Source organism: Impatiens glandulifera, chromosome 2 (genome assembly GCF_907164915.1).
Source record: "Impatiens glandulifera chromosome 2, dImpGla2.1, whole genome shotgun sequence".
Lineage (NCBI taxonomy): Eukaryota > Viridiplantae > Streptophyta > Magnoliopsida > Ericales > Balsaminaceae > Impatiens > Impatiens glandulifera.
In genome coordinates, this window is record NC_061863.1 from 58,149,979 (window position 1) to 58,395,751 (window position 245,773).

Genomic DNA, 245,773 nt, shown 5'->3' on the forward strand with positions numbered 1-245,773 from the left:
ATCCAAATTAAGGGTAAAAGAGATTGATAATGGTGGAGATGGTTGATTTGGCCAAAGTGAAAGTGTAAGGGAACAAGATGAGTAAGTTGTGTTGTATATTGTAAAACATGCGATGATATGAGTTGTTTAACCGATATGAAAGTAAGGTCTCGAGATTAGAGATCAATTGAGATTGGTGGATAAAAATGTGGATTAAGATGGTTGGTTAGTCGAAGTGAAAGTAAGTCACGAGATGAGAGGTCTATTGGGGATTGGTGGACCAAAATGAGAGTAAAATAGATTGATAATATTAGAGATAGTTGATTTGACCGAAGTGAAGTGTAAGATTACGAGATGAGAGATCAATTAGGGTGAATAAATGTGGGGAATGAGATTGTATGGTTGGTGGAAGCGAGGATAAAATGGTCAGATTGTATATTGTAAAATATGTTAGGAGATGAGTTTTTGACGAACTGAAAGTAAGGTCTTGAGATGATATATCAATTGAGGATCGGTGGATAAATATGGAAATATGGAATGAGATGACTGATTAGTTGAAATGAAATTAAGGTAACGAGATGAGGGGTTGATTGGGGTAGATAAATATGGAATGAAATTGATGGTTAGTCGAAGTTGTGAATAAAAATATCGTGTTGTATGTTGTAAAATATGTGAAGAGATGAGTTGTTTGACAAATTGAAAGTAAAGTCTCGAGAGATGAGATGTCGATTGGGACGGGTGGATATATTATTTATGATTTATTAATTATTTGACATATTAAATTAATCATTATAATTTTTTTGTTTTTTTTTTTTTTTATATTTCTGTTAGTGGATACGGCAAGGCAAGGCAAGTTTCTCTTAAAACCACGTAATATCAATCACTTAAGGAATCAAGAAAAAAAAAAGTTGATTAAAGTGATCAAACACATCACATGCTTTAAATTTTCTTCCTCATGAATTTATCAATCTTTAAGAGAATAAACCCCACAAATTATATTTTATTTTATTTAATTCTAAACACATGAAGTAAAAATATCAAAACTCAATAGATTATTTAGATAAACAAAAAAAATCCAATCATATGTTTGTGGGCATCATGGACTTTTTAATGCATTTATTTTGTTTATTTATTTATACAGCAGATTTTGTTTGTTCGGAAATAAAATAAAATTTAATTAAAAGAAAAAAGACAAAATTCCCATATTATTAGGTATATGGTTCTATATTATAAAAAGTTAAGTGATTGAGTGAAAAGAGTGTTAATATTAAAAAAATAAAAAGCCAAAGGAACATGGCCCAGAGAACAATGGCATAAAATGAAGAAAAATTCCAAAGTTGAGTAAGACAATAAGAAAGATAAAAGTGATATGAGATAAAATGCTTCATATATATATATATATATATATATATTGAAGGAGGAGAAGAGGAGATCAAACTCCATGTCCAAGGAATAAAGAAGAAGATATGGGGACCAAAGAAATCATAGTATTCCTTGCACTCTTCATCCATTTAACATCATCATCATCTCCTTTGATTCTGGGTATTTAATTTCTCATCTTCTTTCTATCTTATTTGCTAATAAATTATTATTCAAATTGCATATTATTATACATATATATATATATATAAGCAAGCTCAGAAGATGAAGATGATCAGTACAAGAGAATAGGCAATCGGATCAATTTTGGCGCCGGTGGAGGTCGTGGCAGATCAGAAGGTTCTTCGGGCAATGGTAATCAAGGAAGAAGCGAAGGCGGAGGAGGAGCGGCAATGATTCCACTGTACACAGCCGGAGCCGGTGCTGGCAGTCATCATCACCGTAAAAGTTCAGGAAGTTACCGGCAGGTGGATCTTCCTGTCTTAGGAGCAACAATATTGGCATCTTTTCTTCTACACATGTATATGCAATATTATTACTAACTTATTATTTATCACCCCCTTTCACTCCATATTATAAATTATTTATATCAATAGTGAATGAAAGGTTAATTAGTTTAATGTCATCAGCTCTAATATATATGTTCAATTGAAACAAAAGTTTTCAAGTTTTTTTTATCATATATACAAGTTCTAACCAAACAAGAAAATCAATATCAAAACACAATAACAACACAAATTTTCAAACAATCATATCCTAATATGAGAACCAGGCTCAAAAGATTCTTCAAAGAAAGAAGAAAAGAATCATTCCAATTATATATTCCTACTAAACCAAACCATATTATAAATCTTAAAGCAACAACACTCCTTTCCCTCTCTATCTTTAAAAACCAAACACTTGTACCTCGCTATCTTTCATTCGGTTCAACTAACGAGCGAAACATAGTGGCCACCCACCCTTTGTCTGCAATTTGGTGAACCAACTGCAGGTAGTGCATTGCATCCCGAGGGGATAAGCCTTCCATGAAGAAAGTGAATAAGTTTGAATGAGTCCCCCGCATGGTTTTCAAGCTCTCCTCCACTGCTCTTTCCTGCTGCTGCCTACTCAGTTCCGTAGCCTCCATCAATGGAAAGAGCTCCCTTTCCTCCTCCTCAAAGTGCGCATTACAAATCGTCTGTCAATGAAAATATCACATACATAATATTCGTTATATAATCAGATATTCACAATCATAATCACAATCAGAAAGAATAACCAAATAACAGGAAAGAGTTCACTTGAGTTGGGACACCTGTAATTTTTTGAGGCGAGAAGGAAGATTGACAAGAGCTTCCACAAAAACCGGACTGCCAGAATCCATTACCCCAATGGATTTAATGTCTTCTTTGATGCCATTCATTATTGGCAGATGCATGGCGTGCTCTTCGTTTGCTACTTTAGACAATCCTGCAACAAATATTTAATATATATCCACATTAATTAGTTCAGCCTAATAAAACTGTACTAAAAACATATGACAATGGAAAATCAATAAGTAATTAGGTCTAGTATAGAGGATTAATGATATGATATGGATTGCCGCAGATAAAAGATACAATTAATATGAGATAATGGGTGGAGGCTGAAAAAGACTCAGTTTTCTATCTCTGATATATGATTTGAAATATACCTGGGCTAAAATATTTTTATAAAACCTACCCGGGCTAGAATATAAGCAAACAAATAAAATACACCTAGTTAACTGTCGCTAATTCTCTTTGAAACTATCAATAATAACAGTGCATTGCCATCGTTATTGTCATTTACATACAAAATATTTTTGACTACCCGGTTAGGCCGAGTTACTTGTACATAGATCCGCCTTTGATCTCTCGTCCTATTAAATCAAATAAATTAAAACGAAAGCCCATAAATAGTTTTCAAATAAATGTATTATCCCGGTCCCAGCAAGACCTGTTTGGAAATGGTGAAGAATTCTCCTCAAAAAGCAATATCAATGATAGTTGTTTTTGTATGCATTTTGAACTTCCAATTATGATCCCAAAAATCCTATATAATCTAGATCATGATCCTAAAAATAATCTTTATACTAAGTCAAACTAAAAACCACACAAGATAAAATCTTATTACAAACAAAAGCAAAAAAAAAAACATTTTGATTTATGGGTTACCTCGATCAGCCCTTTCCAAAACAGGAAAGACGACTGTTTCTTCCATCTGAGCATGTTCAAGCATCAACTCCAACAACTGTGAGTAGCTCGTAGCGAATTTCCTTACTTCCATCCGTGGACTTCCCATCCTAGGGTCTCCTCTAGCTTTACCCCCACGCGCCGCTAGATCCTCAGCCCATCTCACCATCCTATCTAGATGCCACGTCATGCTCCGGTGTTGCATTACCCCCATAGTCACAATCGCCGGAGGTGGCGTCTCATGGATCCAACCCGGTTTCCTCGCCAGCGGCGGGTCAGGGAACTTCGATTCCACGTACTCTAGAATTGTCTCCAAAGATCCCCAAACAGTATCCGATTCAAACCGGATATACGGCATTTCAGAGCCGAATCGCGTAGGTTGTGTCAGCACGAATTGAAGATTCACAGGCTTGTATTGAAGAGCAAATCTGATGTAGTTTGTTAGTGTATCTTCAAGCGATCCGTATAATTTGACTATCGGAGTAGGCAATGATGACTTAATGATAGAAGAGCTCTTATCGAGATAGGAATCGGACGACGGAGTGATCTCCGCCATTGACACCTTCGGCTTTTCAAGACAGTTCCCCATTGTAACCCTAACTTTCCGCCGAAAATAGCGTTTCTATGAATCCGAAGTGCAAGATTGCATCATTTGAAATCCTGTTTTTCACGGAGGAAGAAGAAGATGAATAATGGAATCCGTTAAAGAAACGCGTAGCTAGCAAGAAAATGAAACGATAGAATGATGGAATCAAGTGATAGAGACTTACTACTGACGATTCAACAAAGATGATGGAATCTGATTCTTCTTCTTCTTCAGAAGTAGAATATACAGAGAGGAGAGAGAGAGATCTAGAGAGATCTTGTTCACCTTACCAAGGAAGAAGATGAAGATGAAAGAGCGTTGAGTAACAATAATAAACGATAAAGTGTAACGCTTCCCACATTCTGCTAATCCGTTGCTTATTCTTAAAAGCACAAAATATATATTTATTATAAACCCTTTCTTTCTTTCATATATTATTATATTTTTTCTTTCAATTATTCTACTTAGCATTAAAGTTTAATCCAGACTGTTTAATGTGCTAGTAATCTAAGCATTATACTAAATAAAGTTATCCTAAATTTTCTATTTTAGTCAATGATTATCTTAATCAGATGTTATATTTTGGTTACGTTGTTTGTGATTATTAATGAAATGGGATGTGATTACACTAATAATAGGATATAATCAATTCATATTAGTAAGTAATAGTATTAATAAACAAATGCATGTAAAAATAGAAGGTAATCAATCAAATATTAATAATGTTTCTTTCTTGCAACATTATTATTTTTTTTGTTTAGGAAAGGTTAACAGATCAGATCATGTAATATCTTATTTCAATTAAATTATTTTGAATAAGAATCAAATTTAAAATTTATAACTTCAATTACAATATTAGGTAGGATGTATGAGTACATGCTAATATTGACTTGATTTAAAACCTAATATATATGGATTTCGCTTTTGGTTGATCTCGTTATATTTTGATCTCGTAGATCAAACATCTTATAAAAACTCTCTAAAAATAAATCCGTTTTGTCATATTAATAAACTAAGAAAGTGAAAAAGAATAACTGAAATAAGGAAAATTCATTAACTATTCGTTAAAAAATTTGAGAATTTTTTTCAATCTTCAACAAAGAACATAACTTACTATTTAAGGATTTGTTTCTTTTTTTTTAAAAAAAAATTATTGGATTTGTTTCTTTTTTTTAATAAAAATTATTGGAAGGTGATTTCGTTTAAAAAATTTGGAATAAGTATCCTTCTTAGTTTGTATAAGTTTCTTTCTATTTTAATTCTTATTATTTCAACCATATATAGATAATTAATTATCACTGAGTACAATATTTTTTGGCATTGTTACAACAGATCAATACTGTTAATTAATTTGTTCAATTTATTTTATTTTCTTATAGAATTCAAACGAATTCGAGTATAGAGTTCCTCCAAAATAAATTTCAAGATTTGGTTAGATCTTCTTGACGATCACTTTTACAAATTTATCATGTTTTAATTTTAAAAATATTATTTTGTATTGAAAATTATTTATATATGTATAATTTCTTTTATTAATTAATGAAAAATAACCCTTTATAAAAAAAAAATTAAAAATCAAACACCCGTGTAAATAGTTATTATATCTCTTCAAGATAATTTTTTGAAATCACACTTAGCTATATGGTTCAGACAGTTTTTAGGAGTGCATAACCCTTTAATATTATTAATCATTATAGTACTAAAATAAATTCATGATAATAAGTAGGTGTAATTATATCCAAATTAATAATAAAAAAGACAGTTAAAATTAATTAAGATGTAATTTATCTGACATTAATAATATTATTTAAACGAATCATGTCATTAATTAACTAAATGAGACTGTTCAATAAACTATGTTCAAGCCAATGTTAACTCAAAATAAAATAGATCAATTCTTAACACTTATTACAACATTCCGGATAGATTCTTTTGGATTTTTTTGCCCCTTTTCAGAACAACAACTTACCATGATAACTGACCACTTCATCATCATTATCGGACTTTCAGTTGTTCTGTTGTTCGAGAAGAGTTTAGGGTTTATTATGTGTTGGTTCGTGTTTTTTCATATATAAAATTGAAAATGAAAGAAGAAAAAAAGGAAAAAACAACAAATTGAATTGAATACAAAGTTAAAATAGATATCTTTGAATATAGGGGGTTTTATATCATGACATAAGAAGAAGAAGTAGCATATACACAAAAATAACAATGAATAGTTTTGTTCTAAATCCACATATTATTATTACCTTGGTACTAATCAACATTTGAAGCCTCCACACCAAATGAGCCAAATGATCAATATTAAGGCAATAAATACACCAAATATCATCATCTTCATTTGAATGTTTTGAAGCCACATCTTTCTCCTTAATTGCCTTCCTTGCCTTTGGAAGCTATCCGCCTGATCCAAACAACTCCCAAACATCATACAAACAAACAACAACCATTCAATCTTCTTCACTATAACAATACTATACCTGAAATTGCAGGTTCTCTGTTTTATCAACCAGCAGTTCAATCTTCTCTCCACGATCCAATACCTAAAAGATATGAACGATAAACAAATGATTTCTTATACAGGTTGTTCATGCTCTAATATCATATTGAGCAGAGAATCATTATTGTGATGATATATATATATATATGTACCTTCTCAATGTTATCCATCATTACCCCCTTTACCTCTGTGATTTGAGCCTTCAGTTTTGACAACTTACTCATTTCATCTGGATGGTTCATACAATATTGCATATGTTCTTTAATCCTAGGCCTTCAACAACAAGCAAATTCACAAATTCAGTTGATCCTTTCTCATTCAATTACCATATTCATAGACAGAAAGATTTCACACACCCAAATTCTCTATCAAGATTGTAAGCTATACTGAACCGATCTCCAAACAAATCATCATCTTCATCATCGTCCTCATCTTCCAAAGGATGCAAACCATCATCCTTAATACTGTCAGCATATCTCTGCATAAAATCATCCTTCAATCTCTCAAGGAACACATATGGCACACTCCTACCCACAGATTCATCCGCCACAACAAGAAATACTGCACACCAAGAAAACAGACTTCAATCAAAAACACGTATAAAAGGAAAATGCACAACTTAAACAAAGAACCCTTACCAAATCCATTGTCAATGAGAAAATTGAAGGTATGCCCATCACATGAATATGTATATTTGTTACTATTTGAAGGCAGTTTCTGCAAACACTGAACTGCTATAGTACTGAAGTTTCCAGAATATGAAGTATGCTCAGCTAGAACCACAGTTCCCTTTGCAACGAAGCTATAAATTAAACCTTTCTGATTCATATCTTCAACCTAGAATATGCATAAAAATGACCTAATAAAGACAAAAAGCTCGTAAGAACCAAAACTAGCTCCGATTTCCAATAAAACAAGGGTTAATCAGAGAATTCTTAAACGGCTGAATAGACGATTTCGATATGAAATCCTGGATCTCTACATTAGCCTAGACGAGAGATCGTATAAGGATCTGGGTAAATTTCAATTATAAAGAAAGCTCGATGAATCTAATCAATATGATAAATTAATTGAATCGACGATTGAATAAGAATGATTTAAGAAGGATAGAGAGAACCTGAATTGCCTAAAGGCGTCGCCTTTTTTGCTCTTCAAGATTATTCGATTCAATACGATTTCTTCCTCAAAGGACAACGATTAGTTTCTATCTAATTTTCCAACCAACCGTTCAATCTAATTTTGATTTAGATCTTATATTTCATTATTAAAATCAGATCTCTTACCTCAACTAATTCATTATTTTATTTAATTGTTTAATTTTTCATACAACAACAAAAATATATAAATATGACACAGAATATGAGAAAATACAAATTATTACAAATGTGATTTCAATACATAAATTTCAAGTCTATTATTTATACACACTTCAAACTTCAAATGAATTTGAAGAATTGTTTAATTTCATCCATTGATACATTAAATAAATTTAATCATCATTTGCTGCTTCTCTGCTTGATTCCGTTAATGGTTGGAGGGCTACCACGGGTGGTCTTGACGTAAGACACGTATTCGCTGTAAGGCATAGTAAATAGGGTGCTCTGGTAACGGGTCAGTTCTATACGCTTCCGAAGCGATTCAGTTATGTCACCATCAAAACCAGCTTTCCTCATCAAAGAATCTATGGTTTGTATCTTTGACCAGCCTGAAATATATATATAGATGTGTCTAAAGAAAAGATTAGAAACAAGAGTATTCGAGGTGCATGACTATAACCTAGCAACCGTTTTTGTCATACTTGATATCATTTGTCCTTTTGGAGGAGGCTCCAGACTTGTGATATCTCAAATGGTAATAGTTTCAGATGTTTATGTCTCAAGCTCTGAGTCTCACCAAAAACACTGATTGAATGTCTCGAGTTCAGATTTTTTATTTTAGTTTTCTTTCAATTTTTAAGTGTAAACTTTTCATTTATTAACTAAGGGCTTTGGCCATTCCCGAAAAGAAAATAAAAAATTATAAGAAGATGACCTTGATGGGCAGCAACCTCGGGCAGATATGTCGCGCTATGGTGAGTAGAATCGTTAGGATCAGTAAACTCAATAACTATGCCATGTTTTCCAACCTGTCATAATGTAAAAAAAGACATAAAGAATAAGAAAGAGATGATTTTCTGATAAACCTGGAGGCGAATCACTTAATAAAACGCGGGACACAAACCTCCCAATCAAGGTAATCAATAGCGACTTCATGTTCAATCAGTATAGAGACTGTACATTCTAAATAAGGCAATTCCTTAGGCTGTATTGGTGAGAACCTTCTGTCCCTCAGAGCACTACAAAACCAAAAATACATTCTCTATTATCATTTCAATAACATTAATTAGTCAAATACAATATCAAACGATTAATACAAACTTTAACATTGTCACTTCAATGTAGGATGTTAAATGATATTTTTGAGTCTTTCAAATTACCTGGTTAATGCATAGTCTTTAAAGCCAGATATCAACCAACGAGCTTCAAGAGTTCCAATGCATCCTCGCAAACTTGGCACTCCACCATTCACCACTTTCTTCCACGTAACAAACAATGGGCTTTTAGATCAACAACAACCAAAAGAACAACATCATTTCCTTGGATCGAATCAAATTCTCTCACAAGTTTCTATAAATTAAAGACGGGTCAATCAGTTTCATTCAAAAGAGGAGCCTAAGGTTGTCAAGTAAATTCACAAAGTCCAACACAGAATGCTAAGGAAATTGCTTTTCAATCTTGAACCCATCTTTCTTTGACATCAAAAGATCTCATATTCCTCTCATTTCAAGTAACAGGACAGAGGATCATCCAGGTAAACCAATTCAATCAGTTCATAGCTTCAGTAGAAGAATTGAGCATAACCCAGCTAAATAATTCCTCATGAACATGTATTTTTAAGGTAAATTAAAAGGGTAGGAAGACATATGCAGACAAGAGGAGAAAATTACATAATGGAAATAAGCAATCTATTCATAAGGGACACAACAAATTCAATTACAAGAATGAATTGTTGAAACCCACATGCAGGTAGTTCAGAATTAGGGCAATCACCGGTCAAGTTTGCAAATTTACAAATAGATAAAGAGAGAAGGGGATTAAACACGTACTATTGACCATCGTCGAAAGCAGGAGGAGGAGCTTGTTCGCTGTTGTAGTGAGCAACGAGAGTGTCGAAGCAATACACCGTCATTTCCCTATTTGCCGACACCATCTTCTTCTTCTTCTCTCAAAGACTCAAGGTGATCAAAACCAACAAGCAATATCAGTTGTAGTGGCACGGCACTTGGCCAATTTTCTACTAAGGAAAGATGTAACTTTCGAATTGCAATCTGAGGCCTCGTAGGCAATGCCAATGGGGCTTGAATTCCTTTTTCGTTATGGAAAAGGAATGTCCCAATTATTGGGCTTTGGCCTCTTTCTTTCCCACTCTTTATAGTTAGGACTTAGGATAGATAAAGTCTACGATAGAGAGACAAGCTTCCTTCTTTATTTTTCTTGTTTTGAACCGGATTTATTTTGGTGTACCTAAACAATACTAGGGGATGGGAATGAGGCGGTTCGGGGCGGGGAATGCAATTACCATCCCCGCCCCATTTTAATTTCGGGAATTTTTTTAATATCATTCCCGCCCCGTTCGGTTTTTTTCGGTTTCGGAGAATTCCGCGGGACACAGTTAATAATTTTCATTTAAAAAAATAAATAAATATTATACAATAAAATTATATAAACTAATCTTTTAATATAATATATTAAAATTTTATATAAAAAATAATTTTAATACTCTTATAAAATATTTTATAGTAAATAAATAAATATATTGATGATTTAATATATTTAATTATGTTTATGGTATTTGGGGCAGAATCGGGGTGAAAACGGGGTGAAATCGGGACGGGGCGGGTCGGGGCGGGGGACACAAATACCATCACCGTCCCATCCTCGTTCGGTTTCGGGGAAAAACCGTCCTAAACAGGACAATTCGGTCCGGTTTTCACGGAGCGATTTTGAATTGCCATCCCTAACTAGACTTCAATTTGACATATTGAGTTATTTGTGTCAATATTATTAATTGGAATCTTTTCTCTTTGTTTGTAATTGACTTCATATACCTAACTTAATTCAAATTAAATTTGATTTAATTCAATTTAATTAATATCACATATTTTATTTAGAGATTAAAATAACCTAATACAAAATAACAATAAAACTAAAACATAAATCCGAGCAGAAAAAATAAATAAGACTCTACACAGTTACCGTGACATACCGTTACAACAACTACACAGTGACTTAAACGTGCTTTAAACAAACACATTGATGTAAACATTTACAAACGAATCCAATGGTTAATATTGAACCGACCGCTGCACAGTAAATACCGACGCTGTAAAATATGAAGAGTGAGAGAAAATGAGTCACGAGAAGGGCGTGTCATTTATGAAAAGGGAAGAGAAGACTTCGAATATTTAGGAAGGCGAGTTGAAAGCTCAAGAAAATAGTTAAGTCGAAATATAGGGGAAATTTCAAATTTATGAGTGAGAAAGGATAAAAATATAACATTCTTTAAAAAGAAAATTGTAGACGGATTGACATATTTGCTTTGATTATTTTAGGTCGGCTCAATTTTGATATTGTTATTAATAAGGGTTAAACGAGTCGACTCGATTTTGACCCGAACTCAAAAATAAACGACCTAATAATTTTTGTTCTATTCAAATCGTGTTTTCATGTGTAAAAAATTATGAGCTCTAATTAAAAGTAATCAAAGTAGTGTAAATGGATTAATCCCAAAATATTTATATTAATATATAACCAATACCAAAACAAATAATGACAAAATAATAATTAAATACTTAATTTTTTTACAAAAGAAAACTCAACTTATAAGTGTGAATTGAAGCTCACATGTCTATTACAGACTATTTTTTTATCATTGATATCCCTTAATGAGCTAAAGTAACAATAATAAAGTAATGTTAATTACACTTACAAAGCAAACACTCAAATCTTGTAATAATATTACAAAGCCTTAAAACCAACGCTTCTAACAAGGATATCCTCCAGTACCAAATTAACTGGTAATTCTTTGGAGTTGGACTGTTGGAGTATATATACATACATTGATTCGTTTGGCAATCAAATATTTTAAAAACTCATTTTTGTATATATATATATATATATATATGGATTAAAATCAGCTGATATAAACTGACCTCAAGAATCTCAAACGTGGGCGATATGAGTTGTCTTAGGAACATGTTCTTGTTTATGTTAGTCATTTTCCTGTTCTACTGCCGAATTTCAATCTTCGTCCTCTTTCTTTCTGATCCTCCGACCGTTTCAATTGATCCTCGATCCTTCATTTCTTCCTTCAACATCAACACCTCGGATCCGACCATAACCACCAATTGGACGGTTTACGTTCGGATCAAAAACCCAAACGCTGGCATACGATTCAAATACACCCACCTAACCGAGGATCTCCATTTCACCGAGGACACTTCTATTCTGTCCCAGGAAGTTCCGACACCAGAAAGCTTCTCCAAGGGACCGAATGGAGAAGAGACAGTCAGGACAACGTTTGAGGTTCCACTTCCGCCGGCGGTCTGGAGTGTGGCGGCTGGAGAAATATTGGTGGACGTTAGAGTCATTGCCAGAGTCAAATGGTTGGTCGTTGGAGGAATTGGAAGCAGGACGGAATGGATGGGATACACCTGCTCAGCCGTTAGGTTCGTCAATTCTTCATTTAACGGCGGGAATTGGCTCAAGACTGGAGGACCGGCGCCATGCAAATTGACATGTACAAAAACATATGGTTACTGCTGAATTACCTCCACTAATTAACTATGTATTTATATAAGCTGAGTTTATTTGAAATCAATTTGGTATCTAAATTTGAATTGGGTTAATATGTATAATTGTTGACATTTTCTCATCATATCAATACTCATCCTATTTATAAAAGTGGTATATTTAGATATTTAATTTGTTCGTATTGAAGCCTCCTCATATCAACTAATTGAGAAAGGTTTCTCTAAAAAGGAAAAAAAAATCATTTTTCCTTGGCACTTTCAATGGCTTTTTAGGGTTGGAAAGTGTCTTGTCTGTCGGATCGGATTTTTATAATTCGAATAACATTCACAATAGTTGACGGGTTGTTTGTTGTTCATACATTTCGATTGTCTGAGTGATCATTTCTCAAGTTTATATACATCTCCTTCTTAGTAGCAAAAGAGATGGATTATCAGATCTAGAGTTGTTTTTTATTTTTCTAATAAAGAGTTACTCAAACGGATTTTCGGTTGGAGATCCTCCTACAAATATCCTATCATTATTTATTTGAGTTTCTCACTTTTTTTTACTATATAGGTAGATGGTTAGTTATCATTTTAACAAAATATTTTTCGGCGTTACTTAACAATCATCGGTTAAGAACAATTTTATTTGATAAATTTGTTGGGCTTGCTTTACTCCATAACTATGTTATATATTATTAGAGTTACTTTAAAAAAAAAATTGTAAGATTGTTGGATCTTCCTTCTTATAATTTTATTTTTTTTTTAAATTTCATATCTAATCTTTAATTATCCTAAAATTTGAATTGTTTGTAGATCTCTCTGGACACAAATTTTTTATAGAATCAATGAAAAAGATAATTAAATGTTTATTAACTTAAAATATGTAACTGAGATATATAGTAAACGCATAACATGGATCATGAATACACATCCTTATTTGAAAACACTAAGTGTTTATGCTTATTAATTTATTTATATTGAGATAATTAGCTAATGAGCAAGTCCGGCCTTGAGTTTTTGAATGGTGGAAATGTCAGTCTTGAAAGACTTGGCCAAAATCCCATCCGATATGCTAGTGTTGAAAACTGTGTTTGGGATTGACACAGTCCCAGCACTTGCACTCCCAAATGCAGATACAGCCATGGCCGGTTTGCTGGCATCGATGTTAAATTGAAAGTGAACTAATCCCTTGGGGAAAATGAACATATCGCCTTCTTGTAGAGTTTGCGTATAAAGCTTGTTTGTCGTGTCAACTATCCCAACTTGGAGGCCTCCGTCGAGAAGGAACAAGAGCTCGGAAGCACGTGGGTGGGTGTGAGGAGGGTTCACTGAGCCACCAGGAAACTCCAACACGGCCATTGAGACACTTTGGCCATTAAGGGCTGGGAATTCAGCTAGGGTGGCCTTAAGGACCTTGAACTTTTCTGGTGGTGGGGCACCCACAAGTTGTCGCATGCCCGTGAATGTGAAGAAGTTTCCATCGACTGGAGGAGAACCTTCTGGCACTATAAAATCTGTGAGTATGTCGGGATCACTTGCCCTGCCCATTTCGATGGTTGCAAAAGCAAGTGCCATAACAAATATCAACTCATATATTTTTGAAACCATGATATGGTATAGTATGATATGATATTAAGTTGGTTAATTTGTTCTATACATGTAAGTGAAGACTCTATTTATATATACAAGATATTAATTTCAATTCCTAATGTATATTCATTTCTTGTGTTTCCAATGTAAATGTACATGATGGTATATGCTAATCAAATTGATGACGATGAGACCAACAAATTATATATCTTTCTATTATAAATTACAATATTGTACAAAACCCATGCATTTTGTTGTTTATGTTCAATTGCTTCAAATAGAGACATTAACAGGAAGACAAAGGAATGGACATTGTGGGTTTCACCATAGCTAGCAAAGTACCTACCAATTTGTCAATGTTCAGAATTATTATTTTATTTGTAAATATAGAAATCGATTGAAATACACACCAAATATCTTTTACGCTCCATTCTCACTACTAACTATCTAAATTGAAGTGACATAAATATTTGGGCAATGTGCTAGTCTCTGAACTAAAGATCATACTAGAATAAATTTACTTAGAAAAGAATAAAAAAAACTAAAAATTGCATTGATAGAATAATATAAAAAATAAAGGTTTTTCGGGTTCTCATCATTCAGGACGGATACCGAATTCAAAGTTGGGGTGGGCTTAAAAAAATAATGAGAAATTTTTGGATAAAACGAGTGAATTATAAATGTAAGTTTTACCATTTTTTTTAATAATTATATAAACAAATAATAAATTATATTGAATTTTTTAATAATTTTTTTGGGATAGGATTCAGCTCACCCGAGTTCATACATAAATTCGCCCATTCGCCCTGCTCATAATGAATAAACATATACATAGTGCTCATGAGAGTTTTATTAATGGGATTGAATGACATATTTTTATGCGATAGAACTATTGGTTATTTTAATTTAACCTTTTCTAAAAATAGATGTTAAAATTCGAATATATAACTTTGATGAAATTAGTTCTTCTCGTGTATCACTTATATATGAAAAAACAAAATAGTAGTGGTCATTAATAACACATAAACATGTAAGGGTTAACATTTACAAATTAAACAATATCAAACATTGATAAAAGAAAATGACCTCACCAAAGTAGTACAGTAAGTAGCACAGTGGTAAGAGTCGGCTTAAGAGACCAAAAAGTCAGTGATTCAATTTTATCTAAAAACGTTTTGAGTTTAAACGGAGGGTATGACGTTGGGGTGTTATATTAGTTAAAAAATTATTCTAACTTATAAAATAACGATATTTGTATTTTGATTTCTTATCAATGATAATAAAATATTATTATTTAAAATGTTTTTAAATAAAACTCATTGTAGGATTGTAGGGTACTAGTGTCTTTACTAACCAAAAAAAATACTAATAAAATAAAATAAAATAATGTATCATTGGCAATGATCAGGCAATAATAGGCCTCTTCCAACTAATAGGGTTATTTAAAATAGTAATTTTATTATGATAGTGTTATAAAATTTTGGGTTATTGCCTTTGAGACGCTTAAAAATAATTATTTTAGTTTATAATGTAATTAATCAATGTCATTAAAAAAAAATAATTAAAAAGGAGATGAGTAATTTATTAAGTATAATTGTAAAATGATGTATTTAAATATAGTTGGAATAAGCTTAAACCGAATAAGTCAATATTATATATATTATAATGACCAAATTGTTTCAGAGTACATTTTAAACAGTAAACAATACACCAAAGATAATTGAGATTATGATACATAGATATGACTTTTTTTAATTCTTAATATCATTCTTTGTATTCTTTTCAATTTCTAACAATATTTTCCTCTTGATTCCTAAATCCTATGAAGTCTTTAAAATTGTGATCAATTTAGTTCATACATGGAGAAAAATCTTAAACAAAAATTTGAAAATAAGATCAAGCATGAAAATCAATTAATGTTTTATTGAATCCAAATCTACATTCAAGAGAAGAGATCATGGCAAATAAAGTCTTAATGCATCTTTATTCACTTAGAATATAACTTGTTTAATTTAAATTTGAAATCCTAATGAGAAAGTCCAGCCTTGAGTTTCTTATTAATGATAGAAATATGAGTCTTGAAAGACTTAGCCAAGATCCCATCAAATATACTAGTGTTGAAGACAGTTGTGAGGGGATCGACACGGTCCCAGCACTCGCACTCCCAAACGCTGAAACAGCTATAGCTGGATTCTTGGAGTTGGAGTTGATCAATTGGAAGTGGATCAACCCCTTTGGGAAAATGAACATGTCCCCTTCTTGTAGAGTTTGAGTGTAAAGCTTGTTGGTAGTGTCAACTACCCCTACTTGAAGGATCCTCGAGTAGAAACAAATGCTCGGATGCACACGGATGAGTGTGCGGAGGGTTAACCGAGCCTATTGGGAATTGTAATACAGCCATGGAGACACTCTGGCCATGGGGCTGGGAACTCTGTCATGCTGGCTTTAGTGACCTTAAACTTTTCGGAGGGTGGGGCACGAACTGTTTGTCGCAATCCTGTGAATGTGAAGAAGTTCCCATCAACCGGAGGAGAACCTAGTGGCACTATAAAATCTGAGAGCCACGGCCTTGTGGTGGAAAGTGGCAAATTAAGGGAAGTGTAAATGTAAGAACAAATATGTATCTCAAATCTTGAAGCCATAACTTAATTGGAAAATGAACATAATTAAATAAGTGGCATGGTCTCCTATTTATAGATGATTCCCTATAATTTTGTATTATTGTATTAATTATTTCCAATAATTTGAACATAGTTTTACTTTGTTTTAACATCTACATAACAAGAATATGCAACAAAAATTGTTGTATAGTGAAGGTGCTAATCAAAACATCTTTTTTCCTTAATTGCAAAATATCCACCACCTAGATTTAAAAGTTAATAATATATCTTTTTAAATAATAAGGTTAAGATGGTGTTTAAGAGTTTGTAAATTAAAATATAGAGAGAGAATTTGATTAGATCATCCTAATATTTTTATACTAATTATAAATTATATTACCAGTTACTTTTTTCAGTTAATTATTTATCTCATCCTAATATTTTTATACTAATTATACAGTTATTAATGGAGTTAGTTGAAAATATTACCCGTTACTTTAGATAATTATTAGTATTTATTTATTTAAAGTTAGATAAATAAATCATGAATTTGATTAGCTCTAAATTTGTTTAAATAAGACTAAATCTTAATATTATTATTTTATTTTTAAATTATTCAATTCAATGATACAAAGAAAATAATAGCTGTTTAAATCATTCCATCACTACAGGATATATCTGTTTGGAATACTTGCTAGCTGTGTACGTATTGTAGAGAAATTGTACATATTTTTAGTTAAGTTTGTGGACTTTTTTCTCTTTCAACTAAAATTCAAGGATTATGATTGTACATCTAACAAACAAAAGGGAAAAAGTAAAACATTGTGAGAGATTTATGATGATCAACTACAATTATTATTTAATACATTGGAAAACATAAATACAAACCAGATAAAAAAAAACTAAAATATAAAAGACCTTAACATCTCATGATTTGTAATGCTAAAAAAACAACTAAAATATATTTAACTTTATAACAACTAAAATAGCTGTAACATGTTATTAACTTTTGAATCATCTAAAATCACATATTACTCAAGGAAAAAGATCGGGAATGTTTTGGTTTTGGTCCCAATCCAGCCCTTCATAAAAGAAATCTCCATAAAGAACAGGAAGTTGTTCATCAAACGGAGGAGATGAATGTCTTGGATGTGGTGATTGAATATAATGTTGGAATTAAGCTAATTCCATTAATGAATGGAAATAAAATTGTAAATAAATAAAATCAAATAAAATTCACACAAATTCAAACGTGAATTAACGGTGAATTTAATCCAAATTATAATTAAATATTAATTGTTTAATTAATATTTAATGCCTAATTAGAAAATTAAAGCATAATGTTAGGATAAACATTTAGCTTTAATTGGCCTATTGGCTAACGTATGGACTCTTCAATTAGCTAGCATTAGCATTGAATGTATAACATTGCATTTATGCAAATCAACGTATAGGCTGATTAACAAATGAATGAGCAATATTTATTGCTAACAAACGTTTGGATGGTTTTATTTACAGGTTTAATTCTCAGCAATATATACCCATTCATTATTCATTTTAAACATACTTCATCCTTCAACTTTCTCACTCTAGAATTCCAAAAGTTTTCTTCTTGTTTTGTGAGTGTTCTTCGAGTTCTTCGCTCGATATTTTCCGTTGAAACCCGGTGATAGTTCAGGTACTTTATCAAGCTCGTTGTGTAGTGATTCCGGTGCTGAATCACTACTAGATTCGTTGTACCCTGGGAGACAGCCATCTGTGATAAGCTCTAGCACATGGGGAGACGGTGGAACTGTTTTAAGGGAAATGTGTTAAGCACATGCCTCGAATCAACAATTTATTCGGTGATATTGTTTTTCATATATTTTATTTATTTCATCTATTTGTAACACAATTTATATATATATTTCTGTTATTTTTCAAGACAAGATTTCTAACATATAATCGGTTGATTGAGTAGTAATATCATTTATACTTGATCTCTTCTTGTTTTGAGACTTGTTTTCAGTGATTTCATCATTATTCTTTTCTGACATTTTACAACGGATAAAATACTTTTGTGCGTGACTAGCGATTTGTAACGGCGTCTTCGTTCTAACATAATGTTTTGAAATTGCTTGCCATTTTCCTTTACACAATATTTCCATACCCGTTAAAAATAATCTGCATAAATAATAATATTTTTTTATTAATTTTTAACGATAAAATATTATGTATTTCCAATGTTATTTTAAAAAAATATATTCATTACCTATGTTCTTCTTTCCATCGTTGACACTTTCTTTTACTATAATATGATGGTGATAGTAGCGGTAGTGATTGTGGTGATGGTCGTGATGATGGTAAGGGTGTTGATGGTAGGAATGGTGATAATAGCGGTAGTGATTGTGGTGATGGTCGTGATGGCGGTAAGGATGGTGATGGTAGCGATGATGATAGTAGCGGTAATAATTGTGATAACTCACTTGGATCATAATCAACTTCTAAGAACTTAGCTAACTCTTCCAGTGTCCATTTATTCAATGAATTGGTCATTGTATTCTTTTAAATTGATTTGATTATTTTTAAAGAATAAATAAATTTAAAAGCTTTGAAATTGCTACTAAGAACAGGTAGAAATGAGAAATAAGATTTAAATATGAATGTAATTTGAATCCTAATAGAAATAGGATAATAAAATCCTTTTTAATAAGGCTTATGGTTTAAAAAATAAAAAAATATTAATAAAATTTGCTAAAAGTAATACACGTGCCACACACTCAGGGGTCACAACTCACAAGATATGGTTAAAATGCGGTTAAACATTTGTAAAAAAAACTTTATTTAAAATTCGCTAGATTGTAGGTTTTTTTTTTTTTTTTTTTTTTTGCAATGAATTACTGTTGGATTGATTTACAGTTAGAATGGATTGAGATGTCCAGGCAACTTCTCTCAATCTGGAGTTTCTTGAATTTGTCTGATGGTATATGCTAATTGACGATGAGAACAACAAATTATATATATCTTTCTATTATAAATTACAATATTGTACAAAACCCATGCATTTTGTTGTTTATGTTCAATTGCTTCTTAACAGAAAGACAAAGGAATGGACCTTGTGGTTTCATCGACCATAGCTACCAATCTGTCAATGTTCAGAATTATTATTTTATTTGTAAATATATAAATCAATTGAAATACGAACCAAATATCTCTAATGTTTCATTCTTGGTACTTAGTTCTCGAACCAAAGATCATAGAATATTTCTTTAGAAAATATAATAAAGAAAACTAATAATTACATTGTTAGACTATCTACAATCGAAAAACCCATTTTTAAACTCATTTTTGGTGTAAATGTCAAATCAAACAGTAAATCTTTTCTAACCGAAAAATTTATTCTCAAACCCAAAAAAATATTCTTATAATATTCTTCCTTATGTCAAATTTTATAACTTTGTAATATTACCCTATATATTTTACAATATTACAAATTACACCACAATATTTTAATATCAACCCATTATTTTAAATTTAATTTTAAATAAATTATTAAAAATTCAAAAATCACAATACACAAACTAAATAAAAACTTAATGTTCATTATTATAATATTTTTAAGCATTATTATAATATTTTTGAACATTATTATAACTTTTGAATATTATTATAATTTGTTTTTGAATATTATTATAAATTTATGTTATACAAAAAATACTATATAAATAAATTAAATTATATAAATAAATTAAAATAATAAATTATATAAATAAGTTTAATGTATAAAATGGACATAAATTAAGTGTAAAGATTAAATTTAAAAAATAAAAAAGTTTTGAGTTTGATGAATAACGTTTGCAGAGAGAGAAAATGGGGAAAAACTCATTTTAGGTTTAGGTATTGATATCGGTTGAAGTGGTAAAAAGTTTTAGGTATGGGTTTGGTGTTTTGTTGGAGTTGCTCTTAGAATAATATAGAAAATAAAGGTCTTTCAGAGTTATGAGGTAGGTGGGTTTAAAAAAAATTGGAATGAGATTAAAAAAATATTGATTTTTTTTAAAAAAAAATGAGTGAATAAAGTTAGATTTTACCATTTTTTTAATAATTATATAAAGAAACAGTGAACTATATTTAAAAAATTTAAGAAATTAAGGAGTAATGTGATATTTTTACCGTAAATATATATATTCGAGGTGGATTTGAGTCCATTTGAGCCCATACATAGATATATTCTTAGAGATAATAATGGGGCGGTTCGGGGCAGGGATTTCATTTACCATCCCTGCCTTATTTTTATTTCGACGATTTTTTTAATATCATCATTATCTGTTCGGATAAGTTGAATCCCCACATGACACCTTTAATAAAATATTTTCTTAAATAAAAAAATTATATAAACATATTTTTTAATATAATATATATTATAAATATTAAAATTTTATATTATTATAAAGAAATAAACTTATTACTCTTATAAAATATAATATATTATAAAATATAATGTATAAATAAATATATTGGTGATTTAATATATTTAATTATGTTTATAGTGTTTGGGACAGAATCAGAATGACATCTACGCGGGATTGGGGACACAAATACTATTCCAGCCTCATCTTCGTTCGGCTTGGGGGTAACAACAGTCCCAATCGGGAAAATTCAATTTAATTTTAGTGGGGTAATTTCAAATTGGGACAATTCAGTTTAATTTTAGTGGGGTAATTTCATATTGTCATCATTATATTCCCTACTTATCATGATTATGAGCTATTGTATTGGTCTTCTAAAAACAAAAACAAAAAAATAAAAAAAGCATATATATAATGCTCATGAGAATTTTATTAATGAAATAGAAATGACGTTTGTTTTTTTTTATAGGAACTAAGGGTTATTTTCATTTAACTTTTTACTGAAAAATTAATATATATATATATATATATATATATATATATATATATATATATATATATATATATATATATATATATATATATATATATATATATATATATATATATATATATTTTATTTTATAAACAGTTCAGATGTTAAATTCGAACATATAACTTTGACGAAATTAATTTTTCTCATCTATCACTTACATATGAAAAACAAAATACGATAATTGTTAACATTTGCAAGTTAAACAATATCAAACATTATAATTTATGTTAACTTACAAAATAACAAAATTTATATTGCTTTCTTAACAATGATAATAAAATATTAATGGTTACAATTCGATTATTATTTAAAATGTTTTTAAGTAAAACTCATAAAAGGATTGTATCGTACTAATGTATTTACTAAAAAAAATACTAATAAAATAAAATAATGTTGTTCATTGGCAATGATCAAGTAATAATATGCCTCTTTCGAGTTTCGACTAATAAGGTTATTTAAAATAGTAATTTTATTACGATAGTGTTATAAAATTTTGGGTTATTGCCTTTGAAACGCTTAAAAATAATTATTTTAGTTAATAATGTAATCAGTGTCATTAAAAATAATTAAAAAGGAGATGAGTAATTTATTAAGTATAATTGTAAAATGATGTATTTAAATATTGTTGAAATATAATCCAATTGTTTGGGAGTATATTTTAAATAATAAACAATACACTAAAGATAATTGAGATTTATGATATATAGATATGGCTTTTTTTTAACTTCTTAATATCATTTTTCGTATTCTTTTTGGTTTCTAACAATATTTTCCTCTTCGATTCCTAAATCCTATAAAGTCTTTAAAATCATTATCATATTTTGGATTATTGCCTTTGAAACGCTTAAAATAATTATTTTAATTGATAATGTAATCAATTTCATTAAAAAAAATAATTAAAAAAGAGATGAGTAATTTATCAGTATAGTTGTAAAATGATGTATTTAAATATTTTTGAAATAAGTCAATGTTGTATATATTTTCACTAAGAGAAATAAGGGTTTCTGTAATGAAATTTAGTAACGGCTGTATATAACTGTTACTGATGTCTGATTTCAGTAACGGCTCTTTGTTTAAGGTACCGTTACAGATACCCGATTAAAAAAACAAATGAAAGGAGACATATTTGTAACGGTTTTTTGAGTCCACCGTTACAAATAACTGGACTTATCTGTAACGGCATTTATGTATCACCGTTACAGATACCCCATTAAAAAAATAAATGAAATGAGACATATTTGTAACGGTTTTATGAGTCCACGTTACAAATAACTGAAGTTATCTGTAACGGCATTTATGTATCACCGTTACAAATAATTGAAATTATCTGTAACGGCATTTATGTATCACCGTTACAAATAATTGAAATTATCTGTATATTACTTTCTTTCTCTCTCTTCTCTCTCCGTCGTTCCTGCGACTCTGTTACAGTGAGTTCTTCAATCGATCCAAGTTCTTATTTCTCTTCTTTCTTCGATGAAAGTTCTTCAAATCGCACATTCTTTAATCAGTTCTTCAAATCGCACATTCTTTTTACAGATTTGCCTTTTTTCAACACTAATAATATAAAATATAAATTTTTTATCAATAATGTTATATTAAAATATATAAAATTACATAACATATTTATTTTTATATTTAATAATAACAATATATATATATATATATAATAATGTTTAAAGTCAACCAGCACCACATTAATTCATATCATCAAATATTTTCTCTCTTCTTTTCTTTATTTCTTAATTAAATTTTGTTTCTTCCATTATTATATATATTATATATAATATATATTTCATTATCATATATTATCTATATTAATAATAATTCAAGATATAAACATAAAAAATGGTTATAAATGAATCTAACTTCATAATTTTTATATTGGAGGTCTCCACACGCTCTCTCCATAATAATTAACAAATAAGGTAATTTCTATTTTTTAATAATTATTTATCTTAATTATTTCTCTCTCTAAATAATTATATATATATATATAAATTTATTTCTTTATATGTATATTTCTCTCCCTTAATTTAATTATTAAGTATTTTTTACTCTTTCTTATCATATAAATATTTATATTGTTTTTACACTTATAATATAAAATATTTTTTTTATCAATAATTTTATATTAAAATATATAATATTACATAACATATTTATTTTTATATTTAATAATAACAAAAATATATATATATATAATAATGTTTAAAGTTATCCTGCACCACATTAATCCACGTCATTAGATATATAATCCATATCATCAAATATTTTCTCTCTCCTCTCTCTTTCTATTTATTTCATAATTTCTTTTTCTTAATAATTATTTATCTTAATTATTTTTTCTCTCCTAATATATATATATATATATATATATATATATATATATTAGGAGAGAAAAAATAATTAAGATAAATAATTATTAGGAAAGAGAAATTATGAAATAATTTAATTTCTCTTTCTTAATTTAATTATTAAGTATTTTTTACTCTCTCTTACCATATAAATATTTATATTTTTTAGCACTAATAATATAAAATATATATTTTTTATCAATAATGTTATATTAAAATATATAAAATTACATAACAAATTTATTTTTATATTTAATAATAACAATCTATATATATATAATAATGTTTAAAGTCAATAAGCACCACATTAATTTATATCATCAAATATTTTCTCTCTCCTCTTCTTTATTTCTTAATTAAATTTTGTTTTTTCCATTATTATATATATTATATATAATCATTATCATATATTATCTAAAACATTATCTATATTAATAATAATTCAAGATATAAAAAAAAAAAGTTATAAATGAATCTAACTTCATAATTTTTATATTTATTTTATTTATATATAAATATAAACATTTTTTTTTCTATTTTTATAAATGCACCTACTTTCATAATTTTATATTTATTGGTTACCTTATATATATATTATATTAGTTTTCATCAGGTTATAAATGAATTTAACTTCATAATTTTTATATTTATTTTATTTATATATAAATATAAACAATTATTTTTTCTATTTTTATAAATACACCTACCTTCATAATTTTATATTTATTGGTTACCTTATATATATATTATATTAATTTTCATCATTAATTTTATATAAATACATTTTATCTTTTATCATACATTTTTTCACTCATCATATATATATATATATAATATTTTTTATGAGTATAAATAAAATTTATGTTAATATAAAAATTAACTAATTGATAATAAATATTAAATACAAAATATATATGCATACACAAAATAATAAAATTATTTCAACAATCATAAGTGGTCTAGCAGTTTAAGTGTTCACATTTTATGCGGAAGACCAGGGTTCGAATCCCAAAACATGCAAAATATTAAACAAATCATAGGCATCTGAAAGTGTGATGTTGGAATGAGTGATTGGTTTGACGAGCATTTAAATGTCGGGAGGTTGGGTGGTCGGTGGTTTGTCGAGTATTATATTGGAATTAGTGAGTGGTTTGTCGAGTGTGAGGTTGGAATTAATGGTTAATTTGGCAAGCATTTGAAAGTGTGAGGTCACGAAATGGAGGTCGGGTGGTGAGTGGTTTGTCGAGTGTGAGGTTGGAATTAATGGTTGGTTTGAAGAGAATTTGAAACTGTGAGGTCTCGAATCCCAAAATATGCAAATTTATATTTTCAACAATGTATTCTTGACTGGTTTGTCGAGCGTGAGGTCGGAATTAGTGGTTAGTTTGGCGATCATTTGAAATTTGAGGTCACGAGATGGAGGTCGGGTGGTGGGTGATTTGTCGAATGTGAGTTTGGAATTAATGGTTGGTTTGAAGAACATTTGAAAGTGTGAGGTCACGAGATGGAGGTCGGGTGGTGGGTGGTGGTGGTTGATTTATCGAGTATGAGGTTGGAATTAATGGTTGGTTTGACGAACATTTGAAAGTGTGGTGGTTAACTAATTGGTAATAAATATTAAATACAAAATATATATGCATACAAAAAATAATAAAATTATTTCAAAAATCATAAGTGGTCTAGCGGTTTAAGTGTTCACATTTCATGCAGAAGACTAGGTTTTCGAATCCCAAAACAACGATGTATTCTTGACTATAATATATGGTGGCACAACTTTTAAACAAATGATAAGCATCTGAAAGTGTGAGGTCAGAGTTAGTGGTTGGTTTGGGCATCTGAAAGTGTGAGGTCAGAATTAGTGTTTGGTTTGGCGAGGATTTGAAAGTTTGAGGTCACGAGATGGAGGTCGGGTGGTGGGTGGTTTGTCGAGTGTGAGGTCAGAATTATTGGTTGGCGTGGTGAACATTTGAATGTGTGAGGTCACGAGATAGAGGTCGGGTGGTGGACAGTTTGTCGAGTGTGAGGTTGAAATTAATGGTTGGTTTGACGAGCATTTGAAAGTGTGAGGTCACGATATGAATGTTGGATAGTGGTTGGTTTGATGTTGGATAAGAAGTATGTGATCAATTGTGAGATTGGTTGTTGATTTGTTGAAGTAGAAGTAAAAAAGGTTGACTAAGATTGGTGAGTGGTTTATCGAGGGATGAAGTCATATGAAAAAGTGTGAGTCACAAGATTATAGTCAATGGGTGGTTTGCCGAGAGAATAAAGAGTCATATGAAAAAGTGTGAGTCACAAGATGAAGGTCAATTGGATGGTTAGTGGTTGAGCTTGACAATATATAAAAGGTGTGTCATCAATTGAGGTGGACTAAAATTGGTGGGTGATTTACCGAAGAATAAAAATTGCATATAAAAAAATATGAGTCACAAGATGATGGTCAATTGAGGGGTTAAATGGGTGATGAATGAATAAAATATAAGTTAATATTAAGTTTAAAATAAAACTTAATTTTATTTAAAATATTTATAAATAAATAATATTTTATATATATTCTTGTTTGTACGGGATTGATGCTAATTTTCTATAATAATTATAAAGTTAATAGAGTTTGTTAAAAATATTACCCGTTATTTTAGATCATTATTAGTATTTATTTATTTAAAGTTAGATAAATAATATTATTTCCCAGATTCAAATTAAGAAATCATGAATTTGATTAGCTCTAAATTAGGTTAAATAGTTATTTGTTTAAATAAGATTAAATCTTAATATTATTATTTTGTTTTTAAATTATTCAATCCTATGATTTAAAGAAAAGAAGAGCGAAAGTGGGAGGAAATTTAGGAAAAAGAATGAGAAAAGAAATGACATTACCTCATCTCTTTATTGGTTGAAAAATAGAATAAAATAGAATGTCTAATTTATTCACTTAAATTCTCTTCTTAATTATTTCTCTCAAGAAAATAATAGCGATTTAAATCATTCCATAACTAAATCATTCCATAACGAACGGAACATTAATAAGGTCTGTTTGGAATACTTGCTAAACTTGTAATGTGTTGAAGAGCAATTGTACATACTTTTAGTTAAGTTTGCGGACTAATTTCTCATTCAACTAAAGTTCAAGGACTATGATTGTACATCTAACAAACAAAAGGGAAAAATTAAAACATTTTGAGAATTATGATGATCAACTAAAATTATTATTTCATACATTAAAAAAAAAAAAATACAAGCAGATAAAAAAACAACTGAAATATAAACACCATAACATCTCATGTTTTGTAATGCTAAAAAAACAACTAAAATATATTTAACTAACTATCAAATTATATAACAACTAAAATAGCGTTAACTATTAAATACTAAATTAATGTTATTAACTTTTGAACCATCTAAAATCACATATTACTCAAGGAAAAAGTTCGTTAATGTTTTGGTTTTGGCCCCAATCTAGCCCATAAAAGAAATCTCCATAAAAAATAGGAAGATGTTCATCAAAAGGAGGAGATGAATGGCTTGGAGGATGTGGTGGTTGGATATGATCGGTTGATTGAGTAGTAATATCATTTATACTCGATCTCTTCTTCTTCTTTAGAGACTTGTTTTCAGTGATTTCATTAGTGTTCTTCTCTGACATTTTACAACGGATAAAATATTTCTGTGCATGACTAGCGATTTGTAACGCCGTCTTCGTTCTAACATAATGTTTTGAAATTGCTTGCCAATTTCCTTTACCCAATATTTCCATACCCGTCAAAAATAACCTGCACAAATAATAATATTTTTTATTAATTTTTAATGGTAAAATATTATGTATCTCCAATGTTATTTTAAAAAATATAAATTAATATTAAATCCTTACCTATGTTCTTCTTCTTTCCATCGTTGACACTTTCTTTTACTATTATAAGATGATGGTGATAATAGCGGTAGTGATTGTGGTGATGGTCGTGATGGTGGTAAAGGTGTTGATGGTGATAATAGCGGTGGTGATTGTGGTGATGGTCGTGATGATGGTAAGGGTGTTGATGGTTGCGATGATGATAGCGGTAATGATTGTGATAACTCACTTGGATCATAATCAACTTCTAAGAACTTAGCTAACTCTTCCAATGTCCATTTATTCAATGAATTGTGGTGAGTCGACATTGTATTCTTTTATTCTTGAAATTGATTTGATTATTTCAAAAGAATAAATAAATTTAAAAGCTTTGAATTTGTACTACTAAGAACAGATAGAATGAAGAGAGAAATGGAAAATAAGATTTAAATATGAATGTAATTTGAATCCTAATAGAAATAGGATAATAAAATCCTCTTTTAACAAGGTTTAGGTTTAAGAAAAAAAAATATATTAATAAAATTTGTTTAAAGTAATCCACGTGTCACACTAGGCTTCCCGATCACAAGATATGGTCAAAATAGGTTAAACATTTGTTGCTAAAATATTTTTAAAAAAAACTCTTTATTTAAAATTCGCTAGATTGTAGGCTTTTTTTTTCGCAATGAAACTGTTGGAGTGATTTGGTGTTAGAATTGGTTGAGATGTTTTAGGGTTTCTGTTCCATTATTTTTGGAATCCGGATTTTTCTTAATTTGTCTGAAATGTTTGGATTTGGTCGCATGAGGTCCTCTATTCGAATGGATGAAGACTAGGTGTTCTACTGATTTTTTTTTTTTTCCGAAATCTACAATGCGGGTTCTAATTGAATATTTGTTCAAAAGAAAGGTGCGCATCTCCAACCAAGATTATCTTCTTATGATTATTTTGTGCTTACACATACCATTATATATGATGATTTAGGAAGAAGTGAAAATTTTCTAGTCATGTTTTTCCTTTCAAAAGTAATTTAGGATACTATATATATATATATTAATTTATCATCCTTTTCCCTTTATATATCTCAATCAATTAATGAAACTTTAGCTGAAAACCTATATTGTATATTGCTAGCTAGTTGTTAATTAATTAGAAGGATGTCTATCAAGTTTGGGTAACTAATATTTAATTTATTTTTTTAATGGTTATTTTTCTTGGCTTGGATTGGCTTTTTTATAGGTGTGATTTATCTTCTATTGATGATGAGAATGACATAATTTTGAATATGGGGGAGCAAACTCATGTCCAAGTAAGTGAAGTTTGTGTTATTATCGAATATGAAATTTTAGATGATTAAATATTAAGTTTTTGGATCCATAAGTACTCTTCGTGAGACATGAACACATTGATAGTAATATCGGGGCGGGTAGAGATAACAGTTCGGCTAAATGATAGATTTGGACTTTTCAACATTAAAGATATATGCTCAACTTTTGTATCTAAATGTTTAATCTTTTTTCCTCCATAAAAATGTTGAAAATTTATGTTGTGGTTTTACTTTTTTTTTACATGTAAATATAAATGAGTGTTTTATTTGTCTAAATTGACTACATGATTGACATTACTTTCATATTTGAAAGGAAAACAATTGAAATCTTTATTTACATTTAAGATTTTAAAATTTTATAACTTCTGTGTTTATACGAAATAATATCTAACACCGGATTTTAAGTTGTAAATGATAATTTTAGTTTGTACTCTCGATTTTCACTAAGCACACTTTTAGAATAATCTCTCGGGTCATTACAAAAACAGTATTTATATTGATAAAGTATCAAAGGTAATTCAAGGCAATTAAATTTCTAGAAAAGTTAATTAATAATTTGTTTCGAATGACAACTCTTCCTTCTTTTTTCATTTTTCAGATAAATAATCATTATACATGAGACATAAAGAATTTAATTATTTGAAAAAAACAAAAAAAAGGACTGATTTGAAGTTTGGCTGCATAATATATACTATTAGCAAGAAACTAAAAATTCAATCCTGTTTTGTCACCTAAAAGAGGAAGCATTCACATGTTCCCAACAGCAAGATAACCCTTCTTAGGCTTTTTGCAAGGACCCAATACCCTATTTACAGTTGACATTTTTTTTTATTTATAACTTTAATAATAACTATGCTCATATATATATTTATATATAAATGTTATAAAAGTATAATAAAATTGATTATAAACAAACACGTGACCAACAACCACCTGAACTTTGTTTATAATTCTATACATGAGTCAAGTTGAGTTAATAAATGTGTGTATATATGTCCATTCTAATAAGCAAACAATTAAGTTAGTAAAAAAATAGTTTTGAGATAATTAATAATAAAAAGTGACAAGACAAAAGACATAGAGACAGTCTAAATAGTTAATGATTGAGATTTATAACTTAATCCCCATTCAAAAAAAAAAAGCAAAAGTACTTTGATGAAGATATGAGACCTATCCCCTTGCCCTAAAGAAGCCAAAAGAACAAGGATAATGGGATCAGAGATTAATTATCCACTAGTACTGTATGCACAACACAATTATTATTTGGTAGGATAATTATATATTCCATCACCTTTTTCAAAAAAATATATATCAAATATCAAAATTCAATTTGTTCAAACTTTAATTACTATTTATGGGTTAATTAGTCATACAATCCATAAAAACACAATAGAAAAATAGACAATAACACAAATTATTAAGATTTGACAAATGCATATAAAAAAATTAGGACTTAAAAAATTATAATAAGTTGGAGGGAGGCCTAGGGTTGTATGGACAAAAAGTAGTGGGTCCATTATTTTAGGGCAGCAGCACAATAATATATATCCTACAAAAAAACAAAAACATGAAATGACAAAAGATATAAAATTAGCATAATAATGGCCTAATGATACAATTAGCCCTGATTTAATCTCCCAAGATCAAGATCATGATCTTGAATAATGCAACATAAATATGCTTGGTTTTGTATAAGCACAATCCCATTTCTTTGTGTACTTTGACTGGGAGACCAAAACCTGATAATTTCTTCTTTAATTATTATTATATATTAATCCTAATTAATTAATTAACAATCATATCTTTTAAATTTTAAATTGGTGTGCTTTTTTCATTCATACAATTAAATTAAAGTCATTTCTTTTATTCATTGATTGATTAGTCACTATAATAAACAATGGCCTATTTCTAAGCCGTTTTTTAAAATTGATATTACAGATTATGTTTGACCCGGTAATGAATGAGTTGTGTTTTATTATGTTTTTTTATAAATATTTGATTGATTAGTCATTAATAATATATATTATTTTATTTTTAAGTATTTGTATGCATTTAATAATAATTTTTAATTATAAGTCTTTATTTATTAAAAAAATTGCGTGTTTTCTTATTATATTATATATTAATTATTATTCTTTTTCTTTTAACTCAAGACAAATTCTTAAATTATTTTATATCATTATTTATTTTTGTTAATCCCGTTATATATTCATGAATATAATTATAATATAATCAGATTCATATAGTAATAAAAAAAATCAATTAATAACAAAAATAAATTAATTAATATCCTCTAGTTTGTGATACCTGAAAATTGTCTTGACCAATTCTTTCTTTAATTTTTATTCATCCTTTCTCCAAATAAATAAAACATACTTCATAGATTTTTATATTATTTAATTTTTTACATTCAAAATACAAATAAGTATAAATTATGTTTTGAACTATAAAATCACATTTCATGTTTGAAAGTATAGACAAAAAAATTGTTTATTAATTGTTGTGAGTTGACCGATCGATATATTATTGATTCATCAAGTATAAACTAATTTTTATCTTAAATGTTGTCTTCACTTGTCTTAAAAAATGAGATAATAATTGTAATTTTAATAATATAACAAAATTTTATTTCACTCTTTCTTTCTTTAGATGGTATTTAATATTTTTGATATTTATATATCTTCATGACATAAAAAATGTGAGGCGATGCAACTTTAGTAACAAATCTAATATTAGTCATTTTTTACATTTGTTGAAATAATTTAATGTTGATCGTTTCAAAATTAAGTAAATTTGTTCTATAGTTATTTAATTTATTAAACAAATGTTAATTATATGGAGAAAGTTAATTAATACATTCCATATAATTATATCCTCTTCTTCCAATCACACGTTAGTGACATTAGTTAGGTATTATTGTATCAATTTTGTTGCTAATTATTTGATCTCAACCAACATATATTGTTAGTTTTGCCTTGAAAAAGTATTCATCGGTCAAATAAATTGACAATTCTATGAAAGGTGATCTGAATTATTTATTAAATTACTTTTAAGTGTCTTTGATCTATGATTGATACATAACATTTACATCAAGACCTAAAAGTTTATTTTTATCATCCCCACTAATTAATTTCTCTATTATATGGTTGTTTGAATTCCTTTCATTCTAATTGTTTAAACATCTTTTTGTGTGATTGTCTTTCCAATCGATTAAAAAAGTTTAATAAAAACAATATTATATATCTCTAATTTTTTTTAAAATTGATGAATAGAGTTCTTCTTAGTCCTCCTTAATTACCGTTGTGTTTGTTTTGGAGTCTCACATATATATACTAAATTTAATTTTTAAACTAAAAGATTTTGAAAAACAAAAAATGAAAACTAAGTTGTGATTTACTAGTTAGAAGATTGATTAAGTATATATTCAATTATCATTAATTTGTTTAAAATTATTATTATACTTAAATTGTTGTAAGAATAATTTTTGTTTACAAATAATATAAATTTATGGAATTAAAATTTAACAGATAATTTGATCCATCATTGATTTATAAATTATAAAAGAGATAGATGAAAAGGGGTAGCTAGCATGCATACGTACAATAATGCCAAATTAAAGTGCACAAACTTGAGGTAGACAATACAATGGTACACTAAGGGAAAAGGTGATGCCATAATCTATTGGGGATTTTGGCCAGATTTTGTTGGCAATCTTGTCTGTTTGGACTCACTAATTAAATTAAATAGGTAAATTAATCATGTAATTAATTAATTATAATTTTTCTTTATTGGTAGCGACAATACATGTTCCGAAGTTTAGAGTCTTCTAAACGAATAAGATAATAGAGTTATATGTATAGGGTTGGCCTAAAGTTTAGACTATATTGAAAATATATATATAATAATAATAATTTGGTTATATATCACTCACTTTCATTTATGAAAGTTTTTTATAGAAATTTAACTTATTGTTAAAGATATGAATTTGAAATGTTATTTCATGTATCTTATATGAACAATATTGAAAACATTTTAGATAAAGTTATGTTTTAAATTAAAGTTAATATTTCTCAAGCATGCTAATATTATTTACATTAGTCAATTCATAAAATCAATTCAAGGAATGTGGATCGTGGGACTAATATATATATATATATAATTTTGGAAGTGTTCGGATTGTCGGGTCGAGAGCTATAGTTAATTTGGATATATATATATATATGTGAGAGTAAATGAATATTTGGGTCGGATTCTGGGTTGACCCGCTCATAAACTTAAAACGATTAAAAATAAAATTAAAAATGTTATAGATATGTTTCGAACTCGCAATCTAACAAAATAAGTACAACTCTTTAACCAACTAGGCTAATAACACATTATATTTTAAATTCAACACCAAATTTGATAAACGTGGACGTTGTAACAATATATTTTTTTTATCCGTGGATATGACACGGGAATCTTACTAGTTTTAGTTTTGATAATGTTAATTATTTTAGTTTTGATAATGTTAATTATCTTATAAGTTTTGATTCTTTAATCTAAAACAAAATTCTTGATCAATCCATATATATCAGGTAGATCATCAATTTTTGTTCAGGTATTTTTTTAACTGACTTAAAATGGAATGACAATGAATTTTATTCCTTATTTTGTTTAATTGATAATATTTTTTATCTAATCTATTTTCTTGCCACTATTGTATAAGATGACTTACATAATATTTTCAAAGCAAACTAGATACTTAATAATGAAACACAATTAATAACAGTTTATAAATTAAATTTCAGTTAAAAAAATTCAGCAAAACTCTTCATAACAAACTGCAAAAACTTAGACCAGCTGAAAATATTAATATTGGATAATTATAACTCTCATTTTTATCTGATTTATAAAAAAAAAATTAAAATGGTTATAATAATTTATTTGTATTAAATACTCCATCGTCTATTAATTTCACTACTAAAGTAATTACATAAAAAAAATACACAACCCATTCAAACTTGACTAGCTGACCTCTATTTAATACCAGAAAAATGAAACGTGTTTGGTTATGTTGTGTTTGTTTTAAGAAAAATGTCAATTTTATTATCAAATGTGTATTTAGTCGGATATGATATGTGTTACCATGTATCCAGAGTTTGATGTTTAGTTATTAGGATTTTTATTCAATTTTTCAGATAAAAATATGACTTCATACAAAAATAGGTTAGTTGTTTTTTAATTAGTTTATTTTTTATAATATTTTTAATTTATTTAAAATTTTATTAAAAAATAAAAATATTTTTAGTATTTATTTTAGAAATTAAGTGATTTAATAACTAAAATAAATAATATTTTTTTATATAAAATATCTAAAAATAAATAATAATAATAATAATAATAAGGACAAATTGAATTTTTTTCTAAATTTTTATTAAAAAAACTTTTGTCACGACACAACACAACAATTTAAATACAAAATAACATTTAATAATTAATTTTAAATAAATCTTAAATAACTCATTTTCTAATTAGATAAAAAAATAAATAGAATAAACACATAAATTTAAAAACCTAAGATTAAATTATCTCATTATTAAAGTTAAAACAAACAAGACCAAGAAACTCCAAGAGCTTGTTTGATCTTGGATTATTTGGCTTACTTTGAATTGTTCTAAAGTGTTTTAAATATTATATTATTATCATTTCACCATCATTATAATTATTAAATCATTTAATTTATTAATAAAAATATCAAAATATTTTTATTTATACTTTTACATATATAAAATAATGTTTTAATAATTATTTTAAACAAATCTTAAATATCTCAATGTTTTAAAATAAACCCAAATAAATCTTAAAAAATTCAAGATTCAAATAAAGCAATTAAGATGGGTAGATCAGCTAATGAGCACTAGCTAGTAGCTAATGCATTTGCCCATACCAATTGATAATAGTGCTCAGCTTTTGTAGCCAAATTATTTATTGTAATTTGTCAGAACAAACTGGCAAAGTGAAAAAAGACAACTCATTAATATAAATAACTCTCTCGTGATCTGCACCTTAAAAGGATAATAAATATTTTTACCAACCTTTGTAGTGAGAATAAGATATTAATAAATTACAAGATGGTTTTAACTACTAGTAGGTAATTACTTTTATTTATTATATTATATATATATATATATTTATCCACAACAATCATATAATATTTTTATCTCTTGTTGCAATGTAAAATGTCTATTCATCTTCCTGATTTTAAGGAATAATTATCAAGTACAAGTACAAATATAAACACTATTAATTTAGCACCTAAAGAATATTTTCTATTTTCTTTCATAAATCTTAATAACCATAAGCTGTTGTTAAACAATGCCTTAAATGTATTATATTTATGCTTAAGCAATAATTCCAATTTCCAACTAACAAGAATTTGTTCAACCCTTAATTGTATCTGAAAAAAATGAAGGCATTGTTTGATGTCATTAATTTGGATTGTAACTAATTTTGTTGAATTGGTAACTACAAGATATAAATTTCAATTTAGAATACAAAAGTCAATAATTCAATACATTTATATTATTATCTTCTTGATCATTCCCAAAACCTTTTTCTAAATTAATTAAATCTCAGTAATGAATGCATATGGTAATAAAACAAATTCAGTTACAACAACTCCACTCATTTTTGGTCGATCATAAAACTCATGTTTTGATATATATGAAATAAAACATTAGATTAAGAGCTTGTTTGATCTTGGTATTTTAGGATTTTTTTTTTAAATTTTATTTATTTATAAAAAAAATTGATTATTTGAGTTTTTAATTAATTTAATTATTCAAATATCTTTGTAATTTTTTTTAACATATATAAAAATATAACTTTACCTCTATAAGAATACATTTCACTCTTATATAAGATGTTTAAATGAAAATGTCTTTTTTAATTTAAAATTAATAAAATTGATATATTTTACTATATAAAATTAATTATTTAATAATTGAAATGATATTAAGAGGAAAATATCTATTTGCCCTCTACAATGATCAAGTTGTTGAAAAAAGTTTTTTCATATTTGATTCATATATATATATATAAGATTAAACATGTCATTAACATATATAACCGTGACTTTCCTAATATATATAACAATGAAAACAAATTAGTTATAAGTTACAATAAAATAAGACCTTTGTAACAATAAGACCTTTAACACTATACCAATTATTATTTCAAAAACTAATCCAACATAGCCAAACTATAATTGAATAATAAGAAACAAAAACTCATATAAAAATTCAATAAAGTCCTTAATTTAATCCATATAATCCACTAATAGTTCCCACTTCCCAAGATGATTAAGAATGCCTACCCAAAAAGTCTAACATTTTTTTAAGAGAAAATTATACTTAAAAGAGTACTTTATTATATAAATTGTTGTATAAACATAAAGTCATTTTTTCCCTTATAAAAACACATTTTTATTCACAAATTAAAATAAGATATAGATATAGAATATGCTATTAATTAAGATGTAAATGAAAATAAAATGGAATTGGTGCGCTTGCAATTCTGTTTTGCATGTATGGATTTAATCCTCTACCGTGTACACAACATCATGGCCTCGTTTGATGAAAGGGTTTTTGAGATAAAACTCAGTTTTTATCCTAAAACCTAAACATCTTATTAACTATCAAATTAAATAATTTTATCATTTAAATACCAAAATTACCCTTTAATTTTATCATCTCTCTAAATCACCATTCTCTCACCTACACCATATCTTCTAAAGTCAAAGGACAAATTAGTCTTCAAATTTTAAAAACCAGTTTTTTCCTACTTTTTATCAAACAATGGATTTTTGGATAATACCCACACAATCCCCCAACCCCTTCCTCAAAGCCCATGTGTGTCGTTTATTTAGGAGTTGTTTGATGTTTGGATAGATTGGGGTTTAATTGAGTTTCTTATGATTTTTTTTAAATGAGTTATTTGAGTTTTTAATTAATTATAATGTATTATTTTATTTAAAATTTTATGAAAATAAAATAATATTTTAATTAGTAGATTAATTTATTATATTTTAAAAATAAATAAATTAAATAACCCACGTCATTCCGGTATTTTAAATTCTTTCATCATTGTCTCTCGTCCTAATTATCAAATAATTTAATTTATTATTTTAAAATAAAAGAATGTCTTATTTACTTTTATTAAATTTAAATTTTAAGTATAAAATTAAATTATAATTATTAATTCTATAAAAATCCTAAGTAAACTATTTTTTATCAAATAAGTTTAGAGAAAACCTAACAAATTTTAAAAACTCAAAATCAAACAAACACTATCGTTTAAACCAATTTAATTAGGCTGGATTATTCAAATAATAAAAAAAAATTAAAACTCATTTCACTCCCTTTTAATATATTAAATCAATTAATTCATTAAAAAATTGAACCAATTGACTTTATTATTTAAAAAAAACACTTTTAACACTTAGTTATATTAATTAATAAATATTTAAGTGTTATTTAGCAATTAATTGCGTTAAATTTCTGTAAAAAATAACCTTATCCATCACTATATATGAAAAAAGGCAAAATAAAATTATTTGCCTTATGAACGGTGTCATCTCTTGTAACAGATTTTCCAATAGTCAACCAAGGTTAGTTTTATAATATTGTTTGTTTTCATATTAGAAAATATAAATAAAACTATTAGCAAATGACTCATTAGATTAAAATTAACATTGCAAATACTATCATACAATAACTAATTGTTGCACTTTCACATTGAACCCGTTAAAATAAGCAGAAATAAAAAGAAATATGTGACAAATCATACCAAAAACAAGATCTTTTATCAACCCGAGATCCCACCTATATCATTAAAGTTTCTGCGCTTTAGAATCTTGATAAAAGTGTCGATATTTAAAGTTGTCATAAAATGTATGAAATATAGACTATACATTTGTCACACTTTTAGAGATATAGTATTTATTGATCTCGATATATTTAATGCTATCTTAATAGTTTTTTTCTTTTTCAATACAACTAATAACTTGTCAAACTTTAGAAAGTAGTTATGTTGACAAAAGTTATGTTTATTAATATAACTATATAATACAACATTTAAAACTCATCACACTAACATGTAAACCAACTTTAGGATATACATGAGTTAAGATATATGATTTGAATAATTTAAATCCTCAATCAAATGAGATATCAGAAAACAAATTCCTTTTACAAACGAACTCTCCACGCTAACATGTAAATCAATCTTAGGATATACATGAGATAAGATAAATGATTTGAATAATTTAAATTCTCAGTCAAATGAGATATCAGAAAACAAATTTCTTTTACAAACTATTATAAAGTCTATAGTCTAAATCCTTAAATTATATTAAAATGGACCTAATAAGTAAGTTTACTTATAAAGAACTCAATATTAGTACTTTGATAGATAGGATCCAGTTTCTTTTTTAAAAAATATATAATAATTATTTTTTTTAAATAAGTAGAACTAAAATGACACTTTATAATCCTAATTCAAGTTGAGCAATGAGTTAAATTAATACGAACCGACACGATACAACACGATATTAATACGGAACGACACAATACGATATTATCTCATTCGGGTCGTGGGTTGGACATGACACAAGCCTCCGAGACGACACAACCACGACACGATTATTAGTTTATACGATTGTAACACGGTCACGAGTCGACACAAACACAACACGGGTATAAACACGACATAATTACGTGTATACACACGAAACAACATAAACACAATTAGTCACATGACCTAAACTACTCAACTTTACATTAACATTTCCTCTAAATTTATTTAACTTCTCATTTAATTAATAAATTATTTAATTTTATAAATATAATATATATAAATAAAACTAGACATACTAAATTAAAATATTAAAATAAATTATGAACTTAAATAATATAAATTAAAATAAATTATATAATAATTCTATATGATATTACTTTTATTAATTAATTTATTTATTTTTAAAATTTTAAATTATTTTATAATTTTAATTATTATTAATACATTAAATAATAAACATATTATAATAATCTAATTTTAATATTATAGTAATATATATTTATAATTTTACCCACTTTTTCATTAAATTAAAATATAATAATATATATTTATAAATATGTCAACTGATAATACATTAAATGTCTAACCACTTTTCTCATTTCCTTTTTAAAGTCATAGTCTTTCACTTCTATTTAAAACATTTTTAGTTTCTTAGGTCGACTGTTTACACTGAACCATCTTAATGGATACAAAATAAGCGAGATAATACTTTTTTATCTCATCTCTTGTTGAGAAGAAAACATAACACATGAAATTGTAGTTTTGTACCGTTCTTGCAACATGTAACACACATATTTCATAAACATATGTTCTTTGGATTATTAGTTTTGTCTATTTCAGTAGTTGCTGAATGCTGATGATGCAGTTTCGTTACAAACAAGAACTAATTGAGTTACAGCTACAAACGTTAAATTACTGCGCTTTTTAAAGGAAGTCCACTTCTTTGATTTAACAACTAGGTCCACTCTCTCCACTCCTCCAAATTTATGAATCATCAAATAAATATCTAAATCCTATGTTTTTAGATTATTATAATTTTTTTTATCTTAAAAAGTCAATAGATATAAATGATAGTCAAAAAAAGTAATAAAAAAAATAAAAAATAAAAGTGTCATTTAATCATGATCAAATACAACTAAAACATAACGAGATTAACCGTTTAAAAGTAACAATAAACAAAAAAAATAATTCATTAACGAACAAATATAACATTACATAAAATCTAACATTAACGAACTCGAATATCTTCGCCGTGAAGATCGATGAGTTATAATGTTATTAGTTTTTATTCATTATTATTATTATTATTGTTATTGCTTTTGGAGATGAATCAAACAGACTTACAAAGTTGGTGGTATTTAATTTTTATTTTATTTTTTTATTTTTTTGGTTTGGATTAATAATAAAAAAACCTTTTATTGATTTATATATAAGGAAGCATATTCAGAGCACTTATATGAGTGCCTCCACATAAAGAAGGAAGAGATTCAAAAGAGAGTTTTGAGATTTGAGAAAGGATAATGGATAGACATGGAGATCAAACTTCCTTCTCTAGCATAAGATCATACTTCAGGGCACTTTCCGATACACCGCGCCGCCTTGCTCGGCGAGCTGTCTCTTCTTCAACCTCTTTTGAGGAGATGAGCAGAGTCAGGGCACGCTCTGGCACCGATATGCGCCGCAGTCTCAAGTGGATTGATTTGATCGGATTTGGCGTCGGAGGAATGGTCGGAGCCGGTGTATTCGTTACCACCGGACACGCTAGCCGTTCATTGGCTGGTCCTGCCGTCATTATCTCATACGCCATTGCCGGAATCTGTGCTCTTCTCTCAGCTTTCTGCTATACAGAGTTCGCCGTTGACATGCCCGTCGCCGGAGGTGCATTCAGTTACATACGCGTCACATTCGGTTCGCATTCTCTCTTATCTATTCAAAGTTAAAACCTTTTTTCTCTAAGCAAATAGGGTAGTAATTGCATTCACGTGATCTTTACAGGGGAGTTTACTGCTTTTTTAACCGGTGCAAATCTGATCATTGATTACGTTCTGTCAAACGCCGCCGTGGCTAGAAGTTTCACGGCGTATTTTGGCACCGCCATTGGAATATCCACAGAGACGAAATGGAGATTCAGTGTTTCGTCTTTACCGGAAGGATTTAACGAGATTGATCTCTTAGCCGTCGCCGTCGTTCTCATTATCACCGTCGTCATCTGCTGCAGGTCAATTTTTCAATTTTGTTATCTATCTTCACCCACCCCCATGATTGATTTCCCTTTTTAACGAATCTGTAAATTGAAATTTGTGTTTCAACAGCACGAGGGAGAGTTCGACGGTGAATTTGATCTTGACGACGCTTCACATTCTGTTCATCTTGTTTGTGATCTTGATCGGATTCTGTAGAGGGAATGTGAAAAACATGACCGAACCATCTAACCCGAACAATCCGGGTGGGTTTTTCCCATTTGGAGCGTCAGGGGTGTTTAATGGAGCGGCTACAGTGTATATGAGTTACATAGGGTACGACGCCGTTTCCACTATGGCTGAAGAAGTCCTTAACCCTGTTAGGGATATTCCAATCGGGGTTTCTGGCTCTGTTATAATAGTCACCATTTTCTATTGTCTCATGGCTACTTCAATGTCTTTTCTCCTCCCTTATGATCTGGTCCGTCCATTTCCCATTTCTAATTTCCCATTTCCCATTTCTAATCAATCATGTATAATGAATGAATCTGCTGCTGCTGCTTTCAGATAGATCCGGAGGCACCCTTTTCAGCTGCATTTAAAGGAAGATCAGACGGCTGGAGTTGGGTTTCAAACGTAATAGGAGTTGGGGCCAGCATGGGAATATTGACATCTATGCTCATATCAATGTTGGGTCAAGCTCGATACATGTGTGTGATAGGAAGGTCTGGTATTGTCCCTGTTTGGTTCGCTAGGGTTCATCCAAAGTCATCAACGCCTGTCAACGCCTCTGTCTTTCTAGGTAAGATTTTGACTAGATAATTTGATGATCATTTGAAATGGGTAAAAAATTAGTTGGTGGGACCTTAATGAAACGGTTTCAGTTAGGTTTAAATTGAGTGAGAGTAGAAGAGGTATAGGTAGGTTGAGTAGTAGGATGTGTGTGGACTCAGACCTCATGTGGGTAATGATGCATCTTCGGCCTACGATTTGACCATGTGTGGACCTACTTGTACTATTGGCCGCAATAAAAGGGTCCTACTCTTTGAGCAGATGTCAATATACAAATGGGTATTGTTGTATTAATCTTGGGTCCTATATTTCTTTTGTTTGTTAATAGTGGGGCCGTACTACCTTAATAACCTATAGGCTAAGGTAGGGAAAAGAAAGTAGTAGATAAAACTTCAAAAAAATAAAACAAAGGTAGGTAGGGTAGACTGTAGGGGGGATACATGCGATTATGTTCTTTTTTCTTTTACTAAATCAAATATCTTTAGTTAATTAATCTGCCCTAGTCTATAATGATTTTTTTATGGGTGAAAATTGTCAAAATGCTCCACAAGTAAAAGTAGTGAATGGACAACATATATTTGAGGAGATTAAGATTTGAGAATCCAAAAACCAAATCTTGTAGTCTTAGTGTGTGTGGGGGACTGAATATGAAAGAAAGTAGAGATCCTTAGCATTTGGTTCTAAAAGGATGATGGTCAATTGATCATGATACTAATAAAAAAAGGCTGATCCTTTTGGAAAGAATAAATGTTGTGTAGATAATATTTTAGAAGCCAATAATAAGTATTCATTCTTTTTTTGGCCAAAGGATCGTATCTCGGCCTGATCTTCATCCTTTTGTAAGTGCTTTTTCATAAGGTGGACCGACCACCTAGAGAACATGATATCTAATAGTTGAGGATTTTGCTTGCAGCTAGTCTGGGCCGCCCTCTTTTCTTTACTTCTTGTTTGATTTGAAATTAAGTTCTGTTTGTGTGTATATATATATATATATATATATAGGATGGATTCTATTCTTTTCTTTCTTTATTATTAGTATTTGATTCCAAATACTGATGACCTAATAATTACAAACCTTTATACTATTAGGAATATGCACTGCAGTCATAGCTCTGTTCACGGATCTGGGCATCCTTCTAAACCTGGTGACAATAGGAACACTGTTCGTGTTCTACATGGTGTCGAACGCTGTCATATTCAGGCGTTACGTTTCGTTGGGGACAACTAGCCCATGGCCAACAATGGCGTTCTTATCATGTTTCACAATGACATCTGTTGTATTTATCTTGACATGGAAATTGGCTCCATCAGGGACTCCGAAAACATTAATGCTTGGGACATGCACGGTGATTGGAATTATAGTGGTTCAGGTGTTCAAAATGGCGGTTCCCCAAGTAAGGAAACCGGAGTTCTGGGGAGTACCGTTGATGCCATGGATACCGACAATGTCGATATTTTTGAACGTGTTCTTATTGGGGTTTATAGACAAGGCTTCGTACGTAAGATTTGGATTCTTCTCTGTTTTAATAGTTTTAGTGTATGTTCTGTATGGTGTTCACGCTAGCTTTGATGCTGAAGGGGATGGAACTCTTTTTAATGCTCAAACTATATCTAACAAGGAGGATGAAGAAGAGGACCACACTGCAAATTCTATCCAAGTCTAACAGGGTTTTAGAAATTTAGTATTTTATTTTTTTTAATGTCAATCTGTATAGATGCCCAGATTTTGTGTTGGGATCTTTTATTATTATTATTATTATTATTTATGTTAAAAAAAAAAAAATAATCTAGTCAAGCTTGTCGTTGCACTTTGGTCCGTGGAGGTTGACTGGTTTATTTAAAAATAAGAGATTGGGAGACAAAATCATTATGATAATAAAAATGTGATGATTATTTTATATAGTTTGTCATAGAATATAATCAATTTATAAAGAATATAAATAATAAATCGGACAGACAAAAGGACAAGGACAGGGTATGGAATATAGATGAATTCACCGCTTAAATGAAGTCTACGTTTGTTTGAATGTTATTTATTGGTTTGAAAGGTAAAGTTTTATTTTAGCTTCTTCGTTTCATTTTATTTTAAAATTGAGTTTAAGTACAAAATATGTTTAATAAAAGTTTCGGTCATTCATTTGGCTTCTTTTCATTTCTATCTTGTTTTATAATTTTAAAATGTTTGTTCTGTTTCTTATTTGGAATGCGATTAATCTCACGAGTTAAATAGTTAAATACATATCCCGCAGACAACACTTAACCGGACACAAAACTTTCCACATAACGAGTTCAAATACAGGAACTCATAGAAACTGGAGATATCCAACTCTTATTGCAACTAAACTAGAAGAAGGCTTTCGTTAGTCTGAGTTAGTTGTGGAAGATTATTACGCAAAAACGTGCTGTTTCTAATCTCAATCAAACAAGCCAGATAGGTAAAAATGAATGGAAATATGAAGAGGAGGAGGAGGAGATAAGGTTGGAGGGAGAGAGTGGGGTGGGGACATGTATGATCCATTAAATTGACATTATTATTATTTGTTTGTTTGTGAGGGTTTGGACCCTTCACTATCACAAAATTGAACCACTTTTGTCTCTTGCAAATTGCAATCAAAGAAAGAGAGAGGTCAATTGGTCCTTCATTGCCTCGTGGAACTTTAGATCTTCCCCGACCCCTCTTGTCTACTATCAATGCAACTTTGTAGGACCCATCCCCTTTCCAAATTATACATCACTTATCCTCTCTTCTTTTCATTTTTTTAATTCAATTCAATTCAATTCAATTTACCTTCCATTTCATTAATGAATGAAATTGTGGACTTTCTATTATAATATAATCATCATCAAGATTGGGAGAAGAGAATGGAAATAAAAAGGTGAGTGAATTGATGGGACAATAAAAACAATGGAGAACACAAATTGTTGTGACATCAATTGTTTGTGGATAGAGGAGAGATTGCACGCGGCTTCATCCTACATGTAGAAAATGACACTTTTTATTTTTAATTTTTTATAAAGTATGTAATATAGCCTAGATATGTTTAAAAGGCAACTCATTTAGTTTGAAAGCAACTTATTTGGTTGGTTTAACCAGTTACCACTTATTATGCATATCATAGCATTATAAAAAGATTAATAATACAAACATGGGTAATTTGGAGGAGGAGGAAGAGGAAAATTGACATCTCATCAAACATGACAATAACCAATTATAAATAAAATTTACTATATAACAAAATTAACACTACTATAAGTCTGTAATAACAATATATTACGAATTCCGGCACAATACTCTTCAATGTCTAATTGAGCACTTGAGCTAGATATTGTTGCGATGGTTATGTTTTTGTTCTAAAACAATGCTTTGATTCACATTTCTGTTATTCTTAAAATTGATTTTGATTAATTCTTTAGTAACTGTTGTAACCGTTGTTGTAATTGGATATCGGGGAATTCAGCTGCTATATATATATATATTAAAATTACTTCTCCAATGAGGCATAAATAAAAAATTTTGTTAAAGTTTTTAATCTCATATTTTCTGTTTTGGCTCTTTGTCTTAAACCAATAAAGTATATATTAGTAGTATTCTTTTTTCATATTTGTTTTCCTTTCTCCTATATTTTTAAAAACTTTTTTTCGTTATTCTTCTATACTTTGATTACCGATTTCTCGCTCGGTCCTTGAGATCAAGAACTTTTAACCCAAATTATATATTTAAATCGTAACAAAGTTATATATTTTAACAAAGTTATATATTGATGAATAAGTTAAATTATTAAAAAACTACAACATTATTTTATGACAGAAGGTTCCATATTTTATCATTTAAAATAAAAAGTGAAAAGAATCTTATTTAATAAATAAATAAATCAATTTTGAGAACAAATTGAGAAGCTTTTTTAATCATGGCATAATTGATGTTTGGGCCAATTCGTATAAGATTTTGCTTGTAATCTCAAAACTACGGGCCTGTTAACATGGGCTTTTTAATGTCCATCTCAAAACTTGTAAAAAATAACAAAAAAACCAAGCTTCTCACAACCCTAATATTTTCTGAAATAACCCTAACCTATCAGTCAGCAGATCCCTTGTCGTCGCTCGATCGTTCGTTCGTGCTTCTTCTTTCTATCCAGCCATCTCAAGGTAGGTATTCTCTAATTCAAATCTTCTGATAAACAACATTGTTTGTATTTTAGATATCTTTTCTGTTCTAAGCAAAAAAATCTAATTCAAGTTCTTTGTCCTAGAGATTAAGTTCCTATATTACAGTTTAGAGGTCAGTTCTTTGTCCATTGAATATCTAGATCTAAACCTATTCTTCTATCAGTAACATCGATTAAATTTTGATTTGTATACAATAGGGTTTTCTCTTGTTCTGGGTTTTCTGCAATTTTGCATTTTTATCCATGTTTATCTTATGTTCTCTATAATTTAGACTGTTTGTTGATGATACAAGAATCAAAATTTTGCATATTTGGATTTAAGAGTGTATTAACAAGTTTCTATAGTAATGTGTAGTAGCTATGATTGATGTTGTTTTTAATAAATTTGACTGTTTTGTGGTTAGTTGCTGTCAAGATGGGTCGTGTTCGCACCAAGACAGTGAAGAAGTCCTCTAGACATATCATTGAGAGGTACTATTCAAAGATGACCTTGGATTTCCATACCAACAAGAAGATAATGGAAGAGGTTGCCATAATCCCATCGAAGCGATTGAGGAACAAGATTGCTGGATTCTCGACTCACTTGATGAAGAGGATTCAGAGAGGACCCGTTAGGGGAATATCGTTGAAGCTGCAAGAAGAGGAGCGCGAGAGGCGCATGGACTATGTTCCTGAAGAATCTGCCATAAGGACTGATGTTATTGAAGTCGATAAGGAGACTCTTGACATGCTTTCTTCCCTTGGAATGAGCGACCTTCCGGGCGTGATCAAGGCTGAAGTTGAGCCGCAGTCTTTTGCTGCCTCTGCTCCTTTTGGCCGTGGTGCTGGTGCTGGTGGTTTCAAGAAGAGGTACTGACTGAGCTCACTTTGCTTGTCTTTAGTTTAATATGCTCTCATTTTGTTAAAACACATTTGGATCACTATTTGTTTGGATATTACAAAATTTCATCAGTGTTTTTGACTATTGCACTACTTTATTTTTGTTAGTGAATTGGGTTTTAATTTATGCTGCTGCTGGATTGAGCTGTGTTGTTACATACATGGTCATATTATTCTTTTTTAACTTATAGGATCATATCTTTTTAGAAGATTTTTGCACTGCTGTTTATTTTATTTTTTATTATGATCAATTGAATTCAGTTCAAATAAAGTCTGATTAACCATATTGATTTTGTTGGTTAAATTATTTAGTTTTGATTCACTTTAATAGATGTGACAATTTTTTTATCTAGGATAAATCAGCTCTTTATTTCATAAGAAATCACAACATTTGCTGATCAACTTTTTCTTGTTAACACCATTCTATCACAGTTCCCAGGACATGTCTTTCATTAGAAACTAATTGCAAGAAAATCTTATATATTTATTCATACATACATACAAGAATGAAATACAAACATTAAGTTATTGTTTTTGCTTTTTCAGTTTGTATAGAATGTTATATAACTTGTACCTTGTATCAAATGGAACCTTAGAAAAAGTAAAACAACATTTAAATTAAAGTTTAAGAAGGAATATGAATATCTTTACTAAAAACATATCATGGTAAAGCTGTCAATTTTACTTACTAAAGCTAATAAAAAATTATATTTCAAATATTAGGTTTTCATCTTTGGTTTTGGTAAAATTTAACTGATTTTGCTACAACTTTCACAATGAAAATGATTGGTTGTTACCTTTTAATTGGTTACAAGTTAATAAATTATTATTACATTTTAATTATCAATGAATACTTTTTAAGAAATTTTACTCCAACATTCTTTAGGATAATGGGATGAAATTTTAAGGATTGAGTTATTTAAATAAATAAATCACTAAATTAGGTGTTGTAACATTGTGTATTTTAAAAAAAATCAACTATAATAAAACATTTATTATTTCATTATTCTCATCCCTCAATCCATTAAATAAATTATTTGATCATTATATATTAATACTTTAGGCTTTTCAATTGGACTCAATTTAATTAAATATTATTATCATTACATCACTTAATTTATTAAATAAAATACTAAAATAATTTTTAATTTTAATTTTATCATTATATATTTATACAATTTAATTTTTTACCAAAAAATTATACACACTCAAAATTTTCACTGATTATTACATTTTAAACTTGAATTCGAACAAATCTTAACTATTTTTATCACACACAAAAAAAAATAAAAAAAATAAACCACATTCTCTAATTACTTGCATCAACATTTTTTACATGAGTGATTACTTAATATTAGTTTGAATTTATAAACATTTTATTTGATTTCCTAACTTATCTATATATATATATAATGATGCTTAATTTTTAAAGTTTCCGGATTGCCGGATCGAGAGCTGTGGTTAATTTGGATACTTGGGTCGGATTGTGGGTTGACCCGCCTTTAAATTTAAAACGGTTAAAAATAAAATAAAAAATGCTAGAGATATGTTTCGAACTTGCAACCTAACAAAACAAGTACAACTCTTTAATCAACTAGGCTACTAAGACTTTATATTTTAAATTCAACACCAAATTTGATAAACGCGGGACGTTTTAATATTAATATAAGTTCAACTTTTTAACTAACTAATCTATATATATATAATGATGCTTAATTTTTAAAGTATCCGGATTGTCGGGTCGAGAGCTGTGGTTATTTTGGATATTTAGGTCGGATTGTGGGTTGACCCGCCTTTAAATTTAAACGGTTAAAAATAAAATTAAAAATGCTAGAGATATGTTTCGAACTTGCAACCTAACAAAATAAGTACAACTCTTTAACCAACTAGACTACTAAGACTTTATATTTTAAATTCAACACCAAATTTGATAAACGCGGGACGTTTTAATATTAATATAAGTTCAACTTTTTAACTAACTAATCTATATATATATAATGATGCTTAATTTTTAAAGTTTCTGGATTGTCGGGTCGAGAGCTGTGGTTAATTTGGACACTTGGATCGGATTGTGGGTTGACCCATTTTTAAATTTAAAACGGTTAAAAATAAAATTAAAAATGCTAGAGATATGTTTCGAACTTGCAAACCTAACAAAACAAATACAACTCTTTAACTAACTAGGCTACAAATACTTTATATTTTAAATTCAACACCAAATTTGATAAACGCGGGACGTTTTAATATTAATATAAGTTCAACTTTTTAACTAACTAATCTATATATATATAATGATGCTTAATTTTTAAAGTGTCCGGAATGTCGGGTCGAGAGCTGTGGTTAATTTGGATACTTGGGTCGGATTGTGGGTTGACCCGTTTTTAAATTTAAAACGGTTAAAAATAAAATTAAAAATGCTAGAGATATGTTTCGAACTTGCAACCTAACAAAACAAATACAACTCTTTAACCAACTAGACTACAAAGATTTTATATTTTAAATTTAACACCAAATTTGATAAACCCGGGACGTTTTATTATTAATATAAGTCAACTTTTTAACTAACTATAATATATATATATATATATAATAATGCTTAATTTTTAAAGTGTCCGGATTGTCGGGTCGAAAGCTGTGGTTAATTTGGATACTTGGGTCGGATTGTGGGTTGATCTGTTTTAAATTTAAATTGGTTAAAAATAAAATTAAAAATGTTAGAGGTATGTTTCGAACTTGCAATCTAACAAAAATAAGTACAACAATTTACCAACTAGGGTAATAAGACTTTATATTTTAAATTCAACACCAAATTTGATGAATGTTGGGCGTTTTAACATTAATATAAATTCAATTTTTTTAACTAACTAATATATAATGATGTTGAGTAAATGTATATTTGGGTCGGATTGTGGATTGACTCACCCAAAAACTTAAAACGGTTAAAAATAAAATTAAAAATGTTATCCGTAATTTTTTTTCACGATTTTTTATATTATTATTCGTGCAAATGTATGAGCTAAATATTAGTTAATTAATAATGAGTTGTATGAACGAATGTATGTGTTGATTGAGATGAAAAATACAAAATAGGACCCATTGGCAGTCATGAAATTTTTCACGGGAAGAGATTTGAATTTGATGGAATTAATTTGCAATTGATTATTATTATTATTATTAATATTATACAATCAAATCAATCACCTTTATTCATAAAAACTGGTCCTATAATTTATTCCTTCCTCTCAGATGGGGAAAAGTGGATCGAGATGATGATGATGATGATCATCAACACAGTTCCCGATCTCCTTCAAACAGACAGTCCTTCCATTCTCTCTCTCTCTCTGTTCATCCTTTTTTTCCCTAATTCGATCCTTTTCTCTTTTTCTTTTCTTTTCCAGTTTAAAAGATTGATGAGTTCTGGTTACTCATTCAATACCCACAAAAGTATACTTAATTATCTTTCTTTTTTCTTTTAAAACTCATCAAAATTTTCAGTTTGAAATAAAGGGCTCTATAAACAATTACTTATACTATGTTCAAATCTTGTTCATGTTAATATTGTTGTAAGATTTAAGATAAGACTTGCATACCACATTCCTGATACATGTGTGATTTAAGATAATGACAATTAATGTTAGAACTTAAGTTTAACATTTTTTTATGTGTTTTCATTGGATTTTAGTTTTTTTGAAAGTTAATAGCATGAAAACTTACAAAATGAATGGACAAACTCAATGAGATTTTTTTTTTCTTTTTCTTTTTTAAAGATAATTTAGTAAAGAAGACCAAGTTTACTTTTAAAAACATGAGATTTAGAACAAAAGGAAAGTGAATAATTCTAAAGAAACAAGGATTAATTAACCCATTGTTACATGTTAAATTTTCTTGTCATATGATCCAATAAATATAAGATGCAACACTTTATTTATTCCACATTTGAAACAATAAACATAATCAAGTACAACTCATAACATTCTTTGTCTCAAGTACATAAATAGATAATTTGTAGAAACATCATACTACATGTCCAAGGAATGGTTCACTGCAGCTCCAATCTAGTTCCTAGCAATACCCGCATAACACTTTTACCGATAAATTGTTGTGTCGTGAAAATCGAATATGAAATCTTTGTTTTTTACTTTATCGAAGTATTTAGTTTGAACACTAGTAAAGTGGTCGTATTATATTAGATGAAGTAGACTGGTCTAAGGTAGAACACTTGCCATAAAAGATTGGGTCCAAGTTGGAAATGATCCTTCAACTTTATCCAAATTGGAAAGAAAAAGAGAGAAAGAATTTAGCTTTGGCTCACATGCCATGCCATGCCATCAACCACTTTTTCTTTTGTAAAACAAAACACAAGAAGAAAAGCACAAAAACCCACTTCCCATATTGTTTCTTCCTACCAACCTTTCTTATAATTAGGTCTGCTCATTCCCATTCAATATCACCACTTTGTACCATCTACGGAAACATCCTCTCTCTATATCTGTCCTAATTAATTCTCAGGTGTTGAAACCCATGAATCTTCTTCTCTTTCCTTTCCTTTAGTATCTCTCGATCTAGTAAAAACTCAACAAACCTAGTACCCGCCATTAATTTACTTAAAGCTATGAGGACAGCTGCTAGCTACTCTGTTCATCAGGGTCTCACATCTGATGCAGCAGCCATAGTCAAATCTGCAATCACCTTGGCCAGGCGGCGAGGCCATGCCCAAGTCACACCACTTCATGTGGCTACCGCCATGATGGGGGCGGCCAATGGTCTACTCCGGGCAGCCTGTTTACGGGCACACTCTCATCCCCTCCAGTGTAAAGCCTTGGAGCTTTGCTTCAATGTGTCTCTCAATAGGCTTCCCACATCAGCTTCCAACCCGTTAGTAATTCTAGGCCCGTCTAACCACAACCACAACCATCATCATCATAATCATCATCCTTCTTTTTCCAATGCTCTTGTGGCCGCGTTTAAACGGGCTCAGGCTCATCAGCGGCGTGGTTCGGTAGAGAACCAACAACAACCCATCTTGGCTTTAAAGATAGAGCTTGAACAGCTTGTTATTTCAATCTTGGATGATCCTAGTGTTAGTAGGGTCATGAGGGAAGCCGGTTTCTCTAGTCCCCAAGTCAAAAAGAATGTCGAACAAGCTGTCTCTTTAGAAATCACATCCTCTTCTTCCCATATTAACCATTCTCTTGTCATCAAAACAGAACCTAAGGAAACAATTAAACCTCTTTTCCAATTTACACTAAACAAATCAAACGACCTCCAAGCTTCCGAAGACGACGTGAACTCTATTCTCGACTCCCTAACATTAACCGGCACCACAAAACTTAGAAACACTGTCATTGTGGCAGAGAACTTGACGAACGCAGAGTGCTTAATGCGTGGGGTTATGGGTAAACTAGACAGGGGAGATGTAAGATTTGTTAGTGTTCCTTTATGGTCATTTAGAAATATGGCCATTGAAGATGTCCAACATAGGATTGGGGAGCTAAGGTGTTTGGTTAATGGGTATGAGTCAAAGTGGGTTGTTTTATATCTGGGTGATCTCAAATGGGTATCACAATTTTGGTCAAATTATGGTGAGGAAAGACGGAATCACTATTCTCCAGTTGAACTCATGATTATGGAGCTAAGCAGACTGTTATGCGGAGGAGTTGGAGAGAAGGGAAAGAAGCTTTGGTTAATGGGTATTGCAGATTTCAACACTTTCACGAGATGCAAAATTGGTCATCCTTCTTTAGAGACCCTTTGGCAACTTCATCCTCTCACAGTTCCAGTTGGCAGTTTGGGACTAACTCTCAACCTTGAGAGGTAATTAAGGTTTTAATAGTACCCATAATTTTGATTAGATTTAACTTTTTGTGATCATTCTAATTTTTTGTTTTTGTGTTTTGGAATATTTCAGTCATGACTTAGCAGGAGTGGAGAAAAACCTCAATTGTTGCTCAGATTGCAGAGTGAATTACAAAAGAGAAGCTTGGAACATAGAGATGGGTAATGCATGTCAGAGTTTCTCAAGCTTACCTTCATGGCTTAAGATTTATAAAGAAGATCAGAATAAAAGAAAGGCCATTAGTGATCAGGTAATTAACTAACTGATCAAGAAATAATATACATGTCGGAGGAGTGATCAATCTTGTAATAATAATATTATCTTTCCTTGTAGGATTTTGAAAAATTGAAAGAACTATGCAAGAAATGGAATTCAATCTGCAGATCAGTCCACAAGAAACCACATTTTCTTGAATCAGCCCAAATTCTCTCCTCTTCTTCACCATCCTCATCAAGCTCAGTCTCAGCCCATGATCAAAACATGATAAGGTTACATCAAACGGCCATCTCAACCTGGCCACTGATTAAGCAGAAGCCAGAGCTTTTGTCAAATCCCAATTCAAGTCCAAACTCTGCTTCCTGCAGTGAGGCAAATGATGAGGAAGATAACAGTTACGCCCATTCATTCAAGGACTTCAATTCTGAAAACCTGAAAGCCTTATCCAAGGGATTGGAGAAGAAGGTTCCATGGCATAAGGACATAATTCCCGACATCTCTAGCACAATTCTCGAGTCTCGGTCTGGAATGGTTAGAAGAAAGGCTAGTAATACCTTAAAGGAAGAAACCTGGTTATCCTTTCTAGGTGTTGATCAGAATGGAAAGGAGATGATTGGAAAAGAGGTAGCCAGGATTGTTTTCGGCTCTTATGACAACTATGTTTCGATTGGAGTAAGTGGAGGATATTCAGATTGCATGAAGAATAAGAAGAGAATGAGGGAGGACCAGCCCGGTTCGAGTTATCTAGACAGATTCGCGGAGGCGGTTAAAGAAAACCCGAGTAGAGTGTTTTTCATGGAGGATGTGGAGAAAGTGGATTATAGTTCTCAACTTGGTATTAAAAAAGCTATTGAAAATGGGAAAGTAAGTGTCTCAGATGATGGGGAGTTTGTCCCACTTAAGGATGCCATTGTTATATTGAGCTGCGGCAGCTTCAGCTCATTGTCTAGACCATGCTCCCCTCAAAGAGGCGAAAATGATGGACTTTGTGGACCGTTAGATTTGAACGTTGGGGCCACCGAAGATGATGATCATGATCATGATAATTCAGTTAACAGCATTGGATTCATCATGGATATCATAGACAGACAGATTATCTTCAAGATTCAAGTGTTGTGAAATAATTTGCATGTCATGGGATCTTCTTTTTTTTGTTTGGTTTGTTTGATGTTCCTTTTTTTTTTTTGTTGGTTTCATATAATTGTGGGGGAGGGGGGGAAACTTGTGGTATATGATAGAAAGTGATGATGACTTCCTCTTAGTTTAATTAATTAGTAGAACATGTAAATTTAACTATCATATATTTTATGTTTCTAACTTGTACTAGTTTGTTTTTGTTTATTGCGTGAATTTTCTTATTTAAAAAAAGATAATTATTTTTATTTTGGTTAAACTGAAAATTAATAATTTATTATGTAATTTATGATCAGCTAATAAAAAAAAAACATTAGATTGGAGGAAAATCTCAATAAAAATAACTTAAAGTTCTAAATTGAATGAACTGAAATTGTCTATTTTAGGGGTCCTCAAAGCTTAATTATAAAGTTTATATTATTGCCATCCGTTGATATATAATTCATCTTAATATCAATCAAATCTATACAAGACTATTGATCCAAACTTTAGGTCAGCTTAAGTTCAATATTGCAAAAAAAAAAATATATATATTAAAGACTTTATATATAATATCTGAAGAAACCCATCATTAGGGTAATTAAACTAGGAAGAGATGATTGATGATGCTTAAAAATCAAATGTTACAATTTTATCACTGGAGTAATACTCTATTAGCTTTCTAAGTTCGAAATATATATATATATATAACTATGAACTCTGTAACAAATTGCAATGAACAAATTCAAATTTTATATTAATCTAAGTCATTTTGAGAATTTTGAAGGAATGATCTTTTCTTTGCACAATTAATATTTGATTTTTTTTATTTTTTATCAATTTATCATCATCACTAACAATAACATCAATTTGAGTGAATAATTTTAGAAAAACTTTTTTTCTTTATCAATTTATGATGATGGTACAATCGTTATAATGATAGCTTTTATGTTTGTTTGTTAATGAATATTTGTTACTTACGTTTTCATTTCATTTTTGTTTCTGAAATGATTGGGTGTGTTTTATGACACTTTAAACACTCATGTTTTTGTATTATTTTGATAATTAAATTTAAACGATTTTCATAAAAATCCAACACCAACAGTATCACTAATTCAAAATATATTTCTTCAAATTCATCCATCTTGTATTTATATATCTAATATGCATTCATGCAAATCTTGGTAATTAAGCACTTGGATAAGTAGTGTTGGTCTAAGCTAGTCCTTCATATTGTACACAATAACTAGTGAGTCATGAGATGGAAGCAATTTTAACAATATATTATTAATTATATATAAGTTGTAAAATAAAAACAAAGGATAGTGCATAAAGTGTGACAAAGAAATGATTCATAACTTGAGAATAGAGAGAAAATGAAAGCTACTTTAATTAGAATAATTAATAAATATAAAAAAAAAATATCCACCCAAAATGAAATCGGCCACTTCTATTTCTTATTTTTAATTTTAAATGGTAGCAAGACTCATTTTGAACTTACCCCTTTTTCCTTCAAATTTATTTTCCTCTTTTTTTTTTTCTTTCAATGTGAACACCCTGCCTCCATACATCTTTCCCATCTTTCAATGGTATTGACTCAGTCAAATTTTCATTAAAGAGAAGAAGAATATATATGATTTTTGAACAATAAAGATATTCCCACTTTTCTACAAAGCCATACATTCATATATATATGAAAGCTGTTTTTTTTTTTTGGGTGAAAACATACCAATTAATTTTTTTTTTTTTTGGTGTGTGTTTGAGAAATAGTTGGGCAGATCTTATCAAATGTTTAAACAAGTTATTGTGTAAATCCATGTTTGTGTTTTTTTAGTAGCAAGCCTCTTCTCCAAATAGTTGCTATCGAGGTGATTTTGCTATTTAGTTGTGCCACTTAGTCAAATTAATAATTAATTAAAGATAAAAAGGAACATGATTTTTACTTTCTCATTTAATTGGACACTTTAAGCCTCTTCTCCCAAACACTTTTTAATTTGATCAAAATTCCAAAGCATATACCTTTCTCTATCAACAAGAAACCTAGATACTTTCATTTCAAATTGAAAAAAATCTTTAGGCGTTATCTACTAAGAATTTTTGTTATTTCTCTAGTTAGTTATTCCAATCTTTCTAATTTTTGTTTTAATGTGGGTTGATTTTACATTACAAACTTCAGCCATACAAAACATAAAATAAAATTGAGATAAGATATTATTAATATTCATTTAATATAAACTATTTTAATATTTATTCAATGCATTTGATTTATTTATATTTATTCAAAAATTTCTATGTAAATTTATTTTAACAATTAAATATTTTTTTTCAAGGGTATTAAAATTTAAGTAATCTATTAAACTGTAAATGTTATAAATTTATTTAGACATCTATAATAAATATATTTATGTAATTAAAAATATTAAATATATAGTAAATTGATATATATTAGGGTTAAGTCATCACCTCATAACATATTCATCCTACTAAAAAGTAAGTATATTCACTCTCAATAACATTCAGGACTATTAATAAAGGGTTGAAAAGACTAAATCCTACCTACATTAAACATTCTAATTCATATCTAAATTCAGATAGGGGAGATCTAAGATCTAAGATCGAGAGAAGAAGATATAAAAATGACTTAATAAACTGTTCTTTATTACAAATCAATATATATTTCCGCGATTACAATTTATCCTAATTTATCGACATTTAATATTAAGATTATAAATTTAAAGAATAAATATTTAGATTAAATATTCTAATACAATAATCAGTCCAGTCCAAGTTAGGAGGAGTCTAATCAGCGCGGGCAAATACGTAATCTTTACATTTTTATCCATAGGAGCGTTCCTTATTCCTTCTATCCTTGCTTTCACAAATAAAAAAGGAATATTCCAATTAGAAATCTCATTCTTAACTATGTTTTGAATGTTTTTTCAATGATCTTACAATTTTTGTTGTTCAGTTTTGTTTTCTTTGTAAAGTTTATATTATGGTTTACAAATTTGTTATCGTTAGGCTCTTTATAATTTGAAATAAAGGCAATGACATGCCATGAACTACTCCTTTATTTAGCTTGGGTATGATCGATCAATCAATCAGATAGTCTAAGCTAAGCTAGAAAAAGACAGCACTCACAATGCAATAATTTGTATAGAAAATTATGATGGAAAATGATAATAGTGGTAGTATATTTGTAACCCAAAAAGGGAGGGATTGGCCTCGAGCTTTGTTCCCATTATGGAATGATTATTAGTGACCAAAAGAGAGAGAAAAAAAATATAAAAAAGCTACCTATAGTGCCCAATTACATGATAATAATTAATGGGTGGTTGGCTATTGGAAATATTGGAATGATCTTCATTATGGTTATTATTATTATTATATGCATTAAATCCTCCACTTCTTCAACTCTATGTTATCTTTGTCATTTCTTATAATTTCAAGACTATTTGCTGCTAAATTACTCCTTTTTAAACCTAGGTGACCATTTAAAAATAAATAAATTGAAAGTCGATTCATGTGTCACTTTGTTTTAACAAGAATCGTTCGAATTAGATTTATTTGAATAGTTCAAGGGTTTGTTTTAATCATCTTTTTAGTTGAGATTTAAAAGATGTGGGATTTTTATTTTTTTGGTTAAAATACTTAAAAACTGTATGGATATTAAATTTAAACAGTGGGTATTTTATATTTTGTTAATAAATTAAATGAAGTGAGTAATAAAATGATAGATATAAAATAGCATGATTTTTTTGAAATTATTTGAAGAAATCTCTACCAAACAAGGTCCGAATTGATTCATTACTTTTTCTTTTTTGAATAAGTTACATTTCATAAATATATAGTTGTTGAAAAAAGAAGATAATTTTAAAAAAGGAAAAAATATATAGACAAAAGAATACAAAATAATGTGAAAATGGAGACAAAAGAAAAAAACTCATGATGCCTCTACTTTTAAATTATGAATACAAAATAAAATAAACAATGAAGGAATTATAACAAGTTTGGAACAAATTCTTCAACTATATATATATAATGTGGTGACATTTATTCAGTTAAATATTTTATGAAACAAATAAAAGTGACATTGATCGATTTTAAATTATTAATAGTATTATGAGTGATGTTTATAATCATTACTATTTCATTTATTACATGTTTTTTTTTTTTAAATTTTATGTAGTGCTTTTTTTTTAAACAATCTTTATCACATCAATATATTTTAACCATAAAATTATTTATTTCATTAATTAAAATAATTTTATTAAATTTAAATTATAGATATAGAATAATATTTTAATAATTAATTAAAAATTAAAAAACAACAAATATTTTTATTTTTTAAATCTCAAAACCATGGGAATCTATGATGCATGATTGCCAACATCACAGAAAAACATTCTTCCAGACAAATCAGTTTATGAGATCATAATATATATATATATATAGCTGTTTCTCGTGGGGCCGCAACATTTATATTTATATATATAACTTTTATTCCCACCAAATTATTTTTTTAATAAATTATAACCCATTAATTATAATTATCAATTCAATATTCCTTTTGAAGATGGAAGCTGGGGGTAGTTAGAGAGTTAAAGAATGGAAAAGTAAATTATTTGAGTTTTTAATTAATTTAAATTTTAAATTTTATAAAAGTAAAATAAAATATTTTAATTATTAAATTAAATTATTTGATAGTTAAAAAGATATAGAATGAGATTGTTGAATTCTGTGTAAAAATTCCAAAAACAATTGATATAGAACGAGTTTCAAAAACATATCAATTAATACTTTGTAGATGTTTTATTACATATCTTGTTTCTATCTTTTGATCAAGAGATGACTAGTATGGAAGAAGATAATTATTTATTCGCTAAAATCAACTTGATCAAATGTAGTTTGAGATACCACCAATTAAAGAGTACCGATGAATCAAAGACCACATACAATCCTAATGTGCAGGTGTGAGGTGTCGCTAACATGCGAACCCCAATCGGCGCCATTATGGCATAGGGAAGACCATTCCGTTACTTAGCTCTCGGCAAATATGATAATAACACGCGTACGTCATACCTATTCCTACTTCCTAGGCTCGACAGAAAACACGTTTTCTTAGTTTTATGAAAAGTAAGACATTTTTTAATTAGTGCCCGATGCATGAAAACTGTGTGCGCTGTCGATGAAACAAGAATCAAATTAATATAATTGAGTTATGACAATGATTTAATACATGTACGAATATTTGTCGATCCTTCCCTCAATTCGACTATCTTTCAAAGGAAAATAATTTATCTTTTCTATTGCTACGTCTACATAACACATTTGAGAAAATTCTCTACCCATTTTGATATAGGAGCTAATTAATCTCCTTTATGAAAAAACCTAAAACGTTTAAATTGTATTTCGACTCTTTTTTCATGCCAATGAGTTCAAAATTAACTATGTAGAGATAGACTAGCTAGCTAGATAAGATGGCTAATTATAAAACTCATAACCCTAGCTAATTATATAAGGTCCAATTAATTAATAATTGTGAGTGTCATGTAATAGAGGGGGGAATTAAGTGGTGAATGATTGAGGTGGTCATATCATATCATCTCGATCAATTCCCTAAAAGAAAGGGGCCGGGTGATCACACATTAATATATATCTATTTAATTAATTAGCCGTTTTGAAGATATCCAATATCTTGGACCATCGATCCTCATGAAATGATTGTGACTGAAAAAAAAGGGAAGATAAAAAGAAAAAGAAAAAGTGAAACCAGCACCACTACTACTGTATATGTAGTCTTTCTAGGTTAAACTCTTTTCTTTTTCTTTTTTGCTTTTCAAAAAGGTAATTAACCTTTTAGCTTTCATTGCAAATTAATTCTTGTCTCATCCAATTCTTGTTTCTTTTCTACAGCTTCAATGACCTAGATAGCTAGCGCAGATGAAACAATATTATTGCATGCTAAAAGATAAAAAAATAAAAATAATGCATTTTGAAAAGAAAAAAAAGACTGTTTCATTGTAAATATATTGGTGATATCAAATTCATGTGTTAATATTCATAGTTTACATGTTGGTTCAGTTGTAATCAATTTTCCAATAATTCTTTTACTTAATTCAGTAATATTTAAGACATAATTAAGCTTATAATAGATGATGAGTAAACTTCATATATATTCATCACATAATTATGTAGACCTCGATCCAATTTATAATTAATATTACCAACCAATCCTAACTGAAACTATAGTGAGACAGACATGTACGTCATTTTCATTGTATATATGCAGATATAGATATAGACGACAAGTTCGATAAAAAATTGCTTCTTTTGAGTGAAGAAGCTTTATTATTTACTTTTTTGGTAATTCAGATTTTTGATCATATATATATATATAAAATCAATGAAGAGAGGGAGCATGCAGACAGAGTTTCCAAACGTTTGTGCTTTTGCAGTAGTCTTTATAAGAAAAAGAATGGTGGAAATTATATAATGGAGGTCTTTTTAAATAATAATAATAATAATAAATATTTCAATAATTCTTTTTGCATGAAAGTAAGGGGGGGCTGCTGCTGCTGCTTCTTTTTCTTGGATCTCAAAAATGGTACCACAAAGTGTTCAAAACAGTACTACTCCATCGATCGATCGATTCGATCGATCCATCTCTTTATTCTTTTTATTCCACATAATTAATTGAATGTGATGGGTTGGGGTTGAGGGATCCGAGGCACAATATATTATTGTTTATATACAGATATATTATTTGGCCTAACATCCATTCCATACCACTAATTAATTAACAATATATATATATATGGCCTTTCGGGCTCTAATTTAAATAAAACTAAGGTTATATAATTAATACTATATATATATAGACAGCAATTCATTAATGTCATGCAATATATTAAATTTTCTTTATGGCTCTTGTTTTCTACTTATACTTCGTCCAGATGCATACCCAAAATGAGTTTTCCCCCTTAATCCATATCCAACACATACCCAAATTAAATGAGTTTTTATTCAAACATTCTCTATACAAAACACAAACATGTGTTTTTTTAAATTTTAAATTGGTCATTTAACTATATATATATATATATATATATATATATATATATTTAAAAAAAGGTTTATGTATATTAAAAATGAAAAAAAAAATCGTTTAAGTATAACGAGAAAACATGACAAATAAATAATAAATAAAAATATTTAAAAAGTTATAGAACTTGTAAATTCTCAAGAAAAACGATTAACCGAATTTCCTGAACGTACGAATCTCATAAATTATATATAATAATAATAGTATTGTGAATGATACGCATCAGACGACTACGATTATTGAAGATTCGATGATTTCTCTCCAACCAGATAGTCCACCAAAGAATATTTGAAATGATAACCCAAATATGTCGTATCAATTCAGACTTCTTAATAACTACCTAAAAATTCGGGCATCACTCAATGAATTGACTCTTTAACTATTAACTCTGTTAATTTTCATATTTAACCTTTTTTATATGTTTAATTTTTTTGTTTTTATCCTATATATTTTTGTTAATATTTTTTTACGTATCATAAATTTATAATAATGGAGAACATTAATATAAAATAAAAAATAACCAAAAAAATTATTAAAATAAAATACAAAGGTGGAAAAATAAAAATTAATAATATGTTAAAAGTTATATATAAAATTAATTTGTTTATTTAATGATGTTTAATTTATTTATTTTATGTGTAAATTATGATCTCTATATTTTTAAATAATTTTTTCTAATTAAATGAAAAAATTATTGAAATTTAATTTAAAAAATTGATAAATATAAAGATAATATTAAGGCTGGCATTAGTGTGAGACTACCCTAGGGTCTAAACCCTATGACTAACTAAACTTTAACATATTTTTTATTTATTAATGAAGTCACCACTCTAGTCATGACATTCAAATTGTTCGGCCGAACATAGTTTGTTGGTTTGAAAAATATTACTTTCCTACTAACAAATGAAAATCATGATGGTGGAAGGCTACTTTTCTAATTTCAAATACAAAAATAATAAAAAAATAACATGCAAAATATTTAATAAGTTTTGAAAAGTGAGTGTTTTATAACTGATCTAATAAGAACTCAAAATTCCTACTGGTTGTAGGAAAATAAAAACAAAGTATTGCAAGTTGTATAATTTGCTTACAAAAATTGAACAAATACAAATTAACATCATCATCATTAAATAAAGTACTTAAAAAGACTAAAAATAATCATCACATTTATGTTGGTAGCATGCAAGCCCTATCTTACTTACTAGGGTAGTCCATTAATTTCAAATAATAAGATGTTAGTGAAATTTATTGTATTTTTAAACATAAAAAATTGTGTTTTTTTTAATAAAAAAGATCCATATATATTAAAAATGAAAAGATAAAAATCGTTTAAACACAAACATAACATTAAAATAACATATTAAATAAATAAAATAAAAAATAAGAAAAAACAATACTTAATAAGTTATAAAGCTCAAAAATCCTCGAAAAGAATTATTAACTTCCCCACAGACTCTACTGATTTTTTCTGAACGAATCTCAGAAAGTATCATAATAATAGTATTATGAATGATACGAATTGAACGAATACAATCATTGAAATTTCGACGATTTCTCTCCAACCAGATAGTCCACCAAAAAATAATTGAGATGCTAACCTAAATATGTAGGTATGACATATCAATCGTATCAATCCAAATTTCTCACCATTTTTATTTGGTTATGAGTTCAAATCTCAACAAAAAAAACATTTTTTTTATCAACTTTTAAACCAGACATAGGATAAACAAAAATATTTATATATTTTTTTTTCTACCGGGACTGGGCTAGCCCCGGGTATTATTTGAGTTTAAAAAAAAAATCATAATCAACATTTTACCGATTAAATTATTTAATTTATTAACTAAAATACTAAAATATATTTTATTTTTAAAAAATTATATATATTATCACTATATATTAATATATTTTAAGTTTTTATTTTTAAAATTAAAAAAAAAAATCACTACATGCTTTATTGTTTTTGATTAAATGACTCTTATTATTTTTTTAATATACATTATACATTAACCATTTTAATATATATATATATATATATATATATAACTCTTTACATAAAAACAAATTTACTTTCTCAAAATCACCATATCGATATTTTTCAAATAATTAATTATTAAATTATTAAAAAAAATGATACCAAACTAGGTCATTGTTTCAATTAAGATATTCATTTACCATTATTTGTTTGATATATGGGACTTTAACAAAGGGAATTAAGAATAGTTGTTAAAAATGCAAGACATAATATATATATTTGAGTAATTTATTTGTCATTTAAATAATTTATTATTCTTTTGCATATCTATTTATAGACTAAAATATTATTTTTTTATTAAATATTAATACCCTTTAATTATTTTCTCAATAACCTAACTTTTCACTACCTATACTAAAAAAAAATTAGTTAAATAACCTCAAATCGAATAGTACCATAACTTTTCTTAAAATATAAATGATAAATATAACCCTATACATTAGAAAAGTAGGTGTTATATATTTTGTATATATATATATTAACAACTGACTTTTAATTATTAGGGAGTATTATCCACAATTGTGATTATCATTAATGATGAGAGTAAGTATTAACAACATTTGATAATACTATTTTTTCTTTAATGATTTTAACCTTATTTCTTGTAGCTTTAGTTAAAAGTCCTCGATAATGACCGACTTTATTTTATAAGGGGTCCCAATGTAATTATTGTCCTAATGCAATTTTTGGGTTTCTATTTCAACCTTGATGACTTTTAATTTTTTCTCTTTACAACCTTTTCTCAAATGTAGATATTCTCTATCTTAAATAACATTATATTTCTCATTTTCATTTTCACTAACCTCTGCCCCTTCCCCCTTTTCTATCTAATCATATAGTTTTATTATTTCATCCATTAAATTTAAGGGTATTTGTTAAGCATTGGGACTTATAATGAGCAAATTATCAAAGAAAGAAAATATAAGTTAATAACAATTTATATGCAAGATTAATTCATATTTTTTTCTTTCTAAATTGAACTTTTAATTTAAGGATTCACAAAAAGATAAATTTGAAAAAAAGTAGTAACTTACAGAAAATTTACAATAATTTTGTTTTACACATGATGAATAATTGTAACTTTCCAACTGTTTGGATCGTGGCCCAATGGACCATTTCTCTGCTAATTGGGCTAAAGTCAACCCATGGGAACATCCCTTTTGTCTCAGCTGTTTGTTTATTTTTTTGACAAGCTAATTCTTATTTAGTTCAAATAGTTACACAAACAGAATATCATTTTTTTTTTGTAAAAAGAATTATGTCAAATATGATAAGTGAACTCAAACAACTACAAACACAACATTATCATTCCAAATTAACCTAGATAACTTCTTTTTTATACAGATGAAATTTTCCTAAATAAAAAAGAAATACTATTAAAGGGAGTTGATATCTACAACTACAACAGGAAAATGGACAAACAGATCTGTCACTAAAGGGAGAAGAATAAGAAGAAGAAAATGCCATACTCAAAAACCACACAAACAGAATAGACAGATGCAAAACCGAGCTCTATCTATCGTCTAGGTTGTTCATTCATACTCTTCCCCTCGAAGAACTCTCCCAGCATGTGATCAAGATCCTCCACATTGTACCTGATGTACTTTTGCGGGTTCTTCCCATTCTCAACCAATGGCCTGTTGGCACAAACAAGAAAATATACATCAAGAAAACATCCAGATAAAGAGAAAGATTTGGTAATTTAAGGAAAAAACGGTTTCACTGGTTAACGAATCAAAAGAGTGTGTTACCCACCCAAAACGTTTGATGAAAGCTCTATATGCTGGCAACAGGACTTCAGCGACTGCTAGTCTTAAGGATTCACGCAACTCAGAGTCTGGAACGGTCCACTGTGAATGTATTTTATGAAGATCCTCGAACTGGATATTAAATGACTTCAACCTGATACAACAAGATCAATTAAGATTTATTCAGGTACAATCACAACATTACATACAATATCTCAAACAAATAAAATCTATTAAAAACAGACCGATCCTTCACTATTGTTCGGGAAACCCCACTACTATTATTTCCTCCATCAGCACCACCCATGGAACTTCCACCGCCACCAGATGAGCCCATGACTTGTATTGAGAGAGACTGCAGAATCTGCCAAAACAAGAAAAATTGATGAAAATGATCATTCATTCAATATAATGTTAACTCAGGCTGGAAAATGGCACATTGAGTAGCATAACAAACCTTCGTCCAAGCAATCCTCTTGTACTGATTGGCATGCTGTTGGACAATCCTCCTGTGTCTTTGGACCCAATCATCGCCTAGCAGATCCTTGGCTTCAGACCTGAAATAATCAAACCACCCTTTTAGCACCCACACTGAAGAATATAACAAAAATAACTACCATCTGAAAGCAATAAGGGGTAATAGTAGGACTAACTTGCGTACAGATCTGACCATATAGTGAATATTGTTCATGAGGAACAAGTTAGTTAAAGCGGGATCCCTGTATTGCTTTGATTTCATGTCTAGGTTAGTCTGGAGAGCCTGCATTATTCGCATTGTTACAGCTGCAAACTGCGAATCTGATTCTCCATTTTCTAATTCTTTGAAAAGTTGTTTCAAGGTTGTTTGGTAACTGTGCATATACAACAACATCAAAGATCAAATGTGTTTCCATAACATACAAAGTGAAGCAGATGATCCAAATAAATAAATAAATAAAAACTCAAACAAATTTTTCTAATCAACTTACTCAAACAAGAACTTGACATAATTAATAACATAGCTTGTCAGAGGATGAACAGTTCCATCTGCAACTGTAGTCTTGGTAGCATCTTTTTCAACTGCTTCCACAAAATCACCAAAAGTTTCTTTTGCAGTCTGGGCAAGCCGCTTTGCTAAGCCCACTGCAGATTCTCTAATTTCCACACAATACTTCCCCTTGAAAAGTGCTTCAATCTGCAAGAGATAACGAGTCCAAGATAAACCCCTCATTATATGAAGAAGGATAAAAAAACCTTAAAAGTATCTAGAACCTTTCCGTTTGGAGAATGTGTTTGATCGAACTGAAAATTAATTATGTACAGCTATTATTAAGCATTCATCATTAAATAAAAATATTGGATTACGCGATTAAGGCCTTGTTGGATGAAGGGTTATTAGGATTTAATTCAAATAACTCCTTATCCCATCCCTCAATCAAATCATCAACTAAAATACCCTTGCTTTATTTTACAATAATTTAAAACATTAAATATAACAGGATATTATAGTAATTTAACCCATATAATCCACTTTTTCATCAAACAATAATTTTTTCAAAAGTTGGATTATTTATAAAAAAATAAATACATCAAACAGGAACTAAGTTTTCGTACCAACTTAATACCAAAACAACTAATCTTATTCCTGTTCAATTGAATTGAACCAATGTCATAAAGATCATCATCATTCATACCTCTGAATGAAGTTCCCGCATGATTTCATACATGTCTAAAAGCACAAATAACTTTTCTGGTGACCTCTTGCTTTTGGCAATGGCTTCTCCAAAACTAAGCAGCACAGAAACACTACTAGAAGTGACTTGAGCAAAACACTGGTCATTGAGGGAACCAATGCCCTCAAGTATCTGATCACATACTCTACGTTCCCCAGCAAACAATAGTTTGACCTGTTTACGCAAAAAATATATATTTATAGAGCAAACATGTGCATATGTATAATATTAGTAACAGTATAAACTTACGGCTATTCGCATGAAATGAATCCAGTTCCCAATCTTAGCCTCTAGAACTTCCCATTGCATTTTCTGAACATCCTCCTTGCTCAGGTTTTCCACTCTCAATTTGCGAAGACTTTCTTCCAAAACTGGAGAACGAGTATCTCTAGATGATGGATAATGACATTATCAATAAGTTTCGGAAATTTCACAAATTAGAATGAAAGTCATGGTAAATGACCACTAAATCTGGTATTATCTTGTGGTTCTTATAAATAGATAATCTCTGTTATATTCTCAATCACATATCTATAATTCTCTACATGGTATAACATTTGTTAATTGCTTCTTAAAGGCCCCTTTATCTACCTCAATCATTGACAGAGGAGACTTTGCTACTATTTTATTTTTCTACTTTTCATCATCCTATTTTTTGCTTCAGTTACTTCTATTCATTTCCCATTCAAAATAAAAAATGGAGAAAAATAAAAATTGAGAGGAGACAGCTAGAGGAAAGCCATTCGACATGGCAAGCTGGACATAACGTCATTTGAGACAGCCCAGAGCTATTGTTACATTATCAAAGCCTAAAATTATTTATTATGCTGCAAATCCAAGTGAATAATAAAATTAATTCACTTGATTTTGGAGTAGAATAGAAAAATATAATCAAACAAATATACAATTAGATTTAATTAGGATAATAATATATTATGCTGTTGCAAAGGGTTTTCTTTTTTATATTTTAAATAAGATATATCAAAACAAGACGAATTTATATGATTGGGTTGCAAACAGGTTTCAGGACCCTCATCATCTTACCTGTATATTTTAACCAATTGTTGCTGGTGACCAGCTTGAGCCATTTGTTGGGCTAAGTTGTGCAGTAGCGGCAAAATTCTTGGTGGAATGAGAACAGGCGGAGTGTAAACTGCATCCTCTAATTCAGCGTTGTGATGCTGCTCATGACCAGGATGATGTTTGCCACCTGAATTTCCTTCATTATCCGGTGACTCAGATGATGGTCTTAATGAACTTGGAAGGCACTCAAAAAGGCGTTCAGGCTCCACAGGTTTGCTGAAAATGGTAATTTATAATAAGAAAATTTAAGTCTTGAAGAAGATTGACAAAGGCATACATGAAAGAAAAGAACTAATATGAATAAACAATCAACAGTTTTAACATCAAAGAAATGGTAAATTAACTGCTTAATATCTATGTGAAATAACTATGGATGAAATGCAGTCATAGAAAGGGCAATGGTATATGATGAGAATAACACACCTATAAGATGACATGATTTGCTCAAATTCCTGTTCTAGCTTTGATAGAGCTTTAGCAAGTAAATTATTTGAATGATTAATTACACCATCGCTGCTCTTAAAACTTTTGTTGTTGCTGAAGAAGCTAATATTGCTCTTTAGTTGCTGGATCGCTTCAAGGTAGCTTTCCAAGTCTTCATGTGGACCTCTAAGTATCTTAGTCTCAGCCTGCAATGTTACAATATTTATAATATCAATGCTGCATAAACAGAACCAATTACTATTTTATATCAAACTAACCTGACGAGAAATATCAAATTGAGACAATATAACTTCTGATGCCTTCAATGTCTTATCAATATTCTCATGAGCTCTCCTGATAGCGTGTGTTCTAATCTGCAAATGTAGAAGATAACATGAGCTAAGACCCAGAAAGATCATTTATTTTTTACCTATACAAGGATGTAATCATGAGGTTCATAATTTTATCAAACCTAAAACAGGGCTAGTATCTTTTTTCCCTAAATACAAAACATTGCAGGAAAATGAGATGGGTCTTTTGGTTTGTGAAATGGGTCAAGTCTGCCGACAGCAATAGATCAGACCAAGAAATGGTGTGTGTGAAAGAAAGAGAGAGGACCTGAGTAGGGCGCATGGCGGTTTCAAGGGCAGAAAGACGATGGTCGAAGGAACCAAGTACGGAGACCATGGTATCGGTAATGGATTGACTCTTCTGAAGCGCCTCCCTCATCTTCGCTGCTCTTTCACTAAGCATATCTACTGGAGATACTGCCGAAATCGCCATCTTTTTTAGTCTGAAAACCGGATCCTACAGTTTGAAGAGGATTTGATTATAGATGAAGGAAAGAATTATGACCCTTTCTTTCGTGAAGAAAATGAACAGTTGGCGACTTGGCGGACAGCTGGTAAAGCGTAGATCCTCCGTTTCTGTTGGGTCTTTATACACTGAGTCAACTCGGTGTTAATCAAAATTGAAAGACTCCGACTTTATAAAAACCTATTTCAAAATAGCCCTCAACTCAGTCAACGTCGTTAATTTTGAATATTGTATTGTTTGTATATGAATTTTATATCTTACCCTTAGACGGACTAGTCTTTTATTTATTTTTTAATTGAAAATAGTGTTAGGAGACGTGCTTTTAATTACTATCAATATTATCTTCAATTATATCATATTATAATATTTTTTTAAAATAGTATAACTAGAATCCAAACTTACCAAAAATAAAAAAATAAAAATAAAGAGATCAACTTTTTAATTAAGTCAAATAGGAAAAAAGTAACCCTAAAGATGAAATGGGAACACATTTTTATTTTATTTTGAATAAAAACGTAAAACTTTATATTTTTTTCTAGCTTCAAAACTTTTACATTAATATTTCTTTCCTTTTAAGTTGTCTATTAATAATGAGAGGGATAGACTTTATTAAAGATTTTTTTATTGCTCTATGAATAACATACTCCATTTTCAATCGAACATAAAATATTTTTTTATTCAAATCTTAGTTAACTAAAGAATTCTTCAATCATTTGTGGCTGATTAACAACAAAGTTAATTTGTCAAAAAATGACATGTTCAGATCGGGTAATCCATCACTCCATGAATCCTTTTAATAAACATTGGCATGAGTTACTTCATTTAAGGCGGCTTAGTGGAAATCTAATTCAAAAGTCTTTACCATAGTTTTGAAACCCTGTTCATTCCGTTGGTCGGACTGGTAAACCCGGTGAACCGATCGTCAAACCGGGCTGAGTTGATGAAAAAATTAGAAATGCAATCAACCCAATTAAACTCAGCCAACCCGCCGGTTGGACGGAAATATGACAGTCCGGGTTAACACAACGGATTTATCCTATTTTTTTAAAAAAAAATATTTTTCTCACTTATCACTCTCCCAGTTCTTCTTTTCCCGTTTTTTGGTTCTCACTGGATTTACCTATTTTTAGTTCTATTTGGGTAGATTATCGAATTTTAGTTCTAGACACCGAGAATGACAAACTCTTTCATTCACCTTAAGCTCCACCTTTTATCTAAACGAGCTGATTTCACTTTTACCAGACTAAAAAACGATAAAGGTTATTTTGTAAATCATAACTTAAGCTTAGTTTCTCCTCTAGATAAAAGCATAATTATCAAAAAAAAAATAAAAAAAATAGGAAGGTTATAGTTTGATTTGAAGCCTTGTCCCTCGCATAATACAATTAATCTCCTTTATTTCAATTTCTTCTAAGTTGTTGTCATCATTTTCTCGTCAAAATTTGGTTTATTTTGAGTTCATACTTCATATAGTTGATGATAGTAATTGATATTATTTAGAGGTTCATACTTCATATAGTGATTATTAGGTCTCTGAATTATCTCTTTGTTTATTTTGATGATTGATTAATTGGACAAACACCAACAGATGCAACATCAAATTCTTCAAGTGTAAATCTGAAACTTCTATAAGAATGGAATAAATTGTAATTGCGAAATAATATTTTGATGAATTTTTGCTATTTTTGAATCAGTTATCCACCGATTGAACCAGTAACCCAGTCCTCTTCATCGGGTTGATGACCAGGCCGAGTTTCAAAACTATGTTCTTTACACTTGACATAGTAGGTCAATTTGTGATAATATTACTAACAAGGATCTCGTCTCCAACAAGAATACACATTTTTTACCATTGCCACGAGACATTTGTAGAAATTTTGACAAACTCATTTTCTAAAATGGGTTAAGGGAAGTATTCCCAAAGACACCAACTGAGAATCAAAAGAGATATAGGTCCATTACACCTACCATTGACAGTGGCAACATAACAGAAGACAGTGATTGAACATGCTCAAGAACAATAATGTTGAATATAAAATAAAGAGACACAAAAAACAGTTGGAATGTGAATTAAGCAATGTTCTATATTATATTATTTATCATACTCAAAACAATTTTATAAATTCTGTAAACAATACCATGTATACAAAAAGGTGTCTACCTAGTCATTAAAAGTGAAAAATCATTATTGTGACAGTATCATTATAACTCAATTTTGTAAACCAAGAATGCTGCAGTCCCACAGTAGTTTGTTGCGAGTGCCCTTCCAGTTGAGGTTGGATCTGAGAATGCTAATTGAGATGGTTGCAAAGAAGAACCCTCACAGAAGTTTTTCCTGATGGAAATAACAACACAAAGGAATCCCTTCAAACAAACTAGATTTTCTCATGTTGGCTTCTTCTTTGTTATGTCAAATGAACAAAAATTGGGCAAGAACTTACCTGACAATGTCAAGTAGCTGGCTTGCTATACGTTTCCTCCTCATAAAGGGCGCAACCCAAATAGCTCTAATTCCACATTCTGCTGGTATAGCTTCCTCACCAACAACTAGAGCTCCCATAAGAACATCTCTTAATTCTTCAGAAACTTTTGGTGGGTAAGTTCTTTTTTTCACAGATTCCCTTTGGAAACAAATGCCTCCAAATTGGAGAAGAGATGAATTTGGTTGTTCTTGCTTTGTTGTTTTATCATTGACAACATTACTAATACCCGGAAGAATTCTGTACGAAACTTTTATTGGCTCAACAATAACACACCCAGCAATCCTCTGATTATAGATGTACAGGTAAGTCTGCGATGAAAGATCAACTTAGTAATAATAAGATTATAATTAAATATGGTTGGCATTTGGTGGTAAAGAGTTCATGCCTTGCAGAGTTTATGAATTAGCAATGTACTTCCTAGTTCAGTCTCTATCATATGAAAAACCTTCTTAACCTGTTACAATTAGCTTCATTTGTTTGTTACAAATGGAAAACATAGACTTCAATATCTTATGAACTAACCTTTTTCGTATGAGCAGGTGGATCACCATCCATTACTAAAATTATGCGTACTGATTTATTTGGAACTTGAAGAACTCTTTCCTTTTTCCAACCCTGCAGACCAAACATAGATATACTTCATTGTTTGGTCCAAACACAGAATGAAAATGAAACAGAAAAAAAAAACCTTAAATTGGATTCCCATCATGAAGTCTTTGTGAAATTCTTTATGAACTTTCTCATCCTCTTCATCACCACAGACATAACTGAACCCACAAATGGAACATGCATGTAAAAGAAAGTCGGATTGCCCCAATTCCAAATGAAGTTGATCATATCTTCTCCTTTTCTTCTGGTTCTTGGCCAAGCTCATGATGGACTTCAAAGAACTTTGTGAGGAACACGCTGATTCAGTCCATTGGCAAGAAGCTTCACTTTTACTACTAAGAGAATCAAACCAAACCATCATTGAATACTTCATGTTTGAACAACATGCCTAGATCTTTTAGTAACTAGAGAAAATATTGACCAGAACAAAACCATTTTCTGTTCAGCTTCTCAAAAGTTCAAATCAGTAATGGATTCCATGAACAACTCAGCACTCAGTAAAAGAGACAAATCAGACACCCATAATCAGACAAGAAATGATCAGTCCATGACTCCATGGGCGTGAAAGAATCACTTTCCTCCAGAATCAAGGAAATTAAAATGCAGTAACTTGTATGGGAACCCTTACAAGAATGAATTAGTTAAAGATGTTTTAGTGATCATTCTTCTTCCTTGTCGGCTTTCACGCAGACTGAATGATATATAATAAATTGTTTTTAGGAGAAATGGGATTTAGTTATTTTCTCTCAATTTATTTCCTTTCAGCAGTAGTAACACAATATATGAGAGTTTTGATTAGAATTCGAAACATTAAGCGTGCAATTAATAGACAATAACAGAACGGAAAGGCCTACCGGAGGCGATGATCTTCCGTTTGAATGGGACATGAAAGATACTGAGGTAGGGTTTCGTTCGGTGACTGTTGAGCTTTGCAGAAATCAGTGATCTTCGTTTGCATTGCTATCTCTCTCTCCGCCTGTTCACCACTTGTCTGGGCTAGATGTTTAGGCGTTAAAAGTTTTTCCCGCCCCTTTCCTTTCATTAGAATTCTAAAAATTAATGTTAATTTTTTTAATATATTCATATATATTCTCAATTTTATACTTTTATATATATATATATATATATATATATATATATATATATATATATATATATATATATATATAATGGAAGATGTTCTTAATTAAACTTGAAAACTCGAAGCATTTAATTTTTTTTCTCGATTACTAGATCTTGTTACCCAACCTGACCTATTTTTTATAATAAATAACAGCCCTGGTGGTTAATTTATGGATTGACCCGCATATCAAATTTGATACGATAAAATTTAAAATATAAGATAAATTTTGAAATATAAAATAAATTTTGAATTATATTTATCACATAAATATTATTATCATTTTAAATTATGTGATATTTTTTAAAATCTATTTTGTTCTATAAAATATAAATCAATAATTAAATTGAAACAATGGACTCATAATATATTTTTTTAATTAGTAAAACAAATTCAAACTCTATATTGAAAAAATAATTAGGGAGATATTAATAGTGTTGAAATTCTTTTTCTAATATAAATATGTTGAATTTTAATAGTAAAATTAAAAAAAAATATAATTACCTTAATTTTAGTTAAAAATATATATATTTTTTAAATTTGAACTCATTACTAAATAAAAATTATTTTTTATTTTATTTTAAACAAATATGATACAAGATTGATGATAATTATTTATACACATTCATATATACCATTTATATTTAAACTCTTTATATAACTTATACTAGGAAATTGTCTAAATAAATTTTAAATAATATAATTATTTTTTCAAAAATTAAAATTAATAATGTAAATATAGTTGATCAACAAAAAAATATATTATATTTTTAAATAATATAAATTATATATAAAAATCAATTATATTATTATATATATTTATAAAAATAAAAGACAGAAGACTCATTTGAAATATCTATTTAACTTAAGGAGCAGTTTTTTATTTTATGACGATGGAGAAAATATATGAAAACAAAAACATATAAGAAACTTTTTAGCGAAGATAAATAATAATTTTATTTTATTTTATTTTATTTTATTTTGTAGGAAAAGGGGAAGAGGTCTTTGAGATGGATTGTAGCCGGAAATTTCTATCTCTACAACTCCATCTAGAGAGAGAGTGTGATTAGAGAGAAGGATTCATTCATTCATACCTTCGTTGAAGTTTCCTTCATTGGATCTCTGATCAACATTGTTTGAATTTCCACAGTTTGACTGCAGCTGGAATTACAATTTCATTCTTTACCGATTTGATTCTGTCAACAAACCCTAACCCCGATTCGTGTTACCGCAACTGCTACCAAGAAGATGAAGAGGGTCTTCGGCATTAAGAAAGACAAAGAGCCCCCTCCTTCCATTCAGGACGCCTCCGATCGGGTTAGTTTTCTCTGCCTCCTCTCCTTGCCCTAAATTCATCCCAGCTTTAACTATCTACAAGGATCTTTCATTTGTATTTAAAAAAATCGTTACTTTTTTTGTAATATCATAAAAATGTCTAAAATACAATTTGATGTAATTACTTCTTGAGTACTAGCTAGCTAAAAAACAAATCCAAATCTTCCTTCCTTCTTAGTTACAGGACTGGGATCTTACATTATTATAGCAAGTTAATACCCAAAAATTTGAATCATGTTGTTTTATTCTCCACCTTAGATCAACAAAAGAGGTGAAACTGTTGATGAAAAGATCAAAAGGCTTGATGTGGAGCTTGCAAGATATAAAGAACAGATCAAGAAAACTAGACCGGGACCTGCTCAAGAAGCTGTGAAAGCTCGAGCTATGAGAGTTTTGAAGCAGAAGAAGATGTAAGTTGTTTTTCTGTCATTATGCAGCATGAGGAATTAATATTTTATGCATCATACCTTAGCTTTATAAAGTACTATTTTCATGTTGCTTTACCACTAAGAGGACTACTAAAATTATGTTGAGATTTATATTGTTTCATTGGACTGGCATGTAGAATTTTTGGACACAATTTAACATGTTAACCGTGGGGTAGGCCTAGAAGTGCTTGAAATTTAATCTGCAACAAAAAATTCATGGTGTTGTCAGTAAGCAAAATTGAATATCTATATAATGGATAATGTCTCTGAGAAGTAGATTGAGAGAAGAGGTCAATTGTGTCTCAGTTGTTACCTTATACTTCCAATTGTATAACTTGAGTTTTTCCCAACAAATAAACAGTTTTTCAACTGCTTCTTTTATACATTTGCAAAAGAAAAAGGAACAGTTCACTTTCTATGACTTGGATCTAAACAGCTTACCATTTGTCTATTTTCTCTTTCTTTGTATCAACTTATAATAGCTCAGTCCTGATTCCAATACTAATAATGTAACAATATATGTAAGGAGTAAGTTTGCACCACACTGTCTTCGTCTCTAATATATGTTCAATCAATGGTGCTTTTGTGCAGGTATGAAGGGCAACGCGATATGCTCTACAATCAGACATACAACCTAGACCAAGTATCATTTGCTGCAGAGGGAATTAAAGATGCCCAACAAACTGTATGTTCTATAGATCTTATACTGAAGTAACTGAACCTGTTTCTGCAACCAATATACTTTACTGAAAATGTAGTGTTATCTTATATAAGTTTTCCTTTTTGGTATTCCAATTAGGAAAATATTGGTTATCTGTTTGAATATATAACGATAAATCATTTTATATGCGTGTTACTTAGTACTGACAAAATTAAGGTCATGTATGAACTTGCTTTTGCGCTTTTTGAGTTAAAATAAATAGCTAAATAATTGTAGCCTTGTCTATGCTCTTGAATTTAGAAGCCTATCTATAGAAGCTGGGTTTCTTTCAAATGTTGGGTTGATGTATGGATCTTACTATTGCCTGTTAAAAAAAAGATGTAATTTCTTCAACATAGCCTGTGCTTTTGAGAATACAGATTTCACAATTCATGCAACATTTTCTCTAAATAGGTCAACTGTGGTTATATGTTGGGTCTGCACCATTATTCACCACACAATTATTTTTTCTTGGAAGCGGCCCAAGGGGCATTTTTCAAGTGTTTTCAGGTGGAACATATCTGGTACTTTGTTTGGAACTTGCAGCCTACCTCCTGAGAGAGGTAGGAGACGACCCATTTATTGGACGGGGTTTCTTTCTTTATCTACGTGTGTGTACTATATCTTCTTTGTGGTCATTTTTCGTGTAATAACTTTGTGGTTTGACAATTCTGTTTTTGGAGCTAGTTTTAATGAATGGATGTCATTGCTTAGGGAATTATATCTTAAAAAACTCTTAACTTTTGCAGATGTCAGCGCTGAAATCAGCAAACAAGGAGCTGAAAGGAATGATGAAGACTGTGAAGATTCAAGATATAGATGTTTGTAGAATTGTTCAAAACGATACTTGTTATGTAGAATTTTCTTGAGTTTTTTCTGACTTTGGATATCTTCTATCTAGAATTTGCAAGATGAGATGATGGACTTGATGGATGTTAGCAGTGAAATCCAAGAGTCCTTGGGTAGAAGCTATAATGTTCCTGATGACATCGATGAGGATGACCTCATGGGAGGTAACCTTTGATGTTCTGTTTTCGAAGAGAGGATTGCTTTATATACATCAATCTCTACATGCATGTGTAATTATGACCAAAGCAGTCAAATTGATTATCAGTCTCTAGCATGTTTCTTCTCATGATCATTGTCCCTCAATGCAGAACTTGATGCACTGGAAGCAGACATGGGTCTGGAGACTGAAGAAGATGGGATGCCTTCGTATCTTCAACCTGATAAGGAACATGATTTGGACGGAGAACTTAACTTGCCTTCAGCTCCATCAGGACATAATGCAATGCCAGCTGGCCGGGTCAATACTCAGGTAATTTAAATTTCCTCTGTTTCTGATTGAGATCATAGAAAACATGTTAGTGAACTGCAAGAATGAGCATTTCTTGACCTTAGTTCTAAAGTTAAGACAAGTGTATTGATTTTAGTTTGACATTACAGGAGAAATCCATATTTGTGCAAAGAAAGTGTATCTATTATGTCTAGCTTATGATGTATTAATGCTTTCCTTATTGTCTCTATGTTTTCTTTCTTTCTCATGAGGTATCAATTTTATTTTTGTTTTTTATGCTCAACAGGCTGTGGATGAAATGGGTCTGCCTGCGGTGCCTCGTGCATCTCTCCGAGGTTGAAGAGAGAGTTGTGAGATTATGTTACAGGTGGTTTGAACATATTGTGAAGAACCTGCTGATAATAATAATTAGCATTTGAATGTTATACTGTTTTTGTATGTTTATTTGACAGCAGCATCAACCAACAGCTTATTCAAGGTAAAGAGATCGTGTTCTTTACCATTGTAGTATCTAGCTAAAAACGTTACCCACCCACATATTATTATTGATTGATTGATTTGCTTAAATCTACTGTCTACTTGTTATTTGGGATTCTCTTAGCATATTAAGCAATAACAAAAATATTTGAAACAATATTGAGGCCACTTCAACAAGGAAGAAGAAGCATGTTGCAGTGAGATTTCAAAGCTGCAAAAATTAGGGTGTAATGAAAGTTCTTAGACAAAAACTATTATGTTGAACAATCAAATTCACTCCAAGGAACTACAATCTCCAAAGGAGTCCTGCTTGTTTCTCTTGCCAAAAATAGAAATAAATTTGGTTCACTTGTCGTACATTATCCCTTCCCTAAAGTCATTTGGTTTTCATTACCATCGGGCCTTAGGTTTAACCAATCAGATAATTTCATCACTTGGGTCTCATGACTTTCATCACTACTAAATCCATCCACTTCTACAATCATCTCAACTAAATATTTCCATCCTTGCCAATTCATTACAATGTCTGCCAGAAATGCTTCACTGTCCTATTCCGACTGGGGAGAACATACAGAAATTACAAATTACGGCGGCTTGGTTTAAATTAAGCAGCTGAGTATTGGAAACATGTTATAGCGCTTACTCCCGGTAATTATATTGAAGGGCATAATTAAGACGTTTTGAATAAAAGAAGGCTTTATTTATTTATTTTTCTATTTGTTAGAATTAATTGTTTGTTGATCTTATAAGTTAACTATTTTTTTAGTGAAAATGGAGTAAACTTGTAAGTTAATAATCTCTGCTTTAATTTATGGCCTTTTTCACTAGACTCTTTTAGTTGAAGTGGATTTTAAATCGTAATTTATAAACATGAACTGTGTTGTATTTGAAGTAGAAAGTGGATTTTTATTTACTCAATTATTCAAATCAAACATCATCTGGGAAGCAGGAAATTTCATCTTAATGTTTTCACCACTATCCATAACCCAAAAAAGTCTAATATTTGTTAACAAAAATAAATTAAGATGCAATTTTCATTTTAATGTTTTTTTTTCTTCAACTCCCACTTAAGATGAAGTTGGGGCTATGGTTGTAAAAGGTCTTAAGTCATAAAGGAAAGAAGACGAGAAAGAAAATAAACTGAATTTTGACTCATGCAGAGAGCAACATGTTTGGTGGTAGTTTGCATAATAAACAATGTTAGCTACATCATCAAGGAGCACCCTCTATTTCTTTGTGAAGCAAAGATGCTAAGTTATTTTTTTTAAGATGAGATTAAAACAAAGAAATGGAGCAAAGGGAAGAAGAAGATGATAGATGGATCCCACTTTATTTAGAAAACAGGGGACTAAAATGTAGTTAGTACATACATACTGGAAGATTGACTTAAGAGAGAGAGAAAGAAACAACCCTTTGGGCCCTAATCTCATTCCTACTTTTCTCAAGCTTTGCATTTTGCTCCATCATCACACCTTTGCATTTTTTTACCTAACTAGAGACTAAAACATAAAAACAAAAAGACCCACCAATTTTCAGTGAACCCTTGTGTCAATAACAAATCAATCTATTTCATTGCCCAATGGGCCTAGGACTTCTCATTTTATATACATTTCTGACACTGACTTCTCCAAGAATTCCAATTCCTTAGTGCCAACTGCCTCCTCCTGTCAAAGAAGCAGCAACAGAAAACAAAACATTATTCAATTGAGATGATTTACAAAAGAACTTGAACATAAAAAATTGTAGATCCAACCAGTCCTTTGAAAAGTGACTGTTAATCTGCAGCCATAACCATGTCCTATCTAGTAACTAGGCTGAATAAAGAACCAATAAGGCCATCTACATACCAAACAAAACTTAGCTGACAATTCAAAAGTAACCCACCACACATACCATAGTAGGTACATAGTTGAGCTTTATGCTCTTACAAATATATAAGCTTTGTAAAAAAACATGTTTTATGCTTGTTTGTATATATAATTACATTAGCCATGCTTTGCGCTATCACGAAACCAACCCCATTCAAAGCAATAAACTTTTTTTGGCCCAAAGAACAGTTTGATTGAATAAGGAGGGGCAGAAAAGCTCCTGGCTATGCTTTAATTCATTTTAAGACGAATATGCAATAAGCAGACACAATGCATCATATTAAGTTAAGGAAATAACATGTAATTAGTTCAAAATAGAATATGCAAGGCATATTTGCACACAAACTATTCCAACTTTTCCCTTCTAATATGTTAAGGAAATAATGCTTATTTAAAGTAAAAAAATTATACATATTATTTAACAACTTAAATACACATTATTTATATGGAATTACAAATGAAAGAAAAATTATGGGTAACTTAAATATCCATTATTTTGATGGAATTACAAATGAAAGAATAATTATGGGTAGTTCGAGGGCAATGCTTGTCTTTAATTAACAGAAGATACATTTGCTCCAATTAAATAGATAGTTTGTAGGCAAGAATATGGTTTCTTTTTTTAAAATTTGAATTCTAGTCATGTATGTAGGAGCAAAATTCAAAGATAAATTTGCTCCAATTGTTGAAGTTAAAAGATTCTTTACAGGATCATAGGTGTATAAGATAAAGCTTAATACTTTGAGGCAAAGGAACATTCACATAGATAGATGATGCATTGCTTTGAATAAAACTAAAAGACTATAAAGCTTCAAAACCAAATGCCCCACTTGGCATTTGTCTAAATTACATGTCAAGGCAACCAAAAGATGCCTGCAACCATACTCCTCCCCCCCACTTACAAAACTAAGGTAAAAAAACATTTTTCTTGGATGCCCCATCCAATATATATGTATTTTGTCTCTTATGACAGTTGTCTTGACATGTTTTCCAGAAATTAATAACATAGAACACAATAAACAAGTGCATTCATTTAACATTGTTGGAGACATAAATTACCATAGTTTATCAGCTAATAGATTAACTTTTTGGTGAAGAAATTGTTTTTTAAGAAAAATGTTGGCTAGGACATATACCAATTAGTTGTCAAGTCTTAAATATTGGGACATATAACAAGGAGTTCTTTGGAGCAAACAATGTGAATACTTTGTTTAGAAAAAGCATTATCTTAAGCAATAATATTTTAAGACAATTTGGTCAATCAATTTGCTTCAAAAAGGAACAAGAATAATAAGATAACATGTTCCCTTTGCGATAAAAGTGGATTCTTAACCAATCAGAAGCAAACACGTCTTAAAGCATTATGAAAAGCAACAAAGAACAAACATTTGGGACCAAAGATTGCTAATAAGAAAACTATAGCCAGTAATTGAAGCAAAGGCAAAAAGAGTTGAGTCGACTCGTCTCAATTTGTTTAACTCAGTAAAGCAAATAAATCTTACCGGATTAACTTCAATCACGGAAGATGACCTTCTCAGACATTTTGAGTAAAGGTTGCAAGCAATCCGGCGAGAACTTCCGTGCAAAGAAGTAAGAATATGTTGAATTTGATACCCTAAGTTTGCGAATAAGCCCCGGCGAAACCTCAGGCGGGTAATAAGTATGCGGGTGGCCATCTGTGCTTTCCGTCCAGTTAACCCGAGTGAGAGTGTAATGGCTACATCCATTCGGATCCGCCATTGACAAAAGAGTCGGAAAGTAGTGCTCTTCTGGGTAACAGGAATCCACATTTAGACATGGTAACCGGAATTTCACCCACAATTTCCTGTCCTTTATCACCAGCAGGGCATGGCGACGGGCCAGTATGTAGAATTGAGACCCGACCCGAAAATTCTCGAAGGTGACCTCCGGCAGCATGACATTATCCCCCCTCGCTGTGTACCTGTCCCACAGCTGTGGTTCCTCAGCTAGGATCTCGATATAGCTGGTAGGATGTGACTGAGTCGACTCGGTGAATAGTGTTCTGTACATGAACCGGAACGAGTGGAGAGGAATACAGTGCTGGGATACTAGGGCGAAGTAGGAATTCAATGGGTCGTCAAGGATAGCGGTAGCAAGAAGACGGCGAGCGGAAGATATAAGTGTGGGCGATGACCTCTCCGTCTTCTTAGCTGCGATGAATCGGTCTTGGAACACGCCGCCAGGGGAGGAAACTGCCGCAGACGGATATGCATGGACGTACACATTGTAGAATCGTTTGTTTCCCTTGAAGAATTTCTCCCAGAGAGGCGCGAAATGGAGATCGGTGTTGGTGAGGAAGAGGAAAGCGATTTTGGGTTTATGATCGGTGGGACCGAGTCGCGAAACTGAACCGTGAGAATGGCGGCGGGGGGCGGCGGCACGGCTGAAAAGGTCTAGATCGTCGAGCTCGTCAGCTATTGAGATTTGTGGGTGTTGGGTAGAAAGAGGGAGGATTCTTGGAGCAAAGAGGAAGACGAGGGGCAAAGAGAGAAGAAGAGCGAACAATAGAACAAAAGGAGATGGAAACATATCGAAGAATTAGGGCTAGGTTTTCATCTCTTGTTGTTTTGAGATTGTGGCGAGAAAATACATGGAAAAGGGAAATGTTGGTTCGTACCTTTGTGCTGGTAAGTTCAGTAAGAGACGATGAAGGTGTGATGCCGCAGCTTGTTTGAGAGGAGGGTTGGCTGGAGGAAGAAGATGACTTGAATAACAAAGATTTGGCCTTTTGTCCCTACATAATACTACTGCTGCGCCATTAATATATGCAGAGAGAAAGAAAGGGATATGCTCACCAAAATCTAGAAGAATAAATTATATTACTAATCTCTATTTTTATTTACCTTCCTAGTTTACATATTTCCTTTCTATAACTATAATTAATTGGATTTTAATTAAATTAGAATCCAAAAAAACTGAATAGTAAATTACTGGGATTCTAATTAGTTAGAAATGGTAAAAGTTATACAAATTATTCGAATTCGAATAGACATAAAAAAAATAAAAAAATAAGGTTATGGTTATGTGTTTTTGGATTCGGTAAAAGTTATACAAATTAATTGGAAGAGACATGAAAAAATGAAGAAATAAAGTTATGGTTATGTGTTTTTGGATTCAGTTCAAATATGTAGTTGACATGTTTAACTTAGTAAACATGTTAAAATCAGGTCGATCTTAAATGATTCACAATAGATTTGTCAACTCGTTTATAAGTTTTGTGTTTGCCTTTCCTACTCACTCATTTTTTTAGATTTGTAATTTAGCTTTTATTTTATTTTGTGTTGATGTGATATTAATTATATCAGGTTGAATTCGCGTTGAGTTAAATTAATCGAGTTAATTGGGTTGGGGTCTGGTCAATTACAAATAAATATGTTACGTTTAGGTTATACATTTTGACATGAATTACTAAACATGTCAGATTTAAATTAGTATCGTTCAACCCGCTGACTTGTCAACCTGAATCCATCAATCCGAACTTAATCTGAATTGTCATCCTAAAAACTATGACTAATTTGAATGACTTTATATTGGATTGGTCTAATCTATATATATATATAATGATGCTTAATTTTTAAAGTGTCCGGATTGCCGGGTCGAGAGCTGTGGTTAATTTGGATACTTGGGTCGGATTGTGGGTTGACCCGTTTTTAAATTTAAAACGGTTAAAAATAAAATTAAAAATGCTAGAGGTTTGTTTCGAACTTGCAACCTAACAAAACAAGTACAACTCTTTAACCAACTAGGCTACAAAGACTTTATATTTTAAATTCAACACCAAATTTTATAAACGCGGGACGTTTTAATATTAATATAAGTTCAACTTTTTAACTAACTAATCTATATATATATATATATATATAAAGATGCTTAATTTATAAAGTGTCCGGATTGCCGGGTCGAGAGCTATGGTTAATTTGGATACTTGGGTCGGATTGTGGGTTGACCCGCCTTTAAATTTAAAACGGTTAAAAATAAAATTAAAAATGCTAGAGATATGTTTCGAACTTACAACCTAACAATACAAGTATAACTCTTTAACCAACTAGGATACAAAAACTTTATATTTTAAATTCAATACCAAATTTGATAAACACGGGACGTTTTAATATTAATATAAGTTCAACTTTTTAACTAACTAATCTATATATATATATATAATGATGCTTAATTTTTAAAGTGTCCGGATTGCCGGGTTGAGAGCAGTGGTTAATTTGGATACTTGAGTCGGATTGTGGGTTGACCTGCCTTTAAATTTAAAATGGTTAAAAATAAAATTAAAAATGCTAGAGGTATGTTTCGAACTTGCAACATAACAAAACAAGTATAACTCTTTAACCAAATAGGCTACTAAGACTTTATATTTTAAATTCAACACCAAATTTGATAAACGCGGGACGTTTTAACATTAATATAAGTTTAATTTTTTAACTAACTAATCTATATATATATAATGATGCTTAATTTTTAAAGTGTCCGGATTGCCGGGTCGAGAGCTGTGGTTAATTTGGATACTTGGGTCGGATTGTGAGTTGACCCGCCTTTAAATTTAAAATGGTTAAAAATAAAATTAAAAATGCTAGAGATATGTTTCGAACTTACAACCTAACAAAACAATTATAACTCTTTTACCAACTAGGCTACTAAGACTATATATTTTAAATTCAACACCAAATTTAATAAACACGAGACGTTTTAACATTAATATAAGTTCAACTTTTTAACTAACTAATATATATATATATATATATAATGATGCTTAATTTTTAAAGTGCCCGAATTGCCGGGTCGAGAGCTGTGGTTAATTTGAATTCTTGGGTCGGATTGTGGGTTGACCCGTTTTTAAATTTAAAACGGTTAAAAATAAAATTAAAAATGCTAGAGGTATGTTTCAAACTTGCAACTTAACAAAACAAGTACAACTCATTAACCAACTAGGCTATAAAGACTATATATTTTAAATTCAACACCAAATTTGATAAACGCGGGATGTTTTAATATTAATATAAGTTCAACTTTTTAACTAACTAATCTATATATATATATATATATATAATGATGCTTAATTTTTAAAGTGTCCGGATTGCCGGGTCGAGAGGTGTGGTTAATTTGGATACTTGGGTCGGATTGTGGGTTGACCCGCTTTTAAATTTAAAACGGTTAAAACTAAAATTAAAAATGTTAGAGGTTTGTTTCGAACTTGTAACATAACAAATTAAGTACAACTCTTTAACCAACTAGGCTACTAAGACTTTATATTTTAAATTCAACAACAAATTTGATAAACGCGGGACGTTTTAATATTAATATAAGTTCAACATTTTAACTAACTAATATATAATGATGTTGAGTAAATGAATATTTGGGTCGGAATGTGGGTTGACTCACTTATAAACTTAAAACGGTTAATTTGGATACTTGGGTCGGATTGTGGGTTGACCCGTTTTTAAATTTAAAACGGTTAAAAATTTGACTCGCTTAATTTTTAAAGTGTCCGGATTGCCGGGTCGAGAGCTGTGGTTAATTTGGATACTTGGGTCGGATTGTGGGTTGACCCGTTTTTAAATTTAAAACGGTTAAAAATAAAATTAAAAATGCTAGAGGTTTGTTTCGAATTTGCAACCTAACAAAACAAGTACAACTCTTTAACCAACTAGGCTAAAAAGACTTTATATTTTAAATTTAACACCAAATTTGATAAACGCGGGACGTTTTAATATTAATATAAGTTCAACTTTTTAACTAACTAATCTATATATATATAATGATGCTTAATTTATAAAGTGTCCGGATTGCCGGGTCGAGAGCTGTGGTTAATTTGGATACTTGGGTCGGATTGTGGGTTGACCCGCCTTTAAATTTAAAATGGTTAAAAATAAAATTAAAAATGCTAGAGGTATGTTTCGAATTTACAACCTAACAAAACAATTATAACTCTTTTACCAACTAGGCTACTAAGACTATATATTTTAAATTCAACACCAAATTTAATAAACGCGGGACGTTTTAACATTAATATAAGTTCAACTTTTTAACTAACTAATATATATATATATATAATGATGCTTAATTTTTAAAGTGCCCGAATTGCCGGGTCGAGGGCTGTGGTTAATTTGAATTCTTGGGTCGGATTGTGGGTTGACCCGTTTTTAAATTTAAAACGGTTAAAAATAAAATTAAAAATGCTAGAGGTATGTTTCAAACTTGCAACTTAACAAAACAAGTACAACTCATTAACCAACTAGGCTATAAAGACTATATATTTTAAATTCAACACCAAATTTGATAAACGCGGGATGTTTTAATATTAATATAAGTTCAACTTTTTAACTAACTAATCTATATATATATATATAATGATGCTTAATTTTTAAAGTGTCCGGATTGCCGGGTCGAGAGGTGTGGTTAATTTGGATACTTGGGTCAGATTGTGGGTTGACCCGCCTTTAAATTTAAAACGGTTAAAACTAAAATTAAAAATGTTAGAGGTATGTTTCTAACTTGTAACATAACAAATTAAGTACAACTCTTTAACCAACTAGGCTACTAAGACTTTATATTTTAAATTCAACAACAAATTTGATAAACGCGGGACGTTTTAATATTAATATAAGTTCAACATTTTAACTAACTAATATATAATGATGTTGAGTAAATGAATATTTGGGTCGGAATGTGGGTTGACTCACTTATAAACTTAAAGCGGTTAAAAATAAAATTAAAAATGTTATCCGTAATTTTTTCACGGTTTTTTATATTATTACTCGTGTAAATGCACGAGCTAAATGTTAGTATGTTTAATTGCTCTACTAATATTTCTTATATATTTCATATTTGCTTTAGATTTTTCAGTATATATATATATGATTTTATTTATTTATACAATCGATTTATCTACCCTTGTAAATTGTAAATGGAATAAAATTAGCCTCCAAAAAAATGGAATTTAATCTTTTACTTCCATTATTCATTAATGTATAGTTAATGAAACATAAGTTATTTAAAATTTTAGATGTCTTTTTCCTTTAAACTATCCCTTAGTTTGTTTATTGTGACATGGAACATGGAGTGGGGGTGAGATTTCGTATCACAAATTAACTTATTCAATTTTAGCTGTTTATTTATTGTTATGGACAGGCCCGGACCTACTGTGTAATAAGTGAGGTAATTGCTTTAGGTCCAAATATTTTTGGGGCACCAAAATCTTCAAAAATAAATAAATGATAATGATATGTTGATGGGTTTATTTTTAAAAAGCCCATAAATAATAATTGATAATCTATCAATAATAAGCCTAAATTAATTTGTATCCAAAAAAATAAAAATAAAAAAAATTATCTTACTTGGAGAAAAGAATCGCACGATTTCCATTTATCAACAAAATCAAGGACAAAATAAAATAAAATAAGAACAAGAATTCTGAAAAAAGAAAAGGAAACACTTTCCCCAAACCCAAAGTCCGTCGTCGATCCTCTAGCTTGCCGGAATCGGAGCAAAAAACTCGGTCGTCTCCTTCCCCGAGCTCTTGGGCCTTTTTCGCTCGTTCCAGCCTTGTTTCTCGGCACTACGCCACTGCCCACTAGAGTTCTTCCTTCGATTTCGGTGAGATTTTGGTTCGATTTACTTGATTATTTTTTGTTGTTGAGGACTTGTCTGGTGGAATGGTGGATTCACAATATGTATCTTGCATTATTGCATAGCGGAAGTGCAACATTGTGGTTAATCATAGATTCATAGAATGCTAGTTAATCTATAAATTTTTAATTAGCATTTAGAGTTTTATCAAGCATGTCTCCTATAGAATTTGATCCAATAATGGAGGAACATTTTCGGCGTGTTCAAGAACGACAAATTCATTACACTTATCTTGGGCCCAAAATCCAAAATGAATTGATACAGATGTTGACAGATGAAGTAAGAAGTTTAATTGTTGCAAAAATTAAGCATGCAAAGTATTTCACTGTGATACTTGATATTTTATTTGATCAAGCCTTGGTTGAAGCCGAACATATTGCAAGTGAAATGAGAATTGAACCTACTTTCCGAGAAAAACGCATCATTCGGGGAAAGAGACAATTTGATGACATCAACAGTGAAGAGGTAACTCAATCTCTTATAGAATCTTTTCGAGTTAATTACTTCTTATTTATAATTGATCAAGATCTTTCTTCACTTCAAACTCGGTTTGAGCAATTTTAAAAGTACGAAGAAACTTTTGGGTTTTTATTTAGTTTGGAGAAGTTGAAGTCTATTGATGATGTTGGTCTCTTGAGCTCATGTGTCAATCTTCAAAATTCTTTAACACATGATGGGTACTCCGATGTTGATGGATCATATTTATTTTTAGAACTAAAGTTGTTAAGACATTGATTACCCGGAAAGCAAAAAGAGCGATTGATGTGCTCAATTATTTGAAAACAATGGATGATTGTTATTCAAATTCCTATATCGCATATCGAGTTTTGCTGACTATACCAGTTACTGTTGCATCTACGGAAATGAGTTTTTCCAAATTGAAGTTGATTAAAACTTATCTTCGATCAACTATGTCGCAAAAAAGACTAAATAGATTAGCTATGTTATCTATCAAGAAAAAAATTATTGAGAAAGTTGATTATGCAAACTTGATCAATACTTTCGCTTCAAAAAATGCGAGACGAGTAATATTCAAGTGATTATGTATTAGTTCGGAACATGAATTTTATATTTTGTTTGGATCTTCTTTGTTTTTTTAGTATTACTTATGACATATTGTTTTGATGATATTTTATTTCTAGAATTCATGTTACAAATACTATTATATTTAAATCGATAAAAAATATATGTATGAATATTAAGATTTGAGGGCACCAAGTTTTGTGTTCGCCTCAGGCCTCGAAATCTCAGGTCCGGCACTGGTTATGGATTAGGATGAGAGTATTTTAGTTTGTCAATGTATCAAGAAGAGCTGAGTCAATGCAATTGAGTACGTTTTTTAGGTTCAGTTCGACGACCAGACAGTTCAGAGCTCTTTAAAGCTTAGACTTTTATCTCTAAAAACATTTTGTTCACTCTTAGGACTTGAAGCTACAAGTCTATTATTTAGAGCATCTCCAAATACATTAAAATGTTGATCAATTTGTTACAAAAATTAGTATTTTATTTCAGATCATATCGTAGTGCTGGTGAGCACAAATAATAACATACTATTCCTTACCTGTCTCCCAATTTTCTTACATAACCAGTTTTGAACCAATGAACTACAAATGGCATTGCTAAATATAATATTTATTTAGAATATACACTAACAATACATATTTTTAGATGTAGATAAATTTGAGATAGTTCAAGTTATACATAACTACAAGTATTTAACTTATTTTTTTCTTTTTTTATTACATTGTATTCGATTTTCAAAATCTTAGAGTACATTTTTCTATATTTTTTTTAAATATAAATAATGTATATAATGAAAATTTCATTTTATATAGTTAACATATTAAAATATATATTTCTATTAAAAATCAACTTATTTTTTTATTATAAAATATTAAAAATAAATAAATATATTAATAATATTGTATATTTATTTGTTTATACGGGATTACGGATGTACATAAATAAACACCGATTTATTTGATAATGTTTTTTAATTGTAAAGAACTAACCTAACTTCCAAAGTCATTAATCAGCTAACCTAGTATAACAGTTTCATTTGATATATTTTTGTACTAATTATTTATTCAAGAGTAATTATATATATTCACAAAACTGAATTTTTTTACTTCTTTTCATTTAACTATATTTTTAAACTGACTAATATTTCTATATTTAATTATTTTAAATAAAAATGGTTTTAGTAAAAGTAAAACTCAATACATGTAATATTTAAAATAAGATAGATAGTGAAAAGTGACAAATTCAGTCAGTTATAAATTTATAATACAGACTAAACCTAACTTTACATAATTAGTATTTAGTACATCCTACCAGCCTCCTGAACTCTGCTCATGGCCGGCCCGCGACAAGTCCGCGGCCAGGGACCATCTATTTAATAAAAATTAAAAAAAAAATTAAAAAAAGATTTTTAGTTAAATGTATTAAACTTTGAATTTAAAAGTGAGTGATTTAGAAGGAAAAATTGTTATTTTTATTTTGTTATAAGTTCAAATTTCACTCAAATTAATTTTTTAATTGAAATTATGATTGATAATTTTTTTTTCACGTTTTTCTACCTAAACAAGAATGAATATTTTTTAATTAGTTGATTAACATGTTTAAAAAAATTACTAAAACTATAATATTTGTACTTAGGATTTAAATTATAATTTATTTTAATTTTGAAACCTTTTGAAAACTAAGAACTTGGATATTAGGGACTTAGTTGAATGGGTTAAGGTTAGGTATTAGTTTTTTTAATAATTGAAATTATATTAAATTTCTGCCAAAGTTTTGAGTAATTTTTAATGACCTTTAGGTTTAAATTTAATATAATTTATATATGTATATTGATTAATTTAAATAGGTAATTTAGGTCAATGCCTTGTTTAATATATTATGACAAAAAAATAAAAATAATAAGGATAGAGTAAAGTTACAATTTATTATATATTTTTATTTTTGATATTTGATATAAGTTGTGATATTTTTTTACATCCTACTTATATTTGCATATTTGACTATTTTGCTTAATTAGTATAGTTGAAATTATATTTTAATAAAAATAAAATTTAGAGTTACATATTATATATTTGAAAATTTTAAGGGTATATTTGAAATTTAAGTCAACGGGACTAATTTTTATTTTTTTATTTTTTTATTTTTTTTATTTTGTTATTATTTATTTTTTCTATAATTTTAGAAAAAGGAATAACATAGAGCTTCTAGACTCTTCCATGTTCCTTTTATAATGAGATATCCCACATTGAAGAAATCATTATCAATTGTCTGTCCGTTCATAAGCGCCTTCATCAAAGGCGATCGTCTCTATTGGATTCCTGTATTCTCTTTCTTCTAGGGTTTCAAAGGTACAGATCATCACTTGTTTCTGTCTATATGTACAATCTATTCTCGATCTAGCTGAAGAATTTCCGATTCTGGTTTTATTTTTGTAGATTTTATTGATTATTAAAGATGTTCGGGAGAACCCCCAAGAAGAGCGATAACACCAAATACTATGAAGTTTTAGGAGTGCCCAAAGGTGCATCTCCCGATGATCTGAAGAAGGCTTACAGGAAAGCCGCCATCAAGAATCATCCCGACAAGGGCGGTGATCCTGAAAAGGTCAGTTTTCATTGTTTTTACTAGATTCTTGTTCATTCTCGATAGATCTGATTGTTTAGCTACACATGTGTGTGTGGAGTTTACTTTATCAATATTTGGTGTGAAGGAGAAATATATTGCCTTATTTGATGAATCTTGTCCATCTAAGTTGTGGGATGAAAAACATAGTTTACACATGTTTGATTGATAGTTGATAAGAATTTAAGTGTACGCTAGTTTGGTAATTAATGTTTGTGTGTTCAGTAAGACATATTTTAGCCGATCATAGATTAGATTGAATATTTCTGAGGTGATTTCTACTCGTGCAATTCCCTGAAATGTGTCTGCTACATCAGGATTTGACATTTTTGTGTTCTTGAATTAGTATGAGCATTTTCATTCATTACTTGCTTCTCTGTGAATCTAAGATAGCTGTGGCCTTGTCAGGTTTGGTTATTTGAGATTAATCTCGAGTAACTCAATAACCCATAATCAACCAAATTAGACTTAACGTCTTTTACCCAAATAAAATCCAATTGTCAATTACCTATATCAAACGAGAATATTTTGAAGTAACCCAAGATTGAACAAACCCTAATTCTCTAACCCCCTCTCCTCCACAACCACCACCACAATTTATTGTTTTCTTTTATGTCTAAATTTCTGTTCAGTCTATGTGTATTTTCTTCAGCAATAATACTAGCAGAACTTGTTGGTTTCCAACCCATTAAAATAAATGGTTGAGGGCCTGAGAAGTGATTTTATTTTTTACAGTTCAAAGAGCTTGCCCAAGCCTATGAGGTTCTAAGTGACCCTGAGAAGCGTGAGATTTATGACCAATATGGAGAAGATGCCCTTAAGGAGGGAATGGGATCTGGAGGTGGTGGCCATGACCCATTTGATATCTTCCAGTCATTCTTTGGCGCAAGCCCTTTTGGTGGTGGTAAGAACACGACAACCTCTTGACCATCCTTTTAAAAATGAAATATCCTGCTGTTGTAACTAGAAATTATCTAATTAAATCTGTTGTCAGGCGGTGGAAGCAGTAGAGGCCGCAGACAAAGGAGAGGAGAGGATGTTACCCATCCCCTGAAAGTGTCATTGGAAGATCTCTATAATGGGACTTCAAAGAAGCTATCCCTTTCTCGAAATGTTCTCTGTTCTAAGTGCAAAGGGTATATATAGACAGACTTGTGCATTCAGATATTTAAGTTCATTTATTTATAGAGAGAACACTTCATAATCCAAAATTTCCACTGCAGAAAAGGATCAAAGTCAGGTGCTTCAATGACGTGTTCTAGTTGCCAAGGGGCTGGTATGAAAGTCTCTATTAGACACCTGGGCCCATCCATGATCCAGCAGATGCAACATCCCTGCAATGAATGCAAAGGTACTGGAGAGATGATCAATGACAAGGACCGATGTCAACAATGCAAAGGTGATAAAGTTTCACAGGAGAAGAAGGTTCTGGAAGTTGTGGTGGAGAAAGGAATGAAACACGGGCAGAAGATCACTTTCCCTGGAGAAGCTGATGAAGCTGTGAGTGTTTGCACACTGATTCACTTTCGAAATGCACAAATTGTTGATGTTTTTTAGTAACATTTGTTTGTGGTCGTTTGCAGCCTGATACTGTGACTGGAGATATAGTATTTATCCTTCAGCAGAAAGAACACCCGAAGTTCAAGAGAAAGGGCGAGGACTTGTTTGTTGAACACACCTTATCACTTACTGAGGCACTCTGCGGTTATCAGTTCATACTGACGCATCTGGATAACAGGCAGCTCCTGGTCAAGTCCCAACCTGGGGAAGTCGTGAAGCCTGGTATGTATTGGCAAAATCTTATTTATCCCAATTGCATTGTAGATATATAAATGTAAGTATTTATTGTAAATGCAATAACAGATCAGTTCAAGGCAATAAACGATGAGGGGATGCCTTTGTACCAGAGGTCGTTCATGAGAGGAAAACTGTATATTCACTTTACAGTGGAATTTCCTGATATGATGTTGCCAGAGCATTGTAAGGCTCTAGAAGCGGTGCTGCCTCCAAGGCCTTCTATGCAGATGACTGACATGGAACTGGACGAATGTGAGGAAACCACACTACATGATGTTAACATGGAAGAAGAGTTGAGGAGGAAACAGCAGCAACAGGCCCAGGAAGCTTATGATGAAGATGATGACATGCATGGTGGTGGGGCTCAGAGGGTGCAATGTGCACAGCAGTAAGGTTTTTTTTTTGTCTACTAGATAGTAGTAGTAGTTTGAGATTCTGTAATAGTTTACTGGACAACACTTTCTTTCTTCTTCTTGTTCTTCATAACATCTATTATTGAATTGAATTGAATCGAATCTCATATCATTCTTTATCTGAATGGTTATACTTTTGATTTGCATTTATTGAGTGATGATGTTGATTATAATAATAGTACACATCATTTTGATGATCTATTTGTATGTCTCTTGGTTCTTGATTGGTAGTAGAAAGTTTTATCTTTTTTTGGGGGATGATATGATGGTGTGACTGAGAAAACCCACACAATCCCATGTGGCCTTGCTTCTTATTCCAAGTCCACATTATCTTCTACACTTGGAAAAGATAAATGGCATGCTCAACTGTTTTGCAAAAGTCCAGATTCTTCTGCTTGAAATGGAACATGATCTGGTCATCCATAATCTGTCTGGTTTCCAAGGACGAAAAATCCGATAATTTGCCTGAAAATTAAGTCATTTTTCCTCTTTTCTTAAAAATTAATATGTTATTCATTAAAGTTATTTATAAAAATTATTATTTTAATTTATTTATTTAATTTATTTATATAATATTTTTTATATAACATAAATTTATAATAATATTTAAAATTGATAATAATGTTTAAAAAAAATTATAATAATGTTCAGAAAAAATTATAATAATATTAAAAAAAATATTTTTTAGTTTGTATATTGTAATTTTTGAATTTTTAATAAATAATTTATTATCAAATTTAAAATATTAGGGTGATATATTTTGATATAATTTATAGCATTATAAAAATATTAAAAAGTTATAAAAATTGATATAAAGAAAAATATTATAAAAATATAAGAAAAAATATTATAAAAATACTGTTTGATAATTAATTTTTCAAGTTATTGTTTAATTTAACATTTCCATCCGAATTTGAAAATGAGAGAATATTAGTATAAATTTAAATAACAAAATATTACCATGGAGAAGGGAGAAGGAAAACAGGAATGAAGATAGGATTATAACTGAGATTTGATTTTAATTTTTTTTTATAAGAAATTAATTCTCATTCATTTAAATAAGGAAATAAGAAATTAATGAGAGAATTAACTCCTTATATAAACACAATACTAAATAAAGTTTGAAAAATGAGTTTTTTTGGAAGAGTATTTTTTTTAAAAAATAAGCTAGATTATTCATATTCATGTTCCACATATTCAACTATGTTATAACTTTTCTATTTTATTTTTACATTTTTGTTAATATTTTAATTTATTAGTATATTAAGAAGAATGTTAGTTTGGGAAATCTCATGAGTAAAGTTTGGCTAAAATATAACCAAACACGACTTAAGGATCCAGATATTATGGCCGTTGGCTGCTTAACGGTTCATTCCTCTATTTTAATTTTATATCATGTAATAGACGTGGCTCAACTTATGAACGTTTGATTTTGCGTAAAAAAATGATCAATTAGTTTTCCCACCTTAGAGTAGTGGACCCTCCCTCACCAAATCATTTTCAAATTTCTTTTCCGTTTCTAACCGTTGGACCTCTCAATTCATCAAACCCTAATTTTTATTTTTCATGTTGATTTGCCGGAAAAATGAAGGAAGTGTTGTATGGAAATCTGCTAAAGAGACTGAAGACGGTAAAAGCATTTGAGTATCTGAATCCCCAAAGAGTTCTTTTACTAAACACGTCAGATCAATTCTCGTTTTCAAGAGATTCTGAACTCAATATTCAGATTGATAGTCCCCTGAAAGAAGAAGAAGATCTGAAGGATTATTGCAAACGGGTCAGCCACGGACCCCAAGATCTTGAGATAATCGATGTATCTGAGCTCACAATAGACCAAGAAAACGACAATCCGGATACCCATGACGAAATCAATGATAAAGAGAACATCAAGCCGGAAGAAATCAATGATAAAGAGAACATCAAGCCGGAAGAAATCAATGATAAAGAGAACATCAAGCCGGAAGAAATCAATGATAAAGAGAATATCAAGCCACTGGAAACAAAGAAAACCCAGTTGTTGAAGAATCGTGATTTGAAGCCAATACCCTTGTCGGAGATTGATGTTTCTGTTTTCCGGCGACCAGAATTTGAGTCTAACAGCTTATTTGACCCGAATCTTCTATCCGCATTTCATCAAGCTGTATCGGAACTTAAAGCACGGGAAGCGGAAAAAAGAGCTATATATCAGGAAAAGATTCAAGAAGAGATTCAAGAAGAAGATAAACAAAGGGAAGAGGAAAGAGAAGACCCACTTCTTGAATACAAAGAAAAATGCCCTCCGGGTGGGCTAGTATCAGTGATTCTCTACACCACCGGACTCCGAGGAATCCGAAAGACTTTCGACGATTGCACCAACGTGCGGTTTCTGTTGCAGAATTTCAAGGTTCTGTACTATGAAAGAGATGTTTCAATGCATGCAGAGTTCCGACAAGAGCTATGGCAGACTTTAGGTGATAGATTGCTTCCTCCCAGGTTGTTTATTAAAGGAAGGTACATCGGAGGAGCAGAGGAGGTGCTGACTCTTCACGAACAAGGTCGTCTGAAGCCCCTTTTCGATGGCCTTCCGGTGGACATATCTAAAGAACCATGTGGGGGCTGTGGTGGAATGAGATTTGTCATGTGTTATAGCTGCAACGGCAGCAACAAGGTGGTTGCTGGAAATGGTTGGTCGCCGGAGGAATGCCCTGAGTGTAATGAGAATGGGTTGATTATCTGCCCCTTTTGCTTGTAAGCCTCCTGTAAATGGTATTTAATTCCTGATTTTTATTTGGTTTCAATTCGTATTGGGGGAATTCATTTGATCGAAATAACAGTGTCTCAAGTTTTTAATACCTTTTGAAGAATTCATTTGATCAATTAAGTCCATTCATTTCAGCATGTCCTAATCTGAAGCATGTGAATTGTCTTTATTCTTCCATAATAGTGCCATCTGATCTCATAAACATGGAAAGATCTGGTTCAGAGGCGCAATAATAATACAATTCTTCTCCTCTATACTCCACATTTGCGAGTTTTGAACCAAATCATCACGTACTCCACATTTGCGAGTTTTGAGCCAATACATGAGTTGCTCATCAATAGTAACACATTTTTGTTATTTACACTATTACTAAGCATTGTCAAACCACATTCTCACACACAGACACTCATCTTCTTCTCCGTGCTGTAGATGATGATCATCATCACTTTTGAAGTGCATTTCAAATATTGGTCCCTCCATGCATGCTAGATGGGATGTTTCATGTAATTAATCATGTATTCAACCATTGTTTGAGAGGGGTAATTATTATATATAGGGTGAAATTTTAAAAGAAGATGGGGATGATGATGGGCCTTTAGTCAAAAAAAGAAAAAAGTAAAGATGAAATCAAAAGGCATGCATGCCAAGGCGTGATCATCTCCTTTAATCACTAAGTCATGACCCAATCAATCATTATAACCTCATCTACCTTTATAATTCGGTGAATTTACTTACCCCTTTTATTCCATTTCTTCTCTCCTATAAATAAAGGACTAGAGCTTTAACCAATTAAACACATATCCAATTGCAAGAATCCTCTGATCTCATATCCCCATTTGCAAGAACTTTATTCAGTATATAGGATGATGAAGCTCTCATACAGGCAGCTGACGATAATAGCAATCTTGATCTTGGTCTTACAAGCAGTTGCAGCTGACAGTAGTAGTTGCAGGGCAGTGGAGCTGAGCCCATGTGCGGTGGCCATTGTTTCTGCAACACCCCCATCAAGCATTTGCTGCAACAAAATCAAGGAACAGAGACCATGCCTCTGCCAGTACCTAAAGGACCCAAACCTCAAGAAGTTCGTTAACTCTCCCAATGCTAGAAATGTGGCTCTCACCTGCGGAACCCCATATCCCACCTGCACTTAGTTAAATCATCATTCTTCATCGTCTCCATCTCTTTTAATTCTCCTGTCATTGAGTTTGTCTGTCTGTTTCTTTCTCTCTATGTACTCAATTATCACCATCAATGTGACCAAGATCTCTCTTTGTGAGTACTAAAAGAGAATAAGATCTTCATAATGTTGAGGGTAAATGTTTGAAGGTAATCAATATCAATGGATTATTATTTTGGGAATTAATTTATTATTCATCCAAAAAAAGTACAATATGCAAAAGATTGTTTATAACATTATTGTTTATAGCTAAATTGTCCTTTGGACTACTCATAGTTCGATACTGAGAAAGAAAAAAAAAGGGTTAGACCTATTAACGGCACTTTATTAAACCTTGCGCGACACTTCCTCTCCCGACATTTCCTCTCCCGACACTTCCTCTCCCGACAACGCCAAAGGCTCGCCAATTGCTTCAACTGTTGAAGATGATTGAACCAAGGTTAGATCCTGCTCAGTCAGATGGAACTCAATTTGTAGCCGATGATGAAGAGGGGTTGAAGACATCAAACCCTTCTTTATATCGACCTGCAATTCCCTTATAGGAATTGCAGCCAGGAAACACTTTATGTATTCTCCACACGATTCTTTCCCACTGCACACTATCCTCTCCTCCTCTACTGGCTTACTGTTTTCTGACTCCTCCCCAGATTTAGAATCCTCTGTTTCAACGTTCTGTTGTGACTCTGTTTCTTTGGCAGGAAGACTGACTATTTTAGTATCTTTGTCGAATTTAAGAACATACGCCTGGTTACACCCCTCGTGAAGTCTCTCGCCCAGAGTATCGAGTATATAGTAAGCATTGTTATCGACCTTCAATAAGAAAAAGTGGTCATTCCAGCTTATAACGTAGACGCGATGTTCTCCATCGTCGATCGCGTGACTATTGATCTCTTGCCAAATGGCGTCGAAAGACATGGCACCGTCTAGGAAATCAAATTTTCCTTCCTCCTCTTCGATCCCTTCGGGATGGAAGAACCCGATAAAAGATTTCTCGGGGACGACACGAAGAGGGCGGATCTTGGCCTCGAGGACAGTGTCGAGGTCAAAGTGTCTGTCGGGAAACCTCTCTCTGTAGGTCTCGTTCTCGCAGAGGTTTCTCCATTCCAACGAGCCTTCTCGGATTAGCCCATCAAGCTGAGATTTAATAGGCATTTGGTTGTGGTTGGATTGGAACCAGTCTGCAATGACGGCAACCAGAACTGTGCATGCACTCTCCCCCGCTGCCTTCTCGCTCATTTGGTCGATGGATGCGAAGAAAACTTGGGTTTGAAGCTTCAGCTGTCCGTCTCGGCTAATTACTTCCTTGTCCTCCCATCTTCCAACCGCAAAGTAGTCGTCCCCAAATTCGTTGTGGGGCAATCCATCAGGCTGCAGCCACCACAATGGACATAACACAATCAAATAATATATTTTTCAGAATCTTATTGTGCAAACAAGGATATATATAAATCTTCTATCTATATTTGATTATTACCATGAAAGATGATTCATGGGAGGAAGTGAGTTGTCGACGGTCAAAATCAATGTCGTCGCCACCCTCTTCTGCAAATTGCTTTTTCAGCAAAGGCTCCCCTTCAATTGCAGGCGATTTGAAGCTTAATTTTCTCTTTCTCCAAAGGAGAAGTCTGCGCCTGGGAATCATCCACAAAGACTCATTCACACTTGTACTAACAGTTTCAGATCTGCGGTTGCTATAGTAAACCAAGTCTGCAGCCACGTGGCTTGCGTTTGAATAAAACAAATCTTCTGCCACGTTCTTATACGCCAATGGTCTGCAATTGGATGCTATCTGAAGGTTAGAGTTGTCGTTTGCTACCTCATCCTCTTGATCATTGTCCAAAGATTCTGTATCGAATGGGTCAACGATCTCATTATCGTCATCATCATTTTGGACACTGCCATCTTCACCATAACATGTGAAGATCTTTACCTTCTTCATCATCCCCACTTTAAAAGCAGAAGACTCGGGCTTTCGCGCAGGTAAAGCTTCATCAGAGGAGGGCGAAAAAGGAACAGGCATTATCGTATTAGGTGGAACTTCCAAAGAAGAGGCAGCTCTTAATTCCAAAAGATTGAGCGACAACTGTAAGATACGACAAAAGAATTGGATAATGCTCGTTGAACTAAAACAGATAAAACAGAACTTTTTTGAACAAACGTCATTTCTTACACTCACGCAGAGAATGGGATTACAGCCAACCATGCTGCTGGATGAGACTGTAAGAGGGATCTTAATATCGAGCTCTGTTTGAGGAGCAAATTCAGCAAGGTTAAAAGATGCATTTGCGACAATTTCAACCTTATTCTTCGACCCTCTTCCTCCTCCATTACAGCCCTGCACTCACACAGATCAAAACTCAACCAGATCAATACCTAAACTAGAAGATTGCCTCTTTTTCATTTGATGGCTAAACAAGTAAGTACATGATGAAGCATCTAAACAGAAAACTGATCAAGAATAGGATCACAGAGAGAACCCATATGGGCATGATTCATGAATCAAGAATCATGATGAAGACATACTTTGAAAAATAAACAAGGTTCTTCAGATTCATCACAAGGTTTATATGATTCATGAATCAAGGTTCCTAGATATAAATTCCAAACTAAAAATTCATCACATGCAAAAGCTGAATTGAATTGACAGAATAAAAAAAAAACCCTAATTGTTATATATCTGAATCTGTTAGATAAGAAGTAAAACATACTTTGAAAACGGTGAAAGCGACCTCCCATGGATGAAATGATCCTTCTTCTTTTTGACCTAAAAAGTTACAGGCACTGATGAACTCTTCATTCCATTTGACAGTTCCGTCTTCACTCAAAGCCTCCTCCTTTGTAAAGTTCCTCCTAACACTCCTCCTCAGCGCTCTGAGAGCATTTCCTTTCGATCCTTTCCATCTAACCTCCACAGATAGACGACGATTAGCAGTCAAATCCTGATCCATTTTCTTATCTGAAACACAGAAACCCTCCATTTGATTAACGATGATCTTCGCTTCGACCTTCTTGCATGATATCGGCGGCCATGGCCTCCACTTCTTCATCATCCCAGCAACCATTCCGAATTGAAACCCAGATTAGATATCAAAATCCGAATGATCCACAGTCAACGTCTGTCTGTCTGTATAAAACTATAAATAGGGTAAAATAGAACAAACAAACAGATAATCGCAAGTGAGTACGTATGATTCCTGGATTTCGCTAGATTATTGAAATCTCCCCCGACAAAGATGGGAATTTGAATGGGTTTTTAAGATTAATGTTTATCCGATAATCAAAATCGTCATCGCCGAGAATGAAAGAGTAATTTATAATATTTAAGATTATAGTTAGAATATGCCGTTGTTTGTGCCGAAACAGTAAACATACAGATGTTGTGTGTGTGTGTTTGTGTGTGAGAGAGAGAAGAGAGATAACCAAGTCCATTTTTTTTAAAAAATAATTAAATTTATTATTAATTTCCATATCTATTTTATATTAAATCTCTTTTACAAAAATAAACTATTTTTTAATAGACTCATTATAATGTATTTTCATAGGACTAAATCTTTATTTGGAATTTTTAGTATATCCACCATAATATATTATAGTATTAGCCTATTTAAGAAAATATATTAGTAATTTGTATGATCAAATCTTAAGTGACCTTTTCTAAACATAATTAAGAATGTATCAAATATATCTTTTATCCAAATTGGATAAATATTATTTTGGATAATTTTTTACTAATTAAGCATATCATATTTATCATTTTGAATAAATTACTATAATAATAGAAATTAAATTGTGTTTAATCTATCTAATAGCTTTAAATACCAATATTATAAGATAATAATATAAAAATAAGTAAATTTAATTAATTCTGGTCAATTGGGTAAAGAGTTTACAAATTATAAAATATTATTAAAGTCCTTAATTAAATGTTTTCTTTTTATAATTTATATTTTTCATGATAAATGTTCTTGATTTTTGTAATCTAAAAGAGAATTTGGATGTCTTATGTCATTTAAAATATTATGATAACTTTTCAAAGATGTTTTCGTTAAAGTTTTCTTGTGGTAATATTTTATTTATATTTTATTTTACATGTCATATAAAGTGGGTTATAAATATCACAAGCAATCTTATTTTATTTATTTTTAAATAAAAAGCCAAATTGTGGAAGACTTAAAACTAACATATGACGTGTTTTTGGAGAAATGATTCATTTTTATAAATTAATGTAGTCATTTTTTATTTATTTATTCATTATTTAATGCAAAAGAAATCAACCATCAAATATATATATATATATTTTATAAAAATATTTTTTAATTAATAAAATTTAAATATATTTCTTTTTAAAGTAACAAATTCAAACTAATTTTATTTTGCCATATAGGATTAAGTATTAATGCAAATTCACCTAACCCCAAATGAAGAAATATGTTTTTATAGATATAACTCCTTATGGTAAAAAAAAAGTTAAAAAAAATGACGCGTTATATAATCTGATCCAGTCAAAATCTATATTGGGTTAATATTAAAAGACATGAAAACAAATATGGATAAATTAGGTTCTCCAAATTAATAAGAAGAGACTTTTGAGAATATTACTAGATTACCCTTTTTATAGATAAAAATAAAAGCATGATTATATTATTTTGGAAATCTAGTTAAAGTGTATGTCACTTTCATAAACCCACAATACCCTTTCCCATTAGTTATGAATTATTATATATTATATTTATATTAAGTACAAAAAAATCAAATGGGCCCTAAATAATAATATTAAATAGAATGACATACAAAATCAATCCGACCCTATATATTCAAGGGCTAATAAATAAAGTTTACGAGTCCACACGGTTTGGGAAGGGCAATTTTGACAATAATGACATAATTCATTCAAATGTTTCACATCAAGCTTATTAGTTTTCTACTTATTTTGATACCATCACCATTTATGCCTACCCTCTGGGCATTGTTTGGCATTTAAAGTTAAACAATTGATATAAGATTAAATAAAAGATTAAGTCGAGGATTGTTTTCAAGCTTACGAAGTGATGTGCGCAAGCCATGGACACTATGATTGTTCGTGTTGCCGAGAAAGCTATGATCAAGATGATCAATAGTCGTGAGATGAAAAACTAAAAATATAAGATTGTCATGAAAGTTGTATAATGTTTAGTAGTCGAAAGGAAGGCATACAAAATTCTTATCGGGGTGAATTACGACGAAAGAAGTAACATGGCGCGCAACACCATTTAAAGGCATTGAGATCTATTTATGTTTGCGTTAACTTTTTATATAACTTAAAATAACTCTAGACATAACTTGTACTGGACTGCTTTTTAATAATAAAAAAAAAAAGTTATTCGAATTTTTTGCTTTTCAAAAATATATCAATTAACCTAATACGGTTGATCCGCCTTTTATTTTTAAATTAATAAAAGACTAGATTATACATTTTTTTCTTCTTCTCATTTTATAATATCACCTTAAGCATATTTTAGCACAATTTATTTTTGTACATGATCAACATTTGTTTTTTTATGTTCAAAACTTTGTCATTAGAAGTCATTTTTTGTCACCAAAAATTATTTGAGTTATTTTGAATCAATATTTACTTATTAAAATTTGAAACTAATACTTTAGGACAACTTTGTGAATTCATATCAATTTTTTAAAATAAAATTAAAACATCACTCTAAAATATATATATACATGGGAATGGGATCAATACATTTATTTATTTCTAATAAGAAAATTACATGTCACCTTCACCAATCGTAACATCATTAAAAACATATATATGCGTTCTTCCTAGTAACTACTGACTACCATATTTATTTAATGTTTAATTAATTATATCTTTCTATTTTTCAAACATATTTTATCCAAAATAATTTCATATAACTCTAAAAAGAAAAATACAAATCTCATTAAGCATTTTTTTTTAAGAATGACATAAAACTACAAACAAAATAAATTACATGGAAACAAAAAAAAATAAAAATTAAATCTAAAAAATTTAAAGAGCAATAAACAAAGAAAATTATAATGGAATCCAAAAAAGCTAATTTTTTCAGTAAAAATATTTTAAAATAAACATCAAATCAGAATATTTTATGATAACATTACTTTCATATATATATATATATATCATCATTAGTATTAATCAAATTATTTAGGATTGACTTATAAGTATTAATTAATATAGTCCTTCATTGTACTTATCTTAAACATTATTTACTTTCATATATATATATCATCATTAGTATTAATCAAATTATTTAGGATTGACTTATAAGTATTAATTAATATAGTCCTTCATTGTACTTATCTTAAACATTATTTATTAAATAATTTATCTACAATTAAGTCAGGGAGATTAATTATTAAATAATTCTAAATTAAAATTAAAATTAAAAATAAAATAAAGATGTACTCAAATGGAAAATATAGAAATTTCCAAAAATGCATTTAATCCCATAACGTCATGCCACAAGACCCCCTCTTTATTATTTATTATTTTTTTATTGTCCTTTTTCCTCAAGACTTTGACCAATTTAATTTAGTATCAAATATAATAATATTTTTTGAATAAGTGTTAATTTTTTTTAAGGATATACAGTGTAATATATATATATATATATAAATGTTGGGATTTAATTTAAATAAACAAGCAATACAAATGACCACCGCCATCAAATATTGTATAGCTTTCTTTCGGTGAAACAAATATAATAATAAATATTAAGTTTGTTCATGTAATAAAGAAAACATATAAATTCAAAAGTAGACATAAAATGTGTAGCATCACTCATTTCTTTAATAATAAATAATAGTTTAGAACATTAAAAAAATAAAAGTAGGGTAGGTCAAATAGGCTGGCTAGTACTTTCACTAATAATAAATTTATTTAAAGTTCTTGTTCGGAGATCGTGTGAATCGTTTTTCAAATTAACAATTATTTTATTTTTTTCATTCTAAATTAGTTACAAGAATGATTTAGGGTCTCTTATAGTATACTTTTAATTATGTATGATTGTACACCCAATATTTTTTCAATTTTATATAAGTAGTAAATAAAGAATAAACGTTACATTAATTTTAACAAATAAGTCATTATAAATATTTAGGCGTTTAGCGAATAAATTGAAAGAACTGTTGTACCGATTAAATATATTTAAAAAAATTAATGTAAACAAATAAGTTAAATATTATTAAATATATTTCAATGTAAGTTTTGATTAAAAAAAAATAGGTTACACCAAGTTAAGTTTTTCTAATTTTTCTTTTTAATTTTAAATATTTTAATTAAGAATTTAAATAAAATAATATTTTATTATGTTAAAATTATTTTAAAATTTCTAACTAATTCATCTTTATTAAATGTGAGGCTTGAAATTAGTTCCAATATAAATAATGACAAAAGTCTCAACCACAAATATAATGAATGATCCAAGGCTATAAAAAGTCGTCTTGCTTACAAAAAGAACTAATTATTAATCTCGACCAAAATAATGGTCGGTAATTGAATTAGTACGATTTGTGGCCCCACCTCAAAATAATTCCTTAGAAATTAATTATTTTAATTATTTTTTTTCACTTTAAAGATTATCATGTTGATTAATTTAATCATAAAAAAAGGTCATTAATAGATTAATTATTAGCACACTCCTGTTTAAATTATCGTGACCTTTTTTTTTTTGTCTCTTAATCCGACTCTTACGGATTTACCACTAGAGACTTAGACCATCTTACCACTAGAAAGTTTACTACAACCCAAACCCAAATTGATCAATTCTACATATTCCCTTCACTTTTTATTGTTAATAGTAAAAAATTAATTCAAGAATTTTATAAAACAAATTGCTTCCACTTTCAAATAGATTCCATATTAAATTTATCAAATTTAACATAAACTAATATATGTATGAAGAAGACATAATATAGCACTAAAACTCAAATAAATATAAGTTAAAGCCTACAATTAATAGAAGATAAGAGGAACTGAAATACATACAATTAATAGAAAATCTAAAATTATGATACACACACATTTGAAAAAACATAAGGATGTGTCAAAATAGTCAAAAGGGGAGATAGCTATGATCATTCATCACACATTGAATGGATGTAAATAATTCCTACCAAATATGAAACATAAAAATAAGGTCCAATTGAACTTAAGTCAAAGGTTCCTCAAAAAAAGTGTAAATCTCTCCCCTTTTTCATCACATCCATTGAATTTGTCAAAGGGACAAACTTAGGTATTGACTTTTGGGCAGTAAACTAAAATATTTCATTCATTCGTACTCTTACCAAATTACAGAGTTATTAATAAAGAGCAAAATCATATCTCCTTTGTTTACACATATGACACCACAACTCATAGTACACATAAGCAACAACATCAGCTTTGAATCCTAAAATGAAGACTCAAATCAATCTTCCCAACAAATTATACAAGACAGCAGCAACTGACAATATTTAGACACTAAACAAAAGATAACTCAAAATTGTGGACTCATATAATAACAATTCATACTTAGACCAACGCCGCTCCAACAAAGAAGAGGATAAAGATACCATTAATCAGATGCTGACCTGAAACCAGCAATCGGAGAAAAGGAGAAACAAAGAAAGAGCAATTATTACCTGGATGAATTTACTTCCTCCTGTTCTTGTGTTTCACTCTGACGTATTTCCGATTAGATTTGTCGTCAGCACCTGATCCCAACGAAAAGCTACTACTTCCACCCCCAAATTCTACGCTGCCTGATGCCTGAAAAGCAGGTAGGGGGTTTGACGGAGGAGGAGCAGCTTGACCAAATTGGAAAGATGGCTGACCCGAGCCAAACATAAAACCCGGTGAAGGAGTAGGAGCAGCTATAGAAGGCGTCTGTCCAAACACTGGGACAGATGAAGCTAATGAAGACTGTATCGGATCCTCAGCCATACTATCCTCCATATTCATCTGGTCTCCGTTGTTACTTGAAGGGGCAAAGGTCGAGAAGGAGCTGCCAAAGGCAGGCGCTGTTTGAGGAGAGGCGGTAGCTGTAGACGATGTGAAGGAGAAAATCGAACCTGACGAGGCACCTGTTGACGATCCGAAAATCATAGGAGAACCAACGCTCGCAGCAGCAGCAGAAGCCGGAGAGGGTGATTGTCCAAATACAAAGCTAGTCGTTTGAGATGAAGATGAAGATGCAGATGAAGATCCAAAGATAGATGCTGTACTTGGCGATGGCCAGCTGGAACCGAATAAGCTAGAAGTGGGCCCACTAGAGCTGCTGGTGCCAAAAGCAGTTGTCGAACCAAACATGTTAGTGGCTGGTGACGATCCAAATATGCTAGAATTGGTTCCACTCGAGCTTGTTGTAGTGTTAATTGCTGAAGAAGAAGTGTTTGCACCAAAACCAAATGGAGAGCTGCTTGGATTTATTCCAGAGTTGCCAAAGACAGTAGAAGATGCCCCAAACTGAACAGGAATGCTTGTTGTTGCAGTTGAAGACCCAGTTCCAGGAAGAGAAGTCTTTGCTCCAAAAATGGGAGTCTCAGGTAGGCTGTTGTTAGAAGATGCAGCAATGGGCATGCTGGATCCAAAGATGTTGTTGCTAGTAAGGTTGCCAAAAATAGTTTCCTTCTCATTTTTGGACTTCAAATCAGTTGATACAGCATCAGTAGCAGTAGTTGACATGGTTGAAACTAAATTTGACGGAGCAACTGATGTGGCTCCAAATTTCATTAGTGGCGTTGAAGGAAACGGAGAGGACAAGTTGCTGGAAGATGTAATGGCTGTGATAGTTCCATTAGGAGTATCGGCAGATTGAACAATTGGGGTTGTAAAGCTTCCAGGAGCTGAAGTAGCTGAGATCATTGAGAATGTCATAGGGCTTGAAGAAACTGAACCGTTACTAACATTTGGTTTGGTCTCAGCATTGCCAAATGTGAAAATGCTGCTTATTGATGTTGAAGTTGGCAATTTCTCTGTTGCTTCTGCAGTTGCCTGCGAAACATCCTTGTTATCTCCTAGATCAGATTTTTTGGCAGGATTACCAAAAGTGAAGGCACTGCTTGCTGCTGGCGATGAAGTTGGTATAGCAGGAAAAACTGGAGCTGGAGGGTTTGTTATCGCTTCTACAATAATTCCCTTTTCATCTTTGCTGTCCCCATTACTCAATTTATCAGCCACACCGCCAAAAGAAAATATACTGTTCGCTGTTGTTGAAGTTGGAGCTGGAACAGAAAATGAAGTAACAGTTGCTTTCGGCGTCACTTCTGTAGTTGCCTTTGAATCTACGATTCCCCCTTTATCTGACACAGAAATCTGGGATCTAGATGCCGGACCTGAGCTGAAAATGGGAAAGCTGGAAGAAAAAAGAAATCATGTGTTTAGCATTCACATATATCCACATATAACTATACGATTTAGTCCATGAAAAGGGTTGTTTAATTATGGTTAATTTCATTGCCAATAATTTACATTTTTAAAAAATTTAGGTGCAATTTATATGTATATGCTCAACATTATCAACGTCCTCCGCACCAGATTTTTCTAAAATATTCCTGAAAGTAGCTAAATGTTCTCACTTTTTTAAGTTACTGATATCTAATCCAGGTGATCCAATTTATACTTATATACTCAACACTAACAACCAATTAGTAGTTCTTAGTCCTCGGCACCATATTCTACTAAATATTCCTGAGAGTAGGTGGTTAAATGCTCAATTTTCTAAGTTATCTATATCTATAATCCAAGAGGATATCAGCAATCTACTTGAACCAAACCCACAATCGCAGTGCAAGCCTATTTCCTCCAACACCGTTACAACTAAGCGTCATGAAAATTCCATTGTCCTGGAGTTCGAATAGAGTTGAACATCAAATAAAATTCTTGAATGCTACAAATATTGCTGAAACCATAGAAGCAGGAGAGTTAATTATAAACTCACCTGTTTGTGCTTGCCACTTTGGAATCTGATGAACTGGGCTTGGGGTCTGAAGTTTCAGTAGCCGGAGAGAATGCAGAAAATGAGGGAGAAGGAGCCTTGTCAACAATAGAACTAAAACTAAACACAGGTGGTGCTGCATCCAGCTGTTTTGGTTCCATGTTTAATGGTAGATCAGCAGAAGCTAGCTGAGAAGTTGTGACGGAAGGAGTGGAAGCACCAGTAAAGATTGGCAAAGAACCAAAACCAGTGGTTTTTTGTGTTACAGGACTAAACAATGACTTGGATTCAGATAGGGAAGGAGATTTGGCTTCCACGACCAAATCAGTAGAGACTGACTTACTCTCCACCACAGGTGTCTCCAATTTTCCATTTCCCTCAGTCACAGGAATACAACCAGCTTCGTTGAAATCAATATCATCGTCTATATCCCAAGACTCATCCTTCATGAAAATTAATAACAAGATAAATATGCAATTTTGAAGTGAGCGCTAATCTAACTAGATTTTGAGCTCCAAATGTCAATTTCATTTACCCAAGTCTACAAAGAAGATTAAGGAACATCTCAGCAAAATTTATAACAGTGCAAGTATAAAATGGACTCACTGGATCTGCTAGCTTACACATTCATTAGGCATTTCAACAATCAATGAACAAGACTAAGACGCACTAGTTTACGGGGGAGTTTTCATTAGCATTTTTGTCTAGGACTGATTCCTATTTCTTCCTCTGACAAATTTGTTTTGTCAAACTTTATCTACTGTTCATTATCTTTTGCATTCCTATGTTTAACTGGAACTCCTGTTTTTAGTACCTGGGGAAAAAATCATTTCATTCATAAGGAGGTTTTGGAGTTACACCATTTGGTTAATAATTTAATCCAACCCTTTTCCTATCTGATGAGATGACCCCTTCTATTCTCGCTCATAATTCATGGTTGTGGAAGTATAGTTCTTTATTTCTCTTGTTCAAACCCTAAATTAGTTCTTGGAATCCTGTGGCATATGGAAATGTTCCCTACATCAACGCTGCCCTTTTTCAATACGTCTAACTAAATATATTTCTAAGATGAACTGTATGTGCTCCATTATCAGTGTGAGGGAAGTAGTTATCATGATTATTTTTTAAATTGACAAACAAAAAGATATTCCACTTGCGTATTTTAGTGGTTTAAAGGAAAAAATTATCTTAAAAAGCACATCAAAAAAAGTATCCTCAGAAAGAGAACCAGATAGCTAAATATAACTAACCTCAAGTGCACTCATCTGAAACGCACGTCTACTATAAGGTTGAAAGACAGATTCTGGGATATTCAGAACTGCATTTCCATCAAAAGGTGAGATATCATTTACCAAAGTGGATGTGTTCTTTTCTGAGGGAACTGCTTTTTCACAAGAAACGGTGAGCTCAACTGGGCCATTTTCTTGTACTTTCTTTTGCTTCCTTGAGCTGGCGTCATTATAAGTATCAGGAAAAGATCCATGCATCTCCTTCCCAGTTTGGGGATCTTGCAATCCTTGAAGAATATGCAATGAATCCACATTCTCAAGGCTTCTAAGAGCTTGTCCTTGCAGCATATCAGTGGTTAACCTATTAGGCGACTTCCCCTTCATAACTGGTTTGACTTGTGATGATTGCTCGTTGGGGACAATTTTTTCAACTTGTTCCAATATTCTTGCAGCAACATCAGTGGATTTAGAAGGAATTGAAGTATAATTTGTACCACGAATTCCATTCTCCACAGTCTTGCCCACTGTTAGAGGAATTCTACGACCAAAACCATCTAAGGGTAGGACTGAATTTGTTGTAGATGAGGGATATTTGGCCACATCAGAAACAGCACCAGGTGCACCGCCAGCAAAAGGACTTCGAGCTACTATGCGATTCAATGAATTCGTAGTAAGATTAGTCTTTTGTCGGAGTCTACGTATTGGACCAACAGATGCGATCTCATCATCTATCATTGAACTTCTGCGCTTTAAATCCTGAAACAAATTGTAGAAAAATGAAAATAATAAGTGAAAAGGCAAAATAACGGATCTATAACATAAATGGTTATGTCTATCAATTGTCCATCAACTATCCACACATAGAGAGAGAACTTTCCATGACAACAAAATTATTACATGCAGAGTTTGTGTTACAAAACATTAAATATAATGTTTTAAAAATTTTGGAATGTGAATTGTCTCTTTGAGAAACTATACTGAGTAGTAAACAAACCTTTTGACTAGAAGTTGGATGAACCTTGGAATATGGTGTACGGGCCATATTGTAAATAGCAGATCGTCCGAGGGATCTAGGAAAAGAACCATTTGCAGGAACCAAAGCACGACTAGTAGACTTTACTAATGACGTGACTGGTGATTCGGGATGAAATGGAACATTGTTGTGCAACATTGTGTCTTCCATGTGAGCTTTATAATGCAAACTTAACACAGATTGTGGCTCTTCTGAAGTTTGATTGCCCATGTATGCTTTTGCAAGCTCGGCAGGAGAAGAAACGTTCTTTTTTGGGATCTGCGTCATTAAACCACATGGCTTCTTATGCAGAGAAAAAAGTTTGATATGCAAATTTGAAAGCCAGATGAAGAAACAAAAGAGAGATTTATGGTCATTTGTGAACTGTGTAGATAGATGTTAGCTTACTTGTGAATTCATAACAGGAGAAGAAACCCATCCAGCAGACTTTTGACTCTCTAAATAACTTCCTTGCCTCGCTGTCACTAGACTACCTGCAAATTTGTTAAGTGTTCCGGAAGGTGATGCTGGATGCCCTAGACTAGTCCCAGCCCCTCTTCTGTCCTCATCCTTGTTGGGAAAACCAACTGTTTTTGAATTTAACAGATCCATTAAATGATTTATCTCAGATCTGCATCCAAAAATAAATCATGTCATCAATCCCTGATTCTCTGAAAAAAATTGTGGATAATCAGTTTCAATTAACTCGTGTCCAATACATTCCTTGCATCTCTACCCCAACTTCCTTGCTTGAAGTAACATTATTTTAACTATGGTATATGAAAAAGAGCTCGTACTCACAGAAATATGAATTATTTTTTAAAAAGGTCAACTTTTCATTGAAAGTAAAACGCAAGATGCGTTTAGTGAATTACAGATGGGAAGGAGAAGAGAAACAAAAACAAAAGAACAGAAGGAGAAGAAAAAGACTTAATGCCAATAAGTTCAAAATTTCCCAACCCATACAAAATCCCCTTTTACGAATACAAGCAAACGCGTGGAGCATAAGGCCTTTTGAAAAAGGTCAACTTTTCATTGAAAGTAAAACGCAAGATGCATTTAGTGAATTACAGAAATATGAATTATGGCATTTCATCACCTGAGTTTGATCAAGGGAGAATATTATGGATTATGTGAACCTTGAAGTGAACCTGTGAAGGTTATGATGCTAAAATATTTTATAAATTAAAAAGTAAAAAATAGTATGTAATTTTTAACTGTTGATTTTCATGATAAAGTGAATTAGATGTTAAAATATTATTATTTCATAGAGGTGTTTTGGATTAATTGGCCTAATAGGACCTAGGATAAATCAACAAATGGTATTCAGGGTTTACAAAACTTTCAGTCTATATCCAAGGCTCCCTAACGTCAGAAACCCAGGGTTCTCTATAATCATTCGACTATCTTTTTCCTTTTGTCCCTATGTCTCTTAGCTGTAAATAAAGTTCAACATCTAGCTTGTTTCCTTACCAGCCATTGTCCACAAATTATGTTTTGGGCATCCATTCTATGATAACATTTGTATGACAAAAATCAACGTATTCCAACTGCACTTATACCACCAAACCAAAACACGCTAGCTTCTATGTAAGCATGTTTCAACAATAAGCTGCCCAAGCACTATCAATAAAATTCTGGAAGTGCTCCATGAATATATGCATGAAGCACAGGCTTTATTTAGTGGCAGAGAATAGGATAAATACAACTAATAACAGGGATATGTGACAAATTATGACAAGGAGCTCAAAAGCAGATAGCAACGTATTTATCTTACATCAGAAGAGTTTTAATAGCAAGAAAGTGGACTCTCATTAAATATTTGTATGACGGAGAGGTTGAACCCAATGATATGTCAAACATTCTATAATAATCGATGATCTTCTAGGAAACTGTCCTAGTTTAGGTTTTTTACCTTGTGAAGGACCTTTGCCTTAGTGCTTGCTCGAGTTCTGAAATCCCATTTCCATCAAAGCTTACAGATGGGCTCTTAAGATCATCAACACCTAATTGTTGAACTCTAGAATGGTTCTTCACCACAAGAGTTTGAGCATTGTGCATGTAACAGCATAAAATATCAAATAACTAGAAAATGTGTGTTCGGGAACAAAAAGTAATTATGTTGGAAAAAACATATTGAAATTCAAGCTTACAATTTGAACTTCCTCCGGGACACTCTCTTTTGATTCTCTACCAGTTACTGTGAAAAAAGTATCTCAGACAAAAGAATTTAAAAAAAAATGAAGAAAATGAATCTTTTGGTAAATCTTAATGTGTGTAATCAATATTTAACAGGATCCAATAAAACGATATAAAATAGTATCCAAGAGAATCATCATTGAAACACAACCATGGAAAGGGAGATCAAGAAAAAGAAAACATAAACCTTATAGATCTTTTTTCTGATTCTAAGGAAATGAATTGGCAGGGGTTCTTCAAGCAAGATTAAGCTGATGAAAGTATTTAAGCCCACCCCACCATGTAAAATGATGTAACAACCTCAAATTTCAGCCATTTGGGCAATCCTCTGCAAGAAAACATAGATGCAGGAGGAACGACCGAGGCCACATGGCTTACCCAACATTCAGTAAATGTGGTATTGTCCCATTAACTAGGAATAATCACTTTGACATTTCTGCTCAACAAACTTCATCTTTACCCAACCCTCTTAATTGAGTGGATTAGCCCAGAAGCATGAATATCATTGAAAAGGACATAATTTATTACCAGCACCAGAAGTGATTGTACTTCTCATTAGAAGTGAAAAATCTTGAAAAGGGATACCGAACTAGGGGGTGGGGACTGGGAGTAAGACTCCTTTGTTGATCCTACTACTAATAATTGTTTGCATTTCAAAGTTTTAACATTTAAAAAAAATTCACCATGTTGACCAAAAAGCAATATGATGTATACATCTAAGATTACATTACTCTAAATACTGATAAAATTTTGACACCTCTGTAAGGTTACTGCCTTTTTATCATGTTTATGATTATCAAAATGAAACAATATTAGAAAACTATACAATCAAATAAGTTATAGTGAAAAAACAGATGCAGAGAAGTTAATGAAGAAAACTATTAAGAGCATCTGTTGCAATACATGTAGGCCAATAGAGCCAAGCTTCCATTTCTTGAAGCCCTCATGCTTCAGAATTCATTTCAATGTACAAAACCATATCATATCAAGACACAAAATATACATTTGAACAAACGGAAAAAAGGAAGAAAATAAATATCTTTTATAACAGAAGCACAATTAATCAATGGAAAAAGAAAAAGTATCCTCTTAAGGGACCCTATTCGTTCAAATCAGCAATGAGCATGAACCCACAAAAACTTTATATAACCACAAATTAATTCCTTTAGCTTCAAAACATAATACACAAGACAAATGAAAACTATTATGGGTGACGAATTGGTAAAGATAGGTAGAGAGAGAGAGAGAGTAGAACCTGGTTCTGGTTGTGACTGGGGAGGTGGAGCGATGCGCTTGCGGAGCAAGGAGGGAAAGAACAATTGAGCACTGGACATAATAAGTTTAGATGCGGGGCTAATTATTCTCGAGAACCAACCGGCATCTGTACTAGACTTCCGAAGAGCAGTCGGTGGCCGGGTATACGGAGTCTGTGGGGGCTTTCGGAATGGACGCTTCCTGAACTTTCCGCCCGTTCCACCACCGCCTTCGTAAGATGTTCCTTCCCCCACAGACGACGCCATAGCAAACTCAAAGACGAAACTTCAATTTGCTAGGAGAAGAATTGAACGGTGGAGAGAGAGGGAACTAGCAATTTCTAAAAAATTAGGGTTTATGTGCCAAGAGGCGCGCATAAAGCATCAAAATATATATATATATATATATATATATATATATATATATATTATTAATAAATAAATGTGTATATATATATACCGCGTCTTTCCAAAAGTGTAAGAAAAAAATTGATATAATTATTTTCTTTAGAAACTTAATTGGATTGAAATAAGAAATATTATTAGATTTGTTAGAATATTTCATAATATTATTTTATTTAAATTAATACTTTTATCAAATTAAAATTAATTTACTTAATGAAATTTTAAAAAGTAAATTTATGATTGATTGAAAAAATAAAACTAAAATTTTCACAATCCATCCTCACCCTTTTTCATTTTTTTAAGTTGACCAAGTTGTCTGATTCTTCTGATTCTGGCATTATTTTACATGAAATTAAAAATATGATTTCTCATGACTAAATTATCTCAATTATAATCTAAGGTCAATTATAATCTAAGGTAAGCTTTATATTTGAATTGTCTTAGATTTTTTATTTTTTTCAATTTGACTGGTATAGTTAGTACAAAATTTTAGATATTTTATTAGTTTAGATGGTATTAATATACATAATTAAATATATAATAATTATCAATATATTTATTTTATTTATTATATTTTTAAATTTTTTTATAATAATGAGAATTTTAATATATTACATTATATATAAAATATTTCATATAATTTTATCATAATTTTATTTTATTTTATTTTAGATAATGTAATATAAATGTGTTCAATGAAGATTCTTTCATACCGAATATATATATATATAATGATGCTTCATTTTTAAAGTATTCCGATTCTCAGGTCGAGAGTTGTGGTTAATTTGAATATACATGTGAGAGTAAATAGATACTTGAGTCGGATTGTGGGTTTTCCATATATAGTTAAAACGGTTAAAAATAAATTTTAAAATGTTAATATATGTGTTTCGAACTTGCAACATAACAAAACTAAATTCAACACTAAATTTGATGAACGCGGGACATTTTAACCATATAAGTTTAATTTTTTAACTACTAAGGTATAATATAAATCAAATATTTGATTGGTCAAAGTGAAAGTGTAAGATCACAAGATAATAAGTTCATTCATAAAAAAAGATATAAAAAAAGATGTGAGAATATAATTTTTTATCGAAATAAATAAAATGTGAAACGGGAGCGTTCCATTTTTATTCGTAATTTATTAAAAAATTTAAACATTAAATACATATTATAATTTTTTTATTATTAAATTTATTTTAATTATATTTTTATTCATATTTAAATATAATAATAAACAAAAATATCTAATGTTACCCAACACGCTCATAGTCTTACTTACAAGTGATCATGCAATAATAACAATGATAATAATAATCCATTAGTGTAGACACTATAGCTAATTAAAATAAACATTTGCCTATAATGGCGAAGATGACAATTTTACAATTAACAAAAATGAGTTAAAGTTATGAATGTATTTAAATCCGGTACTAGTGCATCCTATGCAATTATATAATATAGGTTCATATGTTTTTAGTATTTAATAATATTATATATATATATATTTTTTTTTTTTACTTTTAATACTAAATATATATTATACCATATATATATATATATATAACCTTTTTTATTTACTTTTTAATTTCTTATTCCGTATTATAATATATTAATCATTTATATCTCATTTTATATTATTATTATATATATATTTTTTAAATCATTATTTAGAGACTAAAAATTTAATTTTGCATTAACCTCAAATTCTCCAACCGACACTAAATTTGATTTGAATGCCCTAATTAAGAAGTATTATTAATTACTATAACTAGTTATATTTTAATACTCTAATTAATAAGTGTTATAATTACTAACTTATAATACAATTTTTTTTTATAAAATTAACCATCATCTTTATTTTCCCGACTTGAGAATAGTTGTTAAAGAAAATGTGAGTCCCTATTATTTTAACTCACACGAAAGATGTTGACTTCCACTTTTGTTTCAATTTCTTAAAAATCACTCTTATCATTTGAGTTATTTTAAAAAAAAAATAGTACAATTTCCTCTACCAATTATATTATTTTCGTTAATCTCTTAACGTGGCTAAGTTGATGTTAATATATTGATTTGATAAGTTAATTGGAATTCAATCTTAGTAATGTGTACAAAAATTGCTTAAAAATCAAATGTCTTGATTGATTTCACTTGGATGTCATAATTTAATGAAATTAATTATTATGGCAAAAACTAATCTTATTATTGAACACAAAATGGATCTCATTGAGAATTATCTATTTTGTCATAATCTCACTACAAAATAGTTATGATTTAATTCTTAGAAGAGGTAAATGATGATGATCACAATAATGTCATTATTACCTTTCATTTACATTAGTATCTTAAATCAATTATTTATTTATTATTGAGATATTGAATCGTGTTTTGAGTGATGTACTAATACGTAACTTATTGTTTTTTTAAGATGTTATTTCAACCTTATAGGTATTTTTTTTTGTTTAAAAGTATGATAATGTTTTTTTGGTAATTTTTTTCTAACATGATAATTTATGATATTTAACCACAAATAATTTTCTTATCTTTATAATATATTACACAAAATAAAATACGGATATCAAAATACTAGAGAAATTTGATTGAATGACTGTAAAAATGCCTTTATTTAATTTTATACGCTGGTGACATTTTTTTTTTTGGACAAAAATGCCTCCGTTGCGAAAAGTCTATAATCGCGAGACACAGCCCCGGTTGCGTCTCGCAATCGGCATTCGCGAGACGCAAATTATTTTATTTTTATTTTTTTTTAAATTTTCAAAAAAAAAATTGCGTCTCGTGAATGCCAGTTGCGAGATGGCATCCGGTTGCGTCTCGCAACCAGCGATTGCGTCTTGCGACAGAGACAATTTCGTAAAAATAATATAAAAGTATCACCGACGCATTTAATTTTATTCGCTGGTAAAAAAAAAATCAAATAAGGTCATCTTAAAATTTAAGAAAACTTTGTTTTATTGATATTTAAAGTTTTAAAATTTGTACATGACTTAATTGAGAAATAAATATAATAATGATAATTTGTGGTTTTCTTTGGGCTAAACAGTGATATCTTCATAATATATATAATTTTGGGTATTCATATGTATTTTTGTGATGTCATTTATAAGGTAGAAGATATTATAAATCATGAGTAAGAAATAAATAAAAATAAACTAGTAAGGATAGGGAATTGAAAGATTTGTTCATTATGTGTAGCGAAATAACGTGGTGGGAGTGTGATTAAATCGAATGGCTAAACATAATGTTAAATGTTTATTTATTATTATTATTTTTTAAATATTTATTTATCTATTTCTTTTTTTTTTCTCTCCACTCTATTAATAATTTTTTTTTATCTTTGTCTTTATAAATAATTTTTTTATTGTTAATTTGTAAATATATATTTATATATTTTATTATTTAATTTATTTATTTAAAAAAAATTAAAATAATAATATGGACAATAATAAGTTAAATAAAAAATATATATTATATTTGATAAATATATATTTAAAAAAATTAAAAAATTTCGTATTAATAATTTATTTATTTATTTTTAAAATGAGTTATAATAGAAAAAATAATTAAATCAGCATAAATATATAATTTTTAAAATTATATATATATTTTTTACTCAAAACTCTTTTACTAGTTGTTTTTCTCTTTTTTTTTCTTTAATTTTTTTTTTCATATTTCATTTTCTTATAGAATATGTTATAAAATTAACTTGAAAATGTTAATAATATAAATACATTATTAACAAAAATTGAAAAAATAAAAAATAAATTATTAATAAAGAGAAATGAGAGAAATTATTAATAAGTATGAGAGAGATAAATAAACATAAAATTATGTTTAGTCATAGTTATCATTCCACGTCATTTTGTTCGTTACAAATCTTTCGCTATTCTATCATTACTCAAAATAAATATATGTAAAATAAATATATTATGAAGGATAAGTTTTTATTAAATAAAAAAAGTCACAATTTATATAATCAACATGCTTTTATGTCACAAAATAATTAACCTTCAATACTTTAAACCCTTTAAATACAACTCTAATCTCTAATCCTAAGTCAAATATTTTTAAACTTAAAAAACAAACCAGTATTTAAATTACTAGATATAAATTTAATATCTAATATATTTTATAATAATTAAAAGTTATAATATTTAAATAAAGTAGTCATATAAAACAAATATCAAACATGTGTTATAATTTATTTCCTTAATTTATAAATTTTGAAATTTTCAATCCACTCTATCAAATTTCATTTCATGTAAAATATTTTTCCCGCTTTTCTCTAAATATAATAATAAAGCAAGTAAAATTACATTTTATATATATATATGCAGTATATATAACTTAAAACCCTCCTTCTTTCCATTTTATCTGATTCAGCATTTCTTCAAAATTCTTCAACTTGAGATAGCCGCAGGGAAGAATGCAGAGTTCTTCTGCTCTCTCTGGTCATCATCTGCTTAACTCTGCTCCAGGTTTAGCTTTAATTTCCCGTCGCAGTTTCTCCTTTGCCTTTCCTATGTCAGCCAGCTCCAGCGATATTTCACTCTCCTCATCCGGCTCTTCCACTTTAGTACCGCCGCTAAAGCACGACTCTCCTTCTATTATGCTTTGTCGAGCATCTTCTGAAGTTCACGACTTTTATCCCAGGTACCGCAACCCATCAATTTAAATAACATATTTCTTATTGGGTGTACGGTTATTTGCGTAGTATGTGAAGAAATATTTGAATTTCATTCAATAATTTGTGAACAGAGATGGTGAATTAGCGACAAAGGGAGTTTCCAGTACAGTTGTGGGTGTTCTGGGAGGAGGGCAGCTCGGTAGAATGCTATGTGAGGCTGCATCGCAGCTGGCGGTTAAAGTTGCTGTTTTGGATCCAATGGAGAATTGTCCTGCAAGTTCTCTTTCTCACTATCACATGGTGGGAAGCTTTGATGACAGTGCCACGGTTGAAGAGTTTGCTAAAAGGTTGCATCTTTATTCCACATACAATTTTTTTTTGAAGAAGACTGCATTCTTTCTTTCAACAATACAAATAGACAACGGACCAACTAATTATCAATGTAAATGAACTTCCGCTAGCTTCCCTTTAACCATTCAATGTCCTCGAAAGCATCAAGAACGATGAATCTTTGTATACTGTCAGATTCCGAGTCTATTCGTTGAACTCATAGTTTGTCAAAGATTCCTACTGCCATGTCACACTCTTTTAACAGATCTGCAAGAGGCTTCTGCATTTTCCCTTTGATTTTGTTAACAAGCCAACTCCCTGTATGATTGTTTACAATGAGTTGATTTCACTTCCACATACAAAATTTATTAGATTGTTTATCCTTTATTGAATAAGTATGTTTGATTGTTATTGTTTCACCAACTTGTTTTTAGATGCTAATTCAATTTTGTTAGCCAGGTGTGTTGTGTTAACAGTAGAGATTGAACATGTCGATGTAGCAACTTTAGAGAAACTTGAGCAACAGGGTGTAAACTGTCAGCCCAAGGCATCTACCATTCGAATTATCCAGGTTTGTGCTAGCATCTTTCTCCCCATTACTTGCATTACTTGAAATTCGTAAACTTTGGTAGTAATGTTTCGTCTAATTTAAGTTGTTTCTCCATTTAATAAAGCTTGAATTGAATCTTGGACTAGTATTCATCATTTAGTTTATCAGGCACTTTCGGTACTAGTCATACGGTTTGATTTGGTTTAGTTATAATATTTCTTCCTTTCCCAGGATAAGTATTTGCAGAAGGTTCATTTCTCTAGACATGCCATTCCTGTTTCCGAGTTTATGGAGGTTAGCCACATGGTCTAAGTGTTTAACATATGTACTTTTTTCTTCCTGTTCAACCAAAGTTCAAGTTATAAGTTTCTCAGTACTTTTGACTATAAAATTTGGTCTAAACAGATAGATAATCTAGAAAGCGCAAAGAAAGCAGGTGACCTTTTTGGCTATCCTCTAATGATAAAAAGCAAAAGGCTCGCTTATGATGGCCGTGGAAATGCAGTTGCTGGCAGGGAAGTGGATATTTCTTCTGCAGTAAACGGTATATATTTATATAGTCTTCTTTAGACAATATTGATACTTTTTTCATAAAAATTTCACTGTGGATCTGATTTACAATTTCATGTTTAAGATCCTAATAGTTTCTTATTAAATAAATTATATACTCTTTTTTCTTTAAAAAAAGAAGAAAAGGTAATGTTCTTATAACTATCCAACTTATGATTTCCTAACTGAATAATTAAATATTTTTTCCCAGCACTTGGAGGGTTTGCTCGGGGATTGTACGTTGAGAAATGGGCACCATTTGTAAAGGTTAGATTCAAATTTGACATAACCTGCTAGCATAATTTGATGTTTATGCTACCATCTATTTTGTGTCTTAGGACTTGCTCTCTTCTCCTAAGATCTAAGCAAATCTCATGAATTGCTTTCATTTTTGATATATGGATTTTAGTTATTGTTTGGAAAATGTGGCTTGCAAAATATATATGTGCATGATGAAACTTTGGACAAATATTTTCTTATTTACTTACACAAGGTCTTGAAATAGATGTTAGATCTTAAACTTTTTCTGAAAATGAACAATTTTTGGATTATGTTTTTCTTTTATGCAAAAACAGGAACTAGCTGTCATTGTAGCCAGAGGGAGAGATAATTCCACCCTATGCTATCCTGTTGTGGAAACAATTCACAAGTAAGATATAACTCGGAGTTCATGATGTCTTCATTTGTTGCTTCATTTACTTTAGGTAGCATCTTCAAGTTGTTTGCACATGCTTCTTGATTTCCTGAAATTACTTTTTCTCCTTCTGTTTTGTTAGAGAGAACATTTGTCACATAGTCAAATCCCCCGCTGATGTGTCATGGAAGGTCAGAAAGCTTGCCACTGAAGTAGCAGACAGAGCTGTTAGTTCACTTGAGGGTGCTGGTGTCTTTGCGGTTGAGTTATTTCTGACAGAAGATGATAAGGTTACAAATATATTCTCAGTTTGATATAAATAATAATTCGGTTAGCTATTTTGGTTTCTTTCCATATCCAATTGTCTTTGATATAGTTTGCATTTTTCTCTCGTATTGTATAGATTTTGTTGAATGAAGTAGCTCCTCGACCTCACAATAGCGGACATCATACTATTGAAGCTTGTTTCACTTCACAGTATGAGCAGCACTTAAGAGCTGTCATTGGTCTTCCACTTGGTGATACGTCTATGAAAGCTCCAGCTGCTATTATGTACAACATACTTGGAGAAGAGGAGGTAAATTTTGTTACTTTATAATACTTACTTTAAAAGTTGGAAATGCTATGTAAATGGTTTATATGTGGAAGTTCTTTTATTTTCTTGGTAAGATTTGAACCCTTGACCTCTCATTCGAGAATGAACCCCACACACTAGACCAAGTTTTGTTTTGATCTGATACTTGGAAGTTCAAAATCCTACTACTTGTAGTAAACAAATTCCATGAGCAGTAGAATTGATTTTACTATCTGAGAAATAATGTTTACATGATTGAAATAAGAAGAAAGTTAATGAAAAAAATCACAGATGCATGATAAATGGGATTTTGGCATACCTACCTGCTCTGTATTGACTTATTGGTTCAAGGTTGTCCAATTTTTGATATCTTAGCATGAGCCTTTTTTCAATGTTACACAATCTCAATTGTATGAAACTTTGGTGGATAGTATGATGCTCTGCCAAGAACTTTTGGTTGAGGGTGTCATGTAGATTCATCAGGACAAATGTTTTCATATGCCAAAATGCAACTGTTCTTCAAGTATCCTCCTTGTGACTATCTCTCTCTCTTATTGTCCTTTTCAAGCACAATTGGGATATTCTTGAATACCATGTTTAGCTTTTACAACCAATAATGTGTGTGGTTACTCCCCATAAATAGTAGGGCAGTGTTAGGGTATGATTGTAAATACAGTACATGGCATGTAAATAGTCATAGTAAATAGATTTAAACTTGAAGCATTCATTTAATCTTAGTTTCATTGAAGTACATATAATATTTGGTAGGTAATTCTCATTAAACATTGATAAGTCGATTTGAAGTCTGCATGTCTGGTATTACTTGTGAGTTAGAGCTATTGTATTGATGTTTTCCCCCATAATATATATCAGGGTGAAGCAGGCTTCATTCGTTCCCATCAACTAATGATGAAAGCACTTAGCATTCCTGGGGCTTGTGTTCATTGGTATGACAAACCAGGTTAGAGTTAATAAACTAATACTACTACTTGATATCCTGTCATTTCCTAATTATGTCTTTTAACTTTGTCATACTTGTTCCTAATACAATATTCCAGAAATGCGAAAGCAAAGAAAGATGGGCCATATCACTATAGTAGGTCCTACTATGTCCATTGTTGAGTCACGATTAAAGACCATGCTTGGTGAAGAGTCTGTGAATGAACAGACTGCAGGTCAGCTGTTTAATCTGCTAAATTATTTCACAAACTTATAATGTAGGATTCTACTAGAATTGGATCAAATCGTCACATGAACTTTTATAAAATGTAGATAAGACAATGGTGCCCAAGTTATGTTTTCTTTAGATTATGGCTTGTTATTGAAGCCGTCTTTTCTGGGGCATGTTGTATTTCGCAATTATTAGAAAAACAATCTATCTATAATTATAGTTATAATGATTTAGTTCTTGTGCATACTACAATACAGATGCTCCACGTGTGGGGATCATAATGGGTTCGGATTCAGATCTTCCGGTTATGAAGGAAGCTGCAAAGATTCTAGACATGTTTGGTGTTTCCCATGAGGTGAAATTTAATCTATCTTGTCCCTTCCATCATCTTTCATAGGAGTGTCTTCTCTGGTCATTAGTTGTAGAAACCTTGCAGGTACGAGTAGTCTCCGCACACCGAACCCCCGAGAGGATGTTTTTATATGCCCAGTCTGCTCAAGAGAGAGGCGTTCAGGTAATCATTGCTGGTGCTGGAGGTGCTGCCCACTTACCAGGTTAGTCCCACCAAATATCGCTCCATCAAATCTTTTTTCACGAAAAATTAGAAAAACGGTATTTGTTTTTCTTACAATAATCGATTTCATGAATAATTTAGGAATGGTGGCTGCACTAACCCCATTACCAGTTATTGGCGTGCCTGTACGTGCCTCGACACTCGATGGACTCGACTCATTGCTTTCAATTGTGCAGGTATATATGAATTTCAATATTCCTTTTTCAAATTAAGAAAGGAGTAAACAATCTTTTTATGGTGAGTTGTGTTGTGTGGTGAATGCAGATGCCAAGAGGTGTTCCTGTTGCTACTGTAGCCATAAACAATGCCACCAATGCTGGCCTGCTAGCAGTCAGGATACTTGGAGCTGGTGACCCTGATCTAACTTCACGGTCTCTCTTTCTCTCCCATGCATAAATTGATTCTCCAAATTGTGTCCAAACAAAAGATGATAATCATTTTGACAATTTTATTTTCCTTGCATACAAGCAGAATGTCGCAGTATCTGGAAGATGCTAAAAACGATGTCATTGTGAAAGCAGAGAAGCTAGAACAAGATGGGTGGGAGGCATACCTAAAATCGTAGTGCCCTGAATCAACAACAACCAAGTTTCTTGTAATACATTCTGAGGGATTGAAAATTCTCGAAACATTAAATGGGAAATGTTTTGAAACCGAGACTAAGGATTTTTGTTCTCTGAAAGGAGACTGTGATTGGTCCAGTAGTAGCAATTAGATTAGGGAGCAGAGACAAGTCACAAACTGTCTTTAGTAGAGAATAGATTCATCTTAAAAGAAGAAGAGATAGTTAGATTGAGAGAAAGAGATTGAAAGAATTTTTCCTCCATTGGAATGGAGCAGATAGACTGCTATTGTTAACTGTTTTATCATATATATATATATATATATTTGGTGGATTCTCTTGAGATAGCCACTCATTGGTTTGTGATTGAGATGGGTTTATTTTATTAATTATCTTTTATAGAGGATCATATTAGTTTTTAGAAAGCTTGATGGAAAAAGAGAGGAAGAGGGATCTGAAGTTTTTCATGATTTAAGTATGTAATCCTTTGTCCCCTATATTCTGAATATTTTTATTATCAAGAATACCTTAAATTAAAATTGTAGTAACACGGTTGTACACTGTTTAGTTTTGAAGATATGGATCCTATGTATTCTGGTTGTTCTGTTTCATTTAAGAAATTGAAACATTATCTAGAGAAAAAATCTATTTTTATAATAATATAAGTTAATAAAAGTCATTTGATTTTGAGTTATTTAAATAATCATAAAAATTCGCATTTTTTAAAAAAGTGTTTGAAAAAAAGAAAGTGTAAAGAGAGAAATTTTAATTAGTAATTTATATAATTTAATTGTAGATTTAATGATTAAATGGAAAGAAATGCTAGGGAATCGAATTACTTATAATGTTGTTATATTCTTAAAACTGAACGTAATCGTTACTTCTATGTTCTTAAAACTGTTATTACGTTCTTAAAATACTAAGAACACGGATGTAATATGACATAAGTGTTTTGAAAATATTACAATGCAATTTTGAGAACATGACAAGATTGTTTTAAAAATATTAAAACACAATTTTGAGAACATGACCAAATAATGACCACATAGTTAGTAGTTTGGGTTTTTAAATTAAATATTAAATTATTTTAAAATAATTTAAGTCACATCAAAACTGAACCTTAAAAAAATAAAATTATTGGCTCTTCTAAGCAAAACCTTGTTTGATTTTATAATTATTTGAATAATTATCTTATTTATTTGCAAATTACTAGAAATTAGTAATTCAACTGAAAATAATATTCATTAGGTGATAAAATCTTCTGAGTTCTATTCACTAAAACTTTTAAATTGAGTCATTATTATGAGATTCATGTTAACATCTTAAAATTAATAAATAATAATTTAATTACTTGAAAATAAATAAACTCTTATATTAGGTTATTTGATTTATTTTTAATTTTCATTCATTCATCCATCATTTTAATTATTTAATTTATTAACTAAAATACTAACATATTTTTATTTTATTATTTTTATAAAATTTAAATCTAAAAAATAATTTTAATAATTTAATTCCAATCATCTAAAACAAAATCCACTTTACCATTAGTATAAGAGATGATTTAAGAAAGGGTATAAATTTATTTACTAATAAATAGTTTGAAATTAAATATATTTTAGTATTTGAATGATTTGATGATATTTAATAGTAGAAAAGGGTATAAGTAATAAAAAAAAGTTTCATTTTGATTCTGATTAAGAAAGTTGCTAGGTTGTTAAGTTTTTATATAAGGATAAATCTTGATGGCAAATAAATAAATAAATTAGATACTTATTTGAAAACAATGCAAAATAAAGATGTTTAGAATAATTTCTTCTTCTAATTTAATTTAACGGTAATAAGATGTAAATTTTCCGATCTTTGAGAAAGTACTACGTACGAATTCGTCAGGAAACAAGTTTCGCTTAAGTAGTTAGTTATAAACCTATTTATTGGTTAATTAGTTGTAATGGCGAAAGATTTGGAAGCTTCTAATCCTCCAACGGATCCAAAGGACAGAAATTCAGATAGGGATAATATACGTGGCACAGAATAAAGAAAAAACTCAACTTTTTTCAGTATCCAAAAGTCATTCCTTTTCTCACTCCTCCAACACACATCATCACTGTTTATCTCAATCGAATCGAATGGAACCGGATGAAAGTGGACTGAACTCTTACTATCACCATCACCACCCACAACCTTCTCTCCACCACCCTTCCTCCGCTGCCGCAGCCGCCGCCTCCGGTCATGTCAACTCTCCACCCAGAAATGGAATTCTCCTCAACGTCGACAGGTCCTCTCATCAGCTGGTCTATTCTCAGCCGTCTGTCCCCTCCACCGCCGTTTCTCCCCCGGTTGTTGAGCCTGTTCGAAGAAAAAGAGGACGACCCAGAAAGTATGGAACGCCGGAGCAAGCCGCCGCTGCCAAACGCTTGTCTTCTTCCTTATCTGGGACTATGTCAATTTCTTCTCCCAAGAAAAGAGAACATTCCTTGGCTGCTGGTGCTTCATCATCATCTTCCTACTCCAAGAAGACACAACAATACCCTGGTTTTGATCTATCTATCTGTCTGTCCTTCTATGTTTTCCTCTTCCAATTTTGTTCCACAGATTTCTATCTATCTTAACAGAGCTCATGAGTCATGACTGACTAATAATAATTGGGTTTTTTTTCTAGATGAACTGAATTAGAATGATCAAATACTGCTTCTTCTTGTCTTGGATTAGATGGGTATTTTGTTGAAATGAAATGATCAGTTTTTAAGAAAGTTTACTAATTTGTATGTATGTATGCATGGCATGGCAGGCAATGCAGGCCAAGGTTTCACTCCACATATCATATCTGTAGCTGCAGGGGAAGTATGTTAAATTCCTTCCACATCTTCTAATATATAACATAATCTCTGTGTTGTACTTAATGAAATCATTCATTTCCATATATATTATTAGGATATCTACGAAAAGATTATGGTGTTTATGCAACAAAGCAAACGAGTTATGTGTATACTTTCAGCCTCGGGTTCGGTTTCTAATCCATCTCTAAGACAGCCTGCTACTTCTGGAGGCAATGTCACCTACGAGGTCAATTGAATTTTCAAGAATTTTGATTCAAATTAACTGGTCATATATCATTAATGTTAGTTTCTTATGTTGTTAAAGGGACAATTTAACATTTTATCGATGTCTGGTTCTTATATTCATTCGGAGATTGGAGGAAGAACTGGGGGACTTAGTGTTTCTCTATCGAGTGCTGATGGGCAGATCATTGGTGGTTGTATCAATGGGACCTTAAGGGCTGCAGGTCCAGTAATGGTAAAATTTATTGTTTAACCAAACCATCTCAAAATTTTCTGTTTGATTTCGAATTTCCATAACTTTCTAATGGTTTAGGTATTTGTGGGGACGTTTCTAACCGACACCAAGAAAGACATCGGCCAAATTCATCATGCAAAAGGTCATGATCATTCATCTAGCCAGACCCCCTCTTCGAATACTCCATTTGGTGGACATATTTTCCTTGGTTCTGGTTTCGACTAAATCTTCCATTCCAATCCTTGTCGCGTGCAGGTTAATGTTTACAGTTCAATTTTGCAACACTTTAGACCTTAGAAGTTCATTCAATTCTAGAAACTAATCAAAACTTTTTTCTTGTCTTCATAACAGGCAGGACGGGTATGTGAAGCCGATTCAATATTAGGGTTTTGTTCGGCGCTTCTTCTTCGATGATTATTGGATAGGTTTGGACGATTGTTTCTTTGTTGGGAAGGAAATAGAAACATTGGCAGATGTATAGGTGACACAAATGGTTGATTTTTTTTGTTTCATGTAATGTGACCAATGAAATGATTATAATTAGTGATCATCATCATCTAACTGTATTATGTATTATTTAATTTCCTGTAATTTTCCTTTATTGCATCTTTAACAACTTTGCTCTATCTTTTTCATATTTATAATTTGTGAAATTGACTCTTCACATCTTTAATATTCCTAAATACAAAATAATAAATAACAGAAACTTGATGTGTCTATATCCCTAACAAGAAGCAGGATTTCTGATATTTGTTCGACCCATCAGCCGCAATCCAGACTGTTATACGAATTTGCGTTTAAGTTCAATTTTCTCTCTACTTGCGAATAAGTTAAATATTAGATGAATCTTATCGAAATGAATAAATTAGAACTAATAAATTGACTATAAACTAAATCAAATATACCCAACATAATAAGATGACAAATCAGACTGCCTAAATTAAATTTCCTATCCTAAGCTACAGTAGTCTCCACATCTGATCTACTTTATACCCTGTTTGTTTTGACATTTAATAATGAATATCACTTTATACTCTTCTTGATGGAGAGGAATATTTATTTTAGTGCAATTTGGATTTTGTTGTCTCGGGGATAAAGTCTATGTTTTGACTGAAAACCAAGGGAAGACTTGTCTCGGCCTCTTTCTTCTCCGTGTTTCAGGTCTCTCTCTTTGATTTCATATAATATGGTCTGGAATTCTGCTGGATCTGGATATCAAGCAGACAGATTCATCTTCTATGAACAAAAATACGGATTTTGGTTATTGGGTTTTCATATTTCAGTTCAAACTACTGTTATTAGAATCGGTCAATGACTTGCTGCAATGTTGAAACGCTATTATTATTACGCGATTTGGGTCTCCACTGTTTTCATGCTTATTGCCATCTCTGTCTCCGACTGTAACTGCGACGACGACGAAGACGATGATGGTCTTTGGAGCATTCAGAACATTCTCCAATACCAAAAAACAAGCGATTTCTTGATCGCCGTCGCCTATTTCTCAATCCCAATCGAGTTACTATACTTCATTACTTGCTCCAACGTTCCTTTCAAATGGGTACTTGTTCAATTCATTGCTTTCATCGTTCTTTGTGGAATCACTCACTTATTCAATGGATGGACTAACTACGGTCCTCACTCTTTCCAATTAATGATGGCTCTCACCGTTTTCAAAATCCTCACCGCTCTGGTTTCATGCGCGACCGCGATCACGCTTCTTACACTCATCCCACTTCTTCTCAAATTTAAAGTTCGTGAGCTTTTCTTGAAACAGAACGTATTAGAGTTAAATCAGGAAGTTGGGTTCATGAAGAAACAGAAGGAAGCAAGCTTACATGTAAGAATGCTTACTCAAGAAATTAGGAAATCTCTTGATAAACACACTATTCTACATACAACTCTAGTCCAGCTCTCGAACACGTTGGATCTTCACAATTGCGCTGTTTGGATGCCCTGTAAAAACAAAATGAATCTCACGTATGAACTCAAGGCGAGAATCTCTTCAAAGAGACGTACCCTTTCTCTTCCAATTGAAGATGGAGACGTGATTGAGATAAGGAAGACGAAAGGGGTGAGGATTCTGCGATCGGATTCTGCGTTAGCCAAAGCGAGCAGCGCAGATGGCGATGGTATCGTAACTGGAGGAGGGGTTGCGGCGATTCGAATGCCGATGCTTAAGGTTTCTAATTTTAAAATGGCGGGTGTAAGTACTCCCGAATTCGTGGAGACTTCATACGCCTTACTCGTTTTGATTCTCCCGAGCGAAAACAAGAGAGGTTGGAGCAAAGACGAGATGGAGATCGTCGGAGTTGTGGCCGATCAAGTCGCGGTGGCTCTCTCCCACGCTTCGGTTCTCGAGGAATCTCAGTTCATGCGGGAGCAGTTAGAAGAGAGGAATCGTTTGTTACAACAAGCAAAGGAGGAAGCTTTGATGGCGAACAAAGCTCGAAACGCTTTCCAAAAGGTAATGAGCAGGGCCATGAGAAAACCCATGTATTCAATCTCGGGATTACTCTCGATCTTCGAGAGTGCCGCCGCTCAAAGGAACATAGTCGAGACGATCGTTAGAACAAGCAATGTCCTCTCGACTCTGATAAACGACGCTGTTGAGATCTCGGCTAAGGATGTCGGGAGGTTTCCGTTGGAGATTAGGCCTTTTCGGTTGCATCCTATGATCAAGGAAGCTTGTTGTATGATCAAATGCTTGTGCGTCTGCAAAGGGTTAGGTTTCTTCGTCGACCTGCAGAATTCTCTGCCAAATCAAGTAATGGGCGACGATAGAAGAACGTTTCAGGTCTTATTGCATATGGTTGGTCACCTTTTGGATGTAAATGATGCCACTGACGGATCGGTTATATTTCGTGTTGCTTCTGATAGTACAAATGCACGTCCTGGGATTTGGAAACAACACGAAGAACATGTGAGCATAAAGTTTGAACTCGAGATCACTGATCACACAATGACGATGGCAACGATAATTAGTGAAAAGCACAAAGAAGATATCGTTTCTAAAAAAGGATTGAGCTTTAGATTATGCAAGAAGCTGGTGCAGGTAAATGCTGAAATTTGAGATTAGGGATGTCAATGATTTTGGATGAATCTCAAAACAGTTTATATTTATTTGAAAATTTGCAGATGATGCAAGGTAATATATGGATATCTTCTTCAAAACAAGGTAATCATAAAGAAATTATGACTCTAGTCCTCAAGTTTCAAATCCAACCGATGATAAGAACTATGCTGGAATTCGGGGAACAACAGCCGAGATCTAACAGCTCCATGTTTAGGGGCCTTCGAGTTCTCGTGGTAGATGAAGACGATGTAAACAGATTCGTTACAAAGAAGCTGTTGGAGAAACTTGGTTGTTTGGTTTCTGTTGTCCGGTCTGGTTCAGAGTGTTTGATCCATCTGGGTAATTCTGTGCAGACTTCATTTCAAGTTGTCTTTTTGGATCTTCACATGCCTGATATGGATGGGTTCGAAGTAACCAAGGAGATCCAAAGGTTTAGAAGCCGTAACTGTCCGTTGATAATAGCCATAACTGCGAGTGAAGAGGACAAACTTTGGGAAAGATGTTTACATGCGAAGATGAATGGACTGCTTAGAAAACCCATTGTTTTACAACAGTTTGCTGATGAGCTTTGTAGAGCCCTTCAACGGGCAAAGGAAGTTGTATGATATACACGAGTTTACAGCTACAAATAAATATTCCAATGAAAATAGACTCAAGATTGTATTGTAGAAAATGGATTTTATTTTTATTATTTTCTAGCCTTAGTTCTTGATAGGACTAAATGATTGCAAATTAGAAACTTCATCATTTCACATGTATGTAAGGTACATATGGTTGATAGATTGATTTATAACTCATTATAATTGCATTATAGGATGAACTATCAATTTTGGACTCAACACGAAAACACGACTCTGAGATTGAACAAGAAAAAATTTAGGATAAAGTTAAATCGATTTGTTTAACCTGATTAATAAACATGCCAAAATTGGGTCAACTTGAAATGACCCAGACCCGATAGTCAGATATGTGAACTAATTACATCGGGTTTGGTTCAAATTGAATTAGGTAAATCGGGTTAAACAAACCAAGTTCGGATCAATCACAAATAAATAGGTTAGGAATTTTAACCGAAATTACTAGACAAGTCAGGTTAGTATCATTTAACCCGTTAATCTAAACTAGACCCAAATTATCACCCCGAATTATATGATTTATAATATGAGATTAAGTGATTTTTAGTCAGCAATATTTATAATGTTAATTTAAGAATAAAAAACAACGGCTTCAAATGGGTTATTGACCATAAACATGTTAATTTGATGACTAATTACACTCACCCAATTTTAGTAACAAAGACATTAGACTAAGGATTGGTTTTGATTAGGGTTATATATATATATATAGAGAGAGAGAGTGAGAAAGGAAGGAGAGAGAATGAGCATGGAGGAGGCAGAGTACCACTCAAAGGATTTTGAATGGGACGAACTAAGGCAAGAGATCGAAACTGATCCATCTATGCGCTTTCACATGCTTCCTCAACTTGATAATAACTCTACTTACACGAATTCCTCATCTGATTGTTCTTCTCCTTCGGAGGAATCGGAGGCGTGGAACATTTTTCACGCTCGTCACGCCACTGGAAAGTTCTTCAAGGTTGTATCCTATTTCCTTCCTTTTAGATTCATTCTATCAGCATATGTTAGAAAACCCTTCTTGATTTGATCCTCCCCATGTTGCTTAACTCTGTGAAGACGCCCTGTTCTTCCTCTTCTATCCTTTTGGCACCATTTCTTGGTTTAAGATTGATCTTTTTTCTTTATTCAAGGATTCTAATTGCTAGATGTGATCCTTTGACCTCTACTACAGCTGAAATATAAGCACTATAATAGAATGAATCTCATTTATCATAGGCTTTTTCGAGTTTGATATATATTTGCACTGAATTAAGATTGTGAATTTGTTACAGGAGAGAAGATATCTGTTAAAGGAATTTCCTGAACTGATGTCGTCTGATGAACAGCTGAATGTTTTGGAAGTTGGTTGTGGCAATGGAAGTACTGCTCTACCAATATTAAGGTTAGGAGAAAACAACATATTTTCCCACAAACTATTAAAAATCAACGATAGTATTGCCTATGAACTGAACTATATACCAATTGAGTGCAACTTCTGAATTCTCTCAATAGACTAAACACAATAGTATGTAAATATATCGGAGCAAAGTGTATTAATGAATTTGTTCATAATCGAATAATTGAACACTATTAGTCTTCCACTTATCTAGCGGAAACAAAAGCATCAGCGTATATGCTTGCGACTGCAGTAGCGAGGCTCTTGAGAGAGCAAAAGAAGTGATAGAAGATTCTTCTGCCGGTTCACTTACAAATCGTTTTCACCCATTCATCTGGGACTTCTCCATGAATAATCGATTTCCCAGTTGCCTGCCTTCTCCAGTTGATTTTGTTACATTGGTAGGTGATTGATTTCCTCAAAAGAGATTGATTGAATTGAATTGTACAACTTGATTCTTTTTTTTTTCCTTTCAGATATTCACTCTATCAGCAGTGCCTCTCCACAGAATGCCTACTGCAATCGCATCGTGCTTCTCAGTTTTGAAACCGGGAGGCCTACTTTTATTCCGGGATTATGGTATTATTGAACCAACAAGAAACTGTATATGATTCTTCATATGCTTGCTAAGTAACACTCATTTATTACAACAGGGCTCTACGACATGACCATGCTTCGGTTTGGGCCAGATAAAAAGCTGGGATTCAGAGAGTATTTGCGATCTGACGGGACCCATTCATACTACTTTTGTTTGGAAACAGCAAGGGATCTTTTCACTAGGGCCGGATTCGACGAGGTAATTATATTTATTTAGTTTTAAAGTGTTATTTTCGCGACAGAGATGACGAATGTACCATGTGAACATATTTTCAGGTTGAGCTTGAATATTGTTGCATTAAGTCTGTGAATCGTCGAAATTGCAAGACCATGAAGAGAGTATGGATTCATGGAAAGTTCCAGAAACCCAAGTGATCGATATAGACCATTTTATTAAAGTAAGTTATCATCTTCTCAAAATCCAAACTTAAAAAAGAAAAGTTTTCCTTTCTATTCAGTCTTCCTTTGTTCTATCTCATTGCAGAATCGATCGTAACTACTGAGATTCCATCTAACTTGACGAGCCCATGCCCCGATTGAAGGGTGCAACTGATATCTTCATGTTTGTATTACAAGTAGTTTTAGTCATGCCTTTTAGCTTAACCAATTCTCCATTCACTTTTCAAGCATGATGAACTCTGTTCATAAACATATTTTTAAAGTAGGTATGTCCTTGTCTTAGTACAGTGGAAGATCTTATTAAGTATCTAGGACAGTTTTGCCCAATTTGAAACACTTTTTGTTTCTGTATCCAAATACAACTAAGAAACTTATAATATTTTTTTAAATTTGTTTGACCATGTTTTATTAGTGAATTTGATTTCACATGAAAAATTAAATTAACCAAATTATATGGATACTTGTTGATTCAATTTCTTAGATATCTCTATTATTGCAATGTATATATAAAGAAGATATAGGTAGGTAAGGTATATAATAAGCATTTTCTTAGACAAACTCAATGTAGTTGAACGGTGTAAACGAGAGGATAGGATTGGCTTGGCTGCTCTGGATTGTTCTTTGTTATCTTCACATGTTATCTTCACATGGAGGGATAAAACAGTCATTTAAAAAAAATATAAAATACTGTTTTGTCCCTCTATGTGAGGGAAATAGGAACCATTCGGAGCAGATAACCTGTTGGTACAGGTGAAAATTCTATAAATTCTCAAACAATGGGTTCAAGAAAATTTTAGGTTATGGTTTATTAAATATTTCAGTTTGGGATGATAGATTTGGTCAAATCAGTGTTAAAAAAAATGTAAAAATTGTTTTAAAAGAATAGTAAAAAAACTATATATAAATTGATCATATAACTTGAATATTTTTTCTTTTTATGAACCAAAAAAAAGTTCTTTCTATTACCATTGTTTAAAAAATATGTATGGTGGTTCAAATTCAATATTAAAGTTTAGGGCATTATGGTCTTAGCTGTAATTAAATTATGTATATTTTAAATTTTAATATTGATATTGAAGTTATGGTTGTGGTATACTAGTTATTCTTAATTAAAAAAAAGTAATAATCTATTTGTTTAGAAGTCCGATTGTCACTAAATTGACCAACCATGTTAAATTATTTAAAAAGTTGTCGGTTATATATCAATTTAGTTGAATTTTGGTTGGATTTAGTTTTAACAATCGGGTTCTGAATACACCAAATTCATGTTTGATTCATTTTTCACATGGTGGAGGAGGGAATAATGACAAGACTAGGATATGTGGCATGATTCATGAGGTATCTATATACAATATAAAAAGCATCACTAATAAATGTATCTTAATATAAAAACCTGATATATACTTTAAATGAAAATTAAACTCCTTCCAAAGTCTAAAAAAACGTGAGAGCCAAATCATATTATATAGTACAAAGTTTTTGGTGTTTAAATAGCTAGTTCAAATAACATTTATAATAAATCTAGATTTGATCAATTGAAATAAATTAATGTGGGACAAAAAAAATCTATAGAATTATCTTTAATATATGAACCGAAATTGATCTGATTACATTAAATTGATCAACAAAATGTGAGAGATGATTAATCTTCCTACCTATAGGTAGAAAGAAAACATGCAAATTAGTGATGCAAATGGAAAGATAAAACTGAAATAAATTAAACCCGACTTCCATATTATTGTATTATCAAATTTAGCTATTTTCCCAATTGATATCAACATTTAATTATTCTAATTAAGGGGATTATGACTTCTATGGATCTCAAAGGGATATATTTATTTTCTCCAATAATCACAATATCTTTAAGTTGCACATGATATTTAATATATTAATTTGACATAAAATTCATTGGGTTAGGTTTGAAAAAACGACTAATTTTACTTACACGTAGAACTAATTAGTTAAACGCGTATTATAAAATGTTTATTTGTCACGCGGTCAGCTATTATTGGAGGGAATGGGGTTTGAAATTAAATTAAGAAGCCATATATATATATATATATTAAAAAGATATCTTTCAAAATTTTCCATGGATGATTCTCTCTCACTAAATCATACAACTTTTTTGTGGGCTAATTAATTATTTAATTTTTAAATTTGACTAGTGTTTTGCGTGTGGTCCATATTACCTTAATGAAGGTTTTGTGGGATTCATAATCAATGTTTTTTCTTCTCGAATAGTAATTTATTGCCTCTTGTTGGACTTTCTCTCTCCTTTGTCTCCTTGTTAGAGTTTGTGAATGGTGATAAACCCTAGACAGCTGTTTCAAATGGTGCTTTGTCTTAAAAGGAGAGGGATTATTATTATAATATATTAACTCAAGATTTATTAAATCCCAGTTGGGTCCCATCATTTTTCTGTTTTCGTTTAGATTAATCTTTCTTTCTTTCATTTTTTTAATATTTTGTAATTTAACTTAAAAAAAAAACAATTATATTTATTTTTTGTATTTTTAATATGGCATGTGGATACATGTAAAGAGGGTCCTCTCATGCTGGTAATCATAGTTTTTTTCTTGTTTGAAAAAGTAATCTATTATAATTCATAGTACTTAGCGTAATGACTAATTAATGACTCTTAAATATATATAATGTGAGGATCAGTTAAACGTGACATAACATATATATTTTTAATAAAGAGGGTATGTTTTTACATTAATTTGACTCAATTCTTAGATTTTCGAAACATATAGTGTCTGGTTTTATTATTCGAATTATCATATAAGTTGAAATTTAACTTTTTCATAAATTTAAAAGTTAATATATTTAGTTTAATATATTTTAATATTTTATTTATTATTTATAATATTTTATTAATTTTTAAAAAAATAACATACACTTTTTTATATAATAATATTATAAATTTTTATAAACTATTTAAAAATACTACTAAATAAATAAATAATTTTATTTTGATGTTTGAATATATATATATATTATTTTTTTTATATATTTAAAATATTATTATAATATTATTATATAAAAAAGTGTCTGTTAAATATATTAGTCTTTTATTTTAATATTTATTAAATAATTAATTTAAAATATGATAATACAGGTTAATTTTCATCATAAAAGATCATATTATATTAAAAAATAATAATTAAATTATGTTTTAAGAAAAAGTATAGTATAAAATTTTAGTTACAATGTCTCTTCAAAAAGTAGAAATTTAGTTACAATAAATATTTATTTAAATTTTTAAGTTGTAAAGTTGAACTGTTTTGATATCTTGTGATATTGAATTTAATTTCTCAACCGTTGTGTTTGTATTTGTGACTTTCTCAATTATGTTAAGTCGCAAAATAATTTGGTTAAAAGATCTTGAATGAGTGAATTAGATTATAAAAGTTCATCCTTTACCTTATGAAGAATGAGCTCTTTATATTTATTGTTTGCCCTTCTTAGTCAATTATATAACATAATCATCTTAAGTTTCCCCAAACTCATTGGAAATTTCTTCTACTTTATCTTCACGCCATTCTCCGTTCAGTCCTGACTCCAAAGTATTCGATCGGTTTGTGGGCATGTAAGCATATCTGAATCCATACCAATTGTCGACTTTATAAATATCGTAATCATTTCATCCACTTCGTCTAGCATATCGCCCTCCGCAGTTCCTTGGAGCCAATCCATCTCTAATATGTTTGTAGTCAAATACTGCTCGATTTGATTCCATGATGGAGGGGGCAAAGGGGTGTAAGCAAAAAAGAGTTTCCCGACTCCTCTCATTTGATGCTTATAACTCACAATTTGACGACAGATGCATAATTCTTAGGTATCTTGTCTACCAAAATTTTAAATTGTCGGTGACGCTAAAGTTAAGTTCACATGAAAAAAATATCATTTTAACTTATATTTATAATCTTCGTAGTTATGTCCTCCACTTTAATTGATCTACTAGCGACAAAATTTTGACATTTGAACTATTCTAATGAGTTTTTTTTTTAAAAATTTCATAAATAAATGTCACAAAAAATAATTAGGTTGAAAACATTCAAATAAAAATTGTTATGTACAAATATACCTATATTATTTGCTATGTAGAATATAAATGATGTTTCCTAATCACTGAGATGATCATGATAGTAAGAATAAATTCACAACCCCATTGCTGAAAAATTAACATGTTTGTATTGATAAAACAAATGTGACAAGAAGTGGCACACATTTGAATATTAGCCAATTTAAATCCCTAGTTGGCATTTAAAATTGAAAAACATTTGTATAAATTTTAAAAAGTAAAATCTCATTATATATTGGATATATTAATTAAGAAATCCAAATGGTATCAGAATTAGTTTATATAAGAAAAAAAAGATAAAGCTATCTAGCTTGGGTACTTAAATATTATCTATCTATATGCATGCTTAGTTTATGAAAGCATTTGAAACATGTATAGAAGAAAACTCAATTGATTAATTTATAGGACTCCAAACAAGAACTAATGAATTGTAGTTTGTACTAGGTTATAAATTATCTGCAACAACATTGTTAATGATGTTACTAATTAAACCTGTCTTCTTTAAAATGAAATTTCAAGTTAATGTTGTAGGTCAGACTTTGAATAAGCAATATATAGTTTACATTTTATAATTAATATCACATACCAATTAATATATAGCTAGTCAATAATTTGTGAAAACAATAATTAGGGCTAACTAGAGATCTTATAGATCGAGAATCAGATCACTTATAGCTAGAAATTGTTTCATTCGATCTCCACATGAATCAATAAACTTTAATTCAAACTCAGAGTGAATACATGAAAGAGACAATATTCTGTATATATATAGCTAGGGTTGATTGAGAAGGAATTCATTAATTTAAGAAGCTGTAATTAACACTTAACAAAACTTAACCATTAATTATGAGTACTCAAGAAATTAAATTGTCAAAAACAATGTACAGAGATCAAACACAACATGTTTGTTATATATATATATAATTATCTCTTTAATTTCTAGCACTGTGATATTATTATTATTATTTTATTTCATCTTAATTTCTCATGTTTCATACCTTTATTAATAAGGAGGGCGGCCATGACCATGACGGGTCCAAGCAATTGCATCATGATTCATCTGCCCGTTTGGAGGCAACCCGAAACCCGTCTGCCCCAATCTGCCCGGCGAACCGACGTCTCCAACCGGTCCATTTCCACCGCCGTGATCCTCCTCCTCCTCTTCCTCCTCCAAAGGCAGCCGTTCGTATGTAGCGTTTGAGAACGTTGCAGCTATCACCATCACCGGTCCGGCCGCCACCAACGGTCCCACCACGCAACCACCTACGACCTGCCCTTGCCCAACCCCCAAGTACACGGTCAACCCAGTCGACCCGGGCGGGGCTGGTCCGGGTAGAAACGTCCCGTTCAACGAGATGATCTCGAATAATCCGGGTAAGGTCATGACTGAGGAGCCGGGTGAAGATGGCTGACGAAGAGTGACATTGGTGACCTGGCCACTAGCACTGAGAACACATATGCCGCGCTGGCGGCGTCTTGAAAACTGAGCCATGGATTCTGCCACGTCGGATCCTGTCCCTATTTCCAAGACATGGCTTCGTAGTGCGTTAGGGCTGTCCCTAGTTATGAAGATGGGGGGTTTTGGTTTGTTCTTTGAACCGGGCGGTCTGCCTCTAGGCCGCCGCCGCCTGTTTTCCACCTCGATCGCACCTTCTTTGGGCTCGTCGCTGTTTTCTCTCTCATCTTCTTCTTCGGTGTCATCGCTGATCAGATCTGGTATCCTGTTGTGTGTTGATCGGCCGGATATTGAAGTGTTTATTCCCGGAAGACCCACTTGTCCGGTCCACCATCGGTTCTCCATGCTCGATCAGGAATGAAATCTCTAGAGCTAGAGAATTAGAAAGTAATTAAATGGTATAGATCGATCTAATTAATTGAATTGTAAATTAATATATATAATACTGTTTTTGAATTTATTAGATGAATAAAGAAGGGCGAGATCTTACTTATAACAACAGAAAAATGAATGAATGCTGAGGAGGAAGATGATGGGAGAGTGCAAAGAAAGAAGATGAGAGGAAAGAGAGAGAAAGGGTCAATTTTTTTATTTTCTCTCTCTAAGATAGCTTCTTCAGGTGCTTAGGGTGTGTTTTTATTCTCTTTAGGTTATGTTCCGTGACCTACTGTATCTCTTTTCTTTCTCTCTCACACACACACACACAGAAGATTCCAGTCAAAACAAGTAGTTCTACCTTTGTTCTTTCTATCAGGTTTTTCTTGTAGAGATTAGATTATAATATTGTGTCCTCATTACTTTTTAGTATATTATTTTTTTTTTAGAGATGAAGGATTTCAATGCATAAAGTGACACAACAACAATAATAAGTGCATGTTCGGATTTGAATTATTTAAATAATTTGGTTTAATTTAAATTATGAAAAAACAGTTTATTTTTGTGATAATAATTAAGAGGGTTAATATTTAATAATAATATAATTTTTAGAAGAAGACTTATAAGATATTTTAATTGATAAAAAAATATTATATTTGTTTAAGAAGATCAAAGTTACAATGAGTTCAATTTCTATTTAAAATAAATTAAGTCACGGTAATTATGGGTCATGTAAAAAACTTAGTTTAAAATATCAAATTTAGTTATGAACTGAAATTATTTTATTTTAAAAGTTTAAAAAAATTAGAAATTCAAATATATATATATAAATCAAACTCTGATCGAAATAGGAAAGGGGAAGAGAGTAAATTGTGAGCTTTAATTATAAATTATTATAATTTATTTACTATTTATTTATTTAAATAATCATTATATTAAATATGTTTTTTATTAAAAACAAACTAAAATGTTTTCAATGTGATGTAAATGATTTAACTTATATATATACAATACTAACCGTCCATGGTTAAGGTAGCATTTTTAATTAAAAGTTTTTTCAGTCACATGTTTATGTGGCAAAACGTTGAATAAAAATACTAATAATAATGACATGCGGCAAACACGTATAATTAAAATAATAATATCGTGCAAAATTTAACACCATTTTTAATTTTCCTTTAGACTGGTCAATTTGATACATTTTATTAAATTGATAGAAAGAAATTTTCGGTACATATAAATTTAATTTGTTTAATGAAATGCGACTCCAACTTAATTTGAATGGTTATATATAAACTAAAAGACTCGAACTATATAAAAAAAAATTAGTCATTTGAGGCTTTTTTTTTTTCATTCAAATTGATAAAATGTCCGCCATCTTATTCTAACGTATCAATTTTGTTTATTTAATTAATTTTTCATATTTTAAAATAAATGATATTTAAAAAAAAAATTAATTTAGTATTGTTTTCGAGATTTGCACATTATAATTTGTCGAAATTTATTTGAGTGACTAAAAAATGTTTAATTTAATAAAATATTTAAAAAAATTTGAATATAGATAGATTTTGTATATATTTTTTAAAAATAATATAACAACGTAACTTTGTGTACAGTGTATCAATTTGAATGTTTTGTGTTTTAAATTGAATATTTGTTTTTTTAAAATATACGCGTTCAAAATTGTCGAATACGATTTGAATGTCTTAAAAAAAATCGTGTAATATGTGAAAATAATTGAAAAAACAAAAAATAACTCAAATAGAGTTATTTTGTTAAAAAAATCGTAAAATGTAATAATTGGAGCCCCTATAACATATTTCAAAGTTGGAATCTCATTTGATAAATACAAACTTCAAATCTTATATATCAATTGCCTAATTAAATTTGATACCTAGAAACCAAATTTGTTAACAATATAATATTTTTCTTACAAACAAAAATACTTTTACATTTATTTTACAATGATTTAATTTTTATTTATTCAAACAAAGAGTTACACATACAAAATTGAATGAAAATTTTTGTTAAAATTATAATATAGAAAATTGAATAAGTATGCATTTCTTTTATACTGACTTTAAAAACGAACTCGTTTGAGTTTTATAACGATTAGTAGTGAAGTATATGAAAGTCAAATCAACTGAATCATCTACGAAAATCTCTACTAAATATTGTGAGCGATATTAAAAATTATATATCATTGCAAGACGGTAGGCATCATCGTTGGCCGAAAAATATTATGCCAAATAGTGATAACTAAATATATATGGGACAACGAGTTAAAACACATAACCCGCAAACATTTTTAACCAGATGCAGAACTTGTCGTTTGACAGGCTCGAATTCAAATCCAGACCTATTATTGCCGCTATACTAGATAGAAAAGGGAATATATATACCCCAAATAGTAAAAAGTTATACAAATTATGAGGATACTTATCCGCGGACTTTCAAATAAAAGATCAATTTAATGACTATTTAATAGACGAAAAATAAAATTTAATGACTATTTAATAGACGAAAAATAAAATTTAATGACTATTTAATAGACGAAAAATACATTTAAATCCGTTACTTTAATTTTTTTTTATGCTAGAAGAGGGGACAAAGACCTGAGAAATTAAAGTTAAGTTATCAAAATATATAATTCGCCGTCCATTTATATAGGTGTCAACTTGCCTAGTATCTCTTACCATTCGTATAGCAGCATATATACCTTCCATTTCGAGATCTTTGTCACTTGTTCAGTTCCATCCAAGCTCGCTTTTATCTGAATCTTCGTGGAAGATTCCTACTAGGTACAAACATTCAAAGGTAAATACAAGTGGGGAGGAGGAAGTCGCGCCCAGAGCCAGCGCCCAGAGCCAGCCTAGCTCAGTTCTACTATAAGGCCTCTAATTAACTCCTCCCTCAGGACACTGTTGCCCATGGGGACAGGGTAGTCCCGATTTCCATAGGTCTTTGGTTCGATCGGCCCACTAAAATAAATAATATTATTTAAATTAAAATAATATGTTAGGACAAATTTGATTTAACTAAACAAGACTTCACGTTGAAAAAAACATAAACTTAACTAAAAATGGAGTGGTTTATAAAAAAATACTACACTCTCCGGGGTTGGATGCTAAAGATACCATGGGAGGATTGAAACAAAATTTTTGTTTTTTTTCTTTGATAGTATTCTGCAATATTCAATTTTATTTCAGGTTTGTAATGTATTTGAAGGACAGATAAGAATTCGAGAAAAATTACAATGATAATAGAAAAATAAAGACAAATTCAATCCAACTAAATATAACAATGTATCAAATAAAACAGAAAAAAAAACATCTCAATTTTGAATGTGAGATGCTAAAAATGTTTTATCTTTCTCAAATAATTGAAATAAAAAAATTGCTTGAATATCTAACTACAAATATTTTGACAATTAATCTCTCAAAGAGAGTTAAACCTAATAGTAATAATTGCACAATTTCTTATTAAATAGTATTCCATTTTTATAACAATTGAAAATTATTTGTAATTAGTTGATAACATTATTTTTTTGTTATTTATTTATTTTTGTTTTTTTGAATGCTTTTATTTATCAACTTGAGAATGTTACTAAGTTTATTATTGATTATTTTTTTAGTAAAAAATATATAAGTATCTGAATTAATTGAACTTATACCTCATTTAAGATTCATTTGAATGTAGGGTCAATTATGAATATTGAATTTTGCATAATATTTTATTGGAAAATCTGAATATAAGAAACCTATATATTAATATTATCATTATCATTTATAATAATTAATTTAATTACTTGATCACGTGAGAATATAAGTGTTCAAATTAATTAGGCAAATTACCATTTTTCTAACTAACTAGTACAAATAAAATATAATCTTATTGATATGTAGTTCATTGTTTGTTTTGGTTTTTCTTGTAAATGTTAGTTTTGAAAGATATATTTTTAATACTTTATAACATATTAAACATTCACGGTTTTTTTCTACTTCATATATTATAATTAGTATTATTGAATATTAATCTTATGATAAATGAATTAAATTAGTTAATATTGAAAGAGGGGAATGATTTTCTTGATAAAATAGTTCAAAAGTATCCAAATATTTTCTCTTTTATAATGACACAATAAATCAATGATCCCAGGGCAGTGCCTAGAGCCAGAGAGAGGACTGGGGCCGGCGCATCTGGACATGCATCATCTCTTTTTATTTTTATTTTCTTTATTTATATATATTTTTTCTTTTAAAAAATATTAAACATTTGATTTATTATACTGCACACAAACAAAAATACAAAGAAAATAAACGGCGGGATAACCAAGTCAGAGATATGACTTAAAAAAGAGAGCTGGCTGTATCAATAAGTGAGAATCAATTATTAATGTGCTTCATCATAAGAGATAAAGTTTTGATATGCCTTTATAATGTGCTTCATCTTAAGAGCTAATTGACAATAGAGATAAAAAAAACTTAATTGCCCAGGTAAGTTTTAGAGTTTAGTTAGGTAATTCATATATAATACGTTTCAGAGTTTAGTTAGTTTCCTAATGACAAAGTTTGATGGAAAATAAAACCCTTGTACATAAAACAATTGTGACTGATGTCATAAAGTCCTTACAACCACCATTTAAGATAACAAAAAATTGCGTCTTAATATTTTAAGGAATAGACCAATTGCATGTCTTGTTTGAGGGTTTGGGTTTTTTTTATTCAACATAAAAAAAAACTGATTATTAAATATTTATGATCACATTATCCTATATATACATTTTTTCTTTCTCTATATATATATATTGCTTAATAATTAATTTATATTAAAAAGTAAGTAAAAGGTAATTTTTGTATTTTAATAAATAAAAATTTAATTAGATTGTTTAAGTGATATATTAATTTTAGGAAAAAACTAAAAAAAACTACTTTCACTAATCACTCCATGGCCCTAAAATGTTTCATGTGGAAGATTCAATGCTGTCTTTCACTAAGTTTAACATAAATTGTTAGTGTTGTTTGTGTCAGGTGTGAATTGCTTGAATTGAATGCAATGATTCACTTTTAGGAGGAGGTAGCTAACTCGATTTCTAGAACGATGATATTCACTTTAACTTAAGGGTTCCATTACATTATATAAGTGAGAAACGAACTCATAATTATTTTTGCCACTTAAATTACACTAGTATATTATTTTAGAAAACCTTTAATTTTCACTACATATTTGTATTATTTTCTTTAAGATGCATAATAGAAGAGTTTTAAAATTTATTATTTTTACTTTGTTAACTTATTTTTGTAAATATCAATACAATATAAAAATAAATTCTAATAAAATATATTTACAATGAAATAACAAAAAATAAATGAGACAAAGAAAAAATCTTCACCACACTACAAGCAAGGGAGAAACTCACAACGACTAATAGTAACTCCTAAAATCTCTAATAGAGTAATTGAGTCCTAGATATAACCTCAACAAGAGTATCCAAAATGACAGTATAAAGGAGACTAATTGAGAGCTACAAAAAAATTGAAAGTTCACACTCCCTCTTTAATTAGATTATAAAAAAAAAATAGAGAAAATTGTCGCTCATTAATTCTAACGAGAAATGATTAGAACTGGAAATTTGGGGTATGGAATGACGTGGCGCAATCTAATTGGTCGAAAGAATAATAAAATTTCTCGTCTTCACTGTCCTCATCTTTTATTTTTTTCCAACTAATAATATAGTGACACATCATTTTATTTTCTATTCCCTCTCCTAAATTCCTTCCCTTTATCACATTGATCTACACCCTCAGCAAGATTTCCAAAATTAAACCTGATATAACTAAATAACAAATATTCATTGATTACAATAAAATAAGATGTGCCACGTCCCAAAAATATTGGAATAGTGAAGTAGAAGATGGACATCAAATTTCATTTATTTAAGACATACCACATCTACTTACCAAGATAATGTTTTTCTTGTGAATCTTGAACTACCCACCCAAAAAAACAAAAAATTCATAATAGTCACCTACCCTTAGTATGTCAAATAAACTTCTTTTGAACTAAAAATCTCCACCACCCAAATCTAACAAATAATTATGTTCTTACACTACTTAGAAATATATTAATTTTGAAAATAATATTATATATATATGATAAATTTGAGATGAAAGAAAAATATGTTTTAATATTCGGTGTGAATGTGATTGAGTTACTTGATTAGAAAGATTATTTAGTGGGTTTAAAATAAAATCGGGACCCATAGAGATAAAGCCCTAAAACCCTTGGGCCTTTGGTTTCGGCAAATATATATATATATATCTTCGGAGGCGCCGATCCTAGTCTTGTTCATCCATCTTCACCCATACCAGTTAAACCTCAGCCGAAAGGTACGCTTTCTCCAAGAAATCTTGTATTTTCTATTTGTATAGGTTTTCTGTTTCTTTCTATGAGCTGTTTGTTTAGTCATGAAATGAAGCACATGTTCCTATTGTGGTCAGATGACATAGAGATAGATTCAGTATTGTTACGATTTCATAGATTTGTCTTCTGTTAGTTAATTGGTCTCTTTTTGTGTTTCTCTTCGTTCATTCTGCAATTTCTCTGTTTTGGAAGTTCTTAACTTAAATTCAGGTTCTCTATTGCAAAACCCAGATTCACTCAAGAGAAAATGAAGAACCCTAAAGTTTTCTTCGACATAGCAATCGGAAAGATAAAGTCTGGACGAGTAATTATGGAGCTTTTCGCAGACACCACCCCTAAGACCGCAGAGAACTTTCGAGTCCTCTGCACTGGAGAAAAAGGGATTGGATCTGCAGGGAAGCCTTTGCATTACAAAGGCTCTACATTTCACCGCATTATCCCCAATTTCATGTGCCAAGGTGGAGACTTTACTAGGGGTAATGGGACAGGTGGAGAGTCTATCTACGGTATGAAGTTTTCCGATGAGAACTTCAAGCTTAAACATACGGGTCCTGGTATTCTGTCTATGGCGAATTCTGGACCCAACACCAATGGATCACAGTTCTTTATCTGCACCGACAAAACAAGCTGGCTCGATGGAAAGCATGTTGTGTTTGGGAAGGTTGTGGATGGCTATAATGTGGTTCAAGAGATGGAGAAGGCAGGTTCTGAAACTGGACGCGTTTCGTCTACTGTTGTGATTGAAGATTGTGGCGAAATAGTTGAGGGTTAAGGAAATGTGTTTGCGGGGAAGGTTTTCGAGTCGTTTTGGTAAGGATTTGAACTAAAAATAGTTTGTAGGCTTCATCTTGGACTACTGATTTCTGCCTTTTGAGAGGAATATGACTTTCATTTCTCTTAGATTTGATGGTTTTCAATAACAATAATGATTTCATTATGCAAAATTCAGGGTTTATTTCATAGAGTAAGTAACCCTTTAATGTATTTGATTATACCCTATAGGACAAACTGCCACTATTTTAAGGATATCTAAAAATAGTTGGCATGATCCATAAATTGAGGACCTTAACAAATCCCTACCATTCATAGATTCTGGTTAAGACTATTTAAGCACCCAAAGAGGTACAATGAACTCGTCGTCCTTTTCTTTCTACAAATCCCTTTATATTTGTTTAATAGAAAGAATTGATGACCAAATTTAATCCAATCTTTATCCTTTCACTTTTCCTAATATTGGGCACTGTCTCATCGTGTGCAAAAACGTGCAAAGAAGTAAGCTTCACATTCTTCTTGAATGTCTACTCTAATTGTACCATCGAAAGGCTAGTAAAAAGTGACCACGTCCCACCGCACTTTGACAACGAAACTCAGGTCAGATCCTGGGATGTTGTCATTAACCGACAACTATCTGGCAGACAACTATCTGGCAGGTTGTATCGTCCCAACAACATTGATCATGGACTTCGTGTCCCTATCCTCATATTTTTCCACGGAGGTGGCTTCCTTGTCGGTTCTCCCTTTGACCGTAGTGCCCAAAACATGCTCTACCGACTTAGCTCCATGGGAAAATTCGTCATTCTCTCGGTAGACTACATGTTAGCCCCCGAAAGTAAGATCCCCATTCCCTATAGGAACGGTGACGAGACTCTCAAATGGTTGGCCTTGCAGGCTACCGGAAATGGCAACAAGAAATTTAAATGGTTGAAAGATATCTTGGATTTTGACCGAGTCTTCATCGGTGGACAGAGCTCGGGTGGAAACATAGCCTACAACGTGGCAATGAGGTTCCAACAAAAGAAGCTTGACGGGTTGAGACTTGGGGGACTAATAATGATTCACCCATATGTATTGACAGTGGAGGCATTGCCTTCTCTTATGAATGCCAACGAGGGAATGAGAAATAATATTACCGGATTGTGGCCTTATGTATGCCCTAAAACCATAGGGTTGAATGATACTAGGGTTAACCCTTCGTTGGAGACTAATTTGCAGGTGTTAAATCCTGGTAAGGTGTTGGTTTGTGTCGCTGAGAAAGATCCAATGATTGACGCGGTGAAGGCGTTCTACGATGTGCTTGAGAAGAATGTGGAAAAGGTGGAGTATTACGAGACATTCGGAAAAGGCCATGTTTTCGATAATATCTTTCCAAATATTGTGGAAACATATAATTTGTACGAAAAGATTGCTACTTTCATAGAACTAAGCCAATGACCAAAGCTGATGTAGGTGGTTGCACCATATGTTTGGTGAAAGGATTAACATTGTAATAATTTAAATATCAAACAAGATTTAAACCTAAAGCGGTTCCAAACATACATCACTCCTATGTGCACATATTAAAATTATGTTCTGGTTTCATTCAACAAACTCAATGCGGATATAAGACAAATTTACCGTTTTTCATTAAGTATAAACGTCGTAATAATGTCTTTTTAAATTTATCAAAAAATCGCCTCAATCACCCTAAAATGAATAACAAAATTAAAATTATAAGACGGAAAAAATATTATTTTTGTAAACCAATTATTAAGAAATTAAAAAAAAAAATCATTCCATTTTCACTCAAACCTCTTGAATTAAAATTTCAAAATTGAAATTAAAGTTATTACTTGTGGAGAATAAAAAATATAAAAATTTGTTGATTCAGTTAAAACGTGACTGATTAACAGTACAATACTAATTTGTCAATATAAAAATGAGTTGTATTAATATATTAATTTAATTTTTAGATCAAGTATTATAAATTTATAATGGCTCCCGCTTTGGATTCCTTAAGAAACATTTTAACATCATAGAGTTTACATGTACACATATTTTTGTTTATGTCTGACATATGTGTTAAATTTGAGAATTTTAACATAAATATATTTTAAGATTTATGGAGAACAAGATATATTAACATGACATGTTACTGGACTTCAAGAGCTAATTAAATATTTTCTCACTTTATCAAAAACTTTATTTTTTAATATAAAAATCATGACATTCTCAAATTTGACAGTGCTATCCCAAGGTTTGAGCTGCCCTAGCCTCAGTAGAAAAAGTTCAATATATTTTTTGTTGCCATAAATTTAGTTTTAAAAATTGATAAAAGATTTTCATTTTTGGTGAGACTTAAACACATAACCACATTGAAACTTTAAATGTATAACTTGAACCACCAAGCTACTACCATTTACATTTATGTTTAAAATTGCAATAAATATATCTAAATATTTTGATATTTTTAATAAATAGACTACCCTGACCGAGAGCTTGTCGGGCTTACACGACCATGGTGCTATAATAAATTTTGATAACTAAAAAACATATTTAATAAAAATAAAAAAATAAGACATCTATCTGATCAATGCTATAGAGTTCAGTTCCTTGATTATTTTTTATTCATTCTTCTTTGTATTAAAATTCAATAAAATTATATAAATATGATGATAATTTAAAAGCCATATTAGAATTAACAAGATTAATAATAATGTTTGAATTATATATATATATAATTTATTATTATTTTTTCTAAAATTATAAATCAATAAATAATTATAAATATATAAATATATTTCTCATATATTAATATAATTATTTATTGTAGGACGACAATTAGGTCAATTTCAGGTTGAGGGGTTCGGGTCGACAAATTAACGGGTTATGAGATACTAACCTGAATCTGACCTATTTAATAAGTGTCAAAATCTCTAATCTGAATGTGACCTATTTATTTGTGACTAACTTGAATCAAACTCGATTTGACTAACTCAACAATCAAATCCAAATCCAATGTATTTAGTTTACTTCTTTGTTTTCAAATTAAAAGAATCAGTCAAAACGAAAATAAATCAAAATCACAATTTCGCTTTAAAAAATTCTATAAAAAAAATGAGTGAATAAATAAGAAAGATAAAAAAAACACAAAATTCAACAAAAGAAACTTGTTAAATAGTTATCGGGTCAAGTTTAGGTCATTTCTGGTCGACCCGATTTTGACATATTTATTAATCAAGTTATATAGGTCAACCTAATTTTGATCCGAACAATAATATACACGACACTGACCTGATTTTTGTATTTGATTCGGGTCCAAAATTGCTGACCAAACTTTCTTAACTATTTATTAACTTTTTTTCAATTATAAATTATATAATATTTTACATAATTTATACATAAATATATTTTTTCATTTATAATTTATTGTAAATCATATATCTAAATATATTTTAAATATTCGAAAATAAAGAAGTTTATTACTTATTTATTTATATATTTTCGAAAATATTGAAATGCAGATTTAAAATTAATTAGGAGTAAATTATATAATTTAAAAAAAGTTAATAACTAATATAATATATATATATATATATTAATATATCATTTATTTGGATTTTATTTCATTATATTAATTTTAATTTAATTATATGCATTTTTTATTTTAATTATATATAATTTAAAAATAACACTATAAAGATTCTTTCAAATTTTATTATATTTATATATTTTATTTAAAAATATTTAATAATTAAAAATAATTATACATATATATTTTTCATTAATTAATGTTTAAATTATAATTTATGTTACAAATTTCAAAATTACATAAATAAATTTGTTACTTAATTAGAATATTTAATAATAAAATAAATGAAGAGAGTGACTTATGAAAAGAAAGGTTTGGTTTGGTTCGGTTTGGTTCGGTTTGATGTTATTTCGTATAAATGGTTCAAAAGAAATAAGATCATATGTTACCAATATTTGTCTGCTCTCTATTCCTTCTCACCGGGGAAAAGTAGTAAAAATCTAATAATAATTACCTTACTTCCATGTGAGAAGGAACAACTTCTTCTACCAGAACCTTGATTGCCAAAAGAGAAGATGAGAAGGTTTTTGTCCAATGTGTTCGAGATTCACATTTTAAAATAAAATGGATGGTCTAAATAAAGCTTGTATCCAAATATAAATAATAATAAGAATGTGAATGAATTGAATCAAATTAAACATATATATATATATATAATGGGAGGATTAAAATTGTCAAATATATTTAAACAGCTAGCTATTTGAAGGTATGTCTAAAAATAAATAAATGATTAGAAGAAATGGAAGAGGAAGAAGAAGAAGAGTATTTAAGAACCCGAAAAGAGACATTGAGAAAGTTGTGGTCTTCTTCTTCTTCTTTTTTTTTTAATGAATGGAAAGAACGATGACGACCACATATAATAATCTCCTTTGTTTTTCTCTTTTCCTAATTCTCTTCTCCGGCGGCGGCATCACCACCGCATCATCCCGTAAAACATGTAAACCGGCATTCTATCAATTCTTCATAAAGGTCTATTCCAATTGTACCATCGAAAAACTCGTCAAATACGACCCAATCCCACCATCCCTTGACAACGAAACTCAGGTCCAATCATCGGATCTCATCCTTCATTTGAAGTCAAACCTAACCGGTAGGTTGTATCGTCCCAGTAACATCACAGCCGGACAACGTGTCCCTATTCTCATCTACTTCCACGGAGGTGGTTTCATGACCGGCTCCCCCTTCAACCGCAACGCCCAATCCCAGCTCTTCAGAATTAGCTCCATAGGTAAGATCGTCGTACTCTCCGTAGACTACGTGTTAGCCCCCGAACATAAGATCCCCATTCCATATAGGAGTGGTGACAAGGCTCTCAAATGGCTGGCCATGCATGCAGCCGGAAAAGCAGACGATAATGAAAAATGGGTGGACGATGTCGTCGACTTTAACCGAGTCTTCATCGGGGGACAGAGCTCGGGTGGAAACATAGCCTACAACGTGGCAATGCGACTCCAACAAAACAAGCGAAAAGGGATCGAGTTTGCCGGGTTAATATTGATGGACCCTTATATATTGACAGCCGATCCCTCGCCTGCTCTCGAGCGTATCCCCGAAAACTTCAGGAGAAATATTACCGGATTGTGGACTTATGTTTGCCCTAAATCCACCGGGGTAAACGATACTAGGGTTAACCCTTCCCTAGAGACTAAATTGGGCGTGCTAAAACCGGGAAAGGTGTTGTTTTGTGTCGGTGAGAGAGACCCATTGATTGACGGATCAATCTCCTTCTACAATGTCCTTTTGAAGAATAATATCAAGACAGAGTTCTACAAGACAATGGGAAGGGGTCATGCTTTCGATAACATGTTTCCAGATATAGCGGAATCATTTGAGATGTACCAGAAGATTGATTCTTTCATAAGATCAGCATAATAATTAATTCATGTTCATGTAGTAAGTAAGTAAGTAGTAAGGGATCGATCGATCATTCATTGCACAACCTAGCTACTATAATATGTTGTGACCAATATTGCCACTAAAAGAGAACTTTCTTTCTTTAGAAAAAAAGGATGTTAAAAAAATTGTATTATATTTTTAACTTAAATTCATATTTTAATTACTTCTTCTTTAATTTTATGATATCTTTTTAAAATTCTATTATTATTGGTTTGGTTACGAGAAAAAACATCAACGTTATGTCTCACGTGTCTGTGCCCATCCTCCATAGATAGTCTCTACTTTAAAGCTCGAACATGATTGACCCTTATATCTTGACAGCCAAGCCATTGCCTTCTCTTATGAATGCCAACTAGGGATTGAGGAATAATATTACCGAATTGTGGCCTTATGTAGGGCCTAAAACGACCGGCTTGAACGATCCTAGGGTTAACCCTTCCTTGGAGACTAATTTGCGAGTGTTAAATCCTGGCAAGGTGCTGATTTGTGTCGCTGAGAAAGACCCATGATTAACGCAGTGAAGTCATTCTATGATGTGCTTGCGAGTTGCGAGAATGTGAAGAAGTCGGAGTATTACAAAGACAATGGGAAAAGACATATTTTCGATAACTTCTTTCCAAATATTATCAAAACAACCCAATTGTACAATAAAATTGTTACTTTTATATATACAGGTAATCTAATCGATCAAAATGACTCTCATAATTATGATAGAATAAAAAGAAAAATATTATTTTAGGAGAAGGGATTCCATAGCATGTTAATTGTTGTGTATATATATATATATTTGGAAAAGTGTTTTTTTTTTATATATATATTATTGATTACAAATAATCTCTTAATTGAATTTAGGCTAATAGTGACTAAATATTACAAGTAAATGATCTATATTTAGTAGATTGATAACATATAACTCCCAGGGGAAAAGGCTTAAACTTTAAACTAAATAAAAATATTATTCATCAAATTATCAAACCATAATCAAATAAAATTGTAATCTCAACTAACCAAATATACAAAAATTGAAAACCACATAAAAATAAAGATTATAAACTTAGGTAAAACAAAATGATATTGGTTCCATTGCTAAGTGGGTCCCAAACATGATTCCAAAAATTGCACTCTGTTGTAGCTTGTTTGATCATGATTTTTTTTACAAGTTTTATTAAAATATTATTTTATATTTAAAATTTAAAATTAATAAAATTATTTTATATTTTAATTGATAAATTAAATAATTTAATGATTATAATTATATTTATAAATATTAAAAAAAAACTAAACTAACCTAACCTAACCATGTCCAAACACAAAATTGATCCCCCGCTCTATTGCGCTTCCCACCAGCAAGCTCTCCCCAATTTTCATTTGCAGGGCCGAATTTCTTTTCTTCTTAAGGTGGTTACTTGTGTTCGCAGATGTCTTTATTCTCTCTTTCTCTGCGGAACGCACTAAATTAAGATCATTTTCTTCCCATAACATCCAACGAATCAGGAAGGAAGAGACGTCTGAAGTTTTCTTCGTTCCTCAGGATCTTATAATAACACGTTTGATGATCACCCATAAAAAAAATTGAAGAGAAAGATATTGACTTTGTACTTGTGGGTGTCTCTTGGATTTGTCTGGATAAATGGACCCAGCTCATCTTGACAACATAATCAATCGGCTTCTTGAGGTCCAAGGTCGACCAGGGAAACAAGTTCAGCTGTCGGAGTCAGAGGTTAAGCAGCTCTGCCAAGCTTCTAAGGATATTTTCTCTCAACAGTCCAATTTATTGGAGCTTGAGGCACCCATTAAGATTTGTGGTATAATCACTAACTCTTTCCTTACTTTGAATTAGTATTCATTTCATATATGTTTGTTTCTCCTTATGTCAATTTAGTGTCTTGGCTATTGAACATGGTTATGTTCTGTGTTTTCATTTTGACTTCGTTTTCTGTTCTGGATTCATTAGAAATGAAGATGCTTCTGTGCAGTGGGACACTCTTTCCCATGTCTTTCTTTGTTCACCTGCTTCATCTAAGCAGTATACTGTTATATGTGAATGAACTTTGACTTCACTGAGTCATTTATGGCTTTACCTGGTTGATGCTTGAGTGTGTCTCCAAAGCATTTAATTACATTGTTAGATTCTAACTTTTGACCTTGTTTGATCTTGGGTTATTTGAATAACCAAGTGGTTATTTTCAGATAATCTTGTTTGATGTAGTCATGTCAAACATTATGGGTATAAAACATATAATGAAAAAATAGTAGGTATTTTGGTTTTTAGTTGATGATTTGAATGATGTAATTGATGAGTAGATTGATGATTAGATAATGGTTAGTTAAAAATTAAAATTAATCTTAATAAACCATGGTCACAATCAATTTGATACTTCTTAGATATTTAACCCTCTTTCTAGACCATGAAAAATTATTCTTTGTAATGATGAGATATCACTGATAACATTTCTTGACCGACATTGTCTCATCAAAGTCAAAGTCTCTCCAAACAAGCGAGTCACGTTTAGTTTCATCACACCAACCTTCCAATAATCTCATCAAAGTATCTATTGTTCAATCTATATGCAGCAAAGTATTCTTTCAAAGATTCATTCACCCAGTACAACATTTTTTTTCTTATTTAGCTATTAATGTAAATGTCGAACATGTCTTTTGATGCTTGTTTAATTGTACTATGATTGGTAAGATGAATTACCATGCTTTATATGATGCTTCTTTAGCTTGGTAAATTCAAATAATGTATGTCAGAGTATTTTGTTGAATAGAATTACAGTCATTTCATTTGGTTCAGGTTTCTTACATTTATCTTTCTGTAGCATAAAGTTCTCATTGTAATTTAGTTTTCAATCAATAGATACATCTTGTATTAATGTTTTTGCTAATGGAAAATGCTCTGTTTTACATCTTTGGTTAGAGATGATGGTGACTCCTTCTCTACAATTGTTTTGTGATTGAACTTAAAGATTTCATTCATCCCTTCTTAGAGTCAATCAACATGAGCCTTGTGATACTGTAGACAAAAGTCTAATTTTATTTACATTGCAACCTAATCTGTCTTGTCAACACTAAGAGCTCTGTTTGAAACAACTAAATGTTAAGCCTTGACATCACATATACCATGGGGAAAAAGATATGGTTCGGTCCTTGCTTTGCTATGTTTTTCACCATTGTTAGCCATGCCAAGTCATTTGGAATGAGTGGAGCAAAATGATTACTTTTCATTTTGACATATAACTATGCTTGTGCCATAATTTATATGTAGTTTAATATGGGCAGATTTGAGTTTCTTAGTTTTATATGCTAAAATGTTAAATGATCTAAAGTATACATGATCTAGAGTATAGCATTGTGGAAATTCATGTAATTTATGAGGGTAGATATGAACAATAATTATTTTTGTTCCCTTTATGCTGAACATACATACCATCTATTTGGCAACATTTTTGTGTAATCATTCTTATCTTTTTAGTATTGCCTCAAAATATCTTTCTATTCACTTTTCATACTTGTAGAAAACTAAAGAAAAGTTGTATTATTATGAATACTTTTCTTATATAATAGAAATAATTTATTTATTAGGATATCACAGGATAATAATATCCTAATAAAATCCTATGAAATATTATTAACCTCAATCATATCATACTAATATTATTTTGTTAGACAGTATTATAATCTTATAGATTATTTCAACAATAATTTTTGGGGTATAGATAGTCATTAATGTATATGTCAGTGCTATGCATGCTTACTTTCATGTGTAACCCATGTTTAGTACCTGATTGATTATTGTATATAGTTTAGCAGTTGAAAGTAATCTCCATTACTACTGATTCTCAGATATTTTAATAATACTGTTTTGTTCTGTCCCTGTGTCTCAGGAGACATTCATGGTCAGTATTCTGATCTTCTTCGGCTTTTCGAATATGGTGGATTTCCTCCCCAGTCAAATTACTTGTTCTTGGGAGACTATGTAGATCGAGGAAAACAAAGCATAGAAACAATATGTCTTCTCCTTGCGTTTAAGATAAAGTATCCATTGAATTTCTTCCTCTTGAGAGGAAACCATGAGTGTGCATCTATAAACCGCATATATGGATTTTACGATGAATGTAAGAAAAGATTCAACATCAAGTTATGGAAAATGTTCACAGACTGTTTTAATTGCTTACCAGTTGCTGCTCTAATTGATGAGAAGATTCTTTGCATGCATGGAGGTCTTTCACCTGACCTTCACAATTTGGATCAAATTAGAAATCTACAGCGCCCTACCGATGTTCCAGATGCTGGTTTGCTTTGTGATCTTCTGTGGTCTGACCCTAGCCGAGATGTGAAAGGATGGGGGATGAATGATCGAGGAGTTTCTTACACTTTTGGTGCTGATAAGGTGACTGATTTCCTAAACAAGCTTGACCTGGACCTTGTTTGCCGAGCACATCAGGTTTTTACATTCTCATTTATTCAGTTGAAATATCTTTATTCTTTCTTAAATGATACAATAACATTACTAGTTTTATTCCTGATTTCAGGTTGTAGAGGATGGATATGAATTCTTTGCTGATCGGCAACTAGTGACTGTATTTTCAGCACCAAATTACTGCGGTGAATTTGATAATGCTGGTGCAATGATGAGTGTTGATGAGACTTTAATGTGTTCTTTCCAAATCTTGAAGCCTGCAGAGAAGAAAAAATCTCTTTTCGGTAGCACAATTGCCAAAGCAGGAAATTCTCTGGTAGGTCCCAAGCTAAAATAGAACTATAGAACTTGGGTCTCTAAGTGGTTAGTGGAAAGGGTTTATAACTAAGAGTTAGGTTCGGTTTTCACTGAAAATACCTTGATTGAAGTCGAGGGTCATGGTGGGTGAGATGTGCTATCCTCCTTCAGGAAAAAAAAATTCTAAAAAAGTATGCACATCTAATAATGGAATATTAACTGCAAGATATATCTCCTTACCATTTGGAAACATTCTCTAATGTTTGTGTCATTTCAGCTATTTTATTTAATGGCATGCTCAACATATTTATTCATGCCTATTTCTTGCCTTTGGATGGGGGCTGTTTTGTAGTTTTTTTACCTCTTTTTTTTTTATATATATTAGGAAAATAGCTTTTAGTTTTGATCCAATTACTCTTTAATATTTTGCAAGAACTTTTGAATGTACCTGCTGGTACAATGATTAGTCTGAGACTTATTAATATTTGGCCTCAATATTTAGATTGGATCCCTCTGTAACATATTTGACTCTATCCTCTCGGGGTAATCATTACAAAAAGACAAAAATAAAAAAAATAATAATTACATTTTTACATCTTCCCTGCTTCTCTTCTCTGTTCGAGGGCTTAAATTTGCTACAGAGGATCCAATTTGATCAATAATTGAGAACTTTTGAATTTGTTGTTCACCTTCATTGACTATTTAGGTGGAGTAATTGATGTATTTTCAATACAATTCATGATATGGGATATGTTAAACTGTAATTTTTTTTATGTGATAAAGTAATTTATCGAATATCGACGATATACCGTGATTTCGGTACGGTATTAGTATTAAATGGTTGAAATCGAATAATATTAAAGTTTAATTATATTTTAATTTTAAAAATTAAGTTTTATAATTAAAATGACATAAATATGTTTAGAGAAATAAATAAATTTATTAAGTTTAAAGACTATATATTTTTAAAATAGCATTAAATTTGTTACAAAAATAAATAATTTACTAAAATTGATTGATTTGTTAATGATGGTTAAAGTTCATAGGATCTAATTTTTTTAATTAAAATTAAAATTTAATTATTTATAAATATTATAAATATTATTTTGAAAATCTCGTACCGTTTTGATAACGGTGTCATACCTTATCATTTTTTTCGGTATATAGAAAAAATCGATAATTTATGCAGTACTGTATTTTTTATATATCGATAATATTTTTACTTTTAACACACCGCGGGTCTTTTGCGCCTTAATTTTTTTTATCTGATTTCCTACAATAATCTATCATCAATTTATCATTGGTGAATTGTGACTCGTCAATTAAATCAATTTATTTGATTTATTTATTTATTTTAAGAAGTAGAAGCTCCTAATTATTATCTTCATTTCAATTTAAAACGATTTTAGTATTAATCAAATTCAAAATTTGTAATCTTTTTAGATAAAACTCTTTTTTGTTACTTAAACTATCTTAATAAGTTTGAAAGGAAAGTATTTATAGGAGTAAGTTATTTTAATGGATTTTAAATTAAGATAATTTTAAGAATCAAATGCTAAAGTGTGTAAATTATGATCAGGAAAGGTATTTTGAGTGAAATCGAAATATTGTGGCTTGTTTATATGATAAATGTAATGATTTTAATGGAAATGGTATTATATTCCTTGTCTAAACAGGAGTCACAAAAGTAAAAGGAGCATTACCTAACTTTCATTGATTCCCCATTACTTAGGAATAATAAACATTAATAGTCATCACAATTTTGATGCATAAAGAATAAACCTAAGGAATATCCACCCAAGTTGCTTACAGATAAATTCTTTTGAAAAAGAGGTTAACTAATTAAATTTTTCATTTACACTGGAATTTTTATTTATTTTTTCCGTCCGTCTGTATGTTCTGCGTCCGGTTAAATTGTTAAGTGTGTTTACGAGCTACATGTTTAATCCGTTGTCTCATTTTATCCCCTCTTCTAGCTTAGCACCAACAAGAGATAAATATTCTCAACTTAAGCTGGTCATAGGTTTAAACCCGTCAGGTGACAAGTTCTGCGTTTAGTTAAATGGTTAAGTGTGTTTGCGGATTACATGCATAATCGGTGGGGTAGGAGGATAATTAACCCATTATCACTTTTTTTTTTTTAATTCTTTTGTTTTGAATACAAAAGAGGTTTAATTTAACATTTGTGTGTGGATGGTATAATAATAAAAATAAATAAATAAAAGTTTTTAAAATGCTTGCACACAAGATTTCAATATGGAAGTTACATAGAGATTCCCACTTGCCCCATACACAAAGTCAACAAATTTTCATAGAAGGAAATTAAGATATTTTTACCTGCTGCAGTGGACAAATTAAAGGATAGAAAAGACACTTCCCATTTTCAAGTAATGAAAGAAGAATTTTAATAGAACAATCCTTGAGAATATCCATCCAAGTTGTTTGAGATATCTTCACTTTTGAAAAAGAATTTCAATTACATAATATTAGGGCCTTGTTATTGTTTATTTTAGATTCTCTAAATAATGTTAAATTATTATTTTTTTTGTTAAAACTAGTGCCACACAAAATCCCTCTTCTCATGGTCGGCCTAAGGGTAATGCAGTACATTTGTATAAACTATAGTCACTATGATAATAAGAAGAATAATTAACTAACTAGACTAGATTAATTTTATTATTTTTATATTACTCTATTATACATCTATATATATCATTTTTAAAAGTATTATTATTTTTTTAATGCATAAAACTCCATAAATATTCAACTTTCTACTGGCTGCGTTAGTCCAATTCTATGATGAAATTTGGACTAACAACAAGTTGAAATGAAATATGTAATTAATAAATGTTGAATATAAAAATCATTTTCTACTATATCAACCTTATGGAATTGATAAGCTGTAATATAAGTTGCTATTATTTATTTATTAGCCAATGTAAGAATAAAAACTCCCTAAGTTAGTTGAAAAAAAAAAGTCTTATTTAACATACTTAACTTTCTCCTAAAAATAAATTAAAGAGACATGATTAATGGGTGAAAAAGGCAACTAATGACCAAATTAATTAACACGTGTCAAAATATTATTTGTGGACACAAATGCTAACAAAACGGATCACGCCTTCAACATTACTGTGATTAATGTTCCCTAATTAAAGTATTGGCTAGTTATAAATCACTAATACCTCCACTTCTCAATTATGTATTACAATAATAATAATAATAATAATAGTAATAACACTTATCCAACTAATCCAATATCAGTAACTATATATATATATATATATACTGTAAATCATAATATTGTTTTGCTTAAATTTGATCTTTTATTTCATCCTTGATGATATTAATTTTTTTTATTATTTACTTTTTTAAAGGATAAAATTATTTCATTGAGTTGATGAAATTATGTATTGGGTTTTGATTAAAGTATTTTATTAATTAATTTAATTGGTGGAAAGTACTTACATACATCAGTACTCTTGACTTTTATATATTATTATAATAATTATTATTATTATATTAAAGAGATCTAGAGAGTTCTCTTTTCTCAAGAAGGTTGAGAGAATCATGCCTAGGTTAGTGGTCTCCACACATGATATATTTTTTTTTATGGTGTTTCATGTTCGGTTATAACTAATATTCAAATATATGTGATAAGTTATATTCAATATATATATATATTAAATAATGAAAAGAGTATTCTAGAAGAATGTTGAAATTAAGATCCATGTTCACATTAATATATAGTTGAGCATCAACAAAAAATTAGTTCACGACATCTCATTTAAAACTAATAGTTTTTTCTATTTTATTTTGATATTAACTAATATATATGTTAAATTTATTTTTATTTATTTACTAAAATCTTAAAAACAATATAAAAAAATTAAGCCTCATTTTTGTATATATATATATATATTTAACACTTACTATTTAAAACTTTAAATAAATGACTCTATCCCTATTATAATGCTTCCATCATCAGAATATATATATAAATAAATAAATAATAAAAGAGAAGTTTGATTTTGCATGGTGCACCAACGACTAGAAAAAATATAAGAACACTGATAGCATGATCAAGCTTCCAGTTAGTGGGCCCAAAACGTGTGTTTTTGTTTAGTTACAATTTTTTTATTTCAAACTTTAATTCAAATACAGCTGGCAGTTGCCACCTGTCTCAATCGAGTTATATATTATATGAGGTATGAAACACACCTAAATATTAACTGAGTAACACGCAATTTAGTCTTTTTGAAAATTTTATTTTCATAATTATTATTAACAATTAAAATTATCAAAATAATATAAAATAATAATTTTGACATTTTATAAAGGTAGGTAAATTATCAATCTTTTTATACTTGGAAGTCTTTTTGTCACAATAAAAAATATTTATACAAAACACAATATTTTTTTTTGTAAATATAATATTATTGCAATATATTAACTTATTAAAATCAAAATCATAAAATTTATTTAACTAATCTCAACTAGTATTGAACATCATGTCTAGGGATGGATAGAAATGGACAGTTCGGAGCGGGGAATTCATTTATCATCTCCGACCCGTTTTTATTTCGGAGATTTTTTTAATACCATCCCCGCTTCGTTTGATTTTGTTCAGTTTTGGGGAATCCCGCAGGGCATCGTTAATAAAATATTTTTAAAAAATTATAAAATAATATTATATAAACAATTTTTTAATATAATATATATTAAAATTTTATATTATTATAAAGATTTTTTTTAAAACCCGAATAAATAAATATATTGGTGAATCAATATATTTAATTATGTTTTATAGTGTTCGGAGCATAATCGGGATGAAATCGGGACGGGGACACAAATACCATCTTCGCCCCATCCCAATTTGGTTTCGGGGAAAAACCGTCCTAAACAGGGTAATTCGGTTCGGTTTTCGTGGGACGGTTTTAAATTGTCATCCTTAATTATGTCTAACCAGTTGTGTTTGACTCGGACACTTTATGTCAAACTTTCAATCGTGTCGTATCAAAACTCGTCTTCATATGTACCGTGTTTTCACCCGCTCAAAATATTATAACCCGCAAGCTTGTGTCGTGTTAACTCGTGTACACAACCTTAATCATATCTAACTAAATTGTGTTCAAATTCGTGTGTCATGTTCTCAAACCATAAGATAATGAGTTTTTTAAACCATTTATAAATTATTTAAAATATCATGATTGGTAGATAAAATTTTTTTAGTAAAATCTTTTAATATATATTATTATTATTTTTAAATAAAATAGCATTGAGTAGCGTGAGTTTGAAATTATTAATTTGAGAATATTTTAAAAAAATCAATCACAAAAGTCGAGCTTGTTTGGTAAGGGATTATTTAATTAAATTGAGTTTATTTGAAAGACGTTGATGTCGGTAATTTTGAAATTTTGATTTTTTGTTTTTGTTTTTTTTCAAGAAAGAATAAAATAATATTTTAATTAAAAATTTATATAACCTGATTAAACATTAAAGACGGATATATGAGTCATAGAGATGAATATTAAAAAAAAATAGAGAAAAAGTGAGAGAACAGCTAGGAAAGGAGCACATGGGTGGGGGACAGCGTCGGTGCAATGAATAGTGTTTTCACATAGAACACTGCAACAAAATGTGGTCCCCACTTATCACATTCAAAGCGTTTGATACGACCGTTTACTTATACTCTAAACGTTGCCCATCTTCGAAAGAAAACGTTGTCTTGCCTTTCAACGGTTACAACAACCAACCATACGGAATACTTTTTAAGTCTTCCAATACACATTTGACTTCTTGGATAAAGCGTAACACCCTCAATCCTCACTTCAAGTTTCAATTAAACTTATGACTTCAAACAAATTCACATTAATTAAATCATTTTTAACTTATTAATACTAATTTCTTCACATTTTTCCAAAAGTCCATATCAAGACTTTCATACAACATTTCTTCACAAATATCATATGCAAGAAGAAGAAGCTCATTTCTTGCCTTTCATCTAATCTATCCATCTTTAAAACAGAAATCAAGATAAGAAATACACAAGAATGATATAGAAAACCTCAATTTTATTTCCAAACCAACTTGGAACAGATTCTCGATTTACAGAACAGAAAAAGTTCCAATAAAAGATACATAATCTTTCATACTAGTAGAAGAAAGAAGAAGAAGATCTCATCTCATCTCGTACATACATATATATATAGCTATTTAAGCTTCGTTACTCTACACCAACAAGACTATCTCTCTACCAAAAGGGAGGAAAAAACAGAGATGAGAATTGAAGTAGATGAACTCATAAGCTAGCTAGATAAGCCATGGATGATGATCATATTACACATAGAAACCTAGAATAGGGTCGTAGGTAGTACATATGTACATGTGGTGGAGAAGCCAGCCGATTAGATCTCGGCCAGGGAAGGACTCTGTCCTCTGTTAATCACCCATGGATGCCCTGTATTCATCAAGAATATCACATTAGAAAATCTATACAGGGATTAGGAAGAAATTACTGTTCAAAATTTGGGATAAATAGAAACTTACTCAGAACTTGTTCAGATGATAGACGTCTAGAAACATCCTTACAGATCATCTTCTTCAACAGATCCTTGGCTTCGGGCGACACGGATCTGAAAATCCGTGGCGGAAATCGGAGATTTCCTCGTAAAACCGCCTCGAAAGTATCCGTCGGTGAGTCACCGTAGAACGGAGGGACTCCGGCGAGCATTATGTACAAGATTACGCCGGCGCTCCAGACATCAACCTTCTCATTGTAATCCCTTCCTGACAGTATCTCAGGCGCAACGTAGTACGGAGTTCCGACGATTCCGGTCATCTTTCTTTCTTCGCCGATTCCAAACCACTCAGCTGATCCGAAATCGGCGAGCTTCAGTTTGTTACGAGAATCGAACAATACATTGTCAGGTTTGATATCGCGATGAGCGACTCCCATACGATGACAGTGTGCGATGGCAGAAATTAACTGCTCGAAGATCAGCGCCGCCTCCGGTTCAGAGAATGTGCCTTCCGAAGAAGAAAGGCGGTCGAAGAGGTCGGCGCCGTCGCAGAGGTCTGTAACGATGTGGAGGAAGGTATCGTCCTCGTAGATTTTGTGGATTTGTAGGATGTTAGGGCTACCGGAGAGAAGTTGAAGGATCTTGGGCTCCTTTTCGATGCAATCGAGGTCTGTAGGGTCGGAGAGAAGGCGTTTGTCGATGGATTTGGAAGCAAAGTAGTCGCCGGAGATCGGGGAGAAGCAACGATAGACGACTCCGAAGCGGCCGCGGCCGATCTCTTCGCACAATTGATATTCGCTTTTGAGTCTCTCGCACATGTCTTTCTTTTCGTCTCTTTTTTCTTTACAAGGGGGGACAGTTACGGAATGTAGGGTTTTATAGACATAGAGAGAGAGTATATTTATTCGAATATTCGGTTATGAATTAAACTAATTTTTTAATATATTTTTGTAAAACCGTTTTTACTTATTTTTCTTGTTCACTGGTTGTTGATAACCACTCGTACAATCCAACAGAATGTTAACTAATTGCTTCTGATTTAAACTAATTGCTTCATTTTACTGTTTTATTATTAATTAAGTTAATATAATTTTAATTTCAATTTTAATAAATAAAAAATTGATTGTGAATTAATATATACAAATAATATTAAAATTAAATAACACTAACCCTGATTATGGGAGTTAAGATGTTTACAATTTTTTTTATTAGAGTGTTATATTATTATGGAGATGAAAACAACTTTCCATATATATTTATATTGTCATATTATTGCAAATATTATTGCAAAAATAAATTGGAACGGATTTACATTGTTTGGGTTGAGTTGGTTTCAGCCTACCTTAATTTTTTTTTTAAAGATATTAAAGTGACATGAACTCATAATTTTTATTTTTAATTCATTATTTGTTTATCAAACTATTCATTTTATTCAAGTCTATTCTAAACAAATTAAACCCATCTTAAATAATTTCGAGCCCTGTCCTTGAGTGTATAGGGTTCTTTTGTGAAAATTTGATCGAAATTCAATAAGTTATGCTGGATATAGTTAATGGCTATTAAGAATAATGAATTAGAATGGCTAAAAGAGTGGGACTTACCAGATAGATCTATGTCCCTATAATTTTCTTTTGAACTATTTGGGTATAAAAAATAGAAAATATTATATAATTAAAGTAGGTTATTAAAAATTATTTACAATGTCATTACCATGACAATGTCGAATATCATATCTGAAAAATATGTGGATTCGTGTGAAACCTTATTGTTTCTTTTGAAAACTTTTGATTCAATTAATTGTATTTATATTTTTTTTCTTGTTTTTTAAATTTATTTTCATGTTATGTTTTTATTGTTGTGTTGAATTATTTATAAAAAAAAATCAATTATTGGTTGATTCAATTTATTGTAATTCAAATTATTAATATTTATATGATATGAATTTTGAATTATAAATTATAAATAAGTATTGATTTGTATTTGAGTTATTATCTCGATTAATTTTTTATGGACTATCTCATTGTAGATATATCGGCAAACCTTCAAAGATAGTACTCGTTCTGATACGTATTATTCATAATCATAATGCATTAATATTATGACGCTTTGTAAAGTTCGTTCCGAAAAAACGATGAAATCGATCTAGAAGTTAATCTTTTTTCTCGAGTATTACGAACTCGATAACTTATTGAACCATTTGAACCATATGTCTATATTCGTTTCATATATTTAATGTTTTATGATTTTTATTTTATTTTTCTTTCATGTTTTATCATTTTATTTAAAATATATTTATATTGATTCTACACTAAAATATAATAATTAAAGGGAGTGATTATAGCTGTTGAGATTAGGCTACATTATTCAAAGAAATAAACTTTAGTTTAAAAATAAGTTGAAAATTTATATTTAATATATAAGTGATGTCCAAACTCCAAACCATAAGTGGATAAACAATTTCTCTTACTTGTGACCCGAAATTGTTCATGGAGTCTTGAAGTTTGTTTGATTTTGATTTTTTTGGATTTTGTTTAAAAACAATTGTTTAATAAAATATAAGTTATTTAAGTTTTTAATAGGTTTAATTACTAATAATAAAACAATTTTATTATTAAAATGACTATGATATCATATCCTACGTGCTTGTTTGAGGAAAGGATTTTTTTGATTTTATACGTGTTTTCTCTTAAAAACTTTTATTTGATAAAATCTTGGAAAAACATTAAAGATTAATTTATTCTTAGAGTTAAGGGCGTAAGGTTTAGGAAAGAATGGTGGTTTACAGAGAGAATAGATTGATAGACTGTTTTATTTAATATATATATATTAATATTAAATTTAATTGGAAGATAATTTTAGTATTTACATGGATAAAATTAATGATTATCAATGTTTGAGTTTTGGGATAAAAATTATGTTTTATCTCAATAACTATTTCTAGTGTCGGACCTGAGATTTCGAGGCCTGAGGCGAGCACAAAACTTGGTGCCTCAAAGCTTAATATTCATACATATATTTTTTATCGATTTAAATATAATAGTATTTGTAACATGAATTCTAGAAATAAAATATCATCAAAACATTATGTCATAAGTAAATACTAAAAAAAACAAAAAGATCCAAACAAAATATAAAATTAATGTTCCGAAGTAGTACATAGTCACTTGAATATTACTCGTCTCACATTTTTTGAAGTGAAAGTATTGATCAAGTTTGCATAATCAACTTTCTCAATAATTTTTTTCTCGATAGATAACATAGCTAACCCATTTAGTCTTTCTTGCGACATAGTTGATCGAAGATAAGTTTTAATCAACTTCAATTTGGAAAAACTCCTTTCCGCAGATGCAACAGTAACTGGTATAGTCAACAAAACTAGATATGCGATATATGAATTTGGATAACAATCATCCATTATTTTCAAATAATTCAGCACATCAATCGCTCTTTTTGCTTTTCCGGGTAATGAATGTCTTAACAACTTTAGTTCTAGAAATAAATATGACCCATCAACATCGGAGTGCCCATCATGTGTTAAAGAATTTTGAAGATTGACACATGAGCTCAAGAGACCATCATCATCAATAGACGTCAACTTCTCCAAACTAAATAAAAACCCAAAGGTTTCTTCGTACTTTTGAAATTGTTCAAACCGAGTTTGAAGTGAAGAAAGAGCTTGATCAATTATAAATAAGAAGTAATTAACTCGAAAAGATTCTTTAGGAGATTGAGTTACCTCTTCACTGTTGATATCATCAAATTGTCTATTTCTCCGAATGATGTGTTTTTCTCGGAAAATAGGTTCAATTCCCATTTCACTTGCAATATGTTCGGTAGTGTCACTTTTAGGCATACTTACATCATTCTCATTTTCAGACTATTTTGGGTCTTCATTGCGAAGTTCATTCAATTCACCATGTTCCCGATCATTCAACTTATCATCGATGTCATTCTGGTTCACTTGCTCTACTATTTGATCGCTAGCTTGTAAAATACTTATTAAGGCTTCCTACTTGGCTTTGAATTAAAGCATCTTCCTTTTGTTTTTTCTTTCTTTTTTCTGCCTCAAACAATTGTTTTTTTATAGGAGGCATGCTTGATAAAACTCTAAATGCTAATCTGCATTAAAAATTTATAAATTAACCAACATTCTATGAATCTATGATTAACCACAATGTTGCACTTTCGCTATGCAATAATGCAACTTGCAAGATACAGATTGTGAATCCACCATTCCATCAGACAAGTCCTCAACAACCAAAAATAATCAAGTAAATCGAACCAAAATCTCACCGAAATCGGAGGAAGAACTCTAATGAGCAGTGGCGCAGTGCCGAGAAACAAGGCTAGAACGAGCGAAAAAGGCCCAAGAGCTCGGGGAAGGAGACGATCGAGTTTTCTACTCCGATTCCGGCAAGCTGGAGGATCGACGACGGACTTGGGGTTTGGGGTAAATCTAAAAAAGTTATGATAAGATTTTTATCTTTTTTTTATAAATTGACAATACATAACTTTTACTTCGTATATTACCTTTAAATAAAAAATAGGCATGTGTTTGAACATATATCATTCTTTATTTTGCAATTCAGAAAATAGTAACAAAAAAAAAACATTTTTTGACAACACATTACTATAATCTTATCATAATATTTGCCACACATTTTGTATATCAGTTTTTTTTTTATTTTGTATAAGAATTTGTTAATTTATTGATTATAACTTATTTTATAATTAAATTTGTAATAGTTTTTAAAATTTCAAACTCTCAATCCATCTTTCATTTTAATTATCTTAATGCATTTTAACTCAGAATTAAATTCAAGACATATCTCTTATCATTGTTTTTATAAGAATTACTTTTCATTAATTTAAATAAGAGTTACATATACAAAATTAATTTGGAAATAATACTATATAACGTCTAAACAATCAAAACGATAAAAATTATAATAAATTAAAAACTTTTATATTGTATAAGTGTATAACATGCATGTATTGAAATGAAATGGTTGTGTTAATTGAAAAATGAATAAAATAATGTTTAATTATTATTAAATTAAAAAAAAAATCAATGATAAATCTAAAATAACTCAAATAACCCACAATCAAATTAAATAATTAAAGAAAAATTAAGTTAGATTAAGAACTTAAATTAATGTTTAATTTGTTTGAATAACTGAAACTGAATAGAGTCCTGGTTTGAAATAACTTTAATCTTTTGTCTGAATGTGAAAAGTGGGGGAGGAATGAGACACTGAAGATAATGCTGTTGTCACTTTCTTTCAATCGATTCATTATAATTTTGACACCTAATTCAATAACTTAATCCAAAAGAAATGAGAAAAATATAACCATGTAGGCCAGCTGGCCATCGTTGATGTGTTTTGCTCCCTTAATTATTATTTTTTATGAGTTTTTTTAAAATAATTGTTTAGTAAAAAATAAATTATTTACAAAAATTCTAGAATAAATTATTAAAACATTTTTTAATATTTAAATTTAATAAAATAAAGTTACTTAATAAAGTAAGTGATTCCATAATTATAATTAAAAGTTTTTATTTTTAAATAAAAAAATCAAACGAGCCCTTTGATTGAATGATTGATTTATACAATTATTTAATTAATTTTTAAAATTAACTTATTATTTATGTCTATTCGCATCATCTATATATACTAAATATTTTAAAAATTAAATTTTATTACGATAAAATTTTATAAAATAATTTTTTAATATAATATATAGTGTATATAATATACTACAAATTCATATTATTATAAAAATAAATTAAAATTCTTATAAAATATAATATATATATATATATATATATATATTAATGATATTGTATATTTAATTTTGTTTATTAGTGTTTAGGATAAGGGACACAAATAACATCACCGCTCCATCCTCGATCAACTAATAATCAAATTGAAAAAAATCGTCTCAAACATAACAATTTAAATTGAAAACTTTGAATCGAATTATAACTGTGATCCCAAATTTGTCCGATCTTAGTTATAATAACAACATAGTTCAACATGTTAAATATTATTTTACTTTTGTACTGATTTTTATATAAAAAAAAAAGACTTATTATTTTATTAAAATAATAACTTAATATAATTTGACTTAAAAAATAATATGAAACAATATATTTGTTAGATATTATCACAATATTATAATATTATTATTATATTAATTTCCTTTATAAATTTAACTTTATAAACTTAATATAATGTTTATATATTAAACCTAATTAATATAATTCGATACCTAAAATTCAATACAATATTTTTATGTTTTAAGGATATAAAAATGAAAAAAAAAAGATAAGTAGTAGCTAAACTTTTGAAGTTCTTCTATAAAGATAAGTAGTAATTAAACTTTAGAAGTTCTTCTATAGTAATTTAGCATGTAGTTAAATAAATAGTGAGATAATTAAATAGAGTTAATTATCAATCCATGTTACAAAAATTTTTAGAAAAATGTCATTATCATCTATAATATTACATACTGACATATTAATTAATAATCTTTTACAAAAGATAAGATAATAGAAAGTATTTGAGTTTTTGAAAGCAACCAAATTGTTTTCAAATAACCTTATAAAATAACTCAAATAAGATAAGATCGACTAATTATTGAGTAGTAATCATGAAAAATAAAATTGTATTGATGAAAAGAATGAATTTTTAAAGCTAGCTAGCTAATCCTAAAAGAACAATATAAACTAATTAATTAATCCTCCGGATGGAATGGGATGAGATGACGATGATATATCAGTGGACCAAAAAGAGAGTTGGGTTGGAATTGGATAGTGAAATCGTACGTACAATTAATCATTCAAATTAAAGGGAACATGACTTTTTCAATACCTTGTTTGATAATTGGGTTTTTAAGGTTATTTTAATGTCTAAAATTTAAGAAAAATGATTAGGGAGGGAAATTGGGAAAGAGAATGACTTCGTTGAAAAATAATAAATTTTTTCTTTCTTCTCACCATTTATTCATTTTCCAGTTAGTGAAGTGATGACACGCATCATTCCTCAAAACTTAAATATCATTTATATATTTTTTTATCGATTAAAATATCGAAATTATTCTTTATTAATAATAAATAAATAAAATATATTTTAATCTCAATAACTAATTTTTTATAAAAAAAAAGTTTTAAAAAATAAAAACAAAAAATTCCTTTTACAAATTACAAGCTTTAAAGGCTTGTTCCATATTAATTATTTGTCTTTTGGATTTAGATAAAAAAAAATTATTTGAGTTTTTATTTTATTAAATTACTATAGACGTGATAAGAAAATTGAGAGAGAACTAGAAAAGGCATTGAAAAAAAATGTGAAAATAGAAAAGAAAATTAATTTTTTAATTTTTTTTTTCAGTCGATTAGATTAACTCATGATTTAACACAAAGAATTTATAAATAGAAAAAAAAAATAAAACCTAAAAAAAAATTCTCAAAGAAACACATATCAAACAAGTCGGAGGGTTTGGATGAGATCCACAAACTTTATTAATTAATTAATTCTTGTGGCTGCATGCACTTTCAAAGGGAAAGAGACGCGGTGGATCGATCGGCAGAGAGAGAATAGATGATATCATTCGGACTATGTAACTTATAGATTATTCATTTTGGTTTCATCTATAAAGTTTATAAGTTTAAATAAATTGCAATAGGGAAATAACTTATTACATTAATATCAACAAATAAGTTAACACAAATCAATAAAATCAAACCTACCTTTCAATTTTAGAAATTAATATAGAGAAAATAAAAAAAATGTTGAAGCGAATAATGTTGTAAAAACATGAGTTTTCAAGAATTTAAAATAAATTGACTATTTTATTGATTAAATAAACTAGCAAAAATGTAAAATTGTATGAGTATTGAATGTTGGGTGAAACAACAACTGAAAAAAATTCTGATGTTACTCGCGTGGGTTGAAATCTATCAAACAACGAGATGACAATGTGCCGACTAAATAACTAGCAAAGAAACACATATAATTGGATTAATACCAATAAAAATATGTGTATTGTTGAAATAAAAAAAAACTCAAATAATATAAAACAAAACAAAAATATTTAAAAAAATATTATTAAAAAATATAATAATAAATGATTAGAACTCTCAAACCATGACTATATTATTAATCATTGATGGATGTAAAAGAAAATTATGACTAGGTAAACTCAATAAAACTTTAATACCATGTTAGAAAAAAAAAATTATATTGAATGTTATTTTATTGAGTTACACATATTATATTTATAATGGCACTATAATAAATTAATTAAAAAAATTAATATAATGATATTATTACACTATTATAATATAAATTATTTTATATTATAATCATAGTAAAAAAATATTTAAATAAATTAAATCAAACTAGCACACAATAATTTGAATGCAAGTAATTTAGGATGACTCAACCATGCACCTAAAAATAAATAGTACAACCAATAATTATATCCAACTTAATATTAAATTATCATTGTACTTTTTTTACTTTTTATCTTACAACTCATTTAAAATAAAATATTTTCTATTCATATTAGTTGAATAATTTTGAAAGCGAAAAAAAATAATGGATAAAGATTTTGAGAAAGTGATAAATTATTTTGGTAAAAAAATTAAAAATAAAAAATATATATATATATATAATAATTTAAAATAAAAAATAATAATTTAGTATTTTAATTAATGGATAAAGTGATTACAGAAAAAATAAATAAATATATGATGCTTAAGATCATCCCTAACCAAAAAATCTATTCTTAGACTCAAAATACAGTAAATGTCATAACAAACAGTTATTCATCTCCAACCGAAAAAACTCATTTTCAAACTCAAAAAAACATTATATGAATATTCATTTTTATACAAACTTTTAACCTTTTCAATAACTATATATATATATATATCAATTTTACAAATTAAACCTTAATATTTTTTGAAACTCACACTTATTAAAAAAAAAAAATTATGATAAAATTAGTTATAGATCAATAATTTATATACACATAAAAAAAATAAATTAGATATCATTAAATAAACACAATATTGATAATTTAAGTATTTTTAAGAAATGTAATTATTGTATTTTTGTTATTTTTAGTTTATTTTTATCAATATTATTTATTATTATAAATTTATGATAGGTAAAAAATATTAATAAAAATATATAAGATAAAAAGTTAAAGTTAAATATATAAATTATATACAAAACTAAATATAAAATTCATTTAAATTAAAGATTAAAAGGATCAAATGAAAACTTTAAAATAAATTATATAAAAAATTAAATATCTAAATCAAAATATCTGTAAAGTTGAAGAGACGGTTTATTATTTAGTTAGATTTTTGGTTTGAGTAATAATAACAACACAAATATGCATTGTTTGAAGAGATAAAATGATGTTATTCTCATCATTTTTTTGTTTATTCTCATTTTGAGTTTGGATATACAGAATGATTGGAGCTGAAGAAGGGTTATGGAAATGAGTTTGCAGTGTTCATCTTCAACTGGTTTAAGTTATTTAAATAACTCAAATCAAATATGAATTTCACTCTAATCTGAAAATAAAATAAATAAAATGGAATGGGGCAAGCAAATGACTGATGCGCTGTAAAGCCTACAAATTGGGACACCTTTTGCTCCCATCTCTCACACACGTACTCAAAACCATGTCTACGTGGATAACACAAAGATGACCAAATGGTTATTTCTTTCTTTCTTTTCACCAATATTTTTGTTTGAGTTAATTTATAGTTTGCATATAGTTTGCATTTTTTAGTTCAATTTTGGATTCCTCATTACTATGGTGTATTGATTTTGAGTAAATTGTTGTAAGTTCAATTTCAGTTCTTGTATTCCTACCTTTTCGAGTCTTTTTTAGCCATTTCTCAAAATTATAATAAAAAAAATACCAATTTTTCTCACCAAATCAAGACCAAAGCTTATTTCGATTTGAATATTTCAATAACCAAACAAAGACCAGGAATTTTGTTCGATTTAGTTATTTCAATACCATAAACAAAAAAAAATAAAAACATTTAACCTCATTCATGTCTTTCAATTTATTAAATAATTTTTTTTTAAAAATTTTAATTTATTATTAATTGTTTTACCATTATATATTAATATCTTTTAAATAATTATTTATTTAAAAAAAATTAATTTCCTAAAAATACTGTCAATCTAAATAATTTATAATTTAAGATCACTCTATTAAGAGGAGTGAGATACCAAACCATCACAAATCTTTTCATTCTAAAATAAAGCTAATTTAAGATCACTCTATTATAAGTATAAAAAAACAAAAAAACAATATTGAGCACAATGAAATGAGTTAACAAATTAAGGGAAAATTAAAAAATATTTGGATGAGAAATTAATTAATTGGGAATGCAATTGCATTCTTGCTAATTTGATAAGACACATCTTGATTTAAACTTGGAATTACATGCATACAGTTAATTTATATTAAGGAATAATGATAATAAACACAAATTTTGTATAAATGGTATCAAGAATAATGGGATAACATATTAATGAACTTAAAAAATGAAATTTATTTCTTCTATTATATTTTAAATCTGATCAAATAATGCCACATCAATCTCGACACCGTTAATGACACTAAATTCCTACTCTTAAAATTTAAAAAAAAAAATGCTTTCAAATAAATTTCATTTTAAAATTAAACTAAAATATTCCAGTTGAATGCATGCCTGCCATTGTCCACATAGGGGTGCATGTGTCTTTATAAGCTTCCATTGTCCTCTTTTAGCCGCTTCTCAAAGCCTGAATCTAGACTAATTATCCATACTTGTTCAATATCATCATATCCCCGGCCAACAGTAAAACCAAAACCATAACCAGCTAGCCATGCAATTAACAGCGATGTGGCATTCATCCATCATACTTCTCTCCCTTATATAAACAATCAAACTTAATTCTTCATTCATATCCCACTTCATTTCCTTAATAATTAGCAGCAGCCATGGCTAACTCTCTTGTGCTCGCAATTACCATAATCTGCTTCCTTGTTCTTACCACCGGAGGCTCTGCTTTTCGGCAAAGGCCTCAGCTGCCCCAACAAGAGCAGCAGCAGGCGCAGTATTGTCGCATCCAAAGCCTCAACCCTCTTGAGTCTGCCAGGCGCATCCAGCATGAAGCTGGTTACACCGACGTTTGGGATCAGACCTCTGACCAGATTCAGTGTGCCGGTGTGGCCGCCTCCCGCCACCTCATCCAGCAAGGAGGCCTCCTCTTGCCTTCTTTCAACAATGCCCCTTTGCTAGCCTATGTTGTTAGAGGTATGTATGTTGTAATACTAGTTAATTGCACATCCCCTCTATTTATTGAATTTTACTTTATGGTTGAAAAAACTTGTATTATGGAATAGGTAGGGGAATTGTTGGCATCATAAATCCTGGCTGCGCAGAGACCTTTCAATCAAGTGAACAGACTGAATCTGGTGAACGATTTGGCTCTGAAAGGTTCAGAGACCAACACCAAAAGATCCACCCTTGCAGGAAAGGGGACATCGTTGCCTTCCAAGCTGGTGTAGCTCATTGGGTCCATAATGACGGTAACGAAGAACTTGAACTCATGGTAGTCCACGATACCAGCAATGCTGACAACCAGCTCGATCAAAATCTCAGAGTAACTAACACAGCCATATATATAATGTTCTCTTTGGAATTTTAAGAGAACATTAAATTATTAACAGTCATATTAATTATTTCTTTGGAATTTTAAGAGAACATTAAATTATTAACAGTCATATTAATTATTGCAGAGATTCTTCCTTGCCGGTAGCCCACAAGAGTCTGAAAAGCAACAGACGAAATATGGGAGCCAACAAGAGGAGATGTTTTCAGGCAACCTTTTTCAGGGATTTGAGACTGAGGTCTTGGCGGAATCCTTCAAAGTTGATTTGGAGACAGCGGCAAGACTACAGGGACAAGATGATAACAGAGGATTCATCGTCAAAGTAGGGAAGGAATTTGAAATGCAAAGACCATCCAAGTACGAAGACGAAAGAAGAGAACGGAGCCCAAGAAACAACGGTTTCGAGGAAACTGTTTGCACAATGAGGATCAGAGAAAATCTCGATAATCCAGAGAGGGCAGATGTGTACACCGCTCAGGGTGGTCGCATCAGCACTGTCAACAGTCATAATCTCCCAATTTTGAAACAAATCCAATTGAGCGCTGAGAGAGGAGTCCTCTACGAGGTAAGCCTACAAATATGGATACAGAGACTCAAACTGACAACATTTTCTAACTGTTTCGATCTCCTCTTAAAAAAATATGCAGAATGCAATGGCTGCGCCACACTGGACCCTTAACGCCCACAACATAATCTACATATTGCGTGGGTCCGGCCAAATCCAAGTGGTGGGTCACTCCAACCGGGCCGTCTTCAATGGCGAAGTTCGTCAAGGGCAGCTATTGGTCGTCCCCCAAAACTACGCAGAGGTCAAACAGGCGGGAAGTGAAGGATTAGAGTGGGTATCGTTCAAGACAAATGATAGGGCAGTGTCAAGCCCGCTGGCTGGGAAGACTTCGGTGATGCAGGCAATGCCAGAGGAAGTGGTGATGAGTGCTTTCCGCGTGTCGAGAGCCGAGGCACATAAACTAAAGTACAATAGGCAGGAAGTGAGGATTTTCCCTCAGTCTTCCACAAAGAGGGAGAAGGGCTCACGTTGGTCGATTGTGTAATGATAAAGATAGTTTGAAAAATAAATAAATGCTAGTAAGAGTAGAGCTTTTTATTTTTAATAATACGGTAAGAGGTAAGTAAAGGAGAGGATGTAATGAGCAAGTCTTCCTATGGAGTTTGGAAATAAGGGTGAATAAATAATAAAAGACTGTTTTGTATGATCTTTCTTTATATCTCATACTGAAATTATTTACTTATTTTATGAACATTATTTATTACAATTTTATAGAAATTAAATTGTTCTAGTAAGAAATACCATAATGGAAACAATGGATCACCTGCCTGCTACTTCTCGTAGAACAGCAGTAACACTAAACATTTATTTGTCATACAATTAATTTATTGTCCTCCTGTCTATAATAAATTGAACTCATAATAATGTGTCAAGCTAAATTTTCTCATAAAGGACACAAACTGAGTGAGGAAATGACAATGCTTAATTAATTGTTAATCTGTCATTCTATGTTCAATGATGTATGTGCCGAGATTATCATGTTATGACATTACACTACTTGGTCATCCAAATTTTATCCATCCTATCAAACTATATATTTCCAAAACCATTCCATAATGAGAGTGGTACTTCATTTCAATTTCAAAGCAGACATATACACAATCAAAATTGTTTTCACTCTAACCCACTTTAAAGTAAGCGATTAGAAACATTTGATTGTCCTCATCTATGCATACTAACTAATTGCTGAAAATATAATATGCATGAACCTAGACTATTTTACTTGTATGTATGGGGAAACAAGGGGTGCCACTTTCATATTGAGAGAACAGGACAAAGCATCATGCACAAATTAACCAAGCAGACATGATAAGCTAAGACCAAGGTTGTCGCGTATGCTATTTCTGCTGCTACTTGTCTGTAAAATAAAATTAAACCAGCCATGTAAACCAACCCACTCTATGTTGGTTTTCTCCATGAAATAGACAGATATATAAAAGCAAATTATGCTAAACATGATCAACTTTAACACCTAATCTACTTATCTACACTAGCAACTGACCATATATGACCAAAGTGATTGGCTATGTCAAAATCGATAAATGGAATGATCCAGCAAGCTGAAGGAAAAATATTTTAAGAAATTGACATCTTACATGGCAAATCAAAAGCAGCAATATAGTCTGGTTGTTCCCTGCATTCCTCCTCTTGATCAAATGAGCTGTTGATATACACAAATATATAGAGAGCTCATATTCACATAAGAGATTGGGAAGGTAGAAGAACATACAAAACCCAATTATTTAAACAACATGGATTAAAAATAGGGAAGCTCGAAGAACTAACGGAAGAACCCCTCCCCCACCCCATTTAAGTCTACACAATACATATTTCTTTTACAAAAGTTATTTTTTGTCAAATTGCCGGCAAGAAACGGTTTAAAACATTTTCCAACTATTTCTAAAGTGCATTAACCTAAGAACAGGTTTCATGTTTAGACAATTACAACGACTCAATCTAGCCACAGTGATTTTTTTTAATGTATGACGAGCTAAGAACCACTTTGTTCTCTAACACTTGCAATCCTATTTCATGTAAGTACCCGTATCTCAAATGCCAAAACTCGGATCCATCTTGCCCTTGTGTGAGCAAATTGAAATCCTATTGTTAAAGTGTCAAGTGGGAATATTGGTCATCACACATTGATAATTGGCAGGTCAGTTTGTTTTGTGCTTAACGACACATGCATCATTATCAAATTCAATAAAATATCACATAGTCAATAGTTGCCCAACGATAATAAATTATGAGCTAAATTAGGAATAAACTAAACATGCTATAATGGGAGTGTAGTGTTACGTTGACCACTTTTAATTGCAATTATGTAAAACTTCTTGATTATTTCGCATCTTTAAATCAAATTCCATAAAATCTTTAAACATTTCTTTCTTGTATGTCATGTGATTAAAGCATACAATGTCAACAAACCAAACATCACCTTATGAATCAACTTTATCGGATTGAGCCATAAACAACTTGCTTTCACATGCATAATTAGCTTCGTTATATATCATTGTACCAACAATCTGCTTTCAGTGCCAATACTTTTTTCTTTCTGCACTGATAACAGGGAATATAACTTTTGTTGTTCCTTTTGTAATTGGAAAGTTATAGCAAAGCTCAAAAACATATTTGAAAGTAGTTTGAGAAATTATTAATTATTGTTATGAAAATTGAGATATTCACATAAATATTAAAAGAGATTCATTTTTACATTCAAGCTGCTAATAAAGCCATACATGTCCTTGCCCACATAGGGGTTGCATGTGTCTCTAGCTGCTGAGAATATATAATTAATTTGTCTTCATGCATCATGCATACAAAAGTTAGAAAATAAATATATCCCTTTGGAAATGGGTTAGTATTTATTTTTCTGTGAGAACAGATGTTCATTCTCACACAGTTACACCATCTCTCCTTTAATACACGATAAATAACAACAAAAACTCAGCTAGTTTGAAGAAGGAAATTAACAAAATTTAGATAGAAATAAGATAAACTTTTACAACTTTAACATCCTATTAAGTAAGATAATTAAGTAAATATTAAAACATTGACCATGCTTAGTTTATATATAGAGTAATAATTAATGCTTAAAATGGTTTAATTTATTGCAAACTATTGGCATGGGATTAAGCTTCTTAGTTCTCTGGCTGAACCTGGACTACATTATTTGTATGTATCCGGAAACTTGTTTACATACTAACGCAATGGGACAAACCAAATCTATGACAGCAGGCACACATGAGCTTTAATTTGGCCAAGGTTGCCGCGTATTCATCTTCAGGGATAATGTAAAACAGAAACCAGCCATGCAATCTTGATGCAAACAGCAATGCCCTATGAAACTTACGTGGAGTTCTCTCAGCCAACTTGTCTCCCTTATAAATTATCCCACATTCTTCATTTATTCATATCCCACTTCCTAATTAGCTATCTATAGCCATGGCTAACTCTTGTGTCCTTCCAATTAGCATACTATGCTTCCTGGTCCTTACAACCGGAGGCTCTGCTTATAGACAAGCTGGCCAACAACAGCAAGCGCAGTGTCGCATCCAGAGCCTCAACCCTCTTGAGCCTGCTAGGCGCCTCCAGCATGAAGCTGGTTACACCGATGTTTGGGACCAGACCTCTGACCAGATTCAGTGTGCCGGTGTGGCCGCCTCCCGCCACCTCATCCAGCAAGGAGGCCTCCTCTTGCCTACTTTCAGCAATGCCCCTTTGCTAGCATATGTTGTAAGAGGCATGTTGTTCTACTTAATTATCTATCCCCTCTCCTTGTTAAATTTTACTACTATTATTTAATTTTGAGTACTTAAATATTAAATATTGTGATTGAAAGCAAAAACCTGCATGCATGCATGGAACAGGTAGGGGAATTGTTGGCACCATAAATCCAGGCTGCGCAGAGACGTTTCAATCGAGCGCACAAACTGAAGTTGAAGGACAATTTGGCTCTCAAAAGTTTAGGGATCAACACCAGAAGATCCACCGTTGCCGAAAAGGAGACATTGTTGCCTTCCAAGTCGGTGTAGCTCATTGGGTCCATAACGACGGCAACGAAGACCTTGAACTCATGGTGGTACACGATACCAGCAACGCAGAAAACCAGCTCGATCAAAACCTCAGGGTAACTAACATATAGCCTATAAATATATATTACTCTCTTCGACATTTTAACAAACACGACGTGCAAGAATAAATTAGAGAGCGAGTCTTCTTGAATTGTGTTGCAGAGATTCTTCCTTGCCGGTAACCCACAAGAGACGATAGAAATGCAACAGAGAAGGGGCCAACAAGAGGAGAACTTTTCAGGTAACCTTTTCCAGGGATTTGAGACCAAGGTTTTGGCGGAATCCTTCAAAGTCGACTTGGAGACAGCCGCAAGACTACAGGGACAAGATGATAACAGGGGATTCATCGTGAGAGTAGGGAAAGAATTCGAAATGCAAAGACCATCAAAGTACGAAGAGGAAAGAAGAGAGCAGAGCCCAAGAAGCAACGGATTCGAGGAAACCGTTTGCACAATGAGGATCAGAGAAAATCTCGATGATGCAGAGAGAGCAGATGTGTACACCGCTCAGGGTGGTCGCATCAGCACCGTCAACAGTCATAATCTCCCAATTTTGAAGCAAATCCAATTGAGCGCCGAGAGAGGAGTCCTTTACGAGGTAAACTTACAAACAGCGACCTAGAGACTCAAACTGACAAGTTTTCTAACTGTTTCGATCTCCCCTTAAAAAAATGTGCAGAATGCAATGGCTGCGCCACACTGGACCCTTAACGCCCACAACATAATCTACATATTGCGTGGGTCGGGCCGAATTCAAGTGGTGGGTCACTCCAACCGGGCCGTCTTCAATGGAGAAGTCCGCCAAGGGCAGCTATTGGTCGTCCCTCAGAATTACGCTGAAGTCAAGCTGGCGGGAAGCGAAGGATTAGAGTGGGTGTCATTCAAGACAAATGACAGGGCGGTGTCAAGCCCGCTTGCTGGGAAGACTTCGGTGATCCGGGCAATGCCAGAAGAAGTGGTGATGAGTGCTTTCCGCGTGTCGAGAGCCGAGGCACATAAGCTAAAGTACAACAGACAGGAAGTGAGGATTTTCCCTCAGTCAAAGAGGCAATTCGAGAGGGCTTGAAACTGGAGTAAGTATAGAAGGAAGGATGAGATGTAAGTATATAAGTATAAATAAGAGAACTTGGAAGAAGAAAATGAACACAAGTCAGTCTAGTTCTCTAAATGAATAAGGGTTTTGGAATATGAGAAAATAGGTGAATAAATAATAATATCCTGTTTTGTTTTGTTTTGCTATCATCTATCATTTTTGCATCTCAAATCAGCTTCATCTTCTTCTTCAGAAGAGATAAGTCTCATGTTTGCTTACTGAACTATGGATATTATGAAATCACTTTGAACATTAAGGTCTGGTCTAACAGAGGATCTATAATACGGAATAGACAGATAAAAGCTAATTATGCCAGACATGATCTACTTTAACACCTAATCTGCACTAGCAACAAGCCATAGGTGACCAAAGTAAATGGCTATGTGAATAAGGATAAAAGGAATGATCCAGCCAGCAAGCTGAAGAACAAATATTTTGAGAAATTGGTATCTTACCTGGCAAATAAACAGCAGCAATACAGACTGGCTAAGCCTTCATACAAATTGAGCTGTTGAAATATATAAGGTCCAGAGAGCTCATATTCACAAAGTGCAAATTTTTATAAACTATATAAGTTAATTTTTGCCAAATTGCCTGCAAGAAACGGTTTATAATTGGCAGGTCAGTTTGTTTTGTGTTTAACGACACATGCATCGTTATCAAATTCAATAAAATATCACATAGTCAATAGTTGTACAACGATAATAAATTATGGGCTAAATTAGGAATAAACTAAACATCGTATATGAGACGTTGGCTACTTATAAATGCAGTTATATGTCTTCACAACTTCTAAAACTTCTTGATTATTTCGCATCTTTAAATCTATAAACATTTCTTTCTTGTCTGTCAAGTGATTGAAGCATCCAATGTCAATAAACCAAACATCACCTTATGAATCAACTTTATCGAATTGAGCCATAAACAACTTTCTTTCACATGCATAATTAACTTTGTTATATATCATCGTACCAACAATCTGATACTGATAAATAACAGTGAATATAACTTTTGTTGTTCCTTTTGTAATTGGAAAGTTATAGCAAAGCTCAAAAACATATTTGAAAGTAATTGAGAAATTATAAATTATTGTTATGAAAATTGAGATATTCACATAAATATTAAAAAATATTCATTTTTACATTCCAGCTGTTCATAAAGCCATGCATGTCCTTGCCCGCATAGGGTTGCATGTGTCTCTAGCTGCTGAGAATATTAATTGATTTGTCTGCATGCATCATGCATACAAAAGTTAGAAAATAAAAATATCCATTTTGAAATGGGTCAGTATGTGTCCTTGTTGTGGGTCAGTATGTGTCCTTGTTGTGAAAGGAGATGATCATTCTTACACAGTTACACCACCTCTCCTTTAATATACCATAAAATAACAATAAAAACTCAGTTGGTTTGAAGAAGGAAATAAGCAAAATTTAGCTAGAAATTATTTGTTTGCCTCTCATCTATTTATTTTTTATTTATTATAAAACTTCTTGTTTTGAGAAACTTATAAAACTTTAACATCTTCTTAAATAAGATAATTAAGTAATTATTCAAACATTGAACATGTTTAGTTTATACACAGACTAATAATTAATGCTAAAAATGGTTTAATTTATTGCAAACTATTGCAGGGTATTCAGCTTCTTAGTTCTCTGCCTGAACCTGGACTACATTATTTGTATGTATCCCGAAACTTGTTTTCATACTAACGCAACGGGACAAACCAAAACCTTGAGCTTTAATTTGGCCAAGGTTGCCACGTATTCTTTGTCAGGGATACTGTAAAACAAAAACCAGCAATGCAATGATGCAAACAGCAATGCCCTATGAAACTTACGTGGAGTTCTCTCAGCCAACTTCTCTCCCTTATAAATTATCCCTACAATCAACATTCTTCATTCATTCCTATCCTACTTCCTAATTAGTTACATATAGCCATGGCTAACTATTATGTCCTTCCAATTAGCATACTATGCTTCCTGGTCCTTACAACCGGAGGCTCTGCTTATAGACAAGCTGGCCAACAACAGCAAGCGCAGTGTCGCATCCAAAGCCTCAACCCTCTTGAGTCTGCCAGGCGCATCCAGCATGAAGCTGGTTACACCGACGTTTGGGACCAGACCTCTGACCAGATTCAGTGTGCCGGTGTGGCCGCCTCCCGCCACCTCATCCAGCAAGGAGGCCTCCTCTTGCCTTCTTTCAACAATGCCCCTTTGCTAGCCTATGTTGTACGAGGTATGTTGTAATACTAGTTAATTGCACATCCCCTCTATTTGTTGAATTTTACTTTATGGTTGGAATAGGTAGGGGAATTGTTGGCATCATAAATCCAGGCTGCGCAGAGACCTTTCAATCAAGTGAACAGACTGAATCTGATGAACGATTTGGCTCTGAAAGGTTCAGAGATCAACACCAAAAGATCCACCCTTGCAGGAAAGGGGACATTGTTGCCTTCCAAGCTGGTGTAGCTCATTGGGTCCATAACGACGGTAACGAAGAACTTGAACTCATGGTAGTCCACGATACCAGCAATGCTGACAACCAGCTCGATCAAAATCTCAGAGTAACTAACACATAGCATATATATATAATGTTCTCTTTGGAAATTTAACAAACATTAAATTATTAAGAGTCATCTTGATTAATTATTCCAGAGATTCTTCCTTGCCGGTAGCCCACAAGAGTCTGAGAAGCAACAGACGAAATATGGGGGACAACAAGAGGAAATCTTTTCAGGCAACCTTTTTCAGGGATTTGAGACTGAGGTCTTGGCGGAATCCTTCAAAGTTGATTTGGAGACAGCGGCAAGACTACAGGGACAAGATGATAACAGAGGATTCATCGTCAGAGTAGGGAAGGAATTCGAAATGCAAAGACCATCAAAGTACGAAGACGAAAGAAGAGAGTGGAGCCAAAGAAACAACGGTTTTGAGGAAACTGTTTGCACAATGAGGATCAGAGAAAATCTCGATGATCCAGAGAGGGCAGATGTGTACACCGCTCAGGGTGGTCGCATCAGCACCGTCAACAGTCATAATCTCCCAATTTTGAAGCAAATCCAATTGAGCGCCGAGAGAGGAGTCCTTTACGAGGTAATCGTACAAATAGCGACCTAGAGACTCAAACTGACAACGTTTTCTAACTGTTTCGATCTCCACTTAAAAAATGTGCAGAACGCAATGGCTGCGCCACACTGGACCCTTAACGCCCACAACATAATCTACATATTGCGTGGGTCGGGCCGAATTCAAGTGGTGGGTCACTCCAACCGGGCCGTCTTCAATGGCGAAGTCCGCCAAGGGCAGCTATTGGTTGTCCCTCAGAATTACGCTGAAGTCAAGCAGGCGGGAAGCGAAGGATTAGAGTGGGTGTCGTTCAAGACAAATGACAGGGCGGTGTCAAGCCCGCTTGCTGGGAAGACTTCGGTGATCCGGGCAATGCCAGAGGAAGTGGTGATGAGTGTTTTCCGCGTGTCAAGAGCCGAGGCACATAAGCTAAAGTACAACAGGCAGGAAGTGAGGATTTTCCCTCAGTCAAAGAGGCAATTCGAGAGGGCTTGAAATTGGAGTAAGAATAGAAGGAAGGATGAGATGTAAGTATATATGTATAAATAAGAGAACTTGGAAAAAGAAAATGAACACAAATCAGTCTAGTTCTCTAAATGAATAAGGGTTTTGGAATATGAGAAAATAGGTGAATAAATAATAATATCCTGTTTTGTTTTGTTTTGTTTTGCTATCATCTATCATTTTTGCATCTCAAATCAGCTTCATCTTCTTCTTCAGAAGAGATAAGTCTCATGTTTGCTTACTGAACTATGGATATTATGAAATCACTTTGAACATTAAGGTCTGGTCTAACAGAGGATCTATAATATGGAATAAACAGATAAAAGCTAATTATGCCAGACATGATCTACTTTAACACCTAATCTGCACTAGCAACAAGCCATATGTGACCAAAGTAAATGGCTATGTGAATAAGGATAAATGGAATGATCCAGCCAGCAAGCTGAAGAACAAATATTTTGAGAAATTGGTATCTTACCTGGCAAATAAACAGCAGCAATACAAACTGGCTAAGCCTTCATACAAATTGAGCTGTTGAAATATATAAGGTCCAGAGAGCTCATATTCACAAAGAGATTGGGAAGCTAGAAGAACTAACTGAAGAACCCTTCCCACCATACATAAGTCTGCACAGTAGATATATATATTTATTTATTTACAAAAGTTAATTTTTGCCAAATTGCCTGCAAGAAACGGTTAGTCAAACTATTATTCCTAAAGTGCATAAACCTAATAAAAACAGGTTTCATGTTTAGACAAATGAATCTCTATATGAAAGATGCAGAAATATCAACGGCGTGAGCATAGCGTGGTTCAAAAAAAAAGAAATGAAACTTGTGGAAGAGACATAGTTTTGGTACCCCGTACCTGAGATTGCTTGAGAGAAGCCATGGATGGATGAGGATAGAAGAGGAGATGTTTCCAGTGAAGGTAGCCATGAGGCCGACGATGGCCCACCTCCAAAGAAGAAGAGAGCCGGCGAATAGATGAAATGAGGAAGAAGACCGGCGACCGGAAAACCAAATCATAAAATTAGGGTTTTTTATTTTTATTTTTATTTTTATTAAAAGAAAAAGGGGTGTCATGCTAATTCAGTCGTTATTAAAGGCTATGACCGTCGTTAAAGGTTATATAAGTTAATAATTCTTCTTTTTACTTGTTTGTGTTACAAGAAAAAAATGTTCTTAAAATATAACAATCCCTCCATAATGGAATTTGATTTTGTGAAATTTACTGGAGAAATAACAAAGATTTGATTGTGTTATATTATTTGGCTCAAGTTCATGTAGAATTCATACTAGTTTGATGGATCTTATTATTATTATTATTTGTGTCTTCCCTATTAGAATTAATAATTATTAAAATTTTATAAAAAATAATTTAAAACATTAGATTTTGCCATTCCTTTGACTATTTTGTTAGAGAATTTAAACACAAAATTTGTATGGTATGATTATTGAAATTAATTCAAATATTTTTTTATATATTATTAATAATTACATATGGATCTTTATCAAAATAAAGATTAAATTTAATTAAAATGATTTAATAAAGTATAAAATTTAAAAGTTTATTTAGATATATAATAAGTATATAATCATAAAATATATATTCGTGTAGAAACCGACACATCATTTATTTAAAACTCATATAAATATAGATAATAAGTATATTTCTGTTTAATCTCATATAACGACTATTAATGTATAGTTAAAAGATTAAATATTTTAATCGAGACATTAAAGATCAACCAAAAAATATCTCTTAAAAATATTTATTAAAAATTCATTTATACTTCCTCAATTCAAAAATATTTTAATGAAACTCTAAATGAATAAGGGTAAAGAATATGAAAAAATAAGTAAATAAATAATAATTATCATGTTTTGTTTTGCTATCATCTATCATTTCCCCATCTTTTTTTTTATCACTTTTGTTTCAACTATTAATCCTCCCTTTTAAAAAATAAAAAAACATTATTCATATAGCTTAAAATCACTATTCAAACATTCCGAATTGTATGGAGGTTTTTCTCACCCAAATTATAGCTTAAACTTGTCATGCTTACTTAGTCCCCTATAAAAATACAACTTTTATAAAAATACAAGTTTGATAAAAATAAAAAAACTCTTTTGAGTTTTATGGTTTTAGTCAAACAAATGTCATAAAAAGTAGATAATAAATTATTTGACACATTTTGTTTTCAACATGCTTCTTGTCATTTCTACCACAGTTCTAGTATCCTCTCGATTACACTATCTTACTCAGGTTCTCAAACAAGAGAAACTGGCCTTTATATCGGAACTACTAAAGCAAACCTATTGGCAAATCGGGCAAGAGGCTGATGTTACTAAACAACTGCCACAAATCTGCCCTGTCAAATTCCTTCAACATTGATACGACGTCAATACTTATTTTTTTGATAAAGGTCGATGATGCAATATAATATAAATGAAAGTGAGATTTTGCGGTCTGCGTGTGTGCTCAAACAAAGAAGAGTCTGGTCCTCATTTAAACATAACGACAAAATTAATAAAAAAAACACGAGTGTTCACATTGTCATCCAACACACCTTAAACACTAGATCAATAGAAATTTCTTTACCTGCAAACTAAGGACATATTCGACTGAAAACTGAAAGAAGTCTAAGAATCTACACTCAACTTTGTGTCTATGATTGAAAATGTGGTGTAGAATGCCTTGAAATATTTATATGCGTTGTCAATATCCTCAGTCCCACATACCTCTCTTATACTGCAGAGATCACATAAAACTAAATCAGTAGTCTTTCTATACAGATTTGTCATGTTAATAAAGTTCTATGTATCTACATATGTTAGATTGGATAACATTTGGAACCATAATGTATCTAAACTTAGTCTGACACAGATTTATAAATCTATTAACAGCTTTTGTACCAAATTCAGAAAGCAAAAGAAAAAAACATGTTGCCAAATATTAGTGGTGATTCATCTCTTTTAAGCCCAGTTATGGACCACCGCTAAAGACGAGCATGTGCAATACCTGTGCATAGAAAGCTGAGGAATACCGCAATCAACTGTTCTAATGCCAACCCCTGCAGCAAGAATTGGACCTATAGTTGATCCACAACCCGTGTCATTTCTTACTACAAATTCCTGCAAGGATGAAATGAATTCAATAAATAAGAATTTATGATCGTATTTTTAACTACAAATTCCTTATGCAGTTATGTAAAATTAATCACCAACTCTTTATGAAAGAGAAGGCAGATTCTTAATCACAAGAGAGGCTAAAATATCAGCCAAAACGGAGAAGGAAAGGAGACCTGGAGTGGGAGATTGTGAATTTTTGCAATTTCTTTGAAGAGAAAAGATGTAACTCCACTGGTAGCATAACGCTGATTTGCATTGTGTTTGATAACAAGCCCTTTCTGCAACTGAGGCCGGTGATGATCTTCATGCTTCTCTGCGAAATTAGGATGCACTCCATGTGCCATATCTGCAGATACTGCACACAAACTCCAAATTGGAAATTTATACAGGGAGGGAGGAGGTTTAAAGAAATTAAAACATGACATTTTTGAAACTCAGAATACAACAGCACATTTATTTTCTTGTATGTTACATTCTTTCCCATAGTAAAGAAGAATAAAAGAGAACAACACATTTATTTTCTTTTCTCTCTTTCTGAAGTCTGAACCCTACATATATATTCACTCATCATAAATAAATTGAGTACTTTTGTTTACTGGAAAATGTATGCATCTAATGAAGAAATATGCAAAGACAGTCATACCCAGAAAAGATCGATGTATAGTACGCTCAAGAGCACCTTCTCCTGCATGTTCATATGAAGCTAGGCAGCCAACAATACGCCTCATAGCCTGAAACATGGTTGGTGCACCAGCTCCCTGAGGTGAGTTTGAGCCTACCTGTAGGACAATAGTAGTTATAATACCACAGATTGAAAACTTAGCGCATGGAATCACAATACCACTTGTTTTATGGTATCAAGTCTCAACAGGGCATTTTGTCTATATTAATTTTTTGCCATTAAAGTTAAATCAAATCTCAACTATCATAATATTTTTTAAACGTGACCTCTCTCTAAACAAACAAAAGTTCTTTTGCAATTGAACGGCCTATTCTCATAGATTTTGTTCAATTACAGAAGGATTGACAGAGAAAAGTAGGTTAAAAAATTATATATAAATTCTAAGAATTTAATGGTATTGAGTGAATTTGGACAAAGGGTAATATTTTGCCTGGGAAGGGGATAGCACATCATCCACCGCTTCGAGCCCCACATCAATCAAGGTGTTTTCAGTGTAGCCACAAATATATTATAAAGTCACTGGTAATTTGAACATTTTTTTACAAGTTCTAAGAGCTATTTGAAGATACCCGGTTATCAAAATTAGTGCGTGGGAATCCCTAAAATCCTCTTAGATGTCACAAAAAACAATATTACCTCCTCATTATCAAAAAGGGCAATCATCCTTATACCATCCTCATTTGCCAAGCACCCAGGTGTTCCACACGAATCAATAAGAGCTCTCAATGCACAAAAGCAGGAAGCCAGATTATCTAATCTTCCAGAGAATATAAATTCATTGTTTGCACCTCCAAGGCAACTAGGTTGGGTATCACAAACATTCAACTCAATACTCTCTATCTCATCAATCCCACATCTCAATTCCTCTGATAATATCTGCATAATATATAAAAGAAACCATTAAATAATTATACATTCTGGAACCCAGTAAATAAGATCTTGCCCTGTGCCCAATTATATGTAAGAAACAAGGTAAATACCACATCTAATCTTTATTCAATCAAATAATATGTATTGACAACAGTACCTGCAACAGAAGGGGATGGTGAGCTTCTTTTGAAGAAGAGACACTTTTCTCTTTGCCTTCTGCGTGCGTATTCTCAGCCTTTCTAGCCAACAGAGGAACAAGGTGAGTCTCAAAGTTTGGCATGAATCCTTCCGTATTCACAGTTCTGCAAATTCACATATAAGGGTTGCAAATAACTACCATGTGTAAATTAGCCATCATGAGATGGAAGCTAAAAGTGTGATGCATAAGATGTCATAACCATGTTTAGTATCTAGAACAAATATATCATATTAATATATTATTAGTACAAACTAGGAGATTCCTAAGAAAATTTCAGCAAAGATAACAAACTTGTCCAGATGAATGGCCAATGTTGGCACTCGTAGCAAAGGTCGCCTTATTTTGACAAGCTGGTGCAGGAAGGACCCATCTTTGCCTCTAACTATGACCCTCCCAGCCACACTCAGGTCCCTATCAAACCATGTATTCCATAAACCACCACCATAGGTTTGGACATTTACCATAAGGTAGCCAGATTTAGAAGATGCAGATTTTGGTTTGAGCTTTAGACATGGGCTATCAGTATGGGCGGCGATAACATGAAAACCATTTCCAACGCGGTACCTGCAAAACTGAATGATATAGAATCATAAAATCTATAACAAGGACTCCATAAAGGATAGACAACTTTAACTCAAGAAACTAACAGAACTACACAAAAATAATAACAAAGCAACATCATTAAGCAAAGATAAAACATTGTCATGAAACTAGAAGAATTACACAAAGTTAGCAATAAGAAACGACCAAGGAGAAAAAAATCTCTCTTTTTGTCACATAAAGATGGTGACAACTAAAAGCCATCCAGTCTTGAAGCATTTGAAAAGCTGAAGTAGTTTTGGTAGAAAATGGCTCTTTGTACAAATACATCCTAAATATGCACGTCCTCTGCGCCCTCCTTTGAAATTTATACATGGAAATCAATCTTCTTTAATCATCCATTCTCTAATGAACTTCTTTTGTACTGGGTTGAAAAGATGGAGGCAAAGTTGGATATATTTACATGATGAAAGAGAAACAGAGATTAAACAGAACTCTACCAGCCTCTTCAATAAATAAATACCTGCATTTCCCATTTAATCAAACTTGTGTATGTCTGAAAACATAAACTCAAATCTTTCCACCTAAGCGAATCTCAATCTTGTGAGGAGGGTTTCATAAACACAAAAGTGTACACCTAGACCATTTATTTTTCACTGCATTAATCAGAATGTAAATATAGAATACAATCCCCCTTACTTTTCCCCAACTACGAAGGCAACCAAAGAGGACATGTTTCGCGTGAAGAAATAACAGCCACCAGGCTTAAGATCCCACTGATCTTGCTCATTAATCATGTTGAATCCAGCAGCCAACAATTGTCGTTTTGCTTCAGCTGTAGGAAATGAGAGATAAACAGATAGATATCAGCATGTTGAATTGATATTTCCTTTTTCTATATAAACTATACCTAGTAGCTTTTTCCATGTCTACTTTTAAAGGGAGGACAACAACATGTCACAACAAGACCAAATACCTCCGCATTGAATTCCTAGCAGCTCCTTTAATTTTTATTAATGAAGTCAGGAAATTAGTTTCACCACCAGTTGCTCCCTATTTGTTCTTGCCTATTTTAATATTCTCATTTGGGCTCTCATCATCTTGTCCCTTTTTTATCCTTTAGTAGGACCAATAGCGGGCAAAGACCCGGATCAATAATAGCAAACATGGATGAAAGCTTCATGATTTAACCTATTACTACTACATCATCATCAAAATAATCTACAACTACATACCAGTAGCATGGAATTGAGTCCACGATTCGTTTAGATAATTGAGAAGATCACCGACGATGGAAGAACTCGACCCCGAACTGGACAAGCTCTGCAATAGGAAAAGACAAGTTTCTAAACACGGTATATAGAATGAATATGTAATATGTAGGGAGCGAAAGAGAGATATGTATGTGTGTGACCTCAGGGGGGTAGTTCAGGCTAGAACATAATGGACGAGTACGGGAGAAATTTCTGAGGCCGGCGACTGAGGGATTGAGGACAGAAAAAGGCAGTGAAGGAGTAAGTTTGGGCAAGAGAAGGAAAGTATTTCGAGCCTTGGGCGGACGATGGAGGAACTGCAGACTGGGTAGCTTTGTTGTGACCGCCATCGCCTCTGTAGCTGTGAACCTTTGAGTGGTGACTTATGATGAATCTGGTTCTAGCCAGAAAAATGAAGTCTTGATATCCTCTCTTAGCTCTCTAGTCCCAAACTTTATTATAATTTTCAATTGGACCTTCAAACATATTTTAATTGAACATATTAAGAGAGTATTAATGGCTGGCGGCGATTAGGCACTAAACAAGAATCTTGATTCTTGTATTAACAGTTTACTTCTTTCCAAAACCCTAGAAACAGTCGTAATCATAAAACCATATATACATTTTCACAGTAATTAAGCAGCAAGTGTGATTTAAGGATGGAGCTCTCCATTAGAGATGTCGATGGAGCTCACCTCCGGCTCCTTGAGAACTGTCACAGTCAGAACGCCGTTCTCCAAACTCACCTTTATCTGTTCCGTCTTCGCATTCTCCGGCAACATAAACCGTCGCTGGAACTTTCCACTGCTCCTCCGTTCTAGGCGATGCCACTTATCGTTCTTATCTTCCTTTTCTTTGCACCTCTCTCCGCTGATATGAATGATCTGTCCTTCCTCAACTTCCACATTGATCTCCTCTTTCTTCAACCCAGGTAAGTCCGCCGTAAAGACGTGAGCCTTCGGCGTCTCCTTCCAGTCGATTTTAGCGCTGGCGAAGTCAGAGTTATCCCGGGAGGAAGAGGAATTGGAGAGTGCGTTGGGGAAAGGGAAACCTATATCAAAGGAATCCCAGTCGTCTTGAGAGAAGGGATCGAAGACGTTGTTTCGTCGTTGTTCGCCGACGATGCTCGGTATTAAGGCCATCGCCGGTTCGGTTAATTATCTTGTAATCGTCGCTGTATGTCCTCCGACGTTTGTCACGGCGAATATATAATAATGTAGGGGATAGACAACTCTAGAAGAATTACCGTGATCCATCTTTACTTGACACGTGTACGGTTCCATATTCTTCCTAGATCTTTCTCTATGTTTCTACCCTCTTTTTTTTCTTTAATAAATAAAAAAAATTGTCTAATTATTATCTAAAATTCGAATTTGGATGGTTTTGACTCAAATTATGAACATCTGTTTTCTAATTTTAAAATATAACTTATTTTTTATTCACATTTAAAAAATTGTATTTTGTAGTATTGATCATACTAATTAAATTTAATATATTTTTAATTAAAATGTAGTAATTTTATCACATAATTTTTGTAAATTAAACTAATTAATTGTAGTCAAAATAATAATTGATAATTACTTGTCTAAAAGATGACAATAGTGAAAGAAAATAGCCACTGTTTTTCATTTTTATTTTTTTTAGCAAAATAGAAGATATTTATAAATAGCAACGATTAACTTGGATTAGCAACGAAAGCATTAGCGGCTACTAGCAATCGGTTTAACTGCTGCTACTGACCTTTAGCGACATCCGTCAAACAGCCCTTTTTATAATATTTTAATTTTCAATTGTCAGAAATTACTTTTTTCAATTACAACCATAAAACAAATGAAACTTATCATTATCATGCACTATAAATTCAATTGTCAACTATCAAATTCTTAGATTATATATGTATTGAAATATTGACTAGGAAATAATACCTCTTGAGGAGTTAAAAGTAAACATATTTTCTTATAAGTAAGGTTAGAGAAAGCGACGCTGACCGTTATTCTACAGCGACTCTAATCTGACAATCACGTGAAAAAAATAAATTACGGTGTGAAAAAAATAATAATTTATCATCTAAAAAATTAGAGAAAGAAAATTAGAAGAAGAAAGTCGAAGAAAGTCATATTGCAGAGATTCGAGAAACAAGACTTTCCTCTTCAAAGATAGAGAATGTTTATCCTTTCGACACTTAAAATTCGTAATTCCTACAAGTAGACATATACACTGGAGTACAGCAAAAGCACATTCTAAAGTATTCCTTCAATTATTTGTTCTAAAGCATCCCTTTCAATTATTTGGAAGGTTTCTTGGTCTCATGTCCAAACAGAAATAACTGGTTTATCCCCAAACCCCAAACTCTCTGGGGCAGAAGAAAGACAACAGTATTTTCTACTTTCTATGTATTAAAATAATTAGTTGTCTCCAAAATTTTGTTAGAAGAGAATATAATAAACTATAGTCTCTAGTATCACCAAATGAAATTATATTGCAACAATGTTTACTTAGATATTTGAAAGTAGGTACTTTTATTTACGAACGAAATCAATAAGAAATCGAGTAATTATTATTATTTATTTATTCTATGGCATCAACTAGAATTATCACCGTCATCATCAAATACAACAAAAACATGTCCCAATTTATTTTATTTTATTTTATTTTACTAATACACTTAAGTCATTGAAAACTTGATTTCATTCACTTCCATCACCGGATGGATACATACAAACACAAACTCAGAATTATCACACTCGACTGAAAATCCTCTTACAACTACTAATTAACACACACACAAACAAACAAACAAACAGAAAATGGAAATCTTTATTCTGCGAAGCTCTTCTCAGCCGGAAATGTCAATTGACTTCACCTCCGGCTTCTTCTTCGGCTCCTTTGGCACGGTCACCTTGAGGACACCGTTCTCCATGGTGGCCTTTATCTGCTCCATCTTCGCATCCTCCGGCAACCTGAACCGGCGCTGGAACTTTCCACTGCTCCGCTCCATCCGATGCCACTTATCAGTCTTCTCTTCCTGTTCTTTGTTCCTCTCTCCGCTGATCTGAAGAATCCGATCTTCTTCTACCTCCACTTTAACCTCTTCCTTCTTCAGCCCGGGTAAGTCCGCCGTAAACACGTGAGCCTCCGGCGTCTCCTTCCAGTCTATTCTGGCGGCTGCGAAGGCAGAGGTCTCCCGGTGAGAGGAATTGGAGGAAAAAGGGATTAATCCTGATTCGAAGGAATCCCACAGGTCTTGAGAGAAGGGATCGAACAAGTTGCTTCGTCGACCACCACCAAAAATGCTCGGAATTAAGGCCATCTCTTTGCCGATTATCTTGAAAATTGCTAGAAAGCTTTCTTTGTAGAAATATATCACTTCAATACTCTGCACTTGACCTTGGATCGGCTACGTGCTGGTGCATATAAAAGGCCAGGAGACACTTCTAGTAAGTTCGCGGACTATCTCACATGGTCTAGAGATCCAATCATCATAGAACACGTGTACGAACACGATGGTCTTTCTATTTCTTAGCCAACTACAAACCAAATAATGAGAGATAAGTTTTATAAAAAAGAATATGAGATTATAAGTTTATAAATATTTAACCGGGTTGAGTTTTCATTAAACCCAAATTATTTTTAATCTAACTAATTATTTAATTGTGTATTTATTTTGAGAGATGATTAATATAAATTCTAAACATTTTTTTTTTTCTTGTAATGTGGGAGTTTAATATATTTTGTGATCTCAAAAGTTAGAAAAAGACTTTATTTGATTAATAATATTATATGTGTGAAAAATAAAAATTATGAATCAAATTAAATTGTTATATATATTTTAAAAAATTCACTAAATTTATGATTATATTTAAATATATATTTATAAAAATATATATATACTTATTCGAATTACTCAATTTGTTTGAATGGAATTTATTAAAAATATTGAATTAAATATAATCATCGTACAAACACTTCATTTATTTATTTTTCATTTTTAACATAGTGAAAGTAAATTTATATTGATAATAAATAAGATCATTTCCAACCCCTTACTCAAACCTAAATGAGTTTTTCAACTCCACCATTCTAGGATGGCAACTATAGGATAATAATGGAGTGATTCGGGACGAGGAATACATTTATTATCCTCACTTCATTTTTATTTTAGAATTTTTTTAAATATATCATTGTCTCGTTCAATTTGGGAATTCACGTGGGGCATCATTTATAAAATACTTTTTAAAAAATAAAAAATTATATAAGTGAATTTTTTAATATAATATATATTGTAATATATTAAAATTTTATATTATTATAAAAAAATAAACGTACACCTCTTATAAAATATAATGAATAAATAAATATATTGATGATTTTATATATTTAACTGCGTTTATAATATTCATGACAGAATCGGGGTGAAATTGGGGCGGGGCGGAGACACAAATACCATCCCGCTCTATCCCCTTTCGATTTCGGAGAAAAACCACTCCAAACGGAATAATTCGGTTCGATTATCAAGAGACAATTTCAAATTGTAATCCTTAATCCTTACGACCCTCCACATCTATACTCAAACCCAAAATGAGTCTATCACCGTTCTCTTACTTCCAAACTCATTTTTACGTATTTACTATTCAGATACACAAAATATTTTACAAATATAAATTAGTCCTCCAACTAATAACATAAGTTAATTTTATATATTTATTTTTTTATATAATTTATTTATATCCAATTAATAACATAAGTTAATTTTATATATTTATTTTTTTATATAATTTATTTATATGTTTAACTTTTTTATTTTGATTCTATATTTTTTTTAATAATATTTGTTTTATATTATGAATTTATAATAATGAACAGTATTAATAAAAAAAATATAAAAAATTATATAATTTTATTGATTTTCAGTTTCTAAAGTGGTTAAATATATATATATATATATATATATATATATATATATATATATATATTATTAAAAAAAATTGATGTAAGAAAAGAATGCTCTAATAATTTTTTTTTTTTTAATTTGAAAATATGTTTATGGATTGAAGATATACTCTATGCGAAAATTAATGATTTGAATTTAAAAATGAATTTTTATATTGGAAATGGTCTAATACTTATTATAAAATGTATGACTATGAGAGTCTTAAATTATTCATATTACACACATTTGCTTCAATCCGAAAAAGAGAGTTTGTTGGGATAAGAATTTTTCGATTTTATTAACATTTAAAAATTTTACGTTATTTTATTATTTATTATTTTTTTTAACATTTAAACAAATCTTGTCATCTTTTTTATAAAAGTTAACTTATCTAAAAAGTTAATATATAAAAATTACTCTTTATAATAAGATTTATCAATTGTTTGTTTGGTTTGATTAGATTAAAATATTTACATTTATCCTTTAGAATCATTCTAAAATATTTTAAGAACTTTGATGTTATAACTCAAAATATTTTGCTGTAAAATAATTTATCTGTTTTTTTTGTAACTTAAATATGAAAATTAATTATAAAATTACTTTCTTATCTACTTTTAATTAAAAATCTTTAATTTATTTATATTTCATATATATTAAATAAATTATTTTTACTTTTTACTTTAATTATTTTTTAAAAGTAATTGAGATTGACATCAAAATAAAATATTAATTTAAAAAAATACTTTTATTTATAAAATAAAATAAAAAGTAGTGTATTCATATCTTATAAGATGACAAACATAATCAAACATTGTATTAAAATATTATTAAAGAAATCGATAATATCAAAGTTTTAAAGATAGATTTAGAATATTTTGTCAAATTTAAAAGATATGTTACCCTGTCTTGACTAGTGTTCATCTATCTGATAATAAATACAGATCTCTCTATATATATTGTAGAATTTGTTTTCGAAATAAGTGAATCGGTCGATTGAACTAGACGACGAGATGGATAAAGGAAATCCCCAAGAAGAAGAAGCCTTCTCCTCCTCCTCCTCCCAATCCCATGTCCTAATCTTCCCTTTCCCTTTACAAGGCCATGTGAACTCCATGCTCAAGCTGGCCGAGCTTCTCTGCTTCGCCGGCATCAATGTTACCTTTCTCGTCTCTGAAAACGTCCACTCCCGCCTCCTCCTTCACTCCGACGTCCACCGCCGCCTCTCCCTCCATCCCGGTGCGTTTCAATTCAAGATTTACTCCGACGGTCTCCCTCAAGAAGACCCACGATCAGGCCATGAGTTCCTCGCCCATCTTCTTATCTGCCTCAAAACCACCATTAAGGATTTCTTCTTAGATAACTATGCTCTCGGCCCCCTCGGCTTGCCCACGTGCATCATATCCGACGGTGTTATGAATTTCGTGCTTGACGTTGGGGAAGAGAAGGGTATTCCCGTCATTTACTTCCGGACTATCGGTGCTTCAAGTTTTTGGTGCTATTTTTGTCTTCCTCAGCTTATTGATTCCGGCGAGATTCCGTTCCAAGGTTTACTTTTCTAACTTCTAACACTTTTTATTATTTAATTTGAACCTTTTGAACTAAACGAGATCTTCTTTATCAAAATTTATATTTCACTTTATACCACTCTCACCAAATATGTGAGTTTTCCTTTTCTTTTCTTTTAGTTAATTTTATACCACTCTCACAAAATATGTGAGTTTTCCTTTTCTTTTCTTTTCGTTAATTTTAATTTATATTTTAAAATAAATAATTTTTGTGAAGGTAATATATAATGGAATCATGATAGATTAATGGTTATTTATCTTGACCAGAATCGATAAAAATGATACATTATGATTTTGATTATCATTTAAAATGTTTTAAATTTAAATACATACATCTGATAGTTGAAGTTGGGCTAGTTTTCTATATTTAAAAATAAATTAAAAGACATAAAAAAATATGTATTAATTTGAGAAATTTTGTAATATTTACTAACAATTTTAAATGCATATTTTTAATGTTTTTATATATTCTTTTTGATCAATTAAAAATTAATTAACAACCATAAATGGTGGATTAGGGATAAAGTTTTATGCCTAAATAACAATTTTGGGGCTTATTTCTTTTTTTTTTTTTTAGCATTTCATAAAATTATACCCAGAGTTGGTCTTCACCTTTGAGCTGCCCAAGTAAAATAAAAAAAAATTAAACAAGGATATCACATTGCAATATATAATGACTTAAATATATATAAGTAATAATTTATTTTTTAAGTTTATAAATATATAAATAAATAAAATGCTTTGTTGGGCTTAAAATATGTTTTTAATAGAATTTTTAGTAGATTTAAAAATATTTGGCTGCCCTGCCCGTTGGGTAGGTCGTCTGTCCTAACTCCTAACTAACCCAGAGGCTTGCTGGGGGCAGGCCCTGACAATAAACAAATTATATATATTTATATTATTGATGCATTTAAGCTTTATATTTAGGAACCGACATGGACTTGCCAATACAAAATGTAACGGGCATGGAAGGATTCCTCCGGCGAAGAGACCTTCCAAGCATATGTCGCAGTGATCTAAATAATAACCCAACTTTGCAGGGTATTATGAAAGAGACTCTACAAACTAGACGTGCTTGGGGTCTTATACTCAATACGTTTGAGGACCTCGAGGGACCGGCCCTTCTCCAAATTCGAACTCAAATTCCCAATGTATACACTATCGGGCCGTTACATGCCCACTCAAAGATAAGGCTAGCCGAGACAATTGAGATGAAGAAAGATGTGGTGTCATCAACTTCCAATAGTCTTTGGAAAGAAGATAGAAGTTGCATATCGTGGTTGGATTCTAAACCAAACAATTCGGTCATCTATGTGAGTTTTGGGAGCCTATCCATCTTGACAAGAGAACAACTTGTTGAGTTTTGGCATGGTCTTGTGAGTAGTGGCAAGTGCTTCTTGTGGGTCATAAGGCCCGAGTCTATAGTAGATGGAGATGGTGGTGTTCCGATAGAGCTCGAGGAGGGTACTAAGGAAAGGGGTTATATTGTGGGTTGGGCACCGCAAGAAGAGGTTTTAGGGCATCCGGCCGTGGGTGGATTTCTAACTCATAGTGGATGGAACTCGACTCTTGAAAGTATTGACCATGGGTTGCCTATGATTTGCTGGCCTTATTTCCTCGACCAACAAGTTAATAGTAGATTGGTTGAGAGCTTATGGGAATTGGGCTTGGATATGAAGGATATTTGTGATAGGTTAGTAGTCAAGAGAATGATCGATGAGTTGATGGATGGTCGGAGAGACGAGTTTAAAATGCGTGCCAAACATTTTGCAAAATTGTCGCATAAAGCAATTACTAGTGGCGGATCGTCTTACTCGAATTTGGATCGCTTAATTGAAGACATAAGATCAATGGCTCACAAACGCATCTAGTACAAGCAAAATGTCCGAGTTTGATTTTCGGCCCATCTATGAATAAACATTCAAACTACCAATGATTTCTTATTTGACAATGAGACCATAAAATTTGCAATTGTTTGTATTGATTCTGTTGTTTCTTACTCATGGATTTCAAATGCCCTTTTTCATGTTATGTTTTTAATGCTTAAATTTTATAATATTGAATAATGAGTCCATTTTGAATTAAAGAAATGCTCCTATATATGATAGTCTAGTTTATTAGTCTTAGTCCTCAAATCTCAATCAACCTGTATTTATGAGGAGCCAAAAAAGGAAGTTGAGACTTGACTCCCTATTAGTATATTGTATATATCTTGTTACCTTGTTTAGATTCCTAGATTAGTGGGTTACCTTGTTTAGATTCCTAGATTAGTGGTTTACCTTATTAAGAGTCTTTTGACTAGTATATATTGTAACATTGTTTATCAATAATAACCATGGATTAATCCCTATCATGGTATCAGAGTAAAGATCCTCTCAAGATCATCAATCGAATTTTTTTTTCTCTTCCTCCCACCTTGCTGCCTCACGCACAAACTTCTAATGTCTGTCCCACCTACTAATTCAGACTCCTCCTCCAATCAAAGTCAGACGCCCACCACCATGTCTGTTTCTCAATACCACTCTGCTTTCTCTGTTAACAATCTCCGCTCCATAATTCCTATCACCCTAGAGATGGGTAGCGAGGAATATCTCTCTTGGGCAGACCTTCTCGAAAACCACTGCTTGATTCACAATGTTTACGAACATCTCAAACCAAAAACTCCCAACGCCTCCGAAACACCTTCAACATCTTCCGAGACCGACTCTCTTCTGTGGAAACGCCTTGACGCCCTTGTCAAGCAATGGATATTTGGAACAATATCCAAGGATCTACTAAACACGATCCAAAAACCTGGTATGACGGCTGCTCAGGCTTGGGAACGTTTAGCGAATATATTTCAAGATAACACAGGTTCTCGCGCTATGTATCTTGAAAATAGGTTTTCTCAAATTCGTCTCAATGATTTCCCAAACATGAGTGCTTATTGCACTGAATTGAAGATGATTGCGGATCAACTTGCTAATGTTGATTGCCCCGTTTCTGAAAATCGACTGGTGTTGCGTCTACTTGGGGGTTTGAATGAAAACTACGAAACAATCGCCACCATAATAGGTCAAAAGAAGCCTCTCCCATCTTTCTACGATGCTAGATCTGATTTGCTCCTTGTTGAAACAAGGAAGGATGAATTCGTCCACACAAACACCTCTTTTATTGCCTCGGACGATCGTAGCCAAGGCCGCGGAAACAACTCTAGCCAATCAGCCCGTGCTACCGGCCAGCAGCAGCAGCAGGGCACCTCTAGCGCGCAGGAACAGGCCGGCCAGGGCCGAGGACGCAGCCAGCGCGGCAGAGGACGCGGTCGCAACACCAGCCGCACATACCACCAGCAGCAGCAATTCTGGGCACCTCCTGGCCAACAGCAATGGGCACAGTGGGCGCCTGCGGGCTGGACAGCACCCCCTTGTCCCTACCCGACACAACAGATCTGGCCGCAGCAGCAAAGCGCCCCCTGGCACGCATCTGGTCAACAGCAACAAGGCGCCTCCTGGCGCGGTTCTGGCTATCAGCAGCAACACACTCGGACAGCAGGAGCAGGCGTACTCGGTTCTCGGCCACAGCAGGCCTACATGGCTGAGACGAGCCAGCAGCAGCCCCAAAGTTACGTTGCAACCGATATCAATCAGGCGATGCACACTTTATCCCTTACTCCGCCTGACGATACTTGGTACATGGATTCGGGAGCAACTTCACACATGACACCCAACTCAGGTAGTCTCTCGCCTTATTCTAATTTAAATTGTGTTAAAAATATCATTGTTGGGAGTGGACAGGAAATCCCGATTCGCGGTATTGGTAAAACTAACTTAAAACCACCCTTACCACCCTTACTTCTGAACAATGTTCTACATGCTCCCAAACTCATTAAAAATCTTATATCTATTCGTCGGTTTACTCGTGATAACAACGTCTCTGTAGAATTTGACTCACTTGGTTTTTCTGTAAAGGATTTCCAGACGGGGAAGGTTATCATGAGGAACAATAGCTCGGGGGATCTCTACCCACTCTCTCTGTCGAGCCAAAGCCAAAAACCCCCAACTAATTCTTCGTTTACTGCAATTTCATCAAATTTATGGCATAATAGATTAGGACACCCCGGTGTCGATATTTTGCATTCTCTCAATAAATCAAATTCTATTTCTTGTAAGCCCGTTTTAGGGTCTAAACTCTGTGAGTCTTGCATCTTTGGTAAACAAGTTAAGTTACCATTTACCAATTCTGTCTCTTATACTACTTCCCCATTCGATATTATTCATAGTGATTTGTGGACGTCGCCTGTGCTAAGTACAAATGGACATAAATACTATATTCTGTTTCTTGATGATTACACAAATTTCCTTTGGACTTTTCCAATTGGAAACAAATCCCAAGTATTCTCCGTCTTCTCTACACTTCAAAATCAAATTCAAACACAATTTCAAAAGCCCATTAAAACAATCCAATGTGACAACGGAACTGAATATAACAACAGTCAATTTCGTACATTTTGTGACAAAAATGGTCTACAATTTCGCCTCTCTTGCCCCTATACTTCTCCTCAAAATGGTAAAGCAGAAAGAAAAATACGCACCATAAATAACATGATTCGAACATTGCTTACTCATGCTTCTCTCCCGTTAAATTTTTGGCATCACGCCCTCGAAATGACCACTTATCTCCTAAATATTCTTCCAAATAAACAAATTCGAAATTTCTCACCCACTCAACTTCTATATAACCGAACTCCTTCTTACTCTCACCTAAAAATTTTCGGTTGTCTTTGCTATCCTCTTCTTCCTCCAACCACTATTCACAAACTTCATAAACGCTCTACCCCTTGTGTCTTTTTAGGATACCCCTCTAATCATCGCGGCTACAAATGCTACGACCCAGCCTCAAAAAGATTTATCATCTCTCGTCACGTCATTTTTGACGAAACAAAATTTCCCTTTTCTCTTGTCCAAAACCCAAACTCAACTCACCCATCTCAATCCGAACCAATAACCATCCCAATACACATCCAAACCCCGCCCATCACCGAGTCCATTTCCCCACCAAACAACACTCCATTACCGAGCCCATTATCAACTCAACACACTCCACCAAACCCACCATCACCCATCACCACTTCACCAGGCCCAAACCCAAACACGACCAGCCCGTCCACAAGACCAAACCGTCCAAATCATTCACCAACCATCATCAATCCAACACGGACAATACGAACCCGCGCAATGGATGGGATTGTCTGTCCAAAACGCATTTTCAATCTAAACACACTCACATCTCCATCGCCTATTCCCAAAAACCCAAAGTTAGCTTTATCAGACCCGAATTGGAAAGCCGCCATGGACGATGAGTTTAACGCTTTAATTAGTAATAAGACTTGGGACTTGGTTCCGCGTCCTCAGGGTGTTGATATTATACGATGCATGTGGATTTTTAAGCATAAAACTAACTCTGACGGCTCTTTTGAGAGGCATAAAGCCCGTCTTGTTGGTGATGGCAGGTCTCAGCAGATTGGAATCAATTGTGAAGAAACCTTTAGTCCTGTTGTCAAACCAGCCACCATACGAACTGTTCTGAGCATTGCTTTATCGAAGTCTTGGTCCATTCACCAAATGGACGTCAAGAATGCATTTTTACATGGTAATCTCAACGAAACAGTTTACATGCATCAGCCTTTCGGTTTTAGAGACAAAATCTTTCCCGACCATGTTTGTTTATTGCGCAAATCTTTATACGGCTTAAAACAAGCTCCTCGTGCTTGGTATCAAAGGTTTGCAGATTTTGTCTCTACAATCGGTTTTACACACAGCACGACTGATCATTCGCTTTTTATCTATCAACATGGGTCCGAAATTGCCTATCTACTCTTGTATGTTGATGACATTATCATTACGGCTTCGTCTGATCAGTTACGTCAGACTCTCATGAAAAGCTTAGGCGCAGAATTTGCTATGAAGGATTTAGGTAAATTAAGCTATTTCTTGGGAGTTGCTGTATCGTATACTAAGGATGGACTTTGTCTTAGTCAGAAGAAATATGCTGAAGAAATTATTGATCGTGCTGGAATGTCTACTTGCAAATCAACACAAACGCCGGTCGATACAAATGGCAAACTTGGAAAATCAACTAGTCCACCAGTCTCTGACCCCACTCATTACAGAAGTTTAGCCGGAGCACTACAGTATCTTACTTTCACACGTCCTGATATTTCATATGCAGTCCAGCAAATTTGCCTCCACATGCATGATCCGAAAGAGGCTCACTTGGCTGCCTTACACAGAATCATTCGATACTTACAGGGTACAAAGCACTATGGCCTTCATCTTTACAAATCCTCACTGTCTACACTCGTTTCATATACTGATGCAGACTGGGGAGGATGTCCAGATACCCGTCGCTCTACATCTGGCTATTGCGTCTTCCTAGGCGATAATCTTCTGTCTTGGTCGTCAAAACGGCAATCCACACTTTCTCGTTCTAGTGCTGAAGCTGAATATAGAGGAGTTGCCAATGTTGTCTCCGAATCCTGTTGGCTTCGCAATTTATTGTTAGAACTTCGTATCTCATTGGACAAAGCCACACTGGTCTACTGCGACAACATAAGTGCGATTTATCTCTCCCAAAATCCGGTCCAACATCAACGTACCAAACACATCGAAATGGACATACACTTTGTAAGGGAAAAAGTAGATAGAGGTAAAGTTCGCATTCTTCATATGCCTTCTCGTTTTCAAATCGCTGACATATTCACCAAAGGACTTCCGCGCATACTATTTGAAGATTTCAGAGACAGTCTCAGCGTCCGAGAATCTCCCGTTTCGACTGCGGGGGTGTATTAGTATATTGTATATATCTTGTTACCTTGTTTAGATTCCTAGATTAGTGGGTTACCTTGTTTAGATTCCTAGATTAGTGGTTTACCTTATTAAGAGTCTTTTGACTAGTATATATTGTAACATTGTTTATCAATAATAACCATGGGATTAATCCCTATCAATGACCCTATAATTAACCCAAAACTTCAGGGCCCCTCTCCTTCATTGATTCCGATCAGGTCCGGTTTGTTTATTTATTCCATATATATATTTCACTAAAACTAAATAGAGAAAAAACACTATATTACCAAATCTTGAGATACATTGAAAAATGAAAACAGATTAAAAGATACAAATAAATCTACTCCTTTCATAAAAGAGTTAACCATATAACCTAAATAAGTTAGCTTTTTCACAACTCTTAAATGAACTCGACAAACCTTAAAATCCCTCTCATCTGTCTATATATTGTTTGTTTGGTTAGATTAAAATATTTAGGTATATCCATTAGAATCATTTTTAATATCTTAAGAACTTTTACGTATATAATTTTATTGTAATTATTATTATTAAAAACTTTTAAAAGAAGTCCATGTATATTAAAATGAAAAAAAAATCGTTTAATTACAACGACAAATCATGATATGAAAAGAAAAAAATGATAATAAATAAGTTATCGAGTTCGTAAGTTCTCGAAAAAAATGATTAACTCCCGACAGACTCTACTGTCTTTCCTGAACGAATTTCAGAAAACGTCATAATAATAGTATTATGAATGATATACATCAGACAACTACGATCATTGAAAGTTTGACGATTTCTCTTCAATCAGATAGTCCACCAAAAACTAATTGAGATGATAACATAAATATGTAGGCCTGTCATATCAGGCGCATCAATCCAAACTTTTTAGCAACTACCCAAAGACTCGAGCATCACCCAATGAATCCCAATAATACTTCACAAAAGATTCCAAATACTAGTCACCCATCGTCAATATAAAAGTAAGTGAGTTGCTGATTCAACCTCTTCGTGACACATACGACTAACTATAATATATTTTTTTCAAACAATATTATCCGTTAGAATTCCATTGTGATAACGCTCCATTCGAAAAACGAGATCTTTGATGAAATATTTGACTCCAACGTTTTTCTAATAAATATATATATATATAATCATCTTAGCGAACAACTTGTAGCAATGCCGCACATGAAAATTATCCACATTTGTCAACGCATAACGTCTTGTTTAGACGGTGACACTTGTTTGCGTCATACAAAAAATAAAACTCTATTATGAAATAATGTCTCCTTAATGTTTAATCTCCTTTTATATCTAATTCGGCTAGCGAAATCACTAGATCGATGATCAAAATGTCTTTAACTGTGACATTTCTACATATAAAACAATGGAAGCAAGCTTATGATATGTCATAGCTAACTTTTGACACTACATCAAATGTCGTCCCAAAATGTAATGGAAAATTATTTTTCACCATGAATCTATACTGCTCACTAAAACTTTTTCATATAAAATAAATTTCTCTCCAAATACTACACCCCGCTAGATAATTAGATATTTTGGGTGAACCAACAAGATCAATCATTACCGTACTTACATCTAATTATCAATGTTCAAGACTATTCAACTCGCAAATCTACTACATCATTTTGATCGAAGAACATTATTAAAAAAAAGATCTCGAATTTCTAGATCTCCTTGATATTTAAATATTTAACTTTATTCAAACTAACTAGATAACAAAACGATGAGTTAGAAAATCCCATAGAAATTTACACATTATTTTCTCCATTTTTACCGCCACACTCTTGGGGAGAATTAATAAGAACATCATATATGTGGGGATATATGACAACACACTCTTAACGAGGATTAACCGATCCTCTTTCGATATTATTTTTTTCATCTAGACAGTTACATTCAATTTTAGTGATAACCGGGTCTCAATAGACCTTAAATTTTATTTAGCACATAATGACATACCAAGATATGTTGACGGAAGACCACCAATTCTGAACCCCAACACATATCTCAAGCTCAATTTTCTTCTATTCGAAACAAAATTTGAAAAAATATTCAAACTTATTAAAATTAACTCGAAGATAGGAACATGTACCGAATAACGATAAAATATTCTGAAAGTATTTAAAATTCATATAAGTACGTATCACGAACCATCAGAGAGAGCGTGTCATCAACTAAAATAAGATGTGATATTGATAAAATGATATCATCATCATGACCCACAATTAACTCCAAAGATAAGTCCCGAAATTTCTGCGAAAGCCAATTGATTTTTTTTTTTAATTTAATTTAATTATAATTTATATATTAAATAAAATTAATCTTACTTGCTACTTTAATTATTTTGTAAAAGTAAGTGAGGTTGACATCATAATAAAATATTCATTTTAAAAAATCACTTTTATTTTAAAAAAAAAAAGAAAAAGGGTAGTGTCATCCTATCTAATAATCCAATCATAATCAAACAAAATATCAACACATAATAATGAATGTTCAGATTAAAATATTGAAGTATTGTACAATTTGTTTTTGAAATAAGTGAATCGATCGATTGATCTAGACGATCGAGATGGATATAGGAAATCCCCAAGAAAAAGCCTCCTCTTCCTTCTCCTCCCAATCCCATGTCCTAATCTTCCCATTCCCTGTACAAGGCCATGTGAACTCCATGCTCAAGCTGGCCGAGCTCCTCTGCTTCGCCGGCGTCAATGTTACCTTCCTCGTCTCTGAAAACGTCCACTCCCGCCTCCTCCTCCACTCCGACGTCGACCGCCGCTTCTCCGACGTCCATCCCGGAGCGTTTCAATTCAAGATTTACTCCGACGGCCTCCCCCAAGAAGACCCTCGATCAGGCCTTGAGTTCCTCGTCCATCTTCATAGCTGCCTCAAAACCACCATTAAGGAATTCTTCCTAGATGATTATGCTCTCAACTCCGGTCCCCTCGGCCCGCCCACGTGCATCATATCCGACGGTGTTATGAGTTTCGTGCTTGACGTTGGGGAAGAGAAGGGTATTCCCGTCATTTACTTCCGGACTATAGGTGCTTCCAGTTTTTGGTGCTATTTTCGTCTCCCTCATCTCATTGATTCCGGCGAGTTTCCGTTCCAAGGTTTACTTTTCTAACTTCGAACACTTCTTATTATTTTCAATTTCTAAAACATTTATGTTTTTATGTTTTTTCTGATGATCAATTAAAAATTAATTAACTACCATAAATGGTGTATTGATTAGCGATAAAGTTTTATACATAAAAAACAATTTTGATGCATATTTCTTTCTTTTTTAGCATTTCATAAAATTATACCACTCAGTAACACAAAGCTTATGTTAATCATATAAACTAAGTTGGATTGTATATTTATATTATTGATGCATTTTGGCTTTATATTCAGGAACCGACTTGGATTTGCCAATACAAAATGTAACGGGCATGGAAGGATTCCTCCGGCGAAGAGACCTTCCAAGCATATGTCGGGGTGATCTAAATAATAACCCAGGCTTACAGGCTATTATGAATGAGACTCTACAAACTCGACGTGCTTGGGGTCTTATACTCAACACCTTTGAGGACCTCGAGGGACCAGTCCTACTCCAAATTCGAACTCAAATTCCCAATGTATATACTATCGGACCGTTACATGCCCACTCAAAGATAAGGCTAGCCGAGACAATTGAGATGAAGAGAGACGTGGTGTCGTCAACTTCCAATAGTCTTTGGAAAGAAGATCGAATTAGTTGCATGTCATGGTTGGATTCTAAACCAAACAATTCGGTCATCTATGTGAGTTTTGGGAGTCTATCGATCTTGACAAGAGAACAACTTGTTGAGTTTTGGCATGGTCTTGTGAGTAGTGGCAAGTGCTTCTTGTGGGTCATAAGGCCCGAGTCTATAGTAGATGGAGATGGTGGTGTTCCGAGAGAGCTCGAGGTGGGTACTAAGGAAAGGGGTTATATTGTGGGATGGGCACCGCAAGAAGAGGTTTTAGGGCATAGGGCCGTGGGTGGATTTCTAACTCATAGCGGATGGAACTCAACTCTTGAAAGTATTGACCATGGGTTGCCTATGATTTGTTGGCCTTATTTCCTCGACCAACAAGTTAATAGTAGATTGGTTGAGAGCTTATGGGCATTGGGTTTGGATATGAAGGATATTTGTGATAGGTTAGTCGTCAAGAGAATGATCGATGAGTTGATGGATGCTAAGAGAGACGAGTTTAAAAAGCGTGCTGAACATTTTGCTAAATTGTCGCATAAAGCAATTACAAGTGGTGGATGTCTTACTCAAATTTGGATCGCTTGATTGAAGACATAAAATCAATGGCCCGCAACCAAATCTAATACAAGCAAAATGGCCTAGCCCTCTATGACTAATCATTCAAACAACCAGTGATTTCTTATTTGACAATGAGACCATATAATTTGCAGTTGTTTGTATTGATTATGTTGTTTCTTACTTGAGGATTTCAAATGCCTTTTTTCATGTTAATTTTATATTATTGAATAATGCATTTTAATGGTATTTATGAGAGGAGCCAAAAAAAAAGGAAGTTGAAACTTGACTTCCCTAAACAAACAGATCTAACGTGACCCTAATTATTCAGCCCCCGCTCTCCTTCATTGATGTTCATTTATTCCTTTTTTTGTTCACTGTTCCTTTGTATCCAAAGGCTTTTATTTCTCAAATTAAAGATACATATATATAATTCACTAAAACCAAATAGAGAAAAGCCATTATATTACCAAATCTTGAGATACACTGATAAATGAAAACAAATTAAAAGATGCAATTAAATCCACTCCTTTCAATAAAAACTATATTTTGTGAGCCAAAGAGTTAACCATATAACCTAAATAAGTTAACTTTTACACAACTTTTAAATGAACTCATACAAACCTTAAAAATCCCCGATCTTATCTGTCCATATGTTGAGACTGGCTGCCATTCGGAAGGACCGGCAGCGGTGGCTGTTTTTGATTCTCAGAGTCCTCATCCGTGCTAACCCTAGAAACAGAGGAAGACTCACTGTTTCTATTGGGAATCAAAACTGGTCCCTGCAGCAATGAATTGGCAATATTTTTCGATTTTGAATCCCCACCAAGGTAATTTGACAATACCCTTTTCACCCCCAGGCCACGCCGGGGAGGCTTGTTCGCATTGCCAGTGCCACACAGGAAAGGAGTCTTTTCTCCTCCCCGCCTTGCCGGACTAATCAACGGAAGAGGGGACTTCGAGGGAGTGGTGTATGCCGTTCTGTAGGGTGTGCTGCCCAACGATGGCACTGCAATCGGGGGGGCAGGCTTTTTCCGGGCAATTGAGCCAAGTTTTGGGCTTGGATTATCAACTTGTTTAGTTAACTCGTCAACGTAGAGAAGATCGTCAATTCTTGAAACCACATTAAACGCTAGGCCTTCTAGCACTCTCGAGTAGCCCTCCAGAACAGATTTCCCAACATCCTAAAAAATCGAAAAAACAAATTTAGTAAATAATGATGAATTTCTCGTCTAGATCAGGATCTAGCTAGAAATTAGAAATGAAGAAACAAGATAAAGATGATATAGACCAACCTTGTTACATAGGATTTTGCTAGCATCCAAGGTTGTCTGAGTTAGACAAGGAAACCGTTGCTTCAACGAAAGCAAGAGGCTTTCAGCTCTTTCTGCAAGCATACATCTTTTATCTCCATCAACCATAAAATCCTTAACCATTTCCCAAGATGACTTGGAAGCCGATCTATTCGCATTGACAATGGACTTCGGTTGAGTTCTTCTACGCCAAACGTGAATAGTCGCCTCCACTCGGTTCGCAATCTCTAGAGCCAAGTGTTCGTTCGACAGGTCAAGACAATCGAGCAAGCAATCCGAAGAGAATTGCTCCGAAGTTATATAACGGTATATCAAATCTCCCAAACAGGACTTCCCATTCTGAAATTTGGCTCAATAAGTTAGTTAAAACTAGAAAACAACAAGAACAAGAACAACAAAGGCAAACAAAAAGTTGAACCTTTGGAAGAGTTTCCAAATATGTTTCAGGAACATCCATTTCAGACAAAGCAATGCTGTTAATTGACATGGCAGCTTTAAATATTTGGCTTGCACTTTCGCGCTTGTGAAGCAATTTCTTCCTCGTTTCTTCTGTTAGTCCCTCGGCTAGGACACGAGGCAAGGGCAGCCACCATTTCTCTCCTAGTCTATCGTTCTTGCGAAAAGAACCCGACCCATCATTCGCTTCTTCCCCAACGACTCCCTGATCAACGTACCAGAATTCGGTGTTGGTGAAACTATCCAAGATCTCCTGTAAGAATCAGGAAACATTTAACAGACGGACAATAGAAATGTTTTCTAAGGAATAATTGTGTAAGGTTTGTTTGGTCGTACAAGGAGTAAGTTATCCAGCTTACGCAGGGCAGGAAGATTGATGCAAAGATCGGATCTTGGTTTACAAGCCATAACCTCAAGCTTGTTTCCATCAGGCAATGTTTGCCAAGAAGGTATTAACTCAACAATATGATCACTAACAGAGAGAAGCCATTGCATTTCTTTTCTCCACATCAATTTCTTTTCAGAGGGCAGGGGTTCTAATCTCCACAGTTGCCCAAAAACAGTAGCTGCAAATAAGGTTGAAACAAACAAAAGCAACCAAATTGAGATCAAATCCATTCACCCGAATCGACCCAACCATAGACATAGTGAAACAGAGACAGTACCGTAGAGATTAGTGATGGCGTTTGAAATGGCCAGAGCAGTGCAAACTCCTTTACCACTTCCTGACATATCTTCACCGAGCAAAAGTTTTGCAAACCTCTCCATCATCTCCTTTTCTGTCCAATTCGAAACCTTAATTATTCAGAATTTCCAGCCAAACAGAAATTTGAGAACAAAAACAGTAGTATCAAATTCTAACCTGAAATTTTGGAACCCATTTTCACGAGCTTCGAGTCCTCTGTTGCAGATTTCCCTTCAGGGTCAGATTCATCAGAGGTTAAGCATTTAGGAGCATGGGTTTTGCGGATAGGCCAGCCTAAAGCGGGCTGCGAAGAACGGTCTTTTGACTTGACTTCGTCCGCCGACGCGTCGGAGCTCGATCTGCTTGAGCTTCTAGCTTCAGCCGTTGAGTCTGAGAACGATTCACACTCGAATCCATCTTTACTCTTACTTTCTAGTCGTAAATGTTCCATGTCTAAGCTATTTCTCCTGGAAATCATTGGGTACCGAATGCAACGAAGAATGATACAGCTAGTAGAAGACCGTTGGTTAAAGATTCCGTCTTGATTCAAAATCGTTTGGATGGAATTTTGGTTTTCCTGTTTGCACTTCGATCTTCTGTTCATGTAAGGCCATTCAAGCTAAAATCGGTACATGAAAACCAGCAAGAATGCTCAGATCTCTCTCTCTCTCACACACACACACACACTCACACTCTTCAGTCTGATAAAGGGGATGATGGGTTGCTGCTGAAGAGTAACGTCTCTCTAGGCTCGAATATTTTGCATTCAAAATCCCTTTGCATTTAAAAAGATAAATAAGAAAAAGTAATCTAACCTAGCCGTAGGGCTAGGTAAAAGGGCCTGTCCTTGTTTGTTTTGTCACGCTACCCATTAAAGGCTTCTTTAGGAAAAAAAAAAAAAAAAAAAAAGTTCAAACTTGTTTGGTTTTGAAGGAGAATGATACTCATAAACTTTTTTGGATTATTTTTCAAATAATCTTGCATGTAGGATTTGATGGTGAGTAATTATAAATTAATCTCAAATAGCCCAAAACAAACAAGGTCTAACTTGTAAAAAAAACATTTTCTAGACAAAGAAAAACATTATAAATTGTATTTGTTTTAACAATATTACTTCCCTATTCTATTTATTAAAACTTAATTTCATACCAAATTATAATCCATTATATTGTGGCTAGATTCTAATCAAAAGTGGGAAAAATATGATTGAGATTTTTAAATGTAACCAAAGTGCATTATTATTATTTTTTGTGAATATTTCAAATATAATGATCGAATACAAAGTTTTATATATAGGAAATATATATTTCAAGAAATAATAAGTTTTTAATATTATTTTCAAATTTAGTATACACATTTAATAACAAGTACTAAACTATAAACAACATTAGTTATTCTAATTAATATGTCTATAATATTAAGAATATATTTAATTATTTGATTGAAGACTATGTAATAACTAATAAGTGGTTATTTTTATCTACCCTTCTTTCATATAAATTATTGAAAATAAAGTTATTTAGGTAACAGAGATATGGATATATATTAAATAATTAATTAAAATATAAATTATATTTAAATAATATAATTAATGATTGTATAATGAATTATTTTAAATTAATCTCAACTAACCACCTCAAAGAAGTCACAGATGCGCTTATCAAATAATTTATTACATTTTTTTTAGCAATTTACTAACCGGATGGCCCAGATGTATACATTTATTAATAAACTTCAAATAATTTATTACATTTTTGAGCAATTTACGGGAATGAATAAGAAGGGAAGTATATAATATAGGCAATAGGTGGCATAAAGTATATAAAATGGCTAGAATTTAATTAAAAGAATATTTTTCTTAGTTTTTTTTAAAAGTACATAGACATATTAAAAATAAAAATAAAATCGTTTAAACATAACAACAAAAACATTACATTAAAATAACAAAAAAATATAAAAAATAAACATTTTTTAAAAAGTTATCAAACTCGTAAATTCTGGAGAAGGATGATTAACTTCTCGATAGAATCTCATAAAGTATAATAATAATAATAATATGAATGACACGCATCAGACGACTACGATCATTGAAAGTTCGACGATTTTTTTTCAACTAGATAGTTCACCAAAGAATAATTAGAATGGTAATCCAAATATGTAGGCCTATCATATCAACTGCATCAATATACACTTTCCAGCAACTACCTAAAAATTCGAGCATCACTCAATGAATCTCAGTAATACTACAAAAAATGCTCCAAATACTAATCACATTTCGACAATGCAAAAGTAAGAGAGTTGTCGATTCAACATCTTCTTGATACATACGACAATGACTAGTCATAATACAACATTTTTTCATGCACATATTATCTGTTAGAATTTCACCATGAATAACGTTTCATCGAAAGAACGAGATCTTTGACTCCCAAAAATTTTTCAATAAAATTTATATGGAATCATTTTAACGAACAACTTGTAATAATGACTCACATGGAAACTATTAATATCTTACCAACACATAATGTCTTGTTTAGACGATGACACTTATTTGCATTATACCAAAAGTAAAACTTTTGGTATGAGACAAAGTTTCTATAATGTTTAATTTTCTTCTATGTTTAATTCGATTTCATGGTAATTATCTCTATTAAATGTCTAATTGCATATTATTATATTTTGGTCAATAATTTATATATCCCTTCATCTTATTCACGTGAATCAAAACATATTTAATTAATTACCATCACTAATAATAATAAATAATCAAACCCATTAAGATAGTTTAATTTATAATCAATCTTATCTTATAAATCAATGTCAAAAATATTTTTTACTACAAAAAATACGGATTCAAATAGATTCTTAAATTTATTTTACTCTAGAAAATATATTATATAATTAATATTATATAAATGTATTTACAAATACGAAAAAGATGAATATTGATATATATATATAAAAAAAAAAGGTGTATCAATAGATGTTTCTATGATAGCTGTCTTTATTACATAAAGATTTAATAAAGTAATTGTCTCAATAGTAAGATTAATTAATTGTTGATTCATTGGAAATGTTAACAGTTAGTTGGTTAATTTGATATTGAAAAAAAGTAATTAGTTATTGTTGTAGGAGTGGGTAAATAAAATAATTACCATACAGGCTTTTGAAAAAGGAATGAGCTAGACAGGACCACAACACACATATAACCTAACAGTTACTTTGACTTTTTGTGTAATTGAGATCTCAACGGCTTTATATTCAAAGTTTAAATTAAGATCCAACCTTGTAACTACCGATTTTAAATCATATGAGAAATTATACTGTTTTTTATTTATTATTATAATCAATCATTGTGTGAGATAAATGAATAATGGGTCTTTTACAATTTGATAGAATTTGAAAATCATCAAAATATAAAAGTTTATAGTATTTTTTTGACATTTGAATAAAAATTGTTATTTAACTTATTTAGTAAAAAGTTGTAAAAGAAATTTGATTATGCAACCTTGTAACTTTTTAACTTATTTATCATTTCCTTTTAGAAAAAGCATTTTTTTTTTTTTTTGTATCATTTTACTAAAACAAACTTAGAGAAAATAGGACAATATTTAACAATTTTGTATTTGAGTCCAATGTCCATATTTGTGATTGGGCCAAGACCAAACCCATGTGAGTTCAACATAAATAAACTTTTTTTTCATCAAACAAGATTTTGTATGACAAAATTCAATAAAAACCAATATGGACCGACTCTAGAAGCTAAAATCATCTTGCACAGTTTTAAGAGAAAAAAAATAAAGTGATACAATAATTATATATATATATTTAATTTAAGTAAATTAATACAGTTTTTTACTATTCTTCTCGTTTGAACTACTCAATTAATTACTAAAAAGTTAAAATTATAAAATTTTATAAGTTTGTACTATTTTTTTTACTTTGTGAACATATTAATATATAATTTGTTAAAATAAAATAAATTAAGTCTTAATCTCATTTGAGCTGCTTAATAAATTACTAAACTAAAAAGTTAAGAATTATATATTTTTAAAATTTTGTATACAAATTATCATTACGGTAAACATATTAATATATAATTTGTTAAAATGAAATAAATTAAGCCATAATTTTTATAGCATTTATTATAATAAAATAAATTAAATCATATATTTTTTTTTCCAGACGACCCGTTTCTCCAATTTTATTGAAAATTTTGAATTGTATAGGACTAAAATGTGATTGGGCTAGGACCAAACGGTCCAACATGTAAATTCTACCTATGTAAAGGATTTTCTCAAATTGTTATGCACAATAAATAAACAATAATAAAAAATGGAAGACTAAGTTAAATCTTAGGGACTCTTTGAATTATATATATTAATTTTGGTTATTTAAAAATTAACTATTGATGATGATTCTAAGGAAGTGAGAGTTTTTTTTTAAATTTTTTTTTAATTTTTTTTTAAATCATTAAAGGATATTAATATATAATTGATAAAATAAATAATAATAATTTAAAATAAAGAGTATTTTAGTTAATGAATTTAGTAATATGATGAATGAGATTGAGATAGAGAAATAAAATTATATTTTTTGGATTGAAATAACTCAAATTGAATAAGGCTTGTTAATTAAATAACTCAATCTAATCTACGTCATCTCGTTATACTCATTTTTTTTTATTCCTCACTTAATTAATAATCAAAATATCATATATATATATATATATATATATATATATATATATATATTTAAATTATTTTTTATTTTATTAATATATATTCATAATTTTTAAGTTTCCTATATAAAAATAATAAAATTCTCAAACTCAGACAAATCATAACCAGTAATTAATTTATAAATAACACATGTTATTTAAAAAAAAAATCCAAATTAGACATTTCTCGGTGCAAAACTCATCCTCTAGAGGAGGTAGAACCATTTTCAATAATATAAAAGAATATGACCAAAGAATTGTTCATAAGCATAAATAAATAGATTAGAAGCTTCACAGATTATCTTGGTTATTTAAAAAAAATTGAAGAGATAGATATATTTTTTTTAAAACAGACTTAAAAGGATATTTATATATATAAATAAAATAAAATAAATTATAATTTAAAATAAAAATTAGTTTAATATTTTAATTAATAAATTAAGTGATGTGATGAATGATAATGTTTGATTTGTATAAGTTATTGAAATAACACAAACCGAACGAGACAGAATTAAAAGAAAAAAAATATTTAAAGTGAAACAATAATTTTATATATTTTCTCAATTTAGTAAATTAGTACAATTTTATTTTTTTGAAGAAGATCAATCCAACCTTTTACTATTCTTCTCATTTGAATTACTCAATTAAAACTAAAAAAATTATAATTATATACTCTTATAAATTTGTATGAAAATTCTCATGTTAAAATTAATTAAATTATGTCATAATCTCATTTGAGCTCCTTAATAAATTACTAAAAAAGTTAGAATTATATATTTTTAAAAAATTGTATAAAAATCATGACTTTGAGCATATTAATATATAAGGTGTTAAAATGAAATAAATTAAGCCATAATTTTTCTTGAGTATAAAAAAAATTTTAATAGCACATTTTATAATAAAATAAATGAAGTCATAATTTTTTGTGAGATATGCTTTTGAAAAGATCTTTTATCTAACAATTTTATTTATTTTTTTATTGAAAATTTTGAATTGTACAAGACTAAAATGTACAAATTATACATTTATTATTTGGTTGTCATACCAATATTTCTCTATTTTTACAAGAATAATTTGGTATAAGTTTTAATTATTAAAATATATTTATTAATAATTAACTTAAATAATAAAAGTTAAATTACTAGTACATTAAAATAAAAGAGAATTTATATGCCCAGCCCGTCTAGGGTGTGCAAGACCAGAACCGTGTTGGGCCAGTTCGAGTACAAACGTGATATGCCCACCCCAAAATCAATTATCTTTCTTAAATGACACCATATATACTTATAGCTAATATCTGCAAATTGTGTTTTCAAATGTCATTGTTAAAATATATTTGTTTTTTTTTTTTTATTTCTTTTGACTCTCATCATTTTTTTAAATATTGTTCATTAGAAAACAACTAAACATATTTAATTGGTCAGTTTTAGCCATGTTTGTATATCATATATAATAATATATTTATATAACTCTTAACAAAAACATGAGTCAAATTCACAAATATAATAAAGACTAAACAAACATAAGACTTTGTTAAAGATAGTGTTATCGAAGTTGGGATAAGAATGAGTATTCGTATGTCCGATATATGTGGGTATTCGATATTCAGGTTCGAAGTTGGGGTTAGACATGAGAGGAGAGAAAGTACCCGGTCGGATACAGGGATGGAGAATGTGCGAAATATCAAACCCGACAATAGACTATATTAATATCAATATTTTATTATTAAAGTTTTAAGTGACTTTTCAAATGTTTAATCATTAAAAATATCATCATAAATGCATCATTTAACTTGGTTTTATCTACACTCCACTCAATATTTAATTTTTTTATACTTCTAAACAAATATTTCTCTACATAAATCTTGATTTCTCATCATTCTTCATATTCAATTTTTTTTTTCAACTTTCATTCTAATTTATCTTCTTTATGATCTACCAAATAAGTATAAGGTAAATAATGTTTTTATTTGTATTTATAACATTTCGATATTATTATTTTTTAAATTATTTATTATAATTATGTTATTTTTTTCTTCAATCCTTATAATCTTATAATTAATTTTTTAATCAGGTAATGGGGCATCCGTCGGGGATCGGGTATCCGACGAATCGAAAATAGGAATAAAAGTAGAGATACTCGTTGGGTTTGGAGTCGGGGTCGAATAGTAAAATGTAAATCGAGTTCGGGAATGGATACTTCATTACCCGACGAGTAGGATACATGTTGTCATCCTTAAGTGCAACAATCAAGTAAGGCTCATTGGAGCTATTCAAATAACTATAACAAAAAATATCATATCACTCCCGCTTCTACTTCATCACATCATTCAATTTATTACCCAAAATATTAAAATATTATTTTATTTTATCATTATATAATAATAATACCATTTAAGTTTTTCTTATAAAAAAAATCTCCTCAAAATTATCACAAATTTTAAATTATTTTCCAAATAATTAGGTTATTCGAAACTAAAATAACCTAAAATCACTTTCTTTCCATCCAAATCAAAAAAATTATACAATATGTATCAAAGATTGAGTCTTATTACATCTTTCAATTGAAGTTTTTATTTATTTATATTTCTGATTATTAAACCAACATTTTGTTTGATATGAAATCTATTAGAAATTTTATTTTATTTTATAAATTTTCAAGAGAAAGGGTAATGTTATAAACAGATTTATGATTATGGTTAAAAATAGACCTTACTAGTTTTTCTTAACGAATCTCAAAAAACATCATAATAATAGTAATATGAATGATACACATCATCAGATAGTTCACCAAAGAATAATTGAGATGATAACCCAAATATATAAGTCTTCCATATCAACCACATCAATCTAAACTTTCCAGCAACTACCTAAAGACTTAGGTATCACCCAATGAATCTCAATAATACTCCACAAAAGGCTCCAAATACTAGTCCTCCTCGACAATGCAAAAATAAGTGAGTTACCGATTCAACCCCTTTTTGACACATACGACAATAACTAACCATAATACAACATTTTTCCATGCACATATAATCCGTTAGAATTCTACCATGAATAATGCTTTATCCAAATAACGAGATATTGGATAAAATCTTTGACTCCCAAATTTTTTCCCAACAAAAGTTATATGGAATAATTTTAGCATCCAACAATGCCCCACATGGAAACTATCTATATATTGCCAACCCATAATGTCTTGTTCAGACGATGACACTTATTTGCGTCATACCAAAAGTAAAACTCTATTATGAGATGAAGTCTTCATAATGTTTAATCTCCTTTTATATATAATTCGGTTAGTAAAACTACTAAATCGATGATTAAACATGTGTTTAACTGTGATATTTCTACATATAGCAATGAAAGCGAACTCATGATACGTCGTAGTTAGACTTTTGATACTACACCAAATATCGTCACAAAATCTAATTGAAGAACAATCCCACAATGAATCTAGACTGCTCACAAAAACTTTACCATATATAATAAATTCCCCTCCAAATGCTACATTGTACTAGACAATTAGACATTTTGGTGAACCAACCAAACCAATTATTACCATACTTATATCTGATTATCGATGCCCAAAGGCTATTCGACTCTATTGTAAATTTACTACACCATTTTGATAGAAGAACTTTATTAAAAGAAATAAGATCTTGAAGATCTAGACCTCCTTGATCGTTAAAACATTTAACCTTATCCAAACTAACTAGATAACAAAACGATGAATTAGAAGATCCTCATAAAAATTTACACATTATTCTCTCTATTTTCACCTCCACACTTTTGGGGAGAATGAATAACGACATTATATATGTGGGCATAGATGACAACACACTCTTAATGAGGATTAGTCGGCCCCTTTTCGAGATTATTTCACTTTTCTATTTAGATAATTACATTCCATTTTAGTGATAATTAGATCCCAAGAGACCTTAGATCGTAATTTAGCACATAATGACATACCAAGATATGTTAACAGAAGATTGTCTATTCTAAACCCCCAACACATTTGTCAACCTTATCATTCTTCTATTCAAAACAGAATTTGAAAAAAAGATGTTTGGCTTATTAAAATTAACTCGAAGACTGGAACATGCACCGAATAATCATAAAATATCTCGAAGTTGTTTAAAATTCCTATAAGTAGTCTGAACCATGCAGAGCGTGTCATCAGTGAAAAAAATGTGATATGACAAAAGAATATCTTATTGAGCCATAACTCCACGGATGAGTCCCGAGTTTTCTACAAATAAAACCCACAATTTTTTAGAGAGCTTCTATAACAATGACGAACAAAAAAGGAGAGAGTTGATCACTATGTCTGATCCCTCTAGAGCTCTCAAAAAATCCCTAAAAACTTTCATTAACAATGGTAGAAAACTTAGCTGTCGAGAGACAATTTAATCCAACCAATCAATTTCGCACCCATTCCCATTTTGTCCATTACATCAAATAAAAACTCTCAATTGACACAATCATAAACTTTTTCGATGTCTAAGTTAACAAAAACAAAATTTTCACCTCTTGAATTAACTGAGTCAATGCACTCATCCACTATTAATACGACATCATATATTTGACGACATTTGATGAACGTTATCTGATTATTAGATATGACCGTCTTTAATACCCTTTATAACTTGTTGGCCAATTTTTTTGCGACAATCTTATAGAATGACGAAACGAGACTGGTAGGTCTAAAATTCTTCACATCAATAGTTTTTTGAGCTTTACGATTGAGACATATAAAAGTAGAGTTCCAACTCTTATCAAATGATGAAAATCGATAAAAATGATAAATTACTTCCATAATTTCAGTTCTAAGGAAATGCCACGCCTTTTAAAAAAAGCAAAAGTAAACTCATCGCATACTAGCGCTTTATCATTTACACACCTTTAATGCCCTCCTCAACCTCCTTCAACGTAAAACGAGCCTCCAACATATCTTTTTGTGTTGTACTAATTGAATCAAAAGTTATATAATTCAATTGGCCTGACCTTAAATGGCTCCTTAAACAAACCTTAATAGAATTTGACAACACTATCATAAACTTCTCATTGATAGAGATCAAATTAATCACATTATTTCTTATTTGTACGTTAGAGATCCCATGGAAAAACTTAGTGTTTCTATATCTGACTCTTTACCATGTAGCTCTACTTTGATGATATGCCCCAATTTCTTATTTCTTACACATATCGAGTAACTTGTTAGCAATGTGAATCCGAGAACTAACATCCTCAGCGAATAGTTCACGAATTTCCTCATTCTTGTCAATGACATTAATTTTATTACAAGTCATCGATTTTAGCACAAAATAAAATACGATCCCCCACGAACCAACTTTTGAGAAGCTTACGCAGATTCTTTAAGTTCACAAAGAGATTACACGACGTAGAACCAATCGATGACTGATTCATCCACCGTGATTACACACGCGGTATAAAGTCCTCTTTGATCAACCATTTATTTTCGAATCTAAATGGTCTACATGTTCTCTCCACCTTTCGGCGTTCTATCAAGATCGGTCGGTGATCTGAACAATCTATTAGTTTCATTCATAATTTTCTAAAAAAATATTTAAGTTCACCTCAATTGTTTACAAGGTTACCCCAACTTCAATTTTTGAATTTGTGTCAGCCGTTGATACCAAGAAATAGTGGCAAAAGAAAATATAGGAGACAAGTCATAATAACACCATCTACAGATAAAAACAAATTTATTTAAAATTTCAAAAATAAAAAATTTCTTGAAAAAATAAAAAATTCAAAATATGATAGTAAATGACAAAGATAAATAGAAGCGGTAAGTTATAGCCACCGGTTTTCTTTGTGTAAGTGTATGCCAGCTCCGGCACGGCGTGGGGTCACTGTCCAATTCTGCTCCCGTCACAGTTCCTCCGCCAGCCTTTTCTATACAAGCTCATTTTCGTTGTAAGTTTTGATTTGATGTTTGAAATATAAATTATTTTTATATTTGAATCCATTTTTTCTTTTTATTCCCTTTCACATGATTAATTTTATTTAGATTAATACTTATGTTTTGTTTAATTAAAGACTCAAACTTTGTTTACAAGAGAATTAACATGTTACTTACTTTAACCTAATATATTATTTTTCTTAACTAATTTATCACAATTATAAAAATAAAATAATAATTCTTTATTTTGTTCATCTTTTCAATTATTCTCGCACATCACACATTTTTTTTTTTTTGACAATTTTGAATACGTCTAAATTAATAAATCGCACACAAATTTTAAAGTTATATAATTACGAAATTGTCATGTGTATACAATTTTTCTCAAATATTTTTTTTAGATTACAATTTTTTTATTCGCATAAACTAATTTTGATGCCTAAATTTCAAAAACAATACTCAAATAAACTAATTTCGATGCCTAAATTTCAAAAACAATACTCAATTTTTAAAAATATACGTCAAAAACATCTTTAAATATCATTTCATTTAAAAACGTGTTTAAATAAATACAATTTTAATAGTTCAAACCTCATATGACACAATTTAAAGTTCAAGCACAATTTTGTAAAAAATAATTTTTAAAATAATAAAATTGTTGAGAATTGTACGGGTCTTGTGCATAACGAACAAATGTTAACAATTAGACAGCCAGCGGATCGAGTGTTTTGCATGTCCTTCTTCAGGGTTCAGATTTCTTCCAACACGGGTCTTTTTTCTTTTCTTTTTTACCCCCTCAAACCTTAATAAAACCGCTCTCCTGTCTTTCCACCATAATACCTCTTTCAGCTAGCTGGGTTTGGTCCCCATAGTTGTGACTGTGCGAACTCACCTAGGTGAGTTCTTCATCATCGTCATCATCCCTTCATCCCATACCCATTTCCTTGTTTCCATTTAAAGCTCGTCTTTACTTTTGTGTGACCCTCTTTATTACATTTACTTGTACTCATATATACCCACTTTATCCATCTCAATTACCCATATATGGCTGACGACATTCTCAACCAAACAGGCTTCTGGCTTCCACCGGATATCCTCTCCGATGATGACGATTCAAAAACTCTGTTTCTTAACACCAGAATTCCTTTTGATTACAGACCACAGGTGATGAAAACCGTAGGCTTGTCATGCAGTCAATTCCCCCCTCGTGCTGCTTCCCAGGTATATACGATTGCGGGTTTCTGTATTTTTTTTGTGATTTTTTGGGCGGAGTTTTATTTTTTTTGTTATTTTTCCTTAGAAACCACCGATGTTGCCCGTTTCGACTCATTTCAGAAGCATGCAGCCCAGCTATGTAAGTTCAAATGCTACCTTTCGAGCCCCATTTACTCGGAACAATCCGCTGCCGCCTCCATCTCCTCGTACCACTCCGCTGCCGCCTCCATCTCCTCGTACCACTCCTCTGCTGCCTCCATCTCCTCGTACCACTCCTCTGCCGCCTCCATCTCCTCGGACCACTCTTCTGCCGCCTCCATCTCCTCGGACCACTCCTCTGCCGCCTCCATCTCCTCGTACCACTCCGCTGCCGCCTCCATCTCCTCGTACCACTCCGCTGCCGCCTCCATCTCCTCGTACCACTCCGCTGCCGCCTCCATCTCCTCGGACCACTCCGCTGCCGCCTCCATCTCCTCGTACCACTCCTCTGCCGCCTCCATCTCCTCGTACCTCTCCTCTGCCGCCTCCATCTCCTCGGACCTCTCCTCTGCCGCCTCCATCTCCTCGTACCTCTCCTCTGCCGCCTCCATCTCCTCGGACCACTCCTCTGCCGCCTCCATCTCCTCGGACCACTCCTCTGCCGCCTCCATCTCCTCGGACCACTCTGCTGCCGCCTCCATCTCCTCGGACCACTCTGCTGCCGCCTCCATCTCCTCGGACCACTCTGCTGCCGCCTCCATCTCCTCGGACCACTCTGCTGCCGCCTCCATCTCCTCGGACCACTCTGCTGCCGCCCCCATCTCCTCGGACCACTCTGCTGCCGCCTCCATCTCCTCGGACCTCTCTGCTGCCGCCTCCATCTCCTCGGACCACTCTGCTGCCGCCTCCATCTCCTCGGACCACTCTGCTGCCGCCTCCATCTCCTCGGACCACTCTGCTGCCGCCTCCATCTCCTCGGACCACTCTGCTGCCGCCTCCATCTCCTCGGACCACTCTGCTGCCGCCTCCATCTCCTCGGATCACTCTGCTGCCGCCTCCATCTCCTCGGATCACTCTGCTGCCGCCTCCATCTCCTTGGACCACTCTGCTGCCGCCTCCATCTCCTTGGACCACTCCGCTGCCGCTTCCATCTCTTCGGACCACTCCTCTGCCGCCTCCATCTGCGGTCAATCATTCGCTTAGGGGTCTCTGCTCTAACAATTATAAAGTTAGTTCCCTTTTCATCCTTATCATCATCTCTCCCTTTTCTATACAGATGATTGCTGTCATTTCTTTCACTAATGGAAAAATCTTATTTTGTTTTTAGGGTCAGCTAAAACATCACTCTTCTCCCACACAGGGAAGACCCTATAGCTCCATGACGGCGGCAGCAGGCAGGAGGTGTGGCCCGATCTCTGCATGGCACCCAAATCTGTTTCTGCAGGGAGGCGTTTTAGGCATGGGAGGATCCGAGATGAAAAAGGAATATGCCGGTACCGGCGTGTTCTGGCCCCGGCACCGTCTTCCGGATTCTGCTTGGAAAAAGCCAAGTAAACTTTTGTAATTTGTGGGGTTCTGTTTTGTTTTGATTGTTTGGTCGTTTGTCCATTATGAGAAAATTTAACATCTATGAAACAGGGGAATAATACTGTTGTGGATTAGCTCCTCTAGGTTTTGAATGTTCGTTTTTTATTTGGTTTTCGCAGATGACATGGGAAGAAGGAAGGTGCAGCAGCATTTGATGCATGAAAAAAAAAATAAAAAAAAAAAGATAGCAAGTTTGCAGCTGGGAGAGGGAGGAGAAGTGCCAATAACTCATGAATCCTTCCTTCCCCATGAATGGACTTACTAACTCTATTCTCTCTGTTTTGATGTACAGGTGTTTGTTGTTCTTGTTCTACTTCTAAGTTGTTTCCTTTTAGTTTCAATAAATGAATGAAAAGTTGTGGGTTGATTAGAGTCATAATAAAAGTTTAGAAACAAGACTTAAATGCCGAGATCCTCCTGGTTGCAAACACATAGTTAAAATGGAAACAACAAAACAGAGATTGCAATGGTATCTCATAAGCATTTTTCTTGGGCTAAGACAATAGTTATTTATTTCTTCCTTTTCCAAACGAACAAAGACTTGTAGTCCAAATGCATGTTTGTAACTTTCATCTCACAGTATTCTTCTTTAATTCTAAATTCGACTAATAGGTTACTACCTCCATACTCAAAGTGGGAATTCCTTTTGAAGAGCTTCAATATTCCTATGGTTGCAAGCTTCCAACATATCATTCCGTGAAGCACAACTGCAGAATGACGAGCATCTACTTTAGATCCTTATCTTTGGTAACCAATTCAAAATACAACTAATCTTTATGGGAAATAGTAAAACGCGCACCTTAAAGAAATTTTCAGATATTGCCACGCGTTATCAGCCTTTGGATTCATTGCAAGTGCCCTGACATAGTACCGGATTGAATCCTCATACATGCCCTGAAAATCCATACAAAGTAGATAACACAAACTGAATACATTACTCATCTCAACATGACTAGGAACCTAATAGTATGATTACTAGCAGAAAGAATTTCCTTAGACAAGACATTTACCAGATTTCCTAAGAAAATAGTCGTAGGTAATTACTTTGGGAATAAATCTTAAATTGCACAAGTAATTATTTATATTATTTTTAAAGCAAAGGCTTCACTTACAAATACATGCAAACTATGATAACAAGGGGAAAAATTACCTGGTTGGCATAACTAATACCCATATTAGCCCAAGCGCGGACATAGTTCGGTTTCAGATCTAGCGCCTGAGGAACAAGCAAACAGCACATGAGACAGTAAAAAGAATAAAATAGGATCAGGACCACTAGTTGGGAAAATATATACAGTTTGACAGGCACAACCAAACAACCTCAAAATTTTCAAAAAGAAAAAGGAAGCAGCACAACTTCTTTGCATAAACAATAGTGGTTGTTTGGTTTGGTAATTTTTTGAAAAGTTTATGTTTAGAGTAAAGGGGAGACAATTCTATATAATGCTGGTTTTCTGAAAAAATTTCAATCTTTATTTCTGGTATCATTCTGAAAAACTATAATAAATATAATACAAAAGTACCTGTTGATAAGCCAGTATAGCATCAGCACTTTGAATGCTATTGGCTTGTGTTGCACCCAGCTTGTTCCACAGAGAGTAATCTTGTGGCTTAAGTTTTATAGCAGTCTGAAATGATTCAATGGCTTTGTCAAACTCCCTAGACAAGTTATACAATACACCAAGCACTATGTGCACATCAGAGTCTTCAGGAGACATTTGAGCAGCATTGTGATATAATCTTGTGACCTGTGCCATAAAAGGTAAGAAACCTAAGTCAAGAGAAATCAAGTGCATGACTGGTAATCGAACAGCATTTGAGCCATGGATAAGTGTTGGAAAATAACTCCACTAAATAAACATTTTAGAAGAAGACAACTTACATCAGGGTGGAAGAGGGAATCAGACATCTCTGTAGGTGTAATCGACCTGTATTTTGGATGATGGCGTAACCAACCATACAAGTACTTTAATGCTGCTGCTTGTTCCAACTCTGCATAATGAATAAGAACATTGTAATACTTTGATCTCCCCCCTTTGGTAGGTTGCACAGTTGATAATTATCCTCCCCAGAATATTGAATTATTAAAATTCTCTATCATGCATGTGCCACAAATACCAAATTATAGAGAGCCTATTTGGAAACTGCTATTTTGTCACATTGAAAAATCGCCAAAATGAAATTGAAAGTGATTTTTTCTTATTCTGTACAAGATTGGATCATGATCCAGATTATCTGTAACTTTTTGTTTCAATTGGTATAAAATCATGATACATATTAATGTAAATTTTGAAAAACATATCAAATGTGATTTTTATGGATCATGATCAATATGAAAAATCATGATACCAAACAGGTTCAGAATCAGGCACAATTTTCCATCACGAAATGAGGGTAAAGATATTTGTGTGCATGAAACAGCACCATGTCAATTGTAAACAAATTAGTTATGCAATTAACTACTTCTCACAAACTTATTTAACCAACCATTTGTATGACTGACACCAAGAGCGAGGAGTATTTCAAGGTTTGTTGGATCAACCTCATGTGCACGCATCATGGATGCAATAGCCTGCAATAAAAAAGCATGTTACAACATACTCAGGAAAGTACAGAACTTATTGATGATCTTTCCACTTTCAGCAATAAAAATTATTAAACTCTAGCAAAATTCAATACAATTTATAGAGGAAATGTTATTAAGTTTACTTTTGGTGTGAAGCATCACATATGACCTTAGCTACCTATCATCAACACCGATATCTTGTATGGTGAAGTAATCATTTTGTATATGTTACGAGGGATCGTTAGGGTTAGGTTTCCTAACCCTAGAATAAGGTGACGGGTAAACGTAATCAGTGTCAGCAGTTATATTTCAATTCAGCACAATAAATAGTTATTAATAAGGCAGTTAGCGAAAAATATGATAATTTTTTGATAATTAATTGACTAAGAATAAATAATTACTAATATGAAAATAAATAATTGTTAATAAGGCAGTTAGACAAAAAGGTGGGATTGGCTGAGAAATTGATTATGACAGTTGGAGGGTATATAAGAAAGAAATCCTTATCTGTTGAGAGACAAGACATTTTTCCAGAAACCTCTCAAGGTCAACTTTTCTCTCACCCTCATTGTATTCACCCTAGCTCTTAGAGTTCTATCTCTCCCCCATTAATTCTTATCTTCTCTTCTCTTCGTTCTAAATTCTAGTCCACTTATTAATGTAATTTAAATATATATACCTAATTCTAGTTCGAGTTATATCAGTATATTTCAAGTGAAAACAAGAAACTCATAGAAAGAACAATTTCAAATTGGAGAACACATTAAGATCCCCATAAAAAAACTGATGCAGAGGTTGGCAGGTTATATCTATTGTATCAAAACCTCATTGCCTGTTGAATTTGATCAGGCTCTATCACTTCATAATTTTCACTATGGTCTTCATCATATGGGATTTAAAGAGTATGATGCATAAAAGATCCAGATCAAAGGGATTACACAATTGCAAGGATGAACCACTTACCTGTTGATCATCATCATTCTCAGCATGGGCTACTCCAAGCAACCTCCAACCTTCAGAGTTGCTAGGGTTTTTCAACACTTCAGCCTCTAAGGCAAGCACAGCTTCACTAAGAAGACCTTTTCGGAAAAGATCTTGACCTTCTTTCAAAGGATTGGCGTGACCCACATATGGGTTCATGTCAGAGAACACATAAACCCCCCTATCAGAATACTCCTTGGAAGCTTTTTGTTCATTTAGAAACCTAAAACAGCATTATCATAAGTATCATGAATCTCTTCAAGGTAAATAAATTTAAAATAATTTTGGTTTTGTTTGAGCAGTTTTAGAGCATATCTGATCCATTACAAATTAAGCCTCTTGTTGTTTCTCTTCTCTACCTCATTTTTATGTTTTAAAGGTCATACCAGATAATCACATTCAATTCTATTTTGGGTTTCTAGAATGCCCTTTTCTCTGCCAGTGATGGATTATTTTCTAGCAAATCAACATAATTTTCTATTTTGTAGTTTTATCGTTAAGACAATCAATTTGAGAAGGACAAATGTTATTGATTTTGTGTATTATTTCTCATATATGCATTGTCCAAGTCATCTTAATATATACAAAGAAAGTAAAAAATAAAGAGAAAGAAGTAAATGCCCAAAATAGGGGAACCGAAAGGTTGCATAGGAATAAAACAAGCATGCTACAATATAAATATTGGAGGCATGCTTGAGCATTTGATGTCTGCAGAAGTTATCTACAACATTTGTCAAATAGATTCTTCTGAATATCTTTTATACAAAAATATTACTACTTCAGAACAAGTCAAACTTAGTCATTATAATGGAATGGGAATAATAATAGATGATTGAATGATGTATCTACAAGAGTCTCATTCTAAGATAATAGTAAACTAGTAGTGCATTAAAAAAAATCTACTGCTTCTTGTTTAGCATGTTCATCTGAACAAATATTAATCAATACAAGCAGTGTATTTCAGAAGAGGAAATGCAATTACCAGAGCCCACAACTTTTTATCTTCAAATCCTTCATGATGAGATAAAAATCATAAATTTTTAAAACCAGAATAAGACAATGCACAAGGTTGAAGCCTTTCAAATTCAAAGGATGGTCTAACTATTTCAATAGCAGTCTGATTCCGAACTGTAAGGCATCACTCTAGCTCAAGAAAAAACACGAGGACTTTGGATTATGATACTACCAAAATTTAACCTACTTTTTAAATTTAAGTACTAGAAGTAGAATTTATTTCATCTGAAAACTAATGTAAAGGTGAGGTTCGAAAAATTTGACCATGAAACCGTGATCTTGTAGCATTATATAATACAACACAAAATAAAATTAGTAAATAAAAAACAAGTCCCAACCAGATGGACTTACTCATCATATGAGTTGACCCAGCCATCATTATCCCCCAATACCCCTTCCCCAACTTGACGGCCAAATTCGTCTGCCCAGTCATTCACCCGCAGTTTTGAAAATTCATTGACCCACTGATCATCAGCTGTTCCAAGTTCACGTTCAGCTGCAAACTCATTTGCCCATCCTTCAGGACCACGAGAAAGCTGAAAAGAGAATAAAAAAGTTGAGTTCTGGCATCAATATGTGTGTAATGCTGAGAACCAAAAAGTAACTAGTATCATGGAGGGATTTTTGTGTACCCTAAGTGTGCAAGTACAAATTTCAAAAAAAAAAATCGCGTAGCCCCTTAACTATCAAAATCGTATCAAATTGGCTAGATGTCAAAACAATGGTCGTCCAATCTCGTATTATTAATCGTCCATTAGTCAGATGCGATTTCATTTTCTAAAAAAAATTGTCCAAAAGCATAAGTAAGCACTCAACTAGACCAAACCCCAACCCTCCCCTCCAATTTGCCTCCCTCCCCCCACAACCTCTTCCCTTTCTTTCTCTTTTGTCCATATTGGGGTCTACAAGGGACAGGCATTAACACCCAATTCTCTCGCCTTCCTCTATCTCCTTCTTCATAATTCCCTAACTTACACAATTTGATCCAATTTTTACAAGTTTAGGGTAATTTGACAATTGATACTCAAGATTCATGGGGGTATTTGATTTGTGATATAAAATTGGAGTTAATTGATCTTTATTCCAAGTGCTTTATGCATTCACCAATTACTTATACTTGCCTCTCCATGCACGAATTGATCAGCCCATGTATGTTTACTATCAAGTTGTTGCTGAAATTCTGATGCCCAATCCCCACCTGAAGATGTTGCAGCTGGCTTGACTTGATTATCCTCAATGACAAGATCACCACGACTCATTTTTGAAACAAACTGAAGAAATTTTGAATTCTGCATGTACCAACACATGAGATAATAAAAATTAAAGCAGGTCATAAATAGAAAGGAAATAATCATCTTTAAGAACCATAAAAAAAGTATCATTTCTCTATATCCATGTTTATATCTATCACCCTGAAACAAGCCAGGACTCTATTACGTGTCAATATATATTGGTTTAGTAATAGGGCACAAAATAATAAAGAGGTCCTTGAAATTGATTGTATTCTTTTAATTTAGGCAAAGTTTTGTCAGCTCATTAGTTTTTGCTTCTTAAAGAAAAAACTATAAATACAGATGTCTGCAGTAGGAGCAATTATCAACTGAATGAATATATGATCTTGGCATCTCATCTTCTTCTTCCTTGTCTCATTTTCTCATTTCTCACTCTCTCTCTCTCTCTCCTTCGTTCTCATATTCTATAAACCCTAAAAAAGTGTAACAGAATCCTTTCATTTGAAATGGAAAAATGAAATAATACATGCTCTAATCATTGCTTTATCACAAATGTCTGACATCATTTCTCCCAACCCTTTGCAGCATTTCATGTAATTTCCGTATAAACACAGTGCCTGATCCATAGTGGATGTACCTAAGCTACAGACAAATGTGTTGTAGAGAATGCATTCCATCTTTATGCTTATAAAAAGAAAATGGACCACGTATTACAGAACCTGGAATTTTGGGTCATTATTTTGAGCTAATGTATGGGCCAGCAAGCGGCTCTGCTCCAATGCAGCAATATTTGGGATATGTGCACCTCTCATTTGATTCACCGACATGATCTGAGTTTGTTCCTGTTTAAGAAACAATAGCGCAAAAGCATAAAAAATACTCAACTCAGAAAAGACACGCAAAATATATTATGGAGAAAAATGAATTGAAACTAAAACATCAAGACACAATCACTCAATAGGGTTGCAAGAAGAAAAAATATGCCAATGGCTCAATGCACAACAGACAGATCATATAAATCATTTTGCAATGTACGCAAAATTGAAAATCATTGGAACCTAATAAATATGATGAGAGCAGCACAAAACCAAGTTAAAATTATATGCAATTTCAGTAAGTAGCACTTACTCGATCAAATTCAGAAGCCCAGCCATTAGTACCATGCTGCCGTTCAAATGACAAAGCCCAAGCATTTGGATCACCATGGTCTATTCGTTGTTGGGCAAATTCGTCAACCCAACCATCAGCTGCCTGATGGCCAGGTCTCTGCATACCTTGAGACTCATTCCAATATCCCTCCAATTCACGGAATCTCCCAGGCATAGGGCCCCTAGCTCTAACATCTCCATCAATATCCAATGATGATAATAGTGCATTAACCTGACAAGTAACATAGAACATATAAACTTGCGACCAATGTAAAAGAAGACAAGTTATAAAACAGCTAATATAAATGTGTGAATCTAGACAAAATATAACTTATAGTTACCATCCTTTAATTTCAAAAAAGTATTATTTGATTTCTTAAAATTGAAACCATCAAACAAGAAATAAAAAGTAAATAAATGTAATACTACAAGGCAAAGCCTCCAGATGGAACTCACAGCATACAGATTTATCCTAAAGAATGAACATTTCTTAGAGAAGCTTTATATCCTCTTTTCAATTCGACTTATATTTACCCATAGGTATTTGGAAGGAAAAACAAAACTCATTTGATAACTCAGGCAACGTAGTATAAGCCAATCAGAACTGATTTGACCTGTGATATTACTTGTTATTATGACAAATATGACATGTGAGGAAGATGACTGGATGTCTACCACATAGCCTCTATAAACCTCACGCACATCCACTCATTATGCTCAGCAATTCACAGGAGCAGAAGATGCATCAGTAGTTTCAAAATCTTAGTTTCAGACAGAATAGGAAGATAAACCTGTGCATTAATGAATTCTTCACTTTTATCTGCAAAGAAGTGTCGAGCCATGATGCTGCTACGATCACGTATGCATTGTTTGTCACCTTGTGACAAACCCAAAACTGGAAGAGGCATAGGATGAAAAGGAACGCCAGCTTGACTGCTATGAACAAATTGATGCAGAAAACTTGTCAAAACTCGTTGAGGTGGTCCTGCAACACAATGAGAAAATAAAAAGAACATTTTGATTTACCAGACTCATGCAAAAGTGTGAAACAATATTTAAAGGAAATCTATCAAATAATATATAAATTTTCAACAAAATTAGCAGCATGCAATAAATGAACTTGAAGACACATTTGAAACGATAAATACTGTCTATTTCACCAATTAAAAAGACATGAGAGAATGCAGAAGCCTTTCTATCTAAAGTTTACCATCCAACTGTGGTTGTAGAGGTCCATTAAAATCTGACACGCGATCCATCCCAGGTATGTTTTGTACCTCATTCCAAGCATCAGACAGTCTATTCTGATCAGCAGAGTGAAAGCCCCTAAGGAAATCTGATCCCTGATAATCAAAGACATAGATGTTACGAAAACAACAACCAAAAAGAGAAATCCACTGACAAAGATAATAGACAGAAATATGAGATGATACATGGATAGTAGGTGGAAGCTGATGGTCAAACTCTGATACAGGTAATGCATTCCGTGGATCAGCATAGATGTTACCATCAGAAGTTGTAGATGACAATGTAGGAATTTCTCTCAGCCTTTCCTGCTTAAACAATGCATCTAGTGAGTGAGCATCAACCATATAAACTAAAAGTTCTTCAGAAACTAGAGAAGAAAATCCTAACAATAGAACATAATTCTCTCTTGTTGAAAAGGATGAATATCTGTTTCTGCTCCCACAACAAGTATCATGTCATTCACAGAATGCACCCAGTGAGAATTAAAGCTTAATCAAGGAAATACTGTATTGGGTGTATCTTCTTTGTAAAGTAGATGTTCTAAAAAAGGAATGGCCAGTGCAGGGTTCAATTATGTCGCTCATGCTTTAGAAAATGTCAGTTAGGTTGGAATATTACCTTCACACTAACAGTGACACTGCATCACGATACTAATTGTTTATCAAAAACATACTATTATAAGCAATGTAAGTAAAGGTACTAAAGTTAATTTCTGTAGTACCTAAGATCATTCAAACATTTCACAATGAAACTATGACTAAACAAGTCATGGTGCCAAAATACTATAACGTTCCAAGAATTGTCATGCAGTGAATGAAATGGATACAGGAAGAATATTGAAGCAAGTAAACCTCAAAATCCATATTCTATCTAATGAATGTCAGCAATCTAGAATGTTTTTTCTAAGTGAAGGAGTATCAGTCTAGTTTGCACTTCATATAGTAGAGGATAGAATCAAAATTGGAAATCAATATTTTGATAAGAATCAAAAGAGCCATCAGAGTCCGATTCAGCTTCTGGGCAACCATAAAAGATAAAAAAATCAGAACTTTACCAAGTTCTAGCATGCAGCCAAGCTAATAAAACATACTCTTGGATAATTCTTCAGAGACACAAATTCTAGGTTCGGTGAAATTCCAGATAATCTCAATGCAATAAGAGGCAAACAAGAAGAAGGAGAGTGATTTAAATTGGATGAGCAAGTAATCCACTCATCAATCTGTTGAATTTTGTAACTAGCTGTAATAGATAAGGTTCTAATGGAAGCTTGAACAGAAAATTGAAACAGCACAATATAGAATAGGACTTCAATATATAGATATAGATTGATGGATGGATAGATAGATAGATAAAGAACCTGAGTTTTTGAAGAAGAACCAAAAAGGTTATTGGCTAGAGCACCGAGAGGGTTTGAAGATGAAGAAGAACCAGGAACAGCACATGCCGCCCCGCCGGTTACAAGATCACGCATCGCCATCTCTGAACCTCTAGTCGTTGCTCTTGAATACAGTCTAGAGTCAATCAAATTGGGACAGAATGACAGTCGGTGACGCCTCGTATCGGAGTTGAGACAATTTCCTTAACAATGAGTACTAAATAATTTAGTGGGAAATTTAACCACCATCAGTTGCTCAGCCTCCTCTGATCCATCGCTAGCCATCGATATTGATAGCTGCTGCCAAATTTAACCAACATTTCGCTGTCATTCAATTATCATTGTCTGTAAATATATATTAGATCTTTTGTTATATATTTTCTTGATGGATAATGGTAAAAAATCAATTTAGATAATAATCTAAAATTAATAAATATAGCAAATAAAATTAAAAGTTACACAATAATTTATATATTAAATAAAGTCAAAATCCATATTTTAATTTGAAATCATAATATAAGAATGAAAGAGTTATCCTCTTTTCTCTTTCTAATATTTTTTTATTATATATTTATATATATATATATATATATATATATATATATATATATATATATATATATATATATTTTTAAAGAGAAAGTTTTTATTTTATTTATTTATAAATTTTTAATATTATGCTTTATTCGAATTGAGTTTTTAAAAAAATTTAAAAGGAGAAAAAAATAATGATTTGTGATTATTTTAAAGAGATGATGATTATTTTTGGTAAAAATACTTAAAAGGTATGAATATATATGAATAAAATAAAAAATAATAATTTAAAATATAAAATATTTTAGTATTTTGGCAATGAAATGAATAATATAATTGTTGAGAGGTGATTGATTGGAAAATTGTTTTTTTTTTAGTTTTTTAAAAATTCAAAGAAAACAAGGCCCTTGTCGCTCGTGGTGAGGTTATTTGATCTGATGGTAATTTATTAATTTTTTTTTTTGTGATTAGTCTGTATTTTATACATTTAATGTGTTGGTGATTATTTTTTATTTTTTTATTAAGAATTTTTAGAATTTATCTTTCGTCTATAGATAATTTCTAATATTTTCAATGTTTTTTTCTATTTTGACATAATTTGTATATGGTCAGTTATAATTTGACAAAAAAAAAAAATGTTTTTGACGTTACTTACCGGTCCTCAGGTAATGACAAATTTCACCGCCGCTTAGAATTTTGAGTTAAAATTTCTCATACACCTTAATTAGTGTGTTCAACGTATTCTTATTATTCATTGTTATTTTAAACTCGCCTTACAAAAATTATGAAAATTTTAATTTTTATAAATTTGTATTATTTAATATCCATTATGTTTTATTATTTGCAAATTAATATTCTATTTATAATTTTATTTGAATTAATAAGAATTATTTTTTTATAAAATGTCTAAAAAACAATCAATTTGAATATTAATTTAGACAAATTTTTAATACAACAATGCATGACATCACATAAATATATAAGAAGATCTAATAATAATAATAATAGAAAATTTATTGTTAATAAGGAGAAGTTTATAGCTGAGGTTAAATTCCTACATTAATTATCGCAAATTCTGTTTTCTCTGGTTGGTCTGAGAGAGATAGTTTCTCTCTCTTACCTTCCTCAAAATTCCGCTGCAATTCCCTTCATGATTCAAACGTCGACGATTTCCATAATTTTGTGTTCATATCACGTTAATGGTTAGTGCCTCTCTTTTTTGTTTATTATATGATCCTTTTTGGAATTTGGAAAGAAACTAAATGCAGCTCAACTGCATGCTTTGCTTTGATTTGCATGGCTAGTTTAAAGAGAAAAAGGTAGAATATGGCGTATAAGGTAGATCACCAGTACGATTATCTATTTAAGATCGTCTTGATCGGAGATTCCGGCGTCGGAAAATCAAATATACTTTCCAGATTCACTCGCAATGAGTTCTGCTTGGAATCCAAATCCACCATCGGCGTTGAATTCGCCACCAGAACTCTTCAGGTCTCGGTTTTTTCTTAGGCTGAGATTTCTCTCGTTTCCATTTCTTCTTCCTCTTCAGATATTAACATCCTTTTAATTCTCTTCTTGGCTAAAGGAGATTTGAATGTTAATCTAAAACGTTCTGTTGTATATAGGTGGAAGGAAAGACAGTAAAGGCTCAAATATGGGATACGGCTGGGCAAGAAAGGTACAGAGCAATCACAAGTGCATACTATAGGGGTGCAGTTGGGGCACTATTGGTTTATGACATAACCAAGAGACAAACGTTCGAAAATGTTGAGAGATGGCTCAGGGAGCTAAGAGACCATTCAGACTCCAACATCGTGATCATGTTGGCAGGAAACAAGGCCGACTTAAATCATCTCAGGTCAGTCTCAGAGCATGATGGACAAGGATTGGCGGAGAGGGAAGGGTTATCATTCCTCGAAACGTCTGCCATGGAAGCTATAAATGTTGAGAGTGCATTTCAGACTATCATGCTAGATATTTATCAGATAATAAGCCGGAAAGCCTTGGCAGCTCAGGAAGCAATTGTGGGTGGTCTTCCTGGCCAAGGAATTTCCATTAACGTCGGAGATTACACAAGTAGTGTAAATAGGAGAACTTGCTGTTCCAACTGAACAAGAGGCCGAAAGGCTAGTGATTATATATTATTAGAGATTTTGATGGAAAGGGTACTTACTGATTGCTGGTAAGTACTAAACAGAGAGTTCTTGTCTATTTCCATTTCCATTTTCTTGATTGTGTTTATTTATTTTGAATGATCAGGGTCATCTTCCAAGCACCTCGACTAGCACAGACACACTAATTGTTGTAACCCCCTCACTTCAATCAGGTTAGTAATCCCCTTAATACAAGTCTTTTGTGATCTCAATTACCGGGTGGTGGGTTAATGGTAATTGAGTTTTTCCAACTATAGATAATACAGACCCATCTCTAGATAGTGCAACTAAATATTTTAGCTCATCCATCTCATTTTTAAGAGATTGTATGTCAATAACTATTCCATTTCAATCTACTTCAAACAAGGAGTTCTATTTGAACATGTATTTCTGAGTCCTGTCTATATTCAAAACTGGAATATATAGATGCTTTTATTGAGAAAGATATCATCTTGAATTACTTTGTTTGTCTATTTATATTTTGTTGTCCAAACAAGGGTATATCCAAAATCAAGTGACTTCTCTAGTTAATAAAAAATATTGGTTCCTGACTAATGAAATATAAATGTTTGAAGTTTCTATCAGATCTAGAGAATTGCAGTCTTCAGACAAAATTTCAAAGAAAAGCATCAATAAGATGAAGAATCAATAAAAGCCATATATTTTATTTTATTTTTTTATATAGAAATTAGAGAGCACAGTCTCTTTATTAACCATCATGTCGCACTCAAAAAGGAAAACTTCCGGTAGATTTAATGTGATCAAGGGTGGCACGCAAACCGTATTTGTTAACAGCAGCTCTAGCAGCCCGAAATCCTCCTCCATAGGTTGGAGAGGTTTCGTGCTCAATCTGATGCTTGAAAAACTGCCCTATCTTATTCTCTGTGTTTGACCTTGCACCTTTCTTGGAGGAGGATGATGACGATGACGACGATGACGTCGTCATTACCTCTGACTCAAGCCACATGTATGAAAGAATTTGACAGATGCCTTCTTCTACCTCAGGGCTAAGGTTACGAAATCCTACATATAATCAAAACTACCAAGTTTCAATACAATTGTTCTGCCCTATCTTCTCCTCAACAAAATTGGAACTCTTAAAAATGAAACAAACCCAATCTGATTTTTAGTTAAAATGCAAGATAGTTCTCGAGAGCTGATTTGAGTACCTTTCAAGCGCAGCCAAGCATGCATCAACTCGTGAGCAAGAATTGCGCCTGTCAACAACCTGCATAAAAATGGATGTACGCTAATATGTGAGTTTTGAGCTCAAGTTGAGTTGAATCTAAACGAACCCTTAACTATTAGATTAAGTACTTAGTGTGTTATCAAACACAACTTAACATTCAACCATTTTGTGATGAAAAACTAATCTCCAACTGCCAATTTGGAAAAGGAAATATTGGCTCAAGCAGACAGGTATGTACATGGTTGAAGATCACAGATTTATGCAGTTTTCAAAATTCATATTACCTAGGGAGGCCATATAGAACGAGAATAGCAGTCACTTCACATCTCCGTGTCAGTCTTTGAGGTTGAGTCCTCATCCCCATCAGTCTATGACCTCCCATCATCGGCCTTCTTAGAACCTACACACACAAAAATGGAAGAAATCATGAGGCAAATGATCTAATATAGATATATATTATATTAAGTAAATAGATAAATTGATTTTGACAAATAATGTGGAAGGTAGGTGGCATACACTAGTAACAGTTTGTTCTTCTGATAAACATAAACCCCTTGTCTCAGGCATGTGATGGTAACCCTGAAAAAGACTAAAAAAATCAGGAAATGACAAGTGAATGGTCCAAAAAAAAAGAAGACAAATTATGTACAAGATCATACATGCTTCTCTCCTACGATTGCTTCATTAAGAGCTTGTCTTTCAACCAGAAGCATAGGAATTTGTTGGTCGATCCTCATGTTCAGTCCTTCATAATAATCTCTAATTGAATGGTAAAGTGGCTGACAGTCACCCGTATCCATCACAGCAGATTCCATGCACTCCAGACAAAGACTCCGACCATCTCCTAAGGCAACGTATCTTGCGTTCACAGACTAAAACAAGAAAGAAAGAAAATTAAGGCATGTTTGTTTCAATAACATCAGCATTACAATTTGCAAAGCTGATACCTCTAGACGCTCACAGCTGCAGCATCGGGCTGTGTTGTCATGCTCATGTGAAGGACAATATTTTTGGGACCAGTATGGATGGCATCGATACTCGATCAAAGAAGCTCCATTGGCAGGGATCTGATAAAAAAATGAATTGGGCAATCAAATAAGACTATTTGTTTTCCTTTGGGTAATTAAGGACAACTGAATTTCAGCCATTATTTTCTTACAAAATGTTGACAAACATCACATCTGGGATGTGACATCTCTTTGAAGCAGGATTTGTGGTATGCTTTCCTCGCTGACAAAGAAAACTTTAATCAAAAGAAAAAGAACTAGTCAGTATTAAGGAAACAACAAATATACAGATTTAGGGCTCATCTACTTCTGAATAATTATAGTGGTGATTGGCAAAGAAAGAAGATGAATAGTTTGAAAAGAGAAATGGTATATTACCTCATGCTCAATTATCTGAGAACCACATGCATGACATCGGAAGCACTCTGGATGGTAAAAGTTTCCCATGCAACTCAAATAGTTTCCATGGCCAATGTCACGGTTGCAGGCACTGCATAATCTGCATTTATTGGTAATACATACAAATCATTCCATGTAAATATTGAGAATTTTATGGATACAATGTTAACACTTTTGAAGAGAAAGTTGACTAGGAATCTAGGATAAACTTAGAATAGACTTTACTATGTCATATTTTATAAAGTGAGTGTGCTATAGCAAATTCAGATTCTAGCCAAATAATTTGCACCTCTCAGTTAAACCAGTATGACATACCGATATCCCCTCGAATAATATTGAGTAGGAGCAAATGGAGGGTAGAATGACGAACTAAATCTCTCATGAACTTTCCTAGCAATATCTTGGCCATTATCTCCATTCCATCTAAAGCCTACAAAGCAAAGATATCCACTAAACAATGTATAACACGAGGGATGGAAATAAAACAAAAATAAAATAAAATAAGTCCCCTCTTCTTTGTTGAAGCGTGGAAGGAAGGGGAGACATGAAAACTTGAAATAGTTGAAATATACCTCCTATTGGTGGTCTATTCAAATCTTCAGCCAAAGAAAGTGCAATCGCTCGATCCAATTCTTCTTTTTCTCTTCCAGACCGGGGGCGATCACCCTGATGCAAATTCACATTGAGAATACGATAATCGTTTCAGAAGATGGCATTGACTAATTTCAAAATTGTCTAGCAAGCACAAGTTCTCCTACATGATGTTGGCTATAAGAACTTCTGTGGTTGGTTAAAACCATTAATTTAGTTAGTTTTTTCATTACCAGAAAACGAAGAGGAGCACGGAAAACCATGGGTTCTTCTTGGAGAAACTTGGGTATAGGTTCACTATCTGAGGCGTTATTAAAAAGCTTGCTCAACCAACTGACGAATCGAGACTTCTTCTCTCCGGATGAAGAAACAAAATCCCCTGCTGAAAAAGATATAAGATTTAGGGAAGCATTTCGTCGAACAAGTAGTGAGCAATGCAATTAATTAATTAATTAAGATGAAAGTAAGAATGGAAATGAATACCATAAACAGATGAGGAGGAGGAGGAGTGAGATAGGTCGGTGAGGGTTGAGGAATTAGGCATGGGGATTATATGTAGAAGTAGAAGTTGGGCGAAAAGAAAGAAAAGGACGTCGTCGTCGGGGGGATGATGAGAAAGAAGGTGCGAAGTGGACGATGACGGTTGGTTGATAAAAAGAATGGAATTGAAGGATGTGAAAGGAGGAGGAGGGGGAGAATAAACACATCTTGAAAAGCAAAGCTGGATCGTGAAGAAGAGAAAAGACAGCGAATCTCTGAGGAGGAAAAGGGAAAACACAAGCACAGATCTGAGAGAGAAAACTCTGTGTGCTGCAGCTGGAAGATATTCTTCGTGCGTGGTGGCTTCACAGAAATAAAAATGAACATCGGAAAGAAAAGCAAACTTTGAAATATTATGCTAACTATCCCCCCATTCCAACGGCTCAGAATTCAGGACTAAACCCCAAAAAACGTTTCTTTTTTTCCATGTTTACATATTATATATAATTGATTTTTTTTAATTCTTAAAATATAAAGATCTGGTTCAGATTGACATTATCTATATAAATGATGTTTAATTTAATTTTAAAATTTCTTTCAAAAGGTTTGAATTGTCGAGTTGGGAGTTGTGGTTAATTTGGATATATATGTGAGAGTAATGGATATTTTGGTCGAATTGTGGGTTGACTCGTTCGTAAAATTAAAACGATTAAAAATAAAATTAAAAATGTTATAAGATGTTTCTAACTTGTAACCTAACAAAAACAAGTACAATCATTTAACAAAGTGATTAGAATGTAGTTTGTTTAAGGATAATAAGTCGTATCAATTGAAAGTGGTTAAAAAATATGAATCAAATATTTGATTGATTAAAGTGGATGTGTAAGGTCACGAGATTAAAGGTTCATTCCAATAAAATATGTGAGAAGATAAGTTGTTTTACCGAAGTGAATAAAATATGGAATGAGAATGTTTTATTTTTATTTTAATATATTATTCGTGATTTATTAGAAACTTTAAACATTGAATACATATTATTATATTTTTTATTTATATTTTTATTTGTATGAACGGAGAATATTCATAGATTTTAATAAAAAGATTTTAAAAAAATTAATATATATAAATAAAATATATAATATATAATATTTTAATATTTTACCTAATGAAATAAATAATGTGATAAAAAAATGATATTTAAGTGGTTTGAATTATTTAAATAACATAAATCTAATAAAGCCTAAGTTTAGGTTAAACTTATGATTTTTATTTTGTTTCTAAGCTTCATTTAACTAACATTTTTTCTTAACTCAATTTATCTCATATTTGTTCAATATTTATAAAATGTTATAATTTTTATTTTATTTATTTAGGTAGGAAGTTAGAATGAATAGTGTGTGACTTTCTGTCTCTTAAAACCAATTTGTCACTTACACTATCTTAGTTTACTTATTTCTATCTTTTATTTAATATTGTACATACATTTATAATATGATGTAATTTTGAGGGGTCTATATCTCTTTTAATATTAGTTATATATATTTTTTATTGGCTTAATTATCAAATTGAGACTCTCTATTGAGTTTAATTGCGATTTCAGACATCTTCTTTTAAACATTACAATTTGAGTTTCTTTATTGTTAAAATATACAAAATGAGGTTTTGTTTTAACCGTTTCAAATGTCATGTAGCGTTTATAAATAAATAAAATATATATGTCACTAATTTAACAATCGAATTTTTTAGAATCGGTAGTCAAAATTTTTAATTCGTTGAAATTCGGTAATTAAATTAGTGACATAATTTTTTTGTTTTTTTATAAATGTTACATAGATAATAAGTTAACGACGTTTAAAGTTAAAATAAAATCGTTTTATATAGCCTTACCCATAAGTAAGGTCAAATCGTGAAGTTTAAAATATTATTTCCAAAATCTCAATTGGTCTCCTATAATAAGCCCCAATTTGACCATTCTATTTGTTTTATTTGTTAAAAATATATGGCATTTGTTTTATATATCATTTGTTTTATATATATATATATATATATATATATATATATATATATATATATATATATATATATATATTTGAAATTTGGTGTCTCATTTCAAGTTCACTCCTCATATGTTGTTGCAACATTTTCAATATCATGACACTAAATTTCTATACATTAATTTGGAATAGACCTAACTAGCTAAATATTATATGCCTTTATGAAAAAAAAAATGCTAAATATTATATGCCTCTAAATAATATTCTTTTTATATTATATGCCTCTAAATTTCTCTTCTTTTTAATGGATGAAAAGAAAGAAGAGTGTGACCACTTACATAAAGGGAAAGGGAAAAAAGTAAGTCTGTGAAAAGGGAAAGGGGATGGTAAGTAAGTACATAGATAATTAAAAAAATGCTAAAAAAACACTTTTTAAATTGGTGGATCCAAAACTCTTCTGCAGCAGATAAATATATAAATCAAAAGGCATATAAATTACGTTGGCATTCAACAAAGTGGAACCTTTTTCTGTTGATAATTTTGATTCTTTTATTCTCTAGCTTATTTTCCCACCATTTGCATAATATATGATGTTTACATGTTCATGCAATTGAACAGTGAGAATATTTCCTTTTGCATTTTTTTCACTATTAAAAAGGATGAACCATCCCCTTTAGCCATCACAAACTTCAACTATTTTGATATAGACCATTTTAAGAAACGGCAAACCTAGTTATTCGATATTTTTACCCTTTCTTTTTATAAAAGAAACGGCTAATATGGGTTGGAAATATTCTACAACAAATATTTTATTTTATTTGAGATTGAGCATCTTAACTAGACAACCTTAACAAGCACACAACATATAGTTTTGAAAAGAAAACAAAACTATTTATGTTTATTAAATTGGTATGCCCTTAATTTCAACTACATTATTGACCTTTCATTATAGGAGACCGGTGAAAAATGAACTGAACATTTGAGTAATATATTATTTAATAATTATATATTAATTGTTACCATATAAAAATAAAGTTGATTAAAGTGATCTATTAAAATATAAATATTATGGGCTTATATGGATATCTATAATAAATGTGAGAACATATTTGTGTAAAAGTAGAAATATCATTTACTATTTTGTTGATGGGTCGAATAGTAAATGAGTATATTAGGGTTAGGTCTCAAACCCCTATAATTGACTACTTATTATGTTTCTCTTATCAGACAAAAGTTTTATGTTCATCTTTCAAGAACACTCAATAATGGCTATTGAGGGTTATCGATAGAGGGTTGAAAGACTTAAACCCACCAACATCAGACATTCCGATTCAGGTCCAGATCCAAAACTGGAAGATCCAAAATCGAGAGAAGATCCAAAAAATGACTTAATGAACCGTTCTTTATTAAAGATTCGTGTATGTTTTCGCAACTCAAGTTTGTCTCAATTTATCGACATAAAATATTAAGAATATAAATTTAAGAATTAAATATCTAAATTAAAGATTTTAATCGAAACTTCCATAGAAAATTCTGATATATATTTTTAGCATGTGTGGGTAAGTGGCAAACATGAACAGAAACTGTTGCAAGACTTGTATTAAACATGGTATGGTTTGAATTTTTCCTAGGTTTAACTGAGACTTAAAAAGAAAAGTTAACTTTTATTATAGAGAGCACTCTTTGGAAAACAATTATTTGAGATCAGTTATATATATAATCATAGACGTTCCAATCCTCTACATAATCTTATAGTCAAGTCATGAACCTTGTATTCTATTCATGAGCTAACAATATTTTTTTTTAATGAAATTAACATTTATTATCTGATGTAACCTAGCAAAAACCTCAAATTACTGAGCTAAAAATTATTCAAACTTATTTATTTCATTTAAAAAAAAAGATGGATGTTGAAAAGGCTTTAAACAATAAGGCTTTGTTTCAATTTGAGTTATTTTAATAATTAAAATAAAAAAACATCATTATATTTTCTCTATTTTATTCGGGAAATTTGATGAAATGACCTTAAAAAATGTCATATTCGCTGGTGATAAGCGCATAAATTTAATTGCACAAATAACCACTTCAAAATATTCTGACAAAATTATTCCCGTCGCGTAACGCGAAGGGAAAGCCTGTGAAATTACCTCGTCGTGTAACGCAAATGACACGATCGTCACGCGAAGGGCACGATCGTCACGTGAAGTGCACGATCGTCACGTGAATGACACGATCATTCTGGACTTTTCACAAGTTTTTTCTTCACAAGACGATCATGTCATTCGCGTTACGCGACGGGGATAATTTCGTCAAAATATTTTAAATTGGTTATTTGCGCAATTAAATTTATGCGCTGATCGACCCATTTAAGGAACTTTTCGCCAAATTTCCCTTTATTCTATCTTGCAATTCATTTATTAAAATATTAAAAAATTATTTATTATAAATTATTATTTTTTATTTTATCTTATATATTAATAACTCTCTAAATACTTTTATAAAAAAAATTACACATCTTCTCAAAATCATTAATTATCATTATTTTTTTTTAAACAATCAGAATATCTATCCTCGGAATATGAATATGGCCTAATATTCCCACCAGATTAAAAACTTGTTTGGTTTTGACTTTTGGTGCATTACATAATGGGAATATGCTTTTCACTTAACATGAGAGACGGTTGAAAATCAAAATACAAAGATAAAAGAAATGGTAAATAATTAAATGCTTACTTAATCATATTCCATTTGACATTCACACCATGATTATGATTATATACATAATATATTTTTAAATTCAATAATATTTTTTTTATTCAAGATACGGGAAGAACATATATTGTTCTAAGTATACAGATTATATTATTGTAATTATCTATCAAAATATTAAAATATTTTATACTTAAAATTATAAAAATGATATGTTAATACTTTTTAAATTTTTTACCTAGTTATACCCTAGCCCGAGGAAAAAGCCTATGGGAGAAGACAGCTCATCCAATAAAACAAGAAATTTTTAAAATTAATTTTTTTAATTTTTTAATATAAAAAATAAATTATTTTATTTAGTAATAAATTCAGATTTCACCAAAATCAATTTTTTAATATTTTTTAACTAAAACTTGGGCTACTGGACAGCCCAATTCTCGTTCGGCCTACATACCGATCCCTCCTGCATACCCTTCAATGGAATTGAAATTAATTATTGTATTAAGATTTTACTCTTATAAAACTAATATTAACTCTAAAAAATAATATATTAAGATTAATCCAAGTTGAATTTTACTCTTGAGACTAGTATTATGAACTTTTTTTAACTAACTATGATTGTTTCATTAATATTACTTAAATTGATAATAGTTTAATTTTTCTAATAGACACAAATTATACAACTTCATAAAACACGTGTTAACCCATTAATTTTGTCTTGCAATAAATAAAAGGAAGAAAGACAAAAAAAAAAAAAAAAAAAAAAAAATAATAATAATAATAATAATAATGAGCAATACAAAATATTGAGAGAAGAATAAAAGATACGGTCATAATTGACCTATTTTCAAAAAAATATATATTAAAATTATTATATAAAATAATAATATTAAAATTAAATAAAATATATTTAATATATTATATAATAATAAGATATATATAATATTAATAAATGGTAGAACAAGAAATTAAAAATTAAGTGTTATAAAAAAATATTGTACTCAAAAGATTAGTTGCAATTTTATACCAAATATGAGGTATAAATTATATAGAGATATAAATTTATATTAATAGTAAAATCTTTTGTGCATCCAGTTATCTTATGCAACGCATCTTATGTTAAGAAAGGTTTGGAACTCGAATGAAGAGGGGATAAAGATCTTCCTCTCAACCGTGCTTCTCGAGGCTCTCTTTTTGTAGTGACGAATCTTATATGTGTTCCTAAGAAAAATAATTTGTCCATTTTTCGGGGACGTGAAAACACATCAGAACTCTTGAATAGAAATGATGTAACTCCAGTTCCTTTGAAAATATAAGGTAAGATCTTTTGCGCCATTCAAAACAGACTTACAAGCGGCATAAAATCTTGACTTTTACACACTTATTTTGGAATCATTGAATTATATCCCGAACTTAAAACTCCCTCCGTCTAATTGTATTTATTGGCCAAATTGGGCGTCCTGGTTTGGATGCGTCGCATAAAATAACTGGATGCACAAGAGATTCTGGAGGCGGGATGGAAGGCTACAAAGGCTCGGTGATTCTCTGGTAATCAAAAGATAGAAAAGATCATACCTCA

The 245,773-nt window shown here is 31.5% G+C and overlaps 39 protein-coding genes and 1 pseudogene across 48 annotated transcripts; 22 read left to right on the forward strand and 18 right to left on the reverse strand.

Annotated features, from left to right (window-relative positions):
* Window positions 1-1,424: 1,424 nt before the first annotated feature.
* On the forward strand, window positions 1,425-2,000 carry LOC124925797. Its single transcript, XM_047465900.1, has 2 exons — window positions 1,425-1,521; window positions 1,612-2,000. The coding sequence occupies exons 1-2, from the start codon at window positions 1,446-1,448 to the stop codon at window positions 1,899-1,901; spliced, it is 366 nt and encodes a 121-aa protein (XP_047321856.1). The 5' UTR covers window positions 1,425-1,445; the 3' UTR covers window positions 1,902-2,000.
* A 43-nt stretch (window positions 2,001-2,043) lies between these two features.
* On the reverse strand, window positions 2,044-4,480 carry LOC124925796. 2 transcript variants are annotated; one of them, XM_047465899.1, is made up of 4 exons: window positions 4,322-4,480; window positions 3,534-4,211; window positions 2,654-2,808; window positions 2,044-2,536 (listed from the first exon to the last, which is right to left on the reverse strand). In XM_047465899.1, exons 2-4 carry the CDS (start codon window positions 4,138-4,140, stop codon window positions 2,270-2,272), a joined length of 1,029 nt encoding a protein of 342 aa, XP_047321855.1. In that variant the 5' UTR covers window positions 4,141-4,211; window positions 4,322-4,480; the 3' UTR covers window positions 2,044-2,269. The 2 variants fall into 2 exon arrangements, with proteins under 2 accessions (XP_047321855.1, XP_047321854.1); XM_047465898.1 differs by having other exon boundaries at window positions 4,318-4,454.
* A 1,758-nt stretch (window positions 4,481-6,238) lies between these two features.
* LOC124927598 (vesicle-associated membrane protein 727-like) lies at window positions 6,239-7,887 on the reverse strand. The gene is made up of 6 exons (XM_047468040.1): window positions 7,755-7,887; window positions 7,276-7,496; window positions 6,994-7,198; window positions 6,790-6,910; window positions 6,618-6,680; window positions 6,239-6,541 (listed from the first exon to the last, which is right to left on the reverse strand). Exons 2-6 carry the CDS (start codon window positions 7,463-7,465, stop codon window positions 6,398-6,400), a joined length of 723 nt encoding a protein of 240 aa, XP_047323996.1. The 5' UTR covers window positions 7,466-7,496; window positions 7,755-7,887; the 3' UTR covers window positions 6,239-6,397.
* Window positions 7,888-7,997: 110 nt separating this feature from the next.
* LOC124927599 (uncharacterized protein At2g38710-like) lies at window positions 7,998-9,962 on the reverse strand. Its single transcript, XM_047468041.1, has 5 exons — window positions 9,783-9,962; window positions 9,114-9,233; window positions 8,858-8,972; window positions 8,669-8,762; window positions 7,998-8,342 (listed from the first exon to the last, which is right to left on the reverse strand). Exons 1-5 carry the CDS (start codon window positions 9,884-9,886, stop codon window positions 8,134-8,136), a joined length of 642 nt encoding a protein of 213 aa, XP_047323997.1. The 5' UTR covers window positions 9,887-9,962; the 3' UTR covers window positions 7,998-8,133.
* Window positions 9,963-13,463: 3,501 nt separating this feature from the next.
* LOC124925051 (germin-like protein 9-3) lies at window positions 13,464-14,081 on the reverse strand. Its single transcript, XM_047465027.1, has one exon. The coding sequence runs from the start codon at window positions 14,079-14,081 to the stop codon at window positions 13,464-13,466; it is 618 nt and encodes a 205-aa protein (XP_047320983.1).
* Window positions 14,082-16,089: 2,008 nt separating this feature from the next.
* LOC124925052 lies at window positions 16,090-16,705 on the reverse strand (annotated as a pseudogene).
* A 23,482-nt stretch (window positions 16,706-40,187) lies between these two features.
* Window positions 40,188-43,454, forward strand: LOC124926502 (cationic amino acid transporter 7, chloroplastic-like). The gene is made up of 5 exons (XM_047466738.1): window positions 40,188-40,622; window positions 40,710-40,932; window positions 41,027-41,375; window positions 41,462-41,696; window positions 42,776-43,454. Exons 1-5 carry the CDS (start codon window positions 40,235-40,237, stop codon window positions 43,348-43,350), a joined length of 1,770 nt encoding a protein of 589 aa, XP_047322694.1. The 5' UTR covers window positions 40,188-40,234; the 3' UTR covers window positions 43,351-43,454.
* Window positions 43,455-45,724: 2,270 nt separating this feature from the next.
* On the forward strand, window positions 45,725-46,935 carry LOC124925834 (40S ribosomal protein S17-like). Its single transcript, XM_047465945.1, has 2 exons — window positions 45,725-45,832; window positions 46,257-46,935. The coding sequence occupies exon 2, from the start codon at window positions 46,268-46,270 to the stop codon at window positions 46,706-46,708; it is 441 nt and encodes a 146-aa protein (XP_047321901.1). The 5' UTR covers window positions 45,725-45,832; window positions 46,257-46,267; the 3' UTR covers window positions 46,709-46,935.
* Window positions 46,936-51,106: 4,171 nt separating this feature from the next.
* LOC124927350 (protein SMAX1-LIKE 3-like) lies at window positions 51,107-54,102 on the forward strand. Its single transcript, XM_047467753.1, has 3 exons — window positions 51,107-52,545; window positions 52,640-52,817; window positions 52,901-54,102. The coding sequence occupies exons 1-3, from the start codon at window positions 51,344-51,346 to the stop codon at window positions 53,900-53,902; spliced, it is 2,382 nt and encodes a 793-aa protein (XP_047323709.1). The 5' UTR covers window positions 51,107-51,343; the 3' UTR covers window positions 53,903-54,102.
* Window positions 54,103-64,319: 10,217 nt separating this feature from the next.
* On the reverse strand, window positions 64,320-68,882 carry LOC124925948 (exocyst complex component EXO70A1-like). Its single transcript, XM_047466092.1, has 12 exons — window positions 68,621-68,882; window positions 68,281-68,376; window positions 68,003-68,208; window positions 67,541-67,795; window positions 66,746-66,884; window positions 66,458-66,670; window positions 65,753-65,958; window positions 65,438-65,635; window positions 65,242-65,341; window positions 65,030-65,148; window positions 64,792-64,938; window positions 64,320-64,673 (listed from the first exon to the last, which is right to left on the reverse strand). The coding sequence occupies exons 1-12, from the start codon at window positions 68,783-68,785 to the stop codon at window positions 64,553-64,555; spliced, it is 1,965 nt and encodes a 654-aa protein (XP_047322048.1). The 5' UTR covers window positions 68,786-68,882; the 3' UTR covers window positions 64,320-64,552.
* A 1,947-nt stretch (window positions 68,883-70,829) lies between these two features.
* Window positions 70,830-72,887, reverse strand: LOC124928091 (protein CHROMOSOME TRANSMISSION FIDELITY 7-like). The gene is made up of 6 exons (XM_047468622.1): window positions 72,765-72,887; window positions 71,990-72,245; window positions 71,824-71,916; window positions 71,687-71,755; window positions 71,260-71,609; window positions 70,830-71,153 (listed from the first exon to the last, which is right to left on the reverse strand). Exons 1-6 carry the CDS (start codon window positions 72,866-72,868, stop codon window positions 71,021-71,023), a joined length of 1,005 nt encoding a protein of 334 aa, XP_047324578.1. The 5' UTR covers window positions 72,869-72,887; the 3' UTR covers window positions 70,830-71,020.
* Window positions 72,888-74,026: 1,139 nt separating this feature from the next.
* On the forward strand, window positions 74,027-77,377 carry LOC124927921 (vacuolar protein sorting-associated protein 60.1). The gene is made up of 7 exons (XM_047468429.1): window positions 74,027-74,347; window positions 74,624-74,775; window positions 75,385-75,478; window positions 76,243-76,314; window positions 76,395-76,506; window positions 76,651-76,811; window positions 77,077-77,377. Exons 1-7 carry the CDS (start codon window positions 74,279-74,281, stop codon window positions 77,128-77,130), a joined length of 714 nt encoding a protein of 237 aa, XP_047324385.1. The 5' UTR covers window positions 74,027-74,278; the 3' UTR covers window positions 77,131-77,377.
* A 1,201-nt stretch (window positions 77,378-78,578) lies between these two features.
* Window positions 78,579-81,903, reverse strand: LOC124926212 (glycosyltransferase BC10-like). Its single transcript, XM_047466401.1, has 2 exons — window positions 80,638-81,903; window positions 78,579-78,931 (listed from the first exon to the last, which is right to left on the reverse strand). The coding sequence occupies exon 1, from the start codon at window positions 81,683-81,685 to the stop codon at window positions 80,648-80,650; it is 1,038 nt and encodes a 345-aa protein (XP_047322357.1). The 5' UTR covers window positions 81,686-81,903; the 3' UTR covers window positions 78,579-78,931; window positions 80,638-80,647.
* Window positions 81,904-90,032: 8,129 nt separating this feature from the next.
* Window positions 90,033-92,800, forward strand: LOC124925804 (dnaJ protein homolog). Its single transcript, XM_047465910.1, has 7 exons — window positions 90,033-90,162; window positions 90,250-90,418; window positions 91,172-91,340; window positions 91,431-91,572; window positions 91,660-91,936; window positions 92,020-92,218; window positions 92,300-92,800. The coding sequence occupies exons 2-7, from the start codon at window positions 90,269-90,271 to the stop codon at window positions 92,623-92,625; spliced, it is 1,263 nt and encodes a 420-aa protein (XP_047321866.1). The 5' UTR covers window positions 90,033-90,162; window positions 90,250-90,268; the 3' UTR covers window positions 92,626-92,800.
* A 1,347-nt stretch (window positions 92,801-94,147) lies between these two features.
* Window positions 94,148-95,493, forward strand: LOC124927607 (uncharacterized protein At3g28850-like). Of its 2 annotated transcripts, XM_047468050.1 has the most exons (2): window positions 94,148-94,531; window positions 94,565-95,493. In XM_047468050.1, the coding sequence occupies exons 1-2, from the start codon at window positions 94,232-94,234 to the stop codon at window positions 95,375-95,377; spliced, it is 1,113 nt and encodes a 370-aa protein (XP_047324006.1). In that variant the 5' UTR covers window positions 94,148-94,231; the 3' UTR covers window positions 95,378-95,493. The 2 variants fall into 2 exon arrangements, with proteins under 2 accessions (XP_047324006.1, XP_047324005.1); XM_047468049.1 differs by having other exon boundaries at window positions 94,148-95,493.
* A 1,113-nt stretch (window positions 95,494-96,606) lies between these two features.
* Window positions 96,607-99,890, reverse strand: LOC124926346. Of its 2 annotated transcripts, none has more exons than XM_047466550.1 (4): window positions 99,272-99,890; window positions 98,734-98,898; window positions 98,038-98,646; window positions 96,607-97,931 (listed from the first exon to the last, which is right to left on the reverse strand). In XM_047466550.1, the coding sequence occupies exons 1-4, from the start codon at window positions 99,623-99,625 to the stop codon at window positions 96,891-96,893; spliced, it is 2,169 nt and encodes a 722-aa protein (XP_047322506.1). In that variant the 5' UTR covers window positions 99,626-99,890; the 3' UTR covers window positions 96,607-96,890. The 2 variants fall into 2 exon arrangements, with proteins under 2 accessions (XP_047322506.1, XP_047322507.1); XM_047466551.1 differs by having other exon boundaries at window positions 98,740-98,898; window positions 99,272-99,889.
* A 4,954-nt stretch (window positions 99,891-104,844) lies between these two features.
* LOC124927644 (nuclear pore complex protein NUP1-like) lies at window positions 104,845-113,577 on the reverse strand. The gene is made up of 8 exons (XM_047468099.1): window positions 113,202-113,577; window positions 111,901-111,947; window positions 111,663-111,778; window positions 110,156-110,378; window positions 109,730-110,026; window positions 108,757-109,491; window positions 107,510-107,949; window positions 104,845-106,924 (listed from the first exon to the last, which is right to left on the reverse strand). The coding sequence occupies exons 1-8, from the start codon at window positions 113,464-113,466 to the stop codon at window positions 105,223-105,225; spliced, it is 3,825 nt and encodes a 1,274-aa protein (XP_047324055.1). The 5' UTR covers window positions 113,467-113,577; the 3' UTR covers window positions 104,845-105,222.
* A 4,426-nt stretch (window positions 113,578-118,003) lies between these two features.
* LOC124926763 (phosphoribosylaminoimidazole carboxylase, chloroplastic) lies at window positions 118,004-123,539 on the forward strand. The gene is made up of 16 exons (XM_047467051.1): window positions 118,004-118,278; window positions 118,384-118,599; window positions 119,042-119,153; window positions 119,364-119,426; window positions 119,538-119,676; window positions 119,893-119,948; window positions 120,257-120,330; window positions 120,458-120,605; window positions 120,719-120,892; window positions 121,763-121,850; window positions 121,948-122,064; window positions 122,318-122,415; window positions 122,497-122,614; window positions 122,716-122,810; window positions 122,899-123,005; window positions 123,106-123,539. Exons 1-16 carry the CDS (start codon window positions 118,052-118,054, stop codon window positions 123,197-123,199), a joined length of 1,926 nt encoding a protein of 641 aa, XP_047323007.1. The 5' UTR covers window positions 118,004-118,051; the 3' UTR covers window positions 123,200-123,539.
* A 1,705-nt stretch (window positions 123,540-125,244) lies between these two features.
* On the forward strand, window positions 125,245-127,157 carry LOC124925961 (AT-hook motif nuclear-localized protein 14-like). Its single transcript, XM_047466110.1, has 6 exons — window positions 125,245-125,731; window positions 125,988-126,040; window positions 126,131-126,262; window positions 126,341-126,493; window positions 126,572-126,748; window positions 126,845-127,157. The coding sequence occupies exons 1-5, from the start codon at window positions 125,326-125,328 to the stop codon at window positions 126,716-126,718; spliced, it is 891 nt and encodes a 296-aa protein (XP_047322066.1). The 5' UTR covers window positions 125,245-125,325; the 3' UTR covers window positions 126,719-126,748; window positions 126,845-127,157.
* Window positions 127,158-127,584: 427 nt separating this feature from the next.
* LOC124927777 (protein EIN4-like) lies at window positions 127,585-130,361 on the forward strand. Its single transcript, XM_047468248.1, has 2 exons — window positions 127,585-129,545; window positions 129,629-130,361. The coding sequence occupies exons 1-2, from the start codon at window positions 127,818-127,820 to the stop codon at window positions 130,169-130,171; spliced, it is 2,271 nt and encodes a 756-aa protein (XP_047324204.1). The 5' UTR covers window positions 127,585-127,817; the 3' UTR covers window positions 130,172-130,361.
* Window positions 130,362-130,909: 548 nt separating this feature from the next.
* LOC124926758 (tRNA N(3)-methylcytidine methyltransferase METTL6) lies at window positions 130,910-132,991 on the forward strand. Of its 2 annotated transcripts, none has more exons than XM_047467046.1 (7): window positions 130,910-131,162; window positions 131,476-131,585; window positions 131,794-131,980; window positions 132,056-132,158; window positions 132,233-132,375; window positions 132,453-132,574; window positions 132,661-132,991. In XM_047467046.1, exons 1-6 carry the CDS (start codon window positions 130,944-130,946, stop codon window positions 132,549-132,551), a joined length of 861 nt encoding a protein of 286 aa, XP_047323002.1. In that variant the 5' UTR covers window positions 130,910-130,943; the 3' UTR covers window positions 132,552-132,574; window positions 132,661-132,991. The 2 variants fall into 2 exon arrangements, with proteins under 2 accessions (XP_047323002.1, XP_047323003.1); XM_047467047.1 differs by having other exon boundaries at window positions 131,797-131,980.
* Window positions 132,992-137,662: 4,671 nt separating this feature from the next.
* Window positions 137,663-138,460, reverse strand: LOC124927419 (AT-hook motif nuclear-localized protein 20-like). Its single transcript, XM_047467823.1, has one exon. The coding sequence runs from the start codon at window positions 138,458-138,460 to the stop codon at window positions 137,663-137,665; it is 798 nt and encodes a 265-aa protein (XP_047323779.1).
* Window positions 138,461-144,737: 6,277 nt separating this feature from the next.
* Window positions 144,738-146,165, forward strand: LOC124927206 (peptidyl-prolyl cis-trans isomerase CYP19-3-like). 2 transcript variants are annotated; one of them, XM_047467574.1, is made up of 2 exons: window positions 144,738-144,879; window positions 145,145-146,165. In XM_047467574.1, the coding sequence occupies exon 2, from the start codon at window positions 145,161-145,163 to the stop codon at window positions 145,683-145,685; it is 525 nt and encodes a 174-aa protein (XP_047323530.1). In that variant the 5' UTR covers window positions 144,738-144,879; window positions 145,145-145,160; the 3' UTR covers window positions 145,686-146,165. The 2 variants fall into 2 exon arrangements, with proteins under 2 accessions (XP_047323530.1, XP_047323531.1); XM_047467575.1 differs by having other exon boundaries at window positions 144,777-144,879; window positions 145,124-146,165.
* On the forward strand, window positions 146,029-147,141 carry LOC124927205 (probable carboxylesterase 2). The gene has a single exon (XM_047467573.1). The coding sequence runs from the start codon at window positions 146,102-146,104 to the stop codon at window positions 147,122-147,124; it is 1,023 nt and encodes a 340-aa protein (XP_047323529.1). The 5' UTR covers window positions 146,029-146,101; the 3' UTR covers window positions 147,125-147,141.
* A 2,963-nt stretch (window positions 147,142-150,104) lies between these two features.
* On the forward strand, window positions 150,105-151,133 carry LOC124925053 (probable carboxylesterase 2). The gene has a single exon (XM_047465028.1). The coding sequence runs from the start codon at window positions 150,105-150,107 to the stop codon at window positions 151,131-151,133; it is 1,029 nt and encodes a 342-aa protein (XP_047320984.1).
* Window positions 151,134-152,469: 1,336 nt separating this feature from the next.
* On the forward strand, window positions 152,470-156,204 carry LOC124927888 (serine/threonine-protein phosphatase PP1 isozyme 3-like). 2 transcript variants are annotated; one of them, XM_047468384.1, is made up of 4 exons: window positions 152,470-152,962; window positions 155,045-155,275; window positions 155,339-155,604; window positions 155,693-156,204. In XM_047468384.1, the coding sequence occupies exons 1-4, from the start codon at window positions 152,788-152,790 to the stop codon at window positions 155,915-155,917; spliced, it is 897 nt and encodes a 298-aa protein (XP_047324340.1). In that variant the 5' UTR covers window positions 152,470-152,787; the 3' UTR covers window positions 155,918-156,204. The 2 variants fall into 2 exon arrangements, with proteins under 2 accessions (XP_047324340.1, XP_047324338.1); XM_047468382.1 differs by having other exon boundaries at window positions 152,474-152,962; window positions 155,045-155,604.
* Window positions 156,205-161,964: 5,760 nt separating this feature from the next.
* Window positions 161,965-163,254, reverse strand: LOC124927889 (phosphoenolpyruvate carboxylase kinase 1-like). Its single transcript, XM_047468385.1, has 2 exons — window positions 162,427-163,254; window positions 161,965-162,337 (listed from the first exon to the last, which is right to left on the reverse strand). Exons 1-2 carry the CDS (start codon window positions 163,214-163,216, stop codon window positions 162,285-162,287), a joined length of 843 nt encoding a protein of 280 aa, XP_047324341.1. The 5' UTR covers window positions 163,217-163,254; the 3' UTR covers window positions 161,965-162,284.
* Window positions 163,255-173,420: 10,166 nt separating this feature from the next.
* Window positions 173,421-175,146, forward strand: LOC124925054 (11S globulin seed storage protein Ana o 2.0101-like). Its single transcript, XM_047465029.1, has 4 exons — window positions 173,421-173,736; window positions 173,826-174,085; window positions 174,222-174,659; window positions 174,742-175,146. Exons 1-4 carry the CDS (start codon window positions 173,421-173,423, stop codon window positions 175,144-175,146), a joined length of 1,419 nt encoding a protein of 472 aa, XP_047320985.1.
* Window positions 175,147-178,106: 2,960 nt separating this feature from the next.
* On the forward strand, window positions 178,107-179,800 carry LOC124925056 (11S globulin seed storage protein Ana o 2.0101-like). The gene is made up of 4 exons (XM_047465030.1): window positions 178,107-178,404; window positions 178,532-178,791; window positions 178,898-179,332; window positions 179,414-179,800. The coding sequence occupies exons 1-4, from the start codon at window positions 178,107-178,109 to the stop codon at window positions 179,798-179,800; spliced, it is 1,380 nt and encodes a 459-aa protein (XP_047320986.1).
* A 1,964-nt stretch (window positions 179,801-181,764) lies between these two features.
* On the forward strand, window positions 181,765-183,661 carry LOC124925057 (11S globulin seed storage protein Ana o 2.0101-like). Its single transcript, XM_047465031.1, has 4 exons — window positions 181,765-182,062; window positions 182,131-182,390; window positions 182,482-182,919; window positions 183,001-183,661. Exons 1-4 carry the CDS (start codon window positions 181,765-181,767, stop codon window positions 183,385-183,387), a joined length of 1,383 nt encoding a protein of 460 aa, XP_047320987.1. The 3' UTR covers window positions 183,388-183,661.
* Window positions 183,662-185,877: 2,216 nt separating this feature from the next.
* LOC124927266 (probable aspartyl aminopeptidase) lies at window positions 185,878-190,424 on the reverse strand. The gene is made up of 10 exons (XM_047467655.1): window positions 190,236-190,424; window positions 190,057-190,144; window positions 189,521-189,656; window positions 188,573-188,845; window positions 188,240-188,384; window positions 187,849-188,088; window positions 187,174-187,309; window positions 186,704-186,885; window positions 186,421-186,533; window positions 185,878-186,150 (listed from the first exon to the last, which is right to left on the reverse strand). Exons 1-10 carry the CDS (start codon window positions 190,422-190,424, stop codon window positions 186,042-186,044), a joined length of 1,611 nt encoding a protein of 536 aa, XP_047323611.1. The 3' UTR covers window positions 185,878-186,041.
* Window positions 190,423-191,239, reverse strand: LOC124927268 (18.1 kDa class I heat shock protein-like). 2 transcript variants are annotated; one of them, XM_047467658.1, is made up of 2 exons: window positions 190,770-191,239; window positions 190,423-190,550 (listed from the first exon to the last, which is right to left on the reverse strand). In XM_047467658.1, the coding sequence occupies exons 1-2, from the start codon at window positions 191,214-191,216 to the stop codon at window positions 190,458-190,460; spliced, it is 540 nt and encodes a 179-aa protein (XP_047323614.1). In that variant the 5' UTR covers window positions 191,217-191,239; the 3' UTR covers window positions 190,423-190,457. The 2 variants fall into 2 exon arrangements, with proteins under 2 accessions (XP_047323614.1, XP_047323615.1); XM_047467659.1 differs by lacking the exon at window positions 190,423-190,550 and adding an exon at window positions 190,586-190,662.
* Window positions 191,240-192,685: 1,446 nt separating this feature from the next.
* On the reverse strand, window positions 192,686-193,467 carry LOC124927269 (18.1 kDa class I heat shock protein-like). Its single transcript, XM_047467660.1, has one exon. The coding sequence runs from the start codon at window positions 193,382-193,384 to the stop codon at window positions 192,911-192,913; it is 474 nt and encodes a 157-aa protein (XP_047323616.1). The 5' UTR covers window positions 193,385-193,467; the 3' UTR covers window positions 192,686-192,910.
* A 2,541-nt stretch (window positions 193,468-196,008) lies between these two features.
* Window positions 196,009-198,597, forward strand: LOC124927267 (7-deoxyloganetic acid glucosyltransferase-like). Its single transcript, XM_047467656.1, has 2 exons — window positions 196,009-196,549; window positions 197,497-198,597. The coding sequence occupies exons 1-2, from the start codon at window positions 196,015-196,017 to the stop codon at window positions 198,438-198,440; spliced, it is 1,479 nt and encodes a 492-aa protein (XP_047323612.1). The 5' UTR covers window positions 196,009-196,014; the 3' UTR covers window positions 198,441-198,597.
* A 7,345-nt stretch (window positions 198,598-205,942) lies between these two features.
* On the forward strand, window positions 205,943-207,907 carry LOC124927009 (7-deoxyloganetic acid glucosyltransferase-like). Its single transcript, XM_047467344.1, has 2 exons — window positions 205,943-206,530; window positions 206,814-207,907. Exons 1-2 carry the CDS (start codon window positions 205,990-205,992, stop codon window positions 207,719-207,721), a joined length of 1,449 nt encoding a protein of 482 aa, XP_047323300.1. The 5' UTR covers window positions 205,943-205,989; the 3' UTR covers window positions 207,722-207,907.
* Window positions 207,908-208,153: 246 nt separating this feature from the next.
* LOC124926258 (rop guanine nucleotide exchange factor 5-like) lies at window positions 208,154-210,913 on the reverse strand. Its single transcript, XM_047466453.1, has 6 exons — window positions 210,323-210,913; window positions 210,126-210,239; window positions 209,797-210,026; window positions 209,423-209,713; window positions 208,987-209,343; window positions 208,154-208,875 (listed from the first exon to the last, which is right to left on the reverse strand). Exons 1-6 carry the CDS (start codon window positions 210,747-210,749, stop codon window positions 208,333-208,335), a joined length of 1,962 nt encoding a protein of 653 aa, XP_047322409.1. The 5' UTR covers window positions 210,750-210,913; the 3' UTR covers window positions 208,154-208,332.
* Window positions 210,914-221,533: 10,620 nt separating this feature from the next.
* LOC124924087 (leucine-rich repeat extensin-like protein 5) lies at window positions 221,534-223,946 on the forward strand. 2 transcript variants are annotated; one of them, XM_047464139.1, is made up of 4 exons: window positions 221,534-222,014; window positions 222,094-223,215; window positions 223,315-223,537; window positions 223,694-223,946. In XM_047464139.1, the coding sequence occupies exons 1-4, from the start codon at window positions 221,838-221,840 to the stop codon at window positions 223,837-223,839; spliced, it is 1,668 nt and encodes a 555-aa protein (XP_047320095.1). In that variant the 5' UTR covers window positions 221,534-221,837; the 3' UTR covers window positions 223,840-223,946. The 2 variants fall into 2 exon arrangements, with proteins under 2 accessions (XP_047320095.1, XP_047320096.1); XM_047464140.1 differs by having other exon boundaries at window positions 223,348-223,537.
* A 69-nt stretch (window positions 223,947-224,015) lies between these two features.
* On the reverse strand, window positions 224,016-233,397 carry LOC124924086 (peroxisome biogenesis protein 5-like). The gene is made up of 15 exons (XM_047464137.1): window positions 233,121-233,397; window positions 231,949-232,068; window positions 231,726-231,858; window positions 231,307-231,500; window positions 230,496-230,747; window positions 230,087-230,209; window positions 229,257-229,424; window positions 228,487-228,671; window positions 227,104-227,344; window positions 226,062-226,146; window positions 225,457-225,566; window positions 225,098-225,322; window positions 224,725-224,790; window positions 224,374-224,468; window positions 224,016-224,281 (listed from the first exon to the last, which is right to left on the reverse strand). The coding sequence occupies exons 1-15, from the start codon at window positions 233,238-233,240 to the stop codon at window positions 224,203-224,205; spliced, it is 2,196 nt and encodes a 731-aa protein (XP_047320093.1). The 5' UTR covers window positions 233,241-233,397; the 3' UTR covers window positions 224,016-224,202.
* Window positions 233,398-234,969: 1,572 nt separating this feature from the next.
* LOC124925519 (ras-related protein Rab2BV-like) lies at window positions 234,970-235,833 on the forward strand. Its single transcript, XM_047465543.1, has 2 exons — window positions 234,970-235,163; window positions 235,298-235,833. The coding sequence occupies exons 1-2, from the start codon at window positions 234,999-235,001 to the stop codon at window positions 235,781-235,783; spliced, it is 651 nt and encodes a 216-aa protein (XP_047321499.1). The 5' UTR covers window positions 234,970-234,998; the 3' UTR covers window positions 235,784-235,833.
* Window positions 235,834-236,461: 628 nt separating this feature from the next.
* Window positions 236,462-239,851, reverse strand: LOC124925518 (protein DA1-related 2-like). 2 transcript variants are annotated; one of them, XM_047465542.1, is made up of 12 exons: window positions 239,495-239,851; window positions 239,245-239,390; window positions 238,993-239,086; window positions 238,736-238,850; window positions 238,400-238,520; window positions 238,174-238,257; window positions 237,962-238,081; window positions 237,674-237,886; window positions 237,531-237,593; window positions 237,299-237,414; window positions 236,995-237,053; window positions 236,462-236,848 (listed from the first exon to the last, which is right to left on the reverse strand). In XM_047465542.1, exons 1-12 carry the CDS (start codon window positions 239,553-239,555, stop codon window positions 236,553-236,555), a joined length of 1,488 nt encoding a protein of 495 aa, XP_047321498.1. In that variant the 5' UTR covers window positions 239,556-239,851; the 3' UTR covers window positions 236,462-236,552. The 2 variants fall into 2 exon arrangements, with proteins under 2 accessions (XP_047321498.1, XP_047321497.1); XM_047465541.1 differs by having other exon boundaries at window positions 239,245-239,393.
* Window positions 239,852-245,773: the final 5,922 nt, after the last annotated feature.

Excerpts from the sequence above, each read along its gene's own strand:
- LOC124927009 (XM_047467344.1), top strand. The coding sequence starts at position 205,990 with ATGGATATAGGAAATCCCCAAGAAAAAGCCTCCTCTTCCTTCTCCTCC. Across the intron at positions 206,531-206,813 it reads CGGCGAGTTTCCGTTCCAAG|GAACCGACTTGGATTTGCCA; the intron begins GTTTACTTTTCT and ends CTTTATATTCAG.
- LOC124925518 (XM_047465541.1), bottom strand. The coding sequence starts at position 239,555 with ATGCCTAATTCCTCAACCCTCACCGACCTATCTCACTCCTCCTCCTCC. Across the intron at positions 238,258-238,399 it reads CTCAGATAATTGAGCATGAG|TTTTCTTTGTCAGCGAGGAA; the intron begins GTAATATACCAT and ends TTTTGATTAAAG. Across the intron at positions 237,887-237,961 it reads GCAGCTGTGAGCGTCTAGAG|TCTGTGAACGCAAGATACGT; the intron begins GTATCAGCTTTG and ends TTCTTGTTTTAG.
- LOC124926258 (XM_047466453.1), bottom strand. The coding sequence starts at position 210,749 with ATGAACAGAAGATCGAAGTGCAAACAGGAAAACCAAAATTCCATCCAA. Across the intron at positions 209,344-209,422 it reads ATTTGGAAACTCTTCCAAAG|AATGGGAAGTCCTGTTTGGG; the intron begins GTTCAACTTTTT and ends GCCAAATTTCAG. Across the intron at positions 208,876-208,986 it reads GCAAAATCCTATGTAACAAG|GATGTTGGGAAATCTGTTCT; the intron begins GTTGGTCTATAT and ends TCGATTTTTTAG.
- LOC124927350 (XM_047467753.1), top strand. The coding sequence starts at position 51,344 with ATGAGGACAGCTGCTAGCTACTCTGTTCATCAGGGTCTCACATCTGAT. Across the intron at positions 52,546-52,639 it reads CTAACTCTCAACCTTGAGAG|TCATGACTTAGCAGGAGTGG; the intron begins GTAATTAAGGTT and ends GGAATATTTCAG. Across the intron at positions 52,818-52,900 it reads GAAAGGCCATTAGTGATCAG|GATTTTGAAAAATTGAAAGA; the intron begins GTAATTAACTAA and ends CTTTCCTTGTAG.
- LOC124925057 (XM_047465031.1), top strand. The coding sequence starts at position 181,765 with ATGGCTAACTATTATGTCCTTCCAATTAGCATACTATGCTTCCTGGTC. Across the intron at positions 182,063-182,130 it reads GCTAGCCTATGTTGTACGAG|GTAGGGGAATTGTTGGCATC; the intron begins GTATGTTGTAAT and ends TGGTTGGAATAG. Across the intron at positions 182,920-183,000 it reads AGAGAGGAGTCCTTTACGAG|AACGCAATGGCTGCGCCACA; the intron begins GTAATCGTACAA and ends AAAAATGTGCAG.
- LOC124925948 (XM_047466092.1), bottom strand. The coding sequence starts at position 68,785 with ATGGCGATTTCGGCAGTATCTCCAGTAGATATGCTTAGTGAAAGAGCA. Across the intron at positions 65,342-65,437 it reads ATGGTCAGATCTGTACGCAA|GTCTGAAGCCAAGGATCTGC; the intron begins GTTAGTCCTACT and ends TGATTATTTCAG. Across the intron at positions 65,149-65,241 it reads AGAGGATTGCTTGGACGAAG|ATTCTGCAGTCTCTCTCAAT; the intron begins GTTTGTTATGCT and ends TTGTTTTGGCAG.
- LOC124925804 (XM_047465910.1), top strand. The coding sequence starts at position 90,269 with ATGTTCGGGAGAACCCCCAAGAAGAGCGATAACACCAAATACTATGAA. Across the intron at positions 91,573-91,659 it reads CTCTGTTCTAAGTGCAAAGG|AAAAGGATCAAAGTCAGGTG; the intron begins GTATATATAGAC and ends TTTCCACTGCAG. Across the intron at positions 92,219-92,299 it reads TGGGGAAGTCGTGAAGCCTG|ATCAGTTCAAGGCAATAAAC; the intron begins GTATGTATTGGC and ends ATGCAATAACAG.
- LOC124924086 (XM_047464137.1), bottom strand. The coding sequence starts at position 233,240 with ATGGCGATGCGTGATCTTGTAACCGGCGGGGCGGCATGTGCTGTTCCT. Across the intron at positions 229,425-230,086 it reads ATAATGACCCAAAATTCCAG|AATTCAAAATTTCTTCAGTT; the intron begins GTTCTGTAATAC and ends TGGTACATGCAG. Across the intron at positions 224,282-224,373 it reads TATCTGAAAATTTCTTTAAG|TTGTGCTTCACGGAATGATA; the intron begins GTGCGCGTTTTA and ends GTCATTCTGCAG.
- LOC124927607 (XM_047468049.1), top strand. The coding sequence starts at position 94,232 with ATGAAGGAAGTGTTGTATGGAAATCTGCTAAAGAGACTGAAGACGGTA.
- LOC124927888 (XM_047468382.1), top strand. The coding sequence starts at position 152,788 with ATGGACCCAGCTCATCTTGACAACATAATCAATCGGCTTCTTGAGGTC. Across the intron at positions 152,963-155,044 it reads GGCACCCATTAAGATTTGTG|GAGACATTCATGGTCAGTAT; the intron begins GTATAATCACTA and ends CCTGTGTCTCAG. Across the intron at positions 155,605-155,692 it reads TTGTTTGCCGAGCACATCAG|GTTGTAGAGGATGGATATGA; the intron begins GTTTTTACATTC and ends TCCTGATTTCAG.
- LOC124925519 (XM_047465543.1), top strand. The coding sequence starts at position 234,999 with ATGGCGTATAAGGTAGATCACCAGTACGATTATCTATTTAAGATCGTC. Across the intron at positions 235,164-235,297 it reads TCGCCACCAGAACTCTTCAG|GTGGAAGGAAAGACAGTAAA; the intron begins GTCTCGGTTTTT and ends TGTTGTATATAG.
- LOC124927267 (XM_047467656.1), top strand. The coding sequence starts at position 196,015 with ATGGATAAAGGAAATCCCCAAGAAGAAGAAGCCTTCTCCTCCTCCTCC. Across the intron at positions 196,550-197,496 it reads CGGCGAGATTCCGTTCCAAG|GAACCGACATGGACTTGCCA; the intron begins GTTTACTTTTCT and ends CTTTATATTTAG.
- LOC124926346 (XM_047466550.1), bottom strand. The coding sequence starts at position 99,625 with ATGGTTGCTGGGATGATGAAGAAGTGGAGGCCATGGCCGCCGATATCA. Across the intron at positions 98,899-99,271 it reads TCGCTTTCACCGTTTTCAAA|GGCTGTAATGGAGGAGGAAG; the intron begins GTATGTTTTACT and ends GTGTGAGTGCAG. Across the intron at positions 97,932-98,037 it reads CCCATGAATCATCTTTCATG|CCTGATGGATTGCCCCACAA; the intron begins GTAATAATCAAA and ends TGGTGGCTGCAG.
- LOC124925834 (XM_047465945.1), top strand. The coding sequence starts at position 46,268 with ATGGGTCGTGTTCGCACCAAGACAGTGAAGAAGTCCTCTAGACATATC.
- LOC124927269 (XM_047467660.1), bottom strand. The coding sequence starts at position 193,384 with ATGGCCTTAATTCCGAGCATTTTTGGTGGTGGTCGACGAAGCAACTTG.
- LOC124926212 (XM_047466401.1), bottom strand. The coding sequence starts at position 81,685 with ATGTTTCCATCTCCTTTTGTTCTATTGTTCGCTCTTCTTCTCTCTTTG.
- LOC124927889 (XM_047468385.1), bottom strand. The coding sequence starts at position 163,216 with ATGTGCGAGAGACTCAAAAGCGAATATCAATTGTGCGAAGAGATCGGC. Across the intron at positions 162,338-162,426 it reads ATCATCTGAACAAGTTCTGA|GGCATCCATGGGTGATTAAC; the intron begins GTAAGTTTCTAT and ends TGATGAATACAG.
- LOC124924087 (XM_047464139.1), top strand. The coding sequence starts at position 221,838 with ATGGCTGACGACATTCTCAACCAAACAGGCTTCTGGCTTCCACCGGAT. Across the intron at positions 223,216-223,314 it reads TCTGCTCTAACAATTATAAA|GGTCAGCTAAAACATCACTC; the intron begins GTTAGTTCCCTT and ends TTTTGTTTTTAG. Across the intron at positions 223,538-223,693 it reads TTCTGCTTGGAAAAAGCCAA|ATGACATGGGAAGAAGGAAG; the intron begins GTAAACTTTTGT and ends TGGTTTTCGCAG.
- LOC124925053 (XM_047465028.1), top strand. The coding sequence starts at position 150,105 with ATGACGACCACATATAATAATCTCCTTTGTTTTTCTCTTTTCCTAATT.
- LOC124925961 (XM_047466110.1), top strand. The coding sequence starts at position 125,326 with ATGGAACCGGATGAAAGTGGACTGAACTCTTACTATCACCATCACCAC. Across the intron at positions 125,732-125,987 it reads GAAGACACAACAATACCCTG|GCAATGCAGGCCAAGGTTTC; the intron begins GTTTTGATCTAT and ends ATGGCATGGCAG. Across the intron at positions 126,494-126,571 it reads GGGCTGCAGGTCCAGTAATG|GTATTTGTGGGGACGTTTCT; the intron begins GTAAAATTTATT and ends CTAATGGTTTAG.
- LOC124925797 (XM_047465900.1), top strand. The coding sequence starts at position 1,446 with ATGGGGACCAAAGAAATCATAGTATTCCTTGCACTCTTCATCCATTTA. Across the intron at positions 1,522-1,611 it reads ATCATCTCCTTTGATTCTGG|CAAGCTCAGAAGATGAAGAT; the intron begins GTATTTAATTTC and ends TATATATATAAG.
- LOC124925056 (XM_047465030.1), top strand. The coding sequence starts at position 178,107 with ATGGCTAACTCTTGTGTCCTTCCAATTAGCATACTATGCTTCCTGGTC. Across the intron at positions 178,792-178,897 it reads AGCTCGATCAAAACCTCAGG|AGATTCTTCCTTGCCGGTAA; the intron begins GTAACTAACATA and ends ATTGTGTTGCAG. Across the intron at positions 179,333-179,413 it reads AGAGAGGAGTCCTTTACGAG|AATGCAATGGCTGCGCCACA; the intron begins GTAAACTTACAA and ends AAAAATGTGCAG.
- LOC124927598 (XM_047468040.1), bottom strand. The coding sequence starts at position 7,465 with ATGAATCAGAAAGGTTTAATTTATAGCTTCGTTGCAAAGGGAACTGTG. Across the intron at positions 6,911-6,993 it reads AATCTTGATAGAGAATTTGG|GCCTAGGATTAAAGAACATA; the intron begins GTGTGTGAAATC and ends TTGTTGTTGAAG. Across the intron at positions 6,681-6,789 it reads TGATGGATAACATTGAGAAG|GTATTGGATCGTGGAGAGAA; the intron begins GTACATATATAT and ends CATATCTTTTAG.
- LOC124925051 (XM_047465027.1), bottom strand. The coding sequence starts at position 14,081 with ATGGTTTCAAAAATATATGAGTTGATATTTGTTATGGCACTTGCTTTT.
- LOC124927644 (XM_047468099.1), bottom strand. The coding sequence starts at position 113,466 with ATGGCGTCGTCTGTGGGGGAAGGAACATCTTACGAAGGCGGTGGTGGA. Across the intron at positions 111,779-111,900 it reads TCCCGGAGGAAGTTCAAATT|AACCATTCTAGAGTTCAACA; the intron begins GTAAGCTTGAAT and ends CTTGTGGTGAAG. Across the intron at positions 110,027-110,155 it reads CTCCTGTTATGAATTCACAA|ATCCCAAAAAAGAACGTTTC; the intron begins GTAAGCTAACAT and ends TTAATGACGCAG.
- LOC124926758 (XM_047467046.1), top strand. The coding sequence starts at position 130,944 with ATGAGCATGGAGGAGGCAGAGTACCACTCAAAGGATTTTGAATGGGAC. Across the intron at positions 131,981-132,055 it reads CAGTTGATTTTGTTACATTG|ATATTCACTCTATCAGCAGT; the intron begins GTAGGTGATTGA and ends TTTTCCTTTCAG. Across the intron at positions 132,376-132,452 it reads CTAGGGCCGGATTCGACGAG|GTTGAGCTTGAATATTGTTG; the intron begins GTAATTATATTT and ends ACATATTTTCAG.
- LOC124925054 (XM_047465029.1), top strand. The coding sequence starts at position 173,421 with ATGGCTAACTCTCTTGTGCTCGCAATTACCATAATCTGCTTCCTTGTT. Across the intron at positions 174,086-174,221 it reads AGCTCGATCAAAATCTCAGA|AGATTCTTCCTTGCCGGTAG; the intron begins GTAACTAACACA and ends TAATTATTGCAG. Across the intron at positions 174,660-174,741 it reads AGAGAGGAGTCCTCTACGAG|AATGCAATGGCTGCGCCACA; the intron begins GTAAGCCTACAA and ends AAAAATATGCAG.
- LOC124928091 (XM_047468622.1), bottom strand. The coding sequence starts at position 72,868 with ATGCAAACGAAGATCACTGATTTCTGCAAAGCTCAACAGTCACCGAAC. Across the intron at positions 71,756-71,823 it reads CACCTGCTCATACGAAAAAG|GTTAAGAAGGTTTTTCATAT; the intron begins GTTAGTTCATAA and ends TAATTGTAACAG. Across the intron at positions 71,154-71,259 it reads CAGCTACTTGACATTGTCAG|GAAAAACTTCTGTGAGGGTT; the intron begins GTAAGTTCTTGC and ends TATTTCCATCAG.
- LOC124927205 (XM_047467573.1), top strand. The coding sequence starts at position 146,102 with ATGACCAAATTTAATCCAATCTTTATCCTTTCACTTTTCCTAATATTG.
- LOC124927419 (XM_047467823.1), bottom strand. The coding sequence starts at position 138,460 with ATGGAGAACCGATGGTGGACCGGACAAGTGGGTCTTCCGGGAATAAAC.
- LOC124926763 (XM_047467051.1), top strand. The coding sequence starts at position 118,052 with ATGCAGAGTTCTTCTGCTCTCTCTGGTCATCATCTGCTTAACTCTGCT. Across the intron at positions 119,677-119,892 it reads TATTTCTTCTGCAGTAAACG|CACTTGGAGGGTTTGCTCGG; the intron begins GTATATATTTAT and ends ATTTTTTCCCAG. Across the intron at positions 122,811-122,898 it reads CATTGCTTTCAATTGTGCAG|ATGCCAAGAGGTGTTCCTGT; the intron begins GTATATATGAAT and ends TGGTGAATGCAG.
- LOC124927268 (XM_047467658.1), bottom strand. The coding sequence starts at position 191,216 with ATGGCCTTAATACCGAGCATCGTCGGCGAACAACGACGAAACAACGTC. Across the intron at positions 190,551-190,769 it reads CAGTTCTCAAGGAGCCGGAG|GTCCAATTGAAAATTATAAT; the intron begins GTGAGCTCCATC and ends ATATGTTTGAAG.
- LOC124927599 (XM_047468041.1), bottom strand. The coding sequence starts at position 9,886 with ATGGTGTCGGCAAATAGGGAAATGACGGTGTATTGCTTCGACACTCTC. Across the intron at positions 9,234-9,782 it reads GCTTTCGACGATGGTCAATA|CCCATTGTTTGTTACGTGGA; the intron begins GTACGTGTTTAA and ends TTGATCTAAAAG. Across the intron at positions 8,343-8,668 it reads CGAGGTTGCTGCCCATCAAG|GCTGGTCAAAGATACAAACC; the intron begins GTCATCTTCTTA and ends TATATATTTCAG.
- LOC124925796 (XM_047465899.1), bottom strand. The coding sequence starts at position 4,140 with ATGGGGAACTGTCTTGAAAAGCCGAAGGTGTCAATGGCGGAGATCACT. Across the intron at positions 2,809-3,533 it reads TTTGGAAAGGGCTGATCGAG|GATTGTCTAAAGTAGCAAAC; the intron begins GTAACCCATAAA and ends TATTTGTTGCAG. Across the intron at positions 2,537-2,653 it reads CTCGCCTCAAAAAATTACAG|ACGATTTGTAATGCGCACTT; the intron begins GTGTCCCAACTC and ends TTTCATTGACAG.
- LOC124927921 (XM_047468429.1), top strand. The coding sequence starts at position 74,279 with ATGAAGAGGGTCTTCGGCATTAAGAAAGACAAAGAGCCCCCTCCTTCC. Across the intron at positions 76,315-76,394 it reads TGAAGATTCAAGATATAGAT|AATTTGCAAGATGAGATGAT; the intron begins GTTTGTAGAATT and ends TCTTCTATCTAG. Across the intron at positions 76,507-76,650 it reads TGAGGATGACCTCATGGGAG|AACTTGATGCACTGGAAGCA; the intron begins GTAACCTTTGAT and ends CCCTCAATGCAG.
- LOC124927206 (XM_047467574.1), top strand. The coding sequence starts at position 145,161 with ATGAAGAACCCTAAAGTTTTCTTCGACATAGCAATCGGAAAGATAAAG.
- LOC124927266 (XM_047467655.1), bottom strand. The coding sequence starts at position 190,424 with ATGGCGGTCACAACAAAGCTACCCAGTCTGCAGTTCCTCCATCGTCCG. Across the intron at positions 187,310-187,848 it reads CCCTTTTTGATAATGAGGAG|GTAGGCTCAAACTCACCTCA; the intron begins GTAATATTGTTT and ends ATTGTCCTACAG. Across the intron at positions 186,534-186,703 it reads TTCACAATCTCCCACTCCAG|GAATTTGTAGTAAGAAATGA; the intron begins GTCTCCTTTCCT and ends TCATCCTTGCAG.
- LOC124927777 (XM_047468248.1), top strand. The coding sequence starts at position 127,818 with ATGTTGAAACGCTATTATTATTACGCGATTTGGGTCTCCACTGTTTTC. Across the intron at positions 129,546-129,628 it reads TATGCAAGAAGCTGGTGCAG|ATGATGCAAGGTAATATATG; the intron begins GTAAATGCTGAA and ends GAAAATTTGCAG.
- LOC124926502 (XM_047466738.1), top strand. The coding sequence starts at position 40,235 with ATGGATAGACATGGAGATCAAACTTCCTTCTCTAGCATAAGATCATAC. Across the intron at positions 40,623-40,709 it reads TTACATACGCGTCACATTCG|GGGAGTTTACTGCTTTTTTA; the intron begins GTTCGCATTCTC and ends TGATCTTTACAG. Across the intron at positions 41,697-42,775 it reads CAACGCCTCTGTCTTTCTAG|GAATATGCACTGCAGTCATA; the intron begins GTAAGATTTTGA and ends TTATACTATTAG.